Source organism: Hemicordylus capensis, chromosome 6, assembly GCF_027244095.1.
Source record: "Hemicordylus capensis ecotype Gifberg chromosome 6, rHemCap1.1.pri, whole genome shotgun sequence".
Taxonomy (NCBI): Eukaryota; Metazoa; Chordata; class Lepidosauria; order Squamata; family Cordylidae; genus Hemicordylus; species Hemicordylus capensis.
The window spans coordinates 68,642,293-68,866,511 of NC_069662.1; the positions used below are offsets into that span (position 1 = coordinate 68,642,293).

General features: G+C 43.3%; 1 protein-coding gene and 1 non-coding gene across 12 annotated transcripts; both read right to left on the reverse strand.

Moving 5' to 3' along the window:
- Positions 1-7,796: 7,796 nt before the first annotated feature.
- PTPN3 (protein tyrosine phosphatase non-receptor type 3) lies at positions 7,797-196,390 on the reverse strand. 11 transcript variants are annotated; one of them, XM_053265895.1, is made up of 27 exons: positions 176,312-176,335; positions 154,644-154,795; positions 147,297-147,404; positions 147,168-147,210; positions 146,361-146,439; positions 144,896-144,940; positions 142,371-142,423; positions 116,152-116,272; positions 114,258-114,345; positions 98,487-98,575; positions 97,057-97,120; positions 90,680-90,852; positions 79,624-79,758; positions 78,026-78,202; positions 73,389-73,412; positions 72,416-72,575; positions 62,655-62,732; positions 60,347-60,403; positions 54,704-54,860; positions 52,103-52,266; positions 48,974-49,064; positions 47,022-47,083; positions 34,256-34,399; positions 33,340-33,468; positions 31,114-31,259; positions 19,457-19,592; positions 7,797-9,472 (listed from the first exon to the last, which is right to left on the reverse strand). In XM_053265895.1, exons 1-27 carry the CDS (start codon positions 176,331-176,333, stop codon positions 9,395-9,397), a joined length of 2,775 nt encoding a protein of 924 aa, XP_053121870.1. In that variant the 5' UTR covers positions 176,334-176,335; the 3' UTR covers positions 7,797-9,394. The 11 variants fall into 11 exon arrangements, with proteins under 11 accessions (XP_053121870.1, XP_053121876.1, XP_053121868.1 ...); XM_053265901.1 differs by lacking the exon at positions 79,624-79,758; XM_053265893.1 differs by lacking the exons at positions 7,797-9,472; positions 176,312-176,335 and adding an exon at positions 196,366-196,390 and having other exon boundaries at positions 19,173-19,592.
- Positions 117,599-117,670, reverse strand: TRNAE-UUC (transfer RNA glutamic acid (anticodon UUC)). The gene has a single exon. It is a non-coding gene; the product is annotated as a tRNA-Glu (tRNA).
- Positions 196,391-224,219: the final 27,829 nt, after the last annotated feature.

The window sequence follows — 224,219 nt, forward strand, 5'->3', positions numbered from 1 at the left end:
GGTAAATAGAACAGATTACATAGAAATGGATTACATAGATGTGACTACTTAGTTCAGGCTGCTTCATTTTACCTCTGAATGGATAGGCACCTGTATGGCTTTTACCATCTTCCAACTTTGATTCTTGTAAGGGGCAGAGGACCCAGGACTTAACAGCTGACAGGCACCCATTCAACAGGTGCAATTTCCCTAGCATGAGGGTTGAAGCAGCACCTGTTGATATTCTGCCTGTACTTCAGCTACTTGACAGCCAGAACTGAAGCGAATAATGCTTCAGCTATAAAAATCACTGATTCCTCCATGCCTGCTACATTTTCCATTTTTTAAAAATAAAGGCTAGTTTAAAACAAACACTCATGTCTGCCTCTTTATTATGCGTGGCATTGCTAAAGCAGTATTTTTCACTTTTCTTGTTCTTAACAGACTTACATTGAGAGTGGCACATATGGTACACACTGTTTTAAAAGCAAGCAAATTCAATTTGTGCATCCCAGAGGAAAAATCCTCTGGGATGCACAACTTCGGCCCTCCAGATGTTTTTGGACTACAACTCACATCATCCCCAGCCACAGAGGCCAATAGTCAGGGCTTATGGGAGTTGTAGTTCCGCATCTGCAGGAGGGCCAAAGTTGTGCAGCCCTGGTATAGTGTGGCAGCTCCAACTGAGCTTCAAAAATTGAGTAAATCTAGTGAGGGCATGAGATCTGATGTCCAGTTTGATATTATAATCTACAAAATCATAATGATAGATACAATTTGATTAGGTCCTCCATGCTAGTGGAAGCTGAAGGCAACAGCAAAAGCTCAGGATTAGAGTTACAGCAATGTTTATAAAGAATTTGGTGAAATCTGCCTCTGAGCAGCTGGTGAGTGCTGTTACCTCACCAGGCAACAACTACAGTCAGCACAATCAGAGAAGGGACAGAGAGTGGGAGTTTGGAAGAAGAGGGTGACAGTTTTGTGCTGTCAATCAGCTGCAGGGTTAGCACTTGAAGACTGAGTCTTGAAGCTGTGAACAATTATAGGATCTACTTCATTATCCATCTTGTAGAATACATATTGAGACTCCTCCTTTGGAACGGGTTTGCTTTCACCCTCATTAAGAACCTTCTTAGGGAATTAACATACTGTGTGTGGGTTGTTGTGAATTTGTCCAAATTGATAAATATTATTAAACTGTGTGTTTTATTGTCCCTGAATTAATTTTTATGTTGGTCTCTCGAGTGTGGATCCTGGAACTGATTATAGTTGTTGCCTGTGAGGTAGCAGCACTGATCATATGTTCAGAGCATACCTGCCAACATGTCCCTATTCTCCCATTCGCCTGAATGGGAAAATAGGGACATCTCAGAACATTAACACATTCTTCTTAAACGTAAAATTGCCAGCTTTTGCTGTATGCAAGTAGTGCACTGGAGCATGAAGAACCTAGCCAGTGTGTTTCCATGGCTATAATTTTGTAGGCCAGTATATTAGACTGGACAACAGATCCCATGGTGTGAACATGGTGGGCCATTGAATTTACTCGTTTTTTGGAGCTGCCACACCTCAACTATCCCCGTAAACCCAAAGGTATGATTGAGTTATGTTTACTTTTCAACAGAAAAGGTCCTCAAAGAACTTTACAGAGCAAAATATGAGAAAATGGCTCTCCTGAGACTTAGTGGCACATACATAAATTTACAAAGTGACTTTAAAAAATAAGTTTGTTGTGGAATAAAATGCCCCCAACTTCTAGAAAGTGGCTTTACTCTTCACAAACTGGGAAACTGAGAATTAAGCACTCCTCCCCAAAATAAATTATTTTGTGGTTTTTTTATACAAGGAGCCGGTATGGTGGTTAATGAGCTGCTCCTGCTCTCCTCTCTGCCCCAGCTGCCTCTTTGTGCCGTGTTTCACCTGCTGCTTTAATCCCAGGCACATGGGATGGTTATTCGCCTGGGACCAATTCATTTGAAATGAATGTAGAAGTTCAATTTATGTTCTCAAATGTGATGCACATACACAACTTGGATGGTTATGCAATTACTTGCACAATATTTCTGCACATTCCTAGATAAGCTATAGGAGATCACATGACTTATTAACTAATTTTTATCTTTGATTTAAAGTTAGTAATTTTATTATTATTATTTCAATTTTTATACTGCCCTTCCAAAAATGGCTCAGGGCGGTTTACACAGAGAAATAATAAATAAGATGGCTCCCTGTCCCCAAAGGGCTCACATTCTAAACCCACCCCCCACAAGATAGACACCAGCAACAGTCACTGGAGGTACTGTGCTGGGGGTGGATAGGGCCAGCTACTCTCCCCCTGCTAAATAAAGAGAATCACCATGGTAAAAGGTGCCTCTTTGCCCAGTTAGCAGGGGATGGCAAGGCTATGCAAGTATATTGGACCAACAGAAGACCAGATACATGAGTTTCCCAACTTCATGAATAAACAAATTGTTCTAGTAAGAACTAATCAGCCTTCTTTCCTTTCACTGTCTTTACAACTGGACTAAATTTGGTTCAAATCAAGGTTCATAAGTTAGATCTCTTGCACCTCAAATGTTCATGCATCCACCATCTTGGTTCAGAATGGATGACATTATTACAAACTATACCATTGAGGTGTCCCTGTGTGTCTACAACTGTGTCAAATTTGGTTCAAATGGGTTATACAATTCTCAAGTTAGTGCACTTGCGCCTCAAAAGTTCACAAGTGCACCATTTTGGCTCAAGGTGGATGACATCACAAACTACACCATTGGGACATCTGTGTCCATACAACTGTAACAAATTTGGTTCAAATCAGACTGTCCACAAGTTAGTGCACTTCCACCTCAAAAGTTTGTGTCTGTCGTCTTGAATTGGGTTGGATGACATTGTCACAATCTACGCCGTTTAGGTGTCCCTAAAGCTGTAGCAGATTTGGTTCAAATTGGTTAAGCGGTTCACAAGTTAGCCCACTTTTGCCTCCAAATTGTATGCGTCCACCATCTTGGATCGGGGTGGTCGTTGAGGTGTCCCTGTGTGTCACTCACTGCAACTACACAATTTGGTTTAAATTGGTTAGACAGTCCGCAAATTAGCCTGCTTGTGTCTCAGATGTTCACTCGGCCACCATCTTGAATTGGAGTGGATGACATCACACCCCACACCATTTGGGCATCCCTGTGTATCCCTACAGCTGTAGCAAATTTGGTTCAAATCGGAAGTGGTTCATAAGTTAGCCCACTTGCACCTCAAAAGTTTACGCATCCGCCATCTTGGATTGGGATGGATGACACAATCACAAACTACGTCGTTGAGGTGTCCTTATGTGTCCCTACAACTGTATCTGATTTGGTTCATATTGGTCCAGGCTTTGCAACACTGATGGAGGGAACACACGCATACACAGAGAGAATGCAGGATGATCTCATAGTCTACTGGAAAGTAGGCTAAAAACAGCAATGGTGGCACCCCCCACAAGCATCACCCCAAAAAAATACCACACTTAGACTTTGGGTATGTTTTTTGGGATACCTTCCATCCTGAGTACAAAAAAACTATTTGTTTGTTACTGATCTATAGGGGGATTATTTAGGTCGGTCCTAATTCTACTTCTAGCCCATGATGGCCTTAGCCATGCAGAATAAAGCCCAGTTCTATCTGCATAGCCAACAGACAGACATTTGGCAACTCAAGTTAATAGTACTTGCAGTTAGAGTATCTTCAGATAGCAATGTAACTGTATCCCCTGTCTGTTCATACATCAGCTTTACATCTCCATTCTCCTTTCTTTTTGCAAAACAAGCTGAGCAGAAATGATCTGCAATAATTGTAGAAACCCTCTGGTCCTTCTGGAAACCTAAAAGGTGCAGTCTTCCTAGGTAATTTCCCCCTAGGCTTCCATGCTTTTGTAAGACAGACAAATTAAGCATAGATCAAAATGAGGGCAATGAAGGAACATTACCAGTTGAGTATATTCTGTCCCAGTTTTAAGAACTGGGTCAAGGGTATCAAAATTTCAGCTTGAAGGCATTTAGTAAAGAAGAAACGTCTTCGTGTCAGCTTGCTGAATTTCATCACAATGAGAAATTCCTCACCAAAATTACAATCCAACAATAAGTACTTTGTTTAAAATATATTTTAAGAAAATTTGCTGCGGAATCCTACAGAGGTGTACTCAGATGTGATTCCCACTGAGTTCTATGATATTTAGTACCTGGTAGGTTTGTATAGGATTGTAGTATTAAGAGGAGTTGTGCTCAAGTCAAATCAGCTCAACCAGCCAACTCTTTATTATGGTTGCTGACCAGCCAAAATAGGAACACCACATCATACAATTGAGGCAGATTAGTGCTCAATCCAGTTTACCCTCCAAGAAGGCACACTCCCTCCTCCCCTTTCATGTATGATTTCCTTTTCAGTTTCCTGTTTAGCACTAGCCATAGTTTGCCATGATGCCTACATTTGCCTTTCAAACCACAATAGGAAAACATGGTTTTCTGGTTCTGCCCATATGTCTAGATGATACAGACACTAAAGGGACCCTTTAGTTAAGGCAAGTAGCAAATACTGTATATTTATATCTAAGTTCCGTCATAATAAGCAGCAATTCTATTGCTTATAAAATACAACACCCATTGAGCTAACAACTTGAAACTTGGCATGCATTATCTACATTTTTATTGCCATTAGTTTGACATTTAACCATAAAATGACTGGCCTAGATCACTGATCTGCAGTCTTACTTGTTTTCCCCTGAATTATTTGAAAACCATTAGAGGGATGTTTTTCAAACCAGCAATGTAACCTATGGGAGTACTCTTGGAAGCAGATTATGCCCCCTCCCTAAAAAAGGTTATCATTATCATACACATTTGCTTTATTTGCATAATTTATACAGATCACAGAATTTTTCTTGACATAAATTTTGGGAAAGTTGGTGCAAAAATTTGATTCTTTTCAGTACACACAGCCCTGTAGAGGTGTAATTCATTAAGTGGCATTAGTTTTTCCTGAAAATATTTACTAAGGATTGCACAGAAGACACTCAGTAGATAGAATATACAGTACTGTTAAACAATTAAATAAAGAAATAAAAATAAACAGATTTCAGGAAAAAATTTGGCAGGCTATGACAAATTTCAAAATACTAGGAATAGTCAGGCTGGATAATAGCATATGCAAGAACGCAGGGCCAACTAGTTTAGACAGAAAATGTCTTAGGTTAATTTTAAAAGGTGGCTAAGACATACCCATATTTATATTACCAGTTTCCATTTCAAAATACAGTATGTCAAGCCTTGGCTACACTCATCAAATGTTTTACAGATGATTTTAATTGTCCATAGAGCAGCAAAGGTACAACTGTGAATTGGATTCACAGCCAAGAGGACCCCTTGTTTTCTAACCACTTTTCTCTGCCTCTTCTTGTTAATGCATTATTATTGTGGATTATCATCCTGACTAACAAAGCATGTCCGTCCGTAAGGAGGCACTATGGAGATGTATCAAAAGCCCTCAAACAACTTTTCAGCCCTCTGTTGTGCATGCACTATTGCACCAGAGCCATTAGAGTTTGGAGCACTGTTTGTACTCCAGAAGTTCCTTGCAAGATTAGAAATACGTTGCTGAGGGAAAAATCTTAGTGCTGCTGGAGTGTAGGCAGTGCTCCAAACTCTAATGGCTTTTGTGCAACAGCAAGCATGCAGGGAGACGGGGACTTGCATCTCTGAAGTCCACACGCTTCATTTGTCAGGATATCAAACAGTGGAAAAAAGTCACTTTCAATACAGTAGTAGCAGCAACATCAAATACCTATAATAATAATAACAACAACAGTACAGCATTTGTTATTTACTCTGACTTTTACACATTATTTTTGCAAAAGGTACAAGATAGGTGATCTGATATTTATTTTGTTAAATCCAACTCCATCTAATTCCAGGAGTCATGTCTAATCCTCCAAACAACAGTGGTTCAAGAAATTCCAGATGACACCTTACGGGAATAAGAGGGGAACCTGACAAAGAACTGGTCATTTTCCCACCAAACATAGCTCATAGATCAGGCAATCAGGAACAAGCCACATGTACTTTAAAAAACAAAAATGGAATCCCTGCCAAAGCTGTCAGTTTATAGAGCAAAGAAAGTAATAATTTAAATTATGTCCATTTCCATACCACTGATTTGTCTTATTCCAGACAAATAATGCAAGATTTGTGGGGTGAACCCCCAGATGATTGCTATTATATTTATAGTTCACTTCTGCATATTAAAAATTAAATTTTAAGATAGATTATATACACACAAAATGCCTCTTAGATTTCTAGATGGCATTCTTCAGAACCAGTCTTTTGTACAACATACATTTATACATCCTTATAGAAGATTTTGTTTACATTTAAGTAACAATGGAATTGTCATCAACAAGGGAAAAAATACCATACAGTGGTGGTTTATTTCCAATTCTCCCCTTTGAAATGAAAATGAGACCAGTGTACCATAAACTGAACTACCAATGAAAAAAATCCATTCTTACTCCAGACAGAAGTCTTCACATCCACTCAGATCAGTTTCCACATCTCACTCATACCACATAAAAAGCCAGTTCATACTTAACTTTTGCAGTGTGAGTGTGGCTTAGATATCACTCTCAAAGTGGCTGGTGCCGAAGTCACTACCAAAGGCTGAAGCCCCCAAACTGCAGTTAATTATTTATAAAAGAATTAAATGTCCAATGCATTCTGAGCCATTAATCTTTACCAGGACAAACTTTTACAGAGTCTTCTACAGTCTAGTCAATTAAGTGTTTTCTCAATGGATCTCTGAGTAAAAGAGCACTTAATTCCCCACAGCTTGCTTTTCTTTCTGTGGAATTCCTGTGCTGCAGGGACAGTTGTGTCTTTTCTTGTGTAGACAAGATCTCATGAGTTATTCCAAATGCAGGTAGGCATAATCTCGAACAGACAAGAATGTATGAAGTATCCATAAGATCTGGCCCAACCATGACATACAAGCACCTACCAGTGGGGCTTGGGAATCAATCACAAAGGGGACATTTTGGACAGCAACAATGCTGCAAACACAATGGATGAATAGGCCCACAGTTAGACCACAAACTTTCTACTTCATCACAGTGTTTTAGCATCTGAATACTAGAATATGTATGCCCCTTTACATTTTAGCAGCAGCTAATATTTTCCTTTCAGAAGTAAATAGTTCTCCAGCACTGGATTACAAAACAAAAGAGACACTTTAGCAGCCAGATGCAATAATTAGTTGCCGTCTTCATTTGAAGACTAATAGACTTTGAAACAAGCAGAAAACTATCTTGTGGGTGGGGGAATTAAAATTCACCAGCTTTTTTCACGACCCCTTTAATGCGCAAATATGTTTTTTAAAAATCAGGTATTCAAGATAGCAAATGTTTCAATGTTAAAACATTAGCCTCAGTGCAATACAAAAATGGCTGAGTTGTGCTCTTAATTACAACTCAGTGTCGTGATTCAGCAAAAAGACTGACAGCAATCAGCCAATCCTGTTAGTGTCAATCCCATTACAAACCCCCAATGTCTCATACTTAGAGGGAAGGAATAAAATTTCCAACCTCATATAACAGAAAGAGCAACAATAGAAGAAAGAAAATAAAACATAAAATGAAGTTCATACCCACACTCAATAACCAATGGATTTCATTGCTTCCCAAATGTTACACTGTAACAGGATTGGCTGATTGCTGTCAATCTTTTTGTTGAATCATGACATTGAGTAGTATTTAAGAGCACAGCTCAGCCATCTTTGTATAGCACTGAGGCTGATGTTTTAGACTAAAAAGTCTGCTATCTTGAACACCTTAAAAAAACCACATATTTGCACATTAAAGAGGTCTCGAAAAAAGCTGGTGAATTGTGGGAAATGTATATTTCATCGTCATCGTATCATTTTCGAAATTAACAAATTGCCAGGGCCAGATGGCATCCACCTGAGAGTCCTTAAAGAACTCACTGGATAAGTACAGTTCTGGTCACCATACCTCAGAAAGGACATTATAGAACTGGAGAAGGTACAGAAGAGGGCAACCAAGATGATCAGGGGCCTAGAGCACTTCCTTACAAGCTAAGGCTACAACAACTGGGGCTTTTTAGTTTAGAAAAAAGATGACTGTGGAGTGACATGATAGAGGTGTTTAAAACTATGCATGGTGTGGAGAGAGTGGGTAGAGATACATTTTTCTCCCTCTCATATAACAGTAGAACCAGGGGTCATCCCATGAAACTGATTGCCAAGAAATTTAGGACTGACAAAAGGAAGTACTTTTTCACACAACACATAATTAACTTATGGAATTCTCTGCCACAAGATGAAGTGACAGTCTGGATGGCTTTAAGAAGAGCTGAGATAAATTCATGGAAGGCAAGTCTATCAGTGGCTACTAGTCTGAGGGCTATAGGCCACCTCCAGGCTAACAAGCAAGATGCCTCTAAATATCAGTTGTAGGGGAGCAACAGCAGGAAAGAGGGCATGTCCTCACCTCTTACCTGTGGGCTTTGCAAAGGCATCTGGTGGGCCACTGTGTAAGACAGGATGCTGGACTAGATAGGCCTTGGGGCAGATCCAGCAGGGCTAGTCTTATGTTCAGAATTCAGATCATACAACTGAGTTTAAAAACATCAGCAGTCCATACACAAACTATGGAAGAATTAACTAGAGGTAAAAGGCAATATAGAAACTAAAGGCACATAAACAACCAGTGGAAGACTTAGATTGTATTCCTGCACACACAAAGATGTCTTGTACTATTCTCTGTAATATGTAATCGATGCTTGGTTTATAAACTTTTCATAGTGATGCAGATAGAATTGCAGCTGCTACAAAGTCATTGCTTCAGCCCTTAAAATGACATCTCTTGGAATTCCACTGTAGGAAACTGCTTGATAAGTGAAATAATATTGTCAGTGCTACCATGTTATTGGATGATTCAGCCCAATTTTATGTGAGCTATCGAGTTCTCAGTTCTCAAGGGGCCAAAGGCACTTGGCGCTTCATGTAACTGGGTTGCTTTTCCGTTGATATTGCTGGGGTTCCTCCCTGCCGCCTCCGCCCCAGTTTACAATGGCAAGCCGTTTAAGTCCCTTGGATGTGCATACAGATCATTCATGAAAATTTCCTTGTTTTCAGCATGTGTACATACATACACATAACTTTGCAAAATCCTATACATAGTACATAGTTCAATAATTTCTTTTTACAGAAAATGTCAAACTTGCTTATTTCCAAAACAACTAAATAAGAGCCAGAATATAACTTGCTTTATTTCCTTTCCCATGAGCCAGGGCGAGCTCCATCATCATTTATAACCACTTGGGCCTCATTCAGGAGTTTTTAGAAAGATGAACTCAATTTCTTCACAGTTGTGCTAACTGGAATGCAATGGGTGAACTAGTCCTTCTTTATAAACATGGAGAATAGCTTCACAAATAAATTTGTACTGACTCTGCATAATGCAAAAAATAAAATAAAATTGTTAAGTTAAATTGAATGCATATAAGTACAATGTGCTTTAAGTTCAGCTTTAATAGTCTGGGATAGACAGCAGCAGTTGTGTTCACTAACAAGCTAATGAAATAGTAAACCTACGTTCCACACAAAATTGTGACATAGGTTATAGGCAAAGAAATATTACCAACAAAGGAATGAGGGAGGAGTATGAAATACCATCATATGTCACAACTGAAAAGAAAGGGACAAACTGCACCTCTGTGTTACACACATACTTTTCTGAATCTCTAGCTCTAACATTTACCTGGCTTTGGTTAGTAGTAGCCATCCCTTTAAAAGATTTCCTTGCTTAAACCAGAATGTTATGTTTGAAGCAACCTATAATCCATTATCACAGAATAATAGAATTTAGGGACTTGAAAGGTTTTTCGTCTAACCTCCTGCTCGGTGGAGAACACTGCTACAGCATCCTTGACAAATGGCCTTTGGTTGTTTGAAAACCTCTAGAGAAGGAGAGCCCACAACTATCCCACTGTCAAACAGTTGTTACAGTTAGGAAATTCTTCCTAATGTAGCCTAAATCTGTTTTATTTCAGCCCATGGGCTCTGATTTTGCCCTCTGGAGTAAAGGAATAAGTTCATCCCTTCTTCTGTGCAAGAGTCTATCATATCTTTGTCCATCTATCATATCTCCTCTTAGTCTTCTCTTCTCAGAGTAAACATACTCTACTCCTTCAACCATTCCTCATAGGACTTGGTTTTTAGTCTCCTCACCATCTTTGTTGCACTCCTCTGATCCCCTTCCAGTGTATCAATGTCCTTAAAATGCGGTGCCTAGAAGCGGACACAGTACTGTATTCTAAATGAGGAATGACCACTGCAGAATAGAGTGGAAAGATTACTTGTTCTATGCTTCTATTAATGGAGCCTAAGATTGCATTAGGTTTTTTTAGAAGATACATCACAATGCTGGCTCACTGTGGCCTACTAAGACACAGGGGCGTAGCGATAGGGGGGGCAGGGGGGGCACGTGCCCCAGGCGCCACTTGGGAGGGGGCGCCAAAAAGTGCCCCCGCCAGCCCCCTGCCTTTGGCAAAAAATTTTTTTTGTGTGATTTTTAATTTTTTTTGTCATTACGGAGCTCTCCGGTGGGCGGGAGCTCCCATTGGCTGCCGGAGAACACATGCCCACCATGCTGGTTGTCTCAGTTCCTCCCTCCCTGCTTGTTGCACGCACGAGGAGTAGCTTGGTTTAGTTGAGAGAGCAGCTGCTGCTGGGGACGTTCTCTGACTCTGCCTGCCTGCCTGCCGTCTGCCCACCACACTGCCCTCTGGCTGCATTTTATTCTTCTGTTCTGCATTAACAAAGTAAGTTTCATTGCTAAAATCTCTCTCTCCCCTGTGTGTGTGTTGTGTGTGAGAGAATGCCCCTACTCCCTTGCATAACGTCCTCCTTTTAGCTCTTCTGTGCTTTGCATAGCAGGCTTCACCCCCCCCACCCCTAAACCGAGGGTAGCTGCCTGCAAGTGGAGCCAGTGGGGCTCTCCTGGCTTGCATTGTGTGAGTTTCTGGCTTGCATTGTGTTTCTGGCTTGCATTGTGTTTCTGGCTTGCATTGTGTGAGTCTCGGTGGGATTGCAAAAGGAAACTCACGCAATGCAAGCCAGGAGAGCAATTTGTGGCTCCACTTGCATTGCCCGAGTTTCCTTTTGCAATCCCACCTCTGCAAAAGGAAACTCATGCAATGCAAGTGGAGCCACAAGTCACTCTCCTGGCTTGCATGCATGAGTTTCCTTTTGCAGAGGTGGGATTGCAAAAGGAAACTAGTAGTACTAGTACACAAGATCTTTGCAGCTCTGCTAGTAATTACAACTTCTGGATCATCCCTTAGCATTGGGGGTGGGGTGGCAAATTTAATTTGGAACTCATTAATATAATTTTTGAATAATGTTCAGTCTGTCTGGATTAATACTAGGTTTATTCTTTATAGCAGATTTTTATTAGCAACATACAGTCTACAACATTTTCAGCCTTGTTCATTTGGTGCATATTGTAGATGTTCTGTCTCCAAAACATAAGTACAGCATCTATATTTTTGAAGGGGGGGGGGATCCCATTTAATACAGTGTGAACAAATTGGTCCAAAAAGTAGCAATGGGAAGTTTTTCTTTCTGCCCCTGTAGCTTTAATAAGATAGAGTGCACAAATATCACTTGATTAACAGCTGTGATATTAATTTCCCTTTTTGGTTGCTTGACTCACAGCGAGAATCATGTCAAGGCAGTGGAGAACCAATTAAATTGATTTTAATCTTTGTTAGGGAAGATAACATGCCTTTTTCCTTGTTTAAATAATTAAAGTTTCAGTAGGTATTATTTCTGGCTTTAAAGAAATTGGTATCTTAATGTAATGGAATCCTTCTAATTACATACTTAATAGTTTTTAAAAAGTTAATCACAGTTTTTCATTCAATGTGTATTTTGTTTTACATATTAAACTTATATTTTCCTTTGAGAGAGTTTTAAAAATAAGAGGAAATTGGGAAGGCTTTTTTAAAACAAAGAAAAATCTCACCCCTACTTATTCATGATCTTTTTGATTTGCCTGTGTTTTTATTTCAAGCAAGTCAGATGTATGTTGGGGGGTATTTATTTATGTGTATTTATTTCAAGCAAGTCAGATGTAATTGCAAATAACATGCAGAAGATCCCAGGTTCAATCCCTACCTCCAGGTAGGGCTGGGAGAAACTCCTGCCTGAAACCTTGGAGAGCTGCTGCCAGTCAGTGTGGGCAATAGTGAGCTAGGTGGACCAATATCTGACTCTGTAGACAGCTTCCTACGTAATCAAACCATAACTTGCCCTTACGTTCAATCCAATTGGATGCATTCACATTCACAGCTTACATCCAATAAACTGCTGAGTAAGCCCTCCAAACTAGGATCACACAGTGTGGTTTGCAATTCTGGTATATGAAGGGCCCAAACCTCAGTTTTGCTGTTCAGGTGCATAGGCAAACGGTGATTTAATTAAACCAGGAGGTTATTTATTAAGACTGTGTATGAGAGGGAAGCAGAAAGAGGAGGAGATCATGGCTCAAATAATGGTGGCTGAATGTGGCCATTGAGTTTCCCAGGAATACAACCAACATAAAGTGTGCTACAAATAGACATTATTATAGAATTAATAAACATAGAATATCTATGATAGACTAGAATATATGTCTATTATAATTTAAGTCTCTATTATAATATAAGCGTAAATCTTGAATAGACTAGAATATCTATGATGGAAAAGACTAGAATACCTGTCTTGTCTTTTCCATTTTGGGACACAAAACCTATTACTGTGTTTAAAAGCATTTATTTTCTGGCCATGAGGACTGCAAACTTAGGCTGTTAGTATGAAAGACATTTCTTTAAAATATATATTTCTAAAGAGCCTTGTAGCCTCATGTTTCCTTTTTCCTGTCCCAGTATACTTGCACGGATGCAGCCCACAACCCACATTTGACTATGACTGTGACACATTTCCATATTTCCGGGGGGAAGGGGAGGGGGGGGGGGCGCAATTTCAGTGCTTGCCCCGGGCGCCGTTTTCCCTAGTTACGCCTCTGCTAAGACACCTAGGTCCTTTCCAAGCCAGGTCTCCCCCCATCCTGTAATACTGAATCATACAGGACTCGGGACAGTGTCGTGTGGCACTTCATTCAATACCTCCCCCTCCAGGCTGGCATGGAGCCTTTAATGAACACACACTTGCTCAATCAGTTGTGAAGCCACCTAACAATCATATCATCTAGCTCACATTTTGCCATCTTGTCAATAAGGCTATCATGGGAGAGCAATATTGTCAAACATTTTGCATCATGTCGAAAGAATTCCCATGGACAGACGGTTTAATAATCAGCCGTTTAATAATCAACCATTTATTTAATTTATTTTTAATTAATTTAATCAATTTATTGAATAATAAATGGACAGACGGTTTCATAGTCTCTTTTCGGATCTTGTGTGGTATCAGTGCCATGCTGACTGGTTTGTAGTTTTCCAGATCCTCCTTTCCCCCCTTTTAAAGATGGGGCTAACATTTGCCTGTCTCCAGTCTTCTGGCATCAGTGTTCCCTCTAAGGTGTGCGCATGTGTGTGTATGCTCACAAATTTTGTTGTGTCTGCTCAGTTAATTTTAGTTCCCACTCAAGTTGAATCAGGAAGGTCCCATTCTGAATGCACTTGTGCACACACTGCCTTGATACTTCTGCCCAGAACAAAACTTTTTCTGCACACAGATGTAAAATATTAGGGCAACACTGTCTGGCAGCTCATTTGTTCTCCAGGAATTCTCCAGGATTAAAGATGATAGTTCTGAGAATACCATGATCCTTCAGTATTTTGGGATGCAATTCATCTGGATCTGGATAACTCATTTAAGATAGCTAAGTATTTTATTACCGTCTGTTTATCTATCTGGAAGTGAAATTCCCTCCTTTCTTCATTTGTGCATCTGTAGCATGGATGGGCCTTTTCCAATTTGGAGAAGACAGATGCAAAATAGTTGTTACAACAGCTCTGTCACCCGTTATCATTCCACCATATTCTCAAACAACAGATCTACAGCTTCCTTGACCTTCCACATGTTTCAGACATCTCGGGGGGGGGGGGGGGGGGACCGCAAACCTTTTGTTGTTTTTGGCATGCCTCACAAGCCCCTCACCCTATTGTGAGCCTTAGCTTTCCTGACACCATCCATATAGTTTTGGGCCACTTCTGTGTAGTATTCCTTGGTTATATACCCCTTCTTCCATTCCTACAGGTGAAACTCAGAAAATTAGAATATCGTGCAAAAGTCCATTAATTTCAGTAATGCAAATTAAAAGGTGAAACGGATATATGAGACAGACGCATTACATGCAAAGCAAGATAAGTCAAGCCTTAATTTGTTATAATTGTGATGATCATGGCGTACAGCTCATGAAAACCCCAAATCCACAATCTCAGAAAATTAGAATATTACATGGAACCAATAAGACAAGGATTGAAGAATAGAACAATATCGGACCTCTGAAAAGTATACAGTGTACTGTGCTTGATTGGCCAGCAAACTCGCCTGACCTGACCCCATAGAGAATCTATGGGGCATTGCCAAGAGAAGGATGAGAGACATGAGACCAAACCATGCAGAATTGCTGAAGGCTGCTAATGAAGCATCCTGGTCTTCCATAATACCTCATCAGTGCCACAGGCTGATAGCATCCAAGCCACGCCGCATTGAGGTAGTAATTGCTGCAAAAGGGGCCCAAACCAAGTACTGAATACATATGCATGCTTATACTTTTCAGAGGTCCGATATTTTTCTATTCTTCAATCCTTGTCTTATTGGTTCCATGTAATATTCTAATTTTCTGAGATTGTGGATTTGGGGTTTTCATGAGCTGTACGCCATGATCATCACAATTATAACAAATTAAGGCCTGACTTATCTCGCTTTGCATGTAATGCGTCTGTCTCATATATCAGTTTCACCTTTTAATTTGCTTTACTGAAATTAATGGACTTTTGCACGATATTCTAATTTTCCGAGTTTCACCTGTAGACTTGTCCTTTCTCCCGCTTAGCATTTCAGAGAGCTCTATGTGCATTCACGCCAGTTTCATGAGTTTCTCCTATGTTTCCTTCTCATGGGAATTGTTTGCAATTGTGCTTTCAGTATCTTGCTTTTCAAATCTCCCATCCCTCTTGGACTCTTTTCTCCTTTAGAATCCTAGCCATGGGGTGCTACCTAATGTTTCTCTGAGCTGATTAAACAGATTTACTCGTTTTCCCTTTCTTTAATATTATTAATTCCAAGATAGAACGGCCATTAAGGATGTGCACCAAATTGCTTTGGTGCACATCCAAGGGTGGTGAGGGGTTCCCTTAAAAGGAGGCAGGCAGGTCCTACCTACCTGTCCTCCAAGCCCCCGCAGTGGCACTGTTTAAATGGAAATACCTCAGTTCAAGCGGCTCTTTGTGCCGCTTGCCCTTTTAACACGCCATGCTGCGTCGAAGAGATGTGTCCCCCAGTCTCCCTCACATGGCATTGGCACATAAATGGTGTCGGTGCCATTTGCATGCTGTTGGTGGCCCTGAAAATGGCATTGACGCATGCACTGACGCAATTTACGTGCCGACACCACGCGAGGGATGCCAAGGAACACATCCTATCGCCGCAGTGTGGCATTTTAAAGAGGCAAGCAGCACAAACTGCTGCTTGCATGGAGATATTTCCGTTTCAACAGTACTGCGGCAGGGACTTGGTGAACGGGGCTTTCACACGCCTTTTAACCCAAGTTAAAGCCTGGGATAAATTCCTGGGCTTGCAGGGGAGGCAGTACCATGACACCTGCAATCCTGGAACTGCACACGAGCAGCCATACTCAGGTAGGGCTGCCCAAAACTGGATTTGGCTGCTCGTGTGCACAGGCTCATTTTCTTGTCCCAAGTACTTGGTTTTATCAGCCTCCCCTCCCTGTAAAGAGTTAACAGGCAGTGAACTCTTGTCTTAACTGACAGGCTGGTGAACTCCAGGGCAGCCAATCAGTACACCAGGTAGGTGGGACCTAGAAAGCAGTTGCTAGGAATTCTGGGAACAAGAAGGGCGGTCTTTGTTTGGAGAAGCACGTGCGGAAAAGCTTAGTGGGGGGCAATGGAGTTTTGCTCCCTCATGGTCAAAGCAAGCATGGAGGTTTCTCTCATGGAATAACTCTGTAGATCCTTGAAAGAAAGGATTGCAGGAAGCTTGATTCTCATCAGAGATTGGGTGAATTTAAGGAAAAGGCAATTCAGCATAGGAAACAGTTCGTTTAGTCAGACTATGTGTTAGGAACTTATATTTGCTTGTATGTGTGTGCTTTTGCAAATTCCTGATACTGTTATATTATTGTTTACCTGTAATGTAATTAAAATAAGAAACACTAGCCTACGCCCACCCTACCTAGGCATTGCAAAATACACTATAAACATTTAAGCGTGCCTAAGACAACCTTTTTTTGTAACCTACTAAGTATTTTTTAGTGTATCTAAGAAAGCTAGAAGCCTCAGATGGAAGCAGTCTGTAGTAATTGAATAAAACTGGGGTTTTGGGTTCTTTTCTTTTTACAAGCCTCTCAGAGTTGGTTTTTAACTCAGGAAAAGGTGAGGGGGGAAGGGGGATTTCTCTGGTGCAAAACTGTCCTCAAGTGCTCAGCAGCTATCGGTCTTCCCATCACGTGTAAGCTACACATGGACGTTTTTTTAATTTATCCAACAGCAAAATAAGGAGAGTTTTCCCTAGGATCCTACCCCGAGCCCAGGAAGGTTCAAGCTCTGTCGATAAGAGGGGTGGTGGTGGCAGCACTTTAATTCTATCAGAAATATAGATGCGTTTTAGGAGAAGCCTAGCCAGGCAGCTCACCAAGGATGATTCAGCATCCCCCCACCCTGCCCACGTGAGCTGCTCTGAGACAAAGGCTTTAATCCGCTACAGCTTGTACTAGGCTTTTGTCTCCATTAAGGATAGAACAGTTATGAAATAGTTCAATGCATGATGCCAAGTTCAGAAAGCATTAGTTTGTCTGAAACAAAAAAAGGTAAGCCATTTGTGTATATTATTAAATATATATGCGTATACTGCTTTTCAATTTAAAAAAAAGTTATCCAAGCAGTTCTTATAGAAAAAGGAATGATAAAACGGTTCTCTGTTCAAAAAGGACTCTAAAAAAGGGAAGCAGGAAGATACCATCAACAGCTATATGTTGGGATGAACAGGGACATATATGTTCTTCTCCTGCTAAATATGATAGCTACCACTGGGAAATTGTGCAATAGCACCTGTGATCATCTTTTGAATATAGTTTCATTCAAAACTGCAGAATTTTAAAAATTACAGGATTACCCTGAATTACTTTACCCAGAAGAGGACAAAGACTTGTACTTTGCTTCCTGAGGGTAAGACTAATACTGATGGGCTTGAGTTACAGAAGGATAGATTCAGGATTAATATTAGGAGAAACTTCTTAACAGAAACATTGTTCCAGAAATAAGCTGTCAGTACTCTACAAACCTCTAATATATTATATAATGTATTAGCTGAACCCGCACAGAGCATCTCTGCGCTAGTGCACGCAGCCGTTGTTTTTGGAAATAAATGTTGTATGAATGGAATAAATTAAGCCAAATCAATTTTTTTTAAAGTCCCCACTATCTTTTAGATAAAGCTTAAGGTCAGTTTGCAAGTTCATTTTTCTTGACTAAGAGGCAACATTTAAGAACTGGAGAGTAGCAATCTTAAACCTACCAGCACAGCCACATGCACTGGGGGAGTTCCAGATTCAAATCCAGCCACTATGAGGACGCTCATTGAGTGATTCTCTCTCAACCTAGAGTGACTCTAGTCACTCTCATAGAGTGATTCTCAATCAACCCTTCACAGGGTTATTGTACAGATAAATGAGGAATCATATCACTTACACCACACTGAGCTCCTCCTTGGAGAAAGAAATATCCCCTCCATCCTCTAAGGCAATGACACAACATCTCCCCACCCCCGCCTGCCCCACTTTCCTCGATGCAGCTCTGGAGGTTCCCAGCTTTGCTCCCCCTTTTCTCTGGGCTCCAGACAGGTCTCCCTTAGCGCCCTCCACTCTATACACTCAGCCAACTCTAGACGCTGCTGCACCTTCCTTTTTCAGTTGCTGCCCCCCTCCCCTTCTGTGCACACCCCGGCACCGTCTTGCCTGTAGTATGACAAGGCCGGGGTGACCAAAGAGCATGTTGCTCCCTCCACAACACCAAAGGGCCTCCACAATGACCCTGCCCCTTGTCCTAAGCAGCCGGCAGCAGAGTTGAACGCATGGTCCCTCGCTGAGACCTCTCACCCCCATGGTGTGGGAAGGACCCCAAGTAGAAGCCCAGAAGCTGCCTGAAGGCCTCTCTCGTGCATAATGAAGCTTGCAAGAGATTCAAGATTGCTACTGCACAATCAGCAAACTCCTTTTTGGATTATCAGGAAGAAATGGGGTGGGGTGGGGAGAACCCATAAGAAAACAAAAACCCACAAAGGTTGACAGAGCCTGTAATTCACAACGGGACTACATGTCCCAGTAGGCTTTACATCAGACTTCGCTTGCCCGCAAGCTGCACTTCTTCCTCCCCCCCCGCTTGCCCCCACCCACTCACTCAGTAGCTGTGCCTGTCGCCACTCGCCTGTTCCTCCCCCACATCTGCTCACCGCTCAACCATCCCTGCTCGCCCGGCACCTGCTCACAAACTCTTCCCCCGCCCCAGTTCATTCTCCCTCAGTGGCCAGCTGCCGCTTGTCCTGGCAGCCGCTTGTCCTCTCCACCTGCCCATGGTGGTTTTCCTCCCTACCGGCAGGCCTGGCCGCCACTTTCTCTTCTCACTGGGCCTGGCCGCCATTTTCTTTCCCCCACCCGTCCCCGTTGCTATCAGGCAGCTCTCTGAACTCTTGTGAGAGCTACCGCACATGGGATTAGCAATGGGTACATTTAAGCGAAATAGATAGATAGAAGATTAGAGCTGTTTAGAGAACTGAAAGCTTATTTCTGGAAAAATCTTTGAATCCTAGGGTTGGAGGATTGATATACTGTTTGTACTCAACATGTTCATAGTACTTGTAATTTGAAAATGTATTTATAGTGTTTAAGAGAGGTAAAACAGAAATGTGATTCAAACTTTTTATAACTTCCACTTGCATGTCAGGAGGGCAATTGATTAGTTTTAGGAGATAAACAAACAAAAAAGTAAAACATGTAGTGTGAGTACCCAACTCAGAAATGGGTATCATTGCCTGCTTTTAGAATAAAATTAGCCCTAATATTCCAATTACAATATTTTAAAAGTGCAACACTGCAAATAAGCCAGCTTTTTATAACATATATCAGTATATTAGAAACTGGAATGTCTAGCACAGAGACAGAAAATAAGCTCTGGTTCCTTTCACTTACTGATGTTTGCACCATCATAGCACGATGGTTTCTCATTTTCCGTACAATATCCAGTGGATAAACAGGATGGTTTCTTTCAATTAAGCACACAGCTGTTTCCATAGCGACCAGTACTCCAGTCCTGCCTATTCCAGCACTGCAAGATATAAGTAACAATACTTCATGAGAAACAAAGCATTTGCTTTGTACTGAATTTATATTACAACCTTGGCACCTTATTACCCTAGACATTTCTTGAAAAGACAAAGGAACAGGGACATTCAATACAATGAGATACTTAAAATCACTTCAGCAACATGTTCTTTGTACATTTGCAAGGGGAAAAGTGGTTTCAGGGAAAAAAGATAATGTTTTAGTAATTAATGCTTAAAGTTATGGTTTATTCAAATTGGGACTTCTTATTTTAAGAGGAAACATGGTATAACAGAGAACGCTCACTGGAACCGTGAATACTGTCCTGCTTACTAAGACAGTGAAGACTGGGAAAAGGCTAAGTGGCTACATGCTCCTTCCACTTCGCAGATGAACTTGCCCTATATGCCATGTGTTTGAGAAACACTGGCCTCATTGTCTGTCAACCATGGTTAGGAATAGCTAGGTTCCTTGCTTAACCAGAAATCTTAGTCAGTTCCAAACCCTGGTTAAGAATCTTAGCTAAATAGCAAACCTAGTTAATTATAACCATAGTTAAACTCATACTGGTATATCCCTTAACCACAAATAAGGAAAAAATGTGTGAATGTGCTTTGGGGAAGGAATGTACATTCCTGTGGCCTGCTTCCAACCTATGGTTCTAGGGATGTGCGCGAAAGGGATTTTGCATTCTGTTTCAAGCTTGAATGCAACGCAGATGGCTGAAATGTTTCATTGAAACAGCGGTCTACCCCAGCTGTTTCAATGGAACAAACCCATAACGTTTTGAGTGTTCTGGCCATAGGGAACAATGTGGAAACTCAAAACACCCCATTGTTCCCCACGGGTAGCTCCTAGGGACACCAAAGTGGGTTGTGTTGTAGGGCACGATGGGTGCTACCTACCACCCAATCCACAAAAGCAATCTGTAAGCTGTTTAAAAATATTTGTAACCTTTTCCCCATCCCACCCCCCCCCCATAGCATCCTATGGGCATTTTGGGGAAAGGTTAGAAATTTGTTAAAAATTGCCCACTTGCCCATTTCTAGAGACAACCCACTTTGGTGTCTCTAGGAGTTACCCATAGGGAACAATAGGGTGTTTTGAGTTTCCCTGTTGTTCCCAAAGGCCCAAACAAGCTGCACTCACAGAGTGTACTGCAAACAGGTTTTGCATTGCAATTTACAATGCATTTTGCAACCCTGCCTTGAAAAACACTAAAGAAACACACAATAAAAGGGAATCTGTCCCTCTCAATACAGAACACTCATTTCAAACACAGTCCACGTGGCCAAAAAGAAATCTCTGACCCAGAATCCACTGCCAGCCACACTGCATGCACTGTAGTAACATCACTGGCACAAGTTGCTCTCTCTCACACAATTATTATTCCTTACATTACTTCATAGCATTGCAACAGCTGTCACTGTAGCACCCTTACTTAGCACCAAGCAAGCACAGCTATACACTCAACTAGAGCAACTTCAGCCACATTTTGACTGAGCATGCCTTGCAATGGAGACTGCAGAGCAGACTAGAGCAGTGAATGAAACACAAGTTAGTCTCAAGGCTAGATATAGAGCTCATCACAGCATATGGAGCTCATCATCAACAAGAAATATCACACACACACATACACATATACACACACAACTGCCACAACACTATTTCACAAACAAAACAAACCACAGCCCAAGGAAGGTAGGCACCCAAGTTCTGCCTTTGTCATTCTGAGATCCAGCAAAGCCAGGTAGCTATAGCAGCAATAACACAGCATGTTATACTCAGTGCTGAGAAAAGAAAACCACAAAATCAAACCTTCCTTTATTCCTTCCTCCTCTCCTGGTGCCTTTTTCTTCCAAAGAGGCATAAGGACTCTCTTTGGCTCCTGTTCCCTTTGAATATTTTGAAATTTCCTCCTTTTGTGTTTCCCCTTCCCCCTGCCAATAGGGGCACAGTTGCCCTTGACAACACTTGATATGTATGATAACTAGCCAACCAAGAAGCAAGGAGATCACAAGCCAATCTGAAGCCAGTTCCAGAAAACCTACCAGCAAGGGGAAAACAGCCCTCCAAAATTACGCTCAAAATGTTTCAATCAAAATGGGGTTGTTCTGCTCTAAGCTCAAAACAGGCCCTATATTTAAAGGGTGTTCTATTTCAAGCTTGAAACACTGAAAACGGCCTGTTTCAGGTAAAAAGGTTTCACCATCAGAATGTTCTGCATATCCCTACATGGTTCATATGTTGGCCCTCTTACATATGAACTGACCCTGGGTGGATGGTCTAGTAAGATGGAGTTGTGTGCTCAGACACAATAGTAGACACACTAAACACTTGATTAAAGCTTTGACCTCCTATGCAGAAGAGTGACTTCTATCCCACTAACTCAGTTACTATATCAGAGAAGGTTGCAGGAGGCAATTGGTTCAAAGGGCTTGGACATAAGCTTGATCAGGATAAGGGGTGGAAAGGGACCAGGGAGGTCTGGATCTTGTAGTTGCAAGCCCCTTTGCTAAGAAGAGACTACCTTGGTTTGCAGTTCAACGAGTAATGCATGTGAGTACTGTGGAAAAGCATCTGAGGTTCCAGGTTCACTTCCTGGTATCTGCAGGTAGGGCTGGAAGAGCCCAAAACCTTGAAGAGCCACTGCCAGTCAGTGTAGATAATAATGAATTAGATGAACCAATGGTCTGACTCAGTATAACACAGCTTTCTATGTTTAGTTTTGGAACTGGTAGACAAAGATGAGACAAGCCTTTAAAGTATCATATGGTATGAGAACAGGGAGCCTTATGGCAATGGATTATGAAATGCTGAAATGGCAGGTAGATGATGTGGACAGATAAAGGTGCTAAGTAATAGGGGTGTGCAATTCGGATTTTCGGTGTTTCGATTTGGATCCGAACCAAAACACCCCTGTTCTGTTCTGTATCCGAATATTGCCCATCCGAATCACCCCGATTCGGATCCGAATTAATCCAAATCCGAATAGATTTGGATTAAAAAACGGGTCCTGGGGCCAAAAGAGTGGGGTGGGGTGGTAGTGCCTAATGGGTGGAGGCTACCACCCAAATTTCAGAGGGATTGGGCAAAGGGCTGATTTTTGGTGAATTTTTGAAGTTTTAGTGTATTGGGGGCAGATTGGGGGCATAACGTGGGATCTGGGCCAAAAGAGTGGGGTGGGGTGGTAGTGCCTAATGGGTGGAGGCTACCACCCCAATTGCAGAGTGATTGGGCAGAGGGCTGGTTTTTGGGGAATTTCTGAAGTTTACGCGTCTTTAAGGTTTCCCCCCATTAGGTATAATGTAGGGTGTATCGCTTCACGTCCGGGGGAAAGGGGTGGCCTAGAACGGTGTGGGGTTGGTGGTAGTGCCGGGTAGGGGCAAGGAAGCTGCCTGAATGTTTTCAAAGTATTTGGGCAGAGGGCTGATTTTTGGTGAATTGTTCAAATTTACACATCTTTAAGGTTTTTCCTCATAATGTATAATGAAGCTTTCAGCAGCCCCATAAGTGCACTTGGAGGTTGCTGGGGTGGCCCAGAGCGAGTGGTGGTGTAGTTCACATGGGGTGCCAACCACCCCCATGGGTTTCTAACCCATGGGGTACAGGGTTCTGTTGTTTCTGAGGTATTCTGAGTGTGGATTCTACGATAGCAAATTAGAGTGGATTCATGGTGTCTCATTGAAAATCATTTGCTATCATAGAATCCACACTCAGAATACCTCAGAAACAACAGAACCTGTATCCCATGGGTTAGAAACCCATGGGGGTGGTTGGCACCCCATGTGAACTACACCACCACTCGCTCTGGGCCACCCCAGAACCCCCCAAGTGCACTTATGGGGCTGTTGAAAGCTTCATTATACATTATGAGGAAAAACCTTAAAGACACGTAAACTTCAACAATTCACCAAAAATCAGCCCTCTGCCCAAATACTTTGAAAACATTCAGGCAGCTTCCTTGCCCCTACCTGGCACTACCACCAACCCCACACCACTCTAGGCCACCCCTTTCCCCCTGACGTGAAGCGATACACCCTCCATTATACCTAATGGGGGAAAACCTTAAAAATGCGTAAACTTCAGAAATTCACCAAAAATCAGCCCTCTGCCCAATCACTCTGCAATTGGGGTGGTAGCCTCCACCCATTAGGCACTACCACCCCACCCCACTCTTTTGGCCCAGATCCCACATTACGCCCCCAATCTGCCCCCAATACACTAAAACTTCAAAAATTCACCAAAAATCAGCCCTTTGCCCAATCCCTCTGCAATTGGGGTGGTAGCCTCCACCCATTAGGCACTACCACCCCACCCCACTCTTTTGGCCCAGATCCCACATTACGCCCCCAATCTGCCCCCAATACACTAAAACTTCAAAAATTCACCAAAAATCAGCCCTTTGCCCAATCCCTCTGCAATTGGGGTGGTAGCCTCCACCCATTAGGCACTACCACCCCACCCCACTATTTTGCCCCTGGGACCCGAAATTTGCGCAGAAGTCACATCAGACCTTTTTGCATTGAAGTCAATGGGATGCAAAAGGCGGGAAATTCAAATAGACGTCATTGCTCAAAATGGAGGGGGGAGGAAGAAGGCCACTAAATTGAGCTCTAAAACATCCGAATATTTCGGATCCGAAACAGGGGTGATTCGTTTCGGATCCGAAATTATTCGGATTTCTTAGAGGGTGATTCGGTTCGGCTCCGAATCACCCAAAATTTGCTGTTTCGGGTACAGATCATTCTGTACCTGAAACGTTTCACACATCCCTACTGAGTAAGGCTTGTGTTTTCCAGAGAGAGAAAGAACAGGGATAGGATCAAAGGTGTGGGAGTTGTTCTGAGAACAGATCCCCTATCCATATAAAGACAAAGAAAAGAGATCAGCTGTGAGCATATTGATGTCTGGTAGAAGATTTTCTGAACTCTAGGAAGACCAGAAATCATCCAGCAGGCAAGCCAAGACAGGATCCTCAATGCAATTAATTATTTATTTAATATATATAATTAAGTGGAGCATGAGGACATTTGGGTGTAGGACTCAACTGGCATCCCTGGAAAGAAGGTGGGAAGCATGTGTGAGAGGTGTTGATATGTGTCGATGGAGATGTGGAAGAGTGAGGTGATCCAGGGTTGGTGGGGTCAGCATGGTACAGTGGGAATGCATTCTTTATGACCGATCAGAATATTTTGAAGAACCCATGACATAAGAGAAAGTGGTAGAGAAATGTATAGGAGACCTTGACCCTCAGTGGTGAAAAAAACATATTGTGAGGAAGAGGGGATCATGCTCTACTTGGTTATGGAACCATTTCTATTGAGAATTAAGTTGCATAACAAAGAGGTTAATCAATGGCATGTCTAACCTGAAAGAAAAGGTTATATATCTCACAATATGAGATACCAGGCACCACAGTTCAATTTGTGCATCTTCAGATGCAGCCTCAACAGCCTCCTGGACATTTTCCAGACATGAATACACCTACAATCCAAGTCCATCCATCTCTGTATGCCCCTATAATTTTCCCTCTTGTTCCATGGGTGTCAATCCAATTCATAGGTGTCAAGCCATTCCAATTTCCTTCGAGTGTTCCCTTCATCCAGACATTACTGAGACCTCCCTTGATGGATGAGGATGCCTGGAAAGAAGCCCTCTGCAGCCCCCAGATTCTTCTTGTTTATGGAAAGATCAAATCAGTGGAAAAAGTTTAGGGTTGCCTCTAAATGGTAGGGATGGGCCTGGACCGGTCTGGAGGCCATTGTAAAGGTCTCCAGACCGCTCCAGACCTGGGAGGTCCGGTTCCGGTGGGGGAGTGCCTTTAAGAGCGGGGGGAGGGTTTACTTACCCCTCCCGCCACTTTCCCGCTCTGGCGCTGTAATTTCAGAAGTAATTGGGGTGGCAGGATACCTCTCTTTCGCCCCTTCCCCGCTGTTGCTATGAAAAACTCCCAGGAGTCCTTTGCGCGCGCGGGTTTTTCATAGCGACAGCGGGGAAGGGGCGAAAGGGAGGTATCCTGCCGCCCCAATTACTTCTGAAATTACGGCGCCAGAGCAGGAAAGCGGCGGGAGGGGTAAGTAAACCCTCCCCCTGCTCTTAAAGCCACCCCCCACCCCAGTGCCGGACCGCAGTTTGGCGGTTCCGTGCACACCCCTTCTAAGTGGTCTGTGAGATAATGGTGGAATGGGGCAACCGAGAGCCAGTTGTTTATGTAGGAAAGATCATAGTGTGACAATGGAGGTAAAGATGCTGTGGATGACTGGAAGTGCCACAGTCACTGTTACCAAGGATAAAGAGTGAGTAGTGTTATTATTTATTTATTCGATTTCTATACTGCCCTTCCAAAAATGGCTCAGGGCGGTTTACACAGAGAAATAACAAATAAATAAGATGGATCCCTGTCCCCAAAGGGCTCACAATCTAAAAAGAAACATTAGACATCAGCAACAGTCACTGGAGGTACTGTGCTGTGGGTACATGGGGCTGAAGGAGAGGCAGCAGGAGCAGAAAAATCATATTTCTAAGGATGCTTTAGAAAGAGTGGCTGATAAATGAGAACAGTAATATGGCAGGTATTTTCCACTGTGGTAATAAACAATGGGAGTGAGGTGGTCAATCTCAGTCATTGTCTCAACAGTGCAATGGTGGTGAGTGGAAGAGAAAGCAATCTCCACAGAAGGAACAAGAAGGGCTGGATTGACTGGGAGTGGGAGTGGTGTTTTCATGAAGGGGAATGACAGTAATAGTCCCAATAGTCAAAACCTCAAATTGTGGTCCCAGTGGGAGATCCAGACAAGAGAGTGGTATTAGCAGGATGGTGGTTCAGATGATGGCAACAAGGATGCTTTCAAGGATTGGGTGGAGAGAACAGTTGCTCAAGTTGTGCCCCTGTGCTACCAGTGGTACAGAACAGGGAGTTAGGAAGCTCTGACCTGGCAGAAGGGAATAACTGACAGAACTTGGTTCAATATATTGGATCTTAAGGGCAGCCTCCAAGGGACCCTGGGGCAGACTAGAAATGGTTGCAACCTAGAGAAGAGTGCTTACAGAGACAAAGCCGCATAGACAAGGGTGAGAGGATGGAACATCTTGCTGGATGGAATGTCTCAATACAGATGGAACGTCTTGTGTAGGGTGGTTGAAGGTGGCCTGGGTGCTAGTTGTACAGCAGCCTGCCAGCTCTTCACTCCCTTCGCTGCCCATTCACTCCACTGTTGCCTCCCCACACCAGTGATGCCGCGGCAGAGGCATGCCCACTCTAGTAGGTGAGTGGTTGGGCCTGGGAAGTGACAGCAGGCAGCAGGAGCACCACACACCATGATGGAGATGGGAGGTGCTGGCATTGCACAACCCTTCCTTAGTCATTTTGCTCCCCCACTGCCTCCCCCCACCCAGTGATGGTGAAACCTGCACTCCAGGCAGCTGTGGGTGAGTGGCTGGGCTTGGGAAGTGGCAGTGGGTGGCAGGAATGCTGCGTGCTGCACTGGTAGAGGGGAGGCAAGTGAGGTGGCCTCTCTCAGGGCCTGGGAAGCTGGGATGTGCAGGTTCTTTGAAGTTCCCTATTGAAGTTCTGTCCCTGTTTCTTGCATTTATTTATTTTTTTTTAGCCCCCAAGGGGAGCTGGGGACTTGTGCTTTGTTTTTTTTACAGTTCCTATTTCCTCACAGTGCTATTTCACAATTTCATGAAACTGTGAAAGTGCCTCTGCTGTCATGGAGAATGAAGGTCTTAGGGAAGGAGGACATGAGTGTGAGGAAGAGGGGAATGCTTCCTTAAAAGGGACCCCTTCCTTTGGTGATGCACCCATATCCTCCTGGACCTCTCAGCGGCTTTCGATACCATCGGCCATGGTATCCTTCTAGGACGTCTCAACGGGTTGGGACTTGGGGGCACGTTTATGCAGTGGCTCCACTCCTACCTGGAGCGTTGTACTCAGAAGGTGGTGCTGGGGGATGCCTGTTCCACCCCTTGGACTTTGGGGTGCCATAGGGATCTATTCTGTCCCCCATGCTGTTTAACATTTACATGAAACCCCTAGGAGAGTTCATCCGTGGTTGTGGGCTGCGCTGCACCCAGCTCTACCTATCTTTTAAGTCAGCAGACACCAGGGAGGCAGTGGATGCTCTGAACTGGGGCTTGGAGGCTGTTCTGGACTGGATGGGGACAAACAAGCTGAAACTTAATCCAGATAAGATGGAAGTGCTCTGGGTTGGTAGAACTGATCATCCGAGTAAGGAGGTAAATCTGGTCTTGGACTGGGTCACACTCCCTCTGAAAGACAAAGTCCACAGCTTGTGGGTGCTTCTGGACCCAATGTTGTCCTTAGAGTTGCAGGTGGTGGTGGTGTGCAGAAACGCCTTTTACCAACTATGGCTAGTAAGCCACCTGCGACCCTACTTGGAGAAGTTGGACCTGACCTCATTCACTCATGCATTGGTAACATCCAGATTGGACTACTGCAATGTGCTCTACGTGGGGCTGCCCTTGAAGGCTGTTTGGAAGCTTCAGCTGGTCCAGAATGCTGCTTCAAGGATGCTCGTGGGTGCAAGTCATTCCATGAGTATTACATCCATCCTGCGGCAGCTTAATTCATTACTGGTCCGCTTCTGGGCTAGATTCAAGGTGCTGGTCTTGACCTTTAAAGCTCCACATGGCTTGGGGCCGTGGTCCCTGTCGGACTACATTCACTCATATGAATCTGCCAGGGCCCTCTGTTCATCATCTCAGGCTCTACTCATGGCCCCACCACTAACAGAGATCCGGTTGGTGGGGACTAGAAACAGGGCCTTTTTGGTTGTGGGCCTTTGACTTTGGAATGCCCTCCCTGAAGAGCTTCGCCATGCTCCCTCTCTTAGTGTGTTTAAAAAACAACTAAAAACACATCTGTTTAATGAGGACTTTTTAATGCTCCATCCATCTTTGGTTATATCTGGTAGGTTATATAGTTCTTTTTAGTTCTTATAATTCTCCATTTTTAGCTTTTAAAATAACTTTTAATTTGAACTTAATACTGATGGTGGTTTTTAACTTAACTTTTAAAACTTTTTAAAATAACTTTACTCAATGTGTTTAATTTTATTACTTTTATTGTATACTGTATCTATTTTATTGTTGTGAGCCGCCCTGAACAGTAGTGTCCTGGAGGGAACGGGAGATAAATATTTCAAATAAATAAATAAATATCCTCTTGCACAGGGGATACTCATCCAGGAGTGAGGGCGTCCTAGTAGTGGATGACTCAATTGTTAGGGGCATAGAGAGATGGGTTTGTGACCCGCATGTAAACCGCATGGTGACCTGCCTGCCTGGTGCGAAGGTTGCAGACGTCACACAGCATCTAGATTGGCTGTTAGGCAGTGCTCCGGAGGAGTCAGCTGTCATGGTGCATGTGATATTGAGAAATGCAGTCGGGAGGTTCAAATATTTCAGATAAACCAGAAGGGAACAGAGTAGAATCAGGAGAAGAGCAGACTGACAGCTGGTCAAAAAGGTCAAAGGACAGCAAGAGAGACAGCACATGCCAATGCCAGGAAAGAGACTTGGTGTACAGGTGTTTATATACCAATGCCAGAAGCCTCCGAGCCAAGATGGGCACTCTGGAGTTCTTTGGTTGCTAATGAAAACATAAACATAGTGGGCATAACAGAAACGTAGTGGAACAATGATAACCAGTGGGACACTTATTCCTGGGTACAAACTCTACAGAAAGGATAGGGAGGGGAGGACTGGGAGTGGAATAGCACTGTATATTAAAGAGGAGATAGAATCCAACAGACCAGAAAACCTAGGAGGACCAGAGTCCTCCACAGAATCATTATGGGTGACAATACAAGGACTGAAAGGAAATGTGTTCCTAGGGATGTGCTATTTCCCTCCAGAACACAACAATGAGAATGACCTGGAGTTGGAGAAGCAAATCAGAGAGAAGTCAGACAGAGCTGTAATAATGGGTGACTTCAATTACCCTCACAAAGACTGGGCAAATTCACTTGCAAGAATTCACAGAGAGGCTAAATTTATAGACATGCTAAATAACTGTGTTTTAGGTCACAGAACCAACCAGAGAGAGAATCCTGAGTTGTGTGAAGTACCTGGTGCAAGATGTCAGAGTTGTAGAACCATTGGGGAATAGTGACCATAGTATGATCCTATTCAGCTTATATGTGAGTGAATCGCTGCCAAGGAAGTCCAAAAAAGATGTGTTGGACTCCAGAAGAGGAAACTTGTCAAAAATGAGGGAACTGGTAAAAAAGAAGCTGAAAAGGAAGACCAGGAGGGTCCAATCACTGCAGAAAGCATGGAACTTATTCAAAACCACAATAACAGAAGCTCATTTGGAATGTATACAGAGGAGAAGGAAGGTACTCCCAAGTTCAGGAGGACACCAATGTGGCTAACAGGTAGAGTCAGGGAGGCTATAAAAGGGAAGAAGACTCCCTTCAGAAAATGGAAGGCCTGCCCAAATGAAGAGAACAGAAAAGAACATAAACTCTGGCAAAAGAAATGCAATGAGACAATAAAGGGTGCAAAAAGATTTTGAGGAGCATAAAGCTAGAAGTGTCAAGGAGAATAACAAAAACTTCTTTAAACAGAAGCAGAAAACATGCCAGGGAGGTGGTTAGACCCTTAGATGATGAGGACGTAAAAGGGATGATTAAGGAGGATAAGGAGATTGCAGAAAAGCTGAATGAGTTCTTTTCATCTGCCTTCATGGCAGAGGATACTGACCATATACCCGCTCTGGAATTGAGCTTCCCAGGCTTGGAGAACTGGCCCAATTTGAGGTGACGAGAGAAGCTGTTCTAAACTGTATTGAAAAACTAAAAGTTAACAAGTTGCCAGGGCCAAATGGCATCCGCACAAGAGTTCTGAAGGAAATTGCTGATCTTCTAGCAAAAATATGTAACTTATCCCTACACTCAGGCTCTGTATCAGAGGACTGGAAAGTAGCTACTGTAACTCCGGTTTTCAAAAAGGGGTGGGGGTGGGGATCTGGAAAACTACAGGCTGGTTAGCTTAATCTCTGTAATGGGTAAATTGATGGAAAGCATACTTAAGGACAAAAACCTCTAGAAGAACAGGTCTTGCTGAAGGAGAACTAGCATGGCTTCTGCAAGGGCAGGTCTTGCCTCACTAACCTTTGAGAGTGTCAACAGGCATGTGGATAAAAGTGATCCAACTGACAAAGTATATTTGGATTTCTAAAAAGCTTTTGACAAACTTCCCCACCAAAGGCTCTTGAGAAAATGTAGCAGTCATGGGATGAGGGGACAGGTTCATGAGTGGATTGGTAACTCGTTGAAGGACAGAATGTGGGTGTAAATGGACAGTTTTCACAATGGAGGGCAGTAAGGTTCCTCCAGGAATCTGTACTTGGACCAGTGCTCTTTAACTTGTTCATAAATCACCTAGAAGTTGGAATAAGCAGTGAAGTGGCCTATTTAGAGTAATAAAATTCAAAGATTCTAAAATAATCATAGCCTATTGTTCAAAAAACTTAAATGTACAATAATTTACAATACCTGCAATGAACAAGAACAGGCTCATTTTCTACTCTCTTTGATCTCATGTAGGTTACAAATTCCAAAAAATCTGTGGAGTCATCAGGAACACCATGATCTGGCCAAGCCACATACTGGAGATGAGTAATTGTGTGTTCTTCCTCTGTCTAAAATGAATCAATATTTTCACTAAAAAAAGGTTAGAGACATTACTATAAAAACAACTTTCATGTAAGATTAAAACACAGGAAAATGTTAATTATGCAACTGACAGTTCAGTGTCTTATGGTCAAATGTGGCAAGAAACATCATAAATTACTTTGTGGTCAAAAAGCAGTTTAATATTTATGGTAGCATTATCTGAATCTCAGTTTTTCAGAACTTTAAAGCAGTTTTCTCTCTCTTCCCCCTGCCCCCTGTGTGCTCAGAGAGAAAGGAAGCATATAGCCACGGCAACATTTTTATATTGCCCAAAACCTATGTCTCTGGGCGGTTTACAACAGAATAAAAACAAAGTAAAACATTCGTTAAGACAAAATGGGGGGGGGGGGCACACATATTACAACAATTTAAATTTTTTTAAATGTTATATGCAAACTTGAAGCAAACTGTACACTAGTCACAAGGATAGGTAAAAGCAGTTCTTACATACAGTAGCAAAGGTCTGCATTAATGAATAGGTTTCTTTGATTGTGCTCAGCCTTGCATTTGGAACTCTCTGAAATCCTCTCTGCCTCCTCCTCTAGCGATCTTCCCATATCATAGTGACTAACCCAGCAAAGCCTTGCCTGATTTTGCCTGCTGCTGTGCTGTGTGCTGCGCTCTGCTCTCCACCCCTCCTGAGTATCCACTCTATTGGTGCAGACAATATATACCTGTCTAATAAGACCACAGCTTTAGTGCATTTCTCATCCAAGCAATCTGTCCCCTTTGATTCACTATTTTTATTGTCAATCTATTTCTCCATCCTCTCCTCAGAACCTCCTGTTCTTCTCTTTCAAAGTATCTACAATTATCAACCATTTTACTTCTTCACAAAATGTCATACATTAGCTCCTCTAATCAACTCCAGCCCCTAGACAGACACACTAGGAGCTTCACCTCACAGAACTCAATGTATCATTTTACTATGCTAATCTCCCCACAAACAAGTTTATTTTGTTTATCTCCCCACAACATTTGGATCCCTAATCAGTGTATATTTTAATTCTTTTGATAAACTAAAATATTTCTTTATGGAAAACTTGTCCCCATCTGTATGGAAACCACATTCATGTACAGCAGGGTTTCTCAACGTGTGGGTCCCCAGATGTAATTCAGCTCCCATAATTCCCAACCAAAGACCACTGGGGCTGGGGATTATGGGAGTTGAAGTCCAATAACATCTGGGGACCCACACGTTGAGAAACCCTGATGTACAGGTTAGCCCTTTGGTTAAAAGAGCCCTAAGATACGTGTGTTTGGCCCAATGTACATGCAGTAACATCAAGAACAGGTCTTGCACTCCTTTCCTCAAACCACCACACTGCATATACAACTGAAGTCCTGAAACAGGAGATCCCTCATTAAAATAATAATGGGAACTCTTTGTAAACTTATAAACTTGTATTGGGTTTTCTCATGTATTTACTGTAAGTATTACAAGCATGCATTGGAGGGAGATCACACTTGAGCTCTGTTCCTTATATTGCTGCATGTAGAAAATTATTGTCTGAACAGGCTTTTAGTAATAAATACACAGTAGGTAACAGGGCAAGAATGTATGTTGTATTACTTTTAAATTAACTCACTAGAAAGAGCTTTGGAATTGCATTTGTAATAACAGCCAGAAAGCTAGCTATGGAGAGGAGAGCTGGTCTTGTGGTAGCAAGCATGACTTGTCCCCATAGCTAAGCAGGGTCTGCCCTGGTTGCATCTGAATGGGAGACTTGATGTGTGAGCACTGCAAGATATTCCCCTCAGGGGATGAAGCCACTCTGGGAAGAGCAGAAGGTTTCAAGTTCCCTCTCTGGCTTTTCCAAGATAGGGCTGAGAGAGATTCCTGCCTGCAACCTTGGAGAAGCCGCTGCCAGTCTGTGAAGACAATACTGAGCTAGATAGACCAATGGTCTGACTCAGTATATGGCAGTTCCCTATGTTCCTATGACCAGACTCATCTGCCAGTAAACCTATCTTACCAATGGCCTATAGATGGCAAGTTGAAATATGCATTTTTCCTGTTAAATAATAAAAGTAAACATCACTTACTTCAATGTTTGTAATAAGCATTTCTCTAAACACATAAGCAATGGTGCAGTCTTCAGATTGACACTTGACACGAAAGTTGCCATACTCCATAATGTCCGGAGGATCAGGCCAGTAATGATGGCATTTGGTCTAGCACAAATGACAAAAACTTAACATGATATTCAGCAACCTCTACACCTCCTATGGAAATATATTACTGTAGAATGTTGCATGATGAATGCTCTATTTATTATTGAATATTACCAGGTACAAAGCACATTACGAAATCCATCCTCTGCAATAATGTCAGCTAAGCAGGCCATTACCAATTTCATTATTGTAAGTGCAGAACCTTGGCTGAAATACTTTGGATCCATTCAACTGTTACTTCCTCCCTCCCCTGCCCAGATTCTTCTTCTGGGAGTGGGCCTCTGGCTCATGAACATTTCCTTCATGTTGGAATGAACCAAAATATCAGAGGGCAAAATATTATTTTTAAATTTTATATCAAATTTTATATCAATTGTCAAGGCAGCTTACAAAAAGATTCAGTTAAAACAACTGCATCAGCAACAGCACCAGAAGTTACTCTATAGCTTGCTTAAAACACATGAAATGAATACCCAATATCCTCCTGAAGCCATGGTTGTTTTTGAAAAGTAAACTAGAAAAATGTAGATAACAATCAAGGTTCAACAGCATAATTATTCAGAGTAGATATTCAATTATTTTAAAATGTATGAATTTCAATGCCAACATGAATTCCAGTACTTCCTTTTTTACATTAACATTCTAACTATTCAAGAGTCCATGATTGCCTCTTATTGATTTTGTGAGGATTACACAAAGAGTGTCAAACAGACCAGCAAATTTACATTTCTCTTTACATAAACACAAATACCCCATCCCCTGGAATGGATAGGAAAGTTATACATACCCGACCTCGTTCTGTGAGAGTTGTCAACATGATAATCAGTGATAATCTGTGATCCCAAACTGCCTGCCAGAAATGTGCACAGGTATGTGAAAGAGGGCCTTGAGTAGCAATGTATTTGTTCACAAGGCCACCAGGAATTTCCATCTACCAGGGAAGAAAAAAAGGCTATAAATGCAGTTGGCTCTCACTAGAAAGTGCTTGGGAGAGTGATTAACAAATGAAAGTTGAACCATAAGTTTTAAAAGAATTTCAAGTCATCAAATATCAAATCAACATGTAATTCTATTTCTGCATTGATCTAAATTATAGGCTTGCTGCACATGAAGAGTAATTGCACTGAAGACCACTTAGAATTGAATCTATATGGCAGGCCACCCCATGTGGTGAATTATTATCAGTCTGCCTTGTGGAAGCCTCTCAACTCCAGCCACCATGCTCGTTTGTTCATAGTACAAAAAAGCCAAGCAAACATGAAAAGAAATGACAGGGGCCAATCCTGATAAGTAAAAGTAAATATCTGTGAGAAAAATTTGCCAACAGATAGATTAATCTTTACTTCAAAAACATGCTTCAGACTGGTATGCAAAGAGATCCTTAAATCTTGATTACTGATTGAGTAATAGACAGATGTTCATAACATCCATGTGATGAGAGGTATTGTGAATGGACCATCCTTGTCCCCAACTGACATTGGTGGGATATATCATTTTTACATGCGGGCCTGCATACATAGGGTTCTACACATATTGGGCTCCTAAGTATGTTGGGCTGTAAATTGCTACATAAAAACATGAAGTCCAGTTTCTGAACATCAGCCAGGAATGATGTACAGAATCATGTCACAAACAGACTATCCCCATCACACATATCTGTATAGGGCTTTGGTTCACTACTGCTAAGAAAAAAATATACCATGTTGTTACCTACTTCCCATGTATTGGAACGGTCTGTATTTAACCAAGAATATATTTTTCAAATATCGAATCTGTACAATTATACAAGACCTTTCCCAGTTTCTTCTACTTTAGCCCCTTAATACAGCTAAGAAATTAGAGGTGTGATCACAGAATGTAATGTTCTGTCACAATGACACTGAAGTAAACTTCCTCATTAGAAACTGAGAAATATCCAGGAAACGACTTCAGAATGTAAATTTCAAATGTGGTTAAATTAAATGGGCATTGGAGTGTCCCTTTAGTTAAGGCATGCAGCAGAAAAAAAGGTTCTGCTGTTATAAGCCTCAACATTTTGTTTCATGTAAATACAACAGTTGAGCTAATAACTTGAAGCTTGACATGCTTGATCTGCAAATGTGCCTAATTTCAAAGTGATCTGATAAAAGTGCCACTAATGCAGCAAGTTAAAAAGTGATACATTGAACTGAAAATTGACCCATTGACCATTTTGTGACCAAATGTTATCCAGTCATACCACAAATTTAATTTATATTTTGGTGCAAATGATGGTACTCTGTCAGGCAGCAGTTCAAAGGTTATTTAGGTTTTCCTGTCTCATTAAAGTCTATGGTTAGTAAGTGCTGGTGAGGTTCTACAGAATGGAGCTGGTTTGCTATAGAGTCTAGATCAGGCCTGCTCAATTTTGGCCTGCCTGCAGATGTCAGCCTACAACTCCCATAATCCTTGGCTACTGGCTACTGTGGTTGGGGATTATGGGAGTTGTAGTTCAAAAACAGCTGGGGGGACTAAGTTGAGGAGGCCTGGTCTAGTTCATGACACTGCTGTGGACATAGTGGTTTAATCAGGACTAGCTGACCGGGCACAGAGCATCTGCACCCTTAGTTCTCCCTGTCTCTCTGCCACGTCCCTTCAGCCGTTCTCCCCCCATCCCTTCAGCCCCAGTTCATTTTCTCCCCCTCCCTTCAGCCCGTTCATTCTCGCCCGGTGGACAGGCCAGCCATCGCTTCCTCTCATTGGCCGCTCGCCTTCCTCTCCCCCTTCCCTCACTCACGAATTCTCGCGAGAGCTGCCATGGATGGGATTAGCCATGGGTATGTCTTAGTGAATTAGATAGATAGATAGATAGATAGATAGATAGATAGATAGATAGATAGATAGATCACTATGTTCAGCATCAATATACTTAAGGCCTACTGAAATTAAAGGACAAGTTAGATATGCCTAACTTGTCCTTCTAATTTCAATGGGACTCTATTATTATTATTTCTTGTTTACACAGTCAGACAGGTGTTATTGACTGGTTTGTTTTATCCAGACATCGAGTCCTTCCCAAGGACATGGGATGCCAGAATTTTATCATCAATACTGTTGGTTATTATAGATATCATCACAAAATATAGGCTGTTCCCAGTAAAGTTGCTTTTTGTAATTGGCTGATGGTGATTTCTGTGGCCCCTATGGTGTTGAGGTGCTCTTCAAGTTGTTTTGGAATTGCACCTAGGGTGCCAATTACCACTGGGTTTATTTTGGTCTTTTTCTGCCACAGCCTTTCAATTTCAATTTGTAGATCTTTGTATTAGGTGATTTTTTCTATTTCTTTTTCTTCTATTCTGCTATCCCCTGGTATTGCTATGTCGATTATTTTAACTTGTTTTTCTTTCTTCTCGACTACAGTGATATCTGGTGTATTGTGTGGCAGATGTTTGTCTGTTTGTAGTTGGAAGTCCCATAATATTTTTGTATCTTCATTTTCTTCAACTTTTTCAATTTTATGGTCCTACCAATTTTTGGCTACAGGTAGCTTGTGTTTTTTGCAGATGTTCCAGTGTATCATCCCTGCTACCTTGTCATGCCTTTGTTTGTAGTCAGTCTGTGCGATCTTTTTACAACAGCTGATTAGGTGGTCCACTGTTTCATCTGATGATGATGATGATGATGATGATTATTATTAATAATTCAATTTCTATACCGCCCTTCCAAAAATGGCTCAGGGTGGTTTACACAGAGAAATAACAAAGAAAAAAGATGGAACTCTGTCCCCAAAGGGCTCACAATCTAAAAAGAAACATAAGATAGATACCAGCAACAATCACTGGAGGTACTGTGCTGGGGGTGGATAGGGCCAGTTACTCCCACCCTGCAGTCAGAATATCAGGCATTGTATCTTGATTTCAGCAAAGCATTTGAAAAGGTCTCCCATGATATGCTTGCTGACAAGCTGGTAGAATGCAGGCTAGATTATTCTACTGTTAAAATGGATTTATAGATGGTTGAAAAGCATACTCAATGAGTAATTAATGCCTCCAAACCATACTGGAAAGGTATCAAGTGGTGTGACATAGCGCTCTGTACTGTTCAAAATTTTAATAAATGACAGAGAAAGTATAGAAGATGCTTATCAGATCTGCAGATGACACAAAGCTGGGGGGTGGAGGGGATAGTTAACACCTAAGATGACAAACTCAAGATTCAATCTAATCTTGAAAGACTTAAATACTGGGCCAGAACAAACAAGATGAAGTTCAACAAAGACAAATATAATGTCCTTCATTTGAGTACCAAAAAAAAAATCAAATGTACAAGGGCAGGATGGGGTAAATCTGGCTTTGCAGCAGTACATGTGAACAGGATCTAGTTGTCAGTGGACAGCAAGTAGAACATGAGTCAGCAGTGTGATGCAGCAGCTAAAAAAGGCTAATACAATTTTAAACTGCATTAGCAGAAGCATGTTGTTCAGACCACAAGTAGTAATCATTTCATTCTGTTCTGCATTAGTCAGACCTCACTTGGAATACTGTGTCCAGTTCTGGTCTTCACAACTGAAAAAGGACATTGTAGAACTGGAAAAGGTGCAGAAGAGGACAACCAATATGATCAGGGGCCTAGAGCACTTTCCTTATGAGGCAAGACTAGAACACCTGGGGCTATTTAGTTTAGAAAAAAGATGACTGCGGGGAGACATGATAGACATTATAAAATCATTCATGGTGTGGAGAAAGTGGATAGAGAGAAATTCTAGAACCAGAGGTCATCCCATAAAATTGATTGCTAGGAAATTTAGGACCAGCAAACAGAGGTACTTTTTCACACAATGCATAATCAACATGTGGAATTCTCTGCCACAAGACGTGGTGATAGCCAACAACCTGGATGGCTTTAAGAGGGATTTGGATAACTTCATGGTCTATCAATGGCTACTATTCTGAGGGCTATAAGCCACCTGCAGCCTCAAAGGCAGGATGCCTCTGAGTACCAGTTGCAGAGGAGTAACAGCAGGAGAGAGGTCTGTTCTTATGTTCTTAAAGATGGCTAGGAACTGCAACTGCCAAGTATGCTGTAGCAGTTTCCTACACTGTGCAGGGGATTAGTCTAGAAGCCTTTACAGACCCCTCTAAAATACTGTGATTCTATGAGATTCTGTTGTAACTATCAGCTGCATGAAGACTACAGAACTGAAGGGAAGCATGCACAAGTCTCCACCATTAGCCAGAGGACTAATTATGCATGGACATATGTGGGTGGTTTTATGTTTGGTATTACTACATTAAATGGTGCAGCAGGGAAATGCTTGACTAACAAGCAGAAGATTGCTGGTTCGAATCCCCACTGGTATGTTTCCCTGACTGTGGGAAACACCTATATTGGGCAGCAGCAATATAGGAAGATGCTGAAAGGCATCATCTCATACTGCATAGGAGGAGGCAATGGTAAACCCCTCCTACCAAAGAAAACCACAGGGCTTTGTGGGTGCCAGGAGTCAAAATCAACTTGACAGCACACTTTACCTTTACTTTATTACTACATGCTGTAATAAACTGCCTTGAAAATAGTTTGATCCAAAGGTTGGATTTAAATCTTCAAAACAACAACAACAGAAGAACAGGTTACTTACCTGTAAGTCCTGGATCATCTTTAAGTGATCTGGGATCATTCACAGGGGGATTCTGTACCTGTGCAGTAGACCCTGCAGAAGGATCTGAAAGCTCCCTGAAGCACTCTGTTACCCTGCCCTCTGCCCGCAAAGCCCTCCTGCTATCTTTGGTGGCAAATAGGGATCTGCGAACTGGTTCGGGGGTTCAATGGTTCTAGGTTGAACTGAACTACCCATTCTGTCCAGACTGGGACTGAACCACCCAACGAGTTTGTGATTATAAATAAATAGATAGATAGATAGATAAATAAATACCTTTCTCCTCTCTGGGGGAGTTTGTTGGGGCAGCAGGGTGTGTGTATGTGTCCACGGAGGTCCCCCCCCCTGCCAGCCTTCAAAATGCCTCCATTCGGGCTGGTTTTGGGGCCCATTCAGGCCTCTGTATACTTGTGCGGCGACCATTTTGGAAGCCGCTGTGCATGCGCAAATGGACTCTGCGAGGCCTGGCATGGCCCAGGGCACTTACCCCTCCCACCGCTTTCCCCCTCGTCGGCGTCCATTTTTTGGAAAAGCCCCGAGCCCAGGCGCGCAGGCACATCCGGGACTTCCGGTCATATCTGGAAAACGGGGGCAACGGGGCGGCAGGAAGGTACGCTGCCACCCTGATGGGCTTTTCAAAAAAACAGATGCCAACGGAGGGAAAGCGGCAGGAGGAGTAAGTGCACCCTCTCCTGATCTTAAAGCTGCACCTTTGCCACCTTCGAGCCTCCCTGCTGCGGTCCCTAGCGTAGTGCTCAGGATAGAGTTGGCGTCTTATAGGAAGGTCTTTCAACATCAGTGATGTTGTGTGGAAATCTATTCCAAAATCTCAAGAAAGCATGGTAGTTGGTAGAAAATGTCTTACAGAGGTAGACATAGAAATAGCTGATGTTGATGTTGAAATGGTTGGGTAGGTTGGTAGGAGATAGTGTCTGGTGTCTGCAATGGTGTCGGCGTCAGTATTGTATGAGGTTGACAGTTAACTAGGAATTTCTTGAAGCAGTTCTAAGGAAGTTGATGAGGATCTAGAAGTGGTAGGCATCCTAGCTTGAACTATTGAGGTCTTTTCCCACTCCTGTAATATCATCTTCTTAGATGCCAAGGTCAAAAGTGGCAATCAAGTTGGTGTCAAGGGGACTAGCTTCTTGTCCCTCAGAGTTGGTGTCAAGAGATGGGCAGCTCCCAAGGATTAGGGGAATGGCGCTGGAGCCAATGTCGAAGTGTTTCTATGTTTAGAGTTGGAGTGAGATGGAGAGTCTCGCTCTTGGTGTTTCCTCTTCTTGTGGTGCCCCGCCTTTGCTACATTATGAAGCTTCTTAAAGATGTCCTTGGAGCTCTCTGATTCAGCGCGTACAGCACAGAGGGCACTATCTGGAGAATGACTCAATCCAAGCATCAATTTCAAGTGTCAATAGTCAGATGAAATCGATGTCTGTAGTAACGGGGGCCATGGCATCGGAGTCAGCGGCATAAAGCATTTTTGTATAACGCAGCTCTTAAATGCAATTCTCTACTTTTTGTGGTTTGTTTAGAGAAAGATAAGCAAATTTTGCAAGAACGGGCGATGTGCTGTCTTAAAATATCTTATAAGAAAAGACTTTTAAAAAGTTTTCTTAATGTCCATTAGGTCAAAATCACAGAACAGTCCCAATATCTGACAAAGAAAAAACTTTATGGACTGATTATACTGTTCATTGAGTATGTGTACTAGTCTTTTCCACTGCATTTACTTGTTCTGTCAACACGGTTTTTGATTTAAGGCTTCTTGACTTTACGTGTTTCCCTTTTTGCTTTGTGAAAGAAAAAACTTTAGCAAACCATAGTAAAACAAAACCCTGTGAAATCCAGAAAAAAAACACTTCTCTATTTCTTTCAGAAACTGAACATTACTGAGGAGTGAATTCGAAGTGCGGCATACACAATGGCGGTCAAGGAGGAACTGAGCAAAAGGGTACTCTGCCACTGAAGATACCAAGCTCATTTTGAGCATGAAGGGCGGAGCTACAGAGCACTTCGAAGAGCTTTCAAATCCTTCTATGGGGTCTGCAGTTCAGGAGCAGAATCCACATTGTGAAGGAGCCCGGGTCACCTCAAAGATCATAAATCCATAACAACCTTTAAATTCTGGCCTTTATATTGGAAAAGGATGGAGAGGGACACCCCCCCACCCCCACCGGAAACAAATACGTTTTAAAGAATACTAAGAATCATTTTATTTTTAACCCTCAATCAAAATCAGGGTGAGATTGTACCACATTTGAGAAGGAAAAACAAAACAAAACTGTGTGCCCAGTTTTATGCAACTGCATCTTCTGGGTCAGGATCAACCTTACTGAAATTAAGTTCCCAGGGTAGAGATGTGCAGGGAACTGGTTTGGAGATGCTTTATGGGCCTCCAAACCGGTTCAATTGACCAGCAGTTCCGCTGGTTCGAAGGCAGGGGGGCATACCTTAAAGGGCAGGAGAGGGTGCCTTTACCCCTCCCACCACATTTCCCCCACCGGCGCTCCATTGAATAAGTCCCCGTCGGGGTGGCAGCATACCTCCCTGTCACCCCGGTGTCCTCCTCGGCTGGAAGTTAAAGGAATTACCCAGTGTGCATGCGCATGCCAGGCATGTGCATGTTGCACTCATTCGCGTGCCCGCCTGGTGTGCACATGTGTGCCGGGTACTTCCTTTAACTTCCAGTCGAGGAGGACACCAGGGTGGCAGGGAGGTATGCTGCCGCCCCGACGGGGACTTATTCAATGGTGCGTCGGTGGGGGAAATATGGTGGGAGGGGCAAGGGCATCCTCCTGTGCCCTTAAAGGTATGCCCCCCACCTTCGAACCACCCCCCACTGGTTCCATGCACATCCCTACCCAGAGGTGTTTCATTCACCACCCACTCACAATATTGTCTAAAGTGTACTTTTAGATACTTGGCTTACTTAGATACAGTCACACAAAAATATTAAATTGGAATATAAAAATACAAATCTAATTGAAAGTTTAAAAAGCATATACAATGAGAGTATAAAACCCAGAGCAGCAGCAACAAACACAAGACTCATATAAAAGCCTGGGTAAAAAGCCAAGATTTAACTTGCTTTCTAAAAACTGTGATGGAGACTGATGAGTGGATGCCCACCGGGAGAACTTTCCAAAGTCTGGGGCAATAACTGAGAAAGAAGTGTCCCACAACAGCTGAGCCTCCTTCATTGTCAGTACGTGGAGCAGAGCGCCTTCCAATGACCTTGTCAAGCAGGCAGAAACCCTTGGGAGCAGGCGGTCCCTCAGATATCCAGGGCCCAAACCGTTAGGGGCTTTAAAGGTCAAAACCAGCACTTTAATTGAATCAGGAAACAAATTGGCAGGCAATGTAGTTCTTTCAAAATTGGTATAATGTGATCCCAGCGGGCAGCTCTGGATAAAATCCTCGCTGCCGCATTTTGTACTAGCTGCCATTTCCGAATATTTTTAAAGGGCAGCCCCACATAGTAATTGGCAGCCCCATTACAGTAATCCAGCCATGACATGACTAAGGTGTGGGTAACTGTGGCCAGATCTGCCATCTCCAGAAAGGCTGGCTCAGTAGCTGAAGCTGCGCAAAGGCACCCCTGGCCACTGCCTCTACCTGAGCTTCCAAAAGCAGAGCTAGGTCCAGCAATACCCACAAGCTGCACACTTGCTCTTTCTAAGGAAGTGCAACACCATCAAGAATCGGTTGAATCTACTCATCCCGATTGGCTCTCCTACTGACCAACAGCACCCGCATCTTGCCTGGATTCAATCTCCATTTATTAGCTCACATCTGATGCACCAGTGCTTCTAACCCCTGACTCAGGACCAGATGCGTATCCAGGGTAAGGCAGATAGGGCACGTGCCCTGGGCGTCACCTGAAGGGGGCGCAAGTGCCAGCCACCACTGCCCCACCACTGTTTCCACAAAATTCCAGCAAGCGGGCGCCGCTCACTCTGGGTGGCGGCAGCCCAGCCATGCCTGCCACCCTGCCCATCATGGTCATGATTGGCTGGATGGACCTGATGGCACCTCCCACCCTCACGCTTGCATGAGATCTCTGGGCAGCGGGTGCTCCCATTGGCCGGTGGCAGAGCGCCCCGAGCTGACTGGCCCGCCGCCGGTTTGATTTCTCCCAGTGGCAGCAACGCAGCCAGGTGATTTTTCCCGAGCCTGCTGCACTGCATGTGATGCTGGGAGCCTTTCAGTGCACCGCTGAGACCTGTGTAAGCAGCCTGCAGCTGAGGGGATGGTTTGCTGTTTGCAGGCAGAGTCGGGATAATGGTGCACCTGGTCTCAGAGTAACCCCCCTTGGTAAATGTGATGCAGGGATGTGGTGTGTGTCGCCCGAAGCCTGTCGACAGTGGGTTCCCTGCCCGGAAGAGGAGGCTCTTTTGCTGCCCCCTGCTCCACATCTCCTCTGTTGGTTTCTTGTGACTGACTTGCTAGGAAGGGGCTGGGGCACTCCCTAAAGTCTCCCCTGATGGGGCGTCCTCCTCCTACAACAATTTTAACTCAAAGGGGAGGGGGCGGGAAGTGGGGGTGAGCAGACTGAAGGGCTGTCTAGCCACTCCCAAGCTGCACTGGCCACCCCAGCAAAGTTTGCGGGTTGGGAAGGGAATAGTGGGGAAGAAAAGGGCAAAGAGCAGACGGGGCCGAGCGTGCGCGGCAGCCCTCCTCCTCCTCCAGTTTCCAGTGGCAGCCACACAGTCGCCTCGCAGCTGATGGAAGCATCCTGCCGGGTGGTTCAGAGCCCGGGGCTAGGGCTTGGGAGCCAGAAGCAAAGCCTGGACTGGAGCCACCACAAACTGATTTGCAAAATAAAGTGCCCTGAATGAATGAGCATGGCTTCTTTGCTCAGGATCCAGCTCAGCTCTTGCTAGTGAAAGCAGCCAGAGAGTTTCCACTGGGCTTATGTAGACGCACTGAGAAAAGAGTCACGGACTCCAAGCGGGGTGTGTGGCGTGATTATTATCCTCCCCCTCCTCCTCTACTGAAAGCATCTGCGAGAAGAGATGAGGCCATGTGCTCACCTTTTCTTCCTAAGCCAGCATCCCTTCATCCCCCCCCCCCACACACACACCTTGCCGATAGCTCAAGCTATTATCGGGGCATGTCTCTTCTTTCCATCCTGCCATGCCAATCGAGGGCTCTGCTCTGCCATGCAGAGGTGTGGACACTTCTTTCTGATCTTGGAGAGAAAGGCTGCTTTGCATTACTCTAGGCTGCTTCTGATTTCCATGCTCTGCTAAATCTGGCAGCCAAATATTAAACATTTCTAAACATACTGCAGGGAAGTACGTCTAAGATTTGCTGCTGCAAGGGTTTGCAATCCCACCCGCTCCTACTCTTGTTTAATTTGTTCCTGCCAACTCACATCCACATCTTTCCAGTTTGTCTACAGTTCTGTTCTTCGTGGTGTTCAGCAAACTCCTGCTCCTGTTGCTCTGGTGGCCCGACTCTTTTTCTTCTGTCACCCAGCATCTGAGCCACCCAGATGCTCCCCTTTTGTTAAATATCCCAGCCCAATCGAAAATACTGCATGCTGCCCTATTTCTGTTTTAGAACACTAAACTCTGTGGAACCAGTATCAATCACATAGCTGCATTTTTCCTCCACTGTTCATCTAGCAGCTTTACTTCCAAACTTGCTCCTTTTAGTATATGCGCAGATCAATTCCCTACTCTCAGTTTTTAGAATGATCTGGGAGAGGAGAGGAAACAGGGTATTTGCAGTGGGTGGGGTGGGGATCTGTCATTCATAATTGCCACAGAAAGTGCATTTCGTTCTCCTCCTTACGCAATGCCAAATCGCACTCCCGCACTCCCTCTACACAGCATTTTAAAAAATCAATGTACAGCAATTTCCAAAAGTGTACGTTTGAAGGGGGGGGCAATGATGCAATTTATATAAAGGAGCAGAGTTTGTGCCTGCTGTACACATTCAGCTCGATTGCATATGTGCCTCCAATTCAGAGGCATACAATCTCAGCCACTAAGTGGGAGGAGGGGTTCTTTTCCTGATCTGTAGCCTTCCCCTCCTCCATACACACCCCTAATACAGTCCTATCCAAACTTCCTTGTAAGTAAACCTCTTAAACACAGTGTGATGTATTTCTGAGTGAACATTGTTAGGATTAAACTTTAAGGCTTGGGATTGGAGGAGTCCCCTCCTGAAAAGACTATTGGTGTGTGTGTGTGTGTGTGTGTGATATTTATGTGTTTTCAGATATGTCTTATAAACAAGTGTTCTTTAAAAAAAAACCCAAATAAACTGATTGTAGGGTTGCCAGATGAAATGAGGGAACAGTTTGAGCTTCACCTAAGCCAAAGTGAGGGACATCTCACTTGGGCAGCCTTGTACTCTGCTGGGTGTAGTAGGTGTCTCGGGTCTTCCCCACACCACCTTCTCAAACACCATTCACTAAAGTTAGGAAAAGGTTTAATATGGATGAACTCTGAGGTCGCCCTTCCCTGATCACACACATCTAAATCCAAATCATATTTTGGTTTTAAATAATAGCTTTTTAAAAAGCTATTATTATTATTTTAAATAATACCTTAATTTTTTAAGGTTTCCAAAGCTTGGCTACCTTTCTGAGGCACCAGTAACATCAAGAGACTTGCTTACACCATTCTGGAAACCCCCAAAATCAACCTGAAGGATATCTCAACCGCCCCTTCTTACTGTAAGTGACCAAGCAAGTAGCTACTAAAGTTGTGCCATTGAGTCAGTGTTGACTCCCGGCAACCACAGAGCCCTGTGATTGTCTTTGGGAGAATACAGGATGGGTTTTCCATTGCCATCTCCTTCACAGTATGAGATGATACCTTTCAGCATCTTCCTATATCGCTGCTGCCCGATATAGGTGGGAAACACACCAGCAGGGATTCGAACCGGCAACCTCTTTCTCCCTAAGCAAGTTACTTTCCCGCTGCACCATTAGGTGGCTTCAAGTAGCTACTACAAGCCTGTATTACAGAAATTTTGCATCAGTGAAGGCAAGGAAGTTGCAGTTATAATTTTCATGTAGTGCCATAATTTGTTAATTAAAAGATTAACAAGCTTGACTTGTATTTTTGAGCTGATATTATGGTAAAGTTATCTGAAAGATGGGTGTCAGATGTTTGGACAGGGGCACAATTTCAGTGCTTGCCCTAGGCGCTATTTTCCGTAGATACACCTCTGCTCAGGACATCCACTGCCTCACTAGGATCAGCAGATAAGGACAGACAGAGCCTAGTGTTGTCTGCACATTGCTCACAAGTCAGTCCAAGTCTAGGACTGGGGAGACCCAAGTTCAAATCCCCATTCAGCCATGATACTAGCTGGGTGACTCTGGGCCAGTCACTTCTCTCTCAGCCTAACCTACTTCACAGGGGTGTTGTGAGGAGAAACTTAAGTATGTAGAAACTTAAGTATGTAGTACTCTGGGCTCCTTGGAGGAAAAGCGGGATATCAATGCAAATCATCATCATCATCATCCACTGCCTCACTAGGATCAGCAGATAAGGACAGACAGAGCCTAGTGTTGTCTGCATATTGCTGACAACTCAGTCCAAGTCCCCAGATGACCTCTCCCAGCGGTTTCATGTAGATGTTAAACAGCATGGGAGGACAAAACTGAACCCTGCAGGACCCGACAGTCCAATGTCCAAGCAGTCGTTGGGAGATGAAACTATAGGTAACTGTCACTTTCATGCTTAAACTTAGAACAGAAGAACAATGCATCACTACTATTAGTTTTAGCTTAGAAAGGTTATCTAGATCAGAGCCAACGAATATTCTTGGCTTTTGTCTTCCTGTCCAACAACAACATTTTCTGCACATAAGATGTATTTGAGTTTTTCTGCTTACTAATACGTTCTGTAATGTTATCATAGATTTTAAGCATTATGTGCATTAATATTTTTTGGAGAAATACTATTACAGTACTTACATTCACATAATTTGCATTTATATAATCTTCATCTCCTTGTAATATTACTCGGGTAATATCATCTGGTAGGAGGGAAAAAGAAGTTATATTGCATGTTTTAATTTTTAGGGCTGTGCATGATCAGTTGCAAATTCTGGACTGAGTCCAATCCAGAACCACAGATAACAGTTCTGGCTCCTTTGAACCCTTCAGAATTTCAGTATTGGCTTCAGAATCTAGTTTTTAATTGGTGAAAATCCCAATAGATGGATTTTCTATTTAAAGTTTTTAAAAATTGCTGGGGGTGGGGGAAAGAGCTAGAGTAACAGCTAGAAAGGGAGCTCTGAAAATTGACACATAAGTAGGTAAGGATGGCTGGACTGTGTATTTAATTACAAGTGAATCCAACAATCTGTTATTTTTAAAGTAATTTAAGTAACCTGGATATTTGTACTCAAAGAAAATCATGGAAGAAAAGTGATGTAACGTCTGAGAATCTTGGGGGAAGTGATGTAACATCCAAGAATCTACCACTTTATTTTGTAAACTTTAAGTAAAGTAAATGGATATATATATCCATATATATATATAAAATGCATAGTTAGGCAACAGGCAGAGAATATGGCAGAAGATTAATGTGCCACCAGTTGCAACTGGAGAGTGGGGAAACAGACTCCAACCATTTAGAGCTCTAGAATGATCTGGAATTCCCCAAACAGTATTGAACAACTCTGGACCAAAATAGGCTTCCCTATTTCAGGTCTGGATTATCTCCATTATCCTCCAGAATGGCCCATATCAGGCCATTTCTGGAATTCCAAAACCAATATTGCACAGCCCTATTAATCTTAATTTCTTGAAAATAAATTAAAATTCTACAGAATTACAACATGGTTAAATCACACAGGGAGGGGGAAATTCATCAGCCGCACAGAATTTGCAACACTGACCCTCTATTTTGAAGACTTACGTGAATCAACTGTGACAAAACATAGTGAGGGTATGCACAAGAGCAGCCTTACCTGGGCTTGCACAGTCCTACCCAGGTGAGGCTGCTCGTGTACAGCACCAGGATCAGGTCTGATCCTGGTGCTGCCCTGTTAGGTAGCCCAAGTTTCTTACCCGGGTTTTTACTGAGTGTCAGGTCAGCTCGGCTGTGGGCAGCAGTACCTGGAGGTGTTGGTCCAGAAGCCAGGTCTGAGAGCACCAGGAGCAGGGTGGTGGTCAGGCAGATGAACAGGAGTTGAAGGATCAAAGAGGAGTTGAGAGCCAAGTACACGCCAGAAGTCAAGCCAGGTAATCCACCAAGAATCAGAACCAGGGATTGAGACAGGAGCCAGGTCAAGCCGGTAAGTTTGTCCAGTCATGGTGTGTGTGAAGACAGGAGCCAAAGTCAGAGCCACTTTGAGGTAGAAGGGCATGAACATGCCCTTCTAATCCAGACCCCAGTCATGTGGCTGCCATAGAGCCAGGCAGCTAGAGCACTCAGCAGTGGGGTAATCCCTCAATGCACCACACTCCTTGTGTGGTGCATTGTGGTAATTCTGGAGGTCAGGCCTCGTTTCCCGAGCCTCTTGAGGGGGCCAGGTGTGGATTTCGAGAAGTACAGCCAAAGGAAAGAACAGGATCGTCTGGGCTGAAGGTAGGTGCAATCCTGCCTTCGCCTCCAGCCCTCCCCACCCATTTACAGGGTCATGTGAACAACCATACTGGCTATCAAATTGAACAAAAATTGAAGATATCAATTACCTTCCATTTTTGTTCAATTTGATAGCCAATACATTTTATCACAGTTCATTCACTTTTGTCACAGTTCATTCACTACAAAATATAAGAGTCAGTGGTGCAAATTCTACGCAACTGATGAATTATGCATTTTGTAATTCAGTAGTAGTTTAGCAATTTTGCAAACGTACAAAACACTGCTTGTCAAATAATATGCCATTGCCTAAAGATACGTTGTTAACACTCACATGGTAGAACATCTTTATACCGATTTTTGTCCATGTTTTGAGGTAGTTTTGCACAGGTCACAACTAATCCTGGCTTCTTTCTATAAAGTTGCTGGAAAAAAGTTATAAATCTATTTGATAAACATTTTAGTAACAGCAGGGCAACAATAAATGTTAAGTTCAACAATGTTCAATATTGGGTGTAATTATTTTACAAAGGCACAAATCATGAGCTGTGCTCCCTCTACTTTTTCTCATGTGTGTGAGGAATGGGTTTTGTTCTGGGCGGCAGTATCAAGGCAGTGTGTGCACACGTATATTCAGAGCAGGGCCTTCCTGATTCAACCCAAGCAGGATATAAAGTTAATTGAGCAGACATAAAAAAAACCCTTGTGTGCATGCACACATGTGCACACCTTAGAGGAAACACTGGTCATCAGTCTATGACTGACATATTGACGTGGCCTTTGGAACTTTAGATATGCAATTAATATATCAATGCGAATTTTTTTAAAAAAATAAAACAACCTAAACTAAATTATCCTACTTAGAACAACAACAAGAAGCAAACAGCACAAATATAGCCGACATCCTTTAATACAATCAGAATTGCTCAAGAAAAATTTTGTTCTGTGCGGGTTGGTGAGGTTAGTGTCCACATACTCCATGCTTACCCGACAGAGTGGACAGATAAGCAATGGAAAATCATGGTTGTCATGTTTGTCTTGCTTACATGCTGAGCACTCCCCTCTGATAACTGTGATTGTCAGTTCCACTGACCAGGATTGGACTCAGGCAGCCTATCTGGCAAACAAACAGGCTAGCTAGCTGTCCACCTCCCAAGCCCCAGCCCGATGGATCATTCAGGATAACAAGGACAACTCACTCATTTCCTCACTCCTATTACTGGGCTCATATGCTTGCTCCCTCTCCCCTTTCAGTTGCCATCACCTGTAGCCACAGCATTGCATAACCAACTGTGATGAAAGCAGGTTGCTCCTGGTCCCAGCAGGTGGTAGATTGGGCCTGATAACTGGTCCAGGAGTCTTAGATACACCTGAAATGAGGATCCACCCCTCCAGCCAGATTCTGACATACTTGATCACAAGCAACCTCAGTCATGAAGAATTAGGGTGAAAACTACACATTATTTTGTGCTCTTGATGCAAGGTTTTTGCCAGTTAACAGAAATACAGGATGGTCATTTGCAGGGGAAAGTCATTGGGTATGAAGCTATGCTTAACCCTTTGCATGTCAACCAATTTCCTCCTGCAATGTCTCTCCTCCAAGGCTCCACCCACTAGGCTTCTTTCCAGTCTCAGAATTGACTGGGCGAAAAAGGATGGTAATTAAGCAGCCTTCTCTCCTTCCTGATTGGTTCTATCTTGCAAATGCCTCCACTACACAAGGCAAACAAGTGTGATTTCATTCTTACGCTTCCTCCAGATTGCCCTGCTCTTACCAGCTAGTCTCACCTCACCTAGTCCAGCCCCTCTTTTCCAAACTTCAGGAACTCAAATACAAATTTTCACAACCTTCTGAAAATACAAACTTTGCAAATGAGACTACACTGTGATGAGCACAACAGGCTCACAGCAATCAATATTGGGCTACATTGACAACACAAGAAATAACAAATTTTAAAGACATAATAGGCTCAGTCTGTGTGCCATCATCACAGAATCAGAAGGCGCCAAGAGTCCACCCAGAACAACGCAACACAGATTTATTATTTTAGCCTCTAAAGAACAAATGGCTCATTTTATGTATATTACTAAATATTGCTATCAACATGACACTGTCTCCCAATGCCTGAAGTAGCTGATTGGGGCAGCAGGTGGTGGGGGGACAGTTTGTTGCCAGTCTCCTTGGAGGGAGGGTGCACACGTCTCATCTGCCTGATCATGTGTGCCCAGTCCAAAGCAGGCAGGGAATGGGAGATGTCCCCTGTCAACTGAGCAAAGAGGCGCCTTTTTAAAGTGGTGGTTCTCTTTATTTAGCAGGGGGAGAGCAACTAGCTCTATCCATCCCCAGCACAGTATCCCTGCAGTGGCTGTTGCTAGTGTCTATTTTATGTTTCTTTTTAGATTGTGAGCCCTTTGGGGACAGGGGGCCATATTTATTTATTTATATTTCTCTATGTAAACTGCTTTGGGAACTTTTGTTGAAAAGCAGTATATAAATTCTTCTGCATGATCCCCACCACACGTTAAGGTCATCTGAGGAGGTCCATCTCCAGTTACCACCAGTTCGTCTGGTGGCAACTCAGAGGCGGGCCTTGTCTGTAGCTGCTCCTGGGCTGTGCAATGCAATCCCGGCAGAAATCCGTAATTTGAGTTCATTACTGTCTTTCAGGAGAGCCCTTAAAACCTATCAGTTTGGCCTGGCCTAAACATAGCCTAAACACCTGACCATCCACAAAGGAGAGGAGTGCTGGTCTTGTGGTAGCAAGCATGACTTGTCCCCTTAGCTAAGCAGGGTCTGCCCTCGTTGGATATGAATGGGAGACTAGAAATGTGAACCCTGTAAGATATTCCCCTTAGGAGATGGAGCTGCTCTGGGAAGAGCAGAAAGTTTCAAGTTCCCTCCCTGGCTTCTCCAAGATAGGGCTGAGAGAGGTTCCTGCCTACAACCTTGGAGAAGCCACTGCCAGTCTGTGAAGACAATACTGAGCTAGATAGACCAATGGTCTGACTAAGTATATGGCAGCTTCCTATGTTCTTAAGACCTGCAGGAATCCAGGCTTCTACCTTTTGTCAATGTGTGACAGAACATAACATAAGGTTACTAAAAATGTATCCTTAATATACAAAAGTTAAGTTTATATTCCATAGTGGCAGTCACTGCAATTCCTGCTTGCTTAGAAAAGCTAGGCAACAGCTTGTGGAAGTCATGATGTACAAAGCTGCTTTGGCAAGCCCACCATGCCTCTTGTTAAAAAGAAGGCATTTGGTTAAAGCCTTTGGCTTTTGGAATCCTGAATTCAGTTTCTGGGGCAATGCTTTCAAAAGAATGAGCAAATGCCTGGATAGGAGGGATAGTTGGCAGGGGGAGAGCAGTCAGAGGAATAGATCATGAGACTGGCAGATTTATCTGAGACTGGTCAAGAATGATTCAAACCAAGGGCCCAATACAGAGATAGCTGCTTACCTCAAACTGAATTAGGACAGTTCCACTTGCCAAACCTTTCTTCAGTTGTTCCATTGACTCCTCCAGGGTCTCACCATAATCTGAACATGTGGGGATAATTGTGTCAGGATAGTTAAAACTATCAGCTTCATCCTCTGACTTGTTCTCAACAAATGGTCTGACAACTGGGGGGAAAAAGACACAGGGCAAATTAAGATCTTTACTACTCGAAGAGTAATGCTGTGCAATAAATGTATATTTATGCAATAAATGTATATTTGAGTTGTGCAATAAATGTATATGAAACAGAATGGAATGTTGTTTAAAGCTGCTTTCCAGTAGGTGCCAGTCTTCGACAGTAGTGCACACACAATCACAAATTTGTGTCTCAGGCTGGCCACTTAGGAAACCTTTTGAAAGCAAATAATTCAGAAAGACACTGAAGCAAGCACCCCAAGGCAGGCAAAGCTATGCACTGGAGGAGAGCAATCTTCCTTTGCAATTCAACATGCCTAAATGCGGGACTTTACAGCCTCGTTTTTATAGAAAGGTGCTGAAATGCATCATCTCACATTGTGCAGGAGGCGGCAATGGTAAACCCCTCCTGTATTCTACCAAAGAAAACCACATGGCTCTGTGGTCGCCAGGAGTTGACACTGACTTGAGGGCACAACTTTACTTTATTTTTAAGCAGTCAAATTGAATGCTGTAGCAAGAACAAGCTAGTCCCTGCTGCTATGAGAAGACTGTTCTTGAGAAACCATGGTTCTACTGGAACCTTCCCCTCCAACTGTAAGGATAATAAGATATTTTTTTTAAAACTAAGCAAGCAAATGGAATTCTTTAACCCCAGCATCTTGCCTCAAAGCCATTATTTGAAACCATAGTTAAAGTAGATTTGCAAACCATGTTGAGGAGACAAGTTGTTGTAGTTTACAGATTTGCATGCTGCAGCAAATTATAGTTACAGAAAATTAAAAAATAGAATGTGGGAATCCTAAGAGAGAGTATATATATTTAGAGAACTAGATCCATGATATTTGAACTGGACCAGCGAGTTCTGAAATTCAAAGATGGGGTTCGGGGGCAGCGGGGCGGGGGAAAGTCTTACATCGCACTGCAAGAACAACATATAAGCTTTCACAACTTGAAAAAAGTGACACTGTCCACAATCCCCCCACCCCCACCCAAGAAGTATGTATAGTGGCTGAAGTAGAAGCAGAGCCACTCAAGTTGTTACTTTAAATGAGGATATGTTAGTTTTAACGTCAACTGCGAACACAATCCTCAACAGCTGGGGTCAAACGAGTACTGTGTGTGTGCCCAAGCATTTCCCTGCATACACTAGCATTCCTGCCCCTCTTTTCAATGAACCTTTTGTGCTAGAAAAGAGGATGAAACAATGGGTTCCTAACTTTCCAGAGTAGCTTTTGACCAAGGGTGCAGTTAGAGAATCAGATGCCCTGGAGCAAACATATGTCAAAGCTCTATCTGTAGTACTTTGGATCCTGCTCAATGTTGAATAATAAAGTGCAAACCTCCTGCAGAATCCCAATATCATTATGACTTGGTATATTCAAATTTTACTACTACTACAACAAATATTTTAATACCACTTTTCAAAAGAAGTTCTCAAAGCGGTTTACACAGAAAACAACAACTAATGATGGCTCCCTGTCCCCAAAGGGCTCACAATCTAAAAATAAACTAATGCTGTGCTGCATAAGAATAGTTGCTCTCTCCCTGCTAAATATAAGAGAATCCACACTTTAAAAGCTGCTCTTTGCTTAACCCCTTAGCAGGGGTTAACTTGCAAGTGCCTTTTCTCCTATTCATTTCATGACCGTCTTTCTCACTCTGACAATGATATAGGTGAGAATATTGGTTAGTTGTCCAAATGTGGGATTCCAATGTTGTCAAGTGACTCTTAGCAGAAATTCTAGAGAGACCAGCAAAGGAAAGAAGTTTATAAAGTATAGATGAGAGCCAGCATGATGCAGTGGCGTTGGACTATGCCTAGAAGTTTAAACTTCTACTCATACATGAAGCTCACAGGCCAGTTCAGACAATCAAATAAGTAACAGTTTATTCTTCATAAATGTGGCCCAAGCTTTTCCCCCTCTTCCCTTTCTCTTCTCAATTGTGCAGTAGCTGAGTTGTGGCACTGACATCATTGTTTGGCTAAAAGCACAGCCCCATGGCCTATATATATGCAGAGCTGTGCTTTAACTGTGGCTTACAAACTACACTTAAACCGGCATCTGAAACCAGAGTTTGAAACCATCTTGGTTTCAAATGATGATTTAATGGTAGTTTGTAAAGGACAGCTATACCACAGTCCAAGTCTGGATAAGCCACATAGCTGTGCTTTAACCAAACATGCAAAACATGTAAGGAAAGGAGGAAGGAGGAGTGGGCAGGACCAGACTGCATTCATTAACAGCCCTCATTGTCCTTCAGACCAGAGTACTTCAGAAGGTTGTTGGGATGATAAAATGGGCAAGAATCCCATTGAAAGCATCCCTAAGCTCCTCGCAGGAAAGGTGCAACATAAAAACAATTCTCGTCATTTCTAGTAAAACTTAAGTTCTAACACCACTCTTCTAAGCGTAACATAGTTACCTTTCCGCCGGATCAGAAGCACAAGCTCTCTTGTGTGCGACTCTCTGCTGGCCTTTATAAACATCACCACTTGGTCATGTGTGTGCTCAGAGATGTCCCGGCCATTGATTAATACTATTTGATCACCTTCAAGCAACTTCGGAATGCATTTATCAGACTGCCATAAGAAAGAAAGAAAATGGTGTTGGTATTTTCAAAACTGTCAGCCTAAGAAATAAATGTGACTCTCTCCAGTGTGAAATAATTCATTCTATTGTAGATTAATATTCTTTAGCTGGGTTCAGATGTAACACAAACCCATGATTTATTTTGTGTAATATAGCTCAGCAGTAAAAGAAAGCCACTCTGGGCTATCAGCTTCCCTCGCAGGTGCTAGTACAGAACACTGCCTCCTCTCTTTGTCTGTCTAGCAACAGCTTTGCTCACATACCTTCTCCTCACTTGGAAATGAACAGACAGTCAGACCTGCCACTTGGCTACCTCACCAAACAAGCAAATGGAAATGGATTAAATACATCATGTAAGTAGTTTTATTCTTTGGAAAAAATAAACAAGACACAAATCCTAAAAGGATCAAGTCACAAAATGTATACAATGCTAACTCCAGATAGTTTCTCTTTCAGTATTAACTCCAGAGCACTTTGTTCCTGGTATTAGGAAATGAACAACAGCATCATAACCCCACAAATGTTCTCTACACTGAAAATACACCCTTTCAGTTTAACATCCCAGATCACACCTATGTCAACAGGGTCTGAAGCATCCAGCTTCAGAAATAATGAAGGGGAGAAGCAGAAGGGGGAGAGCAGAAGATATTCTTGCCCTGCATACTGTGTTCCTCTGATCAGTCAAGCCATACCCAAACAATTAGGTGTGAAGTATGCCGAATTCATGTGTCTGAATAGTCGCCAGGCTCCTATTGTTCTACTGGATCCTATTCTTCTAATAGACCTTCCAATAGAAATCCTATTGGATTTCTTGGAACCACACACACCACAACTTGTTTGTTTCTGAGAACAGGAATGAGTTGAGTAGTGTAAATTTGTGGAAGGGCTGAAAACTCTTTTTTTCTTCATAGGAACATAGGAAACTGCCATATACTGAGTCAGACCATTGGTCTATCTAGCTCAGTATTGTCTTCACAGATTGGTAGCGGCTTCTCCAAGGTTGCAGGCAGGAGTCTCTCTCAGCCCTATCTTGGAGAAGCCAGGGAGGGAACTTGAAACCTTCTGCTCTTCCCAGGGCGGCTTCATCCCCTGAGGGGAATATCTTGCAGTGTTCACACATCAAGTCTCCCATTCAGATGCAACCAGGGCAGACCCTGCTTAGCTATGGGGACAAGTCATGCTTGATACCACAAGACCAGCTCTCCTCACCATATCCTATTCAGACTAGCATAAGGACCCCGTTGTCCATTGCTATTCAGTGTCAAGCATTTACAAATCAAAAAAGGCAAGTTCCAAAGCTGGGAATGTCGAAATCATGCAGAGAAAAAAGATAATGGTTGGCAGGGGAAGGCACAAGAGGGGAGAGGGGAAGCGTTTGTCAGGCATGTCAGCTCTCCTATCATTGAGGAACTCATTCAAAATATGCTGGAGAAAATATTTATTATTTATTTATTACATTTGTATACTGCCCCATACAAAAAAAAGTCTCTGGGTGGTTCACAATTAAAAAAAATAAAATGGGTCTGACGTGCTTGTCGAATCAAAATGATTGAATAGCTCTAGTGAATAGTGTCCATCCTACATAAGGCTGGAATGGAGTTAGGAGCTGTTGAGGCCGACGTAAAGTTGACTGGAATATCTCTAGTAGGAGAGGGACATTTACATACAAGAGTCTTGGAAGCTGAGCTATCAGCAACATTTGGACTTTTCCAACAGGGGCTCTTTTCCAGAGAGTTGTAATGCTCAAAGCAGGAAATGTGATGCTCAGTTATGATGGGGATGCTGAAACAGGAAGCTTCACTGTAATGCTGTTGGTAATGTTGGTAGGTTTGTACTATGTACACCTTGCCCAAACATAGCAGGCACTCAGTATGACCATCCATGGAATTAAGTTTTGCTACACACTTGGAACATACTGGCATTTGGCCTTGGTCAGGCAATGGCACCAACAAAAGTCGTGGTGGAGGGAAATAACGTGGAGAAATAAAATCCACCAAAACAGGACAGAAAGAAAATAGATATAGAAAGGAAGAAACAAATTCGAACTATAAACAAAGAGGCACAAGGTCACTTATTGAAAGACAAAGATTCCTCTCTACGCATCAGTTGTGATGGTCTGAGGGAGGACAGGTGGTGAAGAGCTATATATCCATAGTCACTGGGGCCAGGGTTTCCACCAAAATGCTCCGTGGCAAAGCTTTAGAAGGTTCCAAAGAAGGTACGATGCAGGTGCAGAACTCCGTAGATGTGAATGTACAGAAACCACGAAGAAAAAGTACTATTACATCCCAGTTTAACATCCCAGATCACACCTATGTCAACAGGGTTACTATTACAGCTAACTATAGTAAATGTACTATACATGTATAGTACTATATATGTTATAATCTCCATGTACTATACATGTACGTGGATGTATTTCTTTTGGACTCTCCCCCCCCACCACTAAAAAGCTGAAGTCAGGAATCTTTCTCTGAGGACATCCCATACAGTTGAACAACTGTTAAGTCCATGATCCTAGGAGACTAGTTATATGTCATCAACATGTGGCTCATTACTCCCTACTTGGCTCCTTGAAAAGGCATGTAATGAAACAAAGTACTACCATAGCAAAAGCAGGATGATAGTAGAGAGCCTATTACCATCTCAAATCCAGATGGCAATTATAGTACACCTTGCTGGATGTTGAGAAATATATAGTTGCTGATATTATCATTGTGTGCTGCATCCAGCACAATATGTGTAAGTCAAAAGTGGATATACTGTACTTCTGAAAGGCAATCCAGTTCTACCTTGCCTGCATGAACCCATAATTATCCACATGATTGTGGAGATAGTGCAAGAGCAGCTAGAGAAGTTATGTGGAAACCTGTGCCCCCACCCCCACTCCAATACTCCCACAACCATCCCAGTACTCAAAAGGTGCAAAGGAAAGCATTCAACCAGTTTCCTTGAACAATTATCTGTATGACCCACAATCCACGAAAATCTGTGACTAACTAAACACTCTTAACATTTCTCCAAGTTAAAAGGGATAAGAACAGCCCTGCTGGATCAGGCCCAAGGCCCATCTAGTCCAGCTTCCTGCTTCACACAGTGGCCCACCAGATGCCTCTAGGAAGCCCACAGGCAAGAGCTGAGGGCATGCCCTCTTTCCTACTGCTACTCCCCTGCAACTGGTATTTAGTGGCATCTTGCCTCCAAGACTGGAGCTGGCCTATAGCCCTCAGACTAGTAGCCACTGTTAGACCTGTCCTGCATGAATTTATCTAAACTCCTCTTAAAGCCATCCAGGCTGTTGGCTATCACCACATCTTGTGGCAGATAATTTCATAGGCTGATTATACATTGTGTGAAAAAGTACTTCCTTTTGTCAGTCCTAAATTTCTTGGCAATCAGTTTCATGGGATGACCTCTAAAAGGTAAAGTGTGCCATCAAGTCGATTTCGACTCCTGGCGCCTACAGAGCCCTGTAGTTTTCTTTGGTAGAATACAAGAAGGGTTTACCATTGCCTCCTCCTGCGCAGTATGAGATGATGCCTTTCAGAATCTTCTTACATTGCTGCTTCCCAATATAGTACCAGCGGGGATTCAAATCAGCAACCTTCTGCTTGTTAGTCAAGCATTTCCACGTTGCACCACTTAAGTTCTAGTTTTATGCAGAACACCTGTTCCTCGATTAGGACTTAGCATAGGTAAAGTTTATTTCATTAAAAATCCATGTTTTTATTGAACCTGAAATGGGTAGAGGTGGAGAGATGGGGATCTCAATATGGGGTGGGGTGGGGAATAATTTATTAGAATCCTCCTTTGTGTCCAAGATGTCCAATTCCTTTTCTGAGGTTTTGGGATCAACTGAGAACTGCAAGTGGCTGGAAGGGAATATAATAGTGTTTGGTGTTCAATAAAAGTGTTTTCACAGCTAAATTATCTGTCGGCAGCCAAGAGCTTGCATGGTCCAAGGCTGCCCTCTGCACCAGAGGCAGTGTGAAGAGTTGCTGCTCCCCCACTTGATCTTCCCCTTGATCCCCTCTCTACCCTCACATTGTGTAGAGTGTGTGATGCATCAATTCCTCATCCTATTCCCCTTCAAATCTCACCAATTTCTCCCCAGCTAATCTCACCCTGCCTGATCTTTTTCCAGCCCCACCAACTCCCCCCTCACCACTCAGTCTCCCCCATCTCCATTTATTTTGCTGATGTTACTCCTGATCCATATCCCACCCTGCATTTTGAAAAGGCAGAAGGCAGAGAATGAAGTGCCAGAAAGTGATTGAAGATGCTTCCTGCTGCTCTCCTCCAGCCAATGCATTTTAAAAAGGCAGCAGAGGATGAGCAAGAGAGGGAGTGTGAGGACGCTGTTGGCTGTTGTGCACTTATGCTGCCACTGGTTGAGGTTTGTGGAAGCAGCCAAGTTGCTGCCAGCGGGAGCTGCCTCACACAGCCTCATTATGAGGCAGGCTGTTGTAGTTCTAGAAATTCAACAGGTGAGATTCATAGAGAGGATGTTTAAACAAACAAAATATCTGAGTGAACAACATCAGACCTACAGTTGTAGCTTCAAAGTATACTTTTGGGAAATCAAGACACTTGAGGATCAGTTAGCCAATGTTAAATTCTTCCCTTCGGGGTGTGGGAACAGATATACACACAATGGGGTGAACAGTTAGTTCTTTAGGGGAGTGAAAAAGAAACTCTTAACTGTAATGCATCTGTGGAAGATAATATAGAAGGAGATGTAGTGGGAGGGAGCTGAATCCAAACAAACCATAATAATTTTAAACAAGCGAGGATTTGATGATTGTATGTGGCACCAACCCTGGCTGGTTAAAATAACTATCAACTAAACTAAAACAATTTTTTTTAAAAATTATGGCCGCATTCAAACGTAATGGGGGATCGGAGTCGCCATGTTTCCTTCTGTTACATCTGAACCCAGCCAACTCTGATTTGCAGCATGACCTGAGACTGCACTGATGAGACTCCAGTCTGAACCTTCAGTTTGTTGTGAGTTTTGCTGCTCCAAATCAAGGGTTCACAGAGCCTCCCTGCCATCTGAATGCAGCACTGGAGCTCCTCCCTCTCTCCTTCCCTGACTGGCTTTGCAGGCTGTCCTTCAAGCAGGAAGGAAGCCCTTACAGTCAGCTCTCCCACCTCTCTGCAGTCTCGCTGACTGCAGAGGGGACACTCTCCAGTATGTCCAAATGTGGATGGGAGAGCGGGAGGAGGGGGACACAGAACCATGTGCCCATTACATGCCAATGTGTTCTATGGCTCTGAGTTACATCTTAATGTAAAGCCACAATAAGCCATTTTTCTCAATAAAGTCTCAAACTCTGTATAAAGTAATGACTGAAAGGTTGCTATGCTCTCTTTAATGTTTCTGGCATAACAGATAGCTTTGGATTTATTTTATGTAAGATACATTTCTATTCATACTGTGTCTCACATTATACAAACCAGACTGAATACTTACAGGTGAATCTGGAATTATTCTGGACACAACCAGAGGCATCTTCTGATCAGTACCACCCTAGAACATTGTACCAAAACAAAAAACAAAACAAAAAAAAAACATACCCCAGTTGTCATAAACAGATTAACTGAACAATTAAATCTCTTCAACAGTAGTTTTCAGCCTGTGTTCTGTAGAAAAACTACCCTGCCAACAAAAGCTGCAGAAGGGTGCCGGGTGTGTTCTGTGGCATTTTCATAGCTATCATGGAGGTCCAAGAGACCCTGAGCTTTCCCAGACATCAGGCTTTATCACGAGTTAGAATCTGCCCCAAAAAACCTGATGCAAAAAGTGGACTTTCTTTACACCAGACATAAACCGAGCTAAGCTCCAATATGTAGGGAAAAACCCGAATCATGTATGGAGAGCTCTCTGATATATCACATGTACTTCGGAGTAAATCTGGCTGATATATGAACACACACCTACCATCCTTAGAGTAGTGCAGACAGCGCAATACAAATATTTGGGGGTCATCTTTAAGACGACTGGTAGCTAGAAAGAGCAAACTAATTTCATCGTAACAAATGAGGATTTAGCCATAATACTAGCTGGGCCAGTCACTTCTCTCTCAGCCTAGCCTACTTCACAGGGTTGTTGTGAAAGAGAAACTTAAGTATGTAGTATACCGCTCTGGGCTCCTTGGAGGAAGAGTGGGATATAAATGTAATAATAACAACAACAACTTTGAAATTCTTTTTCTCCTCAGGGGGCAGTCATGTTCAAGCTTCCATGAAGGTCTTTCAAGCCAAGGTAATTTCACAGCTTCTTTATGGCTTCCAGATCTTTATATGTAATGATTTTCATCTGGTTGAGAGAGTCCTATCTAAATTTCTTAGGGCTATTTTTAACCCCCTCTTGTGTGTCTAATGCTAAGCTGCAACTGGAAGTGGACCTGTTAAGCTTGGAGAGTACTTTCAAAAGTACTTTCAACTTTTTGGTTGAAACCAATCTATTTTCCTTCAGGCTTAGCACCCTTAATTTTTAAGGATGAATATCCCTCTGACTGAATGCATTTAATCACTGAGAAGATAAAATTACACGGGTTGTCAATGGAATATTTACTCCTTCTGGTTGTGATAACACCAAGGTGATCCTCAAGCAGTGGAACACCAGATAGATCTAAGCCTCCAAGCCCCACCTCCTTGGTGGGGCTTGGAGGGGATTCAGAAGTCAATCTTAACTTTTTGTCCCAGGGTTCACTTTAACCTTCTGCTCTGGCAATGTAGCTTCTATTCTTTTCTCACGATAAGGAGCTTGCAATCCAGACCAGGAACCCTGGACTTGTAAACCTAAGTAAGGTGTTCCTTACTGCCCCCCCCCCCCAATACTTGGGCCCTGAGAACCTTCATCTTTTGCAACAGGGCCCATTCTAACCTTGCTACACCCCTGGTCCACACTACTGCAGGTCTGTCAGCTGCCAACCAGTAATCACCCTAGTAACTAAATGAAGGTAACAACAAGCAGCTGGTTCCTCCCTCCATTGTGGCATGGGGAGGGGAGAGAAGAACCAACTCCAATATCCATTAAGGTTGTTCACACAACCACTTTGGGTGGACCTAGGAGGGCAGGGGCAGGATCATTCTTACCTTCCCCCATATGATTTCTGGTTCCCCGCAAACTGAGCTACTTGCGCAATCACATAATCACAGCTGTAGTGAGTGGCACGGTGATCTGGAGGCTGGGGGAATGAAGCCCAGCCTCCAGGAATCACACAATGTACCATGCGAGCAGTGCAGAGCATTATGGAAATCCATAAGGCTGATGCACGCCTTCTCCCAGCCTCTATGGTCACAATGGTTGCTGGCAGCCCAAACAGAGCTGCTGGCAGCCCGTGCTACATAAGCCTGAGTAAAGCTGGTCATGAGAATGACCTTGTTGTTTAAAGGTAAAGTGTGCCATCAAGTCGATTTCAACTCCTGGCCCAGAGAGCCCTGTGGTTTTCTTTAGTAGAATACATGAGGAGTTTACCATTGCCTCCTCCCGCGCAGTATGAGATTATGCCTTTCAGCATCTTCCTATATCGCTGCTGCCCAATATAGTACCAGCGAGGATTCGAACTGGCAACCTTCTGCATGTTAGTCAAGCATTTCCCCGCTAGCTTAGCTAAATCAATCAGAGTTTTAACAGCATAGAAAAACACACACACTGTTGAAACTTTACCACATATAGGGAAAACACAAATATTATCAACATTTCTGAATTATTCCATCTGAAGCATTTTTTTCAAGATACAGTTGATTAGGACCACTTTACCAGTTTCTTTTACCTTCAGATTAAATCCAAATTTCCCATCTTTATCTGGCAAGATGCATATCAAAAGCAAGTCTCCATCAACATCATCTTCCTGGAAGACATTGAAAACAGGCATTTGGGTTGTGTAACACACTGAACAGTAGAGTTGTGCACTGGAGTGCCAATTTCAATGAAAATGTGAGATTCCACCCCACACCCACTGCTACATGGAGGCAGCTGCTCAGTTCCTCAGATTTCATGGGAACGTGGGGCTGCCAGGAAAGCACACAAAGGCATCTGAACATTTGCCAGATACCCTTATGCAGCCTCATGGCATCCCCATGGACTCCGGTTCCTGTAGAAAAGCTCCTCTCCCCCATGCTGGATATGTGGAAAACTGCATGTCAATGGGAGTGAGTGGCTGCCTCTGCTTAGCAGGGTGGGGTGTCCATATTCTTTGAGACCATATGCTCTGGTCCCCAGCCCTATCACTGCCTTTTTTGGTTAGTTCAGATGACCTTCTCTCTATGTGTTGTGGAGGAGTGAGGTCTAACCTTCCTACCCAGCACATTGAGTATGTTGTTACCTATCCCCCTAGACCTCTATATGTCATTATAATGTTTGAGTGTGTGTGTCTGTGTGTGGGCGGCGGGGAGGTATATGTGTGTAAAGTCCAACATGTGGAACCCTGAACACTGCAGTCAACATTTTATGATGCAATCTAGGGTTTTGCGTTAAGCACACTGGGTTTTATGCATATGCAAGCTATTTGACTAAATGTTCACACATGAACAGCTGGTGGCCTTAACAGCAGGACAAGTTCATCCTTGCTCTGCATCATACATATGGAGATGATCAAGCAAAAGAATATCTGAACAGGCTTTGTGTTTGTTTTATACTAGCTGTGATTATGCCCATTTTAAAGCTTACAATGAAAATTTGGAAAATTGGCACTTACTAAGCTTTCATGCATGTGGAACAGAAGGCATCCAATGTGGGTTATTTCCTCCCACACACTCTAGATTCAGAACTTTTGTGAATCAGCAAGGCTTTAAGAGCCAAGTGGAAGAAATACCTCCCAGTTTTATGGACAGATTGTAGCAGAGACTAGGTAGGAGTAAGAAAAGCCCCTAGAGAGGAGGGGAAAATAGTGGAACAGAAAAAACATATCTTATGTACATGTAAACATGTACTCATATTTACCTGAATTTAAGACAACCTCCTAAAAATGTTCCTTTTGCTGTTGGAGGATTACAACATCCAGGATGAAATATGAAATAGAAGTCTAGAAAGGGTAGGATATACTGCTGGCTGTGTAGAGAGCATTTCGAAGGACTCTGCTGCTGAGAGAGGCCTATGTAGCAGCAAATATGGCAAGCTTTTACAGTATCATGGAAGTGGCGAATGGAAATAATGTAGCCACTCTAAAGTTCTCCTGGGAGGGAGTAGTGGTACTTAAGGCCATAAAAGTGGAGGCCTTTTAGTGAAAGCGACCAGAGTAGCACCAGAAATGGGAAGGATAGTTTTATTAACCAGCACAATGCAAGCTGGTCATATGGACTCCCCAATGAAACTTTCTCATTGGAAAGGGGAGACGAAAAGGTATCAGCGGTTGCTTATCCAGAAGCCAAGGTGTGATGGAAGTAGATAAAATGGCCCAGTGGATGTTGAAGGCCACTCTGTCTTTCTGGGGTGAGTGGAATTGAGACAGCAGGGTGGAGAAACCTATTTCTAAAATCAATGGGAGGGGGTGGCACTGTTGGTATGACAGCAGGGTCAGGGGCCAGGGCCAAGGGTGACCATATGGTTTTGGAAGTTAGACAGAAGTTGAATTAATTGTGAGGCCTGAAGGGCTGTTTGTGAAGGGTTTATTGTGGAGGATCATGATGGGAATCTCTGTGCTGCTGCAGTACAGAGAAGTGTGATGTCCTAAAGGAACTGACAGGGATGCAGATCCTAGGGAATGATGAACATTGGAGCAAAACCCCTCTGTAGAGGATGTAGTGCTGGAATTGCTGTTCAAGACGGGCCTGAAGGAAAATGGATAGCTTTCACATCTCAGCAAAAAGAGAATATTATTTTTTGCACCATCTGAGGAAGGTTTTCCAGATTTTCTAATTAAAAAATGATGCATAGAGAGTATTCTCAAAACCAGCCAAGTATGTAATATGGGCTAAAACTATCCCCATGCTGCAAGGAGACAATATTCATCTATTCAGTATTCAGCTATAGGCTAAGGTAAAGAAGGTAACATGGCCTTTTGGCTTATATGAACAAGAGTTTATCTTGGATATAGTCTGAAGGAGATGCAGATGAGAAAGGCACATCACTCCTTCCTCATAGATAGATAGGCAGGGACTTGAAGCTATAGGCTCCCAAAGATCAAAATATGATCTTTTGCTGTTCAAGATGGGCCTGAAGGAATATGGATAGCTTTCATATCTCAGCAAAAAGAGAATATTCATGAGAGCCAGCGTGGTGTAGTGCTTAGAGTGCTAGACTAGGACCGGAGAAACCCGAGTTCAAATCCCCATTCAGCAATGATACTAACTGGGTGACTCTGGGCCTGTCACTTCTCTCTCAGCCTAGCCTACTTCACAGGGTTGTTGTGAAAGAGAAACCTAAGTATGTAGTACACCGCTCTGGGCTCCTTGGAGGAAGAGCAGGATATAAAAGTAATAACAACAACAACAATAATAAAAACAACCAGGAAAATCATGACCATCAATCATGCTCTGCAACCCCGCAGTGATGTAGATAGGCTATACCTCCCTCGCAGCTCAGGTGGAAGAGGAATGCTTGCAAGTCCATCAAACAGTAGAGGAGGAGAAAAGAGGCCTTGAAGAAAATATCAAGGACAGTGAAGAAGATGCACTTCAAATGGTCAATAACGCGAAACTATTCAACACCAATGAAACAAAGCAGGCCTACAAGAAAGAACAAGTCAAGAACCGAGCAGAAAAATGGAAAAAGAAGCCACTGCATGGTCAATATTTGCACAATATAAGTGGAAGATCAGACATCACCAAGACCTGGCAATGGCTTAAGAATGGCAACTTGAAGAAAGACACAGAGGGTTTAATACTGGCTGCGCAAGAACAGGCACTAAGAACAAATGCAGTAAGAGCAAAAGTAGAAAAGTCAACAACAAACAGCAAGTGCCGCCTTTGTAAAGAAGCAGATGAAACAGTGGACCACCTAATCAGCTGTTGTAAAAAGATCGCATAGACTGACTACAAACAAAGGCATGACAAGGTAGCAGGGATGATACACTGGAACATCTGAAAAAAATACAAGCTACCTTTAGCCAAACATTGGTGGGACCATCAAATTGAAAAAGTTGAAGAAAATGAAGATGTAAAAATATTATGGGACTTCGGACTACAAACAGACAAACATCTGCCACACAATACACCAGATATAACTGTAGTCGAGAAGAAAGAAAAACAAGTTAAAATAATCGACATAGCAATACCAGGGGATAGCAGAATAGAAGAAAAAGAAATAGAAAAAATCACCAAATACAAAGATCTACAAATGGAAATTGAAAGGCTGTGGCAGAAAAAGACCAAAATAATCCCAGTGGTCATTGGCGCCCTGGGTGCAGTTCCAAAAGACCTTGAAGAGCACCTCAAAACCATAGGGGCCACAGAAATCACCACCAGCCAATTACAAAAAGCAGCTTTACTGGGAACAGCCTATATTCTGCGACGATATCTATAACTGACAATAAAATTCAGCCATCCCAGGTCCTTGGGAAGGACTCGATGTCTGGATAAAAGAAACCAGTCAATAACACCTGTCTGACTGTGTAAACAAGAAATAATAAAATGCTCTCAAAATAAATAAGAAGTCTTGGGGATGTTGACCTCATGACCGAGAGAGAGAGAGAGAGAGAGAGAGAGAGAGAGAGAGAGCGAGAGAGCGCGAGAGAGAGAGCACTGAGAGTGAGGCAGGGAGCCACCGAGCCAGCCAGTGTTTCAATGAAGGTGTGCCTCATGCTCCCAGCCAGTGGATTCGCTGTCTGGGTAAGAGAGGGTCAGGAGCAGGGGGTGCCTTCACAGCTCCCCCAGACCAGGGGGAGGAAAAACTGAGGGAAGGAAAAACTGAGAGGCTGATTTATTTTTGTTCTTGAAAAACCAAAACCTTTTCAGAAGGGCGGTATAAAAATCGAATGAATGAATGAATGAATGAATGAATAAAATAAAATAAAACTGTTCTAAATGGAGCAGCTTTAGAGAAGCAAAATGAGGCAATAGAGATTCATCTCCCCTTTTTATCAGAGGGGGTGATGGGTACCTCAGCAGTCCATGCAGGCGTGTTTATGGGCTATTCTCAAACAAGGATTCAGGGTTTGATTCTGTGCCAGAAATTACATCATGGGGGTCTGGAAAGTCCCACATGAATACTTCTGCTAGCATGCACATTTTTTGTGAAAATGATGGTATGTGTGCAGGTGGTTTCCTTTTGGAGGATTTTTCCCCTCCACCACCACTGCGAGACGCATTAAGTCCACTGAGGGTGGCCAGTTTTACCCACTCCCCAAAGACAGGATGTAGAGATTGACCATCCCAAAATGGGTTGTGTGTGTCATATTAGAAGCTGTATTAGAGACAGCCTCACATGTGTGAGGAACAAAAATCACACTGTGCTCTTTTTGGGAAAGGCACTGGGTGATTCCCCATTAGGACTAATTGGCCCCTGTGGTCCTCTCTATGCTACAAATCAATTGGGAAAGAGAGAGGGCAGGTTATGTCTATTGTCTGTCACTTCCAGCTCCCTCCGTTACCACAATCCTCCTTCCATCTTTGTTAAAGAAACTGGAATGCTTCTTAAAAATTTCATAGAAGGTACACTTTAGAAGATATTCGGGCATTCACAGATATAAAACTACAAAACAGCACCTATTGTTGCAGTACACTGGTAGATATATCCTGTTCTTCCTTACACCTGGAACAGTGGCCATGTCATACCTGGCAAGTGGTCTCCCTCAAGACAGTTTTGTTTTCAGCAAAAACAAAGTATATAATTCCATGGGCAAAACTGTGATAAAAGACTGGCAGTGTGTGCGAGTGCGAGCAAGAATGAGAGCGAGATGTTTCAGAAGTAATCTACAGGTTCAAAATTTATGTGATTTGCCCAGTATGGTTATTCCCCACCCTTCATCTTTTGTTTGACAAATATTATAATATAATCATCAGAAGTTGGTAAAGTTAGATCTAATTCTAAAATCCGTTCTCTCACAAACATAGAGGTACAAATCATAACAAACCTAGAACTAGAACAAAGGATGGCTAAGTATACAGTAGAGTGTCTAAGACTGAGACTTGGTAGTCAAGAAGTTACTCTCTACTTGACAGATAGAAAATTGGTAAACTGATAATGCAGTTAAAACCACCAATGTTAATGTTTCAATTAAAAAGCAACCTGTTTAGCTCCACCTGGACTTGAAGGAGTCACCTACCTAAAGAACAAACTCAATGCTAAGGACAATTTTAGTCAATATCTGATCTGAAGTGAAGGAAAGTATCAATTAGAAGAAGCATGTCATGTCATCATTGAAATAAATATATTGTATTACTTAGTAAATCTAAAACCATACTTGCAGAAAGACACCTCATGCTTCTTAAAAAGAATACAACTAATGCAAGTCAGTGGTAAACCATCATTTCCTCTAGCCGTGTCCACACAATCACCTCTCTGGCCCTGGAGCTTAGCCAGCATCTGCAGGTGGCCTGGCACACAATATCACTTCCAGGTGGCGGCAGCACATCATCCACACAATACCAGTTAGTGGCTCCAAGGGAGTGGACCATGGTAGTCATTGGCCTCCAGGGACATACATGTAATCCCGACAGGGCCTGCACCACCCCTCACACTGTGCTCACCCCAAAAAGCTTTTACCATGTCACCACACATGCTCCCATTGGCCTCAAGGTCAGAGTTGGTGGAGCTCAGGAGCTCAGGCCCACTAAGCAATCCCTGGAGAGCTTTGGCAAAACTCTACTCCACTGCGGAAGCGGAGCAACTACTGAAGAGAGCACTGACCTCCTTAACCCTTTTCTATAGCCCTTTATTCAGTTAGGATGTGAAAACAATGACCCTCACACTAAACTTCCCAGGAGGAAATAGAGGTGGCTGGGAAAGAGAAGCCCTACAGCAATAGACAAAGAGTCAGGCAAGGCAACCAGCAAGTCCCTGCACACACCCTGGGCAGAGAAAGGAAGAGGGAAACAGCAAAGAACACACACACACACGCCTGGTTCTTTGCCCCGACTGTCAGAGATGCTTTGTATAGAACCAGCTGCATCATCACTCGGGGCAGTGGTCATGTGGGACAAGGCACAGAGTCCACTGGCACTCCTCCTGCCCCTGCCTTCTGTGAAACAACAAGGCCCACAGGGGAGCTTTTGACACTCCCACTGCTTTCTGGCTGGGGACACATGCTTTCCTTGGTAAAGAATGCGACCAGCACAACACAATCACACAGCTCTCCAGGGCAGGAAGCAGTGGGGTGGTGGGAGAACCATCCATCCCCTCATCTCTTGCTACCACCCACACACTGGCCCAACACAAAGTCCACACCCTTATTCTGATGAAGAAGTCCCCACTTCAACTACCCTGGAACAGAGCTGCTTATGCTCTAGAAGCACCTACCCACCAGACACTGCCCACCACCTAATCTACATATGACCAAGGAGATACAGTCCAGTATCAATGCCGAAGCTTTTACTGATAGCCAGCAAAACACAGCAGAAGCACACGCAAAGACAATAACCATCCAACTAGGCATTCTGCTCAGGAGACTACACACCTGACAGCCCTTGCCTTGGGCATCTTGGCGGCCACATCTGAAGGCAGGTGAATGCCCTCCCAGCCAGCACTCCCTCCCTTCATGCTCCCTTACCCCTCCTACCCAGGCATAAACGGCTGGACCAAGTCTGGATGGTCTACAAAGAGGACATCACTCAAGGATTTGCAATTATAGTGCTGGATGCAGCAGACAACTATCACATCAGTAACAATATCTTCGTTGAGATCAACCAAGGTATACAGGGAATGCCACCTGGCCTGCAGGCATCCAAAATCTCTATCAGCCACCATACAGTAGTGGAATGTCACTGCATTGCATCCCTGGGAGCCTTGTAGGGAGGCACCAGCCATGTGTAGATGCCACATGCCGTCCTCAAAGAGCACAAGGTTCTTGCTTGCCATAGTGGAGATGGCATTCACAAAGGCGCTGTGGATCAGTTTATCAGTCAAGGTTGGTGACCAGAAGATAGCATTGTCATGGCTGTTCCCCAACGCACCAGCAAACACACCTGTGAACTTCTCTGTAAGGATGCCAGAGGGGCACTCCATGACTTCCTACTGAAGTAGGCTGCTTGCAGGTGGCTTTCTGCTCAGCTACGGCAAGGGGTTGTGTGGGACACTAAAGAAATGCAAGTTCTCAGGGGCCTGTGCTGGGTGCTTGCTACCAAAGGTTCTGATGCCCCCCCCACCCCCCAGCACACTCACTCGTTGTAAGGAGATGACTCTCTTGCATCCCTCAGTATGAGCAGCTTGGTGCTGCTGGCATGTCATTGAAGAGGTATAGCGAGATCTGCCCCAGCCCAGTCCTCATCTGAGTATATCCTTAATATCCTTGCTGTGCAACCCCCTTAAGCACAGTTGTGACCTGTTGCAGATGCCCCTCTGAAAAGACGTGTGGTGTCTGAAGGCCACCATGTTCCCTCCTCTTATGCCTGCACTTAATCCACCTCCTCCTCTTGCCTGCTTCCTTGGCCTTCATACACAGAGCCAGCTATTCAAGTGGTTAGGGATCCCATCTTGTGCTGCTTCTGCTGCCTCTTCAGTTGCTGCAGGAGCAGCTATGCTGTGTGCACAGTCTTGGTGGCACGCTCTTGTTCTTACTCGCAGAGTGGCTCTTGGCTGCAGTGGGTGCAGTTACACGGGTGTGCACTCCTCTCTGCTGATTGGCTGCACTCTTCCTTGTCTGCTTTGAATGCAGCAGCATGTGTGTTCCCCTTCGTAGAGTCCTACTAGAAGTGGATGATACTGTGAGGAGTAGGGAGATGGATTGTGTACCGTCTTCATCATCGATGTGGTTATCTGGACCTTTGCACCTCTGTTGGGTCACTGTTGGGTCTGTGGATGTTCCTGCATGGGGTGGGTGGGTAGCCAGCCTTGTGTGCTGGCTGTGTTGGCAGCTTACTGGCCCTCTTGTGCTTGCTGTTGATGGAGACACTGGTGTCAGCAATGTGGTGGGCCACAACATCCCTTCGATCTAAGAGGATGGGTTTGCACTTGTCATAGCCCACGGTGGAAATAGCCTCGACCCCAGAATGCTGATTGTGATCATAGGGTACTTGAACCTCTTCTTGAGAAGTTGTAAGTGGTCCCTACACTGATTGAGTGTGTGGTCAAAACCCTGGTTTCATCTGCTTTGTGAGCCAAACAGGCTCTCATGGTTATGGTATGCCCCTTGCACTTCATCCACGTTCCAGATATTGATGAGGGTTTGGGACTCTTCCTCTGTCCTGTTCTTGGCTCTAGTATGTTTTTGCTGCTTCCTTAGGATGCTTTTGGTTCCACCCTGGGACTGTTCCTGTGTCCATCTCAGCTATGGCTTTAGATTGCCAAAGCCAGTATAAGTTGGGCCCTGCTATCCTGCTGATATGATTTTGTCCACGCACAAGAGCAGTGGGGTTCGGCAAGGCTGGTATGGGTGGTATCTGGAGCAGCCATTGGGTATTCAGTGTGTTGCTCTGCAGGAACTTGTTTACCTGTGTGTATGTTGATCAGCATAATGCATTCCATGGGGCTGGAGCGGGGGTGTAATATCCTACAGAATTTCAAAGCTGATGTTACTGTATTTGTGTACACACCCTTGTTGAATGCTGGCTGTGGAGTGCTTGGGAGCATTGCTTAGTCTGTCAGGGGTACTACTTGCAGCCTGGGCCTGTTGCTGTGTGCAGAGCTGCATGACTCTTGGTGACCCTTAGAACAACAGGGCTTGTCTCTCCTACCCCCTGCAGGTGTGTGCACTGATTCCATCCTTGCACATTGGGGATCTGTGATGAGAGGATGTGGGATACTGCTGCCCATGGGCCTTCCTGAGAGCTGTGTGTGTATTCATGCATTGTTGGGGTTTGCTTCTGTGGGCCAAGGGACATGTGGTGTGGCACATGTATTGTGGGTTTAGCCTCTGTTTCCTGGAGAATGGGTCAGGGCCTTAGGAAGTGGAGGTAGAGTGTGTGTGTGGGACATGTATGCTGCCAGCTGGGAGTTGGGTCAGTGTCCCTTTAAGAGGGGGCAGTGGAGTTGTGGAAGTAGGTGCGGGCACGACATGCAGGTATGGAAGATGTAGTGTGTAGCCAGGCAGAGTGGAGACAAAAGTGTTCTAACTGCATGGCCATGGAGTGTGAGTGGAAGGCTAGAGAATCAGTGGGTGTGGTCCACTCTAGGTGAGGACATCTATGGTGGCCACACAGGTGAGGACACAGCACATTGCAGATCACTAGGATTGATGTAAGGTTCACACTACCAGCGGATCCTGATTAGGGTGTCTGGGTGGCTGGCTAACTGAGATCTGATCCCAGATTAAATATCCCAGTTAACTCTGTGGACATTAGCCAGGATTGCCGCTATGCAGGGGTTCCACACCGTTAAAATCACATCAATGTCAGTCAACTTAATTCAACTGGGATTAACATGAATGCAGCCTCCGTTTGTAGTTGTCACATCTACCAATGTACAATTATAGATTTGCCAAATTCATCTGGTTTATCATACCTTATCACAGTAGTACTGATTGGAATCATCCATTGACATTCCTTTTTTAATGTTTTCTAAAAGGTGCTTATCTGTTCCTTCCAAAATGCCTGAAAGGTTGCCCACTCCACTGAGGGTCTGAGACAAGGAATTTTGTGTTGAATTATTTTCCAATATGTTCCTTCATTAAGAGAAAATAAGTAAAACAAGCACAACATTAATAGCCAACATCACCACACAACCTAAGCCAGAACCTTCATGTCAGTTCCATGTTTTTCCATGAACATAAAAGAGTTCTGTTGACAAGGCAGCTATGTGATTTTTCAGGATTTCATTAATGTTAGCTCATTAGACATTTCAAGGGTACAGAAAATATTCTAATTGAACACCATATGAAATAAATTTTTAAAAACAATTAAGGTTTAAAACATTTCATGTGTTTTTGTTATTAAAATTACTGTAAACATAGAATCTGTGTATATGACATAAATGTGGAGAACACAGTATCCAAAGAAAGTTAGTCATGACTAACCACCACTGAAAACTATGGAACGAGTTAGTTGTGACTAACTTAAGCCCCAGTAACCCCAAAGAAACTTAGGCATCACTAATGGTTGTTGAATAAAACCCAGTGTTTTCACATTTCAATTGTAGTGGCAATTTAAAGCTCAAAATTATTTCCCAGTGCAGAAAAAAACATAACATTAAGTATAAAGATTAAGAAGTTGGCAAAGAACCTGTCCTCAAAAAAACTGTTGCCCAGAGCACAATATGCATCATCTGTACTTAAAAACAGGAAGCTTACAATCTTTTTCCTTTTGCTAATTTTATTTTTAAAATAAATTTTATATTTCTCTCACACACACTCTAAATTGATAGTTGAGGAATGTTTATTGAAAATTACTGCAAATTCTTTTTTATTTGGGATTTAAAATTATAGGAATAACTCCAATAGAAATCTAGCCACAGAGACTAACTATATCAGAAAACTCACTTTGGAGATTCTTGTTCTGATGATCTGTTGGCAAAGCACAAAAACAAAAAGATACAAGATAATTAACAATACAGCAAACATGTTAAAGCTTTGGATAATAGCTTTTATACACAAATATTTCAATATTTCTTCTAATATATAAAAGGACCATTAAAAACAGTTTCATAGCCTTTGCTTTCTGCACACAGTCAAACAAACTTTACAACTACATGAAATTAGTTTGTGCCAGAGAGTCAACTAACTCCCCAGCCAAGGTGGTCAAGAGTAAGGAAAGATGGAAGCTGTAGTCCAACAAGAGCTGGAGGGCCGAAAGTGTGCAGCCCTGGAGCCTAAAATCCTTACTCAGAATGAAGTCAGGATTTGAATAACGAATGTTCTTAAATTGCTGTAGCTGTGGCAGTTTTTACCAGATCTCTTTGAAAACTGGGCATATTTATAAACCTCATCACATAAACCACACATGCCAAGTTTCAAGTTATTAGCTCAACAATTGTCAGCAAGTAAATCCTTTATTATGGTATCTGACCAGATGCAATACAACATAGTGATAATACAACACCAGATGTAACGCAACAGTAGGAAGCACAAACCATATATATAACAGTGTAACAAGCACTCACATCTCAAAATAATGAATCAATTGATAATCAGTAATGAATCAATTGAATCAACTGATAATCAATAATGATAATCAATTGAAACAAACTATGCACAGAGACCAACTAAATTCAATAGTTTATTGATACTCAATTCTCCCAGTTATAGACTGGAGAAGTCCTTTGTTAATTCACGATGCACTCTGCTAGCCATAGTGCAAAGTTTTGCCACGGAGTAGTTTATCACTGGTTGCTTATCTGATAATAAAAAAGACACATACAATTCCTCTAAACGACCTGGCAACTGTGAGAGAAACTGGTTAATTAACTTGCTTCAAAGGTGGTTGTAGAATTTACAGTATAACAACACATGTCCTCCTGTCTCTATCCTCTCTGCACTACAGGGACAGAGACATTCATTGTATGGCACTTTATTAAACCTGCCCTCCAGAAGCACAGTAAATCTGGCCATAGAGAACAGTCTTCGATGTGTAGGTACTTCTTGCCATAGGGAAACGCTCAGCTGGGCACAAACAGTGAGTCAATCTCCATGACTTAATCTGTTTAGAGACTAGTGCAAGATCTTGTTGATGTGCTACATCTAATATATGCTGCTTCAACAAAACTCAGCAGTCATTTCTGGTCACCTAGCAACTGCAGATACTTGGGTATTAACCCTTTGTACACCCATGTATGCCAAGTATGCGAGAACATATATAGGGAGGTTCCTGATAAGGAGGAGCAATCACTTATCAATTGAGGAGGCCTCCAACTTCCTCCATACAATGTCTCTGGAAATGAGAGGCAAATTTAAAATCTACAAAGGCCGAATATAGGGAGGCTTTGGTCTTGCTAATACATTTCTCCAACAGTTGTCATATTTATAACCAATACAACTTTGAGGCTTGTAATGGTGGAATTTTTCTTGTTTCTTTTATGGCACCTTACCTAAAGGGGCAGTCCTGTGGCCCTTTAATCTGACTAAGGAGGAAGTTAGCTTTGTTGATTACATCTTGATGTCTCAACCCCTAATTTCCAAAATTACTGATTCTGATATTAAAACAAGTCAGATAATGATAATATTATTCATACATGCATGCTGATGGTAGGAAATAGGGGTATTACACTATCACCTGAATTACCACAAGATGCAGAATTAATAGCTGCCAAAACAACAAGAACAAAAATATATTTATATACCGGTTTTCAACAAACAAGTTTCCAAAGCGGTTTACATAGAGAAATAATATATAAACAAATAAGATAGATCCCTGACCCTGAAGGGCTCACAATCTAAAAAGAAATATAAGATAGGCACCAGCAACAGTCACTGGAGGTACTGTGCCAGTTACTCTCCCCCTATGGATAGGGCCAGTTACTCTCCCCCTGCTAAATAAAGAGAAAATCACCACATTAAGAAGGTGCCTCTCTGCCCAGTTAGCTGAGATGGAAAGTAGGGATATAGTTGCATATCATCAGCATACTGACAACAGTTCAATCCAAAACTCCTAACAAACTCTTCCAGCAGTTTTATGTAGGAGTCATGGTATCTATTAAACAAGCATCCCACAGCACCACTTTATGGAACTTACCCTCCAGGGAGGATAGGAACCACTGCAAAAACAGCTACTTAAAACCCCATCCCAGACAGGCAGTTCAGAAGGATACCATGGTTGATGGTATCAAAGGCTACTGGGAGGTCCAGGAGAAACCAGCAAGGATGTATTCTCTCTCATCTATTTATCAATGTACACATCTATCAGGGCAACCAAGGCTGCTTCAGTACCAAAGCTAGGACAGAAGCCAGACTGAAAAGAGATCTAGATAATCAGTTTCATCCAGGAAAACCTAACACTGAGTTCAAGAACCTAATCAACTTAGTGTAACAATTTGCACAATTTTTCTGCAGTTTCAGATTTAATTTTTTTCAGTACAGAAAATGTGCTGCTTAAGCCTTATTCATACACAATGGTGGCAACTTCACTTTCTGTATACTGTATACGTGCACTATACCCTAACTTCGCTAAACTAGAAGCAGTTCAATCCAATTTCCTGAAGAATATATTTCAGGTCCCCAGCTGCATTCCTAGGGCAGTACTACGGCTGGAAGCAGAGATGCTCAAATTAGAGGCTAGGGCTTGGATTATTATTTTTGAATTCTGGCTTAAGCTGATTTTCTCTCCCATTGGATTAGCTCCATTGGTGCTAAAGGATATACACCACTCAAGGTGGGGAAAAGGGGTGGAAGAAAGGCTATACTATTACGCCGCCCCCACCCCCACTGCTAACCCTTGGCTATGAAAATGCCAGACTCAAAATAAGGGAAAGAATCTATGATATGGAGCGCCAAATTGATCAAGGCTCCATTCCGGTCTGTGTCTTCCTGGGCAATCAAATTCTGAGTTTTACCCCTGCCAACTATTCGAACCAGCTAACAGCCCAGCCCCGTATTTGTACAGCACAGCCCTGACATTGGCCCGATGCAATGCCTTGTGCACAGCTGTGTTGGAAGGGAGATACCAAAGAATTCCATATGGAGAGCATTTTTGCCCCATGGCTCTGGTGAGATTGAAACGACAGCTCACGTACTCTTGTACTGTCACTACTATCACGATATCCAACATAAGCTTATCTCCGTAGATATTAGTCCATATCCAAGCTGTACTGATTCTTTTTATCTGAATTTCCTTTTAGCAGATCAGAATGACTCCTGGTTTTATAATGTGGCTAGGTTTTGCCTCATAGCTAGCAAAATTCGTTCAGAGCTCATCAAGAACTAATATTCTATGAGATTTAACACTGCTCTGTATTAATCATATAATTTTGCTGTCTCTCTACCTTTATAATCAGTGTCACTCTGTCATTAGTTTTGACTAATCTTTATACATAGTTTTATCTCCATAGTTTAAACTTTTAGCATCTTGCATTTATTACTCTAAGTAACTTTACAGATTCTTTAATTTTGTAGATGTAGATAGTTTGAACCGTTTTTGTCTGTTCTGCTGTTGTGCTGGTCAAAGACCGAAATAAAGACTATCGCTATCGTATATATGCACAGAAAAGCATAAAAAGCACCAGTGCATTACTGAACTTCTCTCTGTTTATAAAATACTACTAATCATTAACATTAAGACTAATTGTAAGCACACTTACTAAGAACTAAGCCAGGGCTGCACAACTATGGCCCTACTGCCTAAAGTGCAACAACTTTGAACTACCATTCTCATCATTCCTATTAGCCACAATAGCTGGGGATGATAGGAGTTATAGCCCAAAAACACCTGATGCCATGCCCTGCCTGCTCTGCACACTGCTTCCCCCTATGGCAGCTGGTCACATTACAAACTCACTCTTGGGCTTCCGCAGTTCTAAGCAAGCCCCACTCAAAGATTCTACTCACTGGGGCTTCTCACTGAAACAGGAAGTATAAAGAGACTTCCTGGCTAGGGCAGACAAGGTTTGCCTGACTGGATGTGTATCTCTTCTTTACTTGACTACTCGGTGTGACTCGTGTAACCTGCTTAATCCATCTGACTCCTGATCCAGTTTGTTCCTTGGCTTGGCTTTGACTCTGGCTCTTGTCTTGACCCTGGCTGGAAGACTAACTAGCTTGACCTTCTGTGTGTTTCTGTCTCCTGTCTCAGTCCCTAACTCCAATTCCTGATGTATTACCCAGCTTGACTCCTGGTATGTACTTGGCTCTCGATTCCTGTCTTTATTCTTCCATCTCTGATCATCTACCTGACCAGCATCCTGTTCATGATGCCCTCAGTCCTGGCTTCTGGACCTACACCCCAGGTACTGCTGCCCATGGCCCGGCTGATCTGACACCTGGAGGGCTGAAGTTGTGCATTCCTGAACATGCTAAAGATCATGGTATACAATTAAGATTATTCTTTCACTCCTAACGAGTTTGATGAAATGTCATTTATTATGTTGTTCAAAACATAATATACCAATTACCAGAGTTGAGCAATGTGCACAGAAAAGCAAAGAAAGCACCAGTGCATTATTGACAGTTAATGTTTTAGAGGTAATTACCTTCTCTGTGGGCTTTGGTTCTGAGACAACTCTGAATCACTATCTTTAGAAGATGGGGAAATCTTATAGGTGTAAAAAACATCTTCTGTTTCAGTTAAATAGGAAATCTCATTTACAAGGTTATCTACAGATGAGTGCCGTGGTTTATGAATCTCATGACGTAGTCTAGGACTTCGCCTTAAAAGAAGTAGAAATCAGATCAGTTATCATGCAACCATTTTAATAAAATGTGAGAAATCTGCTGTATCACCACATGCAATCTAAGGTTTCATTCCTTTCATGCAGTTTCAAATGCATAACACATTTACCCCAAGTGTGAACTACAACATATAGTTAATGAAAAAATAGTAGATAGGAAAAAAACAAACACATTAAATGCAGCAACTTTAATCAGAAAATGGAACATGTGGTTTTCTCTTCAACCCAAGGGAAGTAGGACAGCTAGTGTTGAAACAGGCCTCTCCTCTGGGGTCTGAAAGGCAGAAGGGGACGCTACTGCTGTGGGCATGCATCCTTTTCACTGCATGCATGTGCTGTAATCAGGATGTCAGCTAGCAACAATAATGATCTCAAACATAGCCTCCTCTCAAAGTTAATTTAAAATGGGATTTTATGCTTTTATTCAGACAGTGTATTTCAAAGATGCGTACACTGTACTGTGCTTATCCACATGGTCATTAGATCTTTTTTGCAGCCCATATATTTCTGGTCAAGGTTGATTCCAGCCCACATGAACTTTTGAGTTGTGCACCCCTGATGAATGGGACAGTGCACAGACATTAATAGGAACATTGGAAGCTGGCTTATACTGAGTCAAACCATTAGTCCATTTAGCGCAGTATTGTCTACAGAGACTGGCAGTGGCTTCTCCAAAGTTGCAGGCAAGAGTCTCTCTCAGCCCTATCTTGGAGATGCCAGGGAGGAAACTTAGAACTGAGAGCCAGCGTGGTGTAGTGGTTAGAGTGCTGGACAAGGACCGGGGAGACCCGAGTTCAAGTACCCATTCAGCCATGATACTAGCTGGGTGACTCTGGGCCAGTCACTTCTCTCTCAGCCTAACCTACTTCACAGGGTTGTTGTGAGGAGAACCCTAAATATGCAGTACACCGCTCTGGGCTCCTTGGAGGAAGAGTGGGATATAAATGTAATAAATAAATAAATAATAAATAACTTTCTGTATGCAAGTATGCAGGTACTCTTCCCAGAGCGGCCCCATCTTACGGAATATCTTACAGTTCTCACATGTCTCCTATTCAAATGCAAACCATGGTGGACACTGCTTAGCAAAGGAGACAATTCATGCTTGCTACCACAAGACCAGATGTGCACTGGAGTCTTCCCTCCTGAGATGAAGGCAATTGCTCATCTTGGGTGTGAGGAGAGAGACCCAACTTCCTTTGGAATTAAAACTGAATACTGCCTTCTGAGCTCAAGAGAAAGGACCTATCCCACTGCTAGTGACTCTTCTCTAGAAGGAAGCACATACTTATTGAAAGACGGCTTTTAGTATATAAAGGTAGCCTGACAGTATTCAAAGCCAACAAGATCTTTGCTTTATGCTCATCTCATTTTAAGAAAAATTTAAAAAACACTTTTACCAGTTTGGGGTAACAGGAGGAGATCGAGAAGGAAGGCTTTTGGTCTCTAGATGCTCAACAGACAAAGATTTCCTCATAGCTGGATTCCAGATCATACCACCTATTACCTTTTTGCAGTATCTGTTATTAAACGGTCTAAAATGAAACAATACACCTCAGTCAAATTAACAAGTGTTTATTTACTTCAGGTGCAAAATATATTTCTTTCAGAGTGTCAAATGCCTCCATAGCAAATCAGATTTCTGAAATAATACATTAGCATTTGAGACTCGCATCAAAGTATTTCAGGTAACTGTGCTGTGTCAGGTGGTACTGGCTATCAAAAGCAAAGGGCTACAAGTGCAGGCCATTCCATAGCAGTGGCAACAGCCTGTCTGCACTTCTAGATGGCAGCCATTTAAAGCAACCTGTGAAGGGTACCAAAATACTTCTCCATATTCTCTTCCTTGAAGAACTTCGTAAGTGCTCATTTTTGCATGAAGGACTCCTCATAAGAGCTTGCATATTTCAAGGCAATTGTTTCATATGTGCATTGTATCTCACAGGTCTGGTGATGGGGGTTGGCCAAATTGGGACTAGCTAGGCATGGCTCAACATCTTTGGATGCCTGAGGAGATCCACAAAATGCTAGAATATCCTACACCACGAGGCAGAGTTCATATCCTGCAGACTTCTGGGAAACAAAGCTCCTACTTCTTTTCCTGTACCCCTTTCAAAGCCTGCAAAGGTTATATCCAATTCCTATAGGTTTTAAAGCGGACATAAGTATTTCAAGGCCTGCAAGAATCAGATCAGGAGCTGCCTGCTCCCAGTCCAACTACCACAGGCTTTAAAGAAGGTAGGGGAGGAAAGGAGTTTGCTTGTGGATACTTCTTTCCGTTTGTGACCCTTTCAAAGCATGCAAAGGTTATATTGGGAGCTTTCAACTGCTGAAAGGGGCTCATGGTGAGCATCAGCAGCTGCTGGCAACCTCTTCTCTTCATACTTTATATTGTGAACCGCCCAGGGACCTTTTTGTATGAGGTGGTATATCAAGTTATTAAATAAGTATAATAATAAATAAATACTATGCCCCTTTCAAAGACTGCAGGAGTCAAATCCAACCTTTCCATCTTTGGAAGAGGCACTTGCCCTGTACCCTCTTTAAAATCTACCAGGTGGGGAGGCTGTGAGCAGCCCCCACTCTTCATCTGGACACTTTCCAAAGTGTAACTACAGAGTTAGATCAGTATGACTAGTAAGTAGGCATTCAGAGGGGTGCAGGGCAAGGAGGAAGGGCAACCAATAGTCTCCTCACCTCTGTTTCCATTGCTGCTGCAGCTGTATAATATATTCATTATAAAATGGTTAAAAAACCAAAACACATGCTGGTTTAAAACCAGAGTTAAGGCTCTCTTGTTCTGCCTCAAGCTCCACAAAGGTTGCACAAAGGAAGCTGAAACCTAAGGCTGAAACCTTAACAGATGTGCCACATGATAAGAACTGATGTTGTGCAATATCACAAATGAGCTTGCTTACAATTTGCCCTCCATGCACCTGCACTTTTCTTTGGTCTTTGAGGCTCAAATCAAGATGTGGAGGATGGAGTGTCTGGCACCAAAGATGTCCCATTAAGGGATTATAAATGATAAGGAAGATATTGAAATGTGACTGGATTTCCTGGCTGATTAATGATATTTCATTCTGGAAATCCAAGCTTCTTCTGGAACTGAGATGTGAGTATATTCTGATACCTTGGGCACTCATACATTTGGGCTCTTCCTCGGCCTTGGCCAGAGGAATGATTTGCTTAGGGTGTTAACCATGATCTGACTTTTCTGGAATATTCCCCAATTGTGGTTGCAGTGCACATCTGGGTTGAGCATTTTGTGAATATGACAGTGCACTTCTGGTGTGACAAGATGGCTGCAGTTCAGGCTTATTAAATCCAGGACTTCTAGAAGTCCTCGTGCTATGAACTTGGTCCACATCTTAATGTTGCACTACTTTTGATACCTTAACAGATGTGCCACATGATCAGTAATGATGTTGTGCAATGTCACAAATTGGCTTGCTTACAACTTGCCCTTCATGCACTGACACTTTTCCTTGCTCTTTGTTCTTGGTCTTTGTACCTGCAAAGGCATACTCTGTTTTTGGCACACCATGTTCCTGGCCTAGAGAACAGCATAGCTGATGCACTGACTTGGACACAGGTGGAGTGTTTTCAGTCTTTGGCTCCTACAGCCTGAGTGCAGGCTTATCTTCTACTAGTTTGCATGTGCAGGCTTGAGGTAGAGCAGGATATACGACACTCACTTGCTTCCAACACCAGATCTCAATATCTACAAGTTACTCACCTGTAATGTTGGTTCTTCTAGTGGTTACCTGTACTTCTACACATATGGGTTATGCGCCTGCACAGAGACCTCATTGGAATTTAACAAGCTTGATTTCTCCTGCTTTGGGCGGGAACCGCACCCACCAGCCACTGTATGTGGCTGCACTACTCCTCATCCCCTCAGTTGCAGAGTCCAGCTTCAGAGAACCCCGCAAGGAGGACAGAAGGGCATGTAGAAGTACAGATGACCACTAGAAGAACCAACATTACAGGTGAGTAACCTGTAGTTCTTTGACATGATCTCTGTCTCCTACACATATGGGCACCCGAAGAGAAGAAAACAGAGGCAACATGTAAAAAAGAATTTATTTCAGGACAAGTGAATTCAACTGAAAATAGATTGCATGACACTCCTGCCAAATACAGCATCATTATGTGCTCTAATATCAATAGCATAATGTTGAATAAATGAATAAGGGGAAGCCCAAGTAGCTGCCTGACATATAGTGTCCAACGGGACCGCACAGTCAAAAGCCACAGAGGCTGCCACGGACCTAACAGGGTATGCCTTCACAGTAGCAGGCAACTGCTTATGGGCCAAATGATAGCAGAGTTCAACAGTGGAGACTATCCATCTGGACAAGGATTGGACCGAGACCTGGAGCCCTTTATGCGGCCCACTGTATAAAAGAAACAAGGAGGGAGATTTCCTCCACTTAGCAGACCTCTGAACATAAAAGGACAAGGCCTTTTGAACATCCAAATGGTGAAGCCGTCTCTCCGCATCTTATGAAGGATTAGGGAAGAACATGGGTAAAGCAGTGAAACATGGACATTGCCTTTGTTAGGAACTTGACATCCCTCCTGAGTACAACCTTGTCTTCATGGAACTGCGGGTACGGTTAGTCAACCCTCAGGGCCCTCAACTCACTTACCCTCCTGGGAGAGGTAATGGCCACCAAAAAGGCGATCTTCCAGGTCAAGAGATGTGGGTCAATAGAAGCCAAAGGCTCAAAGGGTGGCCATAAAAGACCAGCCAACACCATAGACAAGTCCCAGGCCAGCGACATGACTGGATCGTCCAGGAACATTTGTGTCAAACCCTTCAGAAAACCTTTAACTACCGGAACTTTAAACCAAGAAGTCCGGTCCGATGGGGAACAAGTCACAATGGCCATCAAATACACCTTAAGGGGTGAATGTTTTAAACCAAACTTCTCAAGGGACAAGAGATAATTACAAATATCCTGTACAGAAGGATTAAAGGCATCAAACCCATGCAGAGCAGCAAAGGACATGAAACGAGTCCATTTATGGTCATAGGACTTCTGCGTGGACTGCTTCCGAGCAGCCACCAACACCTCCTTCAGCGTCAAGGGGAAGTCGGCAGGACCCGCCATGCAGTCAAGTGGAGGGACCGAACATCCGAGTGCAGCACTTAGTCCTGTTCTAGGGACAACAGGTCCGGCAGGACAGGTAGATGCTTGCAGTCCAATGCCAAGTGCTTCAGGGTTGGAAACCAAGGCCTCCTGGGCCACCACGGGGCTATCAGGTTCGCCCTGGCCTGATCCACCTTCGGTTTGCGTAAGTGCCTCAGAATGAGAGGTAACGGAGGAAACACATATAGAAGAGGCCCTGTCCAGGATAGGACGAAGGCATCTCCCAGAGAACCCTCGCCCCCCTCCTCCTCTGGAGCAATAGAAGGCACATTGTGCATTGTCCAGGGAGGCAAACAGGTCCAGAGTTGGAACCCCACAATCCACAAATATGTCCTGCAGAACACCACGATGCAGCTTCAACTCGTGGGAGAACACAGTCACCCTGCTCAGAGTGTCCACCTGAACATTTAGGACACTTCTGATATGGACCACCTGAGGTGTACCTTGTGTACCAGGCACCAATGCCACAGGTCCAGCGCCAGAAACAGAAGGCTTTTCGAGGATGTGCCACCCTGGCGATTGATATAGGCCTTTGCCGTCCTGTTGTCTGTCTGTATCAGCACTGAACGACCCCCCAGCAGGGGCAGGAAGCCTTTGAGAGTGTTGAAAATGGCCAACAGCTCCAGATAATTGATGTGCCGAGTCTGCTTTGCACGGGACCAATGACCTCTCAGACAAAGCCCATCCAAGTGGGGCCCCCAACCATGCTCCAATGCATCTGTCGTGACACCCGGCTGACTGGAGGTGCCTGGAAAGGAGTGCCCACACTCAGGTGCTGAAAGTCGGTCCACCACTGCGCCAACACCCGTACCTGCTGTAGATGACCTGGATCCCGAAGGGGATCAAACACATCCAAAAACCACCATTGAATGACGTGCATCTGAAGATGTGCTTGAGGTAGAACGTATGTGCTCAACCCCTTGTGGCCCAACAGGCGTTGTATGGAACGCATGGTCTGTGGGCCCCCGGCCAGGAAAGCAGCCGCTAGTCTCTGGAGAGTCACTATGCGGCCCACTGGGAGGAAGAGCTTCTCCAAAGATGTGTCGAATATCAGCGTAATGAACTGAATTCACTGGGTGGGTCCCAGCTGAGATTTTTTGAAGTTTATCTGGAAACCCAGCTCCTCCAAGGTATCGATCACGACCCTGAGGGCATCCAGAACTGCCCATCTGGTGCTTGCCATGACCAGCCAATCATCCAGATACCGCAGCACCTGTATATCTCGCTCCTGCAGGAACGCCATCACTGGGGCAAAGCACTTCGTAAAGACCCTTGGTGTGGTGGTGACACCAAAGGGCAAGACCTTGAATTGATAGGGGATTTCCCCTATCTGGAACCTCAGGAAGCGCCGATGTCGCAGGAGACCTGAAACATGATAGTACACATCCTTGAGGTCCAGTGAGACCATCCACTTGTTTCTGTCCAGAACAGACATAATGGTTGGTACCGAGAGCATTCAGAACCGTTTGTATGCCAAATGCTTGCTTAGAGCCCTGAGGTCTAATATAGAGTGCTGACCGCCATCCGGATTTGGCACAAGAAAGTACCGGAAGTAGAACCCGGGGCTGTCAGGGCTGTCAATCATGTCCTTTTCCAGGAAAGCAGCAACCTCCAGGTGCGGGGAGTCAGCACAATCCCAGATACCAGTCGTGATCCACAAAACTCCAGGTGTAGCACAAACAGATAATTGTAAGGACCCACTGGTCTGTAGTCATTTTGTCTCAACTCACCGCGAATGGGGCCGGGTAAGTCCTGAAGTGCCCCGAGTAATTGTTTCTTTTGGGGAACACTCAGACGCTGTTTCTGGAAAGCCAGCTTATTGAGCTGGCCTCCCGACTTGTATCTGAGTGGAAACTTGTTGCCCAAAAAGGACTCTTCTGAAGGCGACTGATGTTGGGCTGGGGCCCTCTGCGCCTGATGAGGCGACCACCAGACAGTTTTCTGAGGCTTCAAAGTCGGCAAAGTATATGACATCGAACATGCACTGCTCCTCAGCTTCTGGACTTTCTGGAGCGTGTCATCCGTTTGTTCAGAGAAGAGGCTAGAGCCCTCAAAGGGCAGGTCCTCCACCCTGGCACGGGTCTCATAGTGCAGGCCAGATAATCGAAGCCAAGCATGGCATCTGAGCGCCACAAATGTGGCCATCACTTTAGCAGCATGCTCCGCTGAATGTCAGGAAGAATAAAGTTACTGCTTAGACACTTGAATAGCTTCCTTGAAAAAAGCCTCTGCAGAATCCCTCTTGTCCTGCGGGAGGAGATCCAGGAAAGGGTCCACTTTTCCCCACAAAAAATGGTTATATCAGGCATTATAGCATGATAATTGGTCACACGCAAGTGTAAGGCTGCAGCCGAATAAAGTCTTCTCCCGAAGAAGTCCAATTTTTTGCCTTTTTTATCGCTCACTGTCAACTGGCTATGACCCCTGGTCCTCTGTAAGGACGCTTCCACGACGCTAGAGTTCTGAGTGGGGTGGCTTTTGCAAAAGGCCGTGTCATCCTGGAACTTCACTCTGTAGAAGTTCCCTAGATGCCTATTTGGTTGAGAGAGAGTATTAGGTTTCTTCCAGTGGGCTTTCACAACTTTTAGTAAGGCAAGGCAAGGCACCTTGGCCTCTGAGTCAATCAAAATAAACAAGGGATCCAGCTCACCTTTCTGCTGGTTACCCAGGTTCACCCCCAAGACCGAAGCCATACGGGCCACAAAGGCCGTGTACAGCTTAAGATCCTCCGATGGGGAGACCGGCTTAGAATCCGATTGGATATCGAGTAGGGACGGCCCCAGGGACACAACTTCAGAGTCCTGAGAGCTATCATTGCTGTCAGACGCAGGGTCTAGAGGGACCGACAGGTCCTGAGTTGCGGGCATCAAACCCGAAGGGGAGCCCAGTATGTCAATAGGATTGTCTGGTACCAAAGCTGGGGGATCTGACGGCAACACCCGGGTTGGTATAATCTCTTGATGTAGCACTGGTATCGAAGGCAGCACCTCACCACGGTCAGCTCAATCCCGTGGGGAACGATGCAGCGAGCAGGAACGTGGTCACCCTTTAGAATGTGGGGGAGCTCACGCCAAGCCCTCATTACCGTGGGTTGTCTGTACCCAGGCTCTTCTGGATAGCGGGTCCCATAACGGGGCCGGGCATAGACCAAGTAGTCCGGTCTATATTCCGGCTGGTATCTGTCATAGGAACCAGAGTCTCGGCGCCAAGCACCATAGGAAGGCTCAGCTTCTAATAGGGGGGAATGATACTCCAGTGTACGATACTGATCCTTATGATCCCAGGAAAGATCCTGCCTATAAATTGAGAAGCGCTCTTCCTGATGCTGTCAAGGGGGCGATCTCTGTCTAGGCAACCATGAAGCACCTTCAGCAAGCTTGGGTGGAGAATAGGCTTCTACCTCAGAGGAAGCATATGCCGGCTCCTCCATCATGACCGCTTTGAAAGACTCAGCTGCTACAGGCGAATCAGGGCACGTCGATACCAATGATTTATGTGCTGGACGATCGGAGGTTGTCTTAGACTTCTTAGGTGCTGGAGCTTCCGATACCGAGAAGACTTTTGATTTCTTCTTTTTGGGAATCGGAGACAGATGCTGACCAGCCAGCAGTTGTCTATGTAATTTAAGCTTCTTTTTCTTGACCTTCGACGCCGATCTCGACGAATTCAGGGTGGCCTTCGATACCGTAGGGGGCTGATACGAAGGGAGCTCCTCCGGCTGCTTTCACTCAAATTCATCGAAGGCCGAGAGTTCGAGGGTGTCGATACCGGTACCGGGGTCTGATCTTTGGTCTCCACGGTAGCAGACGCTGCATGGTCCGACGGTATCGATGCAGCCGTTTTCAAATGACTGTCTCAAAGACAAGGCTTCTGAAAAACAGAGAGCCAGATTCCATAGGGCTGCGCACAAGCGAGAAGCCCTATTTCTGCAAGCCTGTTTTGTAAACTTCTGGTAGTGCAGACAGGTCTCGACAATGTGGGATTCCCCAAAGCACAAGAGGCACTCGGTGTGCGTATCGGGGGAAGGGATCTTTGATCTGCCGCAGAAACACTTCTTAAAGTTCTTTGTGCCCAGCACACACGCCGAAGGCCGGCAGGCTACCACGCTCCATCCCAGCCAGGACCAGAGCTCCGAGAAAGGGAAAACCATTTAAAAAATAAAACACCAAAGAAAAAAATGCAACGACACAAAAAGTAAATAAAGAAGAAATCAGGAAAGGAGAAGAACAGCAGAAAAAACCAACAAGGGATAGCCTGATCCTACTCGTTGCCGAGCTGAAGACTCCATGATGTTTGCTGAAGCGTGGACAAAAAAAGACTGAGGGGATGAGGAGTGGCGCAGCCGCATATAGCGGCTAGGGGTGGGGTTCCCGCCCAAAGCAGGAGAAATCGAGCTTGTTAGATTCCGATGAGGTCTCTGCACAGGCACATAGCACATATGTGTAGAAGACAGAGACCTTGTCGAAGAACCATCCTTTTAAAGCAAGTTCAGCCGGTTCCAGTTATCTTCTTCAATGGAGGAGCCAAGGTCCATACCCGTGGAGTATTTGTTGCAGTTTTGTGTACCACATCATAAAGGCTTGGAACCACAATGTATACGGGGCAGTTTGCAGCTCTGATGTTTCAGGCAAAAACAGCCCACCCGTGCAGGGGTGGGGTTGGGAAGGTATGATAACAAACTGATTTCAGGGTGGAAATGTTGGAGGATTGGTTCTCAGCGCATCTGCCTCCACTGGACACACACTCCTCCTTTTCACCACCATTACTTGACAGAAACTTGTTGCACTTTAATTTGCTTTGCTTTTCCACATTTGAAGTTTTATTGCTCAAGGCAGCAGCCATGGTGGCCTTCTTTGGGGCTCTTTGAATCAGTGAGTTGCTAGTTTCTTCAAGGTTTGACTCTTTGAGTTGTGCCTTGCAGAGGTATGATATACAGTTCCAGGTTGACAAGGTCACCAATTGCATCAGGAGATCCAAGACTGATCAGAGGCATAGGGGGACTTTATGTACACCTAGCAAGTAGGTCATCTTCTTCCATATGCCCCATACGCAGGCCTTGCTACATATTTGCAGGCGTGGGAACATTATCCTGACCCTCTATTTTGTCATTCCAATACTCTGCCAAGTTCCAATTTTGGACCACTATTAAGCTTGCTTTGAATAAAGAGGGTCTTCAGCCTCATGACTTTGGTGCAGAATAGGTGTAGCATCTACAGCAGCGGTTGCTGGCCTGTCTCCTGATTGCAGTCAATGAACTGGGCAATAGCATTCAGTTGCATACTGGAGCTACGTGTGTGATTTTCATCCTCAGGATTAGGACTGATCCTATTATGCTGTGCATAGGTAACATTTTCTTTCTATATGGATATGATGGGGCCAGCCCAGCCTGATTGAGTACTTATTTGCAGCCAATTTTATCTTTTGGGACAGTCACTGAACACTTTTTGCCAGTTATTGTACCAAATGGGTTGTGGTGACCTAGCAGAGGTTGAGTAGCTCAGCTGATGAGGAATGTTATGGTGCTGCCTTCTGTCACTGAGTGAATATGTCAGGGCTCACCAGCCTCTTCAAGATTTTACCCATCTCAGCGGTAACGATTGGGCTTGCTGAAAGGCAAGACATTTATATTACAGGCAGTTGAAGACTGTGTAGAGCACTGACAGAGTACTGCCCTGGTTTGCTCTTCGTGTGGTCTAATTTGCTAACACAACAGTCTTGGAGGGTGACCCACAGCACTTCTTCAGGATGTGAAAGAAAGTGAACTGAGATGTTGGGAGGGCTGTTCTCACATTTGGTGGCATTGTTGCTTCACACCCAGACATTAAAGACGGTTGCTCTCATCTTTACAAGGAAGGTGGCATGTACCCATCTGACAAAGGAAACAATTTTGCATGAGGCTATTCATTCTAGGTGGGGTAAACGTGACTAAACTGAGGTTTGCTCTCTTTATGTGGCGGATGAGTGCAGGCTTCAGGAAGGTACTTTTGCTTTGTTCAGCTTGAGGTGCCATTATGGTGAAAGGGGATTTCATGTTACAACTTCAGGGCTTGGGTTGGCTGGGAATGGACCCCCTTTAGGGAACTGCTTGGCTCACTTACTCAGAGCTTTGTGGCTCAGGGGTGGCAGCTCAGGCAACCCTCACTCCACACAGAATACTGTGTGAGGAGGAAGCGAGAGACTGGATGACTGCTGGCAACCTCCAAGTCCGGCTGATTCATTCAGCAGTGGGATAATAGCTTTCTTGAAGGGGCTTTATCTCTTGTGGGGAGGAGCTGGCCATACTCAAGTTAAGTAGTTAGAAATGTTCCCTTACTGAAGATTTTCTATACATAGTTTAATCAAGTGTGGCCCTATTTTCAATCCATCATGTGTGTCCTGTCTCTTATTGGGTTCTGATGCAATCTATGCAATAAAATTTGAATGGAAGATAAGAGGACCATGTCATCTGCATAAAGGAGGATTGAAATCTTACCTCTGCTTAAGGGTAGTGGGGGGGGGGATTCAACTAGTTTATATTTGCCATCAGTTTCAGTAAAATGGGTAGATTATCCCAACCACTTTTAAACATTGGGATCATGAAACCATATTACTGAAACAGATACCAAATATACAATGGTCTGAATCACAGAATAACAACAGCTAACTATATACTACCCTCAAAGGGCCCAATTAGCAACAATTCCTTTTTATGAGCAGGAAAAAGACTATTCTCCATAAAATTATGATGTGGATGTAGTAGCATCATCAAATCCAATTGAAAAATCACAATTTTTGTCCCTTTATCCCCAATTTGATATACTGATGGAAGCTGGAGAACCATGGCAACATTGAAGCATTCATAAGCTGACTGCTCTTCTTTTCAGTAATGCTCATAACATAATCTTTCATTTCTGTCCTGTTCTGGCATCTCCAAGTCCACACATTGGTCAGCCAGGAAGGTAAAGCTAATGGGGAATCACTAAGTTGCATTAAACTGCCTGCCTCAAATGATACATGTCAAAAATACTTCGTCTGACTGTTGGGATTGCTTTACAAGTATTTAAAATCCTTGCAAAGTCAGACCTGCAGGGGTGTCAGTCAATGTTGGTCCTTGCTATGTCGCACAGCTGACAGACATTTACAGCTATTTTTTAAAAAAAATCTCTAGGATCCACCTCTTCCCCCAGTACATCTAGAACTATTTCCAGGCTTCTGCTGCAAATTAAATCATAAGCTTAACACTCTGTTATCTGAACAAACCAAAAAAGTTCATGACAGAGGCAGAAGATCCCTGACAAAGGCAGAAGTGCATACTCACTTGGTTTGGGTTCTAGAACCCATGGTCCAATAATAGGAAAGTAATTTCTTTTCATGAGGTAGCATCTTCTTTGCCTGGAAAAATGTGTGAAGCTCTACACAAGATTTCCATAGGTTCTTGCACACTCGGTAGTTCAACATATTGAAGGCAACTATGTGTTCCCTGGATTCATTCTGTAACAAGAAAAAGATGCACCTAAGTTATTTTGATCAAACGCTTATTTCTAAGCATATGAAACATCATTTGAAAGAGGATTACTAAATTTTTAAAATGGCAATTTTTAATCTTCCTCTGTAAACCACATCAGCTGCTTCAGAGTGGATCTTCTCGCAATGCCATTTCGACTATCATGCCCTTTGGATAATTTCTTTGGGAGGATATATTGAATGTCAATAGCTAATGCCAATAGCTAATAACAACAACAATAATAATTAATAAGATGACTGAGGGGAGACATGATAGAGGTCTATAAAATCATGCATAGTGTGGAGAAAATGGATAGAGAGAAATCTTTCTCCCTCTCACATAACACTAGCGATTATCCCATGAAATTGATTGCCAAGAAATTTATGACCAGCAAACGGAAGTAATTTTTCACACAACACATAATCAACTTGTGGAATTCTCTGCCAGAAGATGTGGTGACAGCCAACAACCTGGATGGCTTTAATAGGGGTCTGGATAACTTCCTGGAGGAGAGATCTATCAACGGCTACTAGTCGGAGGGCTATAGGCCACCTCCAGCCTCAAAGGCAGGATGCCTCAGAGTAACAGTTGCAGGGAAGTAACAGCAGGAGAGAGGACATACCCTCAACTCCTGCCTGTAGGCTTCCAGTGGCATCTGGTGGACCACTGTGTGAAACAGGATGCTGGACTACATGGGCCTTGGGCCTGATCCAGCAGGGCTGTTCTTATGTTCTTAATAATAATACTAATAATTATTTCTTGTTTACACAGTCAGACAGGTGTTATTGACTGGTTTGTTTTATCCAGACATCGAGTCCTTCTCAAGGACCTGGGATGCCAGAATTTTATTGTCAATTGTTATAGATATCGTCGCAGAATATAGGTGTTTCCAGTAAAGCTGCTTTTTGTAATTGGCTGATGGTGATTTCTGTGGCCCCTATGGTGTTGAGGTGCTCTTCAAGGTCTTTTGGAACTGCACCCAGGGCGCCAATGACCACTGGGATTATTTTGGTCTTTTTCTGCCACAGCCTTTCAATTTCCATTTGTAGATCTTTGTATTTGGTGATTTTTTCTATTTCTTTTTCTTCTATTCTGCTATCCCCTGGTATTGCTATGTCGATTATTTTGACTTGTTTTTCTTTCTTCTCAACTACAGTTATATCTGGTGTATTGTGTGGCAAATGTTTGTCTGTCTGTAGTCGGAAGTCCCATAATATTTTTACATCTTCATTTTCTTCAACTTTTTCAATTTTATGGTCCCACCAATGTTTGGCTACAGGTAGCTTGTATTTTTTGCAGATGTCCCAGTGGATCATCCCTGCTACCTTGTCATGCCTTTGTTTGTAGTCAGTCTGTGCGATCTTTTTACAACAGCTGATTAGGTGGTCCACGGTTTCATCTGCTTCTTTACAAAGGTGGCACTTGCTGTTTGTGGTGGATTTTTCGACTTTTGCTCTTATTGCATTTGTTCTTAGTGCCTGTTCTCGTGCAGCCAGTATTAAACCCTCTGTTTCTTTCTTCAAGTTGCCATTCTTAAGCCATTGCCAGGTCTTGGTGATGTCTGATCTTCCACTTATATTGTGCTAATACTGACCATGCAGGGGCTTATTTTTTCCATTTTTCTGCTCGGTTCTTGACTTGTTCTTTCTTGTAGTCCTGCTTTGTTTCATTGGTGTTGAATAGTTTTGAATTATTGACCATTTGAAGTGCATCTTCTTCACTGTCCTTGATATTTTCTTCAAGGCCCCTTTTCTCCTCCTCTACTGTTTGATGGACTTGCAGCATTCCTCTTCCACCTGAGCTGCGAGGGAGGTAGAGCCTATCTACATCACTGTGGGGGTGCAGAGCATGATTGATGGTCATGATTTTCCTGGTCTTACCATCTAGCATCTCTAGCTCTGCCTGGGTCCAGTCTATTATTCCTGCAGTGTATCTGATAACAGGTATAGCCCAGGTGTTTATGGCTTGTATGGTGTTCCCGCCATTGAGTTTGGACTTGAGGATTTTTCTAACTCTCCTGATGTATTCACTTCCATTTTTTCTTTTAACTTCAGTGTGTGTGATGTTATCAGCCTGGAGAATGCCCAAGTATTTGTAAGGTTCTTTCTCTTCCAGGTTCTTGATCTTGCTTCCATTGGGCAGTTCTATTCCTTCTGTTTTTCTTATTTTCCCTCTGTTCATTATTAATGCAGCACACTTGTCTAGTCCAAACTCCATTGCTATATCAATGAGCATGTGGAGTACACAGTTAACAATCAATGGCGAGACACTTGGACAGGTAAGCATTAGAAGAGGCATTTTCCAAGAGGACTTGGAAATCCACAACAAGCAGCAAGTGCCACCTTTGTAAAGTAGCAGATGAAACAGTGGACCACCTAATCAGCTGTTGTAAAAAGATCGCACAGACTGACTACAAACAAAGGCATGACAAGGTAGCAGGGATGATCTGCAAAAAAATGATCAGCACTGGAACATCTGCAAAAAATACAAGCTACCAGGGGATAGCAGAATAGAAGAAAAAGAAATAGAAAAAATCACCAAATACAAAGATCTACAAATGGAAATTGAAAGGCTGTGGCAGAAAAAGACCAAAATAATCCCAGTGGTAATTGGCGCCCTGGGTGCAGTTCCAAAAGACCTTGAAGAGCACCTCAACACTATAGGGGCTACAGAAATCACCATCAGCCAGTTACAAAAAGCAGCTTTACTGGGAATAGCCTATATTCTGCAACGATATCTATAACAATTGACAATAAAATTCTGGCATCCCAGGTCCTTGGGAAGGACCCGATGTCTGGATAAAACAAACCAGTCAATAACACCTGTCTGACTGTGTAACCAAGAAATAGTATTATTATTATTATCAACATAAGATAATAATTTCAACATAATTTCAGACCCAGGAAAAGTTTCCTCATAGTGACAGATCAAAAACATCATCCCTTTAAAATACATTTCTTGCTTCTGCATGGGGGTAGTGGTTTGTAGTGGATGTGAACACTTCCTGTTTGTGTTCACTATTTCCTCCAACCCATCTGCATTTCGTACTTCAATCCTATTTGTGGTAACAACGGGATAACCTACCAGAATGAGTGTGAGCTCTGCAATTATCCACCCAGCAACAGCCCAGCGTGAAGCCCCTTACACTGTAGAGTTCTCTAGTCCTCAGAAACAGTTCTGACACTTATGAGATGTTTTCTGTACCAACCTCTGCACTTTTTGAAGAAGCTGTTATATGTACCATATAACAATAGCAAGGCAATATATAATCTTAAGATCAAGTGAAATTAACATCTATGAAAGCTGAGGTGAGTTTTGTTGCTGTAGTATTTTCAACGCTGTAGAAGAGAAGTTCCTAGCATGTTGCTGAGATGACAGCAATCAAGAAAAGTGAGTATGTATTCTTCCCACTCTCAAGACATGTGTAGGGCAGAAGGTCCCCCCCTTTAGGGCAAGGGCTATACCACTCTCCTAAGTTGTAGAAGATTTAGATATACTGTCCTGAACAGAAAGATCCTATATGTGATTGCATAGAGACCACAGTAAAAGTATGCATAGTCGGTTTCTAAATTGACAGAACGTAGGGTAGATTCAAACAAGGTGTATTATGAATTTCACATGACAGTTCCAAAAATCAAATCTTTATTGTTACGGTCATTCGACCAGCAAAACATGACAGTTCCAGCTTTTTCTGCAAGGTGGCCTCATACTACCATTTGTTTGCAACAGGGGGGGAAATGGCATCTCTATAGCAATTATTGCAAATATTCTAAAACTTATATTGGGCCACTGCCCTCAGCAGTACCGGATGGAAGATACAGGGAAATTCCTCTTCAAGAACGTTTGTGCCCCGGTGCTTCGGGGGCAGTAGAAACAACGGTGCACCTCCTGTTCTAAAGGGATATTCGTAATGTTTTTATTTCCCCAATTCTAATTAAGTTGCCAGGACAAGCTGATCAATTTTATGTTTCTCTATTGTTCTCTGAATGGAACCCTCCCATTACGTATAACGTTGCTAGGCATTGTGCTGCAGCATGTAAAATACGTCATGAGTTGACTGCCAACAGACTCTAATTTGATATATATAATACATTATTTAGGGTTAGTTAAGGGCTTGGTTTAGTGCCATAGCTTAAGCTGTTTAGTATTTTCAATATTTTAACATCCTAATGCCTCAATATTATGTCTTAATAAAGTTGTGCCCTCAAGTCGGTGTCGACTCCTGGAGACCACAGAGCTATGTGGTTTTCTTTGGTAGAATACAGGAGGGGTTTACCATTGCCTCCTCCCATGCAGTGTGAGACGATGCCTTTCAGCACCTTCCTATATTGCTACTGCCCGATATACGTGTTTTCCATATTCTGGGAAACAAACCAGCAACCTTATTTGCTAGGCAAGTCATTTCCCCACTGTCTTAGTACATATAATATAACTTCTGAAGTAGGACTTCTTTGGATGTTTTTAGAAAAAGTTCAAAAAATCATGAACACAGAGATTGTCCAATCCATTTCAAATTAAATTTACAGAGCCCCACCACCACCCTACATCTGTGCCAAATAGCAAAGCCCAGTAACAAGCCATTCCAGGAATATAGGTGGGGGGGAGGAGAAAAATAACAAAAGGGAGATCCCATACCATCCATTGCTCGCTCAGAGGAGGAGGAAGGCACAGGCTCAGGGCAGTGCAGAGGTTGTGTACAGTACTCTGTTGGGCAGCCAATGCTGGCCACTCTGCCTCTTTTTTTCTCTGCTGCCTGTAGGCCCTGCCAGCCCACACTGGAGAGCTTCAGGGAGGCTGACAGAGAGGCCGCTGGAAATCCCACCCACCCACCAACCAAACAGCTGATAGTCAGGTGGGGGAGGTGTAGCCTGCAGCCTGCCCCAGAATACAGGGAGCCTTTCAGTGGCAGGCAAGCCTCCTGATATTGACCAGTCCCATGCTGCCAGGGTGCGGGGCACAGAGGAGGCATCTCAAGAGCCTGCGCTGCCTGCAGGGCAGGGAGGCAGGTGCGGGGCCTGCAGGAATGCTGGGCAGCGATCTCACTGGTCATCCTGGCCTAAGGACAGCCCTGATTCTGCATTACATTATGACATTCCTATGCAACAGAGCTTACAATTACATTAATGCCATAAATAACCCCAATCTCTCATGTCCTACTGTTGCAGGCTATGTAAAACAGCAAATCACAAAACTTGAATGATGTTAGAAATGTTAAGAACTTCAAAGTAGTTTTGTGACTTGAGAAATGGTCTGTAGGCCACTAGCTATCCACTTCAGCTTAGGAGTAATGAATATCCTCCACAGTGCTCCATCTCTCTAACTCCTAATGATTTATAAAATCCTTCAGCAACTACAAAGATTTCAATATGCATGGTTCTGCTAGTTACTGGTCCAACTTGTAATGTGGCAATTAAATGTCAATTCTCCACCAGGCTAAAGAAAATAATCCTGTTTGCCCTTGCGTCATCTAATATCCTGATATAAAGCTGGAATGGAACAAACATAGGGCTGGTTGAAAAGATACTTTGTACACCGGCCCACCACATGCAATATGGACATGTACACATTATGAATGTGCTCATCCTTCCCTTGCTCCCAGCACATAGAGATGTCTTTACCTAATTGCACAAGGAAGCAATTAAGCCAAACCACTCCTCTACATGTGCTAGAAATCCTAGTTTAATCTAGGATTTCTTGTGCATATAATGGGCAATTCAGATTATCAAATGAGTTTGCCCAACCTGGCCCACCACACACTATGCTGGATTACTTCAGCAAACTCAGCTGGTTGCTATATCCACTGTTTAGCTTCAGAAGTAAGAAAGGAATTCTTTACTCATTTTATTAACGAGCACTTCTGGGCCCAAACTATATGTGACTATCTTTTTCTTTGGTTAAGAGAAGAATGGGCCTCAGAGGTGGGGGATTAAATCCAACTCAGATTACCCCTTCCTAAAAGATACTAGTCATGGAGAGAAAAGAACAGGCCACTGTAATATACTAGACACACCTAGAAAGGATCCCAAGAAAAGAAAATCAATGATACACTACAGAAGAAACATTAAACGAACAGCCTATCATAAAAGTCGCCTTTGAGAACAGGATTAATTATTTAATTAATCTTCCAACAATATATAAATAAGTTGGGTGGTGGGGATAGCTCAGGGAAAACACTACACAAATCTACTCACATGTCTCTGCCGTTGCTGAATAAAGAATTTCTTTCGCTTAAAAGAAATTTTTACTATGTTCATCCTGAAATGACAACACACACACACAATTGGACTGACAGACAACGTGTCATAGGGTGCATATCAGTCTCATTTTAAAAAATTGCTCCATTACCATTTAAGCACAGATGAAATGCAATCAATAAAAGAGCCAAATGTTATACCTGAAATAGTAAGATGAACAGAAAGAGAAACTATAGAAACTATATATCTTTTTACAATTTAAAAAAGGAAATCTTTATCATCACCAAATATTATAAATCAAGTGAGAAAATGGTCCTACTATCACAAGGGCTTTCCCATGCAAATCCTATTACCATTTTCATATAAGCAATAACAGTGCTGAAGTATTCATAGAACTACTCCCATATCTGGTCAAAATAGAACATAGAAGTTGCAATAGTGGGGTTAATTTGTATGCATTCAAGTCTTATTTCCGAGCAATTTTGCAACAAAAAGGTTTGAATTCAGAAAAATTAGGATAGTAATCAATTTGCACAATTCCTGGAAAAGATTCACATTCTGCTATAGCAAGCTTTATCCAAAACCAGTAGGAAATAACCATCAAGTGAGCCTAGACTACATGCCCATCAAGAAACAGCACTTGATTTATTTTCAATCATTCTCAGCATTCCTCAGTCTGTCAAAATGTTGAGCTCATCCCTGGTTTTAGATGTGGCACGTTCCTTTCTATCAGGTTGACTATATACATACACCTTCCTATTCCTATTGGGGGTCTTTTCCAGGAATTGTGTAAATTGATTGCTTTCCTAATTTTTCTGCTCAAACCTTTTTGTTGCAAAATTGCTCAGTAATAAGATTTGAATGCACACAATTAACCCCACTATTGCAACTTCTATGTTCTGTCTTACCAGGATTTCTTCTATTTCACTCTTCCATCTGATCCTACCTCATGAAGTGTCCCTTCTTTCTAACTCCTATATCTCATTTCCATAACAAAACATTTCTTCTATAAAGTAATAGTTCAGCAGCTTAACAAACGTGTGAAGAAAAAAAACCTTGAAATATGACACTATGCAGTATGGACTTAATTTTATATAATAAATCACTCTGTGATATTAAATAAAATATATAAACTGTTTCCTTTTCTACATTAGAAATTTGCAAGGCAGTAATTTAAAAACAACAACAACAACAACCCTATTTACTCCATAGAGATCCAAATATATGGAACTTCTCCAAAATGGTTTTGTGTTTTTCAGAACTTTTTTATTATGGCTTAAGTAGAGGTTATAACCCTGTTCAGATGATAACTTCCTTCCCCCCCAAATTCTACCCAAAGAGAAATCAGAAATGGGCCTTGACTATTTCTAATTTCAGAAGTGCAATTATAAAACTTTATTCATACATTAACTAGAAAATAAACTTACCATGGATAGAAGCTTGTGCAAATAAGTTTTCTGTATACTGCAATACCTCCTGAAGCTGTTCCAATCATCAGATCAAGATTATGCAGATCCTAGAAGCAAAAGACACAGCTTGTAAATTGCAGGGTGGGGAAAACATAGGAAGCTGTCTTCTAATGAGTCAGACCATTGGTCCATCTAGCTCAATATTGTCTACACAGACTGGCAGCAGCTTCTCCAAGATTACAGGCAAGGGTCTCTCTCAGCCCTATCTAGAGAGGCAAAGTGCAAACCAGGGTGGGCCCTGCTTAGTAGTGGGGACAATTCATGCTTGCGACCACAAGACCAGAGAGAGGGCATGAAAATACTGGGAATCCTAATCTACTAATGTAAACAAGATAGTATTGAACAGCTTCTCTGAGTGGGAAGAAAGAAAAACTAGAGGGTCTTTCAGACAGATAGGGCAGTAGAATACAGGAAAGAGAGGACTAATTTCTGTATTTGGCAGCACACACAGCCAGTGGTGTGTAATTGATGCAGTCAACAGAGCTGCATATTTTTGAATCATGCCAAACCATGAACACAGATTAGATTAGTTGTCAATACTATGACCATACATAGGTATTAGGTAGAAATGTTTTTAGTATTATGGAAATCTACTTAAACAAGCAACAAACCACAGCAAAACATTACAGTGTAGCCCCTTACTGCTTACTCTGGGCTCCAGCCAGCCTAGTACAGGAGTCTTACACCATTGTTTGGGTCTCACAGAGCAGGGAGGTTTCTAAAGAGTTAGAAAGGTTCCTTTTCTCTCTGCTGAAATCCCCCCTGTACAGGATGGGGGCTGAGGATTTTTGTTTGTTTTAAAATTGTTTTGGTTTGTTTTTAAACCTCATTACTTCCTCACCCCTGCAACCCTAATCACCAACCCTACGATACTTTAATCTGTCAGAGGTCCAATCATGGAAGGCCCCTCTCCTCTCTTTCCTTTCAGCTGACACCCTCAACATCCCAGAGGTCCCAGAAGCCACTAATCATGCTCAAGTTTCACCATCTGTTTTGGGTCCATTTTATTTTTAAATAGCATTATTTTTTTCCATATCTGGGAAGTTCCCCAAATATGCAGAAACCACTACCCTATCTTTGGGTGGCCTCATCTCGATAAAAAACTGATAGGCACAAGACCCCTAAGCTCAATATTATAAGGAATGATGCAAGCATAGCCAGGGTGTAGTCAAATAATTGCCTCAAATGTACTACAGGAAACTATAATTGACCAACTACAGATCCTACCGTCTTGCCTCTTTGTGAGCACTTTCAAGGAATAACATACAATCAAATAAATTGAAAACACAGACAAAACTGCTAAAAGACAAAATATGACTACAATCCTATGCATATTTAATAAGATTAACATGAACAATCATTTGAAGTAATAGTGTGATTCTCTGCTCCTTCTGTACAGAGTAATTACTTTTTTGCAAACATTGAAAAGCACTGATTGACATGTTATGTGACCTTACAAGGGTGGAGACATATCAGTAGAAGCTCATAGAAAGCACCTCTGGCCACTGCCTCAACCTGGGACACTAGGGAGAGGTTTTGATCCAGAAACACTCCCAGACTGCATACCTGTTCCTTCTGGGGAAGTGTGACCCCATCCAGAAACAGCAGATCAAAATAGTTTCCTGACTTCCAAGCCTACACACTAAGTACCTCCATCTTATCTGGATTCAGTCTCCATTTGTTATCCTTTATCCAGCCTATCGCTGCCTCTAGGCAGGCATTTAGGGAGTTTATGCCTCCTCCCAATGTTGTTGACATGGAGAAAGAGATTTGAGTATCATCAGCATAATGATAACACCCTGCACCAAATCTCCTGATGATCTCTCCCAGCCATTTCATGTAGATGTTAAAAAACATTGGAGACAGTATGGAGCTCTAAGGGACACCATATAAAAATTCAGATTTTGAAGAGCAACAGTCTCCAAGGGACAACCATCTCAAAGCAGTGCTTCCCAACCCCTTCAGACACTCCAGAAGGCTATTATGGTCGATAGTACTGAAAGCCACCCAGAGATTCAAAAGGACCAGAATCACACTCTCTCTGTCAATTCCTAATTGGAGATCATTCATCAGGACAATCAAGGCAGTCTTCACCCTATAGCCCACTCGAAAGCCAGTTTGAAATGAGTCTAGATAATCAGTTTCCTCTAAGTCTGTCTGGAGTGGGGAAGCCACCACCCTCTCAATTACCTTGCCCAGCCACAGAAGGTTGGAGACAGCCTATAGTTGCTTAACTCTGAGGGATCCAATGCAGGCTTTTTCAGAAGAGGTCTAATGATTGACTCCTTAAGGCAAGGAGGCAACCTGCTCTCCCTCAGAGAGGCATTTATAATATCTACCAGACTTTCTACAACAACCCCCCTGCCAGACAGTAGAAGTCATATTGGACAAAGGTCAAGAGAACAGGTGGTAGGCTGCACCATTCCAAGCAGCTTGTTCACATTCTCAGGAGAAACAAACTGAAACTGATGCAGCCTAATCACATAAGAGGAGTTGCTGGACACCTCTACATCAGACACTGCAATAATTGTGGGATCTGAGTCTGTCTGTTCAAATATGAAAGATTTTATCCACAACAAAATTATTTAATACATCACAGTGGGTTCAAAATTTTGAAGGCTCAAAATTCTGATTCAAGGGAGGAGGGGCACATACTAGCTCTCACAATTTAATGCTCAATAATTCCAAATCAACATCATGTTGTTTATGTCATTCAGATTTATATGAGAGAAACAGAACTTTCTCGGATTCAAATTTACTACTATGGAAATTTATTGTATATTATATGATAATTATTCAACAAAATGAATATTTGAAATTGAAGTCCTACAAATTTAAAACTGTTTTATTTTCCTTTTGAAAGCATATTAACAAAAACTTATGTTACATACATTTATTGAACATTCCTGTAAGTGTAGTATACACAAAAGGACTTTGCTCAGTCAATGACAGGCCTCACCTAAAAGTTGTCATAATTCCCTCCTTTTTCATGCAATGTACCCACTTGTCCTCTATGTAGGCAGTTGTTCACAGAAGTATAGTATGACCAGATACGACAATGCCATATACTGGCACCAACAGATGAGAGAAAAGGAAATGAGAGAAAAGGAGATGAGCCGATGACAAAAGCGCTCCCCTATAGTTTACCAGCATAATGATTTGTCTATTTATTATTATTATTATTATTATTACTACATTGATATCCCACTCTTCCTCCAAGGAGCCCCGAGCGGTGTACTACATACTTAAGTTTCTGCTCACAACAACCCTGTGAAGCAAGTTAGGCTGAGAGAGATGTGACTGGCCCAGAGTCACCCAGCTAGTTTCATGGCTGAATGGGGATTTGAACTCGGGTCTCCCCGGCCCTAGTCCAGCACTCTAACCACTACACCACACTGGCTAATGAGGAAAACAGATGTTTTTCTACAACTCTGAGCTCAGCGATAAATTGTAAACTAACTAGTTTATCGGTACTCTGTTCGTATGCAGTTCTTCCATAGCTCTGACTCAACTGCTTTCCAAACTAGAGCTATAGGCTTCACCTACTGTAATACTCCCATTGACTTCCATGGACATGTATGTAATTACAGCTCATTATAGCCATGGGTGCTATGCTAGTTATTAAGAAGAACAGCAACAACAACAAAACCTTCTGCCATTATAAGCCTCAAAATTCTATTGCTTATAAATATGACAGCTGTTGAGCTAATAACTGCTTGTGTGATCTACTTGATGGAGTCTACAAAAGTGCCTAATTTCAAGGACATCTGATAAAAACGGTCACAGGTACAAAAAGTTAAAAAGTGCTGAAAATTAATATATCGACTCTTTATTGTCCAATTTTTAGACAGGTGTATCCAAGGTCAGCTCCAAAGGGGGCAAGAACTCCTTCAGACAAATAGTCTCCCCCTCCCCCACTAACACAAACACTGCTTCTCTATCCCAGCCCCTTTGCTTTGGGGGTGGATGGCAGGATTGTTTGTGTGTGTGCAGGTTTTGTATGCACTGTAGTGTTATATCCTGCACCCAGACATGGCTTATAATACAGAAACCAAAAGGGGAGAAGTGTGACCAAGACCAAGCGAGCCCTATAAGAAGCTAGTCTGTAAATGAAATGAACATAAGAACAGCCCTGCTGGATCAGGCCCAAGGGCCATCTAGTCCAGCATCCTGTTTCACAGTGGCCCACCAGATGCCACTGATGCCTACAGGCAGGAGTTGAGGGCATGCCCTCTCACCTGCTGTTACTCCCCTGAAATCATGCTTGGTATGACTTGCAGCCCTGCAATTTTAAAGGCTTCTGTCATTGCTTCTGCTCCATTCATGTCCTGCTCCTCTTCTGACATTCTAATAAAAGAGTCTGCATGGTGTAGTGGTTATAGTATTGACCTAGGACCAGGGAGACCTGAGTTCAAATCCCCATTCAGTCATGAAACCGTTGGGTGACTCTGAGCCAGTCACTCTTCTCCCAGCCTAAACCTAACTCGCAGGTTGTTGTGAGGATAACCATGTACATCAGGGATGTGCAAACCGGCTCAAATTCTAACTGGTTCAAATTTAAAAATCGGTTCAGTTCGAAGGCTCAAACTCAGACCAAACAGGGCACTGCATTGGCAATGCCGGTTTGGGTTCAAACCGATCAAGCCCCGGTTCGGTTCAAGCCTGTTCGAGCCGGTTCGAAGGTTCTAGAGGCCATTTAAGACCTTGTTGTCCATTTTGTGTGACTTTTGCTTAATTTCATTGGCTGAGCTCTTGCTTCCCTGATTGGCCAGATGAGTCTGGCTTTCTGGTAGGCTCTGCATTGTGCCATTCCTTGAGAACTGGCACCCTATTGGCCAGGGGGGAGGGAAAAGGTGGGGGCTCCCAAGAGGGAGTTTCAAAGTTAGCAACCCCTGCTAACTTGGCAAAGAGGCACCTTTTAACGTGGTGATTCTCTTTTCTTTATAACCCCTGCTAACTGGGCAAAGAGGCACCTTTTACCGTGGTGATTCTCTTTATTTAGCAGGGGGAGAGTAACTGGTCCTATCCACCCCCAGCACAGTACCTCCAGTGACTGTTACTGGTGTCTGTCTTTGGTTTCTTTTAGATTGTAAGCCCTGTGGGGACAGGGATCCATCTTGTTTATTTGTTATTTCTCTGTGTAAACCGCCCTGAGCCATTTTTGGAAGGGCGGTATAGAAACTGAATAAATAATAATAATAAATAATAAATCCTATTTAAAGCCAAGCCTCTGGCCTGGCAAAATCACTGGTCTTCCTTCTGGCCTGCTGTAGCTGTGCTGGTGTAGTGAGTCTGCCTGGCAGACACTGCTGTGTTTTTGTCACCAATACCCTGTTCCCTTCTGCCTGTTTCTCTCTGCCCCTGCTTTAAACCTCCCACCCCCCGTGTGTCTGTTCTGCCGTGTGTTTCTTATGCTTTTATCCCCTCCCCCGAGTGAGTGAGTGAGTGAGTGTCTGTGTCTCTCTCCCCTCTCTCTTCTGGGCCAGTGGGCCCAAGCCCTTTGGCATGAGGGCTCTCTCTGGCCCATCCATTTCCCTAACCCAGACTTTACCTCACCTTTTTTGCTTTTGGTGGCTGGCTGCTGCTTTAAAATCTGTTGGCTGAGTTGAGAGACCTCTCCTCAGCTCAGTAGCCACTGCCAGTTGCTTTCATTTTTTTCTGGGCTCTTTGTGGGGGGTTTCCCCCGTTTTCTCTGGAGCAGGTGCTTTTCTTTGTTAATCCCTTTCTTGGTGTGCTTAGCACACCGCCTGCTCCAGACTCCACTCTCCCCCTCCCCTTTCCTCTCATTTCCCATTCCCACAGTGTTTTCCCCAGCAGCCTTTTTATTTATTTTCTTAGTGCATTTACTGAGGGCGTAAGTGGTTAATTTTTATTGTCCCCTTTTCCCTTTTTTAAATAGGGCCTCCTTTTTTTGTGTTTGGCTGTGGGGAAGTATATTTGTGGGTTGTGGGGTTTTTTGCAGGTTGTCCCTTGTTTTTACAGCTTCCCTTCCCCCATTTTGTAGTTTATTGATTGCATTGTCTTTTATTGTATTGTATTGTTGTGGGTGGAGTGGGTGGGTAGGCAGGCTTGTTTTAAAAGGGGTTTTCTTTTAAAAGGTTTTTTTTAAAAAGGTCCCCCCAATAGTGTGTTTTTTTTAAAAGCTTTCCCCCAAATAGGTTTTTAAAAAAGTATTTCCCCCTCAAATAGGGTTTTTAAAAAAATCCTCGGGTTTTGTTTTTTTTAACATTTTTCAGTTTTTAAAAATTTTTAAAGTTTTTTCACGGGAATTTCTGAGCGCCATGTTGAGAGCAAAGCTCGCAGCAGGGTAGCAGGCAGAGGTGATAGGGGTCCACAAGCTGATGCAGAGGGCCGCGGTGGGCAGAGATGATGACATCCTGGGGTCCCACAGGTCCCCATTTGCGAATTCTTTGGCCCAGGTTAGGCGGTGGCATGAAGGCTCTCCTATCCGGAGCAGGGGTGTAGCAAGGTTGGAGTGGGCCCAGAGACAAGATTTTAAAATGGGCCCCTCGCTGATACACACACACACACACACACACACACACACACACACACTCACTTCACAATATACAGTGCACTCACACTCACCTCCCCATTATGAATATGGTGAATATTTATATAGTTATATATAATTTATTATCTATATTATCTATATTATATATTATCTATAACTATATCATTATAAATATAATAATATAGTTATAAATATATCTATATTTATCTAGTTATATAGTTAATTGCAAGAACTATGACCTCAGGCAGGGCTTGACTGGGGGCACTGAGAAGGCAGAGGAATGTATGTGTGGAGAGCGCCAGGTTTTGAGCAAAGTGGGTGGGTTTCACCACACTTTTTTGGTTTCATGTAATATTTTTTCTGATAACTTCTGATATCTGACCTCTGTTTAATGTTACTTATAGGCTACTATAAATACTTCAAATGAAGTATCTCTTGTAACTATTAAGAAAGCACAACTCTATACTAATAAAATAGTTTGGATATGTGTCCTATGTAGCCCAGTTCCTGCAGGATAGTTAGAAACTGAAGGGGATGGCATCTTAATTCACTCTATAAGTCACTTGATAATCTTCCCTTCAGTCCTACAATAGCACTGTCTTAAGTTCTCTCTCCCCACCAATATCCATGAGATGCCTTGGAGAAGCTGCTGCCAGTCTGTGAAGACAATACTGAGCTAGATAGACCAATGGTCTGACACAGTATATGGCAGCTTCCTATGTTGAGAGAGAGTACTTAATACTCAGGAGATACTCTAGGACTGTGTAATTTCAATAGGGCTTCTATAGAGTAATTTAGAAACCAGTGAGATCAATGGCTTTCATGCAGGCATAGGACCACAGTATAACTATAACTAAAATCTGTGGAATTTACTTCAGAGTAAACAAATAAATCCAGGTCGTATGGATCCATATATGTATATAATTAGGCTGATATCCAGTGAAATGCTGTGTAAGAATTTGCCAAGATTGTGGTTGATAGACCAAGCAAGATCCCTTCCCTTCCCTTTAATCTCCTTTCTTGGTGAGTTTTTCAAATTGGGGGGGGTGGGGTGTGTGAGCCTGAGCCTGTGGCACAGCCATCCTATTTCAACTGCATGAATAACCTCCTATTTCTCACTCTTCCAAAAGTGGTGGAAGGTTTAAAGGGGGTGAGTGGAAGAGACACTTTCTCCCCCATTTGATCCAGAAATGTAAAAGGAATGGGATGCAAGGTAATAACTTCCCGAAAGTTGAAAGGGGGGTGGGAGGAGTTTAGGGGACGTTGTGAGATCTCGGAGCAGCTGCTGTATCCACAGCAAGGGCTGTAGATTGATTCGAAATCAGGCTGTCAGCTCAGCACTCGTCTTGTTCGAAGGAGGAGAGAATTGCGTGCTTGTCGCTTTTCGCTTTACAAACAGTCTCTTCTGGTTGTGCTAACAAGATATTTATCTCGAGCAATTTACAACCCCCGCCCCCCAGAAAATTGATTGTGCCGTGCCTGACCTGGTCAGAGAGACTTGTTTCCCCCACTTTGTAGGTGAAAAAACTTTTCTCTTGTGTTAATTGTACACAGGGTTGCAGCCATGCCTGCCAGTGCTTGTTTACTTGGAAGTAAAAAGTCCCTCTGGATGAGTGCTTGTTCCCCAGTAAGTGTGTTCAGGCTTTCAGAGTGAGACACAGCAAAGTTTTGCTGCTGCAAGGAAAGAGGAGCCTTTAACACTCACACACCATCGCCGCCCGAGGGAGCCTGCTTTCTTTTGTTCTGTGCATTTCCTTCCAGAGCTGGGGTGGAGGGTCGGTCCAGGAGGAGAAACTGTGCAGCTCTCTCCTCTCGACAACTTAAGCCCCGACATAACCAAAGCCATGTGAACTTAGAGCAAGTGCATTTGCCCCTTCGTCATCTCCTTTTCCACCCCTGCTGCAGTGCTGGCGATGGGTTTTCCCCTATCTGTCCTCTCTCTTTCTGGCTCCAGCCAGCCGCGCTTGCTCACCTTGACGTGCTTGAGCTGCCTCACAATGTGCCTGAGGCCCCGACTCTGCATGGCCCCGACCCCGCTGAGCTCTGCTTTCCTCCCAGGTGCCATTTTCCTCCACTAATTCTGCTGGTCAGGTCACTGCCACAGCACCCCCCATGACTACTGAGCGTGTTCTCCTATTCAAACAGCCACTAGTTGTGTGTCATCACTCAGGACACCTACGCTTTGTAGGAATGGTCACAGGGAGGGTCGGGGCAAATAATCATTTTTCCACTGTGCATGCATGTTTTTGATGATGGGTGGGAGGAAGCAAGGGCAAGGAGTGCGGACAAAGCATTGCGGACGAGCACTGTATGTTTGTTTACATTATATTAAAGGAGTGAATGTGAATGCTACATGTAGGAGGAGCTTCTTTTGCGGAGCGTTCATTTTTTGTAAAGAGCTGCACACACAGGGTGGAGATGGGGAAAGGAGGGAGGGAGAGAGAGACAGAGACGGCACGAAACAGAAGGATCAATTTCGGACTAAGAGTAGCTGGATGGGGAGTCATGTGACTTGCCTCTGGGGGGCCCCTCAAGGCAGTGGGGCCCCGAGACAATGGCCTCCCCTTGCCTAATTATAGTTATGCCCCAATCCGGAGGAGCCTGCTGCTGCCGAACCAGTTCCTGGACCACTGGCAGGTCCATCGGGTGGTGCGCCACCAGTGTTGCTGTCCAGTGTGGAGCCTGGTGGTATGGGGGGCTCTCCTGCCAGGGAAGCTCCTTCCGTGGCAGGGGTGGAGGGCAGGGAGTTGACGGCTGGCAGTGCAGCCAGATTTTCCCTCCCTCTTGCGGCCCCTCAGCGCTTCTCTTGAAACTCAGTGGGGGCTCCCCTGATGATTCCCAGGTCATGGCGGAGCCCAGTGCTGGGTCCTCCCAGTCTGGTTCTGAGGAGGAAGGGTCTGCTGCTGAGGTTGAGGGAGCAGCCACTCTGCCAGTGAAGCCAGGCCCTTCTTCTTCCATGAAGGGTGGAAAGGGGGTGGGAGACAGCTGTGGGTGAGCACCAGCCCCCCTAGTTCACAGCAATTAAGGGCACACACAGTACTGCTTATGAATGTAGACTCCTCCTAATGTATTGCAATACAGGGGGGAAATTCTTTTTAAATTTTTTAAAAAACAAACAAACAATAAATCCTGCAAACTTGGGGCTGCCTGGGGGGAGTTGAGGCCAGACCTGCCGTGCTCCCATACCCACTTTGGGGTACCCTGGCACCCCCCAAAGGAGGGAATGTGCTGCCTCAAATCTCCATTATTCCCTATGGGAGGAATACAAAAATTGGAAAATCTTCAGAAATTCATCAATAATCACAGAAGTGTTTGATTGCTTTGGGGTTTGGTGGGTGGTTGGCACTCCTGGGTGCCTACCACCCACCCCAGTTTTGTGCCCCTAGGTGCTCTACATTGGGAGTAATAGGCCAGTTTGAGTCCCCATTATACCCTATGTAGAACCTTTTAGAACTGGTTCGAATGGGCTCGAATTAAAACCGGAACTGGGGGGGGGCAGGTTTCAAGCAAAACCAAACCTACCCACCCTGGTTCAAATTCGAATCAAACAGGCCAAGGCGGTTTTGTGCACATCCCTAATGTACATCATTCTGGGCTCCTTGGAGGAAGAGCAAGATATAAATTTTGAGGTTGCCTTTGTACGTAGTTCAGAAACTTCAAAATGCAGCAGCCAGATTGGTCTCTGGGTCAACCTGGAGAGACCATATTATGCCTGTCTTAAAACAGTTACACTGGGTGCCTATATGTTTCTGGGCAAAATACAAAGTGCTGGTTATTACCATTTATCTTAGAGAGTGCCTTCTTCTGCATGATCCCCGGTCAATAAGGTCATCTGAAGAGATCTGCCTCCAGTTACCACTGGTTTGTCTAGTGGCGACTTAGAGGCGGGCCTTCTCTGTATCTGCTCCTGGGCTATGTAATGCTCTCCTGGCAAAAATCTGTAATCTGAGTTCATTTCTGTCTTTCAGGAGAGCCTGTACAACCTATCTGTTTGACCTGGCCTTCCAGGGTTTATAAACTGTTTTAAATTATTTTAAATGTTTGCCCTGGTTTTCCACAGTTTTTTTAAACTGTTTGAACGTTTAATTGGTTTTATTCCGTTTTTATAGTTTTGATTTTAATTGTTAACTGGTTTCAATTGTTTTTATTCTGTTGTGAACTGCCCTGAGCCATTTTTGGAAGGGCAGTATATAAATCAAAACAAAACAAACAAAAAGTTTGTGCAGATGAATAATGAGGTGATTTTTCAGGGATCACATCATTCAGGGATCACATCCTTGAGAAACTCAGTCTCATTCCTGGATTCCAAGGCAAGAACACTGATGCAAAGAGTAGCTGCTCTATTATTCTTCTAGTAGCTGAGGACTGAAAGGGACTTATCAAAAGTCTCCCCATGCAGATTAGAATTGCATGTATGTTATTATTAAAGGATATAATTGGATACTGCCATGTGTGCTTTTCAGAGTCCACTTTTTCTGAATTAAACTTATAAAGGCAGAAAGCTAATGTACGCAGAAAGCTGGATCTAATGCATTCATTTCTAAACCCACCCACCCCCAGTTTTGTTCCTGTACTATCTTGGCCTCTAATTCCACCCCTCCACCCCACTTCAGATCTAGTAACACTAGAGTAGTTTTCTGGGAAGAGCTGAGGAGAATTTATGCTTAAAGACAAATATTTACACTAGAAGGAAGCAGGGAGCCATTCAGAAGACTCATATTTAACTTTGTTTAATTTAATGTTTCTATTAAGAGGTGGTGCTTTTGGGAGGGAGCTGCCCCTTTTCCAGCCACAATGAAAACTGAGCAAAATACTGCTGTGAATTCATAAATCACTCTCTTAACCCTATCAAATGTGTTGATAGAGATAAAAGTGATAATAATGAACCAGGCCTACTCTTAGTTCCACCCACAATCAGCTCCACCTTTTCCTCTGGCTCCATCCAACAATACCTGCCCTGCCCCACCCCCAGTTCCAGAGACTACCAGCCACCACAGCTTGGGCTGGTGTTTCGCAAGCAGCAGACTTCCATATACCACTCAGCAAACTCCTTTTAAAACTAAGAGGACTTTCAAAACTATATAGTGATACGACTGGGACAGGGGAAAGGTCTATTATTTCAAGAAGAAACACACACCCCTCAAAAACTCCAGTGGACGTACCATGGGGTGTAACTATGATTAGGTAAGGGGAGACAGTTGTCTGGGGGCCCCACAGAGATGTGTCACATAACCTCCCAATGCCCACCTGCCCAGCCCCAAGGCCCCTCAGCCACTTGCCCTGTTCCCCCTCTCTCCTGGTTGTCTTCCTGGCCAGCAATCTAAGCAGCCTGCAAGCTGCTAGAGCTCCTTCTCTCTCCACCTCTCAGCTGATCGGCGGGGCTTCCAGAGAGGCCTCCGTGTAGGCCTCGCTGAAGCCTAAAGCTCTCCAGGCTGCAAGCAAGCAAGGAAGGAGGCAGGCAGAGTAGACAGCGCTGGCTGCCCTTACCCACCACAGTTCTCTGCAGACCCTCTGCCCAGGCCAGCCAGCCCAGCCTTTGCCAGTAATGGAGGTAGAATGTGAATTCCTTTTTGTCCCCCCCCCCCCCCGATATATAGGGATCTGCTTGCCATAGGGCTTTGATATGGGTAGGGGGAGACTGAGAAGTCTCTGAATATTTAATTTAAATTAGATTGGAAAATTTGCTGGCTTTTAAAAAAACAATCTAAAAAGTCCTATAACTGGCTTGTTTCATGGCAGAAAATTACAAAAACTTCTGGAACAAATGCACTTATGTTCAAGTTGTTTTGCAACCCAGAAGGTCTGAGTGAGAAATGTGAAGCATGTGTTGTGTTTTATTTTATTTTTCTTTCAAAATGCCAGGCTGGTTGGACATGTACAAAAACCTCATTCACACTATTTACACTGTATGTCATCAGTCAGTATGATTCTGTAATGATATGAAATGTTAAGAAGGCCCTGCATATGCTGATTTGCCCCCCAGCCCCGCACCCCATTAGAGATGATCCTGCTTCTGAGCACCCGCAGAGAGTGGTTTTTATCTCAGTACAGCGAGAGACCACAACCAGCCCTACTTCCATATTTGGGAGCAGGGAAAACGACTTTTAGGACAGACTAGGGTGTAACTTCAGGAGCTCCTTGAGCCCCGGCATGTCTCATCTATCTTAAAATTTTACCAAGAAGAGGCAGATTCCTCATTCTCTCTCTCACCCCTCTTTTTCTCCTGAGGAATGGTACTTTAATTATTATTATTTATCACAGTCAGACAGGTGTTATTGACTGGTTTGTTTTATCCAGACATCGAGTCCTTCCCAAAGACCTGGGGTGCCAGAATTTTATTGTCAATGTTGTTGCTGTTGTTATAGATATCATTGCAGAATATAGGCTGTTCCCAGTAAAGCTGCTTTTTGTAATTGGTTGGTGGTGATTTCTATGGCCCCTATGGTGTTGAGGTGCTCTTCAAGGTCTTTGGAACTGCACCCAGGGCGCCAATTACCACTGGGATTACTTTGGTCTTTTTCTGCCACAGCCTTTCAATTTCCATTTGTAGATCTTTCTTTTGTGATTTTTCTATTTCTTTTTCTTCTGTTCTGCTATCCCCTGGTATTGCTATGTCGATTATTTTGACTTGTTTTTCTTTCTTCTCGACTACAGTTACATCTGGTGTATTGTGTGGCAGATGTTTGTCTGTTTGTAGTCAGAAGTCCCATAATATTTTTACATCTTCATTTTCTTCAACTTTTTCAATTTTATGGTCCCACCAATTTTTGGCTACAGGTAGCTTGTATTTTTTGCAGATGTTCCAGTGTATCATCCCTGCTACTTTGTCACGCCTTTGTTTGTAGTCAGTCTGTGCGATCTTTTTACAACAGCTGATTAGGTGGTCCACGGTTTCATCTGCTTCTTTACAAAGGCGGCACTTGCTGCTTGTGGTGGATTTTTCGACTTTTGCTCTTATTGCATTTGTTCTTAGTGCCTGTTCTTGTGCAGCCAGTATTAAACCCTCTGTTTCTTTCTTCAAGTTGCCATTCTTAAGCCATTGCCAGGTCTTGCTGATGTCTGATTTCCCACTTATATTGTGCAAATATTGACCATGCAGTGGCTTCTTTTTCCATTTTTCTGCTCGGTTCTTGACTTGCTCTTTCTTGTAGGCCTGCTTTGTTTTATTGGTGTTGAATAGTTCCGCATTATTGACCATTTGAAGTGCATCTTCTTCACTGTCCTTGATATATTCTTCAAGGCCTCTTTTCTCCTCCTCTACTGTTTGATGGACTTGCAGCATTCCTCTTCCACCTGAGCTGCGAGGGAGGTATAGCCTATCTACATCACTGCGGGGGTGCAGAGCATGATTGATGGTCATTATTTTCCTGTTCTTACCATCTAGCATCTCTAGCTCTGCCAGGGTCCAGTCTATTATTCCTGCAGTGTATCTGATAACAGGTATAGCCCAGGTGTTTATGGCTTGTATGGTGTTCCCGCCATTGTGTTTGGACTTGAGGCTTTTTCTAACTCTCCTGATGTATTCACTTCCATTTTTTTAACTTCAGTGTGTGCGATGTTGTTGTTGTTGTTGTTGTTGTTATTAATTCGATTTCTATACCACCCTTCCAAAAATGGCTCACGGTGGCTTACACCGAGAAATAATAAATAGATAAGATGGATCCCTGTCCCCAAAGGGCTCACAATATAAAAAGAAACACAAAATAGACACCAGCAACAGTCACTGGAAGTACTGAGCTGGGGGTGGATAGGGCCAGTTACTCTTCCCCTACTAAATAAAGAGAATCACCACATTAAAAGGTGCCTCTTTACCAAGTTAGCAGGGCTTTTCTCTATTTCTCTCCACCTATCTTCCTTGCTTCACTGGGACTTACTGGTCTCCTATAGCTAGCAAAATATGCTGGGAGCACAAATTAGTTTGGTTTACATCCCTGAGCATGTGCAATCCTATATGCACTTACCAGGGAAGGATTTCAGACAGTTGAATGCAATGGAGTTTATTTTGAAGTAGACATGCTTTCCTTGCTAGTAAGTCCTTTAGGTTTCAATGAAATGTACTTTCAGCTAAATGTGGTTAGATTTGCTGCCTGAGGCTGCAATTCTCCACACACTTACCTGGGACTTTTACACACAGCAGGCTTTACTGCAAGTTTACTGTGAGGCTTTACTGCGAAACTGAAGTTGTTTCGCTTTACTGCGAAATTGAAGTTGTCCCAAAGAACCAACATAAAATAGTGGATTTTTTTTTTTAACTCTCAATATAAATCAGGCTACACTCTAACGAGCAGTGAAAAACGTGAATTGAGTGTGAACTGCTCCCCAATAACTTGCAGGGACTTCAGGGTAAATCTGGCCAACATGTGAATGCAGCACCTCCATTACAGAGGAGATGTATGTTAAAGGGCTTTAAAAGCTCTGTGTGAAAAACCTCCTGGAATAAAACTTTACAGAATTTGTTCAGAATTCTGAGAAAACATACATAGGCTCACACTGCATGGTTGAAAGTCTCCTTTGCTAATCTGCAGCGAGGGGCCCATTTTAATAATTAGTGTTTCTAGTGTGTTCTAAGCATTAAAAGTAGCATAACTATATAATATTCAATGTATATCACTATATATTGTGAAGTGTGTGTGTGTGTGTGTATTCAGTGAAATGTATTTCCAGGCAGCATACTTATTTTGAAATATCAGACTTAAATCCTTGGGGGCCTGGGGCGTGCAGAGGCCCTGGACTTTGAGGGGAGGCCATTTTAAAATGTTATCTCTAGGCCCACTCCAACCTTGCTACGCTCTTGGGACGTACCCAAGGCTTGGGCACAACTAGTATAGCTCTTTGGATTCTGGTCTGTATCAGATTTCAGCAAAGTAATTATGCCACCTTTCTTGTCTTGATTTTAATACTAAAGTTCAGTGAATTCTAAGGCAGTCAGTGCTATACAAGCCAAATGTTTCAATCTAAAATGGTACTATAACTTCACATTTCTATTCTGAAGCAGTTGACTTTCACTGTCAATAGGAACACTTTTTACAGAGTCAACTACATAATAATTGTTTTAAAAGGGCATGAGACTCCTTGAAAAATTCAGTTGGTAACACTGCAAGTACTCTTGCTTAATCTGGAGATCATCTACAAATAACTAATTATAGTTAACAACAGATCCATCTGAAAAAGACAAGTTACTCCAAATGAAAAAAACAAACCCACTGAAAACATACTTTACCACTGTGTAATTCTACACCATAGAATTCAAGGGTTCTTGCTGTATTAATGTAGCAGGACTCTGCTTCTGATTGTTTCAGGCCACTGGGGGGAAAGTCAAAATATTATGTTAACGGAAAAGCCATTTGGCTACAGGTGAAGTTTTTTGGATACCATTATCCATATACATTCAGTTTGTTCTGCCTAGTCCTACATATTATCAGAACAATGGAGAACTGTGCCACAGAAGTGCAGACTGTTATGTACAGTTTAAAAAATGCCCCCAGCCAGATGCTATTAGCCACAGAAGGGAATTTCCTATGGGCCCCAAAAACAGCTTTGTGGAGAGCATACTAGTCAGGACTGTGACACAAGCAGAATGAGCTGAACATTCCCTCTTCTACCCACACATTACAGTCTCAATCCTGATCACTTTCCCCAATGGCTAGATGACATTAAAGCTCCAAAAGAAACATACACCAAGGGTCATTCTAACTATTTAATGTAACATGTAGTTTAGTCCTGAGAATATAACCAGGCTTTGTATTCTCATTGTTTCTGCACAAGACCTGAAGGTTGCCGGTGGGACGGAGTGTTAAAATGCAGTCTTAAGCACGAAAACCCACTCGTGCAGGTCAGCCCTTCAGGATTTTTGGATCAGGGCTTATGTTTAAACATTTAATCACTTAATTTTACCCAATCAATAAGTATACAAAACATTGAACTATTTCCAAACATTCTGCAATGATTTCATAAGTTTTAGCTTTGTTTTAAAAGAAATATCTTGTTAAATCATACTATCAGCAAGACCTACAGCTGCTGAAACTAAATACCGTAATTTTGCTCAGAAAGGCATGGTGCATTTATTGCCATTGTTTATTGCCGCCTGCAGCATTTACGCTAGAATTCAGGATCAAGCTGTAGTAAAATTTTAAGCATTCAACACAACAACAAAAATAATGCATGATGTTCCCCTCTAACTGCGGCATTTCTGCAGTTTTTCAGCCTTTTTTCCTTACTGAGGTTTTTATGCTGATGCAGCCTTTCTGCCCAAAATTACAGTAAATATTTCCTCAAAACATCATATTTTACCACAGGTTTTTCCAGTAAAAGTAAAAGCAAAAAGAAAGAATTTATATGATTCTACACTACACTTGCTTTTTTGCAAGTTTCCTACTCATGGATTCAAAGTGATCAGATATTAAAGTGAACCAGTGATTATTTTGAAGTATTTCTATGGATACTAATGTAATATTGGAGGTGAAGAATCTCCATATTTCGGTCAGCGACCAGCATAAGGTTAAAACAAATGTAGAAGAGAAAATAGTCAAACTTCTACTACAAACAATAAAACCAAATAAGCTAAAAAAAAGTCCTCCTAAGTTATAAAAGACCTACCAGAACTACTAAGAATACATAACTTAGGGAGGAGACAGCAGTATTTCAAAGGGAGACAGCAGTATTTCATACTTATGAGATTATTACATACAGACCAAAATTTAAACAATTGCCTTCCCAACTCCTGAATCTGAGAGGGGTTAAACAATTCAAGAGCTCAGGAATATATATGGCTGGCTGTTAATATACAAATGATCCCAATACCTACGTGCCCACCTACAGTTATCCCCTCTATAGCTGCGACAGTTGCTCTGGCCTTAAATCCATCACCTATTTTCCCATTATTAAGCTCTAATGCAAATGGAGGGCTGTGCTACAAAATTTAGCCACCTGTCTGGTGATGCTGGAATTACTTCCTTCCAACAAACAGCCTGCCAAACTCTCCATATATTTGGAATGCCACAGTAAGGCTTGACATAAATATAGCATTTTTTTCTGGAAAAAAATCACGTTTTTCAATATCTACAAAATGGAGAAAATATGGAATGGGACATTGTTAAAATGGTTTATTACCTGTGCTGTTCATGTAGTGATTCTACTTTGGTTAGAAAATCTTTATTTTGCTCTGGTATAAAGCAATGATTTGAGAGGTATCCTGGGAGATGGACAGAAGCATTGTAGTCTCCAAGCTGAGCTATTAGAGGAAAAATAACACCACATATTTTCTTTTATGTAAGTAAGAAATGCACTTAGTAGAACTTTATTCTACATCCATGGCACAGTGAAAAATGTTCTCATGCAACTGTTACTGAAGTTTCTAATGCTGGTTCACCTCCCTCCCTCTGGATCATTGTGAGGGAGAACAGCTAATGTAAGTACAGTGAATGACAATGCAACAATCATTTGGTCCAGATTGAATAAGGAAAGGAAAGCAGTTCAACACTGCTTTTTCTGGTATTCAAATAACTGCCTTAATTAACTTCCCTTCTAAAAGAGGTAAAAAGGTGCCTCAAGTCCTAAAAATACTGCCACAGAAAAAGTCTGCTTCTGTGAACTTCAAGGAACTGCAAAGTTGTTTCTTTAGCCTGCCTCTTAGAGCATAGCCTCCCTGGAGTGAACTGCCACACTGACTGTAAACAAAAAGCACGGATATTCTGGGTTGGCAAGACACTTCTGTTTGCATCAGAATTCCCTCTAAGAGGGATTCCCAGCTGTTATTGACTACAATTCCCAGAATCCCCAAGAAAATGCCATTGCAACAGGGGATTCTGGGAGTTGTATTATTATTATTATTATTATTATTATTATCAACAACAACATCAGGGAATCCCTGTTTGTGGGAACACTGATTTGCATGCATCCATTTGCATGCACTCAGCCATAAATTTAAACACTTAGTTCCTTTATACTTTTCACCAATTTAGTAAAATGTAATGTTTACCCTTTCACAAAAAATGCCATCTCTCACACACAACAGAGCCCGTTCATTAAACATTAAACAAGCAGACTGACATCCTAACTAATTTTACTAGAGGAAGTCCTATTGAAATATAGTAGTCCTTTCAGTAATTCCTGAGTAGTGCCACTGAGTAATTTAGTTGGGATTAGGGTTGCCATATCCAAGCTTCCCAAATCTGGGGAGCCTAATCTGCATATTATGCAAATTTGCTGCAACTAATTTGCATATTGAGCAAAATATGCATGTGGACTGATGCACTGTGAAGTGTCTCTCTTCTGGACATCAACCAACAGTTGGAGAATTATCTTTTAATTGACCATTTCAGACAGCATTTATTACATGGGTAACTTAAATATCCCAACACCTTCTAATACATCAGGTTTTTTTAACCTTGTCTAATAAGCTGTGTGCAGCACTGTCATAGATTCCTTCACCATTTGTTTAAAAAAAACCACACCACAAACCCAGAGTTCCCCATAGCCTTTTAAAGAGTCAGACCACTGGTCCATCTATCTCAGTAGCTCTCCAAGATTTCAGGCAGAAGACTTTTGCAGCCCTACCTAGAGATGCCAGGGATCGAACCTGGGACCTTCTACATGAAGGGCAGATGCTCTACCACTGAGCTACAGCCCCATCTCCAAAGGTCAGTTCAAAAGCATTCTGCTTATTTGAAATATACAAATACTATAGTTAAGCAAGAAAGAGAAAGATCTCAGAGCACACACCAGGCTTTGGCAAGCTCCCAGAGGAAGGGAATCCCACAGATGCAAGGCAGCAACTAAGAACACCTCTTTACATTCCCTTCTTGTTCAAACTGGGATCACAGAGGAAATAATCAAGGGTGGAGGGGGATGTTTTGAGGAGATCTAAAAGACTGTATAGATTTAGACCCACAGTCTTTCTTTTTCCTCCTGAGAGGAATTTATTACCAGTCCAATCCTCTCACCTGCCCCACCCAAAAGGCGAGGAAGATCTAGAGCAGAAGCAGCAACAGCCACCATGCAGGGAGAGAGAGAGGGAGAGAGCGCCAAGGAAAGAGACCCCTTCCCTCTTCCAGGTGAAAAGGAGATTATGGAGGGGAGGCTGGGAAGGTCTCTCCTTGTGCCTAAGGTGGGAAAAGGAAAATCAATGCTGGTTATAGTTGGGAGAATAAACTTCCCATTGATCTACCTCATCCACCTCACCCCCCCCTTTCTTTCTGCACTTTTGGGCTTGAGAAGCTGCTGTTGCTGAGAAAGGGAAAGAAAGACACCACTCAGCAGCAGTACGTTCACCTCCGAAAGAGTGACCAAGCAGGGTAAGAGCCATTGCTGTCGGAGGCATTGTGCAAGTCAGACAGTCGTCTGGGGATGATGGTGGAGGTGGCTGGTGAGAGGTGTGAGTGCAGCTACTGCTGCCTGTGGGGAAGTAGAAGGGGCAGCAGGGGAGACCTAACCATGCCTCATCCACTGCCAGCCTGCTCCTTCTCCCAGCTCGCGCTCCTGTGACTGATGACATTGCCATGTGCCATACGCTGCGCAGATGCATGGCATGCTGCGCAGGTGCATGGCACGCAGAAGCAGCTGGGCAGACAGGAGGAAGCTGCTCTCTCAGTTCTCCTGGCCAGCTTCAGAGGTGCTCAGGCACCATGGGGGAAATCCAGACAAACTGGCTAGCGTGGGTGAAATCTGGGCGCCGGGTGGAAGAGCCCAAATGCGGGGGCTACCCAGAATTCCAGGGGACTTGGCAACGCTAGTTGGGATGCCAGCCACAGTTTAATCTGCTGTTGTTCCTAGATTTCAACAGAATATCCTGTTTATCATAAGCCTCTGGGCAATGAGAGATGGACCTGTAAAATTTCCATGAAAGATCAAAGCAACACATTAAAAACAGGTGAGGTCCCATCTGCCTTGATTGTCAGATTTCAGGGGTGCCAGTCTATGAAGCAACCAGAACAAAGCAAGAAGACAGGACTTATGGAATCGATAAGCAAGTATAGAATATCTTCAATATTCCCGTCAAAAAGGATTCAATTTACAGAAAGTCTAAAGTGTGTAAAGTGTGTTTAGGCAAACATAGAAGAAGCTATAGGGAATTTTGTATGAGCTCCCACGTAGTTGTACTTGTGGAAGTGAAAACAGTCAATCCGATAAGCAGTACTACTAAGGAGGAAGGGGTTTCAGGATCCATTATCACAGTCATGTCTTTAGGGGCAATCTTGCATATAGGCAACTCAACTACATCAGAAAAGTGAGCATGGTGTCGGTGATTCTGCGGCCGCAGTTCCAGTGTCCATCCTGGAAAAAGAAACAATGTGATACTTGGAAGCCACCTTCTTAACAAGCTTAGACAACAGTGCCTTAAAGACAGTTGTGGCAGGAAAACAAAAGAATGGAAGGGCACCTTACCAACATGATTGGAGTCAGAATATCAGATAGTGATGGTGCCAAAATGGATTACGAGGGGGTGGTGGTGGTGGGTGGAAATAATCTCGTTCCAGGAGTTGCTCAAATTTATCACTGCTAAATCCCTCTCCCAAAAAGAGCTCTGAAGCCTCAGCAATCAATGCTGGTATGCCTGTACGAGAAATGAGTACCCCCCCACACACCATTTCTATTAGTTATATGTCTGTTAAGTTCTGGTTTGTTTATGTCTAAAGACTTGGTAAGTTTGTGCAGGAGCTAAAGGGCCAATGGAATTTTTAGGTAACAGAGAGAGGCTGCAGGCTGGAATCCCTGCAGGCAGATTGGGGAAACCCTGTTTCAGTGGTGGCTGGTCAGTAAAGGCAGGAGGCAGCAGTGCCTCCCCCCCAAAAAAACCCCAAGCTAATAAAGGACCAGACATACTACCAGCCAGGGAAACCTTCAGAGCAGGGAGTTTCTTCCAGCCTCTCTTCCCCTGCCTGTAACTTCTTGTTTTGGTCTTACTGGCTGGAACAGCTGCTACTCAAGCTGCTTCAGCCAATCTGATTCCTAGGGGGCTCCTCCCGGCACTGCCCCCAGGAAGAACTAAAGTAATGGGTTAAAAATGTACTTCCTGGTTGCTTCAAGGACTATATTTTTAATACATTTTCCCCTTAATCCTCCTTTCTGTCCCCCTTTCTGCCTTTATCCCTGCTTTTTTTGCCTTGGCTCTTTTGCTTTCTGCCTTCTCCCCCCCAACCCCACCACCACCCAAAAAACCACCTTTTTGTTTTCTACTTTTGCCCCTGCTTTTCTGCTTGTTTTCTCTTTCTGTTTTCTCAATGCTGGCATGGAGGAAAGCAGCGGGGAGGCTTCTGCCTCAGTGACCAGGTTCTCCCCTGGCCCAATGCACACCAGCCGCTACTGCCCTGTTTGGAATGTTGGGAAGGAGATGCCAGGTAACAGGTTGTGTAATGAGAGCAAATTAGACTTGGTATCTGAATGTCAAGAGAAGTCAGGAGAAGATAGTGTCCTGCTCTTTGGGAGAAAAGAGATGGTTCTGCATTAAGTTCTGGACACAGAGAGAAGAATAGGATACGCCTAGCTCAGTAAGGAGTGGATCGGCAAATTTCTCTCTTGGTTGAATAATAAACAAAAGGAGTCTGTTAAGTCTAGAAGAGTGAGCACTGTGAGATATTCCCCTTAGGGGATGGAGCCGCTCAAGGAAGAGCAGAAGGTTTCAAGTTCCCTCCCTGGCATCTCCAAGATAGGGCTGAGAGAGATTCCTGCCTGCAGCCTTAGAGAAGCTGCTGCAGTCTGTGAAGACAGTACTGAGCTAAATAAAGCAATGGTCTGACTCATTATATGGCAGCTTCCTATGTTCCTAAGAAGTGAAGACCTTTAAGCACATACACACAGCAGGGGCGGTTCCTCTGTGAGGGCAAAATCTCCAGCCCACAGCAACCATTTTACTCATTTTCCAGACACAATTTTGAATTCAGGAACATCAATCCTCTGTCTCTATGCCTTCAAGTTAGGAACTGCAGCTTCTGGATGCTCGGGTGGGCATCAGGCTCAACACCCTGAGACAACAAAATTAACATAGAATTTCCTGCCCAAATTGAATATTAAAGAGACTCAGCCAATAATTGTGTTTTGGTTTGAGTGGTGGGTGATCCTTCAAGCGTCATGACCAATGAGAGAAGGCTGAGATATGATTTATTGACCTTTTAACCAATGGGGAGTGCCTAGAGGCAGGTGCAATTTTTGAATGGGGTAAAAAAAATTCTCATACAAGAAAGTAACACCATGTTGGTACTCTACCTTGTGGAACAGAGAGAACATGAGCTTTGAGACCCACCCAACCTCCCCTACACAAAATCATCATGACAATCTTAATTTTTAACAAAATATGTGTTGTGGTAATTGAAAGCCATGTGGGGTGTAGGGGTTGAAGATGGGGGATTCTGAAGTGCTCTTAAGTAGTCTGGATCACAAATTATATATATATATATATATATATATATATATATATATATATATATATATATATATATATATTTTAAGACTGCTGCCTTCTTTAATTAACGCACAATTCACCTGTCTTTTAAACAGGGGTATATCTAGGGTAGGGCAGGCAGGGCACGTGCCCTGGGCGCCACTTGAAGGGGGCCACCATTTTGTAAAATTAATTTTTTTTAAACAAGCACAGTACACTGTATACTTTTCAGAGGTCCGATATTGTTCTTTTCTTCAATCCTTGTCTTCTTGGTTCCATGTAATATTCTAATTTTCTGAGATTGTGGATTTGGGGTTTTCATGAGCTGTACGCCATGATCATCACAATTATAACAAATTAAGGCTTGACTTATCTCGCTTTGCATGTAATGCGTCTGTCTCATATATCAGTTTCACCTTTTAATTTGCACTACTGAAATTAATGGACTTTTGCACGATATTCTAATTTTCCGAGTTTCACCTGTATATTCCAAGCAGTGACACAGTTTATTCTGCATATCCTTTAATTATTTTCTAGAGCATCTGGGCAAAGTCTAATTCTCAATTTATTTTTAAAACTTATGTAATAGTGATGCTGCAATGCATAGTACAGAATTAGACAGGCACTTCTGTTTAGTTTTCCAAGTACACCTCCACATAGTATTTAGGTATTTCATGAACCCCAGCATACTGAAATTTGTAGTTTTCCAGCCCTTCTTGGTCTGGCTACGTTCACTGCTAATAGTTTTTGAAATATTAAAAGATTAACGAGCTTGACTTGTATTTTTCAGCTGATATTATGGTAAAGTTATCTGAAAGATAGGTGTCAGATGTTTGGACAGGGGGCGCAATTTCAGTGTTTGCCCTAGGCACTATTTTCCCTAGATACGCCTCTGCTTTTAAAGCTGCCACATATCGGTTAAGCTTTTTCCCTCTTGATTTTATTGTCATTTGATAGCTATTGCTGGGTTTTTTTGTTCGCTTTTAATAAAAATTCTTCTCTCTCTGTTGTCCCCCTTGCAACGGGCTCAAACTGAGAGCCTAAGAAACACTCTCCAATTGGCTGTCTACAACGTTTCAGTTGTTTCTAAGAGTTGTGACCTTCTTCCACAGCTTAGAGATCAAAGAGTTTATGAGATAATACAAAAACAAAACTTCAGCTTCAGCCATCTCTGCTCCCTCCAGCTCCAGCCCCAGCCTCACTCAGTGCCTGCAGGAGCCACTACAGCAGATGAGCAACTACAACCCAGCTGACTGCACAGCATATTCTGCTCAGCTGCATGCTACAGGCTCTAGAGAAGGCTGAATATGGAAGAAGCAGTGCTTCAAATGCCTGTTTGTTTTTTTAAATTTTCCTCAGCTATAGCAAGAGGAGCCTGGGCTTGCTTGCTAGGAGGCAGAGAAGGGTTTTGGTCAAACCTTTCCTGCCCCATCCCTCTGCCTTCCCCTCAGCCCTGCCCCATTCTCAGCTTAGTCAACTGGATGTGACAGGGCCAGGTTGCTGAGGGTTTCCATGTGACTTACAGGGTGGGATGCCCAAAAAGGGCAGGAAATGCTTCCTTCCCAACTCTTCCCTTTCTGTGCAGGTTAGCTTCCCTCCCTTCCCCTCTAAAACAGATGACCAGGCAGCCTGGGAAGACAAATGAGCTTTCTGTTGGTGGGTTTAAAGTAACAACCACCAAGCAACCCTCCCTATGTGATTATTACTAACTCTGGGTTTTTAGACTTCTCACTTATTATTGAAAGCTATCATCCCTGTTATTTTTATGTTGTCATAAATGTGGGACAGTCAGAGAGGTGTTTGTGGTTTCTGGCCTTTCACCAGGCAAAGGGAGGGGTGAGTCTTGTTGTCAGTTAGCTCTGTTTGGGGGTAGCACAGAGAGCACCTCCTATATGATTTTGGATTGCACTGAACAGTATAAGACTATGGGACCATAGTCTCCATCATGAATTCTTCATCCTGCCTAATCTGAAAAGGCAAGATTCACAGCTGATCACTAGCACAAGCGAGAGTTGGGCAACGTGCCTTGAGGTCAGGCTAGCAACAAGACCAAAGGAGGACATACCTGCCCCTTTCAGAGAGGCATCAGCATAAAAGCAGACCCTCCTTCAAAAGTCAAATCACTCAGGAAGGAATCCTTCAAATCACTCAGGGAGGAATCCTTCCACCCAAAGAGATATCAGTTTGAAATATGTTCTAAATGAAGCACCAATAAATGGTTTCCCAGCTCGTTAAACGTTAATTAATTGGTTAACAACAACCCAGGGCAGAGTTGCTAATAAATAAACTATAGATGTGTATCTTTCACACCTGAAGATATTGCAGTTCTGAGATAAGCATTCAAGAATAGCCCTATTCCCCACACACAAACATTTACATAGCTTACTCTTGCCTTTTGTCTGGCAAGTTACACACAAGAGAGATTAAGTCCATGCAGCAATAGACATCTTTGTTTTGTACAGCTTGTCCCATCCGCCAGGGAGGGAGAATGGCTTGGAAACTGCCTTAGGGCACGTATCAAGGTATAACTACCCTGGACAAAGTACATGGCTTCAAGAGTCATCAGAATCCTAAAGGTCCCAGAGACTTGGAGTCTGTTCCACAGGCTCTCATACATACAAATTGTAGCCTTTGCTCCCTGCTCTTCATTCCTGCTTGCTACTTGTGAGGAAGACTCCCTGTCCTACTGCCATGCAACCAACGCACCAATGTACCTGGGAAGGATAGGTGAAACTAGCATCTTACCCCTCTAAGCTCCCTCGGCTCTTCTCCCCTCCCCACACTTCTCTGCTTCCCTTCCCACTCTCCAGGCACCTTTTTTACTGCAAGCCTCTAGCCGGGATCTGATTTAGAACCTTAGCCAAAGTATTGCAATTAAGACTCCTGTTTAGAACATTAGCCAAGATTTATTGCATTTGTCTAACCTAACTCTTTTTAACTTCTGTACCCCCATGTTTACCCTTAATAAAGCTTTTTAAACTGTACTTCTATTTCCTCGTTCTTTCCAAAACACCAAACTTGCTTAAATTGATTCTGAGAAAGAACTAATGCCACAATCCAAGCTAATTTCCCCACTTCAAACCAAAAGCATAGCAGGCACATCTAGCCAATCACTCCAGAGCAGTTCTGGTAACAGTCTGTCTTTGTTAATATGCACCAGGACATGCATGATGCAAGTTACCCCTGATAACTGAGCAAAAAGACACATTTTAAAGTGGTGATTCTCTGATATTTAGCAGGGAGAGAGCAACTGGCTCTATTCAACCCCAGCACGGCACCCCTCTAGTGGCTGTTGCTGGTATGTGCCTTATGAGATGGTAATTTGGTTGAAGGTAAAGTAACACCTTAAGTGGCACAGTGGGGAAATCTTGACTAACAAGCAGAAGGTTGCCAGTTCAAATCCCTGCTGGTATGTTTCCCAGACTATGGGAATTAATAATAATATGTTTCCCAAACTATGGGAAACACCTATATGTATTCTACACCTCCTGTATTCTATTTATTATTATTATTATTTATTTACACAGTCAGACAGGTGTTATTGACTGGTTTGTTTTATCCAGACATCGAGTCCTTCCCAAGGACCTGGGATGATGATGATGATTAATTTAATTTCTATACCGCCCTTCCAAAAATGGCTCAGGGCAGTTTACACAGAGAAATAACAAACAAATAAGATGGAACCCTGTCTCCAAAAGGCTCACAATCTAGAAAGAAACATAAGATAGACACCAGCAACTGTCACTGGAGGTACTGTGCTGGGGGTGGATAGAGCCAGTTACTTTCCCCCTGCTAAATAAAGAGAATCACCACATTAAGGAGGTGCCCCTCTGCCAAGTTAGCTACCAAAGAAAACCACAGGGCTCTGTGAGTGGCAGGAGTCGAAATCAACTTGACGGCACACTTTACCTTTAAAGTTGTGCTGTCGAGTCAGTGTCAACTCCTGGAGACCACAGAGCCCTTGGTTTTCTCTGGTAGAATACAAGAGGGGTTTACCATTGCCTCTTCCCACGCAGTATGAGATGATGCTTTTCAGCATCTTCCTATATTGCTGCTGCCCAATATAGGTGTTTCCCATAGTCTGGTAAGCATACCAGTGGGGATTCAAACCAGCAACCTCTTGCTCCCTAGGCAAGTTACTTTCCCGCTGCGCCAGAAAAGTGGTATATAAATATTTCTAGTAGTAGAGTGAGACACATTAAGACTGCAATCAAGTGTAGACTTGCTTCTGAGTGAACCCAGTTAGACCTGCATCCATGCATAGAATCCAGCTGCATGATCTATGTCACCTCTTCTCTATATGCTTCTCCTATTCATCTGAATGTATGGCATGTCCCTCTCCTGAAGATTTTTCTGAGCTTGCAGCTTGTAACTCTGTCCCTCAGTTCTGCACAGAAGAAAACACCCATACTTTTTCTTCCATCTGTAGAATATTTAATTTGTACGCTGACAATATTCTCTCTACTTGAAGATTTTCTTTAAATGCAGAAGAAAAGAATGTGCTGCTCCATGTTCATATGTGGTTTGTTTATAACTAGTTCTTAAGATTGCTTGAATCTTGAATTCGTTTGCTTGAAATGAAACAAAGTTTCTGTTGGTTAAGAAGATGGTTCTCCTTATTGTTCCCTTCCTCAATATTTGAAAAAAGGAACCTAACATTTAAACCTTTCAAATATTTCGGTAATCTTTACTCCTGTAAGTCCAGTCTTGTTTGTTTATAAGCCTTTACAAACAATTTTAAAATGCATATATATTCCAAAACAAAATAAAAGCTAAAATATTCTCAAATTTTAAAAATCTCATTTACAGTTTATTACAATATTTTTTTAATGTAACAAATCCAGACAAAATTTTGCTGAACCAACTTTCTCTTCTTGCTCATTAAAATAGAGCTTGGGAAGACAACATCCAGGCATTTCCAAAAGTATCTTATAGTACATTAAAACTGACTTTATGGATCTAGCTTCTACTGAAGGAAGCCCAGTCTCAGTTCTAAGGAAGGCAGCTGGGGTCTCTAAGGGTAATGACAGAACATTCCACAGGAACTTATTTTGACAAATATCCAGCTCTTTCAAAACATATGGTTTTTGCACCCAGATTTCAATCTCATATAGAATTTGGGCAATAACATTCCCAACAAATACTTTTAGGGCAGGAACCACTAATCTGCCTCCCCTGGAATAGTAGAAGTTCAAAATAGCTCTAGTCGACTTCAGAGCTGTCAATTTTATAACTGTGTTTTCCACGTGCCTGTCTCATCTAGATACCCAGATATTTGAAAGAGGTTGTTTGTTCTATTTGATGTACACCCATATTCCATTTATATCTGACTGGAGGTTTACTAAATACCATCACCTTGATTTTAGAATAGTGGACTTTAAGAAATGTGTTTTGATAGTATTCATCAGATGTATGCAACATTCTCTTCAGCCCAACCTTAGTCAGAGATCTTTTGGCCCTGTGCAGATGGAGGGAAAACATTCCAAACAGCTCAATTTGGTAACAAGGTTGTTTATATAGAAATTAAATAAGAATAAGAACATAAGAACAGCCCTGCTGGATCAGGCCCAAGGCCCATCTAGTCCAACATCCTGTTTCACACAGTGGTCCACCAGATGCCACTGGGAGCCTACAGGCAGGAGTTGAGGGTATGCCCTTTCTCCTGCTGTTACTCTCCTGCAACTGGTATTCAGAGGCATCATGCCCCTGAGGCTGGAGGTGACCAATAGTCCTCCGGCTGGTAGCCGTTGATAGACCTCTCCTCCATGAAGTTATCCAAAACTCTCTTAAAGCCATCCAAGTTGGTGGCTGTCACCACATCTTGTGGCAGAGAATTCCACAAGTTGATTTTGCGTTGTGTGAAAAGGTACTTCCATTTTTTGGTCCTAAATTTCCTGGCAATCCATTTAATGGGATGACTTCTGGTTCTAGTGTTATGTGTGGGAGAGAAAATTTTTACTCTATCCACTTTCTCCACACCATGCATGATTTTATAGACTTCTATCATGTCTCCCTGCAGTCGTCTTTTTTCTAAACTGAAGCAGACCACTAAATTTCCTCAGGAGTCTTTGATGAGGAACTTTGTCAAAAGCTTTTTGGAAGTCCAGGTATACTGTGTCAACTGAGCAGCCAATTTCTATTTTTTTCACAGAAAGGTTGGGGAAGGGGGGCCCTAGCCCCCCTTAGGGGTACCTGTGCAGTTCCTAGGCTTACTCATGAGAAGGGCCAGGCAGCAGGGTCAGCACTGCCATCACAGAGAAGGAAGATTCTTCATATGTAATGCTGACCCAGGGTGGACCCTGCTTGGCCAAGAGAATAAAAGGCCTTGGGGACACCCCCTCACGAGAAGAACCATGTGTGGGGAGAGTTGCCAGCAGAATAACTTATAATGTGTGATGATAATACAATCCCTTCTCCCACAGACAGATCTCTCGTGAGAGGGTCAAGCCATTGGGGCTCTATATCAACCAGGCTGTTCTAGGAAGTAAAGCTGCGGGGATGGAAGTAAAGCTGCTCTCTTTGGTGGAGACTGCCACCAAATAGCTGTCAATGCGTGTCCACTGCCAGCTCATCTGCACCCTTGCTTGTGCAACCCTTCTCTCCTGTGGTTGTTGGAAATTGGAGCTCCTCATTCCCATGATTCCCTGCACCGGCAGATCTGCATACAGTGCAACGCTGGACCAAACCCAGGAATTTTGAATGGGAGTAAAGATCTGTCCCCACACCCAGTGCTCCCCTGTCCATGCATGCGGTCAGTCTCTGATAAATGGAGCATCAAAATCTCCTTTGGGTGCATGCAAGGCTTCCCAGGGGAGAAGGGGGTTGCAGTGCAGTTCTATCTTTGACCAGAGAGAGTAGGGTCCCTATGGCCCTCTCATAAGAGTGTGAGCTTGCTAGCAACAGGAGTATGGTTTGGTTTGCATGGACTGCTTTGTCAGGCTGATCCCTTGCAAGAGCAACCTAGGTCATGGTGGGACAGAGATAGACCCCTCAGAACCCTTTGCCCTCCCTCATATGTATTATGTCCTAGGAAGTCATCATATTCTTTTCCCTTTCCAAAGTAACAGGGAAATAGTCCCCACCCAAAAAATCATGCTCGTGTAGGACTATTTTGGTGCAGGGCTTTTTGGAGAGCAGTGATGCCATCACTGTCAGAAGAAGCACTGGCATGGCATGGTATCTAAAAGGATCTAAATGCCCTTTCCATGGTGCAGCCAAGCAGACCACTCTGAAACTGCATGATCATGCTCAGCACATCCCCTTCAAAATCGTGACCAATCGTGGCTGCTCCATTGACATTCTAACACTGCCTACAGTCTGGCCATGGAGCTTGCTGGGATCAGCCTTGGCGGCCATGCAGCAGGGAGGGGCTCTCCCTCATGGAACCAGAGTTGCTAGACTGTAGTTGGACAAATGTAGGAATGCCTGAGTGCAATACTCTCAGCTCGCCTCATCTCACAGGCTGATGTCAACACTACAAGGAACTTTAACTGATAGAAGTCTGAAGTCACAGGAAATCATGGGTGCAAAAGACTTTCCCGTGCTAACTGAACAAAGAGGCATATTTTTAAAAGTGATTTTCTTTACTGAGCAGAGGGGAGAGCAACCGTCCCTATCCAACCCCAGCACAGGATCTGTTGGAATGTTCAGGACCCCCCACCCCCCGCCCGAACCTTCTGGGCAGACCTTGACTGATATAATGCTGCCACCACCAGTTCACAACTTAGGAAGTTTTTTTCTGACCCCTCCCCTGCCGAGGGTATACCAGACAGGGTTGAACAGGATACCCAGACTCCCTCACAGTTTCACCATAGACCTGAAACTGTAAAGTGGCCACATGGAGAAAATATTGGAATTGTGGCTCCTTTGGCTTTGGGAGGTGCGTGACTGGGGCCCCACCTTTCCGCACTGAGCACTCATGAAACAGTATTAACAATTCAAAAAACTTTATTATAAAATAGTACATAAATTTGAGCAGATAGGAAAAATAGAATAGGCTTCAGCCTTATTAAGACACCCAGGCAACACAGAGAAAGAAAAGAACAGGCTAACACAAACTGTCTACAGTTACTGACCCTACTATACCTTTATCTTGGTCCTTGGGGCTGTAATACTCCATAGGCCTCCAAGCCACCTTCTCAGCTCAAGCTTAGTAAAGCTTCAGGGAGAGAGGTAGGGGTGAGTCCGAACCGGTCCGGCGGCCATTCTAAGGAATGGCCGAACTGCCGGACCGGTTCGGCCCTTGCTGGTCCGGGTCCGGGTGGGGGGTATAACTTTAAGGCCGGGAGGGCTTTCTTACCCCTCCCGCCTCTTCACCCCCTCCAGCGCCCGTATTTAACCAAATAACGGGGCGCTGGAAACCAGCCGCCCCCGCCGCCGCCGCCGCCCCCCCCCAGCAGATTCACATAGAAAGGTGCCCATACCCCTGCCGCCGCCGTCGCCCGCCCGCCCGCCCTCCCTCCCAGCTGCCCGCCCGCCTGCCCAAGTCCTTACCCAAAGCTGCAGGGAGTAAACGAGAGGAGCTCCCGGACAGAGCTCCTCTCGTTAGAAAGGCCTGATGCAGAATGAAGGTGCTTTGCGCGCGCGCACATGCGCGCGCCGCAAAGGACACCGGAGGCCCGGTCTACCCGCCGGGAAAGGGCCGGGTAGACCGGGCCTCCGATCGCCGGAGGCGCGGTCTACCCGGCCCTTTCCCGGCGGGTAGACCAGGCCTCCGGCGTCCTTTGCGGCGCGCACATGCGCGCGCAAGGCGCCTTCATTCTGCATCAGGCCTTTCTAACGAGAGGAGCTCTGTCCGGGAGCTCCTCTCGTTTACTCCCTGCAGCTTTGGGTAAGGACTTGGGCGGGCGGGCGGGCAGCTGGGAGGGAGGGACGGCGGGCGTGCGGGCGACGGCGGGCGTGCGGGCGACGGCGGCGGCAGGGGTATGGGCACCTTTCTATGTGAATCTGCTGGGGGGGGCGGCGGGGGCGGCTGGTTTCCAGCGCCCCGTTATTTGGTTAAATACGGGCGCTGGAGGGGGTGAAGAGGCGGGAGGGGTAAGAAAGCCCTCCCGCCCTAAAAGAAAGGGCCCCCCTTCGGTGCCGGTCCGGACCGTGCACATCTCTAGAGAGAGGCACTTCACCACCTTCTTCTCTCTCCAAAACCTCAGAAGAAACTCCCCATCCCCAAAGAAAAGAAACCCCTCCTCTCAAAAAGGAGGGGAAAACCAACTCTTAATTTAATTGGTTCCCATGTGGGAGACTGCAGTCAATTACAGGTTTTGGTTTGTGGTCTGACCGTGATGTCATCTATCCTAGGCCCAGACTCTGCTAACCCTTTGCTCACTACAGCATCCCTCTAGTGGCTGTTGCTGGTGTCTACCTTGTGTTTCTTTTTAGGTTGTGAGCCCTTTATGGATCAGAGGAAGAAAGGAATATAAATGTAAAAACACACACACTCCCAAGTATTCAACCTATAATGCTGAATAAATGAGCAAGCAGAGGAAGAACTGCCAAACCACAATATGCTCACCACACTATGAGGAGAATGGGCTGTTACCTCCTGAAGGAGTTGCCAGACCAGTGCTCTAAGTTTGGACTATTAACACATATATCCAGTGAGACAGTGTGGTAGATGACACCTTTTGCCCCAACTTAGTTTAGGAGAAAGATATAAATAAAAGAAAACTCTAAACCCTTTGCTTCATTTAAGGTAGAGCTTGAGCACTCATCTTACATATAGCATAACACACATTTTTTCCTTCGGCTAAACTGGTTTTACAATAGAGGATGGGAGCAAAAACTCCAGGGCATGCTTAAAAACTTGATGAAAAGCAGAATCAGTTCACTGAACATAATCCTGAGCCATTTTTGGAAGGGCAGTATAGAAATTGAATTATTAATAATGATGATAATGATAATAATACTCATTACTCATAACTCATAACTCATCTCATAATGAAAGACCCAGCAAAAGGTGCAGTTCCAAGTAATTATAGACCGATAACCTGCCTGCTAAGCATGTTCAAATTATTAACTGGAATAATAGCAGATGAAGTCATGCAACACTTATAAACTAACAGCTTCCAGCTAAACAGAAAGAAATTGCCCAAACACCAGAGGCACAAAAGACCAGCTGCTGATTGACAAAATGATTTTAGAAAATTGCAAAAGAAGAAAAACAAATCTAAGTGTTGCATGGATTGACTACAAGAAAGCCTTCGATTCATTGCCTCACACATGGATACTAAAATGTTTAGAAACAACTGGTGTCAGCAAAAACATTCAGATATTTATTTTAAAAAAGCAATGGGCATGTGGAGTGCACAGTTAACAATCAATGGCGAGACACTTGGACAGGTAAGCATTAGAAGAGGCATTTTCCAAGGGGACTCACTATCCCCTCTGTTGTTTGTAATCGCCATGACCCCACTTTAGACCCCACTTTGATCATGACCCCACAAAACAGGCCTTGGATACCAAACATCTAAAACATCAAGTAAAATAAACCATCTGCTGTACATGGATGATCTGAAGTTGTATGGAAAGTCCCATTCAGAAATCGAATCACTGCTAAACACTGTCCGTATATTCAGAAGTGATATAGCAATGGAGTTTGGACTAGACAAGTGTGCTGCATTAATAAAGAAAAGAGGAAAAATAAGAAAAGGAAAAGGAAAAGAACTATCCAATGGAAGCAACATCAAGAACCTGGAAGAGAAAGCACATTACAAATACTTGGGCATTCTCCAGGCTGATAACATTGCACACGCTGAAGTTAAAAGAAAAATTGGAAGTGAATACATCAGGAGAGTTAGAAAAATCCTCAAGTCCAAACTCAATGGCGGTAACACCATACAAGCCATAAACACCTGGGCTATACCTGTTATTAGATACACTGCAGGAATAATAGACTGGACCCAGGCAGAGCTAGAGACGCTAGATCGTAAGACCAGGAAAATCATCACCATCAATCATGCTCTGCAACCCCGCAGTGATGTAGATAGGCTCTACCTCCCTCACAGCTTAGGTGGAAGAGGAATGCTGCAAGTCCATCAAACAGTAGAGGAGAAGAAGAGAGGCCTTGAAGAATATATCAAGGACAGTGAAGATGCACTGAAAATGGTCAATAACGCGAAACTATTCAACACCAATGAAACAAAGCAGGCCTACAAGAAAGAGCAAGTCAAGAACCGAGCAGAAAAATGGAGAAATAAGCCCCTGCATGGTAAATATTTGCACAATATAAGTGCAAAATCAGACATCAGCAAGACCTGGCAATGGCTTAAGAATGGCAACTTGAAGAAAGAAACAGAGGGTTTAATACTGGCTGCACAAGAACAGGCACTAAGAACAAATGCAATAAGAGCAAAAGTCGAAAAATCCACCACAAGCAGCAAGTGCCACCTTTGTAAAGAAGCAGATGAAACCGTGGACCACCTAATCAGCTGTTGTAAAAAGATCGCACAGACTGACTACAAACAAAGGCGTGACAAAGTAGCAGGGATGATACACTGGAACATCTGCAAAAAAAACAAGCTACCTGTAGCCAAACATTGGTGGGACCATACAATTGAAAAAGTTGAAGAAAATGAAGATGTAAAAATATTATGGGACTTCCAACTACAAACAGACAAACATCAGCCACACAATACACCAGAAATAACTGTAGTCGAGAAGAAAGAAAAACAAGTTAAAATAATCAACATAGCAATACCAGGGGATAGCAGAATAGAAAAAAAAGAAATAGAAAAAATCACCAAATACAAAGATCTACAAATTGAAATTGAAAGGCTGTGGCAGAAAAAGACCAAAATAATCCCAGTGGTCATTGGCACCCTTGGTGCTTTCCCAAAGCAACTTGAAGAGCACCTCAACACCATAAGGGCCACAGAAATCACCATCAGCCAATTACAATAAGCAACTTTACTGGGAACAGCCTATATTTTGTGACAATATCTATAATAACCAACAGTATTGACGATAAAATTCTGGCACCCCAGGTCCTTGGGAAGGACTCGATGTCTGGATAAAACAAACCAGTCAATAACACCTGTCTGACTGTGTAAACAAGAAATAATAATATCAGACATATCTCCTTCCTGTCCAACAGAACTCCAAAACTCAACAAGCTAATGAAATGGCCACTAGGAACAAGACCTTCCACTGTACAAGGCTTCAGAGGGTGCTTTCATCAAATTCTGGAGCACCCTGTTGAGGTCCCACTTGGGGATCAGTTGTGCATGGCCTGCATCCAGACCACGCTGGAAAAACTAAATACTGAGCTTACATATGCTGTTAAAGGATCCTTGCCAACCTTATATCACCAGGAGACAAAAGACCTCCAGGTAGCCTGGTAGATGGCTGGAATAATCCCATCTGGAAGTTGTAACAGTGCTGAGTACTCTGTCATTATATGCTTTCTTGCTCAGTGTCTCCCACTTAGTTGCCAAGCTGTGAGATTCAGCCAAGATGGAGTATTGGACCTTAGAGAGAAAATCAGGTTCACAATTTGAAATCAGAGGCAACTCCTGCGAAAGGCAGAGAAATCTGTAAACCAAACTCTGCAAGGTCAGAGGGGCCACCAGGATGACTTCTACCTGAAACTCCTGGACGTTTTTGAGGCCTTTCACCAGGATTGCTGTCAGCAGAAAGTTGGAAAGCAGAGTGCCTGGCCACCGAGTCATGAGAGTGTCTTTAGCCTCTGCACCCTCACTGGCTAACCTGGAGACAAAGCAGGGCAGCTTAACATTGCTCAGGTGAGATAAAGAGATCCACTGATGGTTGAATGAACTTGTTCACTATGCTGAATAAGACTCTTCCATCAAGGACGGGACTCATGTGCTCCCATCTGTTCATGAGTGTTTTTGCAGTGGACTTGTCCATGCATACTAACATGTACCTGTACTCCAGCATGGACTGAAATTCCAGAGCCAACTTAATCACCCAGTTTATGCCGTGAGCCGCTTCCAACTGGAACCATCTGCCTTGTGCAATCAGGTGATTGTAATGCTTACCTGTAAGGCTTGTATCTGATGTAACCTGTACCCCTCCAGTACAGTAACCTGTACTGCTCCAGAACTGATATCCCCCAATGTAGAACTATGGAGTGCCACTACAAAAGGCAGTGCTTCACCCAGTGGGGAACTACCACTTGCATCAGAGATTCTGTTGCTATGTTCAGCAGCCATTAGAGGGGTTACAAATGCATCCTTATCCAAGGCATGCAATCTATGGACACATTCATGGAGACCAGTCATTAACATCTCCGTTCCTTGAAGAACCAAGTACGGTACTGAGTTTCAATCCTGAATTTCCTCTTTTTCACAAAGCGGTTTAGGTTTTTCAGGTTAAGGATGGTCCTCAGTCCCTGCCTTTCTTTGGAACAAAAATAAAATAAAAGAGTAAACTCCAGTACATTTCTTCTATCACCTTCGGCTCCATTCAAGATTTCAGAGATGAGATATAGTGACTGAAGTGTTCTGTGACTACAGACAGTTTTCTATTGCAGTTTTCCCAATCGCGGATTTGAGTATCTGTGACTGGGAAATTGTGACAGCCCTTGCCAACCTCAACCTGAGTATCCGTGGTTTGGCAACTTTAACAAAAAAAAAACATTCTGGAAGGGTTGGTGTCATTTCTGGGGGTGGGGGATTATTTGAATTGTTTACCCTTTTTTCATTTGCTTTGCAACCGCGATTCCCCTAACCCCATTTGCCATTGAAACCAATGGCTCTCCAACCGTGAATTCGCCAACCACGAGGGTTTCCAGGAATGGAACCCTCCCAGTTGGCAAGGGACAACTGTACATCTATTTTGAATCTTTCTTACACAGTTTGAAAGACCCACTGAGCTCCAGAGGTTGTTTCCCATTCCTGGTCAAACAGTCTGAGATAGCTCTGCACTAATGCATGAAACCAGGAATAATTGTGATTAGTAATGCTTGACTCCCTTCTGTGGAACGTGATTCACTCCCCACTTTGGGCCTGTTAGTCCAGAAAGGAAGACCAAGCATCCTGCCTTAACTTCTGGTGCTTAAAGGGAAACTTGAAGGGATTAAAAGAAAGTCCCATGGACTTTGGTTCATTTCCCCCCTCACATCTGCTGCTACCAGAATTGCTCCAGATATTAAACAAACAGCTTAACCCCTTAAAGGCAGTAGAGGATAAGTTAGACCTAGACATATCTATATTCCAGCTCAAGCTAGAGGTGTCTGATTCTTATGTCTGAAATCATGGCCCTGGAGCAGAACTGTATAGTCTGGGCTCACAGCCGCCAGAGTAGTTGCCTTGCTCCGCTGGTTTTAAGCAACAATTGGCCTGTGGTACTAGATTTTTATTCATAGTACAAATGTCCTAGAGAAAATGGCCATGGATGCTCTTTCCTAAGAACAGTATCAAATCTCTTATAATCTGTGTTCTGTAATAAATCACCAGCATCTTTGGGTAGAACTGCCCCCTGACACTAGAGTTGTGACAGGGCATTCTAAGCATATCCATGATAGCCACAGGAATTCTGTGTACCTTTTAAGCAGCTATATTAAGTTCTTTGCCTTCTGCAAGATGCCACTCTACATGAATGATGACCTGAAACCAATGGGGGCATGTAATAATAGGTTTGGTTAGCTGAGATGGAGGGAAGACCTCCTATTCCCCCTTCCTCTGGTTTGTGAGGCCTGGAGTTGGAAGCTGAGACTCCAAACTTACTCTATACACCTTCCATAGAAGGGTGGAAGTGAGAGAATAACCTGATGAAAACCTATGAAACCTATGAAAGATCCACATTGTGCAGCCCTTCTCTTCTGTAGCTCCTCATTATCAGAGACAGAAACATCCACCCCCAAGGCTGGTTAACTGGGAGGTTCTTCTAGCAGAAGAACAGGTATATAAGGGAACAACTGTTTCTCCTTGCCATGCTTCTGAACACTGGATTGATTGTAGGTTTTCTCAGAGGTATAGCTTCCTTTGATCCCCATCCTCTCTGAACCTCATGAGTGATCCATCATGCTAGGCGGCCCAGGATTGACTCCCATATGAACTCCCCCTTGAACTTCCTCTATCATCACTCTTTGTAGCCAGTTATGGAGAGGAGACTGTAAAGGAAGAACTCCCCTGAGATGGTGTTCTGAAGAAAGGATATCCTCCTTAGTCCATCCTGGAGTTACTTCTACTGCTGTGATCAGAGTTTGAGGGCCTGATCAGCCATGTGCTATGGATGCCCCTGTGATCCCTTCTTCTGGGGGGTAGAGTGCAGTATTCACCAACATTCACTGGATTTACACTCCTTTCACCCTCTAGCTGTGTGGGTGATGCCTAGGTCAGGGGAAAGGATGTCCACCCTGTTCAGGTGGACTGTGTCTTATACACCCCTCTCTTGCCCACATTTGACCCTCTGCACCACTTCTGCAACACAGACTACATATCATCTCCCACCTTGTGGTATTTGTGCTTTGGGGGCTGGAACTGGCTCATCGGATAGAGGTTTTGCCCCATTCTGAGCCCTCCTCTCTCACTGCCACCATTGCTGCTACAGCCACTGTTGCTGGAAACAAAAATATTTTTCTCCCTCCCCACCCTGACTGACTAATCCACAGGAGGAATGAGGAAGTAGAAATAGAAAGTCAATTGAGCTCTGTCATAAGTCTGCTCTTCAGAGTGAGACAGAGTCAAAGCTGGAGGTGTGGAAAAGTTCCTCCCTCTCTAGATGAGGGTACTGAAAGCTGACTGACCCCATCTTTGGAAAGAGTACAAGAAGCAACTGGTTCATGGATTCATTCCACCACAGAATTCTCTCTCAATATTTTATAAATTACAAACATCGAGACAGCAATACCTGCAGTGTGGGAATCTGAAACAATGTTCTTGATAGTCTTGGAAATGGAACTTTTAAGACCCAACAAAGCCTTCACATGGCTTCCTTTTTGCATGAATGACAACCACTGTAATTACTTCACACTCACTTATTTAGCGAACATGTGCTCAGTATATGCTTTTAAAGTGTTTTTGAAGATAGTTTGTGTTTGGTAACAGATCACGTTAACACATTTAAATAAAATGTGGAATAAGTTACATATTAATTTGAATGCAGTTTGTCAAACGTTAATTGTTCCCTAGGCAAATGGAAACTCTCTCATACACCATTGCAACTGCATTTAGAAACCAACATGGCAATGTAACTACCGATGAAAAAACTTCAGTGACATAGACTCTGCAGTCAAACTATAGGCAAAATTAAGGAAGGCCAACAAACAAGTGTTCATGCAAAACACTCAGAAAATTAAGGCATAATGTGCAGGCAGCTATTTGAGAAAAGCCTCATCTAAATATGAGCAGGTTGGGGGGGTGGGGTGGGGGTAGGCTCTGAAGATGGGATATCCAACTCTAGAATACCCAGAATTTCAACACAATCTCCACTAGCACACTACTGCATTCTGCTTTCCTGTACATAGTTACCTAGTACACCTTTGAGGATATTTGCCTCCAGCCAATTTTTTCACTTTCATATACCATGCTCATAAGAAGTAGTGTGAAATGTCAACAAATCACATCAAGAATTAGAGTTCATTTTGCCACTCCTTATGTACCTTTTCAGCCAGGAGTTCTCAGAGCAGTTTACACAGAAAAAATATTAAGATGGTTCCGTAATCAAAAAGCACTCACAATATAAAAAGAAACACAAGGTAGATACCAGTGACAGCCACTAGAAAATTGCTGTGCTGGACTTGGATAGGGGCAGTTGTTCTTCCCCTGCTAAATATAATGGAAGCTACCACTTTTAAAAGAGCCTCTTGCCTGGTTAGCAGAACAACACTTCTCCCAGTAGGTGGGGGAAGTCTACCTTACATTCCTTTCATGCCTACAAATACCTTTCAGGAACCTGTAATGCATGGAGAAAGAAGAAAATGGGTGCACTATATCAGGATCAAGAGAGGCACAACTTAGGCTGCAAGTCCAGTATCACAACGGGGGGAAACAAGCTTAATAGCATATCTACACACACACACACACACACACACACACACACACACACACACACACACCTGCTCAGCAAAAATATTCTCAAAGCACTTTACACACCAAAAGGTATGAGCAAATGCTTCCCTATTCCAAAAGGGCCTGCAATCAAAACACATAAATAAAAGTCATGCTTGTTTATGCTTTTGCAAACATAGTTTTATATACCTATTTATTTTTATGGGAAGTCCAGTTCTTGTAAAAGCTTCTAAGAGTTGCTGAAGCCAATCAGCAGCAGTGTTAGACCAGAGCAGGCAATATACTGAACACTGAGCTGCTGGCCAAGGTCATCCTCTAGAACAGAGAGAATGTGCATGTACACACTTGTACAAGAATTCCTGGACTTGCAGTTCATGAGAGAGCAAGCATGTCACACAGCCAGGAACACATTTCTCAAACACCCTACTAACATGACGGGTACTTGATCCAACAAGAACTACACAAAATGAAAAAGATCAGAAGTATCATGTCCATAGGAACACAGGAAGCTGTCACATACTGAGTCAGACCATTTCATAGAGATTCTTGAAACTTAGCTAATTGCATGACACAGACTGGCAGGTTATTACTGTTTTCTTGACAGCAGCTTCCATATGAGCAAGGGTTAGCAAGAAGCTTCCATCCAAGACTAGACTAGCAGTTCAACATTTAGACTGTTTAATTTGAATCAGCCTTAATTAGCATGGAGAAGAGAAACCTCATCTTTGCACAAGTTTTTCTCAAAAACCCTGCTTCTAGCAGTCTCTGACTTGAAAGTTTTTGATATCACAAGGGATATGTGGTCTCTCCTTCCAAAATTCGGAAGGTTTCTCTTTATTAAAAGGTGGGACAAAAGTCACTGAAAGAGTTTTGTTTGGAGATCCTATTAATATGGAAGAAGCTCTTACTCTATTTTGCTCTGATAACATGTGCTTGGAGTCCATGGGTCTCTCTGCCCCTAGACTCTTGGAGATGGACTCTGACATTTTGAAATGTGTACCTAACACAAGTAAGTATCCAAATTTACAAGGCATATAACTTCTTAGAAGTTAAAAAAAAAATTTGATGACACCTCCTGATATATTTTACACTGCCTCTGGATTTAGGACCATCTGAAGTAGTGAAAAGTGATCACAAAAAAATATGATACAATTGTCTGACACTGAAGAGTTAAGAAGGTGGAAAGAACCACTGCTTAGCCCTGGCTTTTCCACATTATATATCTGAAGATGAAAAGCAGACGGGCCTAAAATAACCAGATCAAGAGTCCTGACTATATTAAATTACAGATCTTGATTGGATATCTACTAAGCTATTTATTTATTTAATTAATTTCTATACCGCCCTTTCAAAAATGGCTCAGGGCAGTTTACACAGAGAAATTATAAACTAGTTAGTTAATATTTGAGAACATACAAAACCAGTATCATTCCCAGGATTTTAGGGAACAGCTCTGTCAGTAGGACTTGACAAATCCCAGGCACCAGGGAGCCATGATAACTAGAAATGTAACCATGACATGTGGACTAGGTAGCTAAGAGTGGAGTTATTAAATAAAATGTTTGTCTCAGGCAGCCTTGTTTCTATTCTAAGTATATTACTTGTAAAGGGACTAAAGAGAAGCCCATTTACCTTCCTCCCCCATAATGTCACTAAATGTGGTGATTTTGTTGAGTGTCCATTATCTGGCTCCTAGATCCAAAGAAAAATTGCCATGGCCTGCCTAACAAGTAAAGATGATCAGCAGGAACAAACGGACCATTAGCTAGTATGTGGAATAGGAGATATTTAACCCCATAGAAAGAAACAACAATTTTCGGAATGGGACTACATATATATCTGCATGGCAGCCTATTTAGCAATAAACCACCTGACTTCCTTAGACTCGAGGCAGTTTATGTCAAAACAATGAAGACAAGAGAAGGTGGTAGGGGAAGGCGGGGAGAAAGAAAAGAACCTCCCCACACACAAATGTTGAAAATTAAAAGCCTGACAAAATAGATAGGTTTTCAGGAGCTTCTTAAAGGACAGAAGAGAGGGGGTATTACGAATCTCAGGAGGCAGAGTGTTCCATAAGGAGGTGCTGCAACAGAGAAGGCCCTCCCATGAGCCCGGGCCCCACATACCTTCCCCCTGGGCCCGGAACTCTGAGAAGGCCCACCTGAGACGACCTCACAGGGCAGGTTGAAGTTGTACGGGAGAGGCGGTCCTGAAGGTACATAGGTGCCAAACCCTGAAGTATCACAAAAGTGCATAGCAAGGTTGTAATATCACAAAAGGGCTGTAATATTATCACAAAAGGTTGGAGTGGGTCCGGGGACAAGATATGCCCCACCCCCATATCTATATTTTCACACTCACAAATACTTTTAAAGTCTCCCAATTTTATTGGCTGCCTTCCCTCACAAAATAAAAAAATAAAATGTATTTTTTAAAAAATGTATACACACAGGTGCTTTATGCTTCCAGATTTATTTACTGGCTTGCTTCCCCTCACAAAGAGAAAGTATAATTTTACTCACACCTTTAAAGCTTCCCAACTCTAATGACTTGCTTCCCCCAGAACTCTAAGGAAAAAAAATTAATGTACTTAACAAAAGCTAAATGATATTATTAATACTAGTATTGGAGCTTAAATAGTGTTTTTGTATGTTCCAAGTGAATTACAGGCCGGGATCCCTCCTTTTATAGAAAGAGAAACATATGTAATAAATAACAATACCTGGCATGTACATAGTACTTCCAGATATTCAAAATACTTCCCATTCATTACGCAGAGAAACCTTTAAAAAGTTTTAACACTGTGTTAAGTTTATAAACAAAACTGGTTTTATATGAAGAAACATTATACAACCACCACCAACAAAACATTTCCAACTTAATTTCCAGGCTTGCCTTCCATCACAAAAGGAAAAAATGAAAGAACAGTCACACCCATACACCTTTAAAGGTGTCTAATTTTATTTACTAGCTTGCTTCTCATAAAGAGAAAAATAAATGTACTTTTACACACAAACACCTTTACAGGTTTCCAATTCTATTTACTGGCTTGCCTCCCCTTATAAAGTGTTTACACATAAACACTTAAAGGCTGCTGCTTCTTTTTTAATTGACCCAGATTCTTATACCTTTGAGAACACAGAGCATGGAAAACAAAAAAAGCTTAAACAAATGAGATTTGCCCATAACACCACCACCACCACATCTACAGGCCAAGAGGCCTCATATCAATCCTGAAAGCATTAAAACTGCACACCAGGAAAAAACTTCATGCTAAAATGCCTGTTAGGCTGCCCAGAAACACCTCCCATACTGGCCACAGCTTGAGGGAATTGCTGGACACAGGATGGGTTGGACACACTGCCTTCCCACCCACCCATCACCATCCACATTAAATGCATTTTACTTAAGTCTTCTTGGAGCCACTGACCAGGCACCCAGTGCTGCAGAGCTGAGGCAAAAAGGTGGCAGTAGGGAACCCAGATAGCGTGGACCCTAGCACCACCTCTTCCCTTTTGTTACAGAAGGCAGGAGGTAGTGCTAGGGACCACTGACCCCACCAAAAGCAACACAGATTTGGTACAGCACAGCAACATTGGACACCCAATTAGTGATACCAAGACAACTTTTTTTTAACCCTATTAACACTAGCAAATGGAAACACATTTCAACATTAAGTCTTATGAATGGAAACATATCTATTCAGATCGCAACCTGCTCTCAAAATATCTTCAAAATATTATCTAAGAAAAGAGCTCCTCAGACAAAACACCTAGATCTGTGTGGACAACATGCCAGCATCATTCACTCAGGAACTGGCCAAGAAATCAGGCAATATGGATCAAAAAGTAACAACCTTTAACACTGCACACAGATGAGATAGAACCATATATCCGTGGTGCCCTAGTGGTTAGGATTTGGCAAAAAAAGAAAAATAAATAGAACCAAATATTTTGCTGGTAATAATATATATCATTACTTACACTGAACTGCATATGAGGCAAGTACAACAGCTGAATTAACAGGACATAACAATCTGAAAGTAAAATTTAACACAGGTTGATAACATTCTCTTTGAAATATGGGTATATTATAAACATTTATAGCCTATCCTACTCCACCCTCCCTTTTATCTTCACAATCACCCTGTCAGGTCTGTCAGGCTGAAAGGTAAATGACTGGTCCAAGGTCACCTAATGAACCTCATGGTTGGAGCAGGGGATTGAAACTTGGTCACCTCGGTGGTGTTATCACTTGCAATCAGGTCTCCCCATCTGCTCTGGATGAGACCACGGATGAAAAGGAAGACTGGGTGCAAGACCCTGCCCGGAGCACTCAGGAGCCTCAGACACCTCCAAAACCCCATGTCCCAAGACCTGACTCAGCCCCACTTTGTAAGGCCAGAGGACACCCCACTGCTATCAGACTCTGATTCTGAGGAATCAATGAAGGACTCAGCCACAGACTTGTTGGAACCAGAGACTAAAGCAGCAGAAGACGGCCCTTTACACAGTCTGAAGCCTTGCTCTGGGGGCAGAGTTACCTTGCCTGAAACCAGGGCTGCATTGATAAAAGCCTGCAGTCTGCTTCAGGTCCTTGTCAGAGCAACAGCTCATATGGAGCTCTTCTTGGACCTCCTGCTTTCAAGATGCCCCGTGGTTCCCAACTCTGAGTGGTTGACCTCAGTGTGCCTCTGTTTTAGCCTTGTTCTCTGTACCCATTACTCATTGGCTGACCTCAGTCTGGCTGACTCTGCTTTTGCCGCCCAGTGTATTAGCCATCCTCTGGCATGAACTTTGATTGCTGGCCTGGCTTTTACCATGCTTCCCAGTACACCCAGTACCATCCTCTTTTGGAGAGTGCCAGGATGAACCACAGCAGGTTGTAGTCCAGCCCAATGCTCTAACGACTAAAAAAAACTGGCTCTAAGTGTGCATGCCAAAACATGGCATCAAGACAATGTAGGAATGTATTTATAATGTCATTCCATCTTCTAAGCACAACAAAATGTTTTATCATCCTTCAGCAACCAAAATACATTTTAGTTTGAATGAAAATGTCCTTAAATCCTTTCACTATTTTTCAAACTAGTCCCAGAACCAGCACAAACTCCTTATCCTTCCCTTCAAAGCTTTCCATGGCCTTGCCCCTGTGTATCTCCTAGTCCTCATATCCCATTACCCTCCCGCCCATGATGCAATTCCTTCAACTCTACTATCTTCTGTAATCCAGTTATGTTCAAAGCATGTTTACTCAGAATGCCTACATAATTAAGCTACAAGTGTAATGGTAAATCCCTTTAAAACGATACTTATGTTTCAAAGTTGTTTTGAAAATCAAGAAAGTATTTCCATTTCTGGAAAGCTGGGCGGGGGGGGGGGGAATCAACCCAGCACACAATAAATATGTTGAACAGACAGATGCATGGCAATGTAACTGACCCAGGATTAGCTTATAGTCAACATACTAACAGTTTGAGGTAAAAGGATTTAGTATTAAGGTTTAGATGAGACTCTTAGTATTTTTGTAAGTACATCATAAATAGGAGCCTCCTGCATACCATGCCCATGCATGCAGGGACAGTGAAGTGAGGGGGACAAATGCCCCTGGGCCATGGGGGGCTGCCAAGGTGCCCCCTCACCCCACTCCATTACTATCCCCCATGCTTCCCAACCACCCTCCACTATCGAGGCCGGGTGTATATCCAGCACGGGGAATGGATGCATGGCAACCCTTTGTCCTTTCCAGTTGGCAGAGTGCTTTCTTCACTGGCTGAATGCTTCCTTTTTCTTCCTCGTGAAGGAGACTGGAGCTGCCACACATCCTTTCCCCTGCATCATCATGCCAACACACAGTGTGTGGCCAGCATCATAATGGCCACACAGCAGCCCTTCACCCTCTCCAGTCTGGCAGAGTGCTTTCTTTGCCAGCTGGATACGTCCTCCTCCCTCATGAGGGAGAAAAAGGAAGAATCTAGCTGGTAAGGAAAGGACTCCACTGACTAGAGAGAGCGAAGGGTTAGGGTTAGAGTTAGGGTTCTCTTCTATTTCCTACACTGGCAACACCCACTGCATATGCATGATGATGTGTGTGGAAGTGAGTGGCCAACACTCATGGCAGTTTTTGCCTGGGCCACCAAGACTCTCACTATACCCCTGACCATGCCTGTTGCACAAGATTATGATGCACTTGCAATTATGTTCTCTCAATCATTGGAATTTAACTATAATGGAACACCTGCCAAGGTCCGCCCACAATGAGACAGCAACCTGTGATGACAGAATGGATGAGGCTCAGGTGGTGCCCCATTCACTGCCACCTCAGCAACCACTGTGCCTCTTTTTTCCCTGCCTCTGCTAGGGATCAAACAAAGCTTGCTCATTTTGGAATAGCCAACAGTGTCCCAGAGGCTCTAAATTTGTACATGTTTTTCTCCTAGTATGGAAGCTGTAACTTTTTCTTTTGCCTGTTTTGGTCAGTCAGAATTGCTTTAGTAAGGATTTGTTACCTTCCTTCCAAAATATCAGCCTTCAATTGCAAGAAGAATAAGTGCCTAAAACACAAAAATTGGAAACATTGTTACCTATTCAACTAAGCAACTATGTCTTTAAATCATTGTGTGTCACTGTCCCTGTGTACACTAAGCATAGTTTCTCCTAGTATACTTTACACCCTAATACTAGGAGAAATGTTTTATGATGATGGTGTTCATCATCAATGTGTTCTATTAACTTATGAACAGACTAAACACTGTTTGAGTACTTCAACAATCAACTTTAAACATATCATGTGAATGTATGTGTGTTAACTGCTGCTAAAAAAGCACTGATTCTGGTATATTTCCTATGAATTCCCCTCTTCAGATTTAGAGCTTCACCATCTGAAATCCAAGGAATGAATAACTAAGCACAGACTTTACAAAGCCAAAATTGAATATGAATCCATTTGATCTCAAGTAAATAATGTTAATGGCATCTTGGAGTACCTTCATGGAATTACCATAACATGAAAGACATGGCTGATGGCATGGCTACCACAACATAATTGGGAGCGTAACTCCCAATTATGCATACATGTATTCTTATAAAATTGTTTTGTAGCATTTTTCATCTTGTGGTGCCATTTCATTGTCAAGGATATTGTGATGTGGATACATTATTTCTGCTCCCTATGGCATTTTAATCCTGCAGTTTATGCTAAAAAATAACTTTCATTGGGGCAGAAGCACCATTTTTCTACCAGTCATCAGTCATACATTTACTATGTAAAATGGCAAGCTGAACTCCCAGAACATGTATAGTAATAAAATTGCAAAACAAAAACAAAACACAGCTGAATGACAGATCTTGTCTATATTTACTCCAGATCACCAATTCTATACAAAGTAACATATTCCACAATGTAACATAGGCAGTTCTGCTGCTGCAGGCTTTCCAAGGAACCCCTGGACATCTTGAACAAGAGCACAAAAACTCAAAGTAGTGTACTCACACTTTGAAGTGCACTCCCAGAGTGCAAACATGCACTTTAAGTGTTTGCACTGTTGTGCAAGAACAGAAGATGACAAAAACAGCAGCCCTGGTGGATCAGTCTTAATACCCATCTAGTCCAGCATCCTGTTTCACACAATGGCTCACCAGATGTCTACGAGAAGCCCACAGGCAGGGAGTGAAATGGTTCCTAAGGATCGCCAGTTGTTCCTTAGGAACCCCACAACAGTGTAAGGTGGCCCAGAAATGCTTGTGTGAAATATGTTGGCACAGTATTTTGCATCTACTACACAGTATTTATCTGCCTCTGCACAGACTAAACACTATTTTAGAGGAGAACAATCAACTTTAAAACATTTGAATGTCTTTGTGCTGACTGCAGTTAAAAAGCACAAATTCTGCTACATTCCCCATTAATGCTAGGATAAGATGGATATCAGCAGTTCTTAAAACATGGCTACAGATTTTGAAAATAAAGGTTACCTTGTTTGTTCCTGCTGCAGAGTGTTGGGATCAGGTATAAAAAACCTTACTCGAAAATGCAGGCTGCAGGGGAAACCTCCTACAACATTTTTACAAAATTAAAATCAATGTTTTTCATTTCTTCATTTATATATTAAAAACCTCAGGATAATTTTGCTCTCCCACCTGCCTTGTGTGTGTGAGGTGGGGATTTGCCCCCACTCTCCAGTGGACATCGGAGGCATAAACATCTTTGACTCACCCTACTTCAAGTAGAGTGGCCAACTGTGGGGGTGACACACTTGTGATATGTAAGACAGGTGGGCTTCTCATCTTGTGGCATGACTATAGCCCTCCCATGTACTCACCCAGGTTATTAGAGGGAAAGAGTAGCTGACTATCAATTCAAGGTATTTCCAGGACTTGGGCCTGCAGTATAGTATAATTTGGTAGTGTGCAGCTACCAAATCATACAATATTAATATACAATATAAATTATACTACCAATATAATGCTAGATACAACAATGGATTCACAAGTACTATAACGCTGGACACTTGAAATGAGATTGAGAAGTTGAATCCCAACCATTTTCTCTTCCTGCTGCAGCAATAAGAAACCTTATTGCTTTCCAATTTTTAAAAATTCTTCACAACATCCCAGCAGTATTTATACCTAAATATTCATAGAGATGTAATTAGCTCCTTATGACTGTATTGGTAAGGACCATTGTGGTAGCTTTATATGTACATAAAATATTAAATTTGTACATTATATAAATACACAGAAGTACAGTGTTGAAGAATATGTAAGATGTTCAAACCTTACCTTTTAGTTGTTTTCTGAGAAGTTTACCAGATTCAAGCCATCGCTGCAGAAGTTAAAAAAAAAAGTTAGGTGGCTTGATCATTGCAAATTTTAAACAGCTGTGCTGTAAAAAGTAATATATTTCCTTACTGGTGAATCTTTAGACTCTTCACAAGTGTGTAAACCAAAATATTCCTTTTCTGTCACACCCAAGTGATTATAGGCCAAATCCAACAAGACCTGACCTGTATCTTGTTTCTGAAAAATAACAAGTAGATTATTTTATAAATACATCATCTATGGTAGATTAAAAAGAATACCATGTCGTTTTAAAATTGTTTAACAGTTACATTATAAGGGGGCATTTCTCCTGGCACAATGTTGGTCAATTTTCCTTCAAAACCCATTTATCATGGAGCTGCAGATCAGTGTCTCTGTCTCTCTCTCATGCACACACACAAATCTTATTTTGAAATGCATAACGTGGTAAGACATCTCTCAATCACTAGATATATAGACAGACATTAAAATAAAAGGATTCCAGTTTCTCACATTCTTTTAGCAGCATTGTTTTAATATTATGGTACAGCATCCACATTTTCCACACATATATTTCCTACAAGCAGAACTAGCCCTACCCAGAACTAGTCAGTAACTAGCCCTATCCAGGTGAATGCAGTGTCCAAAGAATGTGCTTTCTCACAAAAACAAAGTAATCAAAAACCTAATTTATAACAGACTGCCAACATCCAAGCAACCTCAGGGTTTTTTTAAGGTTGTGAAAGAACTCATTTTCTATCTAAAGCACAATAATTCAGACAGCAGCACTTTCAGAATATATTTGTCCAATCTTCCTTAGACATTTAAAGACTGCCCATGCACAGGCTAGAGGCAGACAACAGTTGCTTCAGAGAGCTACAGTTCTGAAAGAGAGATGATTGATTGTGGTGCATATTCTCATCCTACTTTCACTTCGAGTAAACATTGTCACCTCTGGAATCCTTTCAAAACCCTCAAGAACTCACAAAGTTTATGGAACAGCAGAAAGGCATATACACACTATGGCTATTCTGGATCACTTTCAGCTCTCTTAAAAGCAATTGTTCACCTTCAGCTTCAGAGTGCCAAACAATGTACCTGCAGATGAGCATATATGAAAAGAAAAAACGGGGAGGTGGGACTGCAATTGAGACAAGTTATCAGAGCAGCTGAAAGGCTCCCCATCAGGTTCTCAGATATTAGCATATCCTGATGGGCAGGGTGGAGAGAGAGAGACAAAAATCAAATTTCTTTAGACTGGTCCAATGCTTCCAACAGCCAATTAGAAGGGAGTGCAGCTGGGGAACAAACTGAACAGCCCAAGGGATTACAGTAGGATTCATTCCTTCTCTCCATGAGGACAAAAAAATCAAATAATTGAACTGAACATGGAACACTACAGTGGTCCATGCTGGTGCATAACTCCTGAAAAGGGAGGAAAGTGTGTTGAGGGATTACTCTTAGCTGATTTCAACAGCTACAGGTCAAATATACATGTTCAAAAGCCTTCAAAGTGTTTTTCTCCTGAGCAATACAAAACTGTACATTTGGAGATACTGCTATACTGTAGCAGGCAAAGCATTTTGAGAGCTTTTAAGCTTATAAACATTGGTGATATTTTAATGAAAATTATAAGCTACTGCCAAATGGGAAAAGCATTTTGGTCAACAGGCACTTCATTGAAATAAGGATGTATAGTAATGAAATGATTTCAGGTTCCATTATGAGATCCTTACTTAACACATACATAAAAGGATACACAGGTTACTTACATGCAACTGATATTCTTTGAGTGGACATCTGTGGATTCTGTGCCTGTGCAATACCCTCATTCAGAATCATCTAGAGCTGTGCTTCAGAGCATTTTGGCAGCAACTCTGCATCTAGAATAATGGCATATAGCCTCATTCCCACCTATTCTCCCTTAGTTCTGAAAGACCACCACAGAAACACAAGACTGTAAATCTGACATATAAATGCTGTAGTGGGAAGGAAAGACAATTATGTGACTGCAAAGATGACCACTCAAAGAACATAAGTTACAGGTAAGCAACCTGTTCTTCTTCTTCATGTTCTCTGAGCAGCAACACCTATGAGAGAACAGCAAGCTGAAATTACCTAGTGATCAGGAGCAGCAGGCTTGAAGGAGGAGGAATTCAGGATTTTTCACAGCTAGGATGCATCACAGTGGGATCAAACCACACAAGGATGCATTACACTGACTGCAAGGAATTCAGGACTGTTTTTGCTGTTAGAAGATATAACCCCTTTTTCAGCCCAAACATTATGTTTGTGGGTCTCCCAAGCAACACCAGAATCTTTTCAGGTCTACAGCGGCATGGCCAGAGACCAAACAGAAGACAACTGGCAATGGAATGAGAGAGAAGGATTTATTTATTTATTTAATGTGTTACATTTATATACTGCCCCATCCAAATGGCTCTGTTTTGACAGCAGAATCCCTCTCTTGTACTGGTTTAAACCTATCCTACACAGAAATTTGCCAGGTGTCTTTTCTTTAAGAATAGCAATAACCTGGGTTTTTCTGAAGCAGATAGAATCTTAAGTACTTTCTTACACTATCAGCTACATTAAAAAAATTATTAGAATTTCCCCCTTCAAAATACAATGACAGGCAGATATAATATTCTGGAATAACTATGACACATATTTATAACATCAATTCCCCCTGCATCGTTCGATTAAATAACCAGTTTCAAACATACAGACTAGAATCAGCAGGTTTCTGCAAATGAACATTCACTTTCACCAAGAGTAAATGTAGTTTAGAGCGTTAGGGTCATGCATTGGGTCCTTTGCCTTTTTTATATATTTCCAGAAGGGCTCCTACCTGGCATAGTATAGTACACTTAAGTTCTGATCAGTATCATTTTTCAGCAGTAAAGAAATTTTATCCATAACCATTGTAGACCATGTTCTATTGAACCATGCTCTAATTTAAATGTGCCCTTTTTTCTTCCATTGTGAGGTGATGACAGATTTTGCTGATATAGGTAGGAGGCTAAAGAGTTCTTTGCTTGAAGTGGTGAGTAGAAACTGCGTAGTAAGTCCAGTAAATAATTCATTGGGCTTAACTCTAGCTCTATGTTTAATATTGCTTTAATAGGTTTGTGTTCTTGTAGCCAATTGTAGCCAGGTGGGAGCCCTTCTGGAAATATATAAAAAAGGCAAAGGACCCAATGCATGACCCTAACGCTCTAAACTACATTTACTCTTGGTGAAAGTGAATGTTCATTTGCAGAAACCTGCTGATTCTAGTCTGTATGTTTGAAACTGGTTATTTAATCGAACGATGCAGGGGGAATTGATGTTATAAATATGTGTCATTGTTATTCCAGAATATTATATCTGCCTGTCGAATTTTGAAGGGGGAAATTCTAATAATTTTTTTTTTAATGTAGCTGATAGTGTAAGAAAGTACTTAAGATTCTATCTGCTTCAGAAAAACCCGGGTTATTGCTATTCTTAAAGAAAAGACACCTGGCAAATTTCTGTGTGGGATAGGTTTAAACCAGTACAAGAGAGGGATTCTGCTGTCAAAACAGAGCCATTTGGATGGGGCAGTATATAAATGTAACACATTAAATAAATAAATAAATCCTTCTCTCTCATTCCATTGCCACCATTGGCGATACAAAGAACCTTTTTTCCTGCAGCCGTTCCAACACAAGTGGGACATGTCCAGATTTGTCACAGCTAGGTTTGAGGGGGGAAGGTGCCATCTGGTTAATATTTTATAATTTTCCTCTTTGATATTTAAAGAAGAAGAAAGCATTGAGTAGGACTTCCAGATATTTTCCCATTGGTTGTCAGTGATTCCTTGGTCCAAGTCTTGTGCTCATCTCTTTTTATATAATAAGGTGCAGTTCCATTTCTCTTTTAATAATACATCATATAGTTGAGAAAGTAGTCTTTTGTTATATGCAGTGTTGTCCATTATTTTTTCAAAAATGGTTTTAGAACGAGTAAGATTTTTTAGTATGGGTGTTATGTGAGTTACTTGAATATGTTCATACCAAGGCAGATGTGTATCTTTTGTTTTTGCAATCAACTCTTGTTTTGAGATTATCTTGTTTCCATTAACACAATTATATGATTTTGTAAGTCCATGCTATCTCCAGTACTGAAGAGATTTAACTTCCGCTCCAAGTAAAAACAACAACAACGTTGACCGTGAATCAGGGTTATAGGTGATGGTGATGGAGCAATATATGATACCATTTGTCCCAAATTAGAATGGTGTTTAATAAGTATGGATTGTCTTTGCACGTCGATGGTCTGCTTTTCCAAGTTTGCCATAATATTTCTTCAACATTGTAGGGATAGCAGAACTGATTCTCCAGGTTCGCCCATGTTTGATCATTGTGAGACAATATAAGTTTAGGAAAGCATGAAAGTATTGTGGAGTCATAGTATAGTTGTAAATCTGGATATTTTAAACCTCCATTATTTGTTCGTTTTAGTATCGCTCTTTGTATTCTTGGTTTTTTATAACTCCAGATAAACTTGTCTAGTATCTGCTGCTATTGTGAGATCTGGGCTTTAGAGATAGGACATGGAATAGTCGAAAATAAAGAGGATTTTGGGCAAGATTATCATTTGTATCAAATGAATTCGTTGTAGCCATGATAACCTTAAAGAATTCCAGTTGTGGAGATCTTGTTCAAACTTTTGAAAAAGTGGTACATGGTTAATCCCAATGAGTAAGGCACCACCAGTAGGTATCCAAATGCCTAATGACTTCTACTTTTTTTTTGCCCTTTTGAGTTGTGTCTCATTTTGTAGCCATAAATTTTCTTCCACTTATGAATTATAATCAGCAATTATGGATTTACTGATATTGATGCTAAAACCTGATGCCTTCTTGAAGGCTTCTAAGATAGCTTTTTACACTCAAGATTGCTTGGTATGAATTGGTCAGGAATAGCATGATGTCATCTGCATAGAGATTAATTTTATATTCTATGTCCTTAATTTTAAGTCATTTAATTTTTACTGATGATCTCATTGCATTCATGAAGAGTTCGATGGAAAGGGCAAATAGAAGTGGAGATAATGCACAGCCTTGCCTATTCCCCCTTTGTATTTGAAGCCCTCTGAGTATAGACCATTAACCAATACCTTGGCTATTGGGGCATCATATAAATAATTTATTATTTTTTAAATTTTTGGTCCAAATTCAAGTTTGTCCAGCAGGTGTTGTATGTAATTAGATTCTAGCTTGTCAAAAGCTTTTTCAGCATCCAAAGCCAATATAGTGAGAGGAATATTGTTCCTTTTAGCATAGTGTATAATATTAAGGGTTCTTTTTGTGTTATCTGCTAAATTTCTTTTAGGGATAAATCTAGATTGATCAGGATGTATATAATGACCAATAAAGTTGTTCAGTCTTTTTAGCTAATATTGTTGTGAATAGTTTAGCATCCTGATTTAACAGTGATATTGGTCTATAAGATCCTAGATTTGTAAGATTCTTATCTGGCTTGGGAATTAACACTATATAGACTTCTTTCCAAGTCTGTGGAATTTTGCCATTATTTAAGGCATCATTAATTAGTATAGTAAGAGGTTTCGTGAGTTTGTCTTTAAATGTTTTGTAAAAGTCCATTGGGAAGCCATCTGGTCCAGGACATCAGCTACATTTTTTATTATTCGTCATTGGGCACCCAGGGCCATAAGACCCAAATCATGTAAATTTCAAATTACTAAACTGTTTTAAACAAAAATACCAGCCAACCTTCTGTACCAAAAGAAATGCTTCCCAGTGTGTGCTGACTACTGGTCAACAACCCTCAGTTTGGGAAGGGATGCTCATGGAACCGGTGACTGACAGTTCGAAGGTGCGGGGGAGATCGTGTTGCACATGCACCGGGTACTTCAGGTCCAACATGCACCAGGGCAGCAAGGAGGTTCGCTGCTGCCCCGCAGGACTGTTTTTTTAATACAGTGCTGGCAGGGAAAACGCAGCAGGGGTTAAGAGCACCCTCTCTGGTCCTTAAAGCTATCCCCCCCACCTTCAAACCAGCCAAATTTTCGAACCAGAACCAATTCAGAGGTATATCATCCAACAATAGTAGTTGCCATTGAATCCATATGAAGTGTGTAACAGTTGCACAGTGGTACTTAGTATGTTCATCAATTCAATCAGAACATACTGATAATATATTCTTAACAGGGGCAAGATTAGGATATTTCAGCTTTACTTATCAACAAGAATATGCCACATACTATCAATTTAAATAATGCTGTTTCTCTGGAATTAAAAACAAAGGCCAGTCCATCAGGTAGAAGAAAGATCCATTTTATGCAAAGCTTTATGCAAAACTTTATGCAAAGTCATTCCACAACAGGAAAATTTCTGAAAGCATATGCATATTATGCACAAAATAGTCTTGTGGCAGGAAGATTTTTCTTTACAAGATTGAGTGCTTCAACAATGTACGCATTCTTAGAATTCACAGAGAATGATAAATAGTACTCAGATTTCTTATATTCCTTTTGTCTTTGCTACACTGGATCTTTTCCTTAGGCTTCAAAAGCAGAAATAATGCCAGACACACACTTAGGATTGTTAGATCCTGAAAACTTGTACCAATCTGAAAGCAACTGACTGGAGACTATCCTTGTACAACTAAGGTGTTGCTTAAAGCAGGGGTGCTAAGAGCTAAATAATAACCATATTAAGCAGTTATATAGCCATTTAAACATTCTAAAGTACTACACACAGAAAGAAAGAAAGAAAGAAAGAAAGAAAGAAAGAAAGAAAGAAAGAAAGAAGAACTCAAGCATGTTTTCAACGTACAGGCAAACTTTCATTGCGTTTTTTATTATTAAAAACAGCATCTTACATTATGCATGTTTAAACTCAAGCAAGGCTGCTTTCCAGAGATTTACATAAATGTAGACATATTTGTACACTGCAAAACGTAGTATATAAAACATTTCTTTTTGTCAAGTTGATGGCTTAAACCTCTTTAAAGAGGTGGCTCTGGCATATCAAACAATACAAAAGATTAACAGAATCAGAACAAGAGTGCCTAGAAAATACATCCACCTGAAAAACCTAATCAGAAGATAACAGATGTACAAACTGTAAGGTCAAATCAGGTTTGTCAAAACACTGAACAAATTAAAACTGAATGAAAAAATCAGAGAAAGTCTATCTTCATAAGGATCTTGAAATTAAGACATGTGATGCCAGAAATAGCAAGCCCCCAGAACTACCTTCTAAAAAACCACATTTGTTTTAAACACAATTCAGAACTCCAGTGCACTGTGCTTTTGGGGTGAGTTAATACAATGATTGTGTATCCCAGACCTTATTAAGTCACTAGGCAGCATCCAGACTAAATTCCATTGAAAATAATGGAAATTTAGTTAGTCATTACTAACTTGTCCCATTAATTAAAGTTTTTTTAAAAAATCTTGAATACTTACGCTAACTTTGAAGCTTTGCACAGACCCATCCAGAAAGTGAATTTTACAGATGATCTCATATCGGGTTTGTTCTTTTGGCAATTCCAATGCTCGAATGTTATTTATTCTCCCACCTAGTGCTCGTAATCGTGAGTTCATAACTATCGAACAAACTGCAAACAAAGAGGTACAACAAATATATTTTATGTCAAAAATCAGAAAATAACATGCTCTTTATTATATGCAAGCTTTCCTGCAAAGTTCACCATATAAGAGGAAGATGTGGCAAATCAAGACATATCACTGGGGCTCGGGAGAGAAAGTAATTTTTTTTAAAGAAAAATTTAGTACAGTCCTTGCACTTGAAGAATACCACAAGCTTGATAAGCTTGCAATGTTCTGTTCTGGAAGCAGTGTCTATCAGTAAAACAGAACTTGCAATGTATTTTTTGAAGTCAATTTATTTTGTATCAAAAATGTTTACAGTAGTCACAATAAAAGATCTCCTACAGCTTCAGGAGAGATTGAAAAAACATACTTTAAATCATGAAGAATAGAATGTAAGGGTGGACCTGATCATTAACATTATTACTCCAATCATTAAAGAGACCTCACTTATTTGCATATGTTACATATAAGCTCTCTCTGTTGTATCATCATCTTTTGCATTTTTATGAGATAACAATTGAAAATACAATTTTCCAAATCTGAAGAAACCAGTTCATTTTAGTTGGTGTATGCGTGGTTTCCCCCCACCAAACTTGTTTAGATACAAAGCCTAGCTACCACCAGAAGGTAGCAAGTTCTAAAAAATCCTTTAATGCATCTTCTCTTATACAAAAGGAATTGTTTTAGGATCATATACAAGTCACACCTGCTATATTTTTAATTTAGGAGATTACTTCTTTCCAAAAATTATCAATAGCTGTACAGGAACAAAAAAAAAAAAGTGAAGTCTCAGTTGTGCCATGTCTCCAGCAACTATCAGAGTATAAGCTAAATATGTTCCAGGTGTGATGAGGTAAGGTATCATATATCATAACTCCAGATCCAGCCCACCCATTAAGCAACCTAGACAGTTACCTTATGTGCCAAGCAAGGAGGGGTGCTGACAGCCTGGGTCACATGCCACCTGCATCCCCGCAGGTGGGTGTGTGCACCTCCCATTGTTGGGGCAGGCAGGTAATCACACACGCACTCCTCATTCCTGTTGCTTGCCTGGCTGGCCACTCATCCATCCAGCTGCCCACTCACTTTGCTGCTTCCACCTGACCCTCTGGACACTGGCCTGCCATGGCATGTTATAATGATGTTGCCATGTCAGGAGTGGTAGATGAAGATGGCAAGGAGAGCAAGAAGGTGGGCGTATGATGGGAACTGCTTGCTCGCTTGCTGTCCTTGCTGCCTCCACTTGCTGCTCCAGCTACTTGCTTGCCATGGCACATTATAATGATATGACTATGTCACATGGAGCTGTCATAACGTACTGTGACAGGCGGAGGCGGTGAGATGGGCAAGAGGAATCATTTGCTTGCCTGCCAGAAGGCACCTGCCCATGCGGGCGAAGGTGACACTGCTTCTGTTCTATTCTGATTCTACCATAGATATGTATTGTTTTAATAGTTTGTTTTGAATTTGAACATACTGGGGAAAGGGCATTTCTCCCTGCATTTTATCTATTAGTTCAGCATGTCCACATCCCCATTATCTATAATTAAGCAATATGAAGGAAATTATTCTTTATCCATAATGATCCCTCCCCAATGTTAATTATTCCTGGTATGCCTTGATTCTAGAAAAATAAATGTAAAAGTGGGGAGAGACCTGGACTTAACTTGTCCGTAAATATTTATACCATGTCTCCAGTAAATCAGCAAACAGTTAATGTAAAAGTAATTTCCCCTCCCATTTTTTATCCCTAGACCACAATAAGTTCATAAAATTAACCTATAATTCAGTTCTGCACACCAAAATTAATTTAGCTGGAGTGTTCCACTGAGACATTGCCACTAACTTAGACGCTTCATAATAATATTCCAAATTTGAAAGCCCTAGTCTTCCATCTCATTGATTGCTATTCAACTCAGCTTTAACTCCTCTAGGACAGTGTCTCAACCTATGTACCCCTGGGGAACATCAGGCACAGGCAAGGGATAAAGGATGAGGAGGGGGAGAGAAAAGAAGTCCAGCAAGGAGATAAGAGTGCCTGCCTGCCTGCGCTCCTGGTTACTGCCTAGACACGAGCAGTAGGATCTGGGACAAGGAAGGGAAGTAGTGTTAAGGATGCTCTAACTTACTTCACCACCATCCTAATCTCTAAGCTAAAGTCAGGGGCAACTAGAAAGGGAGCAAAACAGTTAATTCATATTAGGTTTATTACAGTCAGAGAAAACATGCAGAGACAGAAAGTTAATTCATTAATGAAGAGATTAAACAATCTGCATGTGTGAAGAACATTTTGTTCTTATACTGACTGATCCAAAATTGGGGAAGCCAACAAGCTTCTTTATCCTGTAAGTTAAGGATAAGTATGCGTGTGAATATGTTCTGTTTGTGTGCAGACCTCTGTGCAGAAGTTAAAAGGCAACCTGCCAGTCTGCCCAATAATTAGTTAATTACTAGTTTGTACAAAGCATCTGAAGACTGGCAATGTTCCTACTTTCTCCCTGTCTGTTTTGGCCATTTAGTGATCGCTCTCTCCTCGACCCCCAGAAATCACTTTTTAGTCACTACAAAAGTTCCATGTTTACACTGTAGTTCATAATCCCTTAAATATCTGTAAGCTTTCTGTAGTATGTTATTGTCTTCATTGTATGCCTAAGTTGATTTCCAAGAATTCAATCGTTTTACATTTATTTTCTTGTTGAAAATGATCTCTTATTCTTATTTTATTCCCAAAATAAAACTAACTGTGGATCTTCTGCTCATGTCAAGTGACACAGAAACTGTAGATTTTGAATCAATTCAATGATAGCACTACTGAACAAGCAGGAAATTCAGAAAGTGTGAGGGAAAATCTTTTAGCTTGCCACAGACGGTACAATGCATAGGATGCAAAAAACATGAGACTGGTGACAACCCTGGGGTTTTTTTAAGCAGAAAATGAAATGAGAATACCCACAAGCAGAAGAACATGGCTCTCACAGAGATTATCTTGTTTTCTTCAATATATTTCCACAAGACCAGCACTTGAGTGGGCTAAAAAGTAAAATAATAAATTTTGTGCCCAGAATATTATCGGATTGTAGCAACAGGTCGTTAAATCTAAGATTTTGGGATGCCAGTGTCATCCAAAACAGACTCAAGTATTTCATTAAATACAGCTGTCACAAAAATGCATTTTCATGTTATTTTGTTAAAACTAGCAAAAAAATCCAGACCAGTCCCTGATTTGTACAACAATTTTAGAAGGAGTGTATAATTTCAAGTAACGTATGTTTAGAGTTTTATTAATATAAATGGTTGTGTTATATTATTTGTACTGGTCTATCATTTATACAATTCATTTGTTCTTAGTCTCAGCATGTCACTGCATGTGTCTGACTGTGCTCTTGTGTCTTTTTAAAAATAATTTAAAATGAGTGAGTTCTTCCCAGTAAGTAGTGACCCATGTGATCTTCCCCTCGGAACTTGCAATAAGTTGTTTTCCTCTCCGTGTAAAAGAAAGCAGAAAAGTAAGGGAGGGGTTGAATTTACTGGCTGGTCTGTTCTCAAACAAGTTCTCAAAATGGTATACATAGCAGAGAGAAATTGAGATTTTTAAAATTAAAAAATTTACACAGCAAGGTGCCAAATGTAAGCCAAAACTATTCTAATACAAACTTGTAATAAACTCTCCCCACCTCAACAGTATACCTTCTTGTGAGGAAATTAGTCACTACAAAAAGTATTAAAAGCTTTAAAAATAAGAGGGAAGAAAGGGGGCCCATCTTCACTTTTTGTCCCTAGGCCCACTCCAACCTTACTATGCCCGTGTTCTTCTGTCCTTAATCTCTGCAGCCAGCTCTGCAGATAGCCATACTTACTGTAACCTCTCAGTAAAAAAACTATCAATCAATCATTTCTAAAATGTTTGCAGAAAAGACTCACACATCTACGGAAAGAGTACTGGTGAAGTCCAAGCAAGGCAGATCAAAAGATCACCTGCCACCATCTCAAGCTGCCAACAACCTTTGAAGGCAAGCCCACAGAATACACAGGAGAACTGGTCAGAAGCTACTGGAAGGGACTTAACTTGTTTTTGTAACATGTACAAAGAAATCTGTATAACATGTGTAAACCAACTGAGAAGCATGCGTTATGCATAAAAGTTTTGTTAAATTGCATTTACAGTTCATAACAATTTCACTTATATTTTTAAATTTGAAGGTATGACTGTGTCAATTAGACCCTAATATCATTATGCAGAAGTTGATGTGGCTACCACTATGGGATATTATCAACTCCAATGACTTTCCTATTTTATTCATGCACTGCCAAAAGCAGTTTAAAAACAAAGCCATGGAATGCATAAACAAAAAGAAGGGCTCCCCACAACTGAAGAGCAATATCTTTAAAATGTTTTACTGTGCCATCTGTTGCTTACTGCAGGTTGTTTTCAATGAATGCTATGAAGAATATGCAAATAAGTTCAGTTATATATTTTATTACCAGGCAAAAACCTGGTGAAACTGCCTTTTACTCTCCCACCATCTCTGAATCTCAAAACTGCAGGGCAATTGTGAAGAGGAAACTTTGCTTGCAATGATGTCAACCAGAAAAGCCAAATTATCATTGCTGTTATTGGGTTAATAGTGGCTTTTGATGAAGGATGAGTTATTTAAATTGGGGGAACCCTCTAGGTAGAAAGGGTTAAACCACTTCCTCCCCCAGCAGCACTGCTCCAATAAAATTTGCTTCTTTCACACAAAACTCAAAGCCTCAGGAAATCTAACCACAAATCTCCTGCATCTCATGTGGTTTGGCTCTAACTTTCAAGATTAGGTAGTGAAGTATTTTAACACTGCTACTACTGCGAGTATTTATATACCACTCTTCAACCAATGTTCCTGATATACCCATGCAAACCATCCACGTTGGGAGGGCAGTCTAACCTAAAACTAAGGCCTAGGGAACCACAGCACAGCCATCTTAATATGAAGTCCCATAACTCTCTGTGCCTCTTCCACACTGGAAACTAAGGGGTTAATTCCCCCAGCCCTCTCTGCCCAGGGAGGTAGCCTTTACCTCTTAAGGAGTTAATCTGCTGCAGCTGTTGGTATCTTACTCTTCTTCTAAGAGAAACATAGACAAGGGGCCCATATAACTCGCTGACACCTCTAGGAAGATAAAGGAAGGGGCAACAAACAATAGACCAGATGTTGGGAAACTGATACAAGTTAAGGGATGGTCAATTGTTTCTTTCTGATGTAAACAAAGGTGGATCTGCACTGATGATAGGCTTTGCATTCCTTCTAAGACTTTTGTTACACCATGGTAGTTGACTAAGTTACCCTCTGTGTATAAATACTTACCTGTAACTGGGGGTCTTCACTCTCGATTTGGGTGAACCCAGAAAGCCTTACTTGATAGCAGTAAAATCCCATAAGCTTTTCCGTGTGTGTGTGTGTGTATTATTTGGCATCGTGCACCACCCAGACAAGAACCGGCTTTCACGGTTATATCATTCCCAAAGCAGTTTAGGTAAAAAAATGCATACATGAGATGGCCCCTCTGTCTCCAAAGGGCTCACAATCTAAAAAAAGACATAAGGCAGATACCAGCAACAGCCACTGGAGGAATGCTATGTTAGGGTTGGATAGGCACTGCTCCAAATGTGCAATGTTAGTCTATATGTAAAGCACTGTTTCATAAAATTTAATTAGTGGTGAATGGATGCCAAAGCAATAATATGCAGGTCCAGCAATTTCAAAGTTATAATTAATGTTTTTCAGGTGATTATACCTAAGAAGTGTGAGAGAGGGTCCATGTCTTTTATTGAATATTTGAACTACAAAAATCTTCCCACATAAAGCTCTGCATTTCTTTCAGTACATGAATTAAAGCACACAAAGTATACCAATTCCTACCCCAAATCAAATGTTTCAGTACAACTACTTGGAAAAACCTCTGAGATACCGTGTAGGAAATATGGCAGAGGTGGGTTTTTGTTTTGTTTTTTAACACTGCCTAGGAAAATCAAACATGCCAAATAAGCTCATAATGTATGTAGTGTGTGAAGAGAATTTGTATAGAATTTTTTTTTAAAGAAAAGGGTTAATGCAAATTTTATACAACTGAAGGTGAAATTTGCATGGACAGATTTTTAAAAACCCATAAAGTTTTTACCATTCAAAATTTTAAAAAATCCACACGTCTGCAGCTAAGAGTGCATTGCTCAAGCCAAACAAATTACGATTAGTGATTCTTCCGTATTAGGCTTGCCATCCATTCTTTATTTCAAAGCACAGTTCTTTATTTAGGATTCACGAACTGCAGTGAACACACAATAAAGTGGTTGACTTCATGTTGCAGACCTCTAGAAAGCAGTCTTCTTCAGCCCTACAGATTGCATTATAGTACAACTCCCATGATGAAGCTTGTTATTGGAGCCAAAAGTTTACCTTTGCCCCTGCAGGAAACAGGAGAAGGCTGAGCCCTGTGGAGCAGAGAACAACCCGGTCTGTGAAGGTGTGGCACATTCTACAAAAGTCTCAATCTATCTATTATCTTCTTCCATCCAACCTCCAGCAAAAAAGGCAGGAGAATGCAAAAATATTGTGAATGGGAAAAAGGAATTCTGTTAGTTGTATAAAGTGCATGATAATGCTTTGAAAGCTCATTGCAATATATGCAACATAGATGCTTTACTTTCTCATGGTAGAGTGCATGAGGTGAAACAGCATGGAGCTGGAGGACGTCATGTTTACAACATCCAAAGGAGGGGCCAAAATCAAGCCGTACCCAAGTTTCTATTTAATGAAAGTTCATCAGAAGCCAATACGGTATCTCTTTTTATCATCCCTTGTTGTTTTACCAATTAAATGAAAGTGAAAGAAATTTGAGGGGCTCTCTCTGGTGACAAAGCTACTCTCACTTTATATGAAAAATGTTAAGAACACTAGTATTTTTTTCTATGGTGCTAATGTGCATATATTGCTGAGCCTGGATGGTTACATCAAGCTTCCTTGTTTTATTTGTTCATTAAAACTTTTGTGTCCTGCCTTTCTAGCAAGCTAGAACATAGAAAGCTGCCCTATACCAAGTCAGACCCTTGGTCCATCTAGCTCAGTATTGTCGGAGAGGAGAGTTAGTCTTCTGGTAGCAAGCATGACTGGTCCCCATAGCTAAGCAGGGTCTGCCCTGATTGCATATGAATGGGAGACTAGAAGTCTAGACTAGAGCACTGCAAGATATTCCCCTCAGGGGATGGAGCCGCTCTGGGAAGAGCAGAAGGTTTCAAGTTCCCTCCCTGGCTTCTCCAAGATAGGGCTGAGAGAGATTCCTGCCTGCAACCTTGGAGAAGCCGCTGCCAGTCTGTGAAGACAATACTGAGCTAGATAGACCAATGGTCTGACTCAGTATATGGCAGTTTCCTATGTTCCTATGTCTACACAGACTAGCAGCAGCTTCTCCAAGATTGCAGGAAGGGGTCTCTCTCAGCCTTATCTTGGAGACATCAGTGAGGGAACTTGGGACCTTCAGCATGCAAGTGATCTTCCCAGAGCGGCCCCATTCATTAGAATATCTTATAGTGCTCACATGTAGTCTCTCATTCAAATGCAAACCAGAGAAGATCCTGCTTAGCAAAAAGGACAATGCATGCTTGCTACCACAAGACCAGTTCTCCTCCCAAGCTATTCAAGGCATCTTACAATACCAATATTGTACAAATATGGAGTAACCAAAAATACTGCAAAGAGTAACCAAAAAACTCATGGAAAAGAAGAGATGCACTTCAAAGGGCAAAAAGCAACTTTAATTTAACGTGCTGTTTTAAATGGGTTGAGATTATACTATTATCAGCTATGCTGTTTTCTTATAATGCTGCTTTTTGAAATCGCTATTGCTTATAATGGGGTAGCAGTCAGACAAAGTTACTCATGAGAAGCACCACTGAAATCATTGAGAGTTATTTTTACGGCCCATAAATTTCAATGGAACTCAGTTATGGCTAACTTAGTCTGAATGCTACCCATGAATTCTTAGAAAAGCAGTCTATAAATATATTAGATAAATGATACAGTGGGGAAATAGTTTTACTACCAAGCCAGAGGCTGCCAGTTCGAATCCCCGCTGGTATGTTTCCCAGACCAATATTGGGGAGCAGCAATATAGGAAGGTTTTGAAAGGCATCATCTTACACAGCAGCAGCCTCTCACACAGCAGCCATATAGGATGAGGTGATGGTAAACCCCTCCTGTATTCTACCAAAGACAACCACGGGGCTCTGTGGTTGCCAGGAGTTGACACCGACTTGACAGCACACTTTGCATTTACATTACATTACTAATAAATTATTGTTCATGTTTTGGTGGACACACATAATGCTATTTTATTAAGGTCTTACAATGAGGCTATTCTTACGCGGCGCCTAACCCAGGCTAGGGATGCCCAGCCTGGGTTAGACTGTGCCTGAGAACCACCGCGATTGGGCCCTATCCCAGTGGGGCAGCGCCACCTAGCCTGGTTTTTAAGCCTGGCTGTCAGCAGAGTTTAAGGGAGCAAGCACTACCATAACCCAGGCTACCAGCTTGTATGCAAGCGTGGTCTGCTTTCGGCCGCACACAGAGACAAGCATCTAGAGCGCCCATCTCTCAGGAGAATTCCCCAATGCATCACACATATTGCACGGTGCATTGTGGGATTCCCGGAGACCAGAATGTGTTGTCCCGGCCTCCAGACCTTCACGCTGCACCATGCAGCGCTGCTTATATGCAAGCGTGGTCTGTTTCTCTAGGAACATGAAATCACTCATCTGGGGGAAAGGTGAGTTTAAGCAGCCTGCCTGTTCTTTATTTTGGAGCTCTTCAGGTGGCAAGCCTATTCAGTATCATTCTGCATTTTTGTTTGTTTCAGGAGGTATAGCCCATTCATTATTGTAAACCAAGACATTAATCAGTAGACTATTGAAATCAATCAACTGCAACATTGTACTATTTGTTTGTTACAGCTTTTGAGGGAGTTTTTAATTAGTAAGTAAAATACCTTTTTCTCTGAAAGTTGTTTTTGTATGCTGAAACAACCAATTCCAAAAGAATGTGGGCACAATGCCATGCTTTGCGCTGAAAGGACTGCAATAAAATAAGCAAATGGCAAGATATACATTAAAGTCCCTGCCTTCAGAATTCCAGAGTGTTTAAAAAGGAGGCAGCCCTACTGGTTATTGGTTTCCTGCAACAGCTTGCTCTTTGGGGGGAAATAGTGGGGGGGGGGATTTTTGTTTTCAACCAATGGGTACAGACAGCAAAACTGTAATAGTTTAGGCAGAGGATAAAAGGAGCTAATGTGTTCTTTACACAGAATATTGTGTACTAGCTGATCCAGTGCAGAACATCTGCGCCCCTAGTTCTCCATCTCTCCCCCCATCTTCATTTCATCTTCAGCCCCAGTCTTTTCTCCCCCCCCCCTTCAGCCCCAGTCCATTCTTCCCCCTCCCAGTCCACTTTCCTGCCCTGCCAGCCAGTCGGCCTGGCCGCCATCCACCCATCCCCACCGCTATCTGGCAGTTGATTGCGAACTCACACAAGGGACTAGTGATGGGTACGCCTAAGAGAAAAATACATATTATAACAGATAGAAGACAGATTATTATTCTGTGACATACACATGGCCTGATCACAAAGTACAGCTACTGCAGCCCCAGGATTCTACTCAAGGTGACACTTCAGCTTGGACAAGCCCTCTCTCAAAAAAGTGACAAGATAATCTGAGGCTCAACCTAGTAGCAAATGAAAAATACAGATTCAAAGTTATCAAATTTTAGTTTTGCAGTTATATACTTTTTAGAGTAGGAGAAGGAGGGGCGAGAGATGTTGGTTGAAAGAATTCAGGTTGATGTATACAGACTGTAGAATCATTGTGTATACAGACTGAGAATCATTGTGTTTGCTTTGCTTGCTTTTATTTTATTTTTTATGTTTTCTTATGTCTCTTGTTTGTATTTCTGATAAAACAATTTTAAAAAATTAAGGGGAAAAAATACAGATTCAGAACTGACTTCCATTTCATGTAGTAGCAATCTGGTACAGAATAAAGTTAGTATGAAAGCTAAGAAAAATGGAGCAGGATTCAGAATTTACTGCAAGCAAAAGAAAAAGCCTAGTAGCCAGTGTTCCCTCTGACTGGGGAATGTTGTTGACTACAACTCCCAGAATCCCTAGCTACATGGCTTTTGCTTGGGGGTTCTGGGAGTTGTAGTCAACAACATCTGGGAATCCCTGTTAAGAGGGAATGCTGCTAGTGGCCTGGTCAGTCACCTGAGAAACAGAGCAATCTCCATTTCACACACTGTTAAAAAAAAAAAAAAAAAACTAGAGACTTATAGACCTTAAATAGCCTTCATAAAAGTTTTATGTATGTTAACCTTTGGTTTCCAAATGGCACACCATACTAATAATGAAGTGCATTACACAGTACCTGTAATGCATTTCATTCCTCTCTACAGCAGGAGTTCTCAGACCTGGGTCCACAGAAATTGTTGGACTACAACTTCTACCCAGGATGATGGCAGTTGCAGTCTAACACCACCCATGTTCAAGAACCCCTGCTGTGCAGTATTCAATACAAATATCTGTCCTGAATTTTCTGGAAAGAAATTATTTCCAAGTAGACCATAAGTAGACCATATCAGTGGAAGAATTACTAACAGAAATACCATATGCATTTAAAATTAGAAGTCCTTAATAGTAAGCAGCTTCTCTTTTGAGCAGCTCAATGAAACTAAAAGTCACTAGACGGGTGCACAAAACTGATTTTGTGTTTTGAGCTTGAAGCGCAAAACGCTCAAGAGGTTTCATTGAAACACTGAAAACATTTCAAGTATTCTGGCTATAGGAAACAATGGAGAACTTGGAACACCCCAATTGTCCCCCATGGGTAGCTCCTAGGGACACCAAAGTGGGTTGGGTGGTAGGGCATGATGGGTGCTACCTACCACCCAACCTGCAAAAGAAATTGGTAAGTGGGCAATTTTTAACAAATGTTTAACCCTTCCCCCAAACCCCCATAGGATGCTCTGGGGAAATGTTAGAAATGTGTTTAAAATTGCATCAAAAATTCTGCTCTGCTAGTCAAAACTCTGACTAGCTGGAACTAGGAATAACCTTTCATTTTATATCCAGCTAATGACTTACAGAAGTAGAATTTTAAAGTAACCTGCAGCAACTAAGCAGGAGAGAGAGAGAGAGAGAGAGAGAGAGAGAGAGAGAGAGAGAGAGAGAACACACACACATATACACAATCATACACATGGAGAGAGAACTCATGTTCAGCCTACCAGACATCCTCCCAGTTGGTTGCCATACTACAGTAAATACAAATAGTAAGGGAAAGTTAGGTGAATAGTAAAATATATATCTAGAAATGGCAAAATCATTAAGTAAAAGTTATGCAAAACCTGTAGAACTGTTCCCAAAAATGCAGCTGCCAGATTATTAACTGGAATCTGAAAACCAGAGCAATGTATTTCAGTTTTATTTCATTGTCGTTAGTAATTTCTGACCAATTCAAAGGGCCAATTCTGTACTTTAAAGCCCTATGTAGCCTCAGACCAGAATATCATGAGGACTGCCTCTTCCTATTTGAACCCTACCCAGACACCGAGACATATACTGGATGTCCTGTTCTATGTCCCACCCACTGTGTGAGGTACAACAGATGAGATGAGAACGGTTCTTTTCAGTTGTAGAAGGGGGATCATGAAATATTCAGCTAGAATTCTGCATAATTACATCACTACCTGGGTTTTGAAAACAATAAAACATGGCTATTCAAGCAAGTCCTTACGGTTTCTCCCTGTTAATCTGAAACTTTATTCTTAAACTGTATTTTGAATGGTAGTGGTGTTTTAATAAGCCCAATTTTAAGGAAATTCCCTGGCACTTCAGATAAAATTTATCTCTCTCTTCTTCCAGATTCCAACACAGTCATTACTCTTAATGTTGCAAAATTTTGCACCAGGGCCTGCTGGTTAGATCTTCAATCTGATTCCCTGGACAAGTTTTGATCTCCGAGTATTGATTTAGTGTATCCGTAATATCATAAATGGATGTGATGTAAACTTTAAGCTGCATTGGTTTTCCTGTAATTTTGCATTTTTTCCTTGTTTCTGTTTCCTGTTTCCATTTGTTTTCTGTTCTCACACTGTAATAAACTGAATCCGAATGGTTTTTAATTGTGCTTTTAAATAAATACATAATTTTTTAATAAAGAATATCCTTTTTCCTGTAGTTCTTGCTGAATGTTGTGTAATGTCCTATTACAGGGATTTTTATACAGTTTATTATTTATTTATTTGATTTATATACCACCCTTCCAAAAATGGCTCAGGGCGGTTTAGTGTTTGCCTTTGATTGTTTTATTCTTTGTTGTGAATCACTGTGAGTCGTTATCATATAGAAAAAGCAGGTTATACTCCGCCTAGCCAACTTCACAGGGCAAGGCAAAAAGAGGGAGAAGACCATATACCCTGGGCTAAGCATCATGGAGGAAAGGGGGAATAAAAATATAAAAGTGAAATCTGTACCATATGCCTGTGAGAATGTCTGTATTGCCATTTTTTCCAGCATTTACTTAAAATATTCCACTCCTCCATGTTGCTAGAACAGATTGTTTGGGGGCTACAAACAGTACCCCACTATATGACTTGGAACTGCAAGCTTGCAATCTCCATCTTGACTATGAGTTCACAGGATCGTGAACTCTACACATGCCCATATTTGGTAAAGCTCTCAAGTTGGTCGCATAGCACAGGCAAACATGGGTTAACTGTTACCAAAGGTCAGGATAACAAGAAACTGCAAGGTATGACCCTATGGCTCCTCACTATTCAAAGAAGGAGGCTGGCTGAGCAGATGTGAATTAAGGAGAAGGACTATTTCTCAAGAGAACAGTAAAACTCCTCCTTTTGGCATGAAGGATTAGTTTCACTAATCGTCTTGACAGGAATTCAGCTCAGGCTGAGCACTCCCACTCCACTATCGCTGTGCTAATAGTCCGGCAGGAACCAGCGGGAAAAACAGGTTGCTTACCTGTAACAGGTGATCTGGTAGTGAGGCCTTGACATTCATAAAAATGGGTTCTGCACCTGCGCAGGACAACTTCGGGTAATATTGATTAGCTCCTCGCAACGCCTTTTAACTGCCTCTGCATGAGCCGTGTAGTACCTATACTGGTAGTTAGGCGTCAGCTGCTCAGTTTCTGAATGGCCGCCCGGCAGTTTAAAGAGTCAATGTCATCCACAGGAACCGTAAGCTGGCGATGATAATTAGCATCACATTCGCTTGTATTACGAAGAAATGTAACGTTTCAATCGCTTGCATTCTGCAGCGGGGCTGGCTGGGAGGGTTTTATGAATGTTGAGGCCTCACTAACAGATCACCTGTTACAGGCAAGCAACCTGTTTATCTGGATAGTGAGGCCTCGACAGACATAAAAAAGGGTGAATCACAAGCTGCCCAAATGGTGGTGGACAATGCAAGCTATTGAAGCACCCTCTGCAGAACGGCCCTGCCAAATTGTGCCGCCTCTATAGAGCGAAGGTCCAGTGCATAATGCTTCACAAAGGTCTGGTCCGAGGACCAGGTGGACGCCATACATATATCCTTGAATCTTATTCCTGAAAGATGAGCTGCTGAGGCAGCGTGAGCCCTTGTTGAATGGGCTCTAATAGCGGATGGCAGAGTGACTCCCTGTATATCATAGGCCATCTTAAGGAGTTCCACTAACCAAAAGGACAGCTTCTGGCGGGATGGCTGAAGGCCCCGGTTCTTTCCATTCAAGGCAATGAAAAGATTCTTTGTCTTTCTCATCTCTCTTGTTCTTTGCAGGTAGAAAAGGATGGCCCTCCGCACATCCAGCATGTGCAAAGAAGCTTCCAGCGGTGTGGATGGATTCCTGTAAAAGGTAGGTAAAACCACGTCTGCATTTAAGTGAATTTCGGGCGGAATTCCGGGTCCAAACGCAGAACTATCCTGTCCGGAAAGAATCGAGTATATGGTTCATCCATTCGAAGAGCAAGTAATTCGCTCACACGTTTAGCAGATGTGATTGCCACCAGAAATAAAGCCTTTAACGTTATTAACTTTAAAGAAGCAGTGGCCATAGGTTCAAATGGTCTCTCCATCAAAGCCGATAGCACCAAGGAGAGGCTCCACTTGTCGGATGGTCTTTTTACTGGGGGGTATAGATTACTCAACCCCTTCAAAAACTCCTTGCAGTTAGGATGAGTAAACACCGTCTTTTGATTCCAGCCACCGTGATGAGCAGAAATGGCCGCTAAATGAACTTTTATGGACGCATTGACCAATCCACTGGATTTCAAGGAGGTTAGGTATAGCAATACCTCCCTCACAGAGGCCTCCTTTGGTTCGAATTGGTGCTCGGTGGCATACAGCGAGAATCTTCTCCATTTGCAGAGATAATTCCTCCTAGTCGACTTCCTCTTGCTATTCTTTAATATCTTCTTCAGCAACCCACTTTCCATGCTGTCAGATTGAGGACTGACAGGTTGGGGTGGAGTATTTGTCCTTCTTGTTGATATATCTGGTCCCTCTGCTGTGACAACCTCTTGAACGTATGGTTCAACAGTCGTAAGAGTTGCAGGAACCACAGCTGTCTGGGCCACCAAGGTGCGGCAACAATCGCCCTGGTGTTGTCCTGTAAAAGCTTGGCTACAACCCTGTTCAACAGGGGATACGGAGGGTACAAATAAAACATACTTTGCGTCCATCGGTACTGGAAGGCATCTCCCTTCGACAGGAGGCCCTCACCCATTCTGGAACAGTATTGGCTGCATTTCTTGTTTCCTGCTGTCGCAAACAGGTCAACAGTCGGGGTCCCCCAGGCAAGGAATATTTCCTTCAACAACTGTGGGTTGAGCTCCCACTCGTGTTGCTGAAGGATGGGAGATCTGCTCAAGGTGTCTGCTAGGACATTGTCCTGTCCCCTTATGTGTATAGCCACCAGGTGTATGTGACGTGCAATGCACCAGTTCCATATCTGGAGCCCTAGATGGCACAATGGCTTCGACACCGTTCCTCCTTGATTGTTTACGTAGGCGATTGCGGTGGTATTGTACATCTGAAGTTGCAGTACCCCCTCCTGAATGACATCCTGAAAGGTTTGCAGTGCCTTGTAGGCTGCCAGAAGCTCCAGGAAATTGATGTGATACTCCTTCTCTCGGTGATTCCACCGGCCTTGTGCTCTGTGGACTCCCAAATGAGCTCCCCATCCGAGCATGGAGGCATCTGTGGTCAGTGTGCAAGTAGGTATCGGGGTCCAAAACAGCATCCCTCCCTGCATATTCGCATCCTTTCTCCACCACCGCAATGAGTCTAGGACTGCATGCGGAATTTGAAGGGGTAGACCCTGGGGGTCCACATTGGGGCGAAAAACATCCAGGTACCACATCTGTAGTTTCCTCATGCGAAGCTTCGCGTAGCGAACAGTAGTGGTACAAGAGGCCACCAGGCCCAATAGGACCTGGATTGATCTGGCCTGTTGATGTGGAGTGGCATGAAAGTGTAAAACCATCTCCTTTATTTGATGGAATCGGTTCTGTGGGAGGAACGCCCTCTGGCAGTCCATGTCTAGCTCTGCACCGATATACCTTAGGCGCTTCGAGGGAGTAAGGTGAGACTTCTTCCAGTTGATTCGTATGCCCAGGTCGCTCAATAGTGCAGTCACTGTTTGTATGTGGCCATCCAATTGAGTATTGGACCTTGCTGTAATAAGCCAGTCTTCGAGATACAGAAATATTGAAATTCCTTGTGTTCTCAGGTAGGCAATGATGACAGCCATGCATTTTGTGAACACTTGTGGGGCAGTCACCAGGCCAAAGGGCAGGACATTGTACTGGAAGATCCAACTGCCCAGCGTGAAACATAAATATCTCCTGTGGAACTCCTAAATCCCGGCATGAAAGTAGGCATCTTTCAAATCCAACGTTGCAATCCATTGCTCCTGGTGAAGAAGAGGCAGGATTGCTTGCAGCATTATCATTCGAGATTTCCTTACGTTGACATAAAGGTTCAGCCACCTGAGATCCATGATTGGGCGAATGCCCCCATCCCTCTTGGGTATTTGGAAGTACTTTGAATAGAAGCCTGTCAGAGCATGAGCCCACGGAACCGGTGAAATTGCTTCCTTGTCCAACAGAACCTTGACTTCCTCCTCTAGTGTTTCCATTTCTAGGGTATATTTTATCCCATTGAATTGAGGAAGAGTCTTGAATTCAATAGCATAATCTGTCCTGATTATACGCAGGACCCAGCAATCTGATGTTATATGTTGCCATGCTTGGGCATGGCTTGCCAGTTTGGTGGTGTATCTGTTTTGCAACAAGGTTATGTTGTTCCTTGTGGTTCTGTTAGATAAGCTTCACTGTTTCGGTTGCTTCAGTTCTGGTAATTGTGGGCTCTGGTAGCAATGAAAGTTGTTGTTTCGGCTGCTGTGCAGGCTTATTACGGCCCTGCTGTTCCGGCTTGTTTCTTTGTGTGTAATTTCTGCGATTGTATCGATTAAAGGGTCTCTTATACTCCTTGCGCTCATTCCTTCTGTAAGAGTTCTGTCTCCGTTGATACGGTTGAAACCTATTATTTGTAAAGCGTTGTGCTGCTAATGTCTTTGCTGTATACTTAGACTTCAAGTGTTCCATAGTATCATCTGTTTGCTCTGCAAACAGGCCTTTTCTATCAAATTGTAATGACTCTATGCGGTCACACATATCCTGCATCAAAGTGGTCGACCACAGCCATGCATGGCGTCGCAAAATCACAGCAGTTGTAAGAGAGCGCGATTCTGACTCTGCCAAGTGTTTAGCATTCACCAATTGTTGGCGTGTAGCTGCCATGGTTTTCACAAAAACAGTATCAAAACACCTTTGAAATTCCTCTCACGTCAAAGAGGATCTCTGAGCATGGAGATTTTCCCACAAAGTGTAAGTATATTTTGCCAGACAAGCTATGTAGTTTGAGATTTTAATGGATAGGCAGGCTGTAGAGTAAGCCTTTCTAGCAAGCACATCAAGCTTCCTGCCCTCCTTGTCTGCTGGTGTGGTATGCCTCCTCCCTGATTTCGCCGAAGAGGCACAGTCAATAACCAGCGAATTAGGTACTGGGTGTGTAATTAGATATTCATTATCTTGTTCCATTATTCTGTATAGAGATTCCAGACGCCTTGAAATAGCTGTGGAAGTCTGCAAGACCTCCCATGCCAATTTAGCCGCCTTTGTGATCACTGGAAGCATTGGTAGGTAAACTGGTTGCGAGCCAGATTACTTTTAAAAGAAATTATAAACGGGGTCATCCGAATCTGTTGTCTTTTGAGTGAGATTGAGACCCAGAACTTCTGCCATTTCAGCTACTTGCTGATTGTAAGGCCTTATCTCCTCTGTAGGTGAATCAGCAGGAAGAGGCACGACATCTGGACTGGGGTCATTTGGAAGCTCATCTTCTGAACATCATTGGGGCTATCCTTCGAGGAGTCGGAAGAGAATTCCTCTTCATCCTCAGCAGAGGAGGAAGGCACAGCATCAGGTGTCAGTTGACTTTGAGGGTATAGTCTCCCTATGACCAGCACGTAACATCTGGTTGCCTTGTGTCAACAGTGGAGGCAATGAGGTCTGAATCGAAACCGTTCTGATAGGGCAGGCCTGCTCAACTTGGGCCCTCCTGCAGATGTTGGCCTACAATTCCCATAATTCCTGGCTATTGGCTGCTGTGGCTGAGAATTATGGGAGTTGTAGTCCAAAAACAGCTGGGGGGCCTAAGTTGAGCAGGCCTGTGATAGGGCAAGACAGTGAGATGGCAGCTTGAACTGAAGAATCCTGAACCTGAGGTTTGCATAGACGTGGTACTAAGGTCCGTACAGTACTTAGCAATAGCAATAGCACTTACATTTATATACTGCTTTATAGCCGGAGCTCTCTAAGCAGTTTACAATGATTTAGCATATTGCCCCCAACATACTTATGCCCATGGGTCCCTCCCTTAAAGGAGTATTAGTCTGAACAGAAATTGAAGTGCAAGGTGGAACACTAGGTGTTGTCTGAGTCATGGCAGCCACAGAGCATTCTGGAAATTGGGGTCTGTTTAGCCTCTCTAACTGCCATTCCCTAAACAATGCACACTCTTTAGGAGACAAAGTGATGTTAGCATCAGCCCACCCCCTCAATGGACACAAACCAATAGGTGTTCTCTGAGCAGGAGTGAGTGAAGGTGTCTTAGGAGGAGGAAGACTAATATCTTCATCCACATCCAGACCCTGGGGAATAAACCCCTGGAAAGTAGAGGTGGAAGGGGTTGTGTTCCCAGAGTGAAGGAGTTGTAGGAGGTCAGGGTCTATCTCTACCCTCCCTTCCGCTGGTGTAACTTCAACATGCATGCATGCCATCATCCAAGAATGCCCGTTCAGCTTGAGAAGGCACTATGTATTCCCCGTTTGCAGGGGATGTCTCAACATCAGCGCTCAGAGCAATTCTTGATGTCGAAGGAGAGGCTGCTGCCGATATTGAGGGTGGTTCTGGAGCCCTAGACAGTGGAGTCAGTGTTTTCGATGTCGAAGGAATGCCCCGCTTCAACTTAGTTGCAGTGCGATCTTTGATCTTGGTGGCATCACCGCGGTGCCATTTATGAGTTCAATGTCGAGGCGGTGTTACTGCGCTCGACATCGAGGCTGGAGTTGAAGGCAATTGCCAAGGGGTTGGTGCAGGCGACAGGGACCCTGCTCTGTTTCTCAGTGGCTCAGCCTGTAACCCTGAGGGAGATGGAGTGGTATGCCGTGAGGCTGAAGCCGGAGTTGCCTTCCTCTTTGTAGTACGAGGCGGTGGCGAAGAGCACGGGCGCTTTAGGCTGCTGCTGCTCAGTACTGAGGGCTCTTTGAATAGGCTCGGTTTTGTAGCCTTAATAAAGGTCCCCACGGCATTGGGAGCTGTGTTCGAGGGTTTAGACTGCGTATGAGCAGCCCTCGGCAGGGAGGAAGAGGCTGTTGGGCGGAGCGTGTCTTCCATTAACGAAAACTTTAGCCGCGCCACCCTATTCTTCAATTTGCCTCGAGAATGATTTACAAATAGGGCAAGCAGTCGTGGAGTGCTCTTCTCCCAGGCAGAGGAGACAAAGTTGATGACCGTCTGTTGATGGAAGCTTAGCCCTGCAGCGAATGCACCGCTTAAAGGTGGTCTTCTCCCTCACAGATGTACTCATGGGAGTTTGCTGCCGTCACGTTTATGTCTTTAATATTTTAATAACCTTTGTCCTAGTCGTGACAGGGGGAAGTAGGGACACAGTTCAGTTCCAAGGTTTAGTGACAAATTCGGGACAGAGATCTAAATGTTAAACATTGCCAAATGCCGTTGTCGATCCGAGATCAAAAACAGGACAGAGTTTTAATCGTTAGGCTTTGCCATTCATCGTTGCCGATCCGAGTCAATCCATGTGTTCGCTAAAGCTTATAGCTTATGTTTAGGTGGTAAGCAAAAAATGTCGTTTTCTGAGTAAAATTACAAATTCACTATACAAGGAGCAATGAAGTTTCCGAGGTCCGAACGCAGCAGCCGTAAGAAAGAAACTGAGCAACTGATGCCTAACTGCCAGTATAGGTACTGCACGGTTCGTGCAGAGGCAGTTAAAAGGCGTTGCGAGGAGCTAATCAATATTACCTGAAGTTGTCCTGCGCAGGTGCAGAACCCATTTTTATGTCTGTCGAGGCCTCACTATCCAGATCAGTTGTTAGTTTCAAAAGAATCTTTATCTCCTTGGAAGGTCTTCCTGGTGTACCAGATAAGCCTTGAGTTTGCCCATTCACCCCAGCCCATAGAGGTTGTCCAAACCATTTCACTTTATTGTTCATTGAGATCACACCAATCGGTGATCAAATCAAGCAATAAGAATTATTTTGTAAACTATGGATGTCAGCCCCAACAGCAAGGTGCCTGAAGTAACAATTTTGCCTATTTCTAGCCCAAATGATAACAAATGGTGTGCAAGTGCGAGTATGAGTGCATGCGTGTATACTACAGCCATATAATCAACTACAGCTTTTGCTCCAGCCCTGATTCCAGCTCAGATCACAGCCGCCAGTTTAGACATACCTCCAGACCCAAACCACTCACTACGCTTGGCTGACCTAGAGAACTGGATCCTAGAGACCTGACAACCTCTGGACTTTTCTTGAAACCAGATTCTATCCTGAATGCACGCCAAGCCTTGATGTGCAAAAGCACTGTAAAAGCTCCATGCAGAAGAGCTCCAGGTAACCCTTCTATTTTATCTATATGATGCATAAAATGAAGTTACAGTAAAATGATAGCATTGTGTGAGGTCTCTTTGATCTCTAGCAGAATAAATGCATAATTCTCTCATTTTCCCATGCAAAATGGGTATGGTTTGTCCATACCCAATATCCATATTAGTAAAAACTGCAATGGGTGGGGGGATGATCAAGGGTGTAGTGGATGAAACACCACAAGGATTCTGACCTGACCTGGAGAAAATGGAACACAAGGTTGTATGATACTCCTTCACAAATGGGGTATGATCCTTCCCGATTTCAACCAGCTTTAATTTCAGTGGGATACAGTCATGACTAATTTAGTCTGGATACTGCCCAGTGTCTGCAAAAACAAATCTGTTCTCCCTAATGAATGCTTTTACATTGTAAAACAAAACATGTTCTGAAATTCCTTTTGAGACTTGGCTACAGTCATCATTGTGTAAATGTTGTCAGAGCTTCTGCCCTCGTACATTTTTAGAGCTTCCCACCCTCCTCTCTTCAGTTGTTATACAGTCATGGGAGTGTAACAACCCTGTTTTATCTGTTAGGGTGGAAAGAAACCAGCATTCCATCTTATTTCACCGGATGTCCCACCAAATCTTCTGTGGCTTCTCAAACCTTTCTCTTTATGCTATTCATGCTAGAAGAAGAATTGTTAGGATCACCTGCTCAACAAGTATGCCAGGTTTTTTTAGCAAATATGTGGGGAAATGGCTAAGATAAGGAATAAAAGTCAAAAAGCAGACATGAAACAATCCCCCCCCCCATTATTATAATGGAGTTTTTTACATTTGAATAGGAAAGCACAGAAACACACACAATCTCTTTGGGAAATGTCTCTCTTTAGATGGTCTGACTTCCATACAATCTGCTTTCATGGGTTAGTTTAAATTAAGGTTTTGAATTTCTACAAATTAAGAACAAAGAGGGCCCTATAATGTCAATCTTGCTTGCGCTCAGATCAGCCAGAATGTTTGGGAGGAGAAGGTGGGGCAGTGAGTGGGCAGAGACGGGAGGAGGATGTAAACAGCCTCTTCCCTTGTTGCCCCGAAACAGCTGTGAAAGGGGCCTTTGCCAGTGCTGGCTGAGGAAAGCTTTCCTCACTCCCAAAAAAGGATAAATGTCTAGAAAGGGTAACCGTTACAGTTGAATGCTTTTAACTCATGTTTCTGAGGTAAATAGGAGAACAGATTCGATCACACACAGGCCCTGCTTCCTACCTCTGGCTGCTGTTTTGTTCATTTTAATTCAGAGTTGGTAGGCCTCTGTGCTCCTGTATGGCTTTAAAAACCTTCCAACCTTATTCCTCATAGTAAACTGCTTTATATCGAGCCACACCCTTGGTCCATCTAGCTCAGTACTGTCTACACTGACGGGCAGAGTCCCCTGAGGTTCCAGGTAAGGCTGAGACACACTCCTGCGTAGAGATTGAACCTGGCTGGGACCTTCTGCAGGCAGAAGCTCTTCCACTGAGCTATGGCCCCATCCCCCCAAGAGGAATAGCTTACTGTGATCACATGTCTCCTATCCAAATACAAACCAAGACAGACAATGCTGTCCAGTCTGTCAAAGGAGACAATTCATGCTCACTACTACAAGATCAATTCTCCTCCTTCATAAACGAGAAAGGCTGCTGAGTTCCTTGTAAAGGCCAGAGAGCCCAAGACATTTAAACACATGCAACTTTGGCTAGCCTATGAGGTGTAAGCAGCACCTGTTAATATTCTGCCTGTACTTCAGCTGCTTGACAGCCAGAACTAAAGTAATGGCCCTGCTTCAGTTGCCATTGCCAGTCCCACTCTTGTTGCCTCCACTGCTAGCTAAACCTACTGCTGTTTGCTATAGAAATTAAGCAGAGTAAGTATTAAAAAGGAAAAAAGGGAATCAAAATTAAGCCTCCAATACTTCAAGTGCATCACCAAGTGCACACTTAGCGATGCACTTGGCACAATGCCGAGGCATGCCTCAGCAACTGCAGAATGTATATGCCTTGGCCTGAGGAGGCCAGGAAACAGAAACAGGTTCCAATAGGTTCCAGCTGGTCACAGAACACTCCCCAGTCCTTGGACAAACACTCCTCCCAGAATATATCCATGTTTCCTTGCTTTGCAAGTTATATGCAAAGCAAGTTAATGCTGTTAAAACCACCGATCAAATTAGCAGATCAGTGATAGTTTACAAATGTTCTTATATCAGTAACAAACAAAATCTAAAGTAACTATTCTGTCTCACTGGTGCTCTGATCTGCAAGTTAACAGAAATTATTATTAATAGTTTTAAATGTTACACTGAAATATGACAAGTGTTTGTAATATGAATCATGTTTTAAAACAGATGTGTTAGTTATGGGCACTTATAACTACATACAAACTGTCTGGCATAACCCAAATGAAAATTATATAAAGAGCTACGTGTTTATATTTGTCTGTCATATTCTTAAAGCTCCTCCTAAGAAATCCCAACCTTCACGTTTAACACCGCCAAGTTCCGCTTGGCAGCATGCAAGATCCATTGGACCACGACGACCAGGGCTTCCCTTCGCATCAGCTCTGTATAGCTTTGAACGGCTGTCTATACCATTATCTATATACTCTGTTTTAGTCACTGCTTTTTTCAGTATGTACATTAGAATTAATAATTTCATAGCTCTTCCCCCTTTCAAGGGTAGAAGTTTTAAAATTATTATTAATTATTATCATTATTACTACATTTATATCCTGCTCTTCCTCCAAGGAGCCCAGAGCAGTGTACTATATACTTCAGTTTCTCTGCGTGCCTGCGCAGTTGGGAAGTGATGCCGGGCCAGCCAGCAGGCCTCGGCATCGCTCTGCTGGCAGGTGATCTGCCGCCGCTCAGGCCGCTACAGAGGAATCGCCGGCGCCACCAGCCACCGCCGCACTCGGCGGGCAACCCGTCGCCGCCCGCCACCAGCACCGCCGAATCGCTGCCACCGCTGCCGCACTCAGCGGGCGACCCACCGACGCCTGCCACCGCCACCAGCACCTGGGGCACCAGCGCAGGTATGTGGGGGCAGGGGGGCGCAATTTCAGGGCAAGAGCTTGCCCTGGGTGCCGTTTCCCCCCGTTACGCCACTGGTTTCCAAAGCAGTTTACCTAGAAAAATAAGTAAATGAGATGGTTCCCTGTCCCCAAAGGGCTCACAATCTAAAAAGAAACACAAGGTAGACTCCAACAACAGCCACTGGAGGAATGCTGTGTTGGGGTCAGACAGGGCCAGCTGCACGCTCCCTACTAAATATTAGAGAATCACTAGTTTTAAAAGGTGCCTCTTTGTCCACCATAAGTGGCGCAATGGGGAAATGCTTGACTAACAAGCAGAAGGTTGCCGGTTCGAATCCCTACTAGTATGTTTCAGCGGCGATATAGGAAGATGCTGAAAAGCATCATCTCATACTGCACGGGAGGAGGCAATGGTAAACCCCTCCTGTATTCTACCAAAGAAAACCACAGGGCTCTGTGGGCACCAGGAGTCGAAATTGACTTAACAGCACACTTTACCTTTGTTCAGTTAGAAGGGGTGTCCTGCATGAATAAAACAAGCCAAACACATCAGAATTCCTTACTTCAGCAACACACAACTTTCAAAAACTTCTGCTCACTTGCCTAACCATTCCATTTGGATACCACTGGATATTGGGCCCACCACTGTTGCCCACAGGGACAGGAAAGAAGCAGTGATTGATGCTCAGAAAAGTGAGCAATGCAGAATAAGGAGAAGCAGCCTCTGCCTGCATCTACTTTTAAGTCACCATCTCCCTGTCAGGAGCAACTACCTCCACTCTCTTGCCTTCTCCCTCTGAAAGGTACAGTGAGGGCAACTCAGTTGGATGAGCCCAATCCCAACTACCATATTTGGCTGCATAGAAGGCAAATCAATTTAAGACAATGCCTTAAAAGAGAAGAGATTAAAGAAAGACTCTGAATTTAAGAAGATTCCCCCATATTTAACAGGAAAGAACTGGGTAAAATCTTATCTTGGATTTGGGTAAATATGGTATTTCAGCACCCAGAAAGAGCTCCTTGCAACTGTGGTCACTGCTTAGTTACCCACCCACAGTGCCATCCTAAGGGGTGGGCAAAGAGGGGTATCACTAAGCCCCATGCTGTCACCCCCCAACCCCATGCCAGCGGGGTGGCGGAGAGATTCCAGATTGGACTCTCCCTGTTCCCAATGCAAGTGCATCACAGGGCTGACTGAGCAACTGCTGCAGAGGGAGGAAGCTGCCCTCCACCAGCAGTGGCAACACAGATATTTGCCACTGCTGCCAGCCCAGATCCCACCTGTCACAGCAGTGGTCCTCCACCTTGGCTGGGCCCTGCAGCACGTTCTTCTTGGGAGGATGGCTGCTGCGGTGCACAATTTTCCCCTTGTCACTGGCCCAAAACATGACTTTCACTTGTTGCAGCAGCTGCCCTCCACTTTGGCTGGACCCCCCAGTGTGCTCTGCTTTGCAAACCACAGTGCGCCATGGGCCTGGCTGAGTCAGAAGGGGCTGCTGCAGCCGGCAGAAGCTGTGCTCCACCAGCAGTATATACTTCCCACCACTGCCAGTGCCAGCCTAGAGGATGGCTTCCATCTGTCACAGCAGCTCCCCTCCAACTTGGCTAGACACAGCAGCATATTCTGTTCAGCAAACCAGAGTGTGCACCAGGGCTGACTAAGTCAGTAGGCACTGCACTCCGCCAATGACAGAGAGTAGGAGCTGCAGGGGCAGCATGGATATTTCTCAATGCCACCTTGAGAACCATGGCTCCAGCCTGTCACAGCAGCTATCATCCAACTCTGCTTAGCAAACCAGAGCATGCTGCAGCACTGGTTTGGTCAAAGGGCAGCTGCTGTGGCAGGCAGGCAGTTGTGCTCCACCAGCAGCAGCGGCATGGAGTTTCCCCATGGCAGCACCTGCCCTCCAGCTAACTCAGGTAATACCTGCCACACACTCTTCTTGGCAACCAGAGTGCACCATGAGACTGGCTGAGTCAGATGACAGCTGCTGTGGCAGATGGCAGCTGCAGATACCCCCACCAGCCCAGAGCACAGCTCCCACCTGTTGCAGTGGTTGCCCTCCAACGCATCCAGGCCCCATAGGCACACTCCATTTCGCTGCGTTGGGGCGGAGAGTGGCTGTTGTGCAGTGGGTGGGCTGGCAGAGGCATTTTCCCGGGAGGAAACTCTACACTGCCACGACCCACATCTTTGTGCTGCCTCTTGCCAGAGTCCAGCACCCCTAAGCAAGTTAGCAGATGAGGGCACCAAAAGTAACAGTTGCTGGTGCCGCCGCGGTCTTCATTTGCTTGCTCTTTTCAGAGAAGTTATGTGGCATGGAGTCCTGGGCCTGCTACACCCAGCCGGTACCAGCGCCCCCCTCCCCAGAGAGCAGACACTGCCTTGCAGCTGTGTGCCACTTCGACAGCTTCTCGGAAGCAAGCGGCATGGAGGAGCCACCGTCCCTCGCTAGCCCCCTCCGTCTGGGCACCCCGGCGGCGAATCTAATCTCAATCACTGCAGCATTCAGAGCGAGAGCGGGGGCGGCGCCTGCTCTCTCTGCCGCTCCTTGCAATTAGTTTGCTTTGCTAGGTGAAGAATCGGGCCTGCTGCGCCCCATCCGAACCGCCACTCACTCCACCCACAAAGAGGGTCAGAGAGCGCAAGAACAGCCGCGGCAGTCGCTCCGTCCAGCCATCTCCAGCGCCTGATCACCTGCTCCTCCAGCGAGGAGTGCAAAGGGAGAGCGCCGCCGCCTGCACTTGTCTGTACTCTTCCTACAGGCAGAAGGAAAGCAGAGGAGGGGCCCGTCGAGGGCACATGACCGACCCCCTCCTTCCCCCGCAAGAACCGCACCAGCCGGCAGGCAACACACAGATTCCGTCCGCTCGCCCGACGACATTCCCCTCAACCCAACCACAGGTTCCGCCTCCCCACCCCACCCCACCCGCAAGACGCTTCTTCCCGGCCCCAGTCGGTACCTCCTGGTTCCGCAGCCACCCACTCGAACCTCGATGGCGGGCAGCAGGGGCACCGGGTCCACTTGGGACTGCTCACGGCAAGGACGCCCAACCAGGAAGCAACTCTCAGGCAACAGCAACGACAGCCGCAAAGTCGTCCCTTCCGCGGCGCCGCCCACAGCCTTGTCTTGCTTAAGCCAGCTCAACTCCACACGCCACAAGCACACGCCACCCCCTCGTGGAACCCAGAGAGACGCCCGAGCGCGTCTGATGAGACAGGCTCGGCTCTGTCCGGCACCACGGCGGCCCCCAGGGAGAATGACGTCAAACAGGAAGCATTGTTGCGTCTGCGCAGTGGAGCTGTCCAGGGCTCACTTCTTGCCCTTCCCTTCTTGTTGATTTGCGGAGACTATTTCTGCAGGAATAAATTCTTAACTGCTGGTCTCGGTTATGTCCCATTGGAATCCTTAAAGGTGTGTGTCTGACATTTGGTTCTCCTCTGTCCATACACCTATCCTCCATGTCCATAGCTGGGCATCCCAAACCTATGGAAGGCCCTCTTGACTGCAATGAGTTTACCACCACACAAGTGTGTATAAAATTGTGGCCTTAAGCTGTCTTGAGGCTGTGTACTTAGTGCACTCTTTCTTCAGAATATGCTCCACTGAACTCAGTGGGACTGTTTTCTAAACAAGCAAGCATAAGGCAGTGAGTAGAACTAAGATTGGTTACAAGTGCATACATGGCACAACACAGGCGCAAACAGGTGTCGAATTCAGACCAGAGACATCTTGCTCCTGTATTTGGATATTCTCATAATTTGGCATGATCCAGGTATTTAAGAACTTAATCTGCTCTCAGTGCTATGAGCCTGCTTTATTATCCAAACTAACCTTGACAATATGTTCATAATGAGCAAAATATTAAGGAAGCTTAGCTATTTGCTGCACAAAAACTGAACAAAATCCCTCATAGCTACTATGGCATAGCTGATCAAGGATCTTTGAAGCACACCAATGGGGAATTGCACAGTAATCTCCATAGAATGACCCAAATCATTCACAAGACAAAGCCAGCATCTCCAGTTGACTTGTACTGCTGCACATATGGAATCCAGCTGCAGCAATGTTGCTTAAGAGCTGTTGGGCAACTATTTAATACAGTGCACCTGCACAGTAGAACTTACATTATCTCCAGTGTAATTTCCACTCTACAAGTGAACATAAGAAGCTGCCTTATACCAAGTCAGACCATTGGTCCATCTAGCTCAGTACTTTGACTGGTAGTACTCTCCAAGGTTTCAGGTAGAAGTCTTTCCCAGCCCTACCTGGAGATGTCAGGGATTGAACCTGGGAGCTTCTGCATATAAAGCAGATATTCTATTGCTGAGTCACAGTCCCAGTTTAGGTGCACTGATTTAAATTGTTGGCAGTGGCATTCTTGCGCAATATTGCCAGGGTCTGCTTCCACATGTGTAGCATCAATGACCAATCAAGAAGGCCAGCACTGCCTTGCACATGATATGGGCCAACAATAAAAAAACAAGATTGAGGTAGTAAACTATCATGTGGTATGAGCCACATGATAGTTCCAAGGCTGCTGGTGGATAGATCTGGGTGAGTGAATTGCTTACAGTCACAGTATTTATATATTCGGAGCACTTCTATACACACTGTTGGAGTGTGCTTTAGTGGGACTCTGCTCCACACTGCTTCTTGTTGTGACTTACTGCACTGCAGTAGCTTTAAAGTTTCAAAGTACAGGATGCTGGCTGTGGCCAGTGAGGCCTGTTATTGGCTTCCCTGCAGACAGAATATAAGAGGCTTCCTGTCTGAAGTGTGCCTCACTGTCAAGGTTCCCTTGTCCTGGTGTGTTACTTGGTGTCACGCCATGATTTGAACATTTCTCCTTACATGTTATATGTAGCAGAAGAGGGCAATATCCTTCATCAGTGAAAATAAACCTGTACTGCAAACAGTTCTTAGTACCACTGGCTCACTGTTTTCTTGTGCTACTGCTCAACTTTGTTAGATCTGGAAGCACCAGCAGCAGCTTCTCTTTTCAAATATTTATCCATGGTCCCTCTCTCTTTCCTTTTGTAGGGACAATCCTGGAGCAGCATCAAGGGCAAGAGTGAAGAGTCAGCATAGTAGCAAGCAGTAGTAAGAGAAGGCAGTCCTTCAGCTAACCTGACCACAGACCATTAAAAATGTTTTCCTTGAATCCTTGTTCCTTTAACCAAAAGAACAATGCCCTTTTAGCTTTTAAGTATCAGATACACTGTTGTAAAATAAATGAAATCAGCAGGTGAACTAACTAGTAATTAAGGGCTGCAATCAGGTACTGATCCTTTGACTGAGAACAGAGATGTAACAAGTACAAAAGGATGTCCCTATTTTCATCTGCAAGATGTTGTAAAGTATGGTATCTTCACATCCAGAGAGATAAACATACCCTACTGCCTGCACCATCAGTACATTGCTCTGAAAGCAGCTAGGTTACAATTTATCATCATGCTGCTAAAACTGAATGGGGGCAGGGGAATGGATAAAGCAGTTTTCATCTGAAGGGCATAATTAATGTAAAGGATAAAACTTGTGCTGCATTTAAGTGGCTATTCCTGGAACATGCAAGCCTTATGGTGCTTTCTAATTTACAGCACAGCAGTTCTGTTCTAGTGGCAAATGAATAAAGAATTAGGTCAGTAGTCAGGAGATCAGAAAAGCATCAACTGAATCAGACTAATTGATTTTTTAGATTGATGTGTGTTTAAAATGTGTACCAAAGGCACAATTGTATACTTCTGTATGTGGGTCTGAGAATAAGGTCTGCCATTTATAGTGCAAGTCTCTCATTAACACTCAAAACCCTCAGATCTAAACCTGCTTAATTTGTAAAATTAGAAGTGTCCATTGGAAGCCCCAAATTTCTGACTCATAAGCCTGACTTCTCAATCTTGTGTATTTGAGAGCTGTTTGTGGTTACTGAAGGAGAGAGGAATATAGTGAGAGCCAGAGTAGGACGGGGTCAAGTGCCACACCAGAAGCAATTTTGCAGATGTCTGAAAGGGTATAAATCAGAGGAAAGTGAGTCAGAAGGTGTGTATTGATTATACCTGGCCACTGACTCAGTATAAAGAAGAGGCAGGTTGCAGTTGCAGAGTACTATAGCTATTAGGTCTGGGGTTGAAGTAGTCAGCCCCAAAATTCTGGTAGGCTGAAACCTGTGCAACTTCTGGGAGGGCAGATGATGAAAGCCTCAGTGATGTTTGAGGTGGTGGAGTGGCAGTGGTGGTCCTGGGGGTGTGTGTGTTTTAAAGGAGAAAAACTGCTTTTGAGAAGTTTGAGAAGGGGGTAGCAGTGGCAGATGCACTACCCTATATTCAGACAGCCTCCCACCCCACTTGGAAAGGTTGGCTTCTGACTTACACAAACCCTATGCATAGACAGGTGCTAGATACCAGGATGAGCAGCAAGCCCCCAGAAGAGTCACACCACTGTGTCATGCAAAATCTGAGCTGGTGCTCAGATTACCTAGGAAAGGTAAATTTACCTCAGATTACCTAGGAAAGGTAAAGCACCCATCCTGAATTCCTTGTATACCTAAGGAGGTCAGAGTTCCAAGCAAAGCAAGCCAGGGGTTTAAAACATGAACAGCCCCACCCTGCCATGCAATCAAGCATCCAGGCAGCTAGTTTGGGTTGGTACAATAGAGCCCTTTTGTTGGAAGATCCATCTGAACAACTGCCCTATTAACACATCTTTTTCACATTCTGCACTGGACCATTTCCCTTTGTCTTTCTAAGGTCCTTTAGAACCATGCAGAGGGAAAACCATATAAAAGGTCTTTCCTCTATTTTTGTCAGGGGAAATTGGAGGTACAAGCTACATTTTATTTCCCAGACACCTGCCTGGAGTGTATGCCTGTGCACTCAAAACCCTTTCCCCTAAGTTAAATCACTGGACTGCTGAGTCCCTAAGTTGGAACACTGCACTATGGGGTGCAGAACTGCAGAACTGAGCTGCAGTCACTATCCTTGAGTGTTCCTTGTATAGGCTTTCTGTAGAGAAACATACACAAGACTACCCTGGATATTCTTGAAACTAAGAGCCTTTGGGTCAGTCTCTGTGTGGGCTTGCTATGGGCAGATTCCTGTACCTGACTGCCAGAAAGCCCCTTGAACTTCAGAGCAAAATCCTTGTTCCCTGGAATATAAACAGTGAGGTTGGGCCATTCTCTGTGTGAGCTAACTCCTGCAGCAGCAGTGACTGTCGGGGATTATGAGAGGACGGGGGAGAACCCAGTTACTGAAGCAAGAACCTTCCCACCCCTTCTCTCTTCCATGCCAGCAGGCATGGGTATTTATGTCTGCCAGCATGAAGGAAAACAGAAAGGGGGATGGCGAGGAAGCAGCATAGCAGGGGCAAAAGGCAGAGCACAGAAAAGTTGGGGAGGGAGAGGAGAAGGCAAAAAGCAGCAAAGCAGGGGCAAAAGACAAAAAACAAAAAAGTGAGAGGGGATGGGAGAAAGCAAGAAGAAAGGCAGAAGGGTAAAAGGTGCAAGAGGAGGAACAGAAGGGAGAAAGGTGGAATTACACACCCACAAACAAAGCTAGCTAGCAAGCAAAAGATTTACTGGCAGTCATGGAAAGCTTCAAATCAGGGAGCTTCCTCCAGCCCCCCCCCCCCCCCGCCTGTAACTTTCTCCTTCGTTTTGCTGGCTGGAACAGCTGCTACTCAAGCTGCTCCAACCAGTCTGATTCCAAGGGGGTCCCTCCCAACATTGCTCCCAGGAAGAACTAAAAGGGTAAACACACACTTCCAGGTTGCTTCAGGGAGTATATTTTTAACATGTTTTCCCCCTTCTTCCTGAGGGCAGTGCCAGGAGAAGCCCCCTAGGGATCAGACTGGTGGAAGCAACTTGAGGCAGCTTGAGTAGCAGCTGTTCCAGCCACTAAGACCAAAAGAGTGAGTTACAGGGCTGGAGGAAGCTCTCTGTTCTAGAGGGAGTCTGGTAAGTCGGGGCTGGTAAGTCTGATCTTTTATTAGCTTGTATTTGGGGGGGCATCCCCTTCCTCCCTTACTGACCAGCCACCACTGTCCTGCACTTGACTGTCTTGGAAAATCTGGTACGCCCCTTTGCTAGCAGTGGGCCTTTGGAACTTGGTTCTCATTTGGCATCGTCTACTGCTTTGGCAGAACTGCTGTGACGGGTACCCCTAATTCTCCCCAGCACAGGTCCACTGTGCAGAAACCACTGTGTTCTCTGCTCAGGACAGAGAACTGGAAGAGGAATGTGTGCAAAAGCAGAGCAGTGTTCAGATAACCACACCTCCACAGCCTGCACTGCAGTGTGTCCATACACTGTTCCTCCTTCCTGAGCATTAATGGTAGTTTTAAAGGGTAGTTTTGAAAGAGTGCAGCTCTCATTGATTGGACAGCTAATCATGGACAAAAACCTGAAATGGGCTATGTGTCATCTGGTCACCTTGTGACATTGCCTGTAGGAATCGGTGAATAAAGTTGAATAAATCACCATCCGGAAGACCCCATTGACCGATTTAAGAGCTCGCTTTGCTTTTAAGGCACAGTGGCCTTGCAGATTCTGAAGGAGAAAAAGCTTGACATGTCTACTGCACTTCTAGCATCCCATAGGGTTGCCAACTCCACAGAATTGGCTTGGAGTCTCCAAGAATCAACATCAGTGTCTAGAAGACTATTGAAAGGAATCTTGGAGATTTTAATGGACTATTATGATGGGGGGAAATGGGGTGGGGGGAATTGCCAGGAATAGCTTCAATCAGAGCTGGCTACCCTAATTTCCAAGAAGAGCAGAAAGTCTGAAAATATACTGGATCAATTTATATTTAAGTGATACCAACTATTAAATATGTTCTATATACGGGAAAGCCTTATCTCTGTCTACCCAGCCAGCACTTGAATTTGCAACTTTGTTTCTAATGGAAAAGGACCCACAGCTCCCAGTGTTATGGAGTGAATCAATTTCTACCTCCACTGATGTACGAGTCCTATTGAAACAAGAAGCAGATATGTCATAAAAACAGCTCAGGTGGATCAGGCCCAAGGCCTCTCTAGTCCAGCATCCTGTTTCACACAGTGGCCCACCAGATGCCTCTGGGGAGCTGACAGGCAAGAGGTATGTGCATGCCCTCTCTCTTGAAGTTGCTCTGCTGTAACCGGTATTGAGAGGCATCGTGTCTCTGAGGCTGGAGGTGACCCACAGCCACCAGACTAGTAGCCATTGATAGACCTGTCCTCCATGAATTTGTCTAAGCCCCTTTTAAAGCCATCCAAATTAATGGTCATCACCACATCCTGTGGCAAAGAATTCCATAGATTAATTATGCACTGTGTGAAAAAGTACTTCCTCTTGTTGGTCCTAAATTTCCCAACCTTCAGTTTCATGTGGTGATTCCTGGGAGAAAAATTTCTGTCCACTCCACTCCATGCATAATTTTATACACCTCGATCATGTCGTCCCATAGTCACCGCTTTTCCAAGGTAAAGAGCCCCAGTTGGTATAGCCTAGCCTCATAAGGAAGGTGATCCAGGCAGACCTCCAGACCATCTTGAATGCCCTGTTCTGCATAATTTCCAGTTCTACAATATCCTTCTTAAGATATGGTGACCAAAGCTGTATGCAGTACACCAGACGTGGCCGCACCACAGATTTTTATAAGGGTATTATAATATTAGCATTTTTATTTTCAGCCCCTAATGACTCCTGGCATGGAATTTTCCTTTTTCACAGCTGCCATACACTGATTTGACACTTTCAATGAGCTGTCCACCACAACCCCAAGATCTCTTTCTGGGTCAGTCACTGACAACAAAGACCCCATAAGTGTATATGAGAAGTTGGGGGGGGGTTGTCATAAAAAACCCAGACTGGGATTTGCTAAAATGCATAACCTACTTCACAGGGTTGTTGTGAAAGAGAAACTCAAGTATGTAGTACACCGCTCTGGGCTTCTTGGAAGAGCGGGATATAAATGTAATAATAATAATAATAATAATAATAATAATAATAATAATAATAATAATAGAAGAAAAAGAAATAGAAGAAATCACCAAATACAAAGATCTACAAATTGAAATTGAAAGGCTGTGGCAGAAAAAGACCCAAATAACCCCAGTGGTAATTGGCACCCTGGGTGCAGTTCCAAAAGACCTTGAAGAGCACCTCAACACCATAGGGGCCACAGAAATCACCACCAGCCAATTACAAAAAGCAGCTTTACTGGGAACAGCCTATATTCTGCGACGATATCTATAACAGCAACAACATTGACAATAAAATTCTGGCATCCCAGGTCCTTGGGAAGGATTCGATGTCTGGATAAAACAAACCAGTCAATAACACCTGTCTGACTGTGTAAAATAATAATAAGCAAGATCAAGAACCTGGAAGAGAAAGAACATTACAAATACTTGGGCATTCTCCAGGCTGATAACATCACACACACTGAAGTTAAAAGAAAAATTGGAAGTGAATACATCAGGAGAGTTAGAAAAATCCTAAAGTCCAAACTCAATGGCGGGAACACCATACAAGCCATAAACACCTGGGCTATACCTGTTATCAGATACACTGCAGGAATAATAGACTGGACCCAGGCAGAGCTAGAGATGATGGATCGTAAGACCAGGAAAATCATGACCATCAATCATGCTCTGCACCCCCGCAGTGATGTAGATAGGCTCTACCTCCCTTGCAGCTCAGGTGGAAGAGGAATGCTGCAAGTCCATCAAACAGTAGAGGAGGAGAAAAGAGGCCTTGAAGAATATATAAAGGACAGTGAAGAAGATGCACTTCAAATGGTCAATAACACGAAACTATTCAACACCAATGAAACAAAGCAGGCCTACAAGAAAGAACAAGTCAAGAACCGAGCAGAATAATGACCCAAAACACACAGTTAAAAGCACCCAAGAACAGCTAAGGACAAAACATTGGACTATTCTGAAGTGGCCTTCTATGAGCCCTGATTTGAATCCTATCGAACATCTATGGAAAGAACTGAAACATGCAGTCTGGAGAAGGCACCCTTCAAACCTGACACAGCTGGAGCAGTTTGCTTAGGAAGTGTGGGCCAAACTACTTGTGGACAGGTGCAGCAGTCTCATTGAGAGCTACAGGAATCGCTTGTTTGCAGTGATTGCCTCTAAAGGTTGTGCAACAAAATATTAGGTTAAGGGTCCCATCATTGTTGTCCATGCCATTCTCATTTGTGTTATTATTTGACATATTCTGTTGCATCAAAACTCTAAAGCAAAGTCTGATTTTTGTTAAATGCAGAATAAACAATGATGGGTGCCAATTACGTTCGTCAGTTTCAAGTTATTTCAGAGACAATTGTGAGTTCTTCTTTTGTGAAGGGGTACCAACACATTTGTCCACATGTATACATGTCTATTGACACTCTCAAAGAATTCCAAAAAGGTTAGTGAGGCAGGACTAGCCCTTGCAGAAGCCTGCTAGCCACATGCCTCTTGGACTTCTTTAGTGATTTGCAGTAGACAGTTTTATGAAGTCACCCCCATTCTAAATTCTATAAACCACATAAATTGTTTTAATTTGCTTATCTAAAGATTTCAGTTATTTATGCTCCCCATACAGTATACCAAAGCAATCTCTGGAAATGGAAGGCATCCAAAACACATGTCCCTGGAATAGGGTTATAACCCTGGTCTAGGGTTTTAAACGTATTCACCCCTCATTCTTCATCCTGTTCTCGGTTGGGGATAACTTGTGTATTCAACATGTTGCATGTTTGTTTATATAGGAACATGGGAAGCTGCATTATAGAGAGTCATTAGGAGCTGCATTATACCAAGGGTTCATTACTTTTTTCATCAGTCAGTCTTTACACAAACATAATACAGCTTTTGCATTACTTGAATTTTTGAACTGCAGAAGTGTTTTTAGAACTTTTTTTGGAACTTCACATTTTGTGTTTGGCTGCACATTTTAAAAAGTCCTCTCTGTGTTTGATCCAAGTTTAGAGGAAAGTTCCTTGCAAGTTCCATCTCCCCTCCTTCCAAAAGCCCTTTCCACTTGCATAAATATGTTCCTGAGGGCTGCTCGGAAACATACACATACACAGATGGAAAGGGCTTTTTGGAGGGAGCAGAGATATGTGAAAATTACCACACACACACACACACACCCGTCTCCACACCCAATCCTCTGCGCAAATAAGCCTTCAGCACATTGAAGGCTTCTTACAGATCTCCAATCCTCCTTCCATCTGTGCTGGATATTACCCTGTGTCTTTTAGCCACTAGATTTCTTTTAGTCACTTAGAGCCAGCGTGGTGTAGAGGTTAGAGTGCTGGACTAGGACCGGGGAGACCTGAGTTCAAATCCCCATTCAGCCATGATACTTGCTGGGTGACTCTGGGCCAGTCACTTCTCTCTCAGCCTAGCCTACTTCACAGGGTTGTTGTGAAAGAGAAACTTAAGTATGTAGTACACTGCTCCAGGCTCCTTGGAAGAAGAGCGGGATATAAATGTAATAATAATAATAATAGGTTTTAAAAACAGTTTATTTTAAAATAGTTTATTTCTTTGTCTTATCCCCATTAAACTCAGAAATAGGGATGTGTATGGAACCAGCGACTGCCGGTTCGAAGGTGAGGGGACAGCTTTAAGGACTGGGGAGGGTGCTCTTACCCCCTCCCATTGTGTTCCCCCCACCAGTGCTGTGGTTTAAAATGGTCCCACGGGGCAGCAGCGTATCTCCTTTCTGCCCCGGTGTGCATCGGACTGCAAGTGTCTGGTGCGCACGCACACATTATGACACAAGTCTTGAATGCAACACTAGTCTTGAATGCAGGCTCCAGCCTTAGTACAAGTATCTAGCACAACACCTTCATGCTACTGTATATTTCTGCAAGCACTTCATTACCCAGAACGTCAGCCATTGTCTTTTTTAATACTGAAGAGCATTGCATAGAACTTAATTATTTCTCTTTGTTTTCATGGTGAAACTGACTTTTTTTCTTTAAAATGCTAAATAAAACTGTTTAAAATTAGTAAGTCATGTTTTCTCTCCATTCTGGTGCACAAGTAAGTGTGCTCAATTGCAGTCATAGCCATGTGTTAATATCTGTTTTGCATGCAGAAGGTTCCAGGTACAATCGCTGGCATCTCCAGATAGGGCTGATAAAGACTCCTGCCCGAAACCTTGGAGAAGCTGCAGCCTGTCAGTGTAGACAATACTGATCTAAGTGGACCAGTGGTCTGACTCTGTATAAGGCAGCTTCCTATGTCTTTCTCCAGTCCAAACCTGAATAAGGCTGAAAGCCTTCAGACCAATTTTTTTTTTTTTTTACCTTCCAGAAATCACCACAGGATAAAAAATTGTAAATGTCTTTGGAATGCAGAGATAGTGCTATCAAATTATCTTCACCCTGAACTGCAAGTAAATTAAATTACCATTTTTACATTGTGAACACTTTTGGGACAGGAAACAATCTTATTTGTCTTTATTTGTAAACTGTTTTGAGAACAGTTGAAAAGCAGTACATACATCTTTATCAAGATACAACTATGACACATACTCCTGTCAAATGTTAAGCACATTTAAGTCCTATTGATTTCAGTGAGAGAGTTAAGTACATGCTTAACTATCTCACATTTAAATAACTGGCACTGAAAAATGCTAGTTTGTCAAGGCAGCACTCATAATGTGCTTCCAATCCAAAAAAGATCTGGCTGCAGTTCTCCCTTTTCTCTGAAACAGTCGATCTATTTTGTTTATTCCCAGCAGTAGTTAGCCTAACAAAACTTACTATGTTTTCAGTGCTAAACTACCTGAATGTATACATGAGTCACTGCTTAGCAAAGGCAGTATGAAAGCAAGGCATCACATCAGCCAATAAAACATCTTATCCTCCTCCTTATGGAGCTGTACAAGAATGTAAGCTTGCAAATTACTGGAAATCTATCCTGCTCAGATTAGCAGCAGCACTTTCTTTTCCCCTGTATTATTTCATGCTGGTTTCCTAGAATTGCCAAACAGCTTCAGAAATGGCCCATCTGATTAATGAAATTTTATCACATTTTAAAGATTCAGGCAATAAATGAAAGGATTGCAATAAAGTTATTCAATAAACCTGAAAGTACAGAGATGTACACATTAACGTAACATTTCCCTTCTCTTCCTAGAATTCAAGTCAGTGTCGTCTAAAATTACACATTTGAGTATGAATAATCTCTCAAAACAACTACTTTGCTTTATGTAATGTGTGTTTTCCTAACTCTTTACAATACCAGTGTGCAAAATAAGACTGGCAATGAAAATATCTAAGGGTCAAAATAAGTGAAGACTTATTTTTCTACCTATAAAAGCACCTGGTTCCAAGTTCTACTATTACACTCCCGCATCACACTTTGTTTAATGTGACTAAGAAACAGATCCAGGGGCAGGCTCTGCTGGTAGAGGCTGGCTTAGTTCTTCATGTGATGCATTCCTAATGTAGTTTATCCACTGAGATTTAGAATTAATCTGAAATGGCTGAATAGGGCTCTAGCTAACTTTCCAGGAGTGGTTATACTGCTATTTCTCCTGAAAACTATGTATACAGACATACTGTTATACTCACTTTCAAATGCATCCCAGGATGCAGTGCCTCTTGGATTCTGACCTCCTTTGGAGGAGAGATCACTGAAGCTATATAGTGTTTTTGTAATCATACTCCTACAAGCAGCAACAGATTACTTTGAATCCTCAGAGAGAAAGGCTGCACCCTAAGGCAGGAGTGTCAAATTCAATTGGGTGGGGGCTGGATTTTATCCCAATGCACCACTGGCAGGGGGGGGGTTGCATATAGCCTCACTCTGCCTTCTGTCACCTCATGCCCATGTCACACCATGGGGGCATGACACCCAATGTTCCCGTGCTTCCTGGAGACGAGTATGGGAAAGGCACCCAGCAGCAATAACGGACTTACTTGGGAACAGAGATGTGGAGAACTCTGGGCTGGGCTGAGTGCAGGACACAGATTCAGAAGCCTCAATAGTAGCAGGCAATACTCTCCATGGTTATGAATTAGGAGATTAAGCAGCAAAGAGCAAGCTTTTGAAGAAGGTTCTCCCCTGCTTGGTATTCAAAAAAGGAGCTAGGTGCAGAATTCTGGGAGCTGGGTCAAGCAACTGCAATAGAACTAGCACTCTCTATATTGAGCTTTTGCTATCCATAAAGTTCCTGGGGAAATGAGCAGCTTATAAGGACTTCCTGGAGGGCCACACCCTTCCCTCACAAGCCGAAGCAACTCACAAGTAGATCCTCTAATCCTCCTCCCCAGTAGACCCATTGGAAGGCATACCCCTGGCAGCCAGCCTTGTGCTCTTGTGCCAGGCTTGCAGGCAGAGGCGCACTAACCCCTGGACCTTGGGGACCCAATCCGGTCCTCCAAGGTCTGGGGGAGGCTCCAGATGGCTGGGGCCGGGGGGCTCCAGCAGCTGAGCCACCCTGCGCCTGCCCCTCCAAAGCTCTGCTTTAAAAAAAAAAGTCTTACTACAGCGGTGGGGTGGGGGAGCAGTCCAGGGGAGGGCCCTGGCAGTTGTGGGGTGGGAGCAGGAGAGATGCTGGCCCCATCCATTTGGGTCAGTGTCTTTAAGCAACTGTAAGATGAGCCTGCACAGTTGTGATCATCGCAAGCCCATGACATGATGGGCTTGCAACGATCTCTAAACTGCACAGGCGGACCTCACAGTTGCTTAAAGATGCTGGCCCAGATAGATGGGGCCAGCGTCTCTCCTGCTTCCACCCCACTGCTGCAGGGGGAGAATAGAAAAGGACTGCTCCGCTCCCCCGAGCAGTCACCTCTTGGCTGTGGTACAACTTTTTTTAAAAAAAGTGGAGCGTTAGTGGGGCAGGCCCCCCCAAAGGAGGTTTGGGGGGCCTTGCATGGGGGGGGGGCTCACAGCTGGGTGGTCCGGGCACCCAAATTACCTTGGTGGGCCCCTGCTTGCAGGGTCTCTCAAGTCTTGCTGCATTATTGTCTTGGGGAATCATGGAGGGGTCTCTCTGGAAAGCCAGGCAGCTAGTTCTTGGGTTCAGGGAGCGCCTGTTTGTAGGGGATCTGAGGGTCCTGGTTCCTCTATGGCAGGGGCAGCCACCACTGTGGGAGTCTGATCTGTTGGTGGGGTCATGATGGGGGCATGGACCATATCCCCCTCCTCAGGGTCTGCGGACTGCACATAGTCTGATAAGGACTCTATGATCACCAGCTCTGAGTTCAGAATGGTACCATCCTCTCCAAGAGGGCCTCGCTCCCAAGCTCCTCATCTGAAGACCCCATGTGAGGTGTCTGACTCAGATTCCAGGTCTGGGTAGTCTCTGACAGATGTTCAATCTGAAGTATTGTACTGGCTTACAAAATCATAACCACGGAAACATAATTTGGCTAGGTCATCCTTGTTCTACTGAACTTGCTCTATAAACTGCTGGCAAAAGGAAAACCAGCCAATTCATGTGACAGCAATGTTTAAAAAGAATTTGGTAATGTGTGCCTCTGAGCATATGGTGTCATAAAACATGTTACCTATGCAGCCTGTTAAGGTAGTAGATTGGAGCATGGGGAACCTAGCCAAACAAAAATCTGTTTGCAGAGAAAAATACAAGCTGACCGAGAGATAGGACTTGGATATTAGTATGTGTAGCACCCTTGGAGCACTGTAATCAGGAGCAAGCCTTAAGCATCGTTATACATCTAGATTGTTGCAGGTTGTTCCACTGTTCTGTTCCTTTTTTAAAAAAAGCAACGAAAGGGTTAATAAAAGTGAAATATTGGAAATATTTCAATGCTACAATATTGTTTTTCAGTGGATGCCTTTTTGGATGCCTTTTGACAGTGAAGCAGCCATTCTGGGCTGTTGCAGGCTGTTCCAACTGTAAAGGGATTAATAAAAGTGCAATAGCCCAGGATGTTGCAGGCTATTCTGGGCTGTCACATTCCATTTTTGGCCTTGAAGGGATTAATAGAAGATTAACATTGGAAATATTACAGTGTTAAAATATTGTTTTTCCGTGTCTCCAACACATCCTACTGGTTTTGGGATCCAGTTGGATTTTTAAGGGGTTGTTCCAGCCATTCTGGCCTGTTCCATCCTGTTCTGGCTTTTACCAAGATGCCCTCTATCTGAAATCAATGTGGGTATTCACACCTTCAGCTTTCCTTTCAGTTTCCCCTGCTGTCCAAACAGTAGCAAGGAATTACTGAATTTTTCATTCCCCTTCCATTTTTCCTGCCCACTACCATCGATCTCTTTTTTATTCCTCCTATTCTCCAATCTGCCACTAGCAATACCCACTGTGTTACCGCCCATTGTTGCAACCACTTTGAGGGGTGCATGCATGTCACCTATGGTGCATCATAATACATGGTACATGACATAAAACATGTCATAATGCATGACATAATACATACATGTCATAATACATGACATAATACATGACATACATAATACATGACATAAAAGGGAAAGGGTTTTGTAGTGATCATCCTCCCCTCCCTGTAAAGATGTAACAGGGAGTGAACCCTTATCTTGAATGACAGGCTGGTGAACTTATTAGGCAAGTATTCTGTTTTTTATTGTATTTCCCCCTCTAACATCATTATTCATTCTGAGAGAATTGGTAGAATAGAAAACTAACCAAATAAAATAAATTTACGTACACAAAAGCGTATAGCAATTTTCTTATAGACACTTGATCTATATGATTGTGGTTATATCTAAAAATTTGACTGGCTTCCTAACCATATGATCTGGTGTGGAATTTTGCAAATACAAACACAAGGAATATTTATATACCGTTTTCCAACAAATTTTCCCAAAGCAGTTTATCCCAATAGTCACCTGCCCTGCAAAAAGAGTTCCCACTACTGCCTATGGAAGATGCAAAGCCACAAGTGGAACAGGGCTTGAGTTCCCTCGATTAGACTCTACTCATTGCCACTTGACATATAAACACACACACTCTCTCTCTCCCCCTGCCCGCCAATACACACTCCAAATGAAGTTCAGTCACCCACACTGATATTTAGACAGGGAGAAAAACTTGTTTTGCCAAATCTTTTGTTGTGCCAAAATGTGTTTTTATAAAAACTCAGTCTCTCACTCAGTTTAAATGTGCAGAAAACTCATTTTCCCTTTCCTATTCCCCCATAACATCCTCATTGGTACAAGTTACAATCTTTACAAAAATTGAGAAGTGAAATATAATTATTCTAAATAAATAATGTTTCCTTTCTTATATAAAACTTATAATATAAAACTTACATTTTTCTTGAGGAGAGGCACATTCTAGCCATATCTCCTGCTCCACCATTGTATTTTCTGTTGATTGTTGTTATGTTCAGATCTATATGTAGAAAAGTCCAAGTCATTCATAGTAACTTCAGAGCTAATCTCATAAACTTTGCGCCCTCCTTGTCCCAATTACAATAGTAATTTCCGTATTATTTTCCTTCCAGAGAAACCTGTAAAACAGGTCCAGGAACGCCTCTGCTATATGTGTCAAAAGAGGCTTTAATTTATTCATTGCACCCTGTACACAACAATGAAAGGGAGTAAGCAACTCATACTTCACTCAGAATTGCCACCTTTTTTCTGTCAGGGCTGCTTAGAAAAATGCAAGCGCCAAGTCCTCGAGAAACTGCAAGGCTGACACTTCATAATTGCCTGGATTCCTGAAATTTGGTACGCATGTGTAGTTGAAGGTATGCGTCTTGGTCACAAACAGGGCCAGTTTCAGGTTTTAGGAGCTCAGCTAACTGCCCTCAATGGGCCTCCTACCTGAGTGGGCCCCAAGGGAGTCTTTTTGCTACCACCATACAAAAGCTAGGGAACAAAGTCGTGATCTTAGAGATTAGCAGTGCACACTTCTGAACTCCTGAGTCCTCTGCAACTGCTCAACAGTGCTGGCCCCTGATGATGGCAGCACTGCCCACATACTTTCCTGGTCATGTGTTTCAAGGAGGAGGAGATGGCTATGTGCAGGGGTGGGGGTGGGGAATACCAAAGATCAGGGCTGTGAACACTGTTGAATGGTAAGCACTGGTTAGGGTTCATTTAGCTCTCCAAACCCCCTTTCATGCTGAAAATGTTAGCCCAGGGGTGTAAAACCCTTAGCCCACGGCCGTATCTGCTCTGTGAAGCTCCTTCCTCCAGCCCCTGATGGGGCGAGTTGCTCCTTCCTCCCCACTACCCCAGCCATGCTGCTCTGCAACTTCCTCTCCTTTTTTTTTTTTTGCATTTTAAATTTTTATTGGCTTTTACAATAGCTTACAATTAAGTAAATATTGACTTCCTGCTTACCTATCTGCGCAGTTCACGTTAACTATACATATAAACCATTGCTATAATAATTCAAAACATAGATACTCCACATTACTACTCGATTTTACCCAACCCAACCTGCTGTTATTACTATATTTCAAAACCTGCTGAAAAGTCCATATTAGAAAAATAATTATTTAAGTAAAGCAAAAATGGTTCCCAGTCTTCTTTGAAAGATTCCAAATTTTCATCCCTTATAAGTGCTGTAAGCTTTGCCATCTCAGCATATTCCAAATTTTTTATCAACCAGTCTTCTTCTGAGGGCATTTTAGTGTCTTTCAATTTCTGCGCTTATACTATCCTAGCTGCTGTGGTTACATACATAAAAAATGTTAAATTTCTTCTGGAGAACTCTCCTTGAGTTATTCCCAGCAGGAAGGATTCTGGCCTCTTAGGAAATGTCACTTTAAAGATTTTCTTCAACTCATTGTATATCATAACTAACTAAATTTTGTACTTCATTTAAATTTTTTAATTTACAGCCCTTCTCTTGAAAACATAACAAATCCCTGTAGGTACCCCATTCAGATTGTATATTTGTCTCTTTACGTGCCAAAGCCTCAATCGGGGATACTCATAATGGTGTTTTATACTCCAACCATTTTTTATATTTTGCCCACACGCCCATCAGACTCCTTCTTACATAGTGATTAAGAAAGTCTTTATGCACTTTGCTTTTATCATACTGCCCCTTCCTCTCCTGGCAGGGGCATATCCAGCCCGCCGGCAGCCCATGTGCGGCCACGGCGGGTGCCCCGATAGCCCCGCCCCTGCATCTGATGTCAGACACGGGGATAGCCACGCCCCTGCTTCTGATGTGGTCTGGCTCCTGTGTGGAGCCTTGAGGCTCCGTTCGGGAGTTGAAGCTTAACTGCTGAAGGGGCCGTGCAGCCCCTTTGGCAGTTAAACTAAGGCTGGCACTGCTTTCGCAGCGCAGCTCCCTGCAGGGAAGAGTCACTCCTGGGCTGCATTGCGAAGGCAGCGCCAGTCTTAGCTCCTGAAGGGGCCATTCCTGAAGGGGCCATTCGCTGCCTTCGCAGCACGCAGCCAGGAGCGACTCTTCCCTGCCTTATTTTAGCTCCCGAAGGGGCCGCACAGCCCCCACTCGGGAGCTAAACTACCACCCCCGCATCTGATTTTGGGGCTGCTCTCATGGCCCCTGATTGGTCACCTGCCCGGGTTCTTTGAACCCGTTGGCCTAATGGTGTCTCCGCCCCGTCTCCTGGTGTATCAGCCGATGCTCAGTCCCCGTCCCCCCCGCATGCCATCACGCTGCTCCAAGAAATAAAGGGGAAAGGAAGGAGCAGAATGGTGCAGCATTGGGGGGGGGAGGAAGGTGAACTGAACCACCCCCCACCACATGGAGCTCCTTCCTTCATCCCCAAACCTAGGACCAGGCGAGCTGTTGCTTCTCCCCACCCCCCCGCCACCACAATTGCACCGTTCTGCTCCTTCCTTTCCCCTTTCTTTCTCAGCAAAGTGCTGATGGCATGCGGGGGTGGGGGAGGTGAACTGAACCTTCCCCCGCTGTGAGCCACTCCTTCCCCCACACCACACCTGAGAAAGAGAGTGAGAGAAAGAGGGAGGCTTTCTCCCTGCAAGGGAGGGAGGAAGAGGGGAGGAAGAAATTAAGGAAGAGGGAGGAGAGAAGGCAGCAGGAGGTGCCTTCCCCACAGGAGTGGATGGATTGAGTGGAGGTAAGGGAGAGGGGAAAGAGAGGTTCTGCTTTTCTTAGGCATGATGTTGTTTTGCAATTATTGAGCTGACTATTGACTGTTAAATCTGTTGAGAACAGTAACAGTTAAAATGTGATTCAGGTTTTTTATGAAAAATGAAAACAAAAATTTCTGTGAGCAATTCTGGTGTAAAATGTAGTGCAGTCAGCTAATGTAAGTGGCAGGATTGTTCACACAAAATTTGGTATCTGTAGGTAATGGGAAGTCACCTAATGGTGCAGCAGGGAAATGACTTGACTTGCAAGCCAGAGGTTGCTGATTTCAGTCCTTGCTGGTATGTTTCCCAAACTATGGGAACACCTGTATTGGGCAGTAGCGATATAGGAAGATGCTGAAAGGCATCATCCATACTGTGAGGAAGATGGCAATGGTAAGCTCCTCCTGTATTCTACCAAAGACAACCACAGGGCTATGTGGTCACCAGGAGTCAACAATGACTCAACGGCACACTTTATTAGGGATGTGCACAAAACCACCTGGCCTGTGGGTTTGGCTCAACCCTGAACCTTTGAACCAAACCAGTTTGACATCAAACCGGTTCGTTTTCGAGCCTGTTTGCACACCCATACACTTTACTTTAGGTAATGGGAAGGATGATAAGAATTTTTTCAAAGAGCTACTAAACAATTTTTTTCCACCAAGCATATGAACAGTTTCCACCCAGTGTAAAAAGTAGTGTATTCAGCTAATTTAAGCGAACGGCTGAGGGAGGAAGAAAGAAAGAGAGTGAGAGAAAGAGGGAGACGGATGAAGAGAGAAGGTGGCATGAGGTGGTACGAGGCTATGTGCACTGCAGCCCTCTGGAGGTCCATGAGAATAAAATCCAGCCCACCATCCAATTGTGTGACACCCCTGCTTTAGACCATTCTGTTCAGTCAAGAGAGAGAGAGAGAGAGAGAGTTCTTTTGTGGACACAGAATTCAATGGAGTTGCATCAGTATAAAAGAATGTTGAACTGGGTATAAAAGATACCAGGTTGATTAAAGGCACAACCTCTCCTAGTGCAAGTGCTGTCACATGCATGCACATGGAGGAATTGCCATGGGAGTACAATGACATCCTCCTTCTCCTCCTCCTTCAGCATTTGTACAACAGCATGGCAATGACCTAGAATTGAAGGTAAGAAATGTCAATTTTCCCATTCTAACCTTTTCACTAACCCAGGATTCTAGCCATATATGTACTCAGGTGCAAAGGAATTTAAACTTCTGTTCCCATGGCAAAGTTTAATAATCCATGCATCACATGGGTGGATCTCAGATAAAGAGCATGAACTTGATTTTCTGATGAAGAGAACCTAGCTTTTAAAAAAAATTATTGTACTGTAAGTGCAACTCAGTGATAATCAAAGCTAGTAACATTCAGTTTTGAAATACATAGGTCTTAAGTGTGTTAAGGAAACTAGGAAGAGCACATCCATCAGTGAGTGCCTCAGGAGTTAATAACAATTCAGTATAATGAATACAATTAATATGAATCAGAACGAGTAATTAACATGAGTCCAATGAACCAACAGTGTGTCAAGTATTGTGTAGAATTTTCCCAAGAAGACTGTTTAAAATGCTTGCACCCTAACTGGGACATTTGATCCCCTCTGGTGTTTGCAAATATAATTATAGCCTTTGCCAGTTGCATGGTTCAGTCTCACATTTAGTCCCACAGTTGACTACCATCATTGTTTGAAATATATAGAAAGTATACACAGTAAGGCTCAGATGCTTCATAACGCAGTACAGGACCAGGACAATGTGATATATCTTTGCTGGTACCAGGCACTCCACCCTTCCCAGATTGATTTGGGCCTCAAAGACTATAGAAGAGTGTGGCTGCATGGAGACCAAGTTGTGAGCAAGCACAACTGGTGACATCCCACAACATTGTTTCTAATCACATGGCACATCTGTTAAAGCATCAGCCTTAAGCCCCAAATTCCCTGCTTTGTGGAGCTTCAGCCAAAATGAGGTAGCCTTAGCTCTGGTCTTGAACGGGCAAGTTTTTTCGACCATCATACCTACTAAAATAACTTCAACTATTCATACAACACTAACAATGCTCTTATTCACCCATTCTGTTGCTGAATTCAGACGTAACAGGAAAATGGAGGTCCCTTCACCTCTGGTTTCCCAACCCACATGTCCAAATTTGGGGAAATTGAGTTTGTGGGAGAAAGGGACCTGTGGGTTCCCTCCCCAAACTCCAATCTGAACCAGTTCAGAGTGTAGTTTGGGCACTGCAAACTCCATTTCTGCAGCACCAGAATTATATCCAAACAGTTTCGGCCCCATGGAACCAGAGTTGAGGGAGGAAGTTCCTCCTTCACTCTGGCCTGACTGGCTGTGTGGGCTGTCCTCCTGTCAAGAAGAGAGCCAGCGTGGTGTAGTGGCTAGAGTGCTGGACTAGGACCAGGGAGACCTGGGTTCAAATCCCCATTCAGCCATGATACTTGCTGGGTAACTCTGGGCCGGTCACTTCTCTCTCAGCCTAGCCTACTTCACAGGGTTGTTGTGAGGAGAAACCTAAGTATGTAGTACACCACTCTGGGCTCCTTGGAGGAAGAGCAGGATATTTAAAAAAATAAATAAATAAATGTAATGTAAAGAAGGAAGCCTGCACAGCCAGCTCCCCCACCTCTCTGTAGTCTTGCTGACCAGAGAGGCTAGAGGATTTAGGGGCAAACTGAACCTAATTACTATGAATTTTTTGTGGGTGGAACCAGAGAAAAGGTTTTGCCCTGTTCTTTTTAATGAGGTGTGGGATTCAAAAAGGGTTCCCAAGCTCCTGAATTGAAGATCTTTTCAGCTGTGTTTCAGTTTGGGGGGAAGGGGGAGGGCAAAGGAGAATCAGACAGCATCCCTCCCTCTTCTTTCCTGATGGCTGGCTGGTGCTCAGCAACATTTCCTTCAATCAATCCATAAGGCTGAGGGAGGAATCTGAGAAATAGCCAGCCCGTCAGGAGAGGAGAGGAGAGGAGAGGAGGAGGAATATTTCCAGACTCCTCCCTGGAAAGGAGTGCTCTTGAATGAAGCCAAGATGAGTCCTGCTATCAGGAACCAGCAGTGTGCCAGTGAGTTGTGGTGGTAGGAGGGGGAAAGTAGAGATCGAGCTGCCACCCACTCTTCCTCAGGGGCCCAAGAATATACCCCACTCTCATTCAATTATTGTTACATTGAGGATCATGCTTGAAGGCATTTACATGAACTTATTTTCCTGCATATATGGTGAGATGAGATCTTTAACAATCTTGTGAGAATCATTGAGATTTCTGACATACAATATTAGAATAAAGCAAACTTACATTTTTATGAGTAATCATAAGAGACACACAAACTCCTTTAAAAAGTTTTTGCTGCTTTCATAAGATTTATATAAGAATTTGTATAGATCTGCTGCAGTGTGATATTTTGTTTGTGTAATATATTGCTGTATATTCAGTCATCCAAAAACCTTCAGTATAAGATGAGAATTAAGGTGCTTTACGTTTTCACTTGTGTTCTAAAAAGCAAGGAAATTCAAAGTTAAGGTGCCCATCTTAACTTCTGCGCCATATAAGCTGTAAAGACTTCGTACAGTCTGGTATATGATGCTGGCTTTAGAAATGAGGCTCCATGCACCCACACTTTGCATTGGTCGTCTCTCTGTGTCCAAGCAGACATTCAACAGCAGCAGCTTCTCCAATCACTTCCTAGAGATTTCCCTGATGGATTTCTGCCTGATGCATCTCTACAAGGTGCTTCCCTCAAATGCTATGTACAAGGGCTTGTTGGCTTTCAATCTTCTTCTTCTTCTTCTTCTTCTACTACTACTACTACTACTACACCAAAAGACCTGGTATAGCTGTTCAGAGTGTCAGTGGTTCAATAGCTAGTCACTGATTTCAGCAAAAAGAAGGGGAAAAATCCTCTCTGAGCAGAGCAATGCAGGCAGGCAGCAATAGCCTGAGAAGAATCCACTCCAGCAGGCAGAAATCCAGTCAAAGGCCAGAAAGCCAATGAGGCTGCCTCAGAGAGTTCCCTTATATATATTTTGAAACTCCCTCCTTCTGCCTCCCTCCTCCCAGCCAATGGGGACACAGTTGCCCATACCAACCATATAGCTGAACGATAACAAGCCAACCAAGAAGCAAGGAAATTGCCAGCCAATCATTATTCAGTGCCAGAAAACCACCAGAAGCATTACAAAGTGCAAACAAAATGGCTACCTGAATCATTGAATTGTTTCAATTCAAAGCAAAGACAATTTGATCCCTAGAATCACCATTGGGTCCAATGGTGATTGGATTTGAGGTCGAATCAGTAGAATTGACCCAATTAGTCAATGAATCTCTATGAACATGTTAGAGGTTGTTGATTTTTACCCACAATAGGTAAAACAGCAGAACACTAAGAAATGAGCACACACTCGAGTTACTGAGTAGGTAGCAGAGGATGGTTTGGATACTGCAGCTGTTTAGAGAAAACACATGGAGATCCTTGTAGAACTAAATACTAAATATTTATTGGTTAAATACACTTGGATAGGAAAGACCTATATCTAATCTAAAGGACTACATAGTGGATAGGTAAGAAGAGAGAGAGAGATATGTTTCCATCTGCTCTCTAGGAGGAAAGGAAGGATTGTGACTCAGCACAGGAAGTGCTGCAGAGTCAGTTCAGGGGTCATAGAGTAGGGACAGATAGGGAGACCCTGACTCACTGTCTCTACTCCCAATGCCCCTAGTGGTCATTAGGACAGTTGGTGCACTGGAACTTCATCTCCAACACCCCTTCTCATCGCCTGTCGCACCTGGTCACGACTCCCATCTTCTCACAAAGCATCTGAAATCTGTCTTTGGATAATGGCTTGGTTAATCCATCTGCCAGCATCTCTTCTGTGGGGCAGTACCCCAGCTGGACCACCCCTTTTTCTTGTAAGTCCCGAACATAGTCGTACTTTATGGGAATATGCTTAGTTTGAGATTTCATCTTCTCCATTTGGGAAATCTGGATACAACTTTGGTTGTCCTCAAACATCACTGTGGGCTTTGGTTCCTCAATGCCAAAGTCCAATAGTAGTTGGTGTATCCATACTGCTTCCCTGCACACTTCACTTGCTGGAATGTACTCCGCTTCTGTGGATGATTGTGCGACAAGTGACTGCTTGCGGCTACTCCAAGTTATGGCTCCACCTCCATACAGGAACAGGTGTCCACTTGTGGACTTGCGGTCTGTTCTGTCCTCGCCCCAGTCTGCATCCACATATCCCACGAGTTCAGTGGGAGGAGGATGAGTGTGTGTGCAGTAAAAATAGTGCTGCTGTGCTAGTGTGCTGTGACTCAATGACAGCCTTCAAAGTACAAAGCTGCTGGTGCTGGTTTGAGAGGTAAAAATGTCCACCACCCCCACTGCTCCCCCCACCTGTCTTCTCTTAATATATAGCTTGTAAGGAATGAAAGAGGGCTGTGAGATGATTTCTATAAAATGCATAATGGAAACTTCACTGAAAATATAAGCTTTCTGTGTCACAAACGTGAACATGTAAAATCACTGTATTGTTAGGAAACAGACTGAAATTAAAACAGAATGTATAATAATGCTATTATATAAATGCATGGTATAGACATGTGTAAAATACTTGAGCTTTGGTTGCACCATTTAAAAAAAATGTTTTAGAAGTCTGAAAAGGACATCTAAAATGACCAAGGTGTTCCCTATGTTGGGAGTTCCCAACCCCAACCCTTTTCCTTCCCAATATTTTGTCATGATTGCTTGTTCACACACAGCCATTGTTCCCCCATCTGCTACTTATCTGTGTCATTTTGTATATATGCATACTTTTAGATTGTAGGCTGTATTTACTAGCTTTCTTTGACACTTGGTTTGTATAAATGGCCCCATCCCTGAGATTCCCCCCTCCCAGACTACACTGATAGAGGAATAAAATATATGCAATATATTTTTAAATTAATGTGCTTGCAAAAGAGAAGTAAAAGAACAGTCGGAAATTTGTGGGATTCAGCTACAAATGTTATTTATTTTATCTACAATTTATTACACACACACACACAACTTTCTTTTTTTAAGTTTTAAGTTTTAAAGTTTTAATAACAACAACAACAACAACAACTGGCATTTAGGTTTACTGCCTCTGAACATGGAGGTTCCACCCGGTCATCATGACTAACAGCCAGTGATACTTCTCAGAGAATTTGTCTATCCTCTTTTAAAGCCAACTAAACACATCATCATCACCACTTCCTATGGCAGCAAATTCCACAAAATAATTACAGACTGTGTGAAGAAGTGCTTCCTTTGGGCTATCCTTGCTCTTCTTCATTTTTTAGTATTATGAGAGAGGGAGAAAAGCATCTTTCTATTAACATTTTCTACATTATGTAGATTTTGTAAACCTCTATAATTTCCTCCCTTGGCTGCCTTTATTGTTTGTTTGTTTCTCTTTTTTAACCTAAGAGCCCCAAACACTTTAACCTTGCTTGTAGGGAAGTTGTTCAAGCCCACTGGTAAAACTTGACAGTATTATTCCATTGATAGAATAATGATAGGTAACTGATAGAATAATGATAGGACTGATAGGTGGTGCTCTTTCCAGACAGTGTTTACTTCATCAAAATAAGTATCAGCAATCAAAAATATTAAATATAGGAACTTATAAGTAAGCTCCTTTTAAAGTCCCTACAAATATTTACTTACTTGGATGAAGTAAATACTGTCTTGAAGGAGCACCATCTATCATACAAATGGAATAATGTACAGTTGTGTGTCTCACTGATTGAACTGTGTGAAAAAGTACTTCCGTTAGTTGAACTGCTTTCCAAATTGCAAATTGAAGTGCTTTCCAAAAAGAAATAATTATTTGCAATGTATATGCTACTTTTTAGGTTTAAATCTTTCGGCTTTGCTCCTGCCTTGCTAGGAAACATAGTAGCATCTTGTGAAAAAATTGAGAGTTTGTAAAGGTGTTTGACTGAGAAGAGTGTGGTGGCATTCACACATTGGTTGGTAGAAATTTCAACCAGGAATGGTAGAAATTTTCCCTGCACTCACAATGGGAGGTAAGTCAGAGTCTACTCTTAATAATTCCACTATGTTTATAGGCAAGCTGCAAGAGTTCTAAGCAAAAGAAGAAAATAAGGATAAACCCATTATTATGAACAGGTCTCAAACCTGGTTTGACCAGGATTGTCTTTTGACAAGATAGAATCTGGTGCAAAGTTTTAAATCTTGCAGGCAAAATCCGGCCTTAGTTTTGGTGCAGAAAGTCGTCGTCCTTAAAAAAACAGTACAAACTATTAGGGAGAAAAAGCAGGCTGCTATAAAAGAGACTTGGCATATTCTAACCCAAGCAGTTAAGGCTAAAAATCCACCACTATTTTGGAAGGTAACAGCCAACCAATAAGATTAGTCAACCAGGTTCCGGTGGAGGCCTGGGAAGAACATTATAGCATACTTTATAAGGATTCAGAAGAGGAGAATGAGAGAGCAGAGTGGGAAGGGGAGAGTTTACCAGCATGGGCCCCCGTAACTACAAATGAAATAAAATCCTTAATAGATGCACTGAAGACAGGTACGGCCCCCGGAAGTGAGTGCATTTTACCAGAGGCAATCAAAGCAAATTTAGAGTGGTGGATTCCAGTCCTGGCCTCATTATTCACCTATATCAACTGCAAAGAACATGTCCCCAAAGATTGGGAGGTTGCATTCATAGTCCCGCTATACAAAAGTGGTAACAAGGATAACCCAGCCAATTATCACCCAATTAGTCTGCTAAGCATAGTCAGCAAACTGTACATAAGCCACCTCCATTGGAAATTTCAGGAATGGTTAGAAACAGAGGACTCTTGGCAGGGTACAAGCTGGCTTTAGAGAAGGGCAATCTACAGTTGATCAGGTCTTGGTGCTGCAGCATTTAGTGGTGGAATATTCTGGTAGATCCAAGTCCGCTCTTTATGTGGCATTTGTGGACTTTAGGTTTGCGTTTGATTCCTTTTCGAGTTCAAATTTATGGAAAAAAATCAAAGCAACCAATACAGACAGGCGTCTGCTTTTACTTATTCAAAAGTTGTCCTGTAATAACTCATTACAAGTAAGATGTAACCCACAGGGGTTGTTATCGAATGCAATATCTGTGAAGAAGAGAGTCAGACAGGGTTGTATTCTGGCCCCCTCTCTTTTCAATGTTTATATTTCCTCATTGGCCACTAGCCTGGATAAGCCAGAGTTTCAGGCTCCAGTATTGGCAGGTATCCAGGTTCCCTTTTTGCTTTATGCAGATGCAAGCAAGCCCATGGCCAGCTGGTGGCATGGTGTGTACCTGCCACACCAAAAAATTCTATTTCCTCCTCAGCCTCACTGACTGTTTTCACTGAACATTTTATAACCTGCCTCCCCTGACTTCTGCAATCCCCCCCCCCCATTTTTTTGAGGCTGGTTACAGGCCTGTGCAGATGGTGCTGCGGTAATTTCATGCATACCAATTAGCCTGAAAAGAGCTCTTAGGAGCGTCTCACATTACTGTTTGGAAAATCAGCTGAATATTAATTACCATAAAAGAAAGTTCTGATATTCACCAAAGGACGTCAGACAATCAGTTGGTCAGTCGGGGGTAATAGAATTGAACAAGTGTGGAGCATTTAGATATTTGGGGGTAGTTCTTAGTGCCATGGGCTCTTGGAAGCCCCACATCAGCAGTGCCATGCAGTCAGCTCAGAGGAGCTCCACAGCTATATTAAGATTCTTCAATGGCAAAGGAGGGGAATTGGTACCAGCTGCCCTGAAGCTGTTTGAGGCCAAGTGGTTGACCCAAATTTTGTATGGCGCACAACTAGGAATTTACAGTACATCGAGCATAAGGAAATGGAAACTGTCCAAACTAAATTCTTGAGGGCAATTCTTGTCACACTTAGATGTGTGTCCAATATAAGGTTGAGATTGGAGACTGGGATTCTAAGAGTGGAGGCAAGGACATGGAAGCTGATGGGCAACTATTGGCTGAAGCTCAAATTGTGTCCAGTAGGTTTGGCTCCTCTGGTGCTCGCTGACAATTATAAATCAGGTTGGGAGACAGCACTTAGGGAGAAATTTTTGTCCTATGGACTGCCTGTTGAGTACCTGTCCTTGGGCCTTTTCTAGGCCCAGAAGGTATTTGCGCAGATACTAGAGAATGTAGAATGCCAAAAGGATCTCAGTATGATCTCTGACCTCAGTCGAGAGTATTATGTAAATATCAGCTATTCTCCAGCAAAATATCTATCATTACTTATCTTCCCTGAGTTACATAAAGCATTCTTCAGAGCCAGATTTGATGTGCTCCCTTCGGCAGTACTTTTTGGCAGGTATAATAAAATGCCTCAAGCCAATAGAATCTGTCCTTGCGTCGAAGGAATGTCTGAGACAATACAACATGTCCTTTTGTACTGCTCCTTCTATAAAGATCCATGTGCCATCTTGATTAAAGTAGAGTGTGCTGTCAAGTCAATTTTGACTCCTGACGCCCAGAGAACCCTGTGGTTTTCTTTTGGTAGAATACATAAGGTGTTTACCATTGTGTCCTCCCGTGCAGTATGAGATGATGCCTTTCAGCATCTTCCTATATCACTGCTGCCTAAAAGAGTACCAGTGGGGAATCGAACCGGCAACCTTCTGCTTGTTAGTCAAGCATTTCCCCGCTGCGTCATTAGGTGGCTGCCATCTTGATTACACCCTTGTTATTGAATAGACCAGGTAGAGATAGGTCTTACTACACACATTTTCTCCTCTTTGATGAGTGTGTAGATATTACCTGAAAGGTAGCCAACTTTTGTTTGATAGACATGAAAATCAGACAACAAATGACTGCCGACAAGATGTAATTTGATCTTGCTACCATTATTATACTTAATTTGATCTGCTGTATCTATTGTATTGCATGGGGGGGGGGTGTTTTGACTTTTGAGTATCTGATCATTGATGGTAAATAAAGTTCTTCTTCTGTATTGAACAGGGGTTTTAAGTGTTGGTGACACATTTTCAGCCTTAGGAAGTCATACTTAATTGATTTTGTGTTCCCTATAAATAGGACAAGTCACTAAAATTCATGCAGGAGAAGTGTCTTTTATATATATTGCATGGACCCAAATAATAGGACTTTTAAAACATTGTTCCTCCAAGTTGCAAGTTTAAAGATCCACAAAAGTATCTTTTACACTAAGAACAGAAAAGAGACTGCAGTAGGACTTTTGAAGTTGTGGGGCCGAAAGCATTGCCTATAACCATTATGGTAGTCGGCTCCTTTTCTGTCCGAGCCCTGGGAGCACAGCCCAGTTTCCTTCCCTGTCCTCTTCTCTCTCTCTCCTTCCCCCACTGCAGCTATTCCTTTTACTGCCCATTGCTGATCCTCTGCCTCAGAAAAAGGCCTGCTCAATTCCAGTGGGCAAATTTGTTTTTGTCTGGCAGTGAAGAGCATGATTTGGCCAGGCTGGGAGGGCTACTCCAAGGTCAGTTGTTCTGCTGCAAAGAACAGCCTACTGGTGTTGGCTGGTTGTTGGGGAACAGATCTGTGCTAGTTGGCCACACTGGAAAGGGAGGAGCCCTTCCCAAACCATGTGTGTTTCCTCCTCACCTCCAGCCAACACCAGCGGGCTGCTCTGTAAACAAATTTCTTTGTTACTTTTAATTCCTTTGTTACTTTTAATAGATTTTGGGATATAAGAACCCCAGCTCAGAGCAGTCCAACCCAGACACCCAGAGGGAGAATGCTTGTAAACTGTTCCCGAAGATCATGGTTGTGTCAGTGTTTGTTTTGAAGACCATCCGCCCTATTGCAAAGCCCAGAGAGAGAGAGCATTGTGTGGATGAGCCTCCAGAGATTCCTAACTATGAAAATCTCTGGTCTCTAAGAGGTGGTTTTACTACCTTGTGTCTCTTGACCCCTTGCAAACTTCAATCCAGCTCCCCAGAGGTGCCCTTGCCAACAGGATCTTCCAGTCAAGGAAGAGCTAGGCAGACAGGACCAATATATTCCTCCTTTTTGCTAACCTTAGGAACTAAATCTGCCCCCCCCCATTTCTGCTCTCCATCCCTAGGATAGGACTCCCTCCTTATCATTTTCTTCCACAAGATCTTCCTTCTTGTGGAGAAAAGGTACTACTAAATCTAGGAGGATGCCAGCATGGCTAACAGGTACCATCAAAGAAGCCATAAAAGGGAAGAAGACTTCCTTCCAAAATTGGAAGGCCTGTCCAAATGAAGAGAACAGAAAGGAACACAAACTCGGGGGGGGGGTGCAAGGTGGAGGTACAAAGAGAGTTTGAGGAACATTTAGATAAAAGCATCAAGGGGAATAACAAAAACTTCTTTAAATACATCAGAAGCAGGAAACCTGCCATGGAAGTGGTTGGACCATTAGACAATGAGGGAGTGAAAGGGATTAATAAGGAGGATATGGAGGTTGCAGAGAAGCTAAATGAGTTCTTTGTATCTGTCTTCACGGCAGAGGATTCTGAGCATATACCTGTTCCTGAACCAGGCTTTTCGGGGATGGAGGCTAAAGAACTGAGTCAGACAGAAGTGACAAAAGATGATGTTCTAAACTGTCTGGAAAAACTGAAAACTAGCAAATTGCAAGAGCCGGATGGCATCCATCCAAGAGTCCTCAAAGAACTCAAATGTGAAATTGCTTGACCTCCTTGCTAAAATATATAACTTATCCCTGCAATCAGGCTCTGTACTGGAGGACTGGAAAGTAGCAAATGTAACACTGATTTTCAAAAAGGGATCAAGGGGTAATCCAGGAAATTACAGGCCAGTTTAACGTTTGTTCCAGGTAAATTGATGGAAAACATTCTCCAGGCTAAAACTGTAAAGCACATAGAAGAACAGGCCCTGCTGGGAGAGAACCAGCATGATTTCTGCAAAGGTAAATCTTGCCTCACCAACCTTTTGGAGTTCTTTGAGAGTGTCAACAAGTGTGTGGATCAAGGTGATCCAGTTGACGTAGTATACCTGGACTTCCAAAAACCTTTCGACAACATTCTTCATCAAAGACTCCTGAGGAACCTTAGCAGTCATGGGATAAGGAGACAAGTACATGTGTGGATTGCTAACTGGTTGAAGGACAGGAAACAGAGGGTAGGGATAAATGGAGAGTTTTCACAATGGAGGGAAGTAAGAAGTGGTGATCTAGAAGTAGGGGTAAGAAGCGAGGTGGCCAGATTTGCAGATGATATCAAACTCTTTTGGGTAGTGAAATCCAAAACAGATTGTGAGGAGCTCCAAAAGGATCTCTCAAAACTGGGTGAGTGGACAACAAAATGGCAAATGTGCTTCAATGTTGGCAAGTGTAAAGTGATGCACATTGGGATAAAAAACCCCAACTTCAAGCATATGTGATCTGAGCTGTTGGTGACTAACCAGGAGAGGGATTTTGGGGTTGTGGACAGCTCGTTTAAAGTGTCGACTCAATGTGCAGCAGCTGTGAAAAAGGCCAATTCCATGCTAGGAATCATTAGGAAGGGGATTGAAAATAAAACGGCTAATATTATAATGCCCTTATACAAAACTATGGTGCAGCCACACCTGGAGTACTGCGTACAATTCTGGTCACCACATCTAAAAAAGGACATTGTAGAACTGGAAAAGGTGCAGAAGAGGGCAACCAAGATGATCAGGGACCTAAGAGCGCCTTTCTTATGAGGCTGGGCTACAACACCTGGAACTATTTAGTTTAGAAAAGATGACTGCGGGGAGATATGACAGACATGATAAAATCATTCATGGTGTAGAGAAAGTGGATAGAGAGAAATTCTAGAACCAGAGGTCATCCCATGAAATTGATTGCCAGGAAATTTAGGACCAGCAAACAGAGGTACTTTTTCACACAATGGGGCTATTTAGTTTAGAAAAAGGACAACTGTGTGGAGACATGATAGAGGTCTACAAAATCATGCATGGAGTAGAGAAAGTGGATAGAGAGAAATTCTTCTCTCTCACACATAACACTAAAACCAGGAATCATCCCATGAAATTGATTGCCAGGAGATCTAGGACCAACTAACGGAAGTACTTTTTCACACAATGCATAATCAACTTGTGGAATTCTCTGCCACAAGATGTGGTGACAGCCACAAGCCTGGATGGCTCTTAGAGGGGTTTGGATGACTTCATGGAGGAGAGGTGTATCATCGGCTACTAGTCGGAGGGCTATGGGCCACCTCCAGCCTCAGAGGTAGGATCCCTCTGAATACCAAAGGACCCCTATTCAGAAATAGGATTTCTGATCATGTGTATTTATGTGGTCAGAAGCGAGGAAGTCACATAACCATAATAATATTAAGCATGCCGCAAGGTCTTTAACTGGAAAACTGCACAAGACCAATTTCAAAAGCCCAAAGGAAGCCTGAGCATTGTGGAAAATTATATTTAAGAACAGACATCTACACTCACGCTGAGTTCATGAGAAAAGTTTGCCAAGCCTATATGATACCTCTGTTCCCGCATTCTCTCGCTGACCTCCGTCATCATAGAGACCAGTCCAGGAGAGCTTCTCTCAAATTAGTCTCTCCTCTTGCTTAAACCATTCCTCCCCCTTCTGATCCTACCCTTTATTGCTGCAGGTTAAATCCACTGGGGCATTTTCCAGACAATGAGATTTGCGCAGGTTAAAGTGTTGCAAAGAGCAACGGTATGAAGCAGCGGTTTGAAACTGAGAATGCAGCGTTTCTTGATGTTTTTTTCAACATATTGTGACAGGGTTGTGGCCATTCAAATTGCCCACCACTACGGAGGGTTTTCCGGGCAGGTGGTGTCCATATTCCAGCTAAATCACATTCCTTGCCCCCCCCCTCCATTTCGGGCCTATGAGGTCGCAGAGAGGGATGACATGACAAGGTTGTTGTTGTTTTTTAATTCTCTAGGCGGTTTTGCGCAGAGCTTCCACTAGGGGGAGCACCAGGGTGCAAACTACAATTCCACAATTGCCTCTTGCTCAAGATCCCGAGCAAAAAATAAATAAAAAAAACCCCTTCACATACAGATAGGGGCTTTAGATATCAACAAATCCTTGAACTGCAGAACGCACCCTCCACACTACATGGCATTGAGAAGAGCTTGCAGACTTGCTGGTAAATGCAGTCCACTGGGCTTCCTTGCAGTAAACAAGGAAAGAAAAGTATGTTGCCTAGCAGTAAACAAATGGGATTGCAGAAAATTAAATTATTCAGTTCACTGGGCTTCCTCTTAAGTGACCATTCTCTCTCCTTGCCCTGGACTGCTCCATTGCCTTGTAGTAAACAAATGGGATTGCACAGAAGTAAATGATTTAGTTCAATGGGGAAGCGCAGCTCCTTCTGTTCTGCTTGTGCAAGCAATGAAATGAAACAGAGTGGAATTTTAAAAAACACAACAAAAAACATATGCCCTTACATATCAACAGAGCCTTGATCTGCCGAATGACCCAGCCAATCCACAGCGCAAAAAAGGAGGCGGAAACATAAACATATTCGAAAAATAAGTCTGAAAAATCAAAAGCAAATGCTATTAAAATCAAAAGCCGAAAGCAGATGAGAATCGGGTTGCACCTTTGTGCAAAAACCCAGACAGAATTTTTTTAAAAAAGAATTTCTTTTCTTTAAAAAAAATTATTTCTGTTGCAGAGGACAGAAAGAGCTGTAAAAATCAACAAATGGTTGCACTGCGATTTGAACCATCCACGCCACACCATACTGCAATGCATAAACTACAGGGCAAGCCTAAAACTGGAAAATACAGCTACTTTCCTGCAACGCATATACAATGGGCTGCTGCACACCAATAAAACCTGAAACAAGGCATTGGAAATATGAATGGCACCTTGCTGACTGCACAGCAACCGCGATGTCGAAACATGGGCAATAGGGAGGGGCACTTAGCGGATATGTTGCAAAACTGTTGGAGTGTGCAATGCAGAAAATGCCCCGGAGTAATGAGACCACAGCTGCAGTGCATCTCTGTATTTTCCCTTTCCCTCCTGCTCTAGCAAAAACACTCCCCTGGTTCACTATTTTCTTCATCTATCAAGTCTTCCTTGCCTTTCTCCTCTCTTAACAGCCACCTGTCCTAAGTTTTACCAATTGCCAGCCATTTCAAGTGCCAAGTAGACAGAGTTGTGCCTTCCAGAGCTTGATAGTTTCCCCCCATACACTTCAATTGCACTGTTTGAATGCATTGCAGTGGTTGTTTTGTATTAATGATCCTTGCAAGCAAGTCTGTTCTTCCAAATCCCCCAAGTGAATGAGCCATTTTGCTAATTCCCTAATCAGAGTGCATATATTGATTCCCTTCTGATCAATCTTGCATGTTTTGCAATGAAAGCCCCTCTTCCCCACTTGCATCACTCCTGTGCCTACATACAGGTTAGTCCATGGTTCAAGGATCCCTAGTAAGACATGAGAATCTGGCCCCACATCTTGTAACAAGCTGCTGTGTGGCTGGGCAGAGGGGGGCAATTGGTAATGCATCATGCTATTGAGTAAGAAGTGGCAGCATTTGGCACCCTGCCTCAGGAGTCTGAAGATCTTCTGCTGCGCCTGCCAAGCAGATCATCCTTTGACATACATCATGGTGTTATCTGTTTGAATTGACCAGACCACTGAGCTAGAAGCTCAGTAGATTAAAAAAAGGGGGCAATATCACCTGACATAGCTCCTCAGTCTGAACTGTCCATCCCAGCTTCTCAGTAGCACGGAGGCAGGGGAGAACCCAGCCACCAAGGCAGAAGCCTCCTCAACCCCACTTTCCTCTATACCAGCAGGTTTCAGTCTTTACCCAAGCCTGCCAGCATGGAGGAAGCAGAAGGGGTGAGGGGAAGCAGGGGCAATTGACAGAAAACAGAAAAGTTGAAGAGGGGGAGAAAGCAAAAAGTTTCAGAGCCAGGGCAAAAAGCAGGGGGAAAGGCAGACAGCAGAAAAGGAAGGGCAAAAAGCAGCCACCCCTGCTGTTTATTCACTTACCTCCTTGATGGCTTGTGAGCTTCCCAGCTCAAGTACTTGTTAAGTCCATATGTGCCTTCTTTCCTTCATACTGCTTCCATTCACTGATGTGTAGTAGTAAGGCCCAGCCCTAATAAGGCCTTACTACTACACATCAGTGTAGGGCAGGGCGGCCATCCTTAGGGCAGGGAGACTACTGGGGTGGTAGCCCCGGGCCCCATGTCTGGAGGAGCCCCGCAGTGCCAGCAAGCAGCAGGCAGCCTCACAGGCTGCCCGCGCACCTGCCTGGGCTCCTGGCAGTGGCACGTGGTGGTGGCTGTAGCTGCTGGCCGCCGCCAGGTATGCTTGCCTAAGGGTGGGAGGGGAGGCAGGCCCTGCAACCCTTGCGTCTGACGCAGGCGGCACGGCTTTGCTCTGAAACAGAACCGCACGCCCCATTTCAGAGCAAATATCGGCTCACAGCGCTGGCCAGCATTTTCTCTGAAATGGGGCACACGGCCCCGTTTCAGAGCGAGGCCATGCTCCCCCCCCCCGCTGCATCTGACACAGACACAGCAGCATCTGACATCAGACGCAGGGACTGGGACCCTTCACCCCACCCCCCAAGGGACGACGCTGCATCTGTGAATGAAAACAGTATGTAGATCCTTTAAAAAGAAACAGAAGGAAAGCAGCACAGACTCTTTATACATAATAACTGCCACAACTGGGTGTCGTTTTGCATCTCATCTTCCACCTTTTCTAGTTATTATTTTGCACCTCTCCCCCCCCCAACTTTTGCAAAGAGCAAAGAATTTCTAGAATACCTCTTCTAGTTAGCTGACTAGCTCATACCCCAAGTATACTGCATTTAGTTCTGGACTTTTCATCATCAGGAGAATGATTTCCTATTAGAGCGAGTTCAGAGGATAACAAAAGCAAGTCTTCTATGTCAATTGCAGTTGTTAATAATAAAAAAGCGATGGCTCTCAAATCTTTGAACAGCAATTAAAGGGCTGGCATGATATATTAAAAGGCCAATGAATCAGGGGAGACAGCTGGGTCTCGAAGGTTCAAACAAGATGGCTGAGGCTGAATAATGTCACAGGGATTGAGAATAATGGCAGGGCTGGAAAGGAGTGGACTCCATGGCAGATCTCTCAGGGAGTCATTTTACCAGGGGCGTATCTAGGGTGGGGCAGGCAGGGCACGTGCCCCAGGCACCACTTGAAGGGGGGCACAATTTTTTAAAATGAAGTTTTTCTTAAAAAATGGCCACTGAAAACAAAATGGCCACTTTGCATGCTCAAATGGCCTTTATGATGTGGTATAAAAATAATGGCAATGTTGCACAGATATCTCTTTAGCTTGTAAGTGAAAAGGACTTGCAGTATAGTATCATGATGGGAAAATTGCATTGTTTTGCTTTTAATTTTAAAATACAAAAATACACTTTGCACTTGCCAAGCAATGTAGTACAAACAAAGCACCAAGACTGGATTGATTTCATTGGTATTTCAAATTCCTTGCAAAATCTAGTAGTGTTCGTTCAGTTCAATATCAGTTATAAGGGAGGGCATTCCTGGCATAAAAAACCTATCAGACTGTACCAGAATTTATGAAACATCCATACAGGATAATCTTTATTTGCATTTACTCCTTAATTTCACAAAAACTTGGAGTATAATATCTCGAATATACTCAAAGCACTTTTATTTAGTCCCTGATTCCCTGGATTATTTTACTTACAAACTTGAAAATGTCATTCACTAATTATCTTTATCTCTGACTCATCCAACTGGATATTTCTTTCAGAGTCAACCAGATAATCTTTTCCTTTGAAGAAAATTAATAATATTTTCTTTTGAAGATAGAAATAAAGAAGGTTTATAGGAAAGAGGAAGCTTGCCATCTAGTGGCCAAATGATGAACCCCTCCCTTTAACTTTTACAGGATTCAAGTTATTAGCTATTTTGCCCTTGTGAGTTATTAGTTCACTTCATATGTGAATGAAAGTCTAAAACTAATCAAGACAGTGGCTGAAATAGCTGTGCAAGGCTATGTCAGGCCAGTAATGCTGCATGCACATTAGTGCATACCTGCTGGCCTGAATGGTATGAACATGGTATGTTAAGAGGGTTTGTGGGGTTGTCTCCCCGCCTTCTGGGATCAGAAGTGATGTTATAAAGCAGGCAGTTTAATCTGAGATAAGGAAAGACACAACAGAGATCAAATCATAATATATGCTATTGATTACTGAGTGAGGCTTTAATGGTATGAACATGTGGGGCATTCCCACATGACACAGAACACCTAAGATGAAATATGTGTCTGGGTGCTATTGGTTAACCTTCACTTTTAATTACCTGGCTAATTAAATGAACATCTATATAGTTGAATCTATATGTGGCTACATGTGCTAATACTATGTATGTATAGGAGGAGAGAGAGCGAGAGAGAGAGAGAGAGAGCGAGCAGGAGTATAGCACGGAGAAGACATGGCAAGCAATATCAAATAAACATGGAACAGGAACAGTTAAATTGCCCAGGTAGGATTGGGGTTGGGGTTGGTCAGAGGACTGGTAGAGGAGAACAAAGCATATATAGAGCATCATTAGACAGAAGGAGACAATGGGGGTCAGACTAGATGGCCATATGAGGGACCAGACCAACTGGCAATGCAATCCTGGACAAGTCTGGGATGTGAGAGCATGCTGAGCCCATTTGGACTTCCAGAGGACTTCCATGCTGAGCCCATCTGGACTTCTCCGGGATAGTAGTTCTCCCCCCTTCCCCCCTTTTCTTAAAGGGGTGCATATGACAGCAGTGCATATGACATAATAAGATAACAATTATATATGTTTATAACTGGGAGGAGGGGGAAAAGGATGCTTTAAGCATAAATTTAACATAATAAAATACAACCTACCAAGGAGAGGAGGAAAACAACCACCTTCTTCTAAGGATATCTATCTTTTCCCCAATTTTCTTTTAACAATTCATTAAAATTTGACCAAATTTCTGAAAATTCCTCTTCTTTACCTTTCTGTTGGAAAAAGACGAGTTCAAACACTGACAAGATACACATATCAGTTATCCAAAGTTGTAATTCAGGAGTAAATTTTTCCTTCCAGGTGCTTTCGAGATTAAACCCTGCAAGAGGGTCACGATGTATCTCTGAAGTGTATTTCCGCACTTCCTGTGTTGTGACACTGCAGTCCCTACGCTGACAGCAGGGACCATTCATATTTCCAATGCCTTGTTTCAAATCTGTATGCTGTGATATAGTGCTATAATGTGGTATATCCAGCGTTTAAAAGTTGCCGGGTTTGGGGGTTGTTCGTTTTTGCGAGACTGCTCCCCCTGCTGGGTGCTTTGCTATTTATGTTTTGAATGCAATTTGCCTGAACAGAAGCATTTTGCTACTGCTGAGCAGCTGATCTAGAAAGTGCCCCAGTGCTGTATTATAATCCTTTTGGTACACGCCCCCCCCCATGCTACCAAATCCTTTTGGTAACCCCCCCAATGCTATAACGCGCCCCCCCCATATCCCCAGCAGATACCATATGATGCGAATGTTCCCCAACAAAACATGAATGTCCTTGAAGGGCATGATTGCTGCAGAGTCATGTTAACAGTCGTATGGATTTCAAGCCAAACTGGCTCAATAACTGGACAGGACCAAACCATATGCATAAGTGTAGCCTCACAGAGATTACACCATTAACATCTAGAAGTCTGCAACCAGCCCTTGTTACACATTCTCTGAGGTGTCCAATAAACTTGAAATAAAGGTTTCTGCTGTATGAGCCTCATTCTGAGATCCAAAGAGGCATGTTTCACTGCCTTCAAAGCTCCCCGCCATTGTTTTAATAAAACAGAGTATTCAAGATAATTGTTCCAAAGAGCTTGGATATAATCAATATCAATCGTGTCAATGACTTTAAGCTTCTGGGAGAGCAAGGCTACAGGCTTAGGGGCATCCAATAGATGTTCTAGGTTGAATAATAGAAACTAGCTGACTTGGAGCAGAGCATCTGTGCCTCTAGTCCTGACTGTCTCTCTCCCCTCCATCTTCATTTCATTCTCACCACCACCACCACCACAGCCCCAGTTTGTTCTCCCTCAGCGGCCGGGTGGCCCAGCCGTTGCTTTTCCTCTGTGGCCTCTAGTTTGTCCCCCCCCCCCGCGTCGGCATTACCTTTTCCTCACCTGCCTGCCTGTTGCTGTCGCCTTCTCCCTCCCGCCCGTCCCTGCCACTGCCTCCTTCCGCCCGCCTGTCGCGGTTGCCATTTTATCTGCCAGCTGGCCGGCTGCCACCATCATTCACTTCCATCATTCACTTTTTTCTCCAGCCGGCCAGCTGCCAGCTGCCTCCACCATCACCACCATTTTCTTCCCTCTCACCCATCCTGTCGCTATCTGGCAGCTGCTTGCACTCTCGCAAAAGCTGCCATGCATGGGATTAGCGACGGGTACATCTAAGATACATATAAATAAAGAAGAAGTTTCAGAAGGGTGCACTTATGGAGAAAGGTGTACTTATGGAGGAGACCCAACAAGCTGGTCCAGGAAGATTAGGAGAGGGGGAGGGGCAAAGGAGGTGAAAGGGGGGTAGTTGACATAAGGGAGTTGGAGAGTGCAGATGCAAGTTGGAGAGTGCAAACAAGTTCAGCTACAGAAAGAGGGGTGGGATCAGTCCAGGGACCAGAGGGAGGGAGTAGGACATGGGGACAACAGTGATGAGACAAGGCAGAGTGGGTCAGACTAGAGGACCACGTGGGGGAGAGCAGACAAGTAGACAGAGCCTCCCCGAGCAGAGCCAGGGAACCAGGACAGGCTGAGCCCATCTGGAGTAGCCATTACTAACCTGTGATTTCCTGAGGTTGGAAGTGAATGTTTACCCTAAGGATTTTGGCCTGTTGACTCTGGAGATTTGGATGTTCTGGGAGCAGTGCCTGAGGACTACAGGTCAGGAGTTCATCTGTGGGTGGCAGGAAGGTAAACTCTGACTGCCATGCTCTTTAGACCTTTAGGATGGCCAAAGTTCCTTAGGGGAGGCTAGTTCTAAATATTGGGGTGCCCAGGTTGGGCTGCCTTAAAATGGAGAGTGGCTGTTAGGTTCCTTTCTTAGCTAGTCTCCCTAGAAGTCTCTTGGCTGCCGTGGTAAGCACTGTCTCATTCTTGGACCCCTTCAAGCACAGGTCAAGCCGAGCTGGGCACCTCTGTGAGGGGTGCTAAGGAAGGGGATGGACAAACAGTTCAAAAATGAGCCTCCATAACAGGTATATTAGCCAGTAATCTTAATAGGACAAAAAAAAAAAAGCCCATTAAAATTCTTCCATCACATAGGCTGCCACAAAGGACAAAACTATTATAAATGCTCAGGCCATCATCTAGAACAAAATATTTGTGAAATATCCCCCACATCTCTTCAGATTCTACTACAACTGAGGTCTTATTTGGGCATCCTAGTATATACAGATAGAAGTGATGATTCCAATTCCATGTGTTGCAAATGTTCCCAATAGCCAACTGCCAAGCCTGTCACTAAGATATTGTAGGCCTTGCAAAAAATTTTTTAAAAACCCCTTGATTTTGGGAAATTCGATACAGATGAGAGCAAAGATGTTGAGAGCCAGTAGTCTGCCAGGCTTGAAGCTATAGTGGTCCTGGACCATATCAAAGATATCAGGTGGGAATTCATGCTATCACCAGCCTTTGGCCAAAGGAACAACAGAATAACTGGCTAGTTCAGTAAAGAAGCCTGTTGGAGAACAACAGACCAGTGCAGGGCTTGGGATAAGGCTTGATCCTATATTCTGGTGGGGTTTAACTTTCTGGTCTGAACAAGATGGGGATGGCTTGCTGCACTTCCCTGCAAGGGCTCTTTTTGCCTCTGCCTCATCTTATCCAGCCTTACTCTGCTCTCCAGACTGCAACATTTGGGTCTGAAAGTACCAGGACATAAATATGACTATTGTATGGGACATTTTATATTGAATCATAGTCCTCAGACCCCTCACTGAGGTAGCCTTGGGTGCCAGGGAAATACTTTGGAAACATATTGGTGTTGCCAAAGAACTCACAGGCAACCTCAGAATTGTAATTTGAATGTGAAATGTTAGTGCAAAATTGGGAATTATTCATCTCCCGATTTTTTTGGGCAGACAACAAATATGAAATCCCACAAGTTATTAGCTGTTAGATACCATTGTCAAGGCTGGGCCATGAGCAATTCTTTTGGTGGAATTAGGAGCCATGAGTCAGAGCTACAATGTTAGAAGCCAGTGGAACAAAGCCAGAACACACCAGAGCCAGGAAGACTGTTGCATGGGCACAGTCTCACTCCCAGTCCAAACATGACATCTTAGATAGTGCTTCCTGCCTAGCAGGGCAAAATGGCCCTTCAGGATGGGTGCAGCCAGTCTTCACTGTCCAGGAGATGCTCCCAAACACAATCATGGTGTCTTACTGGTGTCTCACTAGATGGATAATCCAAACAAAACTGGGTGTGGCCCTGACAACTCCACCAAGAAGTGAAGGGAGAGAGAGAGAGAGAGAGAGAGAGAGAGAGAGATCTCCAAAGTAATAACAATTGGCATGTACAATGTATTGGTAGTGGAAAATCATAACATTATAAGATAAAATTATTAAAATCAGGTGTGGTTGAACTTAGAATAATATAATTTTAAAGCTGGAAAGGACTTTGGAGGCCTTCTAGTCCAGCCTCTTGCTCAGTGTTGAAACAGAAGCCTGACAGATGAGCTCTGTTTCTAAAATCCTCCAATGAAGGGGAGCTCACCACTGCTTTCAGGCCCTAGGATATACATATTATATTATTGTTGTTGTTGTTTACACAGTCAGACAGGTGTTATTGACTGGTTTGTTTTATCCAGACACTGAGCCCTTCCCAAGGACCTGGGATGGTTGAATTTTATTATCAATGTTGTTGCTCTTATTATTATAGATATTATTGTAGAACTAGTATTTGTAAGCCCATTTTAATAACGGGCTCTAGTGGGGGGGGTGCTGCTCTCGCCTCCAGTTGCCCCCGCCGCGGACCCCTCCACCTGATTTAGGGCCATATTGGCCCAAGCAATTGCTCCTGCGGCCGGCCGCCCGCCCAGCGCCCCGATTCCTCCTGCCCCCCCCACATGATTAAAGGCCAAAATGGCCCAAACGATTGCCGCCATGGCTGCTGCCGCCGACCATCCACCCGACCTCCCAGCTGCCCGATTCCTCTTCCTTACCCGGTTAGCAGTCCTCTGCCCTGGCCCGCGTCAGTCGGGCGCTCTGTAACGAAATTCTGAATAGGAGAGAGGAGCTCGCAAGCAGAGTTCCTCTCTCTGCAAAGCCTCTTTCCGAACTGGTGTTTTGGGCCATAGCGGCAGTTCGAGCTGAGGATTTACACAGAGAGGAGCTATTTTTGCGAGCTCCTCTCTCCTATTCAAAATATCGTTTCAGAGCGCCCGACTGACAGGGCAGAGGACTGCTAACCGGGTAAGGTGGGGGCTTTTTTGGGGGCCATTTAGGCCCTTAATCATGTGGGGGGGAGTGGGGAAGGAGGTATCGGGCAGCTGGGAGGGCGGGTTGGCGGCGTCGGCGTCAATTTTTTTGGCCATTTAGGCCCTCTATCAAGTTGGGGGGGGGGAGCGGGGAAGCAGGTCTCGGGCAGCTGGGTGGGCGGGGGGGGGGCGGTTGGCGGCGACGGCCGCGGAGGCAATATTTTGGGCCATTTTGGCCTTTATTCATGGGGGGGGGAGCGGGGAAGGCGGGATCGACCACCTGGGAGGGTGCTCTGCGCATGCCCAGAACGGCCCAAAAAGGCACGGGCCGCATGGGCAGCACGGCCGCACGCTTAAGGCTTTTATGGTATAGGATAATATTATTATTATTATATATTATTATAATTATATTAATATTATAAATATTATTGCAGTATTCTGAGTGTAGATTCTATGATAGCTAATGAGATTTTCAATGAAACACCATGAATCCACTCTAATTTGCTATCATAGAATCCACACTCAGAATACCTCTGAAACAACAGAACCCTGTACCCCATGGGTTAGAAACCCATGGGGGTAGTTGGCACCCTATGTGCACTACACTATCACTCGCCCTGGGCCACCCCAGCACCCCCCAAGTGCAGTTATGGGGCTGCTGAAAGCTCCATGTATACCCTATGAGGAAAAACCTTAAAGATGTGTAAACTTTAACAATTCCCCAAAAATCAGCCCTCTGCCCAAATCCTTTGAAAAAATTCAGGTAGCTTCCTTGACCCTACCTGGCACTACCACCAACCCCACACTGCTCTAGGCCACCCCTTTGCCCCCCACGTGAAGCTATACATTTGCTGACACCTCAATGCTTCTCTATGGGGAAAAACCTTAAAGATGCATAAACTTCAACAATTCCCCAAAAATCAGCCCTCTGCCCAATCACTCTGAAATTGGGGTGGTAGCCTCCACCCATTAGGCACTACCACCCCACCCCACTCTTTTTGCCCATATCCCACGCTATGCCCCCAAACTGCCCCAAAGACACTAAAACTTCAAAAAAATCCCCCAAAACCAGCCCTTTGCCCAATTCCCCTGAAATTTGGGTGGTAGCCTCCATCCATTAGGCACTACCACCCCACCCCACTATTTTGCCCCTGGGACCCGAAATTCGAGCTGACATCACATCAGACCTTTTTGCATTCAAATCAATGGAGGCAAAAAGGCAGGAATTCAAAGAGACGTCATCCCGAATCACCTGAATTTTTCAGGGGTGATTTCAAATCAGGGGTGATTCGGCTCAGCCCTGAAAAATATCGGGGGACATTGGGGGTGATTCGGTTCGGACCCGAATCACCTGAAATTGCTTGTTTCGTGCACAGATCGATCTGTGCCTGAAATTTTTTGCACATCCCTAAAGTTAACCCGTTTTAATGAAGCTGCTGCTGAGGAACTGCCAATCAGGATCCAAATTCACAGGGGGGGGGGTGCAACTGCAGCCTTGCACACACACACCCAAATCCACCCCGGATGATGATGAAGGACTCTCTGGTAAAATGCCACATCTAAAGAGGCAAAAATATCCATCTTATAATGATGGACAAAGGTAGAAACAGAGGTCCAGGTGGCCACCCTACAAAT

What these genes read in the sequence shown, in the direction of transcription:
- PTPN3 (XM_053265890.1), bottom strand. Translation starts at nt 176,333, where the DNA reads ATGAACAAAACAGCAGCCAGAG. An exon ending in GTATAAAGATGTTCTACCAT is followed by an intron (nt 47,084 to 48,973) that starts GTGAGTGTTAAC and finishes CCCTCCTACCAG; the next exon opens with ATGATATTACCCGAGTAATA. An exon ending in TGCTTATTACAAACATTGAA is followed by an intron (nt 31,260 to 33,339) that starts GTAAGTGATGTT and finishes GATTCATTTTAG; the next exon opens with ACAGAGGAAGAACACACAAT.